Source organism: Canis lupus, chromosome 11 (genome assembly GCF_048164855.1).
Source record: "Canis lupus baileyi chromosome 11, mCanLup2.hap1, whole genome shotgun sequence".
NCBI classification, from domain to species: Eukaryota; Metazoa; Chordata; class Mammalia; order Carnivora; family Canidae; genus Canis; species Canis lupus.
This window is the reverse complement of record NC_132848.1, coordinates 9,585,810-9,816,703: the sequence shown is the minus strand read 5'-3', so window position 1 is coordinate 9,816,703 and position 230,894 is coordinate 9,585,810. Positions and strand designations below refer to the sequence as shown.

General features: G+C 41.1%; 1 protein-coding gene and 2 long non-coding RNA genes across 7 annotated transcripts; 1 reads left to right on the top strand and 2 right to left on the bottom strand.

The window, feature by feature from the left end:
• Positions 1-29,108: 29,108 nt before the first annotated feature.
• Positions 29,109-95,279, top strand: WIF1 (WNT inhibitory factor 1). The gene is made up of 10 exons (XM_072843133.1): positions 29,109-29,271; positions 30,145-30,284; positions 69,791-69,899; positions 78,353-78,493; positions 79,490-79,585; positions 80,546-80,641; positions 84,201-84,296; positions 89,716-89,811; positions 90,307-90,402; positions 94,407-95,279. The coding sequence occupies exons 1-10, from the start codon at positions 29,124-29,126 to the stop codon at positions 94,526-94,528; spliced, it is 1,140 nt and encodes a 379-aa protein (XP_072699234.1). The 5' UTR covers positions 29,109-29,123; the 3' UTR covers positions 94,529-95,279.
• Positions 92,792-131,952, bottom strand: LOC140642479 (uncharacterized). The gene is made up of 7 exons (XR_012038899.1): positions 131,883-131,952; positions 122,607-123,900; positions 121,323-121,507; positions 113,756-113,865; positions 103,976-104,131; positions 99,180-99,339; positions 92,792-94,300 (listed from the first exon to the last, which is right to left on the bottom strand). It is a non-coding gene; the product is annotated as an uncharacterized lncRNA (long non-coding RNA).
• Positions 131,953-167,180: 35,228 nt separating this feature from the next.
• LOC140642477 (uncharacterized) lies at positions 167,181-194,591 on the bottom strand. Of its 5 annotated transcripts, XR_012038897.1 has the most exons (6): positions 193,780-193,952; positions 190,981-191,112; positions 186,295-186,420; positions 178,808-178,906; positions 176,461-176,528; positions 167,181-168,329 (listed from the first exon to the last, which is right to left on the bottom strand). It is a non-coding gene; the product is annotated as an uncharacterized lncRNA (long non-coding RNA). The 5 variants fall into 5 exon arrangements; XR_012038898.1 differs by lacking the exon at positions 186,295-186,420 and having other exon boundaries at positions 190,990-191,112; XR_012038895.1 differs by lacking the exons at positions 186,295-186,420; positions 193,780-193,952 and adding an exon at positions 194,450-194,591 and having other exon boundaries at positions 167,182-168,329.
• Positions 194,592-230,894: the final 36,303 nt, after the last annotated feature.

Here is a 230,894-nt window from a genome sequence, read left to right as displayed (position 1 = left end):
GGTACCATTTTACATTCCTACGGCAATGTGTGTGTGTGTGTGTGTGTATACGATTCCAGCTCCTTATCAGATACATAATGTGCAAATATTTTCTACATTCTGTGGGTTGTCTTTCCACTTTCTTGACAGTATCTTTTGAAGCACAAAGGTTTTAAGCCCAATCTATGTGTTTTTCTATTGTTTGTGCTTTTGATGTCTTCTTACCAAAGAATTCATTGCTTAATCCAAGGTGATGACAATTTATACCTCTGATTTTATAAAAAGATTTATTAAATAAAAAGATTTATTTATTTTATAAAAAGATTTTTTAGCACTTACATGTAAGTGTGGCAGCCTGAGACACAGAACTAGGCATTTTTACCACCCATCAGAGGCACATCTGAATAACCAACTGTGTTCTCACAATGGACCTAATACTGTAAAACATCTGTGGCATAGTAGAGCCTACAAAAATGTGTGTTTCCTATAAGGAGACGGCCCCCAAGAGGAAACAAGGGATAACTGACCTGTGGATACCTATTTCTCAAATTCACTAAGCAGAGAAGTCATTCTATCTTCCTTGGGGAAGCTGGAGACAGGAGCTGTGCAAAGGGGGATGTTTAGGAAAAATATTTTTCATGAAAATCAGAGGAATGTGGAAGAGACATGTCACAGTAAACAACTGGATCAGAGGGTGTAAAGATTTTGTAGGCTACACGCTGCCAAATCACTTTCCAATAGTATTTCACCAAATAATTTGTAGTACAACCCAAGAGGTATGATGGAGGTCAGTGTACATTACCTTTGACAGGCGTGCCAGCCACTGCAAATTGCCTATGCAATTGCCATTATCCCCCTTTTTTTGGTAATAGAACTACGATTTGGGGTGGCGATATGCCCAGCTTATAAATCCTCAGCCTCTTGTGCAATAGTGAAGGCAGTGTCATACATTACCTACCAATACAATGCAAAACAGAAGGCTGCTAGTGATTCCTAAGAAGTTTTGCTTTCTTAATGCCATACCCTTCCCTCCCTTCGTCTTCCTGCCTACAGCACAGGACTGATGTCTGAAGCGGAAGTGTCTGTCCATCTTGTAACCAAAATGAGAGCCACATGCCAAGAATGATGAAACAGAAACATAAAAGTTCCTTGAAGACATTCTTGAGCTGCTCCATCAACCCTACTTTGTCTTTTCTATAGATCATGCCATTTATCAACTCCAAACATTTTCCTGTTTAATGATTTCAGCTTTGAATTGTATTTGTCTTAAATATCCGTCTGGGTTAGTATCTGCAACTCATTTTACTCTGCCCTTTTATTGCAGAAGTCATTCTTTCAAATAACCGTATTTGATTTTCCATTCCAATCTGAGTATTTGACTTTTTACTCAGAGAATGAAGCTCATTTACATTGACAATAGTAATGTTTGCATTTATATAGTTGGTTGCATGATGTAGAAATTTATCTTCAATTAGCTTAGGCAAAATAGAAACTCATGGCTCCTGCAACCAGAAAGGACAAGAGTGCAGCTAGAGACCCACTGAGCCAGAGACTTGATGTTGCCGAGATTCTCTTACTCTGCCTCACTTCTTTGCTTCTCTCTACTTTTGTCCACACACACCATTGCACACATCTTCCTGGCTTTGTCTCCTAAGGAAAAATTTCCTTTCCTGCAAGGCCTGTTGAATAAACCCTAGAGGAGAAGAATGACGTTCACAGTCTGTGCCAGCCTATGCGCTGGATCAGTTTACAGGGCTGGGTGGGGAGTGGGTGGGGATGATGAGGTTCCAGGACTTAGGTCAGACATTCACTTCCAGACAATCCAGTCCAGGTAAGTAAGATCATGCAAAACGATGTTATCTCTATGTGGAGTCTATGGCTAGAATAGGATGGGGTCATGGGATGCTTTTCTCAGAAAAATGCAAGCGCTCTGGGCAGAAAAGAGGTAAATGACCATTTTAATTGTCACAGAGTTACAAGGTCTTAGTTTATACTTCCTGGGTTTTAATCCCTTTCCCCTTTTTAAATATGGACTATTAGTTTGTTCTTATTCTCTGCAATAATTAAGAAGGAAAGCATCCTGTTTCAATTGAACTGTTCTTAAATTTTTACCATCTAATTATGAAAATCAGGAGCAACTTAAGAACATTACTCCCCTTTTGAAGGATCTAAAACCCAGTACTTTGGTTTCCTTCAGCAAAGCTTCTCCTTTTTCTCTTAGGTATTTGTTTTTTTCCTTTTCCATTTACACTGTAGTCATAGACTACATCATTGTCCTTGTGTTGAAAGGTACAAATCATCTTTTCCAAGTAACTTTATTTCAAATATATACACTATTTGTATAAACTCAATTTATTCCTATATATTTATGTTACCTTACCTATCTCCCCAATCCACTTTCAGCCACCACTCTTCTTTTATTGAATCCCAATGTTGGGGTTCTGAAGCAGGCCTTTAGGACCACTTATTTGGGAAGACAATCTGGTTTCTGAGTCCTGGGATGCCTAAGAATACCATTCTGTAGCTTCCCTACCTGATAATAAATGCCCCAACAAGCTCAAATGAGTGGAACGTCAATGCCTTTAGTTACTGAGTCATGGTCACTGTAGCAACGAGTAATGAGCAAGAACAAGACTCTTGTATTTCAATCCTACTTCACAAAAAGGTAAGCAGGACTAGTTTATTTCTTAACAGAATCTGACTCTATCTTTCATTTTACTCTGCGTTCATTGAAGATTTTTCTCATTTAACATATTTTCCTGGTTAATTAGGAAGGAATTTGAAAGAGACTTCTCATTATGTCTTTTATCACTGTTTTAGACAGACGTTGAGATTAGTTCTGTGATTCTACAGCTGGATTTGGCAGCTTCAGAGTACGAGCAGAGAAATAGACCTTAGGGATTTTCTTTTAAGCTCAAAGTCTGGCAAGCAGGCAATGGCACAAGTTCATCGCTGATGAAAGAGTCCAGTCTAGTGTTCAGACAAGAGCACTACTGGCAAGGCCGGGCAGAGTCCTACTGGGCAGGAAGGTAAGTGAAGTTGCAGCAGATGGATATTCTGAAAGAAAAGGCAAAAGTAAAAACTGGACTTTATTATTTGGATAAATAGATTCTGCAGGAGCAAAGGAATGGGATAATTAGAGTATCGGGATGCTGTGATCAGAGAGGGAAATGTCAGAACTGGAAATGTCATAGCATCTCAGCTGCTCAGCCCTCAAGTCAATGTCTCAGTTTTATCCTACATTCAAATCTTGTTATCGGATTTTCTTTCTTTCTATTGTATATTTTGAAAAATCATTTCATCTCCAGCTCATACAAATGTTCTACTGCTTACTTTCCATAAGCTGGGTTTCTAAGCAGCCCTCCCAGTCTTCTTTATGGAAACCTACCCAGTTTAAGAGTCTGGAATAACATGCTCACTTGTGTCACTGAGAATAATGCCACCTCTGTTTTAACCATCAGTTCTGATTTTTTGAAGTTTCATTCTCAATTTAACCAATATGCCCAAACTTTCATAATTATGCACCTGTAGCGAGAAGGATGTAGATGTGTATGGCCTTTCTTCAGGGGAGAAGAATTAGAAGGACAGACTAATGTTAACTCCAAGTAGGTAAACACACACTTGCTGTGCATGCCACAGAGTATTCAGACTCCTATAAAGACGCTTTTCATGATTCCCTGATTCCATAATCGAGCTTTATAATTTACGTTCTACTACATACCCTGCTACGTACCCTACATTTAGCAAAAGATTTCATAGATTGCTAAATTACACTTGTGACAAATCCCAGACTCTGGTGTTTTAATGCCAAGTAGGGTTCTTTCTAATACTGCCGTTGCATCTTTATTTGTGTCCTATGTCCTCTCCTAGACTGTAACTTCCTTGAGAGTAGGCACTCAATAAATATCTGTGGATTCAATTTGCACATATGTTTAAAGGGCTTGTATAGAAAGAAGTTGTGATACAGAGAATTCATTCCATTGCTAGACTATAATTCCTATTCCTCTCTATTTAAGCATATCTTAATTTTATTAATTAAATATAATAGGATCTTAATTATAGATGATATACATATTTAGGTGTATTTAACATTAAGTGTGATATTCATGCTGAAGCCAACTGGAAATAAAGGAGGAAAAATTTAAATTGGAGTTACATCTGTGGTTTAAAACTGTCACTCTGGGATCCCTGGGTGGCGCAGCGGTTTGGCGCCTGCCTTTGGCCCAGGGCGCGATCCTGGAGACCCGGGATCGAATCCCACGTCGGGCTCCCGGTGCATGGAGCCTGCTTCTCCTTCTGCCTGTGTCTCTGCCTCTCTCTCTCTCTCTCTCTGTGTGACTATCATAAATAAATAAAAATTAAAATAAAATAAAATAAAATAAAACTGTCACTCATATGAATACACTGGCAAATCAAATCCTCCTCCAATAAACTATATATGTAGTCATTGTCACATAAGCAACTCTTTTTTTCCCAATTTCACCTCAATTTGAGTCTCACACAAGAACATCCACATATATTTACAAAATTTGGGAACATCCTCTATGTATGGCTTTATATCTTGGGTTCACTTAAACATTGTGCCATGAACATTAGTCAGTATAATTAGCCACTCATATTCACATAATATTCCATCTTTCCCCCGTGTTGAGCATGCACCTTCTTTCTAACGTTTTTGCTATTGTAAATTATGCTGCAAAGAACATTCTTGCACCTAAGTCTGTGTCTGCATCTTTGATAATTTCCCTAGGATAAATCCCTACATCAGCCAGGATTTTAGCAGGAAACTGATGGTATATTCAAAATGCTAATTCAAGAAACTTTAATGAAGGGGCTGATTACAAGAGTTAAGGCCAGGGTCCAGGGAAGCAAAGGGAATGGTAAAGTGCTCAGAATTGGCAAAGAAGCCCTCACCACGTCTAGACTTGTTGGAGAGGATTGGGCTCTAGTGTAACTGGAGAAGAAAGCCTTTGCTGGGGAATCGGGGCTGTCCCACAAGGGCCTTAAAGCTGTGCCTCTCAAAGGGTGGTCCTTGGACCAGCAAGATCAGCAACACCTGGAAACCTATGAGAAATTCAAATTCTCAGGCCCTACCCCATCCTACTGAGTCAAACAGAAGGCCCCCCAGTGCTTCTGATGCACTTAAATCTGAGAACCACTAGTTTGGAGGAACAAAGCCACTCATAAAGCCCTACCTGAAGAGAGGGAGCAGGGGTAGGGAATTAACTGTCTCCAAATCTCCCTTCTTCTGGCCTCTCTTCTTTCAGTGCCTTCATTGGCTAAACCCAACTAAAAGCTAGGGAGCAAGGGATCCAGGGACTTCATCCATAGAGAGCAGCATGTAGAACAGAGAGACGTCTAGTAAGAATTTGGAAAGGTTAAAAAAAAAAAAAGAATTTGGAAAGGTAGAATAATAATCATCCCAGCTCCTAAATAGAGAACCACTGGATCAAAAATGTAAACATTTCCATACCTGAGATACATATGAGCAACTTGTTGTTGTTGTCATTGTTTTTAATAAAGAACCTGTGGATAAATACTGTTACCAGCAGAAGCTTAGACTGCCAATGTGGTGGAATTTTTGTTCACTTTAAATATGAGTTTAAAAAAAAAGCCTGTCCCAGTTTTATAAATTAAAAATGGTATCTCAGCTTTGTTTTAATTTGCATTTCCTCATTTAAAATGAGATGGGTTTTTTTTTAAACGTATGCTTATTGTCATTTGCATTCTTCCTGGGTATTATCTATTTATGTCCTTTTTTCACTTTTCCATCATGATGCTATTTTTTCCCCCTAATTTGGAAGAACTCTTGTTCAATGCTAAAATGACTTCTTCTCTGTCATATTTGTCACACGTATTTTTCTCAGTTTGTCATTTATCATTTAGTTTGGACATATAGAAATTTTACATCATTAAATTTATTGATCTTATTCTTTGTGATGTAATCTTTTGCTTGGTCAGTGTTGTCCTTAAAAACTCTTTCTTTGAACTGTCAGGATAATTGGTAACTTGGCTTCTGTATCAGTTTCCCCTCACTGCTGTAACAAATTGCCTCACAATTAGGGGCATAAAACAATACAAATGTATTATCTTACCATTCTGGGGGTCAGAAGACCAAAATGGGTATCCATGAGTTAAAATCAAGGTGTTGGCACGACTGAGTTCTATCTGGAGATTCTGGAGGAGAAACCTTGCCTCTTTCAGCTTATAAAGGCTGCTTACATTCCTTGGCCAAGGTCTTTTCCTCTATCTTCAAAGTACATTTCTTGAATCTCTGTTTCTGTCATCACATGTCCTTCTCAAACTCTGACTCACCCACTGTTTCACTCTGACTCCTTCTTTCACTTGAAAGGACCCCCCCCCCTTTTTTTTTTGAAAGGACCCTTTTGATTCTACTGGGCCCAACCTGACAACCTGGTGTAATTTCACCACCTCAAGATCCTTAACTTAATCATATCTACTAAGTCCTTTTTGCCATGGAAGATAATGTATTCATAGGTCCTGGGAAGTAGGACATGGACATCTTTGAAGGCCATCACTCTGCCAGCCACTGTGTCTACCACACTAACCTAGACTCCTGTCAAGCAGTATCGAATGTAGAAACCCCCTTCAACAGATATTTTCCAGACATTTGAGGTTGACAATGCCTTTTGTTCAAGAACCATTTTATTATCCTCCTTCTTTTTAATTTTTTGTTTAAAGATTTCATTTCTTTATTTAGAGAGACGGAGTATGAACAGGGGGAGGGGAGGAGGGAAAGAATCTCAAGCAGACTCCATGCTGAGCACTGAGCTTAATGCAGGGCTTGATCTCATGACTTTGAGATCATGACCCAACCCAAAATCAAGAGTTAGGCACTTAACCAATGAGCCATCTAGGTGCCCCATCCCCTTTCTTCTTTAAATAACCCACAGAATCTTAAACTATCTTGTTGACTATGATGATTCTCACCCTAGCCCAAAGAGCAGTATCTGTAACCAAGTTTCCCATCTTTGTACCCTATTTACTTCAGATTTACTATTTGGCTGAATCCCATGAACTAGTTTTAATATCTACAGCTAATTTATCTGTGAAGCTAAATATCTTCCAAAAATCACAACTCCTTTTTGTACTTAAGATAACTTCCAACTTGCAACACACTTAAAGCAGAAAACTTAATTTTTAAAAAATATTTATTTATTTATTATTTATGATAGACAGAGAGAGAGAGAGAGAGAGGCAGAGACACAGGAGTGGGAGGGAGAAGCAGGGCTCCATGCCAGGAGCCTGACGCGGAACTCGACCCTGGGACTCCAGGATTGCGCCCTGGGCCAAAGGCAGGCGCTAAACCACTGAGCCACCCAGGGATCCCCAGAAAACTTAATTTTTAAGGGGAAATCCATTGTATACTAAAATTCATGATTTAAGAAATAAATCCCTATTCATAGGAATGAACATTTACTTTTTTTTTAATTTTTATTTATTTATGATAGTCACAGAGAGAGAAAGAGAGAGAGAGAGGCAGAGACATAGGCAGAGGGAGAAGCAGGCTCCCATGCACCGGGAGCCCGACGTGGGATTTGATCCCAGGTATCCAGGATCGCGCCCTGGGCCAAGGGCAGACGCTAAACCGCTGCGCCACCCAGGGATCCCAAACATTTACTTTTTGACTCACCAATACTGTGCTTAGTGTTGGAGATCAAAACAAAAATTGGATATCATCTTTGCCCCCAAGGTCAAGGGGAAAATATGGTTCCAATCATCTTTGTCATATTTTTAAAATGAAAAATAGAATCAGAAGTTCATGTGTTTGTCTTTTTTCTTACCATGTAAGATTACTGAGAACTTGGATTCCATGTGTTGTGTATGTATTTGTATATGTATAATAATACATGTACAATGCATTCTGAAAAGAGAATACGGCATAGTGAGTGAGACATGGGTTCAAGTCTTGGCTCTACCACTCATTTGTTCCATGACCTTATATGAGTAATCTAATTTTTATGAGCTTTAGTTTCCATATTTGTAAAATGCTGATGAGAGTACCCATCTCACTAGGACTTTGTAAGGTTTATTTTTTATTTTAAATATTTTTTTTAATTTTTATTTATTTATGATAGTCACAGAGAGAGAGAGAGGCGCAGAGACACAGGCAGAGGGAGAAGCAGGCTCCATGCACCGGGAGCCCGATGTGGGATTTGATCCCGGGTCTCCAGGATCGCGCCCTGGGCCAAAGGCAGGCGCCAAACCGCTGCGCCACCCAGGGATCCCCACTTTGTAAGGTTTAAATGAGATAAGATGTAAAGCACTTAGAATAATAGCCTGACATATAGTCAACCCTAAAATGTGTGGGTCAGAATGTAGAGTACAGATGCTTTCTTTATACTATGGAGTGATTAAGAGTAAACACTTTGGAGCCAGGCTACTTGGTTTGAAATTCCAGCTCTATTACTTACTAGCTGTGTGATCTTGACTGTAAAGGGGTGATGATAACAACAATAATAATTATTGTTTTAAGGTCATCACAAAGATTATGAGTTACCCACTCTTACATATATAATATGCATAGAAGAGTTCCTGTCCCCTTGAAAATGCCTTACAGTTATTGGCTATAATTACATATCTCCCTAAATGTATAGTTCCTCAAAATAGAATTAGATTAGTTATATTATATAATACAACTGTATTGATTATATAAACTAAACTTATAGTTTCTCAGCATAATGTATTTCAGCTTCTATTAGTGTGATATAACAGAAAGACCAGTGTCCTGGGCAGACCAGCATGTATAAGCAAGGCTGGACAAGACACCACTCCTGTGAGCTGGCATCTTCCCCTAAGAAATGTCAACACAAATCTCTGCCTAACCCAGGATTCTTTTATCATCAACACATTAAGAAATACAGATATCACAGATGGTCTAGTTTGAATCCTAATTACCAGATATTTTGCCTTGGGTAAGTCACTTAACCTCTTTCTTTCACTTAAATGTAAATTATTTTTTAATGGATAAAAATGATTTCTATAGCTGGTACCATGGTTGTTCCTACAATGGGGAGAGCTGTTTTTATTTAGGAAAATATCTTAGTGAGTTGAAAGTGCAAATGGGAACTAAAAGCAGGTATTGAAAGGGGAAATTTTAACAAATCCACGCTTGGAGATAGAAACAGAATTTAAGAATAAGAGAGAATATGGGAAAGAGAAGAAAGGAAAAAGGAACAAGAGAGTATGGAAGGAGCCTGGGGCCTATGGAGAAAGATAGCCAGTGGGAAATGAAGGGTGAACAAATAAAGAGCTTTTAGGAAAAGAGATATCCTATGTTTCAATCTATGTTTGCATTTCTGTGATGTAAATCTCCTTTCCTTCCCTAAGACTTCACTGAAGTCTGATATGTCTGTACTTATGTGTGAGTGGAGAACAAAGAGCCAGCAATGGGAAGTGTGGCCCACCTCACATTCATATCTTCCTGATACGTGTAATGAGGTAAGAGCATCATATGAGGACAACAGGTTTGGAATTCCAGGTGGCAACGAGGAACAAAATGCATGATCTGGAAAAGCATCTCTTCTACACTAGAAGAATTACCTCAAAAGAGGGAAGCTGGGGAAAAAATACCAATATCTATTTCCTCATGTTATCGTAAAGATCAACTGTGAAATATTGCACATATAGGGTTTGCTATATAGGGTTTTGTTGCTGTTGTTGTTTGTTTGTTTGCTCGTGATTGATTCATCAAATATGCATAAAGTGCCTGATAAGTGCCAGGCCTGGGGATACAGCAGTAAACAAAACAGACAAAATCCCTGCTCATAGAACTCAGTTTTGGGGACTGTGGAGATGGGGGGGGATGAGAGAGTATTAAGTGCACAAGCAAACATCTATTAGATGGAGATAAATGCTACCGATCAAAGCAAAGCAGGCAATGGAAACAAAGAGGTAAGGAGTATCGGAGCAAGGTTGGAGGAAGGTGTGGCTCTAAATAAGGCCAACAGGGAGCCCTCAGTGCACAGATGAATTGAAGCAAAGACCTGAAGGAGGTGAGGGAGCATGCCTTGTGGCTCTCAGGAAGAAAAACATTTCAGGAAGTGGGAGTAGTATACACAGAGGCCTTGGGTTGGGAATGTGGCTCATGGCTGGGCAAAGCAGAGAGAAGCCAGTGTGGCTGGAGTGAAATGACCTGAGGGAAAGTTGTCAAAGAAGCCAGAGAGGTAGGAGTGCAGGTGTCGGAGAAGGCGTGATGGTACAGGCAGAGGTCCCGAACCCTGACTGTGCGGTACCATCACCTGGAGAACCCCAGCTCAAAGCCACCAACCCTGATGTAACTGGGCTGAAATAGGACCTTAGCATGAGTAGGTTTTAAAAAAAGCCCCCTGGGATTCTAATAGCAGCCAGGCTGGAGAGCCACTAATATGAGCAATGTAAGCTGCTGAAAACTTTCCTGAGAGGGAAGGGAGATTCCTGCAGGGTTTTGAACAGAGGAGTAAGTGATCTATTTTGATTTAGACTTTAAGAGGATCCCTGGCTTGAAAACAGATGCCATCCAGTTATGGTCAATGTATCTTTCAAACCACTCTTAACCACCTACAAGGTTTATCTCTCTGGGAGTACCTGGCTGATTCATTTGGGAAAGCACTCAGCTCTTGATCTCAGGGTTGTGAGCTCGAGCCTCGTGCTGAGTGTAGAGATAACTTAAAATCTTTAAAAAAGAAATTAATTAATAAAATAAAATCTCTCTTGGTACAGTCACAAATTTACACAGCCATAAATTTTGCTTGTAAAGTAAGACAAGTAAAACTGTCTTAGTGTTCAGGAAAGTACCTGGCTTTTTATTATAGTTGCTAAATAAGCATTAGTGTATTACTATGTGTAAAGTTTTGTATACTTTCATAAAAATATCGGGTATCAAAATTATAACAAAAAAGGCTGTATGTATAAGGTGGTATATTTGGCAAAATTCTGTTTAATATTATTCTTCAGTTTCTGATGGAAATTTATTGAATGTTATCTAGTGAATTAGAGAAGAATATACATAGACATATTTTTCTGACTTCTGAAGATGAGAATAATGGCTTAATATTAATATGACTTATCTACAAAACCTTGTCTGAGATTGGAAATAATACCTATTGGTGATAAAGTTTCTGAAAGTCTTATATGGGTGGTAAATAACAAAGAAGAAGGAAGTCAAATGACCAGATCTTTTCTATACTGAGAGGATGCCATTTATAGTAATTCTTTGTGAAATGTTTTATTATCATGTAAAATATATGACATTTTCAAGCTGACAGTTTTTTGCTTCCCTTTCTGCAAGAAACAAAAAAAAAAAAGAGAGAGAGAGAGAGAAAGAAAGAAAAATATTCTGTTAATAATGAAAAGCATTCTTTTCTGTTCTGGAATATTTGGAGAAACTAGCTATAAATTTGAGGTGCAGTACAATGTTTCAAATATACAGTTACTCTGGGAACTCTATAAAACTAAAATCTACCCACAGCTTTTCAGAACCTAATATCCACATTCACCAGGGGAATTATTAACCTTTTGAAATACTTCTAGGTATTATTATTCCAAAAACATAGTATTATAATGATTACAAGAGAAATTAGAATAATGGAAAAAAGAGTAGATCTGTAGAGCATGAGGCTGATAATGCAATTCCACAGCAAAAGCTATTGTTTCAAAATGGGTAACTGAAATATTTAATCTACACAGAGAAAACATTTTTAAACATATTTCTCCTTTTTCAACTTTTAATGTTTTGTTATGAAAAATGTCAAGCATATGCATAAGTAGAGAGACCAGCGTAATGAACTGCCATACATCAATCACTCAGCTTCGACAATTATCCCTGCTAATATCCCTTGTTCTGAAGTCAATTTTCTTTGATATTAATAAAGCCTCTCCAGCTTTCTTATGAATAGTGTTGGCTTGCTGCATATTTTTACCCATCTTTTTATTTTTAACCTACCTAAGCCTTCATAATTAAACCTTTTTTTTTTTTAATATTTTTTAAATTTTTATTTATTTATGATAGTCACAGAGAGAGAGAGAGGCAGAGACACAGGCAGAGGGAGAAGCAGGCTCCATGCACCGGGAGCCCGACGTGGGATTCGATCCCGGGTCTCCAGGATCACGCCCTGGGCCAAAGGCAGGCGCCAAACCGCTGTGCCACCCAGGGATCCCTAAACCTTTTTTTTTTTGTAGATGGTTTTGCTGAGTCTTCTTTCTTTAAATTCAATCTGATAATCTCTGTTATTTAAATGGAGTTTTTAAACATTTATAATTAATGTGATAATTGATGTGATTAAAGATATGGTTAGTTTTAAGTATACTATTTTGCTATTTATTTTCTATTTGTTATGTCTGTTCCAGATTCTTTTTCCCCTCTGTTAGATTATGTTTTAATATTTTATTTTCTCTCCATGGTTAATTTATTAAATATACCTCTTTTTTTATGTTTTCATGTTTTTTCTAGGATTTACAACATTCATCTCCAATTTAACACAGTCTATTTTCAAACAGCATTGTACCAATTTACATATAATGAAGAACCTATGACAACATACTTCTGTTTCCTTCTCATTCTTTGTGCTATTGCTATTATACCTTTTACTTTTACATATTACAAACTACATCATGCATTGTTATTTTTGCTTTAAAGAGTCAGTTATTATTTAAATAAAAATAAATAAATAAATAATCTGTTATTTTAAAGTCGATTTTAAAAAGAGAAAAGATATTTATCCACATATTTAGCTCTTCTGATTTTCATCTGGTATAACCTTCCTCTCATATATCTTGTAATGCAGGTCTTCTAGGGACAAATTTCAAACTTTTGTTTAAAAAGTTTTCATTTCATTTTAAGTTATTGAAGAACTAACCTTCCAGTGGTATTTCTACTATATATATAATCTCTCTTCTAAGTCCTTTGCTTTCAAATTCCATCTGCTTCTATCTCTGCCTTTTCAGAGACTACCTTGTTTTATTCAGATTCCTCTCCCTGTTCCATAGTCATGAAAGTGCCTTTGGAAAAAAAGCCAGAGTGATCATTGGCTTAAGTTAAATTTAATTTTAACTTTAAATTTAAGCTTCAGGGCAGCCTGGGTGGCTCAGCGGCTTAGTGCTGCCTTTAGCCCAGGGCGTGATCCTGGAGACCGGGGATCGAGTCCCACGTCAGGCTCCGGCATGAAGCCAGCTTCTCCCTCCTCCTGTGTCTCTGCCTCTCTCTCTCTCTCTCTCTCTCTCTCCGTGCTTTTTCATTAATAAATAAATAAAATCTTAAAAAAAATAAATTTAAGCTTCAGATTAAATTTGCTTCCTTTTTTGTAGGGTTTATAAATTTGCACTTCCTATTGTTCAATACCTTAAAACAGATGTTTCTTAATGTTGTCCAATTTTCTAGTTGTGTGCACTAGGAGGACCAGTCCACTACCAGTTACTCCATCATAGCTTGCAGAGGAAGTTTCTGTTTCAATAATTATCTACTCGTAGCCAATTTTATTTCGTCTATACTTCTTTCTACCTCCACTTCTACCCCTCCTCAATATGTCATAGAAACTACCAGCTTTAAACTGATGGTGGAGGGCATGATTGCAAACCTAATTAGGAGTGATTTAAATAGTAGTATCACTGGCAGGTTGATTGTGTGCCACAGATGCTAGACTGTACAGTGTGGGCATCAATACCCTCATCTTGCCTTTAAATCCATAGCTCAGCTTACAGTCAATAAAGTACATTTTTTAATTTGAATTCACAGTCAATTGCAATGTTAATTACCATGAAGCAAATGTACTATAGCGACAATTATTTGGTTCTTCTTTTATAAAGCAATCACACTGGATTTGAATGACAGATCCTTAGCAAAGGTATCAATTAATGATTACCTAAATGTTGTTATATTCTTGTTACTGATTCATGTAGCTTAATTGGTTCTATGGATATTGGGCAAGAAAATTTTTGAGTAGCTAATAATATATCATTCTGACACTTATTATTTGGACATGATCCAAATTAAGGCATTTATTAGGTAATGTTCCTCCCTTAACCATTTTAATCACCTACAATGAGTGAGCTAAACATTTCTACATGTTAAAATTTCCCAAAGCAGTTTCAGAAGGCTGCAGAATAAGTACTATAAATGGCAAAAAACCTTTAACACCCTAGCCAAAACACTGACCTACTGTAAACACCTTATAAAAAACACAAGAGACTTGTATTTTCTGTCAACAGAAGTGACATTATAGTACACTTTTCTTCTAGGAATGTGAGTGGTGATGTTATTAAGAAAATGATTTATTTTATCTTTGCTTTCTTAGTAAAGTCAGGTGGTAGTATGACGTGAATAGTGGTATTTTATTTTATTTTACTTTAGAGGTAATGCTGGCTATGAATGGAAAAACTTAAGAATTCACAGTATTTTTTCATTTTAGCATAAATGAGTAAGGCAATGTGGTGTACTAACTGATCACCAGAATGAAGTGGCTAGGTTTTAATCCTAACTGCCAATAACTTGCAGGCTTCAGTTGAGATGAAATTTGTGCATTGTTATGAATTCCATAAAAATAAATTGTTTCTGGTTTTTTCTATCCACATATTTGAGAATGAGAATGAGAATGAACAGCTCACTCATGAGGGGTAGGAACTGTACTATGGAGGCATGAATGCCATCAGGGGTTTCTGAGGCCTATTATAGTGATTCTTAACACTGGAAACCAATGCTACCATTTTGATTGTCTTATTTCTGTGTTTGATTTGTATTTTCTTCCCCCTATTTTGAAACACTTTATAATTTACATACAGCGAAACTCACTTTTTTTTTTTTTTTTTTTTTTTTTTTAGCAAAACTCACTTTTGAGGGCATACATTTCTAGAAGTTTTGACAAACACAAACAGTCATGTAATCGCTACTACAGTCAAGATTCAGAACAGTTGGGATGTCTACGTGGTTTTTCAGGTAAGTATCTGACTCTTGATTTCAGCTCAGGCCACTATCTCAGGGTCCTGAGGTCAAGCCCTGCCTCGTGCTCCACATTGGTCATGGAGACTACTTGAGATTCTCTCCCTCTCCCTGTGCATCACATGCACATGCTCTCTTTCTTTCTCTCTCTCTCTCTCAAAAAAAAAAAAAAATCAGAACAGTTACCATTACCCCTCAAAAAAATTCCTTCATGCAGCCCCTTTGTCATTAAACCTTCTTGGGAACTCTTAACCTCTAGCAACCATTGATGTGTTACCTATTTGTAGTGATTATCTAGATAGCCTTTTTGACCAACCCAAAGCTGCCCTTTTTATAATAGATATTCTGTTATTTCCCCCTTATTATCCTTGAATAGAATATGAGATAATATCATCTACTCTGACACATATAATTTCAAGTAAAACATAACGCTCTACCTATATGAACAAAAAAAAAACCAAATCAATTCTAAAATAATACACTTTAAAATGGAAATGGTCGAGCACAACTATTCTAGACCTAGGGAAGTAATTGGATGCTCACGATTGATTTTTTGGGAGGTAAGAAAATCAGAAGCTATCATGTTTTAAGAAGTACAGGAGAATGAAAAAAAGCAGACGTGTGATGTGATTTTTCCAAAATGTGAATAATTCTTGATAAGGATCCAAACAAAACCAAGAACAATCTTACTTTTCACAGAATCTTACTATTCCCAGTAGTTGCATTTCTGGAAAATTCATCGTGCATTTAAAACTATGTGTGTAGGGATGCCTGCCTGGGTGGCTCAGCGGTTGAGTGTCTGCCTTCAGCCCAGGGTATGATCCTGGAGACCTGGAATGGAGTCCCACATTAGGCTCCCTGCATGGAGCCTGCTTCTTTCTCTGACTCTCTCTCTGTGTCTCTCGTGAATAAATAAATACAATCTCAAAAAAAAAGAAGTCTCCTTAAAAACAAAAAAACTGTGATTATATGTAAAATAGAACTAGATTCTTAGCTTCAGGTAATTATAAAGTTTTTCATTATATTTTACTTATAAGGTTTTCATCTACATGAATCTCCAGTGGGGTGGGTAATCAAAAGATGTGGCACAATTTAGATTGTGGCACAATTCATATGTGGCCCTGTCTCATGCATAGCAGGAAATGTACTATCCCTGGCTTAGACCTAGCAGGAGCCCAAAGCACCCATCGGTCATTGTAACAACCAGAAATATCCCCACAAATTTCTCAAATGCCTCCTACTGCGTAGCAGTTGAGATTCACTGGCCAGATGAAGTATCTCTCATACCATCCAATACTCTTATCTGGGATCAACAGTCACCAATCTTTTCATTACTAATAGAATTTTGCAGGTAGCCTCATGCTAGGGAATGGGTGTCGTAGAGTGCTAACTTGTGTTTCAGTCCTCAGAAATATATTCCACATCCTGGAGATTAATAAATTATCATTTTGGTTGATCCCAGTTCTGAGTGTGTTTAGCCTAAAACCATCTCTGAGATCTGATCAACTTGGAAGTAACAAAATTGAGATTTATTTCTGCAAAATAAACTTCCAATTTTGTGTTAACTACACTGAGTTTTTATCCCCTCAATAGGTTTTAGGTTCGCAATAAGCTCATCTCCTTTGAAATTTTAAATATGTCTTTTTAAAAATTCACGAGTGTGATGTCCGGTGGCTTAGTTGGTTAAGCATCTGCCTTTGGTTCAGGTCATGATCCCAGGATCCTGGGATTGAGCCCCTCATGGGGCTTCCTGTTCAGCAGATCAATATGCTTCTTTTTCTCCCCCTCCCCGACACGTGTGCTCTTTCTCTTCACTCTCTCTCAAATAAATTAATAAAATCTTCAAAAAAAATTCACAAGTGAACGTTTTTTAAGGCTACAGCAAATACCATTTGGTATTTTACCTAAAAAAAGCCAGTTACACAATCTGGCATTGTTTGATTTTGATTATTTACATGAATGGAAAGAAAATGTATCATGTTCAGGTGGTCCAAGGAAGATACTTCAGGAAACTTGAGAATTCTCAAGAATGAGTGCAAGATAGAAGAACTCAACTCTTAGTGTGGCTATTGTTGTCAGTGAGGCAACTTCCACAATAAATTATATGAAATCCTTGGTTTCTAGAAGTTTTAAAATTATATATATTTTTTGTATACGGGAAGGGTTTTTAGAGTCATGATGCTCTCTGAGATTGTATTTGATGCTGCTAGTCTTGCATGGATGATGAAACCAGACTTATGTCTTCGTCGTCCATTAATGGTAACATTTTTATTGCAATATCCAAAGAGTAAAGTAAAATTTGCTTCTTGGAAATAAGCTACATGGCTCCATATAAATTAGTGATAACCAAGGTAGTCATGCTATTAGAGCAGCCTGAGTTAAGAGTAAATTTGTGTGGGCTGCCCGGAGTAACTGAGAAGAAGGAACCAACTATCACCATTTAGATCCTAGTATTGCATTAAGTCTTTCAATGTACATTTAACAGACACTCATAAAGTACCTATTATATTTTAGGAACTTTAAAACCAGAAATATTCCTTAAACTGAATCTGAGTTGAAGTATAGTCAAAGTTAACACATTTTAACTTACAGCATGACATTCATTGTGTGCTCACTTGTTCAATTTGGATGAGCAATGTTTCTAGTCCTTTAATATTGTGAAGTCTGTCAAGAACATTCTTTTTTAAACATTTTTTAATCTAAGTTCAGTTTAAGTAATGTATACTGTATTATTAGTTTCAGAGGTAGAATTCAGTAATTCATCAGTTGCTTACAACACCCAGTGCTCATTACTTCAAGTGCCCTCCTTAATGCCCATCACCCAGTTACCCCTCCCCTCATCCACCTCCCTTCCACAGACCCTCAGTTTGTTCCCTATAGTTAAGAGTTTCTTATCATTTGCCTCCCTCTGTTTTTGTCTTTATTTTTCATTCCCTTCCCCTATGTTCATCTGTTTTGTTTCTTAAATTCCACATATGAGTGAAACCATATGGTATCTGTCTTTTTTCTGACTTATTTTGCTTAGTGTTATACCCTCTAGTTCCAGCCACATCATTGCAAATAGCAAGATTTCATTCTTTTTGATGACTGAGTAATATTCCATTATATATATACGCCACATCTTCTTTATCCATTCATCTGTCGATGGACATCTGGGCTCTTTCTCCAGCTTGGCTATTGTGGACATTGCTGCTATAAACGTTGGGGTGCAGGTGTCCCTTGAAATCACTATATATGTATCCTTTGGATGAATACCTAGTAGTGCAATTGCTACGGTGTAGGGCAGCTCTATTTTTAACTTCTTGAGGAACCTCCATTCTGTTTTCCAGAGTGGCTGCACCAGTTTGCATTTCCAGCAACAGTGTAAGAGGTATGTGTGTGTGTGTGTTTTTTTTTAAAGATTTTATTTATTCATGAGAGACACAGAGAGAGAGGGAGAAGCAGGAGCCTGATGTGGGACTCGATCCCTAGACCCAGGATCACGACCTGAGCTGAAGGCAGACGCTCAACGCTGAGCTATCCAGGCGTCCCCAGAGTTTGATAAGTTCTTTATAGATTTTGGATACTAGCCCTTTATCTGATAGGACACTTGAAAATATATCCTTTCATTCTGTAGATTGCCTTTTACTTTTGTTGACTGTTTCATTTGCTGTGCAAAGCTTTTTATCTTGATGAAGTCCCAGTGGTTCATTTTTGCTTTTGGTTTCCCTTGCCTTTGGAGACGTGTCTGGCAAGAAGTTGCTGCAACTGAGGTCAAAGAGGTTGCTGCCTGTGAAGAACATTCTTGTTCACATATATTTTATGCATTTTAATTATTTTATGCATTTCTAATTATCTCATAAATTCTCAAAAATAAAAATTCTTTAAAAATTTGTGTATCCAAAATGCTAATACAAGATAATAATATTACTCTTTGGAAAGACTGTATCATTCCTGCTCTCAACACCAGTGAACACTATGAATTATTTACAACTTTGTTCCAGTGAAAGGTAAAAGAGAGTATCTCATTGTTATTATTTGTATCTCTGTAATGACTAATGAAGCAGAATATGCTTTAAAATATTAAATGACTGTAGCTTTTCATTTATTTTATGTGTATGTCAGTTACCTGGAGATATGCCCATTTTTCCACTGGGATATTCACCTCCTCTAAATTTTGGTGAGAATTGACTTATATTAGAGATGTTAGCCCAACATTTTCCCCAAAGGACATCATTTATCTTTTAATGTTGTTTCTTGTATCACTAAGCATATAGATATATAGATACATGTATAGATATGTGTCTATATGTACACAGAAACCGTACATAAATGCATTTAGTTGTAAAGACAAAAAATATAGATCTTTGGCATCTATATACGACATATGTATATACTATATACCTTTGATTTTTTTAAGAAAGATTGCCAAATGATCATGTAGATTTTTTTCTAGAATGTTTACAATCCATCACACTTTCAAGATTTTTTTTTTCCTGCGAGACATACAAATGGATGTCGTAACCCTCTCCCCTAAGGCCCAACAGACAAAAAAGACTCATAGAAGGAAGGGGTGAGGATTCCTTGGTGGTGGTAGCAGTCACACCCCTACTGACCCCAAACAACACTGTTGCAGTGTGATGGCTCCTGCTCTAGACAAGAAGGCCTCATCAAAGCCGCGTGTCAAAATCATCCTGCTACCTCTTAAGGCTCATTCTGAAAAAAATATCTTTTACATAGTATTTCTGTTACTCATGGAACTTTCCATTCTTCAGGTAAACTGTGTTCTAGGATGTCTGTGTCTGTGATAACTTTCTGGGTGTGGGAATGAGTGAAGGACTAGAACTCAGATTAGCATAAAAAAATCAGACCTCCATCAAGAGAGGAAAGTTCTTACTGCTCTGGAGACTTCAGAGATCAGTGATCACGAGAAGAAAACCCTCCAGCTCCTCTGTCCTGAGGGTGGCCTCAGGTCTACAGGTGAGTAAGCAGCTCCATGTCGAGGCCTTGAGCCTTAGCTATTCACTTAGATCACTACGACTAGAACTCATGAAATACCAGCTACCAGTGGGGCTTTGCGGTTTACGGTTTGCTTCCACACGACTTATGCAGTTGTTATTGAAACAACATTTCTCATTAACCTATCAGGGCATTTTCTTATGTTCTGTGTGTTTACATTACACATAATACATTACACAGAAACATTATTCTCCTGGGTTTTTTTTTTTTCACTCAGAACTTTATTTTCAGCTATTAAAAAGTATTTGAAAATATCATTTAAAAATATTTCTTAGGGACGCCTGGGTGGCTCAGCGGTTGAGCGTCTGCCTTTGGCTCAGGGCATGATCCCGGGGTCCTGGGATCGAGCCCCACATCAGGCTCCCCGCATGGAGCCTGCTTCTCCCTCTGCCTGTGTCTGCCTCTCTCTGTGTGTCTCTCACGAATAAATAAATTTTAAAAATATTTCTTAGAGTCTTATTTTTGAAAATGGAGAAGCAAAGAGAAGAAATTTTAAATGGCTCATAATCACATTTACCTTACTAATTCCTAGTAACATTTCAAAAGGGAGAGATCAACTATTAAGTGTCTAAAAAATAGATGATGATAGATAAAAATGATAAATAAAATTTATCTATCTAAAAATGATAGATAAAAAATACAAGAGAAAAAAACCCTCTTCCCCCCAAATCTAACAAATCCATAGTTCTCTTCTCTAAAGGAAACCAGCATCCAGTTGGCTATGTATGATAAACTTAGGGTGTGTGTGTCTACGTGTGCATGCTATTGCATCTTTTTGGTATGTACATGTACATCCGTGTTTTTTTTAACTTTTTTTTAAATTTATGATAGTCACAGAGAGAGAGAGTGAGAGAGAGAGAGAGAGAGAGAGAGAGAGGCAGAGACACAGGCAGAGGGAGAAGCAGGCTCCATGCACCGGGAGCCCGATGTGGGATTTGATCCCAGGTCTCCAGGATCGCGCCCTGGGCCAAAGGCAGGCGCCAAACCGCTGCGCCACCCAGGGATCCCTACATCCGTGTTTAAATGCTTGTATATATAATTTTATGTACATTAAGGAACAGAAACTACATACTCTGCTTTGTACTTGCTTTCATAATGAATCTTGAGAACTTTCATAATCAGCACATACAGAGCTTCCTTTTTCTGAATATTCCTGATATTTTCTGAATATTCTATACATGTACTATAATTTGTTTGACTAATTTTCGGTTAATGCATATTTAGACTGTCTCATGTTTTTTGTTTCTTTGTCTTTGCCTTTACAAGCAACAGTACAAAGGATATCTTTGTAAATGTATTTTGGTGGGTTTTTTTTCATCTGTGTTCATGTAATAAATTCTCAGCAGTGGAATTATTGAATCAAAGGACGTATGTGTTCTGAATTTTTGTTGGATATTGGGAAATTTTAAAAAATTGTTCTTCAAAAATGATGAATCAATCAACTTACACTTTCATAAGTCATATGAGAATATCTCTTTCCTACATCCTTAACGATACTTTAGTTATTTTTAAATTGGTCTAATTTTTAATTTATTTAATTTTAATATTTAGCAATATTTTGTATTTATTGTTTGAGTTTGCATGTCTTTCATTAGAAGTGGAGGTAAGCACCTCCTAGTCTTTTGTACTTCTGTTTCTGTAAAACAGAATTCTATAGTCTTGTCCATTTTTCTACTAGATGACATGCTTACTGGTAAGTATAACCATTTTGGAAATTAAGAAAGTTCTTCATTTGTCTCTCATATGTTTGCAGGCATGTCCCCCAGTGTTTTGTTTATGGGGCAGATCTTTTTATTTTAATTCCTACATAGCTATGTCAAATACTTTTCTAAAAAATACTTTTTAAGTCAAATTCATATATCTTTTCTTTTATAGCTTTCAAGTATCTTGCTCATAAAGGTCTTTCCCATTCGAAATTTATAAACACATTCATATATGTGTCCTACTAGATATTTTATGACTTTGTTTTTTATATGGTATAACAATTTTTAGTTAGTATTTTATTAAAACATAGCATGTTAAAAAGTGCACAACTATAAGTATGCAACTTAATGAGTTTTCACAAAATAAACATTCCCATGTTGCTAATATCAGGATCAAGAAACAAAAACATTATCAGTATCTCAAAGCTCCTTTTATATTCCCTTTCAATCATAACCACCCTCCAAAGGTAATCCCTTCACTATCTTGACTTCTAATATCATGTATTAGTTTTTCCTATTTTTGAATTTTTAGTAAATGGAATCATCATCCAGTGTGTACTCTTTTGGATTATTTAGTTCAACATTATGTCTGAGATTCATCCATGATGTATGCGATTGTAGTTTGTATATTCTCATTGTTGTATAGTATAATAATTTATTAACTCATTACACTGCCAATAGATATTTGAGTTGTTTCCGTTTTGGGGCCAAGATAAATAGTGCTGTTACAAACAGTCTTTGGATACATATATATGTTCTCTCTCTCTCTCTCTCTCTTTTCTTTCTTTTGCTAGGCTGTCTCTCTAGGAGTGGAATTGCTAAGTTGAGCTAAGTTGAGCTTTTGTAGTTATTTCCAAATGGTTTTCCAAAATGATTGTACCAATTTACACTTTTGCTAGCAGTATATTCTTCACATCCTCGCCAACTTTATATAATCTTTTTTTTTTTTTCATTTTAACGATTCTGAGGGGTGTGAATTGGTTTCCCACTGTGGTTTTAATTCACATTTCTCTAATGGCTAGTGACATTGGGTAGTTTTTCATGTGTTAATTGGCCATGTAAATATGGTCTTCTGTGAAGTGCCTGTTCAGGTCTTTTGCCCATTTTCTACTGGCCCTTTTTCTTATCAATTTTAGAAATTCTCCACATATCCTGGACAAGATTCCTGTACATTCAAGTATCTTGTCCCACTCTGTGGCTTGTCTTTTCATTTTCAATGCTATCTTTTGAAAAAAGATATTCTTAATTTTAATATAGTTCAACTTACCAATTTTTTTCTCTTATTGTTAGTGCCTTTTGTATCCTGGTGAAACATCATTTTTTTTTTTTTACTTCTTCAGAAAAAATTTAAACAGATTTAATGATATTCAGTTGACAGTAAACTGCACGTGTTTAAAGTGTATGACTTGCTAACCTTTGGGAGTGATGGGAATGTACATTATCTTGATTGTGATGATAGTTTCATGATTGAGCATATGTGTCAGAACATTAATTTTAATGCAAAAATATTTCATCCTGTAAAAGTGTTCTAATTTGTTTCTCATTCCTCTAATATTGGGCCATGAAATTGTTTTCCTCTTTTCCCCCATCATAAAAAAAATAATACCTGTTAAATGTCATAGAGACGAAATAGCATGTATGAACAGAGAATAAGGGCTATGGCTTGTGGAAGACAAGATATGCTAGATTGCTTGGCAATGCCATTATGTGAGGGAAGAAGAGCAAGAGTGTTACATGGGATGACGAGGAATGCTCAAGCTGTGCTGTGCTTCAGTAATGAGCTGTCATGTGTTGTGATGTACAGTTTTGAAGTGATAAAGTATGCAAGCAGCATAGCAAGAAGTGCTGGCCTAGGGTGGTGACAGCTGCCTACTTTAGGAGAAACTGACTGAAGCAGGAAAGAAAAGATCTTTCTCCCTTCTTAAAATGGTTTTAATTACAAGAGCATTTGCTTATTTAAAAAAAAAATCAGGAAATATTTGTGCATGAAGTGAAAATCATGCCCTAGACCCAGTTCTACTCCCTATGGACAATCCCTAGAGGTATTTTGGTATGTGACCTTTTAGACATTTTCTGTGCATCGTTTTAAACACACACAAATGCATACATATGTTCACATACACATTTAAAAAAAAACAGGACTGCAATAAAAATAATGCTTGGCAACTGGCTCTATTTACTCCATATCTTATGGTCCATACAGGGTACTATGGGGGTGCCCGTTTCCCTCCTTTCCCAAACACAGCTTAGGATGCAGCAGAAATGCCCCGGTCTCAGTGGCAACACCTGGAGCTCTGGTTGAGACCACGAGGCAGAGTAGGCAACAGAAAGACGGCTTGCCTGGTAGGTGGGTGGCTGGATACTGGCAAGCTCCTCTTCTACAGCAGGCTTTGCCCCTGTTCCCTGGGATGACTGCTGGTTTCAACCCCCTCCAGCACCTCCCCACTCCCTGTCCCATTGCCTCTCCTCTAAGTCCAACAGTAGCAAACTCAGAAGCTAACAGAAGCTCAGCAAGTCAAGTCAATGAGTCAAGCAGGCTCAGTAGAAGAGTGTTAAGAATTGTCAGAAGCGGAGCCCTGCTTGAATGGCAGCCACTACTCATACCACCACTCACACACCTCCTCTTTTAGGAGGGAATGTTGCCAGATCTCTAAATTTTCCTTGAAGAAGTCATAAGAAGCCAGGAAAAGTCTTGAGAAGCTAGAAATCCAAATTTCACGAGAAATCTTCTAAGTTTCAAATGTCAGCTATCCCAGTGTTTGGGGATGTACTTAGGGCTGTTACTTTTTATTTTTAAAATAAACTTTATTTCTTAGAACTGGTTTAGATTTACAGAAAAATGGCAAAGATAGTTCAGAGAGTTCTTGTATCCCCTCATACCCACATGTCCCTGCTACTAGTGTCTTACATTAGAATGGTAGATGGTCACATTTAATGAGCCAATATTGATACATGAATATTAATCATTTATTCAGATTTCCTTAGGTTTATTTGATGCCCCTTTTCTGTTCCAGGATCCCATCTGGGACACCACGTTGCATTGAGTTGTCATGTGTCCTTAGTCTCCTTTTGACTGGGACAGTTTCTCAGATTTTCCTTGTTTTTGATGACCTTGACAGTTTTGAGGAGTACTGTTCAAGTATTTGTAAAATGTCCCTCAGCTGGGTTTTTCTGATATTTTTCTCATAATTAGACAGAGATTGTGGGTTTTCAGGAGAAGGCCACAGAGATAAAGTGCCATTCTCCAAACATACCAAGGATACGTATTATCAACATGACACATCCCCGTTGATGTTGACCTGGATCACCTAGGTGAGGAAATGTTAGGCCTTTCAACTATAAATTCGCTCTCCCTCCCGTTTTTGTACTGAACTCTTATGAAAGAACATCACTACGCACAGCCCACGCTTAGGGAGTGGAGAGTTGTGCTCCACTTCCTTGAGGACAGTGTCTCTCCATAAGCTACTTGCAATTCTTCCCAGCACAGTCTTGCATAATCAACTCCTACCCACCTTTCTGGCTTCATCCAGCTGCTCCCTCTCTCTCCTCCTCCAAGCTCTCATGCTGCAGACCAGTACTCGCAGGTGCTGGATAGTTCCATTCTTTCTCTCATCTCTCGTTCTAAGGCCACTCTCTGCGCAGGGACATCCCATGTCTTCCTCCCTTGTGTGTTCAATTCCCTTCTAACCTACAAGACTGTTCAAATATCCTGCACTCTAAGAAGTCTTTCTGGAACCCTGTGTGTATTAGGGGACTCTCCTCTGAGTCCCCGAATACCCAGGGCATGTTCCCATCATGGCATTCATCTCTCTCTATGTTTCACTCTTTACACTCTCCTAATAGACCAAGATTTCAAGAGCAGGAGGCATCTTTTTACTCGCTTTTCTAGCCTCTGTGTCTGTGCAGTCCGTACATCAGACACTTCACCAATGCTTTTTGAATGAACTAAAAAACCTTCTGAATGCCAGATATGAGATTTCTTCTTTGAATTCCCAGTCCTTCTGTGAATAACCACCGTATTGTGCCTCGCATTATAATTACTTGGGGGCTTGTCTTACTCATTTTAATACCTCTAATACTCCTCAAGGGCTGAGGTCATGCTTTGCTTTTCACACAGTTTTTTTATTTTTTTATTTTTATTTTTTGCTGCCTTTGTCTTCCTGTAACTTTTAGGACAGTGCCTTGAACAAAATAGGTATTTTTATTTATTTTTTTAAAAGATTTATTTATTTATTTATGATAGACAGAGAGAGAGAGAGAGAGAGAGAGGCAGAGACACAGGAGGAGAGGAGCCCGACGTGGGACTCGATCCCGGGACTCCAGGATCACGCCCTGGGCCAAAGGCAGGCGCTAAACCGCTGAGCCACCCAGGGATCCCCAAAATAGGTATTTAATAAATCTCTGTGGAATGACTGAATGAGTTAACGAACAAACAAATGAATCTGCCTACAAATGTAGGCAAATTGATGGGAACGAATTACATAAGGAAAGGAAAAGTAACAGTCTCAAAAATAAATGATAGAATTTTTTTTAAAAAATATACTTTTAAAGATTTTATTTATTTACTCATGAGAGGCACACACAGAGAGAGGCAGAGACACAAGCAGAAGGAGAAGCAGGCTCCGTGCAGGGAGCCCGACGTGGGACTCGATCCTGAGACTCCAGGATCGCACCCTGGGCTGAAGGCGGGAGCTAAACCACTGAGCCACCCAGGGATCCACTTAAAAAAGATTCTGAAGTAATCTCTACACCTAACATGGGGCTCAAACTTCTAATCCTGAGATCAAGAGTTGCATGCTCTACCCACTAAGCCAGCCAATAAACGGTAGAGGTTTTAAACTGAATGAGTGGATTTGTAATACTACATAACACATTATTTCCAAATTTTTATCATATGCAAATAAATACTATTACTTTTAATACAGAAATTTGAAACAGGACTGTATTCTAGATGAAAAAGCCACTTTGCTCCTTCACAAGAGAAAGGAGAGTCAAGCCTGATTTAGGTCTTAGGTGACCCTTCCCCCCAAAGGATACACCCTGTTACTCTTGGAAATAGCTCACCGTGTGTACCATATGTTCTTTTCTTCCCTTTAAAACACAAGGAGCTCAAATCCAAGATTTTTAAAAATAGCATGTTTTTCTAACTATAATCAAACATAATTTTTTTTTGAGAAGTGTCCACTGCTAAGGAGAAGTGAATAGAGAGGGTCTCAATCAGAGGAAGTTGGATGAGGAGGAAATTTAGGCCCCTCTTTCTCTACCAGAAAGTACATTTTAGGACTATTTCCCGCTTAGTATTTGATTATAACAGCCTGTAGAGGGCGTCCTTGCACCAAGAGCCAAAGGGGTTTGAGCATCGCTAAGGGGAAAAAAGTTGCAATTAAGACCACACTTTGTGGAATCAAGGGAAAAGGTCTCTTGTGTTTCGAAACGATCTATAATTGGGAGACAACTGGCATTAAAATGTTAAAGAGTTTTAAGGCTTGCCTAACGTATGTGCATACTCTCTATAAAGGAATAATTACTGAAATGAAATCAAAACTAATAAAATGTCTGCAAAGAGGTAAAACTTTTTGATTTTCAAGGAAGAGTGGCTGTGAGGCTTGGGATGTAAACGCCTAATTATGATTTACTTATCAGTGCGAGGTATAGGGGCTAAAAGAATGGGCCCTTAAATCGGGGTGCCTGGGGTTTGAACCCTACTGGTGCCCCTTCCCAGCGAGGCAACCACAGGCGATTTACGGGGCGTTTTGGAACCCTGCTTCCCAAAAGTAAAATGGAAATCACAACAATGCCTATTTAAGAGAGTTGTGAGGATTAAGTAAGCGCTTTAATGTACTTACAGGGCAGCCCGGGGCGGGGCTCAGCGGTTTAGCGCCTGCAGGCCCAGGGCGTGACCCCGGGGTCCCAGGATCGAGTCCCCTGTCGGGCTCCCCGCATGGGGCCTGCTTCTCTCTCTCTCTCTTATAAATAAATAAAATCTTTTTTAAAAAGTACTTATAAACTTTGACACTGCAAGTTCAAATCAGTCATAACTAGACATCCACTCTACTTCTAAAGACCAACAGTTGTAGGGCGGGAAATAGTCCACAACTGGAAATGCGTATTCTGGGCCTTTTAGGCGCTTCCCGGCGCCAACCTCTTCCCGCGCTCCCCCGCCCTTGCGCGGCTCCTCTTCTGTTCGGTTTCCCTCTTGAGGCGGCCCCGGCTCTGCAAAGGCCTGAGCGGAAGCCCGTGGCCTGGAGCCTCACCCCCCGGGCGTCTGTCACAGCATCTGGGGCTAAGGGACAGAGGGAAGTTGACAACCCTTTTCGGGGTCTGAAGCCTTTCTAAGTTGTTTTGGTTTGAAACCTTTGGCTTCCGTGTGCTTGGGGGCAGCCAAGGGGCCAGGCAGGGGCAGGCGAACTGGGGCGGCCCCTGGAGGCTGCAGCCCTCGCGCCCCCCCCCCCCCCCAGGGAGGCCGGGCCCCCAGCGTGGCCACTTGCACAAGGTCGGGGCCAGGCAGGGGCAGGCGAGCTGGGGCGGCCCCTGGAGGCTGCAGCCCTCGCGCCCCCCCCCCCCCCAGGGAGGCCGGGCCCCCAGCGTGGCCACTTGCACAAGGTCGGGGCCAGGCAGGAGCAGGCGAGCTGGGGCGGCCCCTGGAGGCTGCAGCCCTCGCCCCCCCCCCCCCCAGGGAGGCCGGGCCCCCAGCGTGGCCACTTGCACAAGGTCGGGGCCAGGCAGGAGCAGGCGAGCTGGGGCGGCCCCTGGAGGCTGCAGCCCTCGCGCCCCCCCCCCCCCCCCCAGGGAGGCCGGGCCCCCAGCGTGGCCACTTGCACAAGGTCGGGGCCAGGCAGGAGCAGGCGAGCTGGGGCGGCCCCTCGAGGCTGCAGCCCCCCCACCCCCCGACCCCCGGAGGCCGGGCCCCAGCGCGCCGACTGCACGAGGCCGCGCGCCTCCGGGCTCCGGCGCGGTGCTCCGATCGATCGGCGCGCCGGGCGGCAGGTGCACCTGTCACCCTTCGCGGCGCCGCCCGAGCCGCGGGGAGGACCGCCCCCCACCCCGAGAGAGCGCCCTCGGCGCTGCGAGCCTGGGGCGGCGGCTCGGGCCTTCCCCCGAGGGGACGCGCGGAGGGCGGGCGCCGACGGCTGGGCAGCGGGGGCGGCGGAAGGCGGGGAGCGGGGGCGCAGCGCCTCCTGCAGCGCCGCGCGGGGCGGAGCCGTCCCCGGCCGTCCCCGGCCGTCCCCGTCCCCGTGCCGTGCCGTGCCCGTCCCCAGCATCCCAGCCGCGGCCGCCGCGCCCCCCCGCGGGCGCCCCTCGGCGCCTCGGCCTCCGCCCCCGACGGCGCCCCCCGCCCGCGCCGCCGCGTATTTAACCCCGGGGCTGTGGGCCTCGCCGCGCGTGCCGGCACCTCCCGCCCCGCCTCCGCGCTGCGTCCGCCGAGGGCTCGCTCCGTCGCGCTCTCGCTCGCACCGGGCTCGCGGGCTGGGCAGGCGAGGGGGAGCCCCGGGGCGGCAGTCGGCGGGAGCATGGCCCGCAGGGGCGTCGTCCCCGCCGCCGCGCTCGGCCTGTGGGGCCTCCTGCCCTGCCTGCTGGGGCTGCGCGCCGAGCTCGGGCCGCCGCGCGAGGAGAGCCTGTACCTGTGGATCGACGCCCGCCAGGCCAGAGCGCTCATCGGTAAGGCCCCGCCGCCGCGCCCGCACCGGGGGCCGCCGCGCCTCGCTCCCCGGGATGCGCCCCCCACCCCTCCCCGAGCGCGTCCCTCCGCGGAGCCTCCTCGCTCCCCGGGATGCTCCCCGCCCCCAGCGCGCGTCCCTCCGCGGAGCCTGGCTCCCCGGGATGCTCATCCCCCCTCCGCCCCGAGCGTGCGTCCCTCCGCGGAGCCTCGCTCCCCGGGATGCTCCCCGGGATGCTCCCCGCCACCCCCGAGCGCGTCCCTCCGCGGAGCCTCGCTCCCTGGGATGCGCCCTCCCCGCCCTCCTGCGCGCGTCCCTTCGCGGGTCCCTTCGCGGAGCCTCCTCGCTCCCCGGGATGCTCCCCGCCACCCCCCAGTGCGCGTCCCTCCGCGGAGCCTCGCTCCCTGGGATGCTCTCCTACCCCCCGGAGCGCGCCCCCCCGCCCCCCTGCGCGCGTCCCTCCGCGGAGCCTCCTCGCTCCCCGGGATGCGCTCCACCCCCCTCCCCACAGCGCGCGTCCCTCGGCGGAGCCTGGAGACCCCTAAGCGGGCCCAGCGTTCCGGTGGCGCGGGTGCGGGCGCCGACGGCCCTGCGGCTGTAGGGTGGGCGCCGCGGGGACCCCCCCCCCCCGCCCCCCGTCCCCTGCCTTCCCCGAAGGCCTGAGTGCTGGCGCTGCTCTCATCACACGTCGAGGACAATCAGGTGGGGCAAGGACAGGTGCCTGGCAGGGAGCACCACGCTCCTTCTTGAGCGTCCCCCGTCCCCGTCCCCCCCCCCCCCCCCCCCCGCGTGCGCTGTCTGCTTTGGCTTCTCTGAAGTCGGTCTGGTTGGATGGTTCTGTTGATTTTACTTTATTATTATTTTTTTAAACCAGGATTTGAAGAAGATATCTTGATTGTTTCAGAGGGGAAAATGGCCCCTTTCACCCATGATTTCAGGAAAGCGCAGCAGAGAATGCCAGCCATTCCCGTCAATATCCATTCCATGAATTTCACCTGGCAAGCTGCAGGGCAGGTAAGCTTTGATAACGAGGAAGGGTGGAGAAAATGAGCCTGTAATATTTCCATTGCCTGATGGGCAGGTAGAGAGAATACTGTGTAGTGTGGAGGCTGCTACACTTTTACGACTTTTTTAGAGTGATTTCTCATGGGATCATCTCCAAAGCAAATAAGGAATTTACTCGCGTTTATTCCAACGTGTCACATAAAGATTCCCAAAAGGAAAAGGTGAGCAAATAAATAAATAAATAAAAATAAAAAGATGAGCAGTGTGCCTAAGCTTGCTGTTTTGATATGACTCTGAGTCTTCAGGCTTCTAGAAACAAACACCAACATCACTTCTTTCTATGATCGTTGACGTTAAAATTTAACATAATATCTTAAAAGATTCTTTGCCATGGTATATACCCAATCACTCTTGGTGTTGGTTATGCTTTACAACAAATATTAAACTCTGTAAGTGATTTTGACGTTGTGCGTTTGAAAAAATTGTTGAATGTTATTCACTGGGACAATGTAAATGCTGCGTATTTCTGGTTGAAGTTCACAGCCTCAAAAAGTGTCACATTTGTAAAATATTGCGGGCTATTGATTTTTTAAGCACCGTTTTAAATACTTTCATATGGAAAAAGAAAACTGCAATATATTTTTATGAAGAAGCATTCCTTTTATTTCTTAGTACATTACCATCCTTTGTATGTTACCTTTTGTTTCCAGTAATACATAAATGATGTCTAATTTTGGAAAGAAAGGGAGAATAAATATTATGTGAGTTTAATTTCTTTTGTGCAGTTGGAGAATTTACTCTGGAGGACAAATAGTAAGTAATAAATTCTTTTGCTCATTAGTCGGTAAAATGTGTCCACTATGAGAATCATTGTAATTATAATTAAAATCACATTTTCAGGTCTTTTTTTTTTTTTTTATTCTAAATTTACTTACATGGCTATTTTCATGAACAATGCAATCCAGAAAACACTTTATAAAAAGTAATTATTTTGAATTGAGAAGCCACATTGGGTGCCTCTAATTATCTGTTATATGCTGGGTGTGACTGTTTTACTCATCTTTTTCCCTCAGGTCTGTTCTCTCATTTTGTTTTTGTTTTTGTTTTCTAAAATAAACCGAATCTAGACCTATCAACACTCCATCGTTGTAAAAATAAAACAAAAACAAAAAACAAAATGGATTTTGGATCCACCAGGGTTCATAGCAGGAAGGTCATGTACTCTAATATCCCCATTTGGCAGATAAGTTCACTGAGGCTCTTATTGCTCGAGAGGAGATCATTTCTTTTCTCCTATAATTCCCTCTTTATAGTTACTTCATAGACTATTAATTTTGGAATAGTGTGAAATCAATAATAAAGCAGTGAATGGCCTTTTGTCATCTCCTTTTCTTTTCACCTGACTTAATCTGTGTTTGACCACTTGGCAGATGAGATCAATATTAATTCTGTAGTTTTATTTTTTTAAGATGTTATTTATTTATTCATGAGAGGCACAGAGAGAGGCAGAGACTTAGGCAGGGGGAAAAGCAGGTTCCTTGCGGGGAGCTGGACGTGAGACTCGATCCCAGGACCCCGGGATCACACCCTGAGCCAAAGGCAGATGTTCAACCGCTGAGCCACCCAGGTGTCCCTAATTCTGTAGTTTTAAAAAGGACATCATCTTTACCTATACTTTTATGAATTTATAAGAACCAAGAAGGTAGCTTGACTTACACGCCTTCCTAGCTGAAAGTATTTGGTAACTATAGGAGAAGCAGAAAATGTCAACAGTTCTTATTTATTAATTTATTTTACATATGCATTTGTCTTCTGGAGAATGGATTTTGAACAAAGACTTAAATATCATGTCATCTCCCCTGTTGCTTTATAGCTTAGCGCATGTTTGCAAATACTGACACATTGTTGAGTACAAAACGAGTCTCTGAATCAATCTCAGGAATGTCTCTTGTAAAGGATTAGAGAAGATGTTGGAACTGGCATGGACACGAAGCTTCTAGCATCTTTTTCTCTCCTGTTTAGGTGTTGATCACCCTTGTGAATCATCTCATTATGCAGTATAGTGTTAGCACTTCGGTTAAGTTATCTTGCTTTTTATGCTCAGTCTGCTCTGGATGTAGTTACCATCAGTAACTACATGAACTCTGGTGTCTGTTTTAATTAGCTAGGAGAGTAGGTGAGGAAGGTAGGGTCTACACAATGCCAAATAGAGGGACATTTAAAAATACTATTTAAATTTTGCTTATTTTACTCAATAAAGTTATGTGACTCCAGCAGCATAATTTTTGAAATGCATGGAAATTTTGAAGATGAGAAAAATAATCACTTCAATGCCAATTAAGTATTTTGAAAGGCATCTCTGGCTGTAGCCAAACCACATCAAAACATCGACATGGAAAATGAAAAGTTCATTTCATTATCTAGTTATTTCATCCAAATAATATCAAACATTTAGGATTTCAACACAAGCAAGAACACACAGCTGATTAACAAAATTTTAAGCTTAATATTTAAGTGTTTTGGCAACACGTGGAGAAAGTTAAAATAACTTTAGGATTGAAGACCTAGAGGCAGTAGGTATTATCTCTTTCCAATAAATTATTAGTCCATTAACCCAAAGTGTTCTTGGGGCCATTTGAAATAACTTTTATGTTCTACTTCAAACAAATGCAAATAAAAATTACAGTGAGATTCATTTACCCAAATCAAGTTGGTCAGGTTTTTAAAAGAGTTTTGAGTATGTGGAGAAGAGTGCATGCTTATATATGGCTGATGGCCCTGTTAGCCTTTTTGCAAGGCTATTTATTCTGATAGCAAAAAGTTTGATAGATACCCTTTGATTGGAAAATTTTATTTCCAGAGATTCATTCTAAGGAAATAATTGTGGATGTTAATAAAAATGTAGGTGCAAGACTGTTCCTCATTGTGCTATTTATAAAAGTAAAAATGGGTAGGATCTAAAGGTCCGGTGATAGTGGCAGGAGAATGCAATGAAGCATTAATAAGAGTATTCTAGACATTAAAAAAAAGAATATTCTAGGCATCTACTCAATGCCATAGAAAGACATTCATGACAGATTAAGTCAACAGCCTGTATCAGTATATTCTATTTGATTACATTACAAAATATGTAGGCAGACACTGGAATAAGCATCTGATACACCTCTGATTCTCCAAGGTGACAACAATAGTTACATCTGTGTGTATTATGTTTTTGTTTTCCCACAATGAGTGTGTATTGATTTGTAATTTCAAGAACTATTTTACATTAAATGTGTGCAAAAAGCTCTACTTTAGAGTTAAAACTTTTTTTTTTGAGTTAAAACTTTCATGATGTTCTACATTATAGTTTACTTACATTTATTAGCCAGTATCATTTTTACACTATGTATCACTCAACAAAATGGTAAAACAAATGGTTTTCATGGCTGATCGTAACTATGGAGCCCAAAGAATTCACTAATGCTTATCTGATTGTCACCACTTTCTTTCTTTTTTTTTTTTTAATATTTTATTTATTATTTATTTATTTAAGTCACAGACAGAGAGAGAGAGAGGCAGAGACACAGGCAGAGAGATAAGCAGGCTCCATGCACCAGGAGCCCGACGTGGGACTCGATCCCAGGTCTCCAGGATCACGCCCTGGGCCAAAGGCAGGCGCCAAACCGCTGCGCCACCCAGGGATCCCTGATTGTCACCACTTTCTTTTACGATCCCTAAAAATCTGTATAGAAAGGCTTTCCTATCTGAAATCAGATAACCTGACCTCTTCCTCTCACTGAAATCCTCATTTTCCATGGAAAACCCTGTCTCTACTTTATCTCCCATTTAAAATACTCATTTTCTGACATGCCCCTTTTCGAGGCCTTTAGATCAGAGAAGAATTGCTATTAAAGAAGTTTAGGCTTGAAGGATTTTTAGCAATTAAGGGAAAATACTCTTTATTGCTGTATATAACTTTTAATAGTTGATATTTTTCAATGAGACATTCCTTATTCTGATTTTTCTCTAAATTTGGGACAGGTAGGGGCCATGAGTGACCATTTTGGTTTTCTAAATGATGCACTAATTAAATATTTTATTTGGAAAATAGCCCTTTCTAAAACTAATGACTTTCAAATAAAACTTTAATGAGAAGTTTTGTTGGACAAATCTGAATTCTAATACTAGGACACCACTGCTGATTTCCATATGAACCAATTTGGTTCAAGGCCAAATTTTTTTGTTTATATAGACCGTATAAATAGATTTTTATTTATAAAGATTTATAAAGATCATATAGACTTGATTTTAATAACTGTAGTATAGTCTATCACCCGCATATAGATGCCAAGGTTCTGTGAATTTAGTACCCATTTGGTAGGGCATCTCTTTTAATGTTGGCTTTTTTTTTTCTTTTTTAAGCAGTGGTGATGGATTTATGTTGAGCCATTTGTACTAGTTTACCAACCTCCTTGTGACCAAATGCTTGGATTTCTGAGATGGTTGGCAAGGGCTGGGATGAAACTGGGGTGTATGGAATAAAAATTCTCCGGGTGAAGATAACTAGTCGCTATTAACTTCCAACCCACCACGTGGATTACCAAGCAAGCTCTTGTAACAACAGGTCCGGATCTCAAAGTACGCTTGTTATCATATATAGTGGTCCCAATTCTTATAACCACTAGAAGTCAGTGACAGAGCTTCATTTTTCTCAGTTGCAAGATGTTTAAATACATAACTGAGAATGTCATTGTGGATACGGGAAAGGAAGAGGAGAATTTTGCTGTCCTGGGAAGGGGGTGGTCACATGCATATTTTAGAAGAATCGATTATTGGGTTACAGTGCAGAAATGTGCTCCTGTGTTTTATGTATCACCATAGAAAACAGCAAGTACGACAGATGGTGAAGATACAGTGTATCTAGTGCAATATTCACTCCTATGTAAAGAACATCAATGTGTTCATAACCCTTCCTAGCTCCCTGTCAGTTAAAAAACTTCTTGAGTTACTTCAAACTGCCAGCGATAAGGGCAATAATAATACAAAATCCAGTATGAGGAAAACTCAAGGACTTTGTCTGGATAGTGGTGTCTTTGTGAATGATTCCAGTCAGTAGCACCCAAAGTTAGCTTTGAAATGAGGAAGGTACTGTTGGCAAAAAGGAAAATAAAAAACAGACCATTTTCCTGAAAACTGACTCATATTTTTGCTAATTTTTTTTTAAAAGCGGAATCCTTCTGACGTGTTTCCATAATATGAACTAGATAATATGATTCTGGCATTTAAATGCCCCTACAGCTCTGGATAGCTTGTTTTTGCAATGTACAGTGTCACACTAGTCCCATTAAACTGGCTATAGTTTGTAGCCTCAAATCTCCCACTGGACTTGTTGAGGAAAGGAGACCTGTATGAAAATGTTTCTTTCTGGGACCCCTGGGTGGTTCAGTGGTTCAGTGTCTGCCTTGGGCTCAGGTCATGATCCTGGGGTCCCGGGATCGAGTCCCATGTCAGGCTCCCTGCATGGAGCCTGCTTCTCCCTCTGCCTGTGTCTCTGCCTCTCTCTCCGTGTCCCTCATGAATAAATAAATAAAATCCTTTTTTAAAAAAAAGAAAGAAAAAAAATGTTTCTTTCCTTCTTTTCTCCCCTTGACAAAAATGAAAGAAAAGCAATAGAGAAGTGAATTTTAATTCGCGTACTTCCCCTCCTTCTTCAAAGGAACTGCCAAATACCGTTAACGGCCTTCTTCCAATTCCCTAAGTTATGGTAACACTGATTATTATTATTTAAGTCCCTGAATGTGTACCGTCCACATTTTTTCCTAATGGAGTTGTGATTGTTTTGGTAGTTATAAGTGGTTGCATACTTGCGTACTCCTGGGGTTAGCCATCGTACCTTTGCAGTGGTTTTATGTCACCAAATGGAGGAAATACCTCGGTTTTTAACCCCTGGCCCGTGGTTTCAAAGTGGGAATGCGAATATGTTTACTCACTGTGGGCATGATTTTTTTTAAAGAAGGTACTCATATCGAAAACACAGCTTTAAACTTTTAATGTTTAGATGCTGCTCCGCTGTGGTATTTTGCATTGTGGTGTTGTGGACATGCCACTAGGGATCAAAGAGTAATTCTGCAGAGAGCCCATTTCATTTAGCAAAGCAGGCATGTGCCAGCCATCTGTTGTATCTGCTGATAGAAAACAGCAGTAAGTTTCTCAAACTTTTGCCAGAAAAAAAAAAAAAAAGCCTTTATTGCTTAGAGGAGATGAGTTACAAGGTACCTTGTAAGCCACATCTGGTTCTATAGCGATTTACATGGCACAAATGTAAACTCTGCTGTGTCTTCCTTACACGGTGGTATAAAAGCGCATAAACAAACCCTCCACCACTATCCTCTGTGTTTATTCCTGACTTTAAAACACTTGCACAAATAAAAATCTTTTAAATTGTTGTGGCGAAGCGGAAAGGAATGATATTCAATAAAGCATTTTGTTTTGGATTAAGCTCATTTCACTTAAATGTCCCTGATGTGTTGTGAGAGGAGAAGTTTGGGGGAATAAGAGTTTAGTGAAAATGTTCTTCATCCTGTAGCAGGATCTCTGAAGGAAGCCTTGTCAGGTCAGGACTTCTTTGGCTGCAGTAATTTAGCCAACTTGCCCCATTTGCCAGCCTGGGGGTAACTTGGTTCCATTGCTGTGAACCCTCCGTTATTCTCCCCTGCCGCACTTCTCTGCTTCAAGCAGTCAATCAACAAACATAGACGCTGAGTCATAGAGCACATGGAGGGGAATAAATGTGGTCCCTGCTCTCAGGAAGCTAATAGTCTAGGAAGCACATATTCATCATCCTCATCCACATGAGGTTAGAAAGAATGGGATTGGCTGAGAGCACGAAGAAGGCCACTCTATTCCCTGCCTGGAGGAACGAGAGGCAGGAGCTCTTCACTGAGCTCACGGAGCAGGTGATGTCTGAATTCATTCCCGAAGGGTGAGGAAGCATTCATCAGACCAGCAACGGAGGAAATTTCTTTCCAAGGGGAGAGCTCAGGATGTTCAAGTGCATGGAGATCTTAAAGAGAAAGTCGTGTTCTAGATGATCATGAGGGCCTCCTATCATATCTGAGAGGTCATTGGAAATTCAGCGAAGGAGAGGTCAAGGTCAAATAATGGAGAAGGGTTCTGGGGGGAGAGAAGATGGGAGAAACAATTCAGGGAGATATCTCTCTTCTCTGCTGTGAAAATAACAGACTCAACATTTTGCAGGTTTGTCCCGGGGATATATTAAATAAATCTTTGGTTTAGGTGTTGGGTGGACAGTGGCTTTTCTACAATCATCAATTAGTTCTTCTTTTTTACTAGACTTTTGGAAAACTTTGTGATGGTTAGTCTCAGTTCCAGGTTAAATTATTTTTGGCAATTAGAGTATGGAACGATAAAAAAAAAAAAATCTCATTTTGTGAGTGCATAGAACTTTTAAAAAAATCAATTTAATTTTCTAATGGAGCCTAAAACTTTGAACTTAATGTAAAAAGAAGCTTAAATAAAGAAAATAGCACATTGATATGGGAAAGAATTGATTTAGCATCTATTCTCCACTCCCAAACCTTTTTAACTATCAGGCAAAGTACAATAAATATATAGAAATTACACTTGGCAGGTGATACTTCCATTTAAATGAGGAGAAGTAGACACTGGACATAGTTTTATTTAAAATAAGCCTGTTTCTTCAAGTATTTACCTTTCTTTTAAAACTTACTAGTTAAAACTCTAAACTCGGGCACCCGTGTGGCTCAGTCAGTTAGGTGTCCGACTCTTGATTTTGTTTCAGGTCATGATCTCGGGAACATGAGATGGAGCCCTGTGTGGGGCTCTTTGCTCAGCGGGGAGTCTGCTTGAGATCCTATCCCTCTGCCCCTACTCCCCCCCCAGCAAGTGCACCCATGTGCCCCCCCACACACACACTCCCTCACTTTATTTTAAATAAATCTTTAAAAAAAAAAGAAAACAACCTTCTAAGACACTTTCTGTTCTCTGTTTTTCTCAGGTAGACATGTGGATTTTGCCTTCTTTTTGAATTTTAAGATGAATGTGATTAAAGAATCTTGAAAATTGTTGGGCGTCATTTGAAACGCATTTGCCTGAACACAGTCTCATAGAGCAGCTATGTCTTGTGTGGCCCTGAGACAGGGGACATATTCACGATCGACTTCTTAGCTGACAGTATGAGACAGGCCATGAACACAGTTCTTGCCTAGCTGCTCTTGGCCAGAACACAGATCATGCCCTGGGGAGGCAAAACATGATTAAGGACCAATTCTCTGCCCTTGAGAAAATTAGAAGCAACTGGAGAGGCAGATATATATAAACAGATCATCCTAATAATTACTGAGAAGTGCTATTGTAGCATTACTAGGACATTGCTAGGCTATAATGAGAGAACAGAGAAGTAACTCCAGAGCTGAATCTGACTTTTGGGTTAGCCAAGAAACAATGTGGAAGAATGGATGGTTTTTAGGGAAAGGAAACAGCTCAAGGCAAGGTGTAGAGACCAGAAAGATGGTATCTGGGAACCAGTAGTTTGGTGTGGCTGACGTGTATGTTCAAGTGGGAGGTAAAGAGGTCGGCAGGAGTTAAGTAAAGGACTTTGTGCAGAATGTTGATGCACCTGGGATTTACTCTACAGACAAAGTTGAGTTAGTCCACAGAAAACTATAAAGCACAGGATAGTGGCGTCAGAGTTATGTATTTAGATTATTGCATCAGCAGGATAGAAGATAGCTTTAAGGCGGGTTGACTGCAAGGAGAGAAATCAGGGATAATAGCATACAAGATCAGGGATGAAGAGAAGGGGAAAATGGATTGGGGAAACATTTAGGAGATAAAAATCCAAAAGTCTTGGTGCTAGGGATAAAATCTCATTTCCCCCACTGTCTGCTTCATTAACTTGGTAGTCGCCCTGTTAGCCTTTCTGCCCCCTGCCATGCAAGCTCATCCTTCCTGCCCAAGGGCCTTTGCACATGAAATTGCCTCTGCCTACAATTCACTCGTGCTAGATTTCTGTGTGGCTTGCTCACTCATGTGCAATCAAATATCACCTCCTCTAACAGACTTTCTTTCCCTGCCTCCCCTCTCAAAACAACAGCCACTGCCCTCAACACTCTTGAGTCTGCTTCTCTGCTGTATATTTTTTATGGCCCTTAAAATAATGATTATACTTGATTATATTTTATTTTAATTGTTCAGCCCTCCCATTTCAGTGTAGGCTCACGAGAATAAGGACTTTGTCTCATTCACCATGTCACTACTCCAGGTCCTGAACAGCTCCTGACACACAATAAGCAGTTGATAACTATTTGTTGAATGTATTAAGACATGAAGTAGATCCCATGATTATTTCCATTTGATAGATAAGGTGACTGAGGCAGAGAAGAGCAAGAGAAACCCAGGTAGTAAGTGACAGAGCTGGAATTTAAAGCCAGACAGTTGGGATTCGGAGCCTTACTCTGATGAGGGCTGGATAGAGGTATGAACACAAAGGGGGCCACAGCCAACCTTGGCTGAGTTGGGAGGGGAAGGCTTTGCCAGAAAAGACACAACTACTGAACTGGGACTTGAAGCTGAGACAGGAGTCAGGGGTAGAGAGGAAGGCTATCACAGGCCGAGGCAAAGGAGCTGCAAAAGGGCATTCTGGGAGAGGTTGTGATGCCCCAGATAGGGGCTGTATGCAAGGGAAGATATTGGGGGCCAGGGCTGAGCAGGCAGTATGTGTGTGTGTGTGAGGAGATGAGGCCAGACATTTGGGAAGGGCCGGAGGGAGAAACAGAACCCATGGAAAGGTCACTAAACCCAATTCTTTTATCTATAAGAAAAGAAGTTTGGATTATCTCTAAATGCCTTCCAAATTCTAAAATATTGCAATTCTATCTCTTGAACATCCTCAATACTGTAACATTGACGGTAATATCCTTATTTAGACTGCAGTAGCTGTCCCTGTTTCTTAAATCAAGGCAGAAAGATTCTTCCTCCAAAACTGTCTTATTTGTTGTCAAATTTAAAAGGGCTGGTCTCAGAATACTCCTTTATTTATTTGTTATGTTGATGATAATAGTCAATAACTCATGTAACATAGACTCAGGGCTGGTCACTTTGCCAGATACTCTTTCATCAGATCTTCACAGAAAGCCTGAAGTAGGCACCAGTAATGTCCTCAATTTATAAATGAGGAAACTAGGGAATAAGGAAGTCAAATTATTTACCTAAGATCATGCAGCTAAGAAGGCTTTTTTTTTTTTTTTTTTTTGCTAAGAAGACTTATGTACGTGTTTATATACTTAAGAGATTTCTTATGATAACTTCTGGAATGTCTTCTCATTCAAAAAACAACAATTCAAAGAACATTTATCAATGCTTACTATGTGTGAGGTTCTGAGAATACAAATTTTAATTGATCTAACTGCCTTCTAGGAATTCACCAGCTGGTGGTAAAGACTGTGGCATATAAAGCAATAATAATTGTGTTGAGTTCTCAGGGCCCATGCGTGGGGTTGGATGGGCTTTTTCGTTGCATAAGGTAACCTGACCAAAGTGGCAGGTTCAACCTTCTGAGCAGAAATCCAGCTCACTTGTCAAGTCTGACAACATGCCACAGAGCTGCCTCTGTCCAGAGGGGACACTTGTACGTAATTTGCACAGAACCTTCATATGAGTTAGGTGGCCCCCATTAAATGCCCTAATAGAAGTGCTATGGGAGCATAAAGCCAAAGGGTTTTGTCTTTGATCAGGTAAATTTACAATTACTTATGTCCTGAAGAAGATATCACAGAAGAAGTAACATCTAACCTGGGTCCCAAAAAATGTTCAATAGGCAGATACTGGCCAAGGCAGGTGGGGCTGGAATGGGCTTTCCTACATACACTGAATGACCTGTAGGAGGGCACATAGGATTAAGAATCACTGGTGTAGTTGGAAAAGGACTATCAGTCCCAAAAAGTTTGGAAAGATTATGGTTTCTGTATGCCATAGTTGGCTTGTCTTATAGAAAATGGAAGGGGGGGGAGAAAATGGGGAGCATGATTACATACGTGATAATGTGATGCCTGTATGAAAGACAGCTTTGGTGGCAGAGGAAGGATAGATGCCGGAGTGCCTGGCTGAAGACTAGGAACCAATTAGGAAGTTCTTTAAGACGTTACAAGGTGACAGAGTGTGAAAGAAGACAAGTAGTGGAGAGAGGGAGGAAGGACAGATTCTAGAATATCTCTCAGTATAATTGACACGTGGGTGTTATGAAAATGAGGGGCTAGAGGATGACTCCAAGATGGTTGGACAGATGGTTGGATAGTTATGTCTTAACTGAGAAATTAATTACAGGAGCAAAAGCAGAACAGTTTGAGGTACAAAAGCAGTGGGGCCCAATTGGAAATTCCTAAACATGAATTTTCTGCTGAACATTCCCACAGCAGAGTCTGGTATGAATTTGAAAACTTGAGTCTAGAGGGAAGATAGGAGATGGAGAATAAAAAGCCTGCTTTCGGAGAGCTGAGGTTTTCCTTCTGTACCTCCCCCTCTTCCTTCCTTGTTTTGACCCTAACTCAGTAAATATTTAAGGACCTACCTACTGCCAAAGCTTGTGCTTAATGCTAAACAAGCAGACAAACAAAAAACAGAATTCATATATGAAGATTGCCCACAAGGAGATCAAGCTTGCCTTCAGTCTAGTGTGACAGCAGGTATGAACAAAACAACAAGAGCACAGTATTAAGTGGGTTATAATTGCAAAATGAACAAGGTACATAACTGTTGGGAGAGGTGTGAATTGATTTACATAGTGTCCCTGGTGTTCTTTGGGGCGTAGCCTAAAACCTATAAAACGAATAAATGCCCACTTGGAACAACCGCTCTGCTTCACTTCATGGCTTTTATGTACTTGAGATAGATTGGCCTCATGTATGCTGCCTTCTACTTGCTGTTATTATTATTATTACTGTTTTGGAAATGAATATGACAATTGTCCCTATATCACTAGGTGTCTACACCACGGGCTTTGTTAGTATGCCTCGTTTTTAAGGGCTATTTCAGGATTAGCCATGGGTGCACCACCAGGGGGTGAATCACATCTGAAGTCAAGTCCATGTAGATTATCTCCTACTTAAGGCAATACTCTGATGGATGGATCCCCAATAAACTTGTAAAATTACTCTGCTGTCTGCCTTCTGAGTACTTCATGAAGCCATTTGATTCCTGTCATTGGTAAATTCAATGAATATTCCTGTTTCCAGTTGGAACTTGGTGTGTCTTTGAAATTGTATTTCTGTTGCTGTCACAGCAGTAGCCAGCAGGTGGCAATGTAAAAGTTACTTCTTTGTGAAATATTCCACCTCAACATTTTTCGAAGCTGTGGGGCTGCTCTCTGTTAACAGAGACCAATTTGTGGGGTACCGTGATCTTACGTAACTCATTTCACTAAACCATTAATATATTCAGTAAGTTAGAGAATGAACTGTCTCAAATTCCACGTCACTGAAAGCATTTTAGACTCATCGTAGATGTGAGAACTCATCCTAAATAACTACAAATGTGAATGATTTCATTTTATGCCCATTTTCTGTTTTCTTCCTTTTAAACAATTGCTCGGTTTCAGGCTGGAGTCAAGTTTTGAGTATCTCTCTGTATTCATCCAGGATTTTCTTTGCCTTCTGTGGCTGTAGCTTTAGGTGTCAACAGAATTGCAGAGTTGGAAGAGATCCCGGAGCTCCTCCACCCCATCAAGCCCAACGTTTTCTGAAGCATCCATGAATCGGGGGCTCTCAGCCTCTAGTTGAACATGCTCAGTGGCAGGGAACTTACTAGCACAGGTGTTACTGAATACTTTTAATTGTGTTAACCAAAGAAAGTTTTCTTCATAATGGGCTACAACCTGCCTTCCTGCTGTACCCTGAATACCCAAGACTCGAACAATCTGTGTGCTCCCATTTGGAGAGTCCTGCTTTGCATTTATACCCTAAAGTTTGCTGATGTGTCGTCTCCCTCATGGCGGATGTAGGGTCTCTGGTTCATTTACCCCTGCTTCTTCCCTAGTGAAGACCAGCTATTTCTGTGAGTTCTTAGAAGGACTCTGCACATGCCATCCTGGAGGGAGATGTCTTGACCTCAGCTGGTACAGTGTGGCCCTGGTGAGACCCGCCTGTCAGGTCTAGATGGAGCCTCATCATGCTCCCTAAGCTATGAAGACTCAAGGGGCCACAGAGGGCTGTATTCTCCATTGGCCTCCCAGTCTCAGTGCAACATGGTGTTCTGCACCAAAATGGGGAATCTACCTCTATCCTCAATTTGACATTGAGCGTTGTCACCTGGCACCTACAACAGCATGACTAAAGACCTTGACCGCCACTAGACACCAACATTAATTTCCTGCAGCCTGAGTCCCTTCAGCTCCTTCACATTAGCAGTTTTGCATGTCTTCAACCTTGACTCCTAAATCCTCAGCGAAAGTATAAAATGATCACAGATGGCATTTACTGGTACTCTACTCTTTATACCCTGGTGAGAAAAGAGTTCATTGCTAGAATCAGGGATTACTTCTAGGATTGTGAAATCATCTTTTGGGTCATAAAACAACTTGTGTGATAAACTAGGGAAGAAACAGAAGAAGAGGGAGGAAAGGAAGAAAAAAGGAAAATATCTAACACTTCTGGTATTCTATGTGCCAGTCGTTGTTGCTAATAATCACTTTTCACCACTAGCTAGTTTAATTCAACAACCAGTGAGATCAGTGCTCCTAATACCACCATTTTACAAAAATGCAACTGGGTCAGAAAAAAGTCAAAAATGCAACATGCCTAAGGTCACTCAGCTAGTGGGGGTTGGAGCCAGGATACTCAGCTAGATACTCAGGTATCTGACTCCAGAACCCATGACAAAACTGCAACGTGTTTAATTCTCTTTAAAACCGAGAATTTCCTGAACTGGCACCTTTATTCTTTAGACACTTATAGTACGCACACCGCGTGCTGTGGAGCATGAGTAGATAAGGACCCTGACCAGTAAGAGCTCATACTGTTGGAGGAGGCCAAAACAGAATGTCTTTTATAGAATATTAGGTTGACTCACTTGAAATTGTCATTTATAGTAGGTCAAAAATGGTTGAATTTCATGTGATTTAACCTAATAAGAACTGATATTGATTATTTACTGTGTGCCAGCAGCTATTCTAAGTAATTTATATGGATTTAACTCTCCAACCAATTCTTTGACCTGAAGATACTGTTTTTATACTATGAGAAGACTGAGGTGCCAAGAAAGTAAGTAACCTGCCCAAGATCATACCCTAGTCATCTGCAGAGCCTGGGTGTGAACCCTGGTAGTCGGATGCCCAAGTAGGGCTCTGGCTGTATATATTATTTCACCCTCTGTGTTATACAAGAGTAGGCCAATCCTGTCCAACCAAATCAATTTTTAATGAAGCAGCTTCATTTAGAGAGTCCTGCCTTACAAGGTAAATATCAAATCAATTAGGTCAAGATCTAGTCCAGAAGCTAAATGAAATGAATGCAAAGTCCATTTGGCTCCAGACTGGCTAAATGTCTTTGGTTCCCAAAGCTTGATCATTACATTTTTCTGATTTCTTGGGTATCGACAGCTTGAATTTGGAGAGTTATCATTGCCTATCCTATTGTCTGGGGGTTGGGGGAACATTTACTCATAAACTGAGGGAGACAGTGGAAACTGGTACAGCTGTCTTGAATTAAGGTAAGAGATTTCTATCATTCTGCTAATAGTGACACCTTTTTATATTGCACTTAATAGTTTAAAACATGCTTCATTGATACTGTCTCACTGAGTTCATTCAGTTCTCCTAATAACTGAAAAAAATCATGCATTGCTGAAACTGTAGATAATTAAATATGAGGAATAACTGTGATAATTTGCAGTGAATGGCCTTTAGCCCAAAGTAAAATAATTCAAACCTGATCTTTAATAGTTGTGCATGCCTCCATAATGCATGAAAAGATTTGCTTTTGTGATTTTATAGAAATACTTTTGCCTCTTGATAAAAATAAATAAGGGCCCATTCAATAAATACTATTTAAATTATAAGGAAGCATTTTCAGTGGAAAATATAAGTGGATTACCATTCCATGCCATGGTAAGTATAGAAATAATTACCCTTCATCTGTTTTCATTCTTGATATTTCAGATATTTGTTGCCATCAATTCCTTGAGAAACTGCGTATCCAGGACTTTTCTAGAATGGTATTTATATGATTGTAGAAAGCTGTCCCCTTAATACAAAACCCGTCAAGTTAAGAGAGGTGATGAAATCGCCCTTTTGAGTGGGACATGGGGCCAGGAGTAGGGTGAGTGAGACAAGTGAGGCACTCAGGGTGAACCTAGGAGTACGTTAAGTGCCTCCCTAAATTTACACTCTGCATACCTTGATCACTTCCCCTAGTCCAGGCCCTGACCACACTGGAGAACATGATATATGATTGTTAATTTAATGTGTCAACTTAACTAGGCCACATTTGGTCAGACATTATTCTGGATACATCTGTGAGGGTGTTTTGGAGGAGATTAACATTTGAATTGGTAGACTGAAGGCAAATGGCGCCCCCCCCCCCCCCGCCCCGCCCCTGCCCAGTGTGGATGGGCCTCATCTGATCGCATGAAGGCGTGAATGGAACAAAAAGGTTGACCCTCCCAGGAGCAAGAGGGAGCTCCTCCTGCCTGCCTGCCTTCAAACTGAAACACTGGTTCTTTTTGGGTCTTGACCCTGCCAGCTTTCGGACTGGAATTGTATCACCGCCTCTCCTCAGAATTTAGCTTGCCATCTGCAGATCTCAGGCTCACCAGCATCCATAATTACATGAACCTATTTCTTGTTATCTATCTATCTATCTATCTATCTATCTATCTATCTGTCATCTAGCCTACTGATTCTTTCTGGAGAGCTTTAATACACTGTTTTCTGTCTTAGCTGGAGAAGTTACTGTCAAAGAGAAGCAAACAGCAGCATGGACCAAATCTTGAAAATGCTTGGGGCCTTGGTTTCTTCAAGTGCTAAAAGGAAATCATTAATTTACTTCTTACACTGGCAGCAAAATGCAGTGGCATAATGTGTACAAAGTACTTGACACATAATCGACACTGAAAAAAAGTAGGGTCTTTTCTTCCCTTTGTATTAATGAGCTGTTAGTGCTACATGGGAGCCAGGAGGCCAAAGAAAGGTAGCCTGCCAGATTGCAGGCTGGGGAGTGTGCCGGCGAGATGCCCAAATTCCACTATATGTGATGGTGTCCCAGTCTCTGAACTCAGCGTGTCACACTGAGCTGGCCTCAGGAGACCTGGCTTCTGGCCTGGACTCCCACACCATCTATCTGGGATCTCAGACAAGTATTTCATTTTCTTTCTTCTGCAAAAATAAGGGGTTCTTTTTAGGTCTAAATGTCTGTGATTTATTAGTCATTATTGTTTCTGCCTTGTTCTTGGTTTGTATTTGAATTCAAATCACCGAAAGACAACTTGGAGAATACCATTAATTGTAACAAAAAATAAACTTGGAGCAGAATTAACTTTTCTAAATACGGTTTGCCTGAATAATGCCAGTAACATCTTCCAAAATCTATTTTAGGCAACCTTCATCAGGTTTTCATATTAGCTTGATTTCAGTTCGTTCAATCTGACTGATAAACTGATTTTAGGAGTTCAACTCTGAGGCAGGTAGACCAGATGGCTCTATTACTCATGTTTACCCTTTAAGATCTCCTTCAGACGGTAGTTCCTTTCTACCGTCTGAAGGAGATCTACTATATTCATAATATTTATCCTTGCTTGGCTCTTTACAAAGAACGGAGGAACCAAGTCTGAGATTTTGTCTCTGGTACAAATTGATGTTTCTGCATTGTGAGCTGCCTTTGTAGTAATTACAACTTGCAAAACCTATTCCTCACTCAGTTACATAAACTGGACTTCATTAGAGTGTGCAGAACTTAATTTCCTGGGTAAAACTATTTCTTTTTATGAATCCTTACAGAGTTTTATTTTAAGTTCATTACTTTTTCCATCATAAACTAGTACACCCTCTAAAAGTCGTTGGAAAAATACAGAAAAAGAGAAGGACGAATGGGAGAAGGGAAGTCATGTATGGTCAACACATATAAGAAAATGCTAAAATTTTGGAGTTTTTTTCCATTCAAGCAACAACTTGTGCCCTTTTTTGCTTGTTGTTTGCTTAAGGATGGTGGGGCAGTTTCCCATGTTATTACATATTCTGTAAATATGATTTTTTTTTTTACCAGCCACCGAATATTCTGTGGATTATTTAATCATTCTTCTCTTTAGATTGTCTCTAGATAATTTTTCACCATTATAAATAACACTGTGAAGAGCAACCTGGTGCATAAGAGTTTTTCCATATTAGGATTACTTCCTTAGGACTGAGATCTGCAAGTGGAATTTTTGAGTCAAAGCACCTGATCGCTGTGTCGGCACCTGGCACATACATTAATGCTGAATGGCTTGCAATGGTTACTCCATGCATTCAACATAATTATGCAAGGATATCCTTTTTAGTATTCTCTTGTGGCTTATTTCTAAACCTCTAAATGAAGCTTTCCAAATGATACTGGTGGCTGTTGATTTGTGCCACAGCATTTTTAAGTTCTGAGGAGTTTACCTCAGTAGGAATTTCATACTGTAGGGGGCAGTGGGGGATCAGTAAGTGGCTCTCCTCCTTTTCCAGAGAAGGAGATGTCAAGGTCGGTCAAGGTAAAAAACTACATAGAGATGATTATTAATTGTGAACACAAAACTCTTCAGAAACATATTATTTTCAGATTACAAATACAAAACTAATGGGTGACTTCCAAAGATTAAAATAGGTTACTCCTTTTTAACATAGCAAGGAAACACATTTTCTATTAATTTTTAAGAGAATATGAATATATAAATGAGTTCCTCTGCATGTTTCATGTACATATGTAGTTATACTTATCCAGAAATGTTTTGAAATAATAGTGATTAGAACATTTACTTCTGCATATATGCTCTTCAAATAATTTTAATGTATTTTATATATTAGGTAATTTATTCTCTAAATACTCAGTGATATAATTTTCTCAATTTTCAAAGGGACAGGGTAGAGCAGGATTAGCAAGTAGATCAACTTCAAAGCCTAAAGGGTTATTGTCATCAGTGGCTAGAGCATAGCACTTTCTAAGAGGAAGAATGGCATGTTTATTGCATTTATCAGAATAAGAGAACCCTGAGCAAATAAATGTGCCTTTATAGATGTTCCATAAAAGGGAAGACAAATTAATTTGCCAATAAGAGCTCCCAGAGCTGTATATCCAAGTGGAAGAAGGAGAAAGGGTTGATATAGAGGATTCTTTAGAGAAAAGTACTCAGGCATCTGAAGAGCTGGTTTCATCTGAACCAGCAATCTTGATATCTGAGTAAATATTCTGCATTTTAGACTTTGAAGTGTGTGTCTGTTAGCTTGTCCTGAATTTGCTCTCTGTGGAATAAAATGATCCAGGGAAGAAAAAAAAAACCTGGTAGGTAGACACAAATTATTGTTTATAAACTGCTGGCTTCTCTGCCGCAGAGCATCTTCTGTAGCCACTTCAAAGACAGGAGCCCTCGTGTACTTCTTTGAGCAAAATCTCCTGCAGTGAACACGTGGCAAACAAAATGGAAATGGGCAGATCTGATGGAGGGAATTCATTCTCACTCTAAGCAGTCTCGTCAATTGGTTATCAAAATGTATCTCTGCAGTTTGAAAACATCAGAAATTGATAAAGGCAAAGGTGTAGTTCCAAGGATCTGTGCAGCAAATTTCCAGGTTTGTATGTTTCTGAGAAAATTCCTCATTAGGTCCTAGATTGTAAAGGCATTTTTAAAAAAGATTTATTTATTTACTTGAAAGAGAGATAGAGAGATGGAGGGCAGAGGGAGAGTTTCTCATGAGGCTCAATCTCACATGAGGCTCAATCTCACAACCCCGAGATCACAATCAGAACCAAAGATAAAAAAATTGGACGCTTACCCAACTGTACCACCAAGGCACCCCACGAGGTCACTGTTTATTGAGCCTAGTTCTCTATCCAGTTATCTATGCAGAATGAACTCTGTTCTTCTCAAATGCTCAGGAGAGACTCTGTGTTAAACTCTGGAAGGATTTGTTAAGTGCTGCCTCCACTCAAAATCACAAACTCTTAGAAGGCAAGGAAGGGCATCTTAAAGGTTCCTTTGACCTCCTTAATTTTCAGATTTGAAAACCAAGGACCAGAGGTGACAACGGACTTTCTGAGGATCACAGAGTTAGCAACAGAGCTCGCAAAAAAGCATGTGTCTTCTGAATTTCACCCAGCACCAGTGCCCAGAATGTGGTAGGCAGTTAACAATGGTAGTGCCCCAAATCTCAGGCTAATATCAATGTTGGGTTCTTTTTCTCTTTAATTTTAATATTAGTGTAATGAAGACAGAGGTAGGGAAATATCATGGAAAGCGTGCTGAGCCAATCCTGTTGGACGGGCCTTGGAAATATAATTTAACAACCTCCCCGGTCCTCAATATCCCCAAATGATCTCCAGACTTTTTCCAGCTCTACAGTATCATATTTCCCCATGAGAGGGACTTAATGAAGACTGACCCGTTCACAAAGCTTTCTGAGGTTTCTTACTGTGAAAATTCCAACAGTATCAAAAGAAATATATACACAAATTTTTCAATGAGATTTGGAAAGTCAGATAATATATATATTTAAATATAGCATTTTTTTACATGACTTTAAAAAATTGACCTGATCTTGTGCTAACCTGTTTCTAAAAGTCTGGGCTCTTAGGTTGGCTTTTGTCTTCTATCCACTGCCTACGGAGGAAGAATGACCTGACCTGACATTAGCACAAAGTGTGCTGACCCTTTTGTTCTCTGATTTCTAGAATGATATGTAAACAACAACAACAACAAAACCAGGAAGAACTATAGACACAATGAACTTGGAAAAGTAATCAACCTGAATACTTAATTTGAAAAACACTCATTCATAAGACTTTTTAAATGATTTCAATAAACTTACAATTTTTTATTTAAATTCAATTAGCTAACATATATTATTAGTTTCAGAGGTAGAGGTCAGTGATTCATCAGTTGCTTATAACACCCAGTGCTCATTACATCACATGCCCTCTGTAATGCCCGTCACCCCGCTACCCCATCTCCCCACCTACCTCCCCTCCAGCAATCCTCAGTTTGTTTCCTAGGGTTAAGAGTCTCTTATGGTTCAATAAACTTTTGATATGTTTTTCTAGATACTTCTATTCATTCATATCATTTAAAATAGATTACCAGTAGTATTTTTTTTAATTTCCAATTTTTTTCTTTAATTGAAGTATAATTAACAAACAATGTTACTTTAGTTTCAAGTGTACAACAGTAGTTATTTGACAATCTCTACATTACTCAGTGCTCACCACAATAAGTGAGCCACCATCTGTCCCCACGCAATGTTATTACAATCTTATTGGCCATATCCCCTATGCCGTACTTTTCATCTTCGTGACGAAGTTTGTTCCTCTTAATTTTACACACAATAAGCTTCATAATCAAGTTGACATTTTCCATATAGCAGAAAATTGCTAACTCATCTTTAGTTTGTGGTAAACTGATTTTCCAGATCTGGTTTCCCTAGTTTCGGTTGCTGCATTATGCTCAGAAGTTGACCTTTTGTCCCTGCAAATTTAATTCTAGTTTTAGTGTTGTCATATGTTAACTGATTAAGAACACTTAGATTCTTCTGTCTTCTAGAGTATAAAACCCACTTAACTCAAGAAAGTCTCCAGCTTTTGTGAGCACCTTTACATTTTGTTTGTAAAAGTCACTAATAAGGGTATCTGATAGATTGGTTTTCTAAAACCAATCTGATGAAACATCACCCAATATGTACACCTCATATGTACCAGGCTGATGGAGATTCATGTTTTGAGTGTAACATAAACTCTTAAACTCTTAAGCCAATTGTTTAGCTATTCCACAGAGGAGTAAAGGCTGGACTTCCCAACTGTGGGAAGCAATCAGTAGTGATTTTGACATAGAGGTAGACTCTCTATTGCTTCCTGTCCTCTCTTATGAGGAAGAACAGTAATTTGGTCAGGCATTGTTTATTTCTTGTGACTCTTGTGTTGGTATCTAGGTTATTCTTCCAGGGTAAGAGCCATGAAAACAGGTACTGATGCTGACAGATCTATAATTTCCAGAACCATCCTTTTTTCTATTTTGAAACAAAAAACAAAAACAAAACAAAAACAAAATGAATAGAGGAGACCCACTTCTTAATGTCTTTTAGTTTCCACGCATTCACATAAATCATGATTTAGATCATATTGTCCTTGCTGATTTGTGTACGTCTGGTTTTCCATGGTCTATTTCTTTTCCTCTTTATATAGCCTGTCACAACTGGACAGAGGCTCATTGGTATTTTCTTTAAAAAACAGTCAAAGATATTAAAAGCTTGATCCTTCTCCCCTTTAGTGTACTGGTCTTCTTTCATCATCCTTGTGTGTGTGTGTGTGTGTGTGTGTATGTGTAAGACTTTGAAATTACTTCTATAAAATAAAGTTGGACAATTGAAAATAGATTGGTAAATAGTTATAGTCTCTGCCTTTAGGAATTACATACAATCAAATAGAGGAGATATGGGGCCAAATATCACATTTCTTAATGTAGATGATACAAGAAATGCATTGTGAGTCAGTAATTCAAATTTTAATATGGAAGCTAGTAACATACTTACAAGTTTGAATAGTGACAGTAGAGTCACAAAGGTTACTTTAATGGTGCTATTTTGGACTAAGGAAACTAAAAGTGTATACATTTGCTGGAAATGAGCTTTGGCAACATTTTTTAATGGCGCTATAGTTGACACACAGTGTTAGTTTCAGATAATACAACCTAGTGATTCGACAGGTGTGTACGTTATGCTACGTTCACCACAAGTGGAGCTACCAGCTGTCACCATAGAACATCATTATAATACCACTGCTTATATTCCTTATGCTGTACCTTTTATTCCTGTGGCATATCCATTCCATAGCTGGAAGCCTGTGTCTCCCATTTCCCTTGACCTATTTTGCCCAACCCCCTCCCTACTCCCCTTTGGCAATTTTCAAATATGTTCCAGAAGAAAAACTAATTCGTGGCAACAAGTAACAAAACTGAATAAGGCGACACTGAGAGGGGTCATAATAGTCGAGAGGGAGAAGGCTAACATGGAAAAAAAAAAAAACCCCAAAACAAAAAAACCCACTTTTGATGTGTCTCCTCCCCCTTTAATTATTGGTTTGGGCTTTCTATACTCCTCTCTCTTTAAAGATCTGATGTTTAGTCTAAAAAGATAGGACTCGTTCTTCCTTGGACATCTTTCACTCTGTCACTGAATGTTCCTTCAGTTCAGACTTCTAACTACTGTGACCATGGGTTAGGTACTTCTCTTCCCAAATCTTTTCTTGCGTGCTTACTGCCCTTTCTCCCGAAATGAAGCCAATAAAACTACACTAAACACTTAACATTTACAATTTAGTAATAATGCAATTTAGCTTAGCGCGAGAGAGAAGTAAATATCAGTCTTAGATAATTAGATAGTGGCATAACGGCTTCCTAGCCAGGTCCCAGTTACTTGAGAACGTTACATGAGAACATGCCTTTTTGCTAAGTGAATATATTTTCTACTTGTGTTTTTAACCATCATTTGCTGGAGGTCTTTTTCCCCCGAAATATTTTTTAAAGCACACAAGCTGCACAATTAAGTAAACAATTACTGGCTTTGATTAAATTGCTTTGCACAAATGAATGTCTATTGGATTGGGAGAAATATGTATTTATCCTTTTAAGCTTTCCAAAATCCTGCCTGTTAACGTACCCACACCCAAGCTCAGAGGCCTGAAGAGTTCAAGGCTGACAGTAGCTGTGAAAGTTTCATAGCCTTTTAAGAAAGTTCAACGGCTATGTTTTTGGGGAAGAAATATATGTATTATGCAAGACTGTAGCTAATGCAGAGATTGTAGCATATGGAATTCATAAAGGTCCAATTACAGGACCGTCACTGTTTGCCATGGTTTTAACTTATGTAAGTTATTGATTATACTTTCATGAGATCATAATCAAAAGGTTTATTCTTTGGTAATGGTGTGTTAGAAGGGCTTTATCCTGAACTTCAAAGCCATCCTCTGAGCCCCAAGAACAAAGGCTGCGAAGTTTGAACCAGGGCCAGAATCAGTCTGTATGAGTTAACGATGTTCCAGACCATCCGGGAGCCGAATCAACCAATCCACGTGCATGAACTTTCTCTCATCACATCAGATCAACAGTCATCACTAAAAGATGACAGTTGATCCAGCTTTAATGTGCCTTTTTTTTTTTTTTCTTTAATGAATCAGCTTGACTAACTACGGTGCCTGCCCACATCTGCCTGTTTATTTTAACTGCACAGCATTGTCATTCACTGCGCCCTCGAGAGTCACGGTCATTAACTAGGTTTACGTCTAGGAAGGGGAACTCAAAGGACTAAAGAATTTACAGGAAATCATTCTTAGAAATGAGAAAGCTAACATGTGACATAATAATTAAAAAGAAATAAAGGAAGGTTCATATTTGTGCTAATATTCTGGTGTGTTTTAAGTGGGCAAAAAAGAAAGACCGTGAGGTTGCAAATGGAAGTATGCTTGCTGCCCACCCCTTGGCTCCTCAGAGCCTTCTATAAGGACCCAAGGCTTAAAACTCTTACACCCAATAAGCAAAATGCCGCCACGTGTAATGACCTGGAGCAGTCGTGGCTGCTTCTCACACAAGCCCCTACGAACCCGCTGTGTGGGCTATTTTCTCCCTGGGCCTTCGGATGACTCCTCAGGTAGGTCCTGGACTTTCTCTAGTCAGCCAAACATCATAAATGTCCTCAAGTGACTTTAGTGCTGAAGTTATTCTCATTTCAGTAATTAAAATACCCACTACTGTGTAGTAGTTAAAGTTCCCATCTTCATTCACAGTTAAAACTCCTCCCCTCCCTTAGCTGCAGCCTGGAAGGCACAGTGGTTGACTCTTCTCTAGACACCTCCAGCTCCCCAAGGGCGGGAAGGCTGGGGTGTTGGTGGGGGAACATGGGAAACAGAGACTTAGGAGCACTTCCCTGGGTTCCTCCAGTGGGAGCCTCTGAGCCCTTCCTTTGTCTGTGACAGGGTGAGGCTTCCCGGCCTGCTGAATGCTCCTAACCCCAATGCCGTGCCCCGCCGGCTCTGGTCCTGCCACCACTGGCCTGCTGTCTGCCCAACCTGTCAGGTACCTTCCCACCTGGAGGTCTTGGCACCACTATTCTTTCTGCTGGAGTGTTCTTCCTTCAGATATTTGTTCAATTACTTACCAGTTTTCCAAAATTCATATTTGCCTCCTTGTATCAACATGAAAGCTTTTCTGACAAAGACAACACTGGAGAGTATATTTTGTTTTTTTGTTTTTTGTTTTTGTTTTTGTTGTTTTTTTTAAGTACTGGTTTAAGTCAGTAGTATTTATTACCTGTATTGTCTAGGACGGTGTTAGGCAAGGCAAGGATTGCAGAAGAAGTCTTAGTGTCTGGCTTTGAGAAACTTGGATAATAATACTATTTGAACTTATGAAAGGAAATAAGAGGATTTGCTCCTGTTTAAATTAAATTTGATGTTTAATCTCCTACAACCAATTTCTTGTATTAAAATCTGAATAGAAAAAAAAAATCTGAATAGAAGGAAATCACGTCATCAGTAAAATTGTGGTTGAATTATACTGTGCTTGAAAAGGGGGCGGAGGATGGTCTCTGGGTGGTTCAGTCAGTTAAGTGTCTGACTCTTGGTCTCAGGGTCATGGAATCCAGCCGCACTTTGGGCTCCGGGCTGAGCGTGGAGTCGGCTTGAGATTCTCTCCCTCTCCATCTGCCCCACCACCCCCAGCACACGCACACATCTACTCTCTAAACAGCAGCAATAAAAATTATACTGTGCTTATGTTTCCAAAAACACATACGATTTTCCTAGATCTTGCCTTTTACCCGACGGATGAATTTCAGCCAACAGCTCTCAAATTGGCAAAGTAAATTTTAAAGTAAATTAACTTTAATTAATTAATAACAAAAACTTTTCCACATTGAAACATAAACAGAAGCATGTCATATGCTGGCTGACCTTTCTTTATTCGTTCCTTCTTTAATTCACCCGATAAATAGTTATAGTTAGGGAGCACTTTCAATGTGCCAGGCACTGCTCCAAGTACTGGAACTATAACAGTGAACACAAGAGAGTGATGGCCCTTGTGGAACTTACTTTCCCTGTGGTGAAGAAGAGGAGACACATAATTTCTTTCTTTTTTTTTTTTTATTAAGATTTTATTTATTCATGGGAGACACACACAGAGAGAGGCAGAGGGAGAAGGAGGCTCCATGCAGGGAGCCAGACATGGGACTCGATCCTGGGACTCCAGGGTCATGCCCTGGGCTGAAGGCGGCGCTAAACCTCTGAGCCACCCAGGCTGCCCCACATAATTTCTTAAATGTTTAAATGGACACATATCAAGTGATGATAAGTGCTAGTGGAAAAATATAGCAGAAAATTAAAATATGCATGGTGAGGAGGTGCTGTTTCAGAGAGGACAGACAGGCGAGGCTGCTTGGATGAGATGACATTTTACTAAAGAGGAATACAATTCATAAGGGGGCAAGCTATGTGGCTATCTGGGGGAAGAGCACCCCAGCTGAAGGCGGTCGTTAGTGCCAGGTCTCTCCGATGGGAGTGCACCTGGCACATTCAGGAAGCAGCAAGGAAGCCAGTGTGGCAGGACCAGAGTGGGTGGGGAGCTACAGTTCGTGAGCATCCAGCCGGAGGGGAAGCATTACCGTATCACTTATGATGTGTTATTCTCTATGAATTAAAGCTTATTCATTCAACACAGATGTCAATGTGAGGCTTTTTTTCTTTTATAAAAAGCCTTTTATTATGGAAAATTTCAAACATATACAAATATTGACAGAATAGAAAAATGAACACCCACTTATCCATCACCCAGATTCAAGAATCGTTAATTCATGGTTAATCACGTTTTATCTACACTCCCCTACCTGTGGCCCCCTCCCATAGTATTTTGAAATAATCTCAGGCATCATGTCATTTTATCTACCAGTATTCTAGCATGGATCTATAAAAGGTAAAATTAGAAAAAAACCTCTGTAAACCATTAAAAATAGTTCCCTAACATAATCAAGTATCTGGTTAATGTTTAAATTTCCAGCTATTGCTCATAAACGTCATCCATTTTTAAAGTACGTGTGTGTGTGTGTGTGTGTGTGTGTATACTTTAAAATATATAAAAATAAACAATGTTTGAGAATCCAAGTAAGGCACTCATACTGTGGTTGATAAGTCTTAGTTCTCTTGTAATCTGTAGGCTTCCTCTCTCTTTCTCTCTCTCTCTCTCTTTTTTTATTCCTTCAGACTTTTTTTAAAGGCTTTTATCTTGATTTCTTATTTTTAAAATATTTTTATTTTATTTTTATTTATTCATGACAGAGAGAGAGAGAGAGAGAGAAAGAGAGAGAGGCAGAGACACAGGCAGAGGGAGAAGCAGGCCCCATGCAGGAAACTTGACGTGGGACTTGATCCCAAGTCTCCAGGGTCATACCCCGGGCCGAAGGTGGCGCTAAACCGCTGGGCCACTAGGGCTGCCCTCCTTCAAACTTTTGTTGAGGAGACTGGGTATTTGGCCCATAGTTTCCCCTAGCCTGGATTTCACTGATTATATGTTTTTGGTATAGTTTTACTTGTTCTTCTATCCTCTAAATTCCCTGTAAGATAAAATTTCAATAAGACATCTTTAATTTGTTTCAAAGCTAAAGAAATGAGGCAATTCCAGGTATACCTATTTATGCTAACTTCAACTGTAAACCCACATCTGCAATAAGCAGAAAATAAAATGTTTTTTAGACTATTTTCACAACCTCTTGTTCCTTTTGAACTCTACTGCTATGCCCACAGCACATAGCTGATTGCTTTGGGACTATGGGAACCCCCTTGATCTCATTCCTCTAGCGCCAAACACTCAGAAGTCCCCAGACCACTCCTTTCTACCTATGGATTCTTCCACTGTCTAGAAACTCCCATTGGCATGCCCCAGCAATAGGAGAATTGTGTATTGATCCTATTAATGATGACCACTATTTGTTGACTGCTTACCATGTGTCAACATTGGCTACCTACTTTACCCATTACTTATTTTCATCTTTGCGACAACACCGTAGAGTGGGAGCTGGCCCAGTTCAGTCTTCCAGCTTGCCAAAGTCCTGCCAGAGCGTATGTACCTGATCTTACCTCTGCCAAAAATGCCACCCCTCTTTTACCCACGTAACCTCCATTCCCTAAGGAGATCTCAATTCTGCCATTCTTTCTCAGTCAAGCTTTTCTTGACTCCCCCCGCCCAAGCTAAGCCTAATTACACATCCCCAAAACACTATATTTTTCTCCTCTGAAGCACCTTATCACAGTCTTTTTTAATCATTTATTATCTTATTTATTTAATTTTTTGGCTATTTGGTTAATGACCAATTCCCTTCCAGTCTGCAAGCTCCATAAGCATAAATATTAGATCTATTTTTGCTCCTCTTTGGCATGGTGGGCATGTACAACATCTATTGCCTGATACATGAAGTGTTGAATGAATAAGAGGCTAAAAATAAAAAATAAAAAATAAAAATTAAATAAAAATTTTTTAAAAAGGCTAAACTATGCCCAACACCAGCTAGTAAGTAATAGAATGAGAATTCAAGCCAGTTGGTCTCACCATAGCCCAGATTTCACCCAAATTAACCTCAGCCTGTGAATGTGGTTATTTGGACTGTCAGTGGTCTGTCTCCATGGAGAGCCAGCTCAAGACCAGCTTGAGTCTCCTTGTGCATGACTCCATCTTCTCCCATTTCCTGATGACTTGTGATTAGGATCTCAATGTCTACTTCTCTCAATCAAGTATACTTGGGCCTCTGTTTCATTTAAGTGAGAAATTTTGGGACTGGGAATCGATATGGTAAGATGTGATTTACCTAATTTTTCAGGGTATGACTAGTTTGACTAAAAGCCTGTATTTATTTTTTATAAACAGTCTCTGTGCCACAAAAGTTGTTAGTCACTGGGGATTCAAATAAGAATAGACAAAGTCCCTTCCACAGAGGAGACTTTAATGGCAAATTCAGGTAAATAGACTGTTACTGGAAGTACAATAGTAAAAATAAGGGGGAAAGGACAGGAAAGAAGGATCTGAGGTGGGAAAGTTTTACAGAAGAATTGATATTTCACCTGTGCCTAGAGAGGTAAGTCAATTTTCTTGATAGACAAGGGCAGTGAGGGAACATCCCAGGCATATAGAGTAGGGAGCAGGGTTCATGAGAAAGCACAGCAGTTCAGTGGACTCAGTGCTTGCTATGGCTGGACCAAAGATGTGAAAGAAGAGGACAGTGGGCAGAGCCAGCTGTAAAGCTGTAGCTAAACTCTTCCCCATGATTAGAAACCATTAAGATTTTTAAATGGGAGCAGTGGTATGGTCCAATTGGCATTTAGGAAGAAAACCTGGATGATACTGTAGCGTGGAGAGTATAAATCTGGACAGCAGGAGTTAATAGGGAGTTAGGTTAGGGGACAATTATACAAGCACGTATGAGAAGTGTCTGAATTTTGGTAGTAACAGTAGGAAGGAAAAGAAGGGAATAGATTTGAGAAGTCAGTGAGAGTTTGTGGAAGTGGCTAGTGAGAGAAAAGTTAGGGATCTAGAAATATTGCCAAGTTTGTCTCTTGAGCAATCAGGCATCAGGAAGGTAATGAGTTTGGTTCAAACATGTTAAGTCCGAGGGGAGATGTCTGCGAGACAGCTGCCAGTATGAATGTAGAGCGCAGAAGAAACGTGAAAACTGGAGATAAAAATTTGGAGGTCATTGAAATGTTGGCAAAAATTGAAGTCACAGAAATGGATATGATACCTCAAGAAGAGAGTAGAAGCAAGAAGAGGAGAGCAGCAGCTGTTTCTTGGAAACATCAGCTTTTAAGGCAGTGGCTCTTACCATTATTTTTTGAGTCATGGACTCCTTTAAGAATGTGATGAAAGCTAGGGTCTGTTCTCCACAGAAAAATAGTCAAAAATATATGAACACAAAAGCTATGGATTCTCTAAGGGTGCACGGGCCCACATTCAGAACTCTTTCTAAGTCCCCATTGTAGAAAGAGAAGCACATGAAAGTCATGAGGGAAAGACTGATGAGAGAAGGAGAAGAGGAACTCACAAAGACTGTTGCTATAGACAGGGCAAAAAAAATTGTAATAAAAAATTTCTATAAAAGACTATACGAGAGATTAAAAAGGAAAAATGTCCATTGGATTTAACAATTTGGAGGCCATCTGCGACCTTTTATGAAGACATTTTAATAGTGATGAGGGCAGGGGCACCGGGATGGCTCAGTCGGTGAAGCATCTGCCTTCGGCTCAGATCATAATCTTAGAGTCCTGAGATCAAGCCCCATGTTTTTGGGCTCCCTGCTTAGCAGAGAATCTGCTTCTCCTCCCTCTGCCCCTCCCTATCTCATGCTCTCTGGTGCGTTCTCTCTGTCTCTCTCAAATAAATAAAATCTAAAATAATAATAACAGTAATAATGAGGGCAAAAGCCTAACTGTAGTGAGCCAAAGATTGATGAGCAAGAACACTGAAGCCATGAGTACAGACCCCTCTGGAAGCAATGTAGTGACAGGAAGAAAGCCTGATGGAGACAGTGTTGAGTTTTCAACCTTTTAATCATATTAATACACATGAGGGAAGATGACATTACCATTAGAGCCAACCTCCCAGGATATGGGAAGGAAGCAGACTGAATGTGAATGTGGGCTCTTTGTAGGTGGATGGAGGAAAAGTTGAGAGAATTCCTGTCTAGTAAACTCCTGTTTTCTTTGTGAGTAGGAAGTTGTCATCAGTTGAGTGATGATAGCAGAGGGGGCAGTGGACTTTGGGGAAACTATAGAATTGTGGTGTGTAGGAGAAGGAAAGGAAGAGGGATGTTTAAAAGAATTGCTTAGGGGGGCGCCTGGGTGGCTTAGTCAGTTAAGCATCTGACTCTTGATTTCAGCTCAGGCCATGATCTGAAGTTGTAAAGATTAAGCCCCCCCCCACCCCCCTCCCTGTTGAGCTCCATGTCGGGCATGGAGCCTGCTTGAGATTCTCTCTCTCCCTCTCCCTCTGTCCCTCTCATCGTTGTTCTCCCTCTCTAAAAATAATTAATTAATTAATTAGCTAATTTAAAAAATAATTGCTCGGGGTATTAGGGGGCAATTGAAGTTGGCCACATAGATTTAGCCAGTCCTCGGATAACGAATTTGCATCATCAGTGTTCTCCAGGAAATTGCTTCAGTTCTGCCTTAGTTTCTCTTTTTCTTAAAAAGGATGAATAATGTGTGTATGAGTAACAGTTTTAAAATAGCAAATATCTAGAGGAGCTTGGAAGATGAAAAGGGCTGATGACACTGCATGTTCTAGGCAATGGCTTTTTTTTGAAGTATAAAAATAAATTTATAGTGATGACTATTACTTGAACCTTCTGCTAGTAACACTAGTTCCCTAAAGTTTTAGACTTTGAAAATCTGTATGAAATTGCAGACTATGAAATTGCAGACTTTTTTTCTATTTGGCTCTTAGATAGGAACAGAACAACTGGTCATTGGAGGATATCTTGTAACATAGGATTTTGATATATGAAATTGTAATTATATGAACTAAGAAGTCAAATTAAGGCATATCTCACATTTACCAAATAGTATAATGTATTTTTTAAAAATACAAAGTCAAGAAGGACAGTCTATGTTTTTTTTTCTGGTTTTTATCAAGAAGTAGGTTAATATGGTCCACATGGATTCAATAACAATATATTAAAGAATTTTAGAAAAAACTACCTGAAGCTGAAACTAAGAAAAACATGACCTAATGTTAAATATTTTGAAAGCCATCACCAAGAATATTTCTGATATTTCTACATCAGTTAAAAATTTCCAAGCACTTTTTATCAATGGAATAAAATAAATACATATGCCAGGAGATAACTATATATTTTAAAGAACTCGAAGGAAATGGGACACTAGTCTTGCCTCCTTTGAGCTATTTCTATGTGCTAAACAGATTTATGTGGACATTTTATAAGAGTCCGCAGCGCATGAATTGCATGCAGGTGAGACGGAGGGAAGGAGATACCAGTGAGGAATGAATGTACTACATGAAGCATAAGGGTAGTTGCTCAGTTTTGAAATTATTATCAAAGAAAAGAGCTCTTAGCCCATTCTCTTCCCCTCTACCCCATATAAGTGAATACCCAATGACTGCCTCTAAAACCTTAAGAAAAGAAAATATTCAAATACAGATTTTGAGATCAGCAGAAAAAAGTATTCCTTTTCCTGAAGGAGCTGAAATCTTTCATCTCCTCTAGAGCCCCTGCATTCACACCGCTGCCTCCTCGGCCCTTCCACATTCTCCATCCTCCTTTCCAGGAGAAATGTGTGACTGTGCTCCTGACCTTTCTTTTCCCACACATCCTGTTTGGACTGCTTCTGGCTGCACCCTGTAGAACAAAGTTTTCTTTCCTCAATCCTTTTCCTTACCCACCTAACCCACCCCAATATTGCCCAATACTGTCCCTCTCAGTGCCCAGTGTGGGAGTTGACCCACAACTTTGCAAATGCTTGAATTAGGGCAGGCTTACTGTGAGGAGGAGGTCCTGGTCCCAGAAGCCTTGAGGAATAAAGAGGAATGAAGCTTTCGGAAACCTCCCCGCTGCCTACATTGACCTTCCCGTGGAAAATTTTGGCAATGTGGTGAAAGCAGTATGCTGAAGGGGGGGCTATACTTTTAGAGCCTACTTTGTGTGCATACTGATACCCTTTTTCTCCGTCTTTAGAAGCACTAAAAAAATAAATAAAATAAAATAAAACCACTTTTCCATTCCCCAATGCTTGGCTTTTCTACTTCCTTGTGTTATGCTATATGTTGGCAAATTGAATTTAAATAAAATATTCTTTAAACAAAAATAAAAATTGCTAGCTTTTGGTTTTATCTAACACAAAAAAGCAATATAGTGCTCTATGACACTGCTTTTCTATCTTTAGGAATCTTAAAAGAGAGTGACTAGCCAGTGATTTGTCAGATAGCCAGGTCTGTTTCTGGTTTGCATGAGCAATGGTGATTCCAAACCGTAGGAGGAAAAAGATGGAAAATGGCTTAGATATTTCAGATTCATGTGAAGCCAAACTGTGTGATCTCCTGCCAGTTTTCGTTTACAAAACTTTCATGGTCCCGTATGTGTTTACTTGGACTTTAAGTTTTAATGTTATCATTATATTCCAATAGCTTTACTCCCTCACCCCAACCCAGTAATTGTGATCAACGGCAGTGTGGATAAAAATAATTACTGGAACAGAAGAATGAGGCCATTGAGATTCTCTCCTTAAGTGATGTTCACTTCATTATCAATTAAGCCAAGACCAGTAAGACAATTAAATAACCACTCTGCATGAGGAGCTTTTTCTTTTTACTTTTTTAAAAGATTTTATTTATTTGAGAGAGAGCACGAGCAGGGAGGAAAGCTGAGGGAGAAGGAGAAGCAGGCTCTCCACTGAGCAGGGAGTCTAACCGACTCAGGGCTCAATCCCAGGACCCTGGGACCATAAGCTGAGCCCAAGGCAGAGGCTTAACCAACTGAGCCACCCAGGCGCCCCTTCTTTTTTTTTTTTTTTTTTTTTGAAACAAGTTCTTCTTAGAGCCAGTTTCAAAAGAAGTCATGAAAGAAGTCTTTGTCGATATTTCACACTTTCTCAGTGACATTGTAATTGCATAATTGTAATTTGCAGAAGGTGTTTATATGTATAAATGTATACATAGTTTTACAAAATTTATAAACTTATAATGATATAAATTACATATAAATACAATTATATATGTGTGACTTAGAGAAGAGATCAAGTCTCTTCTGGAAATACGAGCCAGAAGAGGATTGGACAATGTCATGTTTCAGAACTGGGCCTTATCTACACTATCTGCTTGTATTTATTCTGGGAGCCTCATTGCCAAGGTTTTGTCCCTAAACAAGCATGAAACAGTTACAAACTACATGGAGATTGGCTGGATATCAAATGTCAGTGTTTGGTTCATCGTTCTTTTTTTCAAAAATATTCTCTATTCTCCATACATGCTGTGGTGACTGGCCACACAGCAAAGTAAAAGAGAATCTTTTGGCCCATAAAAGTAATTTAGCAGTTGCCAAAACAGAAAAGCTGATGCCCGTCTGTAAAATCAGAGGCTAATGCCATTTCACTGTAACAGTGTGTTCTGGAATGCACTGGGCTTACGCATCTGGATGCCTCTCAGTAGGTCATTCATTCATTGAGCAAGTATATATTACATACCTGGCTGTACCTAATGCTGGGTACTGGGGGAAAAAAAACATAATCCCATCCTCAACCACCAAGAATCCAAACTGTACATGACAATACATGATCTGTACATGGGAAAAGTTTAATAGTAATACAGGACTGTATATGTTTAAGGGCCACACTGGTTTGAGTCCTATTGCAGGCCAGTATAGATGAAAACCCTGGGAGATAGGTATGGCTATGATGTATTCAGAGCAGGCCAGTTGAGCTCCAGAAAAGGATCCCTGTTGGGGAGTAGTCCGAAATCAAGGAAATTTGGAGCTAGACCATGAGGGACCCTTAACAGGCTAAGAGCCTTATCCTAGAGACAAGAGGTGACATGAAAGCATTGCAATATGGCAAGTCTGATGCATCAATTACATATATTGGTTCATGTCATGATGGAGATTTTAAAGAGGAAAAATAGAAAGATATTTCAGGAAAAGTTATAATAATGCCAACATGAAGACCTAAGGGCCAAGTTAGGGCAGAAGCAGTGGGAATGACAGGCAAGGGGCAGAATCAAGATTACGCAAAGAGAAAGGACAAGACTTTGATGTCTGTGTGGCTATCAGGACACGGGGTAGAGGCAAGAAACAACAATGACTCAGAGGTTCAGTACTTTTGTTACTGGAAAAAATGATAACTCTGTTGACAGATATAAAGACGTCAAGTGAGGCTTCTGGCTTGGGAAGGTAATGAATGAAGCTCCGTGCAAATGAGGAGCTTGGCCACGAGGCAGTGGGAATGGTTTGCATCGAGTGAGCATCATTGCCCAAAAGGAAATAGTTCCATCTGTACAAGTGCGTGAGCTTTATGATAGAGTATAAACAGAGAAGAGCTGAGGCCTGAGTCTTAGTGATTTTTTGAGATCATGAGCTGGGAGGAGGAGGGTTAACAAGGAACTGCAGGAAAAGCAAGGCATGCGAGAAGAATCAGCAGTGTCCCAGCATCCAAGGATAATGAGTTGTGCGTCTAAAGGATGACATTTTGCAGGGAGGTGACAAGAAGAATGCCCAGGAAGAATGAGAGATCTGGCAATTTTGGGTCTAGACATTCAGGCGTCGGATTATTTTAAGCATTGGGTGTGCTCATTCATTTTGTTTGGGACTTTAACATCAAACTCTTTTGCTTTCTCGCTTATTACTTTAGTAGATTTCTTGCCGTTCGCACACAGCATAGGAGTTTACTTCAAATCGCTCTGGTAATTCTCATACCGAATGCCTGGCTAATCTGAACACAACGTGTATGCTCTGATAATACCAGGTTCTTGTGAGAATTAAGTGGACAGTGACCGGAGTTTAGTAAACACTCAATAAAAATTATTTGCACATTTTCAAGCTTTATGGCATCTGTATGCTTTGCATCTGTCAATCGCCTGAAATTTCCTTCAGGGCAAATCTGATACCTTTATTGTTCCATGTGCCTCATGAACACTTAGGTCAGCATCGTGATACATGAAGTTGAAAGAGGTTGGAGAGCCATGGTTTTATGAAGAACCTTTGATTCTTAACTCAGACGCTCCTGTAATTATTGTGCTAATATATTAGATTAAGTAGGCACCACAAACCCAGAACTTCAAAGATGGAAAAGAATACTGGATTCCCTCTGTTCCTCCCAATGGTTAATGCAGTTCTCTGCTTCCTTTCTGTGTGTCTACCCAAGAAAGAGGGCCAGAGCGAAGGCCTTCTGAGTTGTCCCATTTTGCTGTTTAAATAATGTCTTCATCTCTTCTGGAAGGAACGACTTTCATATTCAGCCAAGTTGCTTGGAAGCAAGTTAAGTGGCCTCTAGCACTCACTCCTCTCTTGATAATATTTGGGTGTCTTTTATACTTCTCCATGAAAAGAAAATTTACTGCATGGGAAACCAGGCCAGCAAGATTTTTCAGCGACTTAATTTAGAAGTGAATTATTCTCCTGAATAGACCCATTCTTTGTTTGAATACAAGGCAATCTTTTCATGTGTTTCTCAACTAAGCACCCTACTTACCTCTACCTGAGTTTCCACTAGTGTCATTTAATAAAACAAAATGTACTTTTCCCTAATAGAGGTTTCGTGCTCTCCAATATGCCACCTCCCTATTACAGTTCATACTCTGAGTTCCTTTTATCTAACTAATAAATCTACAATCTGTGGAACTTGTTCCCAAACTTGAAAGCGAGCTCGCTGTTCTCTTTGGCATAGAATTTAGGTTTTATTTGCCCCCAAATAAGTGTTTCCAGTGGAGAGGTTTGAGACTAAGACTGTTTATGGTATTATAAATAAAGTAAAAACAGAAAGTCCTGTCTAGAACTTAAACTGTGACATTATAAATCTAACATTTATTTCATCAGCCATTTTTTTTTTTTACTTTGAGGGAAATATTTTAGCCATTTAATAATTAAGTTAAATGAGGAATATAGGTTATCTCTACTACCTGGTGATGATACCTGATTTGTAGAAATACTTTATATGGCATGGGTGGTTTTGCTAGGTCTGTTGATAATGACAGAGTGAAACATTGAAAGAAATCCATGTCAAGATCAGAGACAAAGGGTTGGTCAATTTCTAAGTAGTTTTCAAATTGGAATTTTTAAGAAAGAAAACGGTAAATGGACAAACCCCTTTAAAATGTATATGCCGAGGGGATGCCTGGGTGGCTTAGTGGTTGAGCATCTGCCTTCAGCTCAGGTTGTGATCCCGGGGTCTAGGGATCAAGTCCCACATTGGGCTTCCTGGAGGGAAGAAGCCTGCTTCTCTCTCTGCCTGTGTCTCTGCCTCTCTCTGTGTGTGTCTCATGAATAAATAAATAAAAATCTTAAAAAAATATATATGTGTGTGCCAAGTATGAAGGAAATTATATATTTCAGAAATTACAGCATCGTTATCATCTCCAAAAAGGAGGATTAACAAAAAAAAAAAAAAAGTTTTCTCTGGAAACTGCCTATTACAGATAAAATCCAAACATAAACTGTTTTGACCAGTTCCTGCTGTAAAATATAATCTTAGTATTGCAGCAGAAAAACTGATATTTACTGATTCTCAGAGAAATCAAAGGGACACCCTAAAACCTCTAGTGTGAAATTTGTTATTGATAAGATGAGACTATTGACTGTCTGGACAAATCCATTGAACCTGGCTGCATCGTGCTAAGCAGTCACGCCAATACTGGTTACAAACTCTCTGACACTGAATATAACGGATTCTGAGCTTGCCAGTCTACCTGATGGGGTCATACTCAAAAGCAACAACTGGAGACCCAGAGGCTCTATGGAATTGTTTCTGGACCCCGAGTGAAATTCTTTCAGTTCCACATTCTTTGAGCATAGTCAAAAGCTTTTGAGAGACACATTCAGAAGCTACTTTACTACTAAATGTTGTTTTCTTAAAGCACACTTTCAGGGAGGGGCACCCTGGTGGCTCAGTTGGTTGAGGGACGTGACCGTTGATTCTGGCTCAGGTCATGATCTCAGGGTCATTGGGATCAAGCCTCATGTCAGGCTCCGCCCTCAGCACAGTTTTCTTGAATTCTCTCTCTCCCTCTGCCCCGCCCTGTCACTCCCAATCAATCAATCAATCTTTTTTTTTTAAAAAGCACACTTTTAAGAAGACAAGAGATTTAAATCAAATTGTTCCATGAGCACAATCTCACTAAATAAAAGGTCCAAAAATATTTCATCTATGATCAGAGAACTCTACAAACAGAGCCAATGATTATCACCAGCCACGCAGAACTGAAACAAGGTACATAATTAGTGTTTGTTTTTAAATAAATGTCTTTATTTCACTAGGAAAGGCATGGAACCGCTTATAGAAAATTTGGGGGAAAATCAGTATCAGTCCTACACAATCATTGTTTTAATATGGGTGGCTAGTCTTTCATCCTTTTTCTTAATAATACACACAAAATTGTTAACTTATATTTAATTGTATTTTTATTCATGCCCTTTTAAAGTATATCACCCGTATAAATGTAAATTTCATTTATAATGTGATGAAGCTCAAAGATGTAATTACAGAACAGTAAATGACAACTTATGAAATGGTGTTTGAGGCAGTCTAGCCAGCGAAATGTTTTATTTTCAGCATGCTTGTGCTCTACCCACCCAGCTCTTTTCCATCATGATATGTACTGTTAATACAAGTGTTCAAAATAAGTCTTGGAACGTGGGATGCATTACACAGGTGTTTGCTATGTTACTGTTGCTAGTCGTTATTCCTGTACTTAGTAATACAAATAACCCAAAGTTATTAATTATAAGGGCATACATCACTAACTCCTTTCATTAATGCCAACGAAAATATGTTTTAGAACAAAATGTTAAATGATTAACATTATCTAGATAAGCAGAGAGGGAAGCGCAGCTGGTAGAGGTCATTTAAAACAGCTGGGTTCAGGAAACACTCCCTAAGAAGTAACCCACTTTTAGTAGTTGTTGGTTTTACTGCAGGGTCAGAAATCATCTCTTTTTTTCAAAGGAATTCATTCCAAATTGAATTACCTTCACGGGCAGTGAGGAGAGCACTTGATGGGATGAGCACTGGGTGTTATACTATATGTTGGCAAATCGAACTTCACTAAAAACAAAAACAAAACAAAAAAAAACCCCAAACAGACTGAATTAGTTTTCCTGATGACACTCCTTTCTTTCATCGGACTTCTTGTAACCCTCTGCCTTCCCTCAAACAGGATAGGAATCGACTATCTTAAAACTCTTTATCCTTAGGGCCCTCCTGGTGAATGAATTTAATAAAATTAATTCACAAATCTTTGTTACCCATAAGGAAGGACCCTTCATGGTGGTCATGTGGAACATTGCCACAACCCAAAGAAGGGGCTGCAGTGGGAATTTAGTCTGTTTTCCTGGGGAAACCAAGAAGTGTTTCGCGCCAATGTGCTGCAGGTGTCACCCACGGCAGCTGGGATGACCCCTTTGCATGACCCTCCTCACTTGGAGTCCCTAATAGCTAGTACATTGATACTAGGACCCAAGGCCACAAAACTGTGTGGATATGTACGAGGTATCTCTTAATTTTCTCCATATTGGGAAATAAATTGTATACTGACTATAAGAAAGACTATATTCTTTTTTAAGTGTTATTCTAGCCCATGCTCATGTAATTCATAATTTAGTTACTTAACCCGTCCAAATTCTGCATATCTCTACAGATAACCGCAGAGCCACTCAGCTCACCTCTCACTTTGACAACAGCACTAATTATTGGTTGTCCTCCCTTCCCAAGTGAGAACACATTGTTTCCATCACAAATCCTTTGAATAACCCAGTAGAGAATCAGTTAAGCATCAAAGCTCTCCAGGGAGATTATGCTTCACTATTTTCAGTTATTTCATGCCTATTCAAGTAGCAGGAACCATTTTCTCTACTAGACTTAGTGGGGAAAATGAAAATGTTTACAAAGTCAAATTTCACAGCATGCTGTCAAATTGCAGTGGCGGTTTTTACACTTTTAGGCTTCTCTCTCCATAATTAAATTGAGACGTGAAATGTAAACCTGTCAAAGAAATGATACTGAAAAATAAATATTTAGAGCAAGTTCATTACATTTTGGGCTTTAATATCTTCTTTCGTCGATAGCTTACTGCATTCATTATCCCTTATTTATTCCAGCTTTCCAAATTCTGATCAAAAGACTCACCTCAGATTTGAAAAGAATTAAGGAATGGCCGAAGAAGCTGCGATGGATCTTCTAGGGACTAGTTGCTGATTGTTTTGATACCACCTGTTTCCTTAGGAGCATTTTTTTTTTCCTCAATCCTTTTAAGAGACAACAACTAAATAATATCATAAAAGGCTACCTTGTGGGTATTTTGGACAGATGTCATTAATGTTTTTAAAGCACCACTTCTCTCCCAATGGAGTCTGATTCTAGAGTTCTAAAATCCAGAAGGGTGAGTTAGGCCTACCCAGTTTTTTAGACGTCATGTGTTCCAGATTTCCTGTAGTGCAAAGTGTCACTCTCCCATCAGAGGAGTGACCAGTTAGGAAACGCCTTCTCATGCTCCATGGTTCCCATGGTACTGATTGTCAATGCCTTTTATTGTAGGAAGAATACTTCTATGAATTCCTGTCCTTACGCTCCCTGGATAAAGGCATCATGGCAGACCCAACGGTCAATGTCCCTCTGCTGGGAACAGTGCCTCACAAGGCCTCAGGTGGGTGGTCTTTGCCTCGGGGGAAAGTTTACACTTAAACTGTAATGGTGACAAAAATAACATTGAAGGTCCAGAAGCCACTCATCAGAGGAATCATGGAATAATTTCCTGAAGAGATCCGTTGATTTAATTTTTAGGGCAACTCAATTGTTATGTCCTTATCTCTTTGGGGCAAAAAATTAGGATGGGAGTGATGAAATGACTCTTCTCTTAATTTGCTAAAAACTCTACATGGCCCCAGTTTGTATGTGATTCCAGATTAAAAAAAGAAAGTCACCACATGAGATGTATCCAGCCAATAGGTATGAATTAACGTAGTGCACATAAATGTGACAAGGATGCAAAGCAAGTCATTGGGGGGAAATGGGATGCATCAAGAAAAACATCCCCCAAATGAGCATGGTACTGAATAGGAATTTGAAGGAGAGAAGACACCTGGAAATGTGGGAGGTTAAGGGGTTAATATGTCGGAGCTAATCATCCTTCTCTGCTGAGAAAATATAGTATGGGGTATTTGTTTAGAGCTGTTCGGCCTGCAAAATAGCAACTCCTTCCTTATCTAATTTGAGTTCTGGGAAGGAGTCAAGGCCACAATTACTGCTCCATTCTACAAATTAGAAAATTAAGCCTTCTGAGGCTTCACTGACTTTCCCAAAATCATATATGACTAATAAGCAGTGGAGCGGAGAACAGGTTTCACGATCTTTAGAGAAGTACAGAGATCACTTATGCTAACATGTTCAAATACATGTTGGTTTCTTTCTAGTCTATAAAGATATATTTTTCCAGAGTTGTAAAAATATTACATACTTGGTTTTGCACTGTTTTTTTTTTTTTGCTTTTAACTTTTAACATAAGCATTTTTCCATGCCATTTTAGATTTTTCCAAAAGTTGTTTTTGATGCCCTCATTATCCATTTTATGACCATACCCATAATTGGTTTACTCATTTCCTTATTGTGTGTTACTTAGATTATTTTCGGGGATTTCATACTAGAAATATGACAATAAGCACTCTTTTTTTTTTTTTTTTATAAGCACTCTTTTTGAAGTAATAGTTGGTCACTGAGCAGGAGGCCTTGTCTTATTCACCACAACTGCCAACAACGGCCCAGCATGGAACAGGCATTCAGAAAATACTTATTGGATTAATGTGTGTACCAAAATCTTTGCACTCATCTCATTATTTTGTTAAAATAGATTCTTAGAAGTACAATTATTGTGTCAAAGGACATGAACTATGAACATTTTAAAAGCCTTTTAGAACAAATTGCCAAAGTGCCAAATTAGTTTCCACAAAGGTTGTGCATTTGTGCCCTGGCTAGCAGTGTGGGAGAGGGCCTCGCTCATTGTAACCTCATCAATGCTGGTTCTTAATCATGTGAACTGTTCTGCTCACTTAAAAAGCAAAAAGTGGTTTCTTAGCGTTCTTTTGATTTTTTTAATTCCAACTGGGGTACAAGATGTGTTCCTGTATCTATTAGATGATGTAAAATATCTGTGTACCACACTCATTTTTTATATTGAAAATATAAAATAATCTATTGATTTGCAAAGCTCCCTATATATTAACTGTCTACACTTTCTGGCATATTCTTCAGTTTATTACTTTTTTTTAAGGTGGGGATATTTGATTCTAAGTCCTATGCGATCACAATTATCTTTCCCTTTGTCATTTTTCCCCCTATTACTTTTCTGTTTGGAAGTTCATTCTTATTCCAGAGAGCAGTTATGTGATCATTTACATATGCTTCTGGTATGTTGTCAACACTTATTTCGGCAATAGTACAAGGTAGGGCTCTTACCTGAATTATTTTCCCGAGTATTCAGCTTTTCCAGTGTGAGAGGTTGAATTGATTCCAGATTTGCCCTTTATTTCACATTAAGTTCTTTCATACATAGAGCTTCAGAGCTTACTATTTGTTCTAATACTGTAATATTTTTAGTTTTATACTATTTTTAAATAACTGATATTGTAATCCTGTCCTTTTTAGAAAAAAAATTAGACTTATTCTTCTAGAGAAATGTTAGAATAAGTTTAATGTCAAATGAAAATCTCATTAAGCACTAATATGAATCTATGCAATAATTAGGAAATCAAATATCCTTGTAAAGCCCGCTTGCAGGTTGCAGTCATCTATTACTTCCAGTGGATCTCTATTTTCACGTCTCATCACTGGAAGAGCTGGGGACCAAATGAGCAGAGTTTTTTTCAGTTTCCTGGCATAGGTATCAATGTGGGTGTAGACACGTGTGTGTAATTTGAGGTGTAACTAGCAGCCCTCCCGGAGTATTTGCTTCCAATCCGGATGAGTTTGGGGTTCTACGAAACTCCTGTAGAAGGAATGAGGCCTTGGATTCTGGAGATAAACTCACCTGAGATTTGTAGCCCCAAGGATATGGATACCCCGTTCCAGATCCATGGCCATCCCTATTGCACACAGATGGCATTGCTACTGTAGTTGCATACTGCTACATCACAGAGACAAGAACGTTCTTGGACGAGAACATTCCTCAGTCTCAAGCCACGTCTCACAGTGTTTCTTTTTAGTCAAAGATCATTTTTTTTTTTAAATAAAATGTTCTTGATCATATTTTTTGCTCTCTCTTTTTAGTAGCAGTCAGGAATAAAACAAATGCAGAATGTAGCTCTCGATTTCCATTTTATATTCTCGAATTTTTCCTTTGTCATTCCCTGATTATTAAAGGAATATAAGCTCATTGTAGCCCATTAAATAATTAAATTCATTATACAGTCACATCAGCTCAACTTCCAATAAATCTTGCATTTTTGGGTTTCCAATTTAATGCTTATATCCTAAATCTTCCCAGCTTCATTCACTTTAGTGTCTAGTGAAAAAAGCTTCCTGAAATTCTATTTCTTCAGAATCTGAGATAATCAAATTGTGAATATATGATGTGAGAATATTTTAATACATCATGCTGAGATAAAACTTCAATTTCTAATAATCTAGAATCTTTATAAATAATAAAATTTAGGGGAAAAGCTGATTGATGCTTTGGACAAGGTAGGATTAAAAAGAATAAGCCTTCTGGGCTGAAGTGACTTATGCATGTGCATGCACACACATACACACACACACTGCATGTACAACCCCACCGTCCCCACACAGAGGGTTTTGAAGGCAGATGCAGGTTTGTTTGCAGAAATGCAGGTGCAAGATGTTTATGGGAATTTTAGCTCATTGCAGGGCAGTTATTCATTAGCCTTATGAGCTCAGTCCCCACAGTAGGAGAAGCAAGGGTACCTTGAATTATTAAAAAGTAACCAAATCAGTGTGTCTTTGCCCCTAAACATCCAGGTAATATTCATTATTCTACGGGTCTATTTTATATCCTCATGCTGCTAAGTTGTTCTTTCATCCCCCCAGACTCCTCTATGTCAAAGCATTGCATGAAAAAGAAAACTCTTGATCTTTAACAGTTACGAAGTGCCTACCTTCTGGCATCTGAAGAAAACAAAAACAGGAAATACAAACTGCAGGCTGCTTCAGTAAAATTGGGTAACAAAAAACAGTTTCCATAAACCCAAGGCTTTGCCTCTCTGAACACGGTTTCGGTCGTACCGTGAAACCAGCAGAGAGCAGGCTTGTTTCTCAACCAACATTTCCAGGAATTCCAAGTTGAGAAATGTTTCAGTAGGTGCTAATGCTGGAGGGACCATCTTCTTCTTAGCAACCCCAGTCCTTGGGGGAAAGTGAAGCCCAGGGAAGGTGCTCAGGATTTGCTGAGACAATGAACTGCTGCCAGCACAGCCTGGAGCACTGATGACTTGGTGCCATCGCACAGCCCTTTGTGGTCAGGTGGTGCTGAGGATGTGCTCTCTCCTCTCGTCTGGTCTCTTCCCTTGTAAGGACAGTGGCTCAAGTGACCAGAGGCTCCCATCTCAGAGTGGAAGAGGTGTTTAATCAGAATACGCTGGCTGTTTACTTCCCTTTGAGAGTTAGTTTATGTGCAATCAGTTAGTGGCACATGAGTGTCCCGGAACACCATGTGAGTTAGATTCAATCTGCTTTCGTTTTTTCTGGGTTGTTTTCATTTACCTGAGTCTCAATGATACAATCTAGACTTCCCCGGAATTCACAACATCTGGACTAATTTCGTCTAGCCGTAGGTAACAGTGGCCCTCCACTCATATGCTTATTGTTGCAAAAACACAACGTTGCCATCATGTTGCTGTTACTCCTTGGAAGTAGGGAGTCTGTGCTTTCTCTACCTTTGAGATCTCTTTTTCTTCATGGATGCGTTTTTCTGCATACACACTGTTAATGTCTTATTCTCTGCATCTCCCACTGTCCATGGTGGATTTCTGTGTGTATGCATTTGTGTGTACATGTGCTGGTGTGTGTGCAAGTGTGTGCCTTTGTGTATAAAGGTATATGGGGGATCCCTGGGTGGCGCAGCGGTTTGGCGCCTGCCTTTGGCCCAGGGCGTGATCCTGGAGACCCGGGATCGAATCCCACGTCGGGCTCCCGGTGCATGGAGCCTGCTTCTCCCTCTGCCTATGTCTCTGCCTCTCTCTCTCTCTCTCTCTGTATGACTATCATAAATAAATAAAAATTTAAAAAAAAAAAATAAATAAAGGTATATGGGTGAGTCTCCCCACAAGGTTCATCTTTGTGTCTGTCAGTGACTAGTTGGTGATGCACTAAGTTGGTGATATGCTAAGTGCTGAAATTACAAAAACCAGTAGGATATGGTCCCTGCCTTTGAAAATCTCATCCTTAGCGAAGGATGCAGAATCATAATTAAATCATTATGTTAAAAGGCAAGCATATGTAGAGGGGCTCGTGAAATATGTAAATGAAGTGATTTAGGCAGGTGGTGTTAGGGAAGGTTACAGACAGCAAGTGCTGTTTCACTTTGGTCTTGAAAGACAAGTAGGAGGACACTGGACAGAAAAAAAGAGAAAGAATATTCCAAGCAGTAGGATGGGTGCACGGAGTCAGGGGAATGTGGACCTGGACCACATGTTGAGGAAATGAAAGAAACCTAGTTTGGGTAGAGCACAAGTTACAACTAAGTCAACTACTAAAGCTAACTAAAGTCAGGTGTTGCTTTTTGGTTTTGTTCTTGTTGTTTTTATTTGAGAGAGAGTAAGACAGAAAGTTGGTGGGGGGAGTGGCAGAGAGAGAGGAAGAGAGAAGATCCCAAGGAGATGACCCGCTAAGTGCAGAGCCCAACACAGGACTCGATCCTACAACCCCAAGACCATGACCCAAGCTGAAATCAGGAATTGGACCCTCAACTGACTGAGCCACCCAGGTGCCCCAGATGGTTCTTTTTATAAAGCAAATTTTTTTCCAAATAACTCCAAAAGGTATAATTATAATTCTTATTACTTGAATGGTCTTATAGATAAATTTATAAACAGAAAGGAGGACATGTAGCATTTGCACAAAAGGAAATCACATTTCTATTTCATATTTTAAAACTCAAAAATATGCAAGTATAAGTAGTGTAATTTATACATCTTTTATTAATTTCTACTTTTATCTTAAAAGTTAATTCATTGAGGGGCGCCTGGGCGGCTCAGTTGGTTAGGCGTCTGCCTTCAGCCCAGCTCATGATCTCAGGGTCCTGGGATCGAGCCCTGTGTTGGGCTCTCTGCTTGGGAGGGGGGGGGGTCTGCATCTCCCTCTCTCCCTCTCCCTCTGCTCTTCCCTTTGCTCATGCTCTCTCTTGCAAATAAATAAATAAAATGTTTTTTTAAAGAGCTAACTGATTGAAACTCATAAACTAGGTACCCCTTAACTTTATTTATTTTAAACTTCCTTTCAAATCATTCTGTATTGAGGAAGCCCATACTTATGTTGACATACTTCCTGTTTCGAAAGAGATAGGTATGTGTTGGTAAAACGTTTCCACCTGGGCTGAGGGAATTTGCGATGTGTTCATTTTTAATTGAAGTTGCATTTGTTAAGTTGTGATTATGAAAATACACACAGGTTTAAACCTAGGGTGTTAGATCTTTAAAAGATGAAGAAGAAAAATACTTCATATGAATATTAACATGAATTGAACATCATTTTAGATTAGTACATTAATTCTTAGAGATAGCTTCCTTTTGGTTTACTAAGAGAATAGAGATGCTACATCTTTAGTTACCTGCCAAGATTGCCTGAAGTATTTCTATTCAAAGATATAAAAGACTTTTTTTCTTTTGCATTTGACAGAATAAGGCCATAACTATGCTACCTGAATGAGTGCTTTGATAAGATTTTTTTTAGAGAGAGAGAGAGCGAGAGTGGGAAAAAGGGAGGGGGGGGCAGAGGGAGAGGGAGAGAGAGAATCTTAAGCAGGCTCCATGCCCAGTGCAGAGCCAGATGCAGGGTTTGATCCCATGATGCTGAGATCATGACCTGAGCACCCCATGAACTACCTTTTTTAAAGAATTAAGTGGGCTGAGAAGTGGAGGCTGAATAAGGTCCAGGAAAAAGATGCACCTGGAAAATAATAGCTTGGATGATTACATGTGGCGAGAAAATTCTGAAAGTTTCATCTCTAAGAATCCTTTCAGGTTCTTCCAGCCTTTTATGCCTCAGGATGGTTATTGACCTCCCCCATCCATGCAAAAGATTCATGAGAAAGAGTAACAGAATTTTGGAACTGAACACAGCGAAATTGCACTGGAAGAGTTAACAATTGAAGGAAAATTGTCAGCGCTTTTGCTTCTTTTTGAAATGGAAATCCCTACAATGGATTTTTGTGTTTTGTAAATTGGCATTTTCACGCATAAGATTTCATTAAACCAAGGCTTTCGGTGGAGACAATTTTACTTTGAAACGTCAGACACAGTTTTGGTTTTCTCTTCCTTTTTATTTCTGTTAGAATGTCTGTATTTCCTTTTTACCTTTTAATTTATTATTTGCATTGCTCAGATCTCAAGATTCAGGAGAACTGGAAATCCATATTATTTTGAGAATGGCACAGTAATAAGCACTGACAATGCCAAAGCCTTGAGAGAGGTTTTTGGTTGTCAAGCACATTAGGATTATGTGACCAAGGATGCCTGGGTGGCTCAGCGGTTGAGCATCTGCCTTTGGCTCAGGGTGTGATCCCGGGGTCCTGGGATCAAGTCCTGGATGGGCTCCCTGCAGGGAGCCTGCTTCTCCCTCTGCCTATGTCTCTGCCTCTCTCTCTGTGTTTCTCATGAATAAATAAATAAAATCTTTAAAAAAAAATTATGTGCAATGCCTTATAGAAGAGCAAACCAATTTCCAAATCATTCCTTTTTAAAACCTAGGGGAAAGGTTTATGAAAACTAAAGGGAAAGGATTTTTCTTGGCTTGGTATGATTTCCCCAAGCTTGGCAGTAATAATAACCTGCTATATAGAAACAAAATGAAGCAAAATTTCAAGTGTATACCTATTAGCAATATTTCACCTAGTGGATCAGCTAGGTCAGTATTCCCCAGTGGATATGTTATGATAATTCAGGGGATTTTAGAAATTTATATCATCAGGGTCTCAGTCGGTTTGGTGTCTAGACTCTTGATCTCAGCTCAGGTCTTGCCCTCAAGTCATGAGTTCCAAACTCCACCCCCTAAAAAAAAAAAAAAAAAAAAAAAAGAAGGAGAAATCTACATACTCCATCTCTTAGCCAATGACTTGATCCAGTTTCCACCCACTGACTTGTGGGCATTCCACAATTGGTGGTCTCTTTGCTCCTCCAGTCACCGTCATCATTAGTTGTCATTCTTTGTTGAGTAAACATCTACATACCCCCAGTGATCATTACACTTATACAAATAATGGTTCGTTTTTAGGAAACTAAACCATTAGGTATATTAGCTTGTCATGACATTATTTGAGCACATCAAACTTTCTTCTAGATCTCCAAGATATGGACTCTTTAATATTAACAAATAGCCTAAGAAAATATTAGCTTCGCTAACTCAATCCAATAATTGGAGTCTAGTCTGAGTTGTAAAATGTTTCCAAAGAAAATATTTTGTCACTTTCAAGCACACAGAGTAAAAAATAAACTAGCGCTTATGGGTTGTTATTTAATAGATTCCGGAATACTGTTTTTTAGCTCTTTTTGGATTATATGAAGGCTGTCGAAGGTACCCACAAGGTTTCTTTCCCTAATCAGTCCATCTGTGTTGCCTATTTGCTCCTTTAATTTTTAGTAAAAATCTTTTTTTTCAAGATAGTACAAGCCCAGACTAGGAACAAAATATCCCAGATTCCATATTGGTAGGGCACAAATTAACGAGTCATTTATTCTTTTGCCACCAGGCATGATGTATAAGTTCTGAGGAGAATGCCCATATGATCAAAATACAATCACTACTCTGGTAGAGATACAAGAATGTCAAATAAATGAAATGTGAACGTTTTTGCCTTGTTCTTTGTCTCTAACCACGATTTCTATACAACTGGAATCAATTAGATAAACTGTTTCTCTATACTTGCTTTTTCGTTAGTTGTCCAAGTTGGTTTCCCGTGTCTTGGAAAACAAGATGGAGTGGCAGCATTTGAAGTGAATGTGATTGTAATGAATTCTGAAGGCACCACTATCCTACAGACACCTCAAAATGCTATCTTCTTTAAAACATGTCAACAAGGTAATCAGTGATCACCATCAAGAGATGGCTCATAGGGCTTCCTTCCAGGTGTGATGTGGGTAAAAAGATATAGATAGATGATAGATATATAGATAGATAATAAATAGATAGATAGATAGATGATAGAAAGATAGATAATAGATAATTTTTAATTATAATTAATTAAGATAGATTAATTTTTAATTATACCGAAAAATTATCGGTATAATTATAACCACACCAATGGATAGAAGGGCTGGTTACTGCAGGGTCCAGTACTAAGACTTTCTCTGCAACCCTACTCACAATTTTAGGAACCCCCAATACCCCTTCAAAAGCCCTCTTCTACCTCTCTCCTTCCCCTCCTCCAACACAATCTCTGGGAGTCCCAGCCTCATGGCAAGGCTGCCAGTCATTACCAGCAACCACCACCTATGAAGGCAATACCACTCATACCCCCACCATAAGCTTGGTGCTGCTGACCTCCCCAGAGGACAAGGTGCTCCCGTCACACCAGCAATTTCTGCCAGGCAAAGGCATCTCAACCTGATGCCCATTTAAAGCATGAAGGCCTAGATTTTTTCCCACCCAGATACAAGCTTTTCCAGCACATATTTTAAGCTTTGCAGTTTTTCAGGGCTCTAAAGATGAACCAGAAGGCCATTCCACCCTCTGAAAGTGAGCATCGTGGGCCATATCATTTATTTCGGTGTGAATTTAAGAAGGTACAGTAGATTGATAGGTGGGGATGAAGGCAGAATGAAGCTTGTTTGTCTTCTTCCATGAGCCCCCTACTGTTGGAAGTAGAATTGAGAGAAGCAAAGTCTGACTTGGATGAGGATTTAGTGAAGCACAAGTGGTGTAGAGGGAATACACATAGAAGTCATCAGTACTCAGTAAATTAAGATCATCAGTGCACCGGAGGGGGAAAGTCACCACTCACCTCTTCATGCTCACTGTAATTCACTCAGCACAATTTCAAAGGTGTCCATATAACCTTGTTTCTCTTTGGTGAAGCCGAATGCCCAGGAGGGTGCCGAAATGGAGGCTTTTGTAATGAAAGACGCATCTGCGAGTGTCCTGATGGGTTCTATGGCCCTCACTGTGAGAAAGGTAAAGAATGGAGAGAGCCAGCTACCCTCGCTTGCTTCCCAATGAAATTGATGTCATACCAGAGCCCCCACATATGCTTTTTTAACACATTCCTTGAAATTATTTTTCTGGGCATAAGGATTGGTAAAATCTTAAAAAGCCACAGAAGAATAGTTGGAAAGTACTACTAGGAGTGATATTCTGTTAAATCCAATATATGGGGACGGGGCAGAGAACTTTAACACAATGTCTACATTCCTTGTGGCCACTACCCACCGCCCCCCCACCATCCCTAATTCGCTACTATATGTGCTATGCTTCGGCATAATCTTATAAAAGTCTTTAAGTTTTTCTCCTCCACTTAAATTGGATTTAAAAAGCTAATATTGTGACTGGTCTGAGAATATCTACTCCAATTAAAAGTAGCTTGATTCACAACTGAGTCTACACCTGAGTTATGAAGTTGCTAGAAGGCCAAAAAAAAAAAAAGTGAGAATAATTTGATTATAAATATTTCTCTTAGTGAAATTCCCTTTATTATGAAAGAGTTAAACAAGAAAATGTGTATTAACCACAAGATGCTTAAATAGTAAGAGCTTACTTGATGAGGGTCAGCCAAACATTTTTCATTTTCAAGACCTAAGAATTTTTCTTGTTTGCATAGATTTTGGAATTAGAAGGGGAAAAAGGGCAGGGAAAAATATTTATAGTCATAAGAAGGCTACATCTTAGTCAAAGTAATGATTCAAGGCAAATTTTCATCAGCCATGGAAATGGAACAATTCCAAAATTCTCATTGATGAGATTGGCCCCCAAAGAAGCACCTCGTTTACAACTCATATATAATGTTTAATAGAGCAAACCTATATCTCTAAAGACTTTACAGAGATCGAAAATGTAGAGCTATTGTATTACTGGTATTTCCACAATGTCCTTCCTCAAACCTCTACTTGGCCTTACTCAGTGCTCTCTCTCTATCAGCCCTTTGCACACCATGGTGTATGAACGGCGGGCTCTGTGTCACTCCTGGGTTCTGCATCTGTCCACCTGGATTCTATGGAGTCAATTGTGATAAAGGTAACAGTTTCTTTTTAAAAACAAGGTTCTTTTTTACTTTTTAAATGTTTAGTGAAAAGAAGTATATTTAATATATCATCACTATGTAATAGCTCTGTAAATAGGGTGTAACAGTTCGTTGGCTGCTATGATAACTTTAACACAAATTTTAATGTAGTTCAACACAGTCGAAGTTTGTTTTCACCTACAGAATGCTCCAGGGCAGGGGTCCCTACAGTGGGCAGGACAGCCCTTCGTGCTATGATTCTGGGGCCTGGCACCTTCCACCTGTGGTCCTGCCTAAAGCTCTGGAGCTCTCTGAAGTTAGCCAATGAGCAGAGAAGAATATTGGGGTAGACACTACTTTAAAAATGGGGGGTGGTGGGGCACCTGGGTGGCTCAGTGGTTGAGTATCGACCTTCAGCTCAGGGCATGATCCGGGGGTCCCACATCGGGCTCCCTGCAGGGAGCCTGCTTCTCCCTCTGCCTGTGTCTCTGCCTCTCTGTGTCTCTCATGAATAAATAAAATCTTAAAAAAAAAAAAAAAAAAAAAAAAAAGAGAGTAGTGGTGGTGGTGCCTGTGTGGCTCAATCAGTTAAGTGTCTGCCTTCAGCTCAGGTCTTGGTATCAAGTCCCGCGTTGTGGTCGGGCTCCCTGCTCACTGGGGAGTCTGCTTCTCCCTCTCCCTCCCTCCCTGCTCATGTTCTCTCTCTCTATCTCTCTCTCAAAAAAATAAATAAAATCTGTAAAAATAAAATAGAATAAATTAAAATAAATACATGCCGTGAAATAAAAAGATGTGTTAGTTTTGAGAAGTGTCTCTTTGGTGATCATGCAGTTAGCATCAATTAAGATTGAAATGAACAGCTTTTTTAAAAAGAAGGAAAAAGTACAAGAAGAACCCCTCAACATGAGTCAGAAGAATAATTTGCAGGCATCTGCTCTTTTGTGATACATAAAGTACTTCACACATTTATCTGATTTTACACTCAACAACAGCCTTTTGAGATATGTAAAGTTTTCTCTGTCTCATTCTCAGATAAGCAAGATGAGGTTTACGGAACTTCAGTAACTTGACCCCGAACTCACATCTTCTGCTGTCCTGTGTTGTCACTCAGGCTAGCTGCCTCGGGTCCCCATTTCTCCACAAGTGACTTCATCTGGGCCAGTGACTTGATCTCTCTGGGGGTCACACTTTTCCAGAATATAAATTAGGAATTAAGTCATTGCCCTTGGCTCCCCAGCTCCAAGCTAATTGAGATAATATGTGAGATCATCTCTACCTCTTATTTTTGAGTGATCTAAAACTAGAATGGTTGGATTTAACACAGTTTTAAAGTCCGTGTTCATCAAGGTTAAGCACTGATGACACGAGGACAGCCAGTGACTAAAAAAGTTTCTTGTCTTAATCTACCATTCAGCATCTCTGCTATGCCAAAAGTGGGCAATTTTTGAAGCAGAATGTCACAAAACTGTTAGGAAATAGAGCAAATCCTTCAGAGATTTGGAAGAACAGGTTTAAAGAGAACATTTGTGAGACCTGCTTACTTGGGTGTGTCTGTCATTGGGTGTCACTTGTACAATGGAGCATCAACTGCAATGTTTTCCCAATGCTATGGAGCCACAAACACTGCGTGGTCACTGTGGAAGGAAAATATGCGTACTCCAGTATGTTTTACACTTTATAATATTTTGCCTTTCAGATGAAAGATTTTTCCCTACTTGTCAGACTCCAGTAACTTTTTATTATTATTATGCTTTTGGAAAGCCTGTTGAAATTCCACTTGGTCTCATTGGAGATCTGGGAATATTAAAAAATAATGGTTTTTACTACCTCAACAAAAAGATACATTTATCATCCAGGAGGGAGTATAGAGCTTCTGAAAAATGGCTTAATTACTGGCCCAGAGCTAGACCTTAGCACAGCATATTTGAAGAAACATTAAAGATTAACGTTCAGTGGCTCTTGGGACATCTGTTGCAAACTTTAGGAAATGAGTAGTTAAGCCCTGGCCCAGCACACCCTCAGCCCCAGTGAAAGTTACCTGGTGTCTCTGGTTCATTTTCCTGGTCAAGAATCATTGCACAACAGAAATGTAGAGAAGCTTGTAAAGTGTTCTACAAATACTGGGAGCGGGGGCACATTCTTTAACTAGCTCCGTTGTTCTTATCCGTGACTTCCAATCCAGCTCCCAGGTTCGCTGCATTCTATTCATGGGATGGTGCCCAGAGGGCTCTGGCCAAGCAGATCCTAATCCTGATGTTTCTTCATCTCTTCTTAATTCCCCAGGAGAAACAGGGACAAGTGGGGAGACAGAAACACACCCGCAAAAACAACCCTCCAGCCCCAACAATACTAGCAGCAAGTAGCAAGGAGGAAGGCCTAAGAGCTGGTTCTCCTAAATCCTAAATTCCGTACCCAAATGCTGCTGCTCCCCTGTGCATCGGGAGGCTGGATTTGTCAAAACAAGTACAGCATGACCTTAAGATGGGAGATACTTAGGATTTTAAACAAAAATCTTTATCATTTTAGAAGCATGATATTTGCAGAACAAGCTAATTGGACTTCTTTTCCACAAACAAAGCGTACACATAGCTCTTGGATCTCCTTTTTGATTTTCCGCTTGGAAGCTTACTCCAGCTTTTGTTCATCTGCAGCCAACTTTGGCCTGTTTTATATAGGACACGAACAAATAGGGCCTATAACTGGAATTGCCGAGAATCCGAGCTCTCATTTTAATCTCCTTTATAGATTGAGCCAACTTGTCTATCTTTAGATACTCAGTCTACCTTCTCTCGTCCCCATTTTTGTCCTCCTTTTATTTTACGTGTGAGCAGCGAAATTCCAGAAGTTGACACGAAGACAGGGTTTACGATGAATCACAGACAGTATGATTATTACCTGGAAAATCTAGTTAATTGGACTCCCACAAAAAAAGAAAAATTGGACTCCCACAGGAATCTGTCCAAGTAGCTGGTGCCACTCCCCTGCCTGTGGGATCTCATGAAGGATTGACAGCCTGTCCTTTTCCAAATACCTTGACTCCTTCCTCTGAAAGTCATGAAAGTCTATTTTTTTTAAAAATCCCGATGACATAAGATGAATCTCTGTTCTCATTCTGGGAAAAAAATAAATGCTTTCTCCTTTGCCGGCTCCCAGTATTGATGGCCTCTCTCCCTTTTATCTAACGTAAGTCTTCTTTTCACTCTTCTTCTAGCTTCAACAAATATTTTAGGGGGTTATAATGTTCTCTTTTTTAAGGGCATAGATATTTACAAGAAAATATAAAAGATCATTTTTTTTTTACACATTCTGCCTTTTTTTCTAAGATAGAAGCACCTGGGGGAGGATAGGATATAATGTGTGTGCTATTCTGTTGTGTGGTTGGAATCTGCCATTGGCCAAGCAGTTGGTGACAATCCTTGGCCTTTGCAGAAGTGGCTTATTTGACTAAGTATGTAAATGGGCAGGCAACAGATGCCTCAGAAATATCACCTCACTTTAAGTGAAGCTGCATTTTTTTTTTCTTTTGGTTTGGCCTACTGTCTAATGCAATCACCCTGTTATCCATTCTAATAGCAAACTGCTCAACTACCTGCTTTAACGGAGGGACCTGTTTCTACCCTGGAAAGTGTATTTGCCCTCCAGGACTAGAGGGAGAACAGTGTGAAATAAGTGAGTATTGACCTTCTGCATTCTCTTTGTTGGGAGGGAGAACTTCAAAACTCCACCTATCATTTAATTAGTGAGGAAGCTGAAGCCCAGATGCAATGACTAGTGGTTTCTTTTCACCAGATTTAGCCACCGTTCATTGTGGCTAAAGCTGGAGCAGAGGGTGCCATAGCTCAGCTCAGCTGACTGAGCACACACACTGACTCAGTTATATCTGGGTTTGGGTTGTTTAGTGTGTTGCATTGTTTCTTGTTAGTGAGTTCATCCCCTTCTCATCTCAAAGAGCCCATAGCTTCAGCCTAGAAATGTAGACCAAAGTTTTGAAACAGGTGGATTTGTTTATCTACCTGCAGGCATAGAAGTTTCTTCTCCTTTCACTGCCACATGTCCTGAATTACACTGAGCCAGGACCCATCTAAGAAGAAAGGATAAATTCAAGAAAAAGGGAGAAAGGGTGCAGAGCAATAACAACGACAAAAAAGAACAAACTAACAGTACATACAACATGAATCAATCGCAGAGATGTTCAGTAAAGGAAAAAGTGCATACTGCACGATTCCATTTTTATGAAGTTTAAGAACAGGCAAAAATAATGGATGATAGTAGAAACCAGGATAGTGGTTGGGGGTACAAAGGGACTTTATGGGGTGCCAAAAATGCTCTATATCTTGAATGATGAAGTGTCACGTGAGTGTTTATTTAGATTAAAAACAATAGCTGAGCTGTAAGCGTAAGATCAACACAGTTATGTCTTCGTTACGCCCTCACTATATGTTTGTCGTGCTTCCATAAAAAGAAAGAAAAATGTAAGGGTGGAATGTGGTAGATAATCATTGTTTTCAGAATTAGGATATCAAACTGCTTATCCTGGTTCTGCCACCTACCGGCTGCGTAACCCTCAGCAAATCACGGAAGCTCTCTATTAAACTCAGAAATGAGCCAGCCACATCCTAGATTGCTTTGTGATCCAGAAAACAGATAACACCAGCACTCTGTTCAGGAAGGAGCAAAAAGAACATGAGCATATCTGCTAAGGGTGCTGTGTCCGTGCCTTTCCTGAAGTTCTGGAATATAGCATTCTCATTTCCAGCTGGGTTGGATCTGTAAAATACTGCTGTGTTTAGTACAACCATAATTTCTGAAGTGGGTTGCAGTGGGATCAAAATTAAATAATATCGACTTCCTATTTTTTCAACCTCTAATTTATTTGTGAGTTTTTGTACTTTAATGAGTAGTAGACGAAGTAACCATTTTTTACCGAGTTAAAATGAAATACTTCTGAAGTTTCCATAGAACATGTAATTAATTGTCAGGATGTGGTTTCTGTTCTTACGAATTACCCTGACCTGATAAAGATATCTCTGAACTAACTCCCCTCAATTTTCTCCCCATACTTACTCTCAGACTTCACATACTTAGCTAGATTATATTTATGAATCTTTGTTCATGGGCTCATTTCTCCTCATGTAAGTCTGCCCTTGGGTTTACAACCTTTCCATTGACAGAGACAATGATTTCTATTCCTGTTTTTTTCCCCTAATTGCACCAAAAATGTAGGCCTTTGAAAGCTCCTGATTATCCCTATCACACGTTATGCTCAAATTCCCCCCTAGGAAATGTCCTGTTTCTATTACAAGAACCACATTACCAAGAAAATACAGAAATAGGTCTTGAGTTGCAAAGTGCCTCTAGAGAGACAAAAAGTTGAATTATGAGTTCTTATTTTTAAAATTGAGATCTAATTCACATACCATAAAATTTGCCATTTTAAAATATGCAATTCGATATATTCATGAAGTTATACAGCATCATTTCTGTCTCATTCCAGAACATGTCATCACCCACAAAAGAAACCCTGTTCTCATTCCCCTTTCCCCAAGATACTAGAAACTGCTAGTCTACTTTCTGTCTCTTGAGATTTGCCTGTTCTGGACATTTCATATAATAGAATCATGTAACATATGTCCTTTTGTGTCTGACTTCACTTAACATGATTAAGTTTTTGAGATTCATCTGTGTTGGGCATGTATTTGGGCATGTATCATTACTTCCTTTTAATTGCTGAATAATATTCCATTGTGTGGATATACAGACCACCCTTTGTTTATCCATTCATCAGTTGATGGACGTTTGGGTTGTTTCCACTTTGGGGCTGTTGTGAATAAAGCTGCTGTGAACATTCATGTACAAGTTTTTGTGTGGACATATGTTTTCGGTTCTCTTGGGTATATTCCTAGGAGTGGAATTGCTAGACCACATATTAACTCCAAGTTCAGTTTTTTGAGGGAATGCCAAACTGTTTTCCAAAACAACTGTACTATTTTACTTTCTCACCAGCCATGTATGAGGGTTCCAATTTCTCCAGATCTTTGCCAATACTTGCTATTGTCTAATTTTTTTCATGAGATATGTATTCGGATGTTATTTATATTTTCATTTCTCCTGGCCTCTATCAGGACTGATATCTCATCAAACTTTACTTTGATTTAATTTGAGATACTGTTACCAGTTAACAAATAACATCATGGTTAGAAATATCTGGATGTATGTAGTATACATTTACCCCATTACTTAAGGTTCATAAATAGCCCAAGGATCTTCAGTGGACTTTCAGTTAAAAAGTTTACATGGATTATTTATACTGTATTATAAATTAGGTTTTAAAATAACTTAATTGGGTTCTTATTATTATAAAAGTCCTTTGTATAAAGTGTTCTTTATTAAAAAAATTAAGAACACTGAATGAAACAATTAAAAATCACCCATAATCCTAAGACCCAACAATAGTTGTTGACACTTTTGTAAATCATTTTTATCTGTTCTCTACATGAAGCAGAGTCACAAATTTAAGTTCTCTTACAATTTGATGGGTAGAGGAAGTTTAATGCCCTTATTTTGTCAATTTCTAACTAATTGTTCTCCTTGGACTCATCCACATGTTATAGTAAAAATGCTAACTGATTAAACTGAAGTCAGATCTGTTTGTCTTCAAGCAATGCTTAGTCTGTTTTAGGTAAAAATATGTAATCTTCCAAGTTGGCTCACTTTCCCACTGTCCAATGGATAGAATTTGTTGCAAAATGTTTTCAAGGAAATGAAGTCAATATTAAAGGCACTTTTTAGGATTCTGAATTGTAAAGCAATCAGACCTTCATGCGGCTTTGGCTTCATATGATTTGATTTGAAATGGCCTTTGAACAGTCATCTAGAGTCACATTTCTGCTGTGTGATGACCAGGAGAGAACATCCTTCTTCCTGGCTGGGGTGAACCTAAGGACTCTCACTTCCCTCTGACCAAGAAAACAAAAAGACCCATGGAGCCAATGAAAAGCTTCTCTCCACCAGTCATTCTCTGTGATATCCCTGGCTACCAAGTTCACTTCTCATTGAATGTGGGGAAATTTGGACTCACCAAGTATTTCACAATAAGTATTATCTTTTCTGCCATATAATTATTGCCCCACATCTTGTTTACTTGAAAAACCCAAGTGCATTTCAGAGTACTGTGATATGATCTGATTTCATACATATGGTGGGGTCAGATGTTTTACTGATATAAACGGAAATTCAGAGTTATGTGTTCCTTTCCTTTAGGTAAGAACTGAGATCTTGACCAAATAGTAAATGCTATTCTTTGTATCCAAACCTAGCAAAAAGGTCCCTTTAGGATTTTTAATAGTCAATGAAAAGGTGGTATTCTATTAGTAAGGTATTAGTAAGGTATTCTATTGTTTTATGCTTATTTCTACGACATCCCTGCATGAGGAAAACTTAAAGGTATAAAGGCACTCCAGGTTTTTGAGAGACTCTAACATCTCAACATTATGTATATATGGTCTCCACAATGACTAAATGCTGTTTGGGTCTATTTATACATGAAGAAAGTTCTTTTGGATAAGTGAAAAGAGAAGTAAAGTGCTTTAGCAAAATAATTTGCTTAATATGGAATTCATGTTTATCAAACATAGCACTTGCTGGGAAAACAGAGTAGCTCACTTCTTTCAAAGGTTCATTTAACCATAAAAACAAGAGCTTAGAGAATAAAAGTGTGTTGTTTTATAATAAAGATTTCATTTCTTCTCCTTGTATATTGAAACTGATGTAGAGTGCTCTACTAAAAAAGAACTACAGTAAAAAAATCCAAACTCCTCCACTACCAAAATCTAATCTAATTGCTCTCTTTGGAACATCTTTATGCCAGTTACAGGGTGCCATCTCAGCTCTGGGTGAACAATCCTTTTTTTCCTACTTCTTAAAAACATTCAGCCTCTGGATGGTAAATTCTAGATTGCAGAGGGAGAATAAATAGCTTCTGGAGTAAGAAAGAAGACAATCATTATGTCATTTTTACATCTAAGGCTCTATTCCAGCTCTACAATCCTGTAACCCAAAGAGCTGTGAAAACACTAGCAGTTCTCAGTTGGCACCGACATGAAAGAAAGAATGATAAATTGTAAGGATCTAAGGCATTCTAGAAAAAAAGCATAGGTGTGGCATGGGGCCCCTTTGGTGCCCTACCTCATATCTCTGCTCTGCCAGCCTTTCACTCCAGTCACTGCTGTGGGAACCTGTTTTGCACAGACACAACCTGATTGCCCCTCATCTTAGCTGTTCTACACTTCTGCTTTCTGCCAGATGCCTCTGAGTCCTGCCAAATCAGTCTGCTCTCACACAGTGGCAGATTGGAAGTGTGAGGAAGCTATCCCATAGGGTGACCCTCAACCAGGGGGAGACAGGTGCCAATGAACAAATGCCCCCCTCTGCCTTCTTAAGAGTGACTTGAAGGTACAGTCTTCATGGCTCCTCAGTAGGACGCAGCAGGACAGAGCCTGGTTGCCTGTAGTGATGACCAACCCACAAACATAATTTTGTTTTGGCTTTTCCTCCTTCCATTTTCTTCACTCTCTCTATCCCCCCATCCCCCATTCTGGTTTCCTAGGATTGCTTCACCAAAGAAACTCTGCATGCAAGCCCTGCTGTCTGGAGAATCCTAGGCTAAGAAAGACACTGTTGGGTACAGGTATAGGCCTTCTTTCAGAAGGAGTGGCATTCAGAGTCAGAACTCAGAGAAAAGATCATTTAGAGGCTTATTCATAACTTAACTTTTACTGTAGCTTAAATTACAAATGTTTATGAATCAGATTTTTATTCTGTTTATAAAAAGTTCACATAAATGTAGCATGTGGGCCACACATTTATTGTAGAAGATATACATTGGAAGTCACAAGTAAAAATGCTAGCCTGTTTGTTCCAAAAACAAAACACGAACGGTATCAAAGCCAGTGCAGGTCCAAAATAAGTGGGAATAACTGCCCTTTAGAAGCATTTATCCTCTTAAAGCTGTGCAGTTCCTTTGAAAAATGTGATGGTCTCTGAATGATGCACTGAGTTCCTTGCTTACTCACATCCTTCTCTGTTTCAGGCAAGTGTCCACAACCCTGTCGAAATGGAGGTAAATGCATTGGTAAAAGCAAATGTAAGTGCTCCAAAGGTTACCAAGGAGACCTCTGTTCAAAGCGTAAGTGCCATCCACATAATCACCCTGGGTTTGGGGATCTCTTCCTACACATCTTCTGGACCATGTTGCCTAGGCTTCGCAATGAACCTTTCTTCACTGACCCATATGTTCCCTTATCTAAAACAAAGACATTATATGAAATCCATGCATGTAAAAACAAACAAACAGACACATTCACACACAAGCAACTCAAGTTTTTAACTATTCAGGGTTTTCTTAAGGAAAACGCACTTCCATTCCAGCAGTTTCAAAGTCTTACTGAGCATCTTTTATGAATGAGAAGCATTAAGCTTAGTTTATGATCTCTCTCAGGACTTTTTTTCAAAAAGTCTCAAACTGACTTATAGCTGGAGTTTGGCTTAGGAAACAAAACAGAAAACAAACAAGGGATGAAGCCCAAACTCACACATTCTAAAGAACTGCAAGCAAAGCAGCTGTGTGATTCTGTTGGACAATGAAAGCTCAGCAAATGCCTTTTATCTCCTCGGTGTCTAGCTGTCTGTGAGCCTGGCTGTGGTGCACACGGAACCTGCCACGAACCCAACAAATGCCAATGTCAAGAAGGCTGGCACGGAAGACACTGCAATAAAAGTGAGTGGGAACCATCTGGAGGGCCCGCCTCTTTCATATCTTGGTTCCAAAGGCTAATAGATAACCCCTACCTCAGCCCTGCTTTCCATTTCAGTGAAAGCAGCTTCCCCTTCTCTGCTTCCTCTCCCCTGTGGTTCCCCCCTGGCCCCTACAGTTCTCTACACCTTTGACTCCACGTTTTAGAGTATAGGGGCAATGCAGCTGTGTAAATCATCGCCACATCTGTAAAACTGCTCCACGACCGTTTTCTAAGTACTAATTCTCAATTAGAAATTTATGTATACAATGGAATATTCCTCAGCCACTAGAAACGACAAATACCCACCATTTGCTTCGACGTAGATGGAACTGGAGGATATTATGCTGAGTGAAATAAGTCAGTCGGAGAAGGACAAACATTATATGATCTCATTCATTTGGGGAATATAAAAAATAGTGAAAGGGAATAAAGGGGAAAGGAGAAAAAATGAGTGGGAAATATCAGAAAGGGAGACAGAACATGAGAGACTCCTAACTCTGGGAAACGAACTAGGGTTGTTGGAAGGGGAGGTGGGCAGGGGGTGGGGGTGACTGGGTGACGGGCACTGAGGGGGGCACTTGATGGGATGAGCACTGGGTGTTACTCTATATGTTGGCAAATTGAACACCAATAAAAAATAAATGTATTAAAAAAAAAGAAATTCAGGTTGACTTGGTAATACAGTGTGGTAACTACGAAAGAAATAACAAGTATAAAATTTTAAACCAAATCTATAGATCTGTTGGGCTCTGATTTTATCATTCATTCAAGATTTATCAGCAAGCATATAAGACATGAAAGGTTTTGCTCCTTAAACTCATTAACTGTTATTGGTTATGATATGTTTTAACTAAGCTCTTTCGAGGCAAAAAAAAAAAAAAAAAAAAGTATGGGAGAGATGTTATAATGGAGCTGTGTTTTTTTCTTTTTAGATTGACTACCAAAAAGGAGCTAGCTTTATAGCTAATAAACACTGGCCTGTTTGGACACAAAATGAAACTGGCTACATTCAACCATTTCATTTTGATTGATATGTTCTCTGTTCCAAGCAGGAATCCAGGCGTTGGAGACATGCCAGTGAACAGACAGAAAGTGTCCTGCGTGGTGGAGCCCAGGTTCTAGTGGGAGGGACAATTAGCAAGGGAACAAAATAAACATTGTGGTTTCAGTACATCTGGCAGCTTGAGTTCAGTCTCCTGAGCGTGGGCCCGTGGTCCACTTCTTTGAGGGAAGGAAGGCTTCAGTCATACAACACCCTTTTTAATACAAGCACCCAGAAGTTCAGATTGTGCTTGTCAGAGTGAGTCTCCAAAATAATGGACACACACTGAACAGATCACATGCATGTCAGATGTTTTTTCAGATCCTCAGCCTCCAAAGGGTGATCTGTGTAGCCCAGTGAGTATGGGAATGATCAGCTGGGCTGATGGAAAATACTAGTTTGAAAATGTTCTTATGTTTTATTTTATTATATTTATATATAAACAGATATGTAAATTTATATATCTCAATCCCAAATCTCTAATTTTTGCACATATTTAAAAAATTTTTTTATTGGAGTTCAATTTGCCAACATATAGCATAACACCCAGTGCTCATCCCGCCAAGTGCCCCCCTCATTGCTCGTCACCCAGTCACCCCAATCCTCCGCCCACCTCCCTTTCCACTATCCCTTGTTCGTTTCCCAGAGTTAGGTGTCTCTCGTGTTTTGTCACCCTCACTGATATTTTCCCTCATTTCTCTCCTTTCCCTCTATTCCCTTTCACTAATTTTTATATTCCCCAAATGAATGAGACCATATAATGTTTGTCCTTCTCCGATTGACTTACTTCACTCAGCATAATACCCTCCAGGTCTATCCACGTGGAAGCAAATGGTGGGTATTTGTCGTTTCTAATGGCTGAGGAATATTCCATTGTATACATAGACCACAGCCTCTTTATCCATTCATCTTTCGATGGACACCGAGGCTCCTTCCACAGTTTTTTGCACATATTTTAAATGTTCACATTATATCATTAGGATGCATATCTAATATGTTTCTATGGAGATAGACATACTTAGTTGTTGATTTTAAGGTATGTTGTTGTCTGGTCCAGGCTACACTAAGCCATTGACTTGAGTCTTGTCACTCACTGAATTGACTGGATGGTAGATTGAATTGGCTTCAGGTGATTGTAGCTTAACAAGAATTGCATCTCCTCTGGGAAATAGTTGTTTCCCCAGGTAGTCATGGCTGAAGGGTATCCCTGCAGGGACACCCTTGGTGGGCGGGGGGGGGGGGGGGGGGGGGTTTGTTTTGGACTAAAAGACCTAGAAAATGAATCCTTTCTAGAGACACTTTGGGAAAGAATAAACTAAATCCTTTACATCACCCTTAACTTGAGATACAATTAACTTTTGAGACCTCCTCGGGCCTAGGTGGCTTGCGATCACACTATACATCCCAAGCCTCAGTTACAGAGATCTTCTGGGACCCACGTTTGGGACCTGGGGACCAAGAATGGTGGCGAGAGAGTAGAAGGGCACTGTTCCTGCTGGTACACCAGTCATGCCTCCAAAAAGAAGGCAAGTTAGGAGCCCTCGGGTGGCATCGATGAGCAATCCTGACCGTCTGCCAGCCTCACCCCTCCAGGCACCCCCACTCCTAGACCTGCTGCTGAGAGTTTTGTCACCAGTGTACCTCCCTCAGATCAAGGCACCGCATCCAGAAGATGCCCTGGCGCCTGATGCAAATGTGAACGTGTTGTCCAGGGGAGGCCACCCAGCCGTTTTGCACATTAGCTTAGAGAATCAGGCCGGAAGAATGAGGTTTATTTTGACCAGGGGGAGGTGACGAGGGAGCTTTGAGGCACAGAGTTCTGCTGAGAACAGACTCCCAGCGAGGTGACACTTTGGGAGGTCCCAGGCACCCAGACATGTTATTGGGGAGGAGGACACTGGAGACAGACTTCCCGGCTGAGGCTCAGCCTCGCCAGCAGGGAGGCTGGGGCTTCATGGGTGGCGGGGAGACAGCAGGGTGGGGATCTACTCCTGCACATTGTTGGCTCCTGTTGTGGCTGTTCTTGAGCTACTAGCCTACATACTGACAATTCAGAGAAACACATTCGGAGACAAAGTATTCTGTTCTCAGTAGTTACTTAATGGCAAGCTTGCATTTGAAAACCACAGGGAACAAGCTGCAGTGCCAAACTTGACTCTAATGCAACAGGAAGATGGAGGCAGATTTTTTTTTTCAATGTGATTGCTGTCTTGGATCCCTTTCAGGAAATCAGTAGAAAATGAGTCAGTGCCCCAAGCACCTCCAGAAGTTCTCAGGTAGGAGGAAAGGAGATCTGAAGCAATGTAAGTCAGTGTTAGAGTCCACTTACAGCAACGCTGGAAATGGACAGGTGCCCACTTTGCCTGAACTGACAAATCCCAGTTGATAAGGAGTCCATTCAAGTCATAACCCTTCTCTAAAATGCATCATGGAAGTCCTTACTTCTTGCAAAGTTTCTATCTTGTGTAAATGCAATAGGTACACTTGACGGTGTGACCGAGATGAAGAGTAGGGGTGAGGGGTGTCCTGGATCAATATAATCAAGGCTGGTTTGGCAATGCAGTGAAAATGGTCAAGTCCTCTGCAGCAGTCTCCTTGCTTCGGGGACCCCAGTGCCAGATGCTTACCAGACCTTGAATGCAGGAAATCCTTCATGCAGTCACATTGGTCCAAACTTTGCATCAAGAGTTTCTACGTGGCCAAAATCTCTAGTGAGTCAGAGCTTCGATGGAAGCCAGGTTCCATGGAGTTCCTAAAATGGGTTTCTTCTGTAACAGATCTTGAACCTATAACATCCCCTCATTCAGGTGGCTTTTAGTGGTGCCTGTGGTCTTTCACTGTGGGTTGAAAAGGGAAAATGGATTTCATTTGAATGGTTAATAATGAATCTGAAGAGCCTGTTTTTGTAGTTTCTTTTCTTTTAAGCTGTGAATAATTTTACAGGGTACGGAGCCAGCCTCATGCATGCCCTGAGGCCAGCAGGCGCCCGGCTCAGGCAACACACGCCTTCACTTAAAAAGGCCGAGGAGCGGCAGGATCCACCTGAATCCAATTACATCTGGTGAACCCCGACATCTGAAACGTTTTAAGTTACACCAAGTTCATAGCCTTTGTTAACCTTTCATGTGTTGAATGTTCAAATAATGTTCATTACAGTTAAGAATACTGGCCTGAATTTTATTAGCTTCATTATAAATCACTGAGCTGATATTTACTCTTCCTTTTAAGTTTTCTAAGTACGTCTGTAGCGGGATGGTATAGATTTCTTGTTTCAGTGCTTTGGGACAGGTTTGATGTTATGTCAGTCAATCAGGTTAAAATTGTGTCTTTTCGGTTGCATAGCCGGCAAATAATTTCCAAAATGACAACGCACTCGTGGTGTCGAGGGGCTGGGGGACAGTGGAGAAGGTAAATGAACCAAAAGGCATAAATCAAGGGTTCGGATGGAGCAGTTAATCATGTTGAAGTTATGTTTCTCACCTTATTGTCATGTGTTTAGACATTTGTCACATTTTTAAAATCCCCCTTGTTCTTAAACTCTCGATATCTTTTGACCTTACTATGATTCCAGAGAATTCAATATAGAAAGAAAAGAAGAAAAGAAAAGAAAAAAGAAAAGAAAAGAAGAGAAAGACAAACACTGTGGCAGTGGCATTTAACAATATAATATATTGTAAACACAATAAAATAGGGATTATAATGTATGACTTTTGGCATTGGCTTGAAGCAATATAATATATTGTAAACAAGACACAGCTCTTACATAATGAACATTTTATACTGTTTGTATAAAATAAAGGTGCTGCTTTAGTTTTCCGAGAGTTGTATGGCATGGTGTTTGCGCGTGCTATCTTACGGAAATAAAGTTGGTCGCAGTGAGTTGCCCCAAGTGGAAAGAAGTTGGTTGCAATGAAAACTCTGCAGCGTCATAAAGAAGAGACAATATGCCAGTCCCCGGCCCAGTCAGGCTCCCCAGGCCCACCTGTCCCGCACTGCCTGGGACCCTCCTACATTCCTCAGCTCCCATTTAGTTGTCATTGCTTTCAAGAAGTCTTCTCTACCTAGAATGTGTTGAAATATCCCTTTCGTGGGGGGCTTTCTAAGACTTTCTAAAAGTGTCAGATTGTTGTAAATGGGAAGAGCTGCCATTTATGAAAAACCTGTTGGTTCCCAAGAACATTATAACGTGGTATCTTACAATCCAGAGAGGCAGGTCTCATTGTACCCTTTCACAGATAAGAAAACTGAGGTAGGGGGATACGTAGCGATTCACCCAAGATCACACCTGAGAGGGACAGGTTTGAATTCATGTCACCTGACTCCAAAGACTTTAACACTAGGCTCCTCCCCCTCCTTCCTTTTCCTCAGCAAATGCAGACAGACCTCCACAGATCCCAGTTAGGCGCTTTCCAATATGTTTTAGTCTCCCCGGCCTTCTCAGGAAATGTGGACTTGATTTTATAGATAATCTAAAACATTTTCTTTTGCTGGGCAGTGGCATAATGACTTGTGTGGTTTAGGGACATGACGTGTCATGGGAAGCAATCAAGGAAGAGGCTGGAAGCAGAATGAACACATCTTGTGGTGCTAGGGCCACAGCAGTCTTCCTCCTCTACCTAGCCAGAGCCCAGGGCGCCAGCTCCTGCTCACCTGGACTTGGCAAAGCAGGCCAGGAGCCAGGGAGCTAACCCTGGGGATCCTACTGTGAGAACCAACATGATTTAAGACTTTGAAATAAAAAATCCAGATGCTTGACAATGAGGATTTAAGATGGTGACAGAAAGTGAAGTTTGGGAATAGGCTCATAGTACTAATAGCTAACACTTGCATAGTACTTAGTTTTTCTAAGCCCTTTACCTCATGGGTGAGTAATAAAATGGCAGGGAAGTTAGCAGGGTGACAAACCGCAGTAGTCTATGTTGGCCGTCTCCAAACCAGTTTGACTCGACACTCCCTTAGAAATTTCTGAGCCTGTAGTCCTACGGGTGACCATTATTTATCTACATATTTAATTGGTAGGTGTTACAAAAGCCAGAAATGTTGAAGAGAGAAAAATAGAAATAGAAGCTCTAATATTTTCTCCACTTGTCCGGAAGACAGGTTTACGTACACCCTGGAGTGCGCACCCTCATAAGGGAACTCAGGCAAAGAAGAGAGAGAGCAGGATCCGAAGTGGGCTTTGGAAACAGAGAGTCTGCATTCAAGGATGACAAACGTAAGCAAGGGACTGGGTCACTGACTGAATGCAGGTTCTAGACAGGAATCTCAACAGTGATGTATAGGACTGAGGAGGAACCAGGATGGGCAGTGGTGAGGGTTTCCAGAGACGGTGAGTTTGGCACTGAAGATGTTGAGTTTAATGTGCCTTTGGGACATCCTGGTGGAAACGTCTGGTAGACAAGTGGAAATACAGTTGTTAGGAGGTTAGTCTGATAATTTGTTGATAATTAGTTATACTATATGTGAAGAGTACTAATTATATATTGAATTACTTTTAATATGAATACACATAACAGCTTTATTTGGTGAGATGCTGTACAATTTACTTGTATTTTATTGTGTGTTTTGTTTTAGAGATTTTGTTTCTTTGAGAGAGAGAGAGCGCGTGCACACAGGAGTGGGGGGTTGGGAGGGCAGAGGGAGAGGGAGAAGCAGACTCCCCACTGAGCGGGGAGCCTGACGTGGGGCTCCATCCCAGGACCCCGGGATCATAACCTGAGCTCAAGGTAAATGCATAACTGACTAAGCCCCCCAGGCGCCTCTTTAGATCCTACAAAGTTAATACCCTTTGCTGCTTTTCTGTGTATATGTTTATTTATATAACAGTGTAGTTTACTATTTGGCAAACTGAGCACTTCCTCCCTCCCTCCCCCATATGTATTATGAATCTTCATCCAAAATATGCCCTTTGGGTACTTGGTTAGTTTATGTCAAATCACAACAATAGTGGCCAGCTCTTGAAACAAAGGCCAATAATATGAAATATGAAATAATTGCTATTACTCTTATGAAGTAACCATGGAAGAGGAGAAGAGAGAGGAAGAAGAAAGAGAAAGAGGAGGAGTGGTGCCCGGGGGGCTCAGTCGGTTGAGCCTCCAACTTTCAATTTCAGCTCAGGTCATGATCTCAGGGCCATGAGACTGAGCCCCGTATTGGGTTCTGGACTGAGCCTGGAGCCCACTTGAGATTCTCTCTCCCTCTCCCTCTCCCTCTCCCTCTGCTCCTCCCCCTTCCCTTAAAGAGGAGGAGAATATTTATATAAAATATCTCTAAACAATAATTTAAAAGTTAAAATAGTAAGGAGTTAAGGCTGTCTGAGAAGATGTGCACTGTTTGGCAGGATCGAATAATTAGGAAAAATTAGGCAAGAGGAAATAAAGGCTAAACAATAAAATGGGCCTCAGAATGAGGTTAAGACAAAAGGCATACAGGGACTCCTGTGCACTGTGTGAGAGGTGGATGACACATTTAGCTCTAAGCCCTGCTCCAGCCACCTCAAAGAGGAAATCGGGGCTGGTTATGAGTCCCAAAGACCATAAACACAAAAACCAAGCAGTTGCTCAGGAGAAGTTAAACTATACAAGGCACTTCATTAGGCCTGGATCAAGGTAGGGAGGTCTGTGGGAAAGCTGCTTGGGCATCCCTTCAAGCCAATAGTTTTTAAAATCTCTCTTCCATGCTTATTTGCAGAGGAGCTGCTTAAAGATCTTTGCAAGGGGGGGGAAAGGGGGTTGCTGACAGGGTTCAGCTTCTCATCCAGTATCCCAGGCAATTTGTCTCCGGCCCTAAAATTCCACGCCTCACCCAGCAAACAGCTCTCCAGTTAAATGCAGCCAAGATGCTCAGAGGGAAGTTGATGGAGCATATTGTTACTTGATCACACTCCTTGAAATTCTTAGCACTTCCCCAAGTGGCTTCTCAAAATATTCCCTTCAACCATGTACAGTAATCCTCCTAAAAGAAGTTTTGGGAACTAGGCTTTTTTTCTCACCTCATTCCCTGTCCAGTGGCCCTTGTGACACAATGCCAGCTGGCTGTGCTAGGATCACCCCCGATGAGCTAGCCCTTCCACCAACTCTACTTGAAAGTGAAGAGTGTCACGTATGACACATGCTCTCAGGCATATAGACAGAGTCTTAACAGGACTAGTTCTTTCCATGCTCTTCAAGAAGGCACAAGTCATCACAGTAGAGTGCAGTTTCATAAAAGCATTTCTACCAAAAGCAAGGGAGGGAAAGGGAATATCGTGAGGTGAGCCATTTTTAAATTAGTTAAATGAGAAACATTGCCCTTGCAGAAGAATTTCCTGAGGCAATAAAATGAAAGAAAAGGAAAGAAAACAAATGACTATCCAAAGACAGGAGTTTCATCATCATAATTTTTAGGCAGTTTATGCAAGTGGTGCAAATATAAAAGTTTAATAAGCGTATTGAATAAATGTCCTCCATATGGCTCAACATAAAAAAATAGAAACAACCTACAGGAAACTGACATCATAAAACGAAGTTTTCAGGTGTTCAGTAAGACATTTTAAAAATTCTAATATAAACTCCAATGGAAATTGATTTTGCACCTATTTACTGGTTTACTGTTAATAAGGATACAGAAATTACAAATGAAAAATAATTTTTATTAAGCTTTGGCACTGCAAATCTTTTACTAGGTAACACATTTCCCTTCCTGCTCGTGGTTGGCTGGCACAGCTGTTGAAATTACCTGGCATTTCTTGAAAGTCTGGACCAAGAGAAAGCCAGTCTGAGATGACAAATAATCCATACAATCCACAGGAGGACGGTTGAAAGTTGACTCACCGCAGAGTGAATATAAGCTTCCCACTCCAGTGAACATGGCACTGAGCATGGTCTTGAGGCTGCATCTGGGGCCATAGGTGGGAGAGAAGAGCAAGAGGAGAGCGGAGAGCCTTGGTCAACAACAATCCAAGAGCAGACTAGCTGTCTAATTAGAGGGGCCCAGAGCAAAACGAAAATGTGGAGCCTCTTGTTCAAAAAGCATTAAGAATATCAACCTGGTGACCACAGGGCATTAAGCCTGGGGTCTTTCTCCGTGCAAGGGCCCTGTGCAACTGCACAGTTCACGAATCCATGAGGCTGGCCTGGCCTTGTCCAGGAACAAGTTCTTAGGTCCGTGGACAAGGAAATCTAGGTAAAATGCAAAACATCTTCCTCTCCTTAGGCACCAGCCAGATAAGCTCTTCCATGCTGGTCCCCCTCTCAACTTTAAAACCCAAGCCTTGAGAATGGAAGACTCATTCGTCATCAAGTCAGCTAAGTCAGTGACCATTGACTGAATTGCTCCTGTGTTAATACTGCAAACACAAAAATAGGGGAGAAAGTATGGGGCATATTAAGGAGATAAAGTGTATTGCTTTATACTTCAGCCCAGTCAAGTTCCTTGAAACTCAGTTCCTGTTTGAGAAAGAATCTGTGGCTTTCAGTGGAGCTCACAAGGGGAAAGACATTTTTCAGAATTTTATGAACAACCCTCTTTAACCAAAAAGATAATCTTGGGTTTTTCCAATTTATAAATGCTGTTCTTTATTAGACAACAGAGAGGCAGAAACCTGGCTGGAATTGGGGTCTAAAGCTTTGTTTTTGAAGTTAAGTTCATCTCCACCCAGGGAAGCTTGATTCAGTGAAGAGCCTTATGACACTCTCCAGAGACCCTAAAGACAAAGATCCCCCAACGCCCAATTTAGTCTTGCCCTCACTTCAAGGAAATACCCAAAACTAATTTGTGATTATTTTCTACTTTGCAAAGATGAGTATTTGCTCCTACTTAATTAAGCCTAACACACTCTGGGAGGAGAAGACGCGAAGCCAGTTATGGGCCCCTGGTCCATTGGGCACCATGTTGATTAATGAATCGTTGGCTGGTGTCACAAGAGCTAAACTCCAAGTATCCTGCCAGAGTGGATACTTTTCAGTCTTTTGGGTACTTTGCCCTGGCTTGTTTATTTAGATTACATACTACCCGATTTCTAAACTATACCCAGACTGAGAAGGCAGCAGAGTAATGAGTAGTCATCCTGGCTCCACATTTAAGCCACCTTTGAAATGATGATGTGAACCACAGGTAATTCCATGACAACTTGTCTCAAAGTACGCGGCTACAAATGTACTAAAGGGAATTACTTGTTGTGACTTCAGAAGAAAATAACAGAACCTCTGAAACAAGCCACCAGGTTGAAATTGAAACAAGTTGTAGCTTCCCTGGCCTTGCCCAGTGTCCCCCTTCTATGTGTGTGCCAGTCCCAGGTGACATTCTGTGGTGGTGCATTATGGAGAGTTGCAAGAGAATAGAGTAAATAGGAGAACCTGTACGGTGGCTTCCTGGTGATGAACCTTAGCCAAACACGGAAGTAGCATTTCCAAAGTTCTGAAAGAAGCTTTCTGTGGAAATTTTGGTTCATAGCATCTCTGTCGGGGGGATATTACTTGAAAGGAGAAACTGAGGCTAGGGTTTGCTGAAGATCACAAAACAATTTATTATTGCTAATAATAATCCCCGCCCCCCCCCCAAGTGGGGATTCCAAACTTGTTCTCAAAGAACACCAGTTGTCCGGGATGTTCACATGACTTATATGAAAACAGGATCCGGGGCCAAATAAGTCTAAGAGATGGGGGGGGGGGGTTACCCGAAATTAGGGCTTTGTCTTTATAGCAGCGCTGCTCAGAGCCTTTATCACACTGTTGTGTGTTGCACATCCCCAAGAGGGACTAATATGCAGCAGCCCCCAAACTTACTTGATCAAAGAGAGCTTTTTCCCCTAAAGCATCTCCCAGGGAATAAAATTTTTACACGGCACACTTTGTGGTGCACAAGTCCTAGAATAGATCGAAGTCTCTGAAGTTGAGTCTTTACTCCACTCTTTTTTTTCTTCAGCATGTTTAATGTTATTCTATCCGTTGGGAGCTAATTCAAGGAAAACTAAAACTTCCAACTTACAACACAAAGAACATCCAGTGTAACTTGTAAATCAGCTGGTTTTATGTAATTTGTTTATTTTCCCCCCTACATATTCCAGAATAAATTGATCTCTTAAAAGAGCATTTCAAGGAGTATTAGAAAAACACTTTAATTATTGTTAAGTACTTTAAAACTTTGGATATAAGTTTACAACTTAGGGAATTAGTTTCATCAACAAAGGATAAAGCGATCATTATGATGAATTAATTTTCCAGGCGTTTAAGCAACATCCAACATTGAGGGAGCCCATGCTAACTACCTGGCAAAGGGATTTCTTTAAGTCACTTGCCTTTGGACCGTGTTTACGGTGACTCATAAATTCTTGATCTCCACAGCGCTTCTTAAATATTACTCAACTTTAAATCAGAGGTGGAGATGTCAGTCAGAGAACAAAAGGTCACCATCTAAAGACTAACAGGGAGCATGATGCATCAGGAAGACCAGCAGACTGGAATGAAGAGACCCCAGCTTCAACTCTGCCACCGGCTAGCTGGTGGCTCTTACCCAAGATCCCTAAAATGGTGCGTCAGCTGCATGCTGCCCTCCTCATCCTCCTCTGGGCCTTTTCTTTATTCCTAACAGTTGGCTCCCAAGCCCAAAGTGCATCAAGAATTCTGATAGATGGAGAAGCCACCATTTCCTCCATTTTGCTACCAATTCAGTGCTGTTCATGGGTGCCCACACTCTTACCCTTGGGTCTCTCCTGACAGTCATTAGTCATCCCTGGGGACAAAAGCAGATCCTGGGTTAGTGCCAGGGCTTTCCCAGGGTAATTAAGGAAAATACCTCATTTCAGCTTTTATAGAGCTCACTAGTCAAAATAATAGCAATAGCAGTAGAAACTAGCTAACACTTATATACCGTTTGCTGTGTGTCGGGCTTTGTTCCAAGTCCCTTATATACATTAATTTAAATAAACTGGAGTTAGTCTATGCCAGCTCATGAGTAAGTGTCAGTTGTTAAACTTTTGGAAATTTAAAAGGCAGTTGTTAAACACAGCCATGATTAAAGAATTCAGTAAATTCTTTTTAAAAACAAGGTTAACAAATGTTCAAAATTAATCTCTCCCTAATTTATTTCACTACGTTTACTATTATCTACATTCTTGGGGTTATTTCAATGCATTGTTTCTGTGTTAGAGGAAATATTATGTCACGTCATGGGGCACTGCTGTGCATCTCTTTCCAATGCCATACTCGGTGATGCTACTTTGATAGCTTCAAATTGTCCACAAAGGGAGCATTTACACCTCAGAGATTGGCAAATGCTACATACAAATCAAGAGAGGTGATTGTTAAACCTTTACTGCTTGATCCTTGTAAAAATTGTATGAGGTTTGTGCAATTATCATTTCCATTATTTAGAAAAGTGATCCCATGCACAAGAAGGCTAAGTGACATGCCCAGAGCCACACAGCTACATAGTGGCAAAGCCAGCCTTGAACACAAGCAACCTGGTTCCAAAATCCTGCTCTTTATGATTATAGGCAGTAACACTGGTTTGTGTACAATGGAAAATAAAGTATATCCAAAAATGGCTGATGTGTAATTTCTTCCCAGATAGAAAGAAAAACATGTCCATGATGTAGTAAGTGCAGTCAAACAGAGTTCCTAGAACCTTTGTGGTTGAAGATGAATGACTGAATGAGTCAGTGAATGCACTTCATTCATAAGAAGGCTTATTCCAAAGGAATCGGAAACCCCTTTGTCTTCTGGATCCAGGACTATGTTTACGACCTGCCAATATGCTGTGTTGCAGCTTCTACTCTTGCTCCATTTAGCCACCACATTAAGCAACAGTATTAATTTCCTGTGGCTGCTATAACAAATAATCATAAATTTAGTGGCTTAAAAGAAATGTGTTCTCACAGTTCCAGAGGCCAGATATCCAAAGTCAGTTTCACTGAGCTGAAATCAGGTGTGGCCAGAGCCATACCCCCTCTGGAATATCTGGGAAGAGTTTGTTTTCTGCCTCTCCCAGCTTTCCGTAACTGTCAGCATTCCTCGGCTTGTGGCCACTTTTCTCTCTGTTCTGTGTTCACATGGTCTTCTCCTCTGTGTATATGCATGCAATCTCCCACTATCCCTCTCCTCCTATAATGGTGCTTGTGACAGCATTTAGGACCCACTTGGATGTTCCAGGATTAGCTCCTCCTCACATCTTTGGCCACATAAGATAATATTCACAGGTTCTGGGGATTATGACATGGATAATATCTTCAGAGCCACCATTCAGCCCACTATAGCCATCATCATTAATGACCACAACCCTCTCCTCCACTGACAGTGAGAGTTACAAGGGGCTATGAGCGGGATTGCTGTCTGCAAAAGTCTACAGCTTTTAGAGACAGAACTCATACAAAGATGTCAATCATGTGGGTTGTAAAATCGGGCACTGATGTGGAAACAGGCAGTTTCTTAAATAGTTAGATGGTCTTACGATATGGTGCAGCAATTCCGTTCCTAGGTACATACAATTCCTTAATTTCCTAGGAAATTAAGGCGCATGTTCACATAAAGACTTACCCAGGAATGTTCAGAGCAGCACTATTCAAACCAGCCAAAAGGTGGAAACAGCCCAAATATCCATCAACTGGTGAATGATAAATACAGTACAGTATATCCAAACAATGGAACACTATTCCAACGTAATTCCATTGGTACAAAGGAATGAAGTTCATGCTAAGTGAAAGAAGCCAGACACAAAAGATCACATTTTATATCACTCCATTTATCCAAAATGCCCAGGAAAGGTAGGACGCAAGGATTGACAGCCAATGCTGGTAATGGTTGCACAATTCACTAAAAATCATTGAACTGTACACTTAAAAAGGGTGACTTTCATGGAATGCAAATTACACTTCAGTAAAATTATATTTTTTTTAATAAATAATAGCACAAGACCCCACATGCCAAGGGGAAAGCGAATGATGGAAAGGTTGAGAATTTGACTGACAAAGCAAAGCGTCAGACAGAGCATGATCCTGGGCTGGCAGACAAGCAAAATCTGGGGGAGGACCCACCCAGGAGTGCCATGGGAAGGGTCTAGTCTCTGAGGCCCACGGTGTCATCCTTCTCTCTACCTCTTTTGTGAACATCCCACTCGCCTTCCCTCGGCCTGCTGCCTGAAGGCCCAGGGGTCCTGTGGCCCAGTGAACTTCCTGAGCCTAGCCTAGCCCAAGATGAGTAGCAGCAAAACATGTCAGCCCCTCCCTGCTCCCATAACTCTGAGCCAGGCTTGCTGGGGCCTCCTCCCTCAGAAAAAGGATGTTCTGGGAGACAATCTAGCCGGAACCTTCCAAAACAAGATGATAATACCTTTTCATGTCCTTTTGGATCTATCTGACAATATTTCCTATGGATTTTCTCTCAAAAGGTTGACAGGAAGCTCTAGGGTTCTGTTGTCTAATTCTGATGAACCATCCACATTGTTGCAAAACATTCCCTAAAGATGATGATTTCCCATATATTTGGAAATCAACCAGACACTCTAACCTAGCCTCGGCTTAACTAAGAAAGAACTTTTTCTTTCACAAAACTATTAGTGATATTTTAAAAAAAATCTCTGAAAGACCATAGGACAGACTTTAGAAATTAGATATCTACTGTCAAGTTACAGTCTAATAGGATTACAGGCCAGTCTTGGGTCTCAAGTCACATGTTATAAATATGTGAAGGCTATCATTTGGGGAAATACCATTTGTAACATATATTCTGGGGCCCCAAAGAAGATAGTTAACTACTTCACAAGGTTGACAAGGGGATAACATGTAATGTGCAGGGACTGGCACACTCAAAGCAGAACTCAATAAACGATTATGGTAATGGGCACTATTAGCCTTTAAGTAAAAAGAAAAAGAAGAGGAAAAGTAAACACCCAGGAATCATTTAAAAGATAAATGAAATTTAAACCAAAATGGGATACTGTTTTTCAGCCATTCCAATGCAGTACAAGTGTTAGAAAAAATGTGAACCCAGAGGAATGACCATCTGCTGATAGTGGGAATATTCGCTGCTACAACCAAGTAGGAAAGGAGCTCCACATTATCTTGAAAAGCCAAACATACACACCATCTAAGACCCAGCAACTCCACACCCTAGAGAGACTTTGCATATAATGCCTCAGGAATCATGAGCAAGAATGTTTGTAGCAGTGTTGTTTATAAAACCAAAGAGAGGGAGGAGGAGCAAGACGGCGGAAGAGTAGGGTCCCCAAATCACCTGTCTCCACCAAATTACCTAGAAAACCTTCAAATCATCCTGAAAATCTATCAGTTCGGCCTGAGATTTAAAGAGAGACCAGCTGGAATGCTACAGTGAGAAGAGTTTGCGCATCTATCAAGGTAGGAAGACGGGGAAAAAGACATAAAGGAACAAAGGCCTCCAAGGGGGAGGGCCCCGCGAGGAGCCGGGCTGAGGCCGGGGCGAGTGTCCCCAGGACAGGAGAGCCCCGACCCGGAGGAGCAGGAGCTGCACCGACCTTCCCGGGGGGAAAGGGGCTCGCAGGGAGGTGGAGCAGGACCCAGGAGGGCGGGGATGCCCTCGGGTTCCCTGAGACAGTAACAGCAACTGCGCGCCCAGGAGAGTGCGCCGAGCTCCCTAAGGGCTGCAGCGCGCACGGCGGGACCCGGCGGGACCGGAGCACCTCGGAGGGGCTCGGGGGCGGCTCCGCGGAGGGGGCTGCGCGCCCCGGGAGCAGCTCGGAGGGGGGAGGGCAGAGGAAGAGGCTCCGTGCGGAGGGGCCTGCGCGGTTCCAGGAGCAGCTCGGAGGGGCTCGGGCGGCGGCTCCGCGGAGGGGGCTGCGGCCCGGGAGCGCGAATCCAACAGCGCAGGCTCCGGGGCACAGGGCGCCAGGACGCAGCCCAGGATCCCGCCTCCCCCGGGACAGGCAGAGGCCGGGAGGGCCCAGGACAGCGAGGACGCTCCTGCCCCAGCTGAGCAGATCAGCGGCCCCGCCTGGAGCCTCCAGGCCCTGCAGACGGAGTTCCTGCCGGAGCTGAATCCAGGTTTCCAGAGCTGCCCCGCCACTGGGGCTGTTCCTCCTGCGGCCTCACGGGGTAAACAACCCCCACCGAGCCTGGTAGGCAGGGGCACAGCAGCTCCCCCAACTGCTAACACCTGAAAATCAGCACAACAGGCCCCTCCCCCAGAAGACCAGCTAGACTGACAACTTCCAGGAGAAGCCAAGGGACTTAAAGTACACAGAATCAGAAGATACTCCCCCGTGGTTTTGTTTTGTTTTGTTTTGTTTTGTTTTGTTTTGCTTTTTGATTTGTTTCCTTCCCCCACCCCCTTTTTTTCTCCTTTCTTTTTCTTACTCTTTTTCTTCTTTTTTTCGTTTTTTTTCTTCCCTTTTTTTTCTCTTTCTCTTTTCTTTCCTTCTTTCTCTCCTCTCTTTTTCTCTTTTTCCCAATACAACTTGCTTTTGGCCACTCTGCACTGAGCAAAATGACTAGAAGGAAAACCTCACCTCAAAAGAAAGAATCAGAAACAGTCCTCTCTCCCACAGAGTTACAAAATCTGGATTACAATTCAATGTCAGAAAGCCAATTCAGAAGCACTATTAACAGCTACTGGTGGCTCTAGAAAAAAGTATAAAGGACTCAAGAGACTTCATGACTGCAGAATTTAGAGCTAATCAGGCAGAAATTAAAAATCAATTGAATGAGATGCAATCCAAACTAGAAGTCCTAACGACGAGGGTTAACGAGGTGGAAGAACAAGTGAGTGACATAGAAGACAAGTTGATGGCAAAGAGGGAAACTGAGGAAAAAAGAGACAAACAATTAAAAGACCATGAAGATAGATTAAGGGAAATAAACGACAGCCTGAGAAAGAAAAACCTACGTTTAATTGGGGTTCCCGAGGGCGCCGAAAGGGACAGAGGGCCAGAATATGTATTTGAACAAATTCTAGCTGAAAACTTTCCTAATCTGGGAAGGGAAACAGGCATTCAGATCCAGGAAATAGAGAGATCCCCCCCTAAAATCAATAAAAACCGTTCAACACCTTGACATTTAATAGTGAAGCTTGCAAATTCCAAAGATAAAGAGAAGATCCTTAAAGCAGCAAGAGACAAGAAATCCCTGACTTTTATGGGGAGGAGTATTAGGGTAACAGCAGACCTCTCCACAGAGACCTGGCAGGCCAGAAAGGGCTGGTAGGATATATTCAGGGTCCTAAATGAGAAGAACATGCAACCAAGAATACTTTATCCAGCAAGGCTCTCATTCAAAATGGAAGGAGAGATAAAGAGCTTCCAAGACAGGCAGCAACTAAAAGAATATGTGACCTCCAAACCAGCTCTGCAAGAAATCTTAAGGGGGACTCTTAAAATTCCCCTTTAAGAAGAAGTTCAGTGGAACAGTCCACAAAAACAAGGACTGAATAGATATCATGATGACACTAAACTCATATCTCTCAATAGTAACTCTGAATGTGAACGGGCTTAATGACCCCATCAAAAGGTGCGCGCAGGGTTTCAGACTGGATAAAAAAGCAGGACCCATCTATTTGCTGTCTACAAGAGACTCATTTTAGACAGAAGGACACCTACAGCCTGAAAATAAAAGGTTGGAGAACCATTTACCATTCGAATGGTCCTCAAAAGAAAGCAGGGGTAGCCATCCTTATATCAGATAAACTAAAATTTACCCCAAAGACTGTAGTGAGAGATGAAGAGGGACACTATCTCATACTTAAAGGATCTATTCAACAAGAGGACTTAACAATCCTCAATATATATGCCCCGAATGTGGGAGCTGCCAAATATATAAATCAATTATTAACCAAAGTGAAGAAATACTTAGATAATAATACACTTATACTTGGTGACTTCAATCTAGCTCTTTCTATACTCAATAGGTCTTCTAAGCACAACATCTCCAAAGAAACGAGAGCTTTAAATGATACACTGGACCAGATGGATTTCACAGATATCTACAGAACTTTACATCCAAACTCAACTGAATACACATTCTTCTCAAGCGCACATGGAACTTTCTCCAGAATAGACCACATATTGGGTCACAAATCGGGTCTGAACCGATATCAAAAGATTGGGATTGTCCCCTGCATATTCTCAGACCATAATGCCTTGAAATTAGAACTAAATCACAACAAGAAGTTTGGAAGGACCTCAAACACGTGGAGGTTAAGGACCATCCTGCTAAAAGATAAAAGGGTCAACCAGGAAATTAAGGAAGAATTAAAAAGATTCATGGAAACTAATGAGAATGAAGATACAACCATTCAAAATCTTTGGGATGCAGCAAAAGCAGTCCTAAGGGGGAAATACATCGCAATACAAGCATCCATTCAAAAACTGGAAAGAACTCAAATACAAAAGCTAACCTTACACATAAAGGAGCTAGAGAAAAAACAGCAAATAGATCCTACACCCAAGAGAAGAAGGGAGTTAATAAAGATTCGAGCAGAACTCAACAAAATCGAGACCAGAAGAACTGTGGAACAGATCAACAGAACCAGGAGTTGGTTCTTTGAAAGAATTAATAAGATAGATAAACCATTAGCCAGCCTTATTAAAAAGAAGAGAGAGAAGACTCAAATTAATAAAATCATGAATGAGAAAGGAGAGATCACTACCAACACCAAGGAAATACAAACGATTTTAAAAACATATTATGAACAGCTATACGCCAATAAATTAGGCAATCTAGAAGAAATGGACGCATTCCTGGAAAGCCACAAACTACCAAAACTGGAACAGGAAGAAATAGAAAACCTGAACAGGCCAATAACCAGGGAGGAAATTGAAGCAGTCATCAAAAACCTCCCAAGACACAAGAGTCCAGGCCCAGATGGCTTCCCAGGGGAATTTTATCAAACGTTTAAAGAAGAAACCATACCTATTCTCCTAAAGCTGTTTGGAAAGATAGAAAGAGATGGAGTACTTCCAAATTCGTTCTATGAGGCCAGCATCACCTTAATTCCAAAACCAGACAAAGACCCCACCAAAAAGGAGAATTACAGACTAATATCCCTGATGAACATGGATGCAAAAATTCTCAACAAGATACTGGCCAATAGGATCCAACAGTACATTAAGAAAATTATTCACCATGACCAAGTAGGATTTATCCCTGGGACACAAGGCTGGTTCAACACCCGTAAAACAACCAATGTGATTCATCATATCAGCAAGAGAAAAACCAAGAACCATATGATCCTCTCATTGGATGCAGAGAAAGCATTTGACAAAATACAGCATCCATTCCTGATCAAAACTCTTCAGAGTGTAGGGATAGAGGGAACATTCCTCGACATCTTAAAAGCCATCTATGAAAAGCCAACAGCAAATATCATTCTCAATGGGGAAGCACTGGGAGCCTTTCCCCTAAGATCAGGAACAAGACAGGGATGTCCACTCTCACCACTGCTGTTCAACATAGTACTGGAAGTCCTAGCCTCAGCAATCAGACAACAAAAAGACATTAAAGGCATTCAAATTGGCAAAGAAGAAGTCAAACTCTCCCTCTTCGCCGATGACATGATACTCTATGTAGAAAACCCAAAAGTCTCCACCCCAAGATTGCTAGAACTCATACAGCAATTCGGTAGCGTGGCAGGATACAAAATCAATGCCCAGAAGTCAGTGGCATTTCTCTACACTAACAATGAGACTGAAGAAAGAGAAATTAAGGAGTCAATCCCATTTACAATTGCACCCAAAAGCATAAGATACCTAGGAATAAACCTAACCAAAGATGTAAAGGATCTATACCCTCAAAACTATAGAACACTTCTGAAAGAAATTGAGGAAGACACAAAGAGATGGAAAAATATTCCATGCTCATGGATTGGCAGAATTAATATTGTGAAAATGTCAATGTTACCCAGGGCAATATACACATTTAATGCAATCCCTATCAAAATACCATGGACTTTCTTCAGAGAGTTAGAACAAATTATTTTAAGATTTGTGTGGAATCAGAAAAGACCCCGAATAGCCAGGGGAATTTTAAAAAAGAAAACCATATCTGGGGGCATCACAATGCCAGATTTCAGGTTGTACTACAAAGCTGTGGTCATCAAGACAGTGTGGTACTGGCACAAAAACAGACACATAGATCAGTGGAACAGAATAGAGAATCCAGAAGTGGACCCTGAACTTTGTGGGCAACTAATATTCGATAAAGGAGGAAAGACTATCCATTGGAAGAAAGACAGTCTCTTCAATAAATGGTGCTGGGAAAATTGGACATCCACATGCAGAAGAATGAAACTAGACCACTCTCTTTCACCATACACAAAGATAAACTCAAAATGGATGAAAGATCTAAACGTGAGACAAGATTCCATCAAAATCCTAGAGAAGAACACAGGCAACACCCTTTTTGAACTTGGCCACAGTAACTTCTTGCAAGATACATCCACGAAGGCAAAAGAAACAAAAGCAAAAATGAACTATTGGGACTTCATCAAGATAAGAAGCTTTTGCACAGCAAAGGATACAGTCAACAAAACTCAAAGACAACCTACAGAATGGGAGAAGATATTTGCAAATGACATATCAGATAAAGGGCTAGTTTCCAAGATCTATAAAGAACTTCTTAAACTCAACAGCAAAGAAACAAACAATCCAATCATGAAATGGGCAAAAGACATGAACAGAAATCTCACAGAGGAAGACATAGACATGGCCAACATGCATATGAGAAAATGCTCTGCATCACTTGCCATCAGGGAAATACAAATCAAAACCACAATGAGATACCACCTCACACCAGTGAGAATGGCGAAAATTAACAAGGCAGGAAACAACAAATGTTGGAGAGGATGCGGAGAAAAGGGAACCCTCTTACACTGTTGGTGGGAATGTGAACTGGTGCGGCCACTCTGGAAAACTGTGTGGAGGTTCCTCAAACAGTTAAAAATATACCTGCCCTACGACCCAGCAATTGCACTGTTGGGGATTTACCCCAAAGATACAAATGCAATGAAACGCCGGGACACCTGCACCCCGATGTTTATAGCAGCAATGGCCACGATAGCCAAACTGTGGAAGGAGCCTCGGTGTCCAACGATAGATGAATGGATAAAGAAGATGTGGTTTATGTATACAATGGAATATTACTCAGCTATTAGAAATGACAAATACCCACCATTTGCTTCAACGTGGATGGAACTGGAGGGTATTATGCTGAGTGAAGTAAGTCAGTCGGAGAAGGACAAACATTATATGTTCTCATTCATTTGGGGAATATAAATAATAGTGAAAGGGAATATAAGGGAAGGGAGAAGAAATGTGTGGGAAATATCAGAAAGGGAGACAGAACGTAAAGACTGCTAACTCTGGGAAACGAACTAGGGGTGGTAGGGGAGGAGGGCGGGGGGTGGGAGTGAATGGGTGATGGGCACTGGGGGTTATTCTGTATGTTGGTAAATTGAACACCAATAAAAAATAAATTAAAAAAAAAAAACAAAGAGAAATGACCCAACTGTCCATTGACAGGACACTGAATAAATAAAAGGTGGTACATACACATAAGGGAATACTATTCATCAGTGAAAACAAGTGAACCTAATGCTGCAGAAATCAAACATTGGTGATTTTGGAACACAGCGTTAAAGTGCGGAAGACTACACAGTATGACTCCATTTTCAAAAGAGATAAAATTAAATAATATGCCATTTGTGGACATGCAAAAATCAACGGTTTCTTTGTGAAGATACTGAATAATGGGATTGGGAGATGCTCATCAGGGTTTCAAAAGAATCTGTGATGTATGATTTCTCAGGCTGTGTGGTAGGTTCAAGGCTGTTTATTTTCTTTTTCTAAATATATCTCACTGTGCACAGATTATTTCTAAAGAAAATAAGTCCTAATATTCACAACAGAAAAATCAAACAAAGGTGACCAGTTGATCCTCAAAAGAAGATATGTCCATGACTAAGAAACTAATTTTTAAATATTCAAATTTAGTAACAGCTGTAAAAAATTTTTATTGCAAATTTTTTAAACAAGTAGCATTTTTCACCAATTAGATTGGCAAAGATATTTTTAAATAGCACTTAATGCATATGTTAATGCAATGAGATGGGCAGTTTGTTATACTCTGTTGCTAAAAGGGTAAGTCAGGACAACTTTGGGCGCCTGGGTGGTTCAGTTGGGTAAGCGTCTAATTCTTGGTCTCAGCTCAGGTCATGATCTCAGGGTCATGAGATAGAACCACGTGTCGGGCTCATGCTGGGTGTGGAGCCTGCTTAAGATTCTCTTTCTTCCTCTTGCCTCTGCCCCTCCCCTGCGCTCTCTCTCTTTCTCTTTCTCAAAAAAAAAAAGAAAAAAAAAAAGGAACAACTTTTCTAAAAGGCTGCTAAACAATACATATCAAGAAGGCTTAACATTTGTTTCCTTGACTCAGTATCAGAAGCTCACAAGAGAGTCAGTGAAAGATTTAGATGCAATACAGCATCATTCACAACAGCCAAAAATGCAAACCACATATCCACTCATTTGACGAACATTTACTGAGCACCTACCATGCGCCAAGTATTCTTTGGGGCACCTGCAATATTGTAGTGAACAAAATTGACAAAAATCTTTACCCTCGTGGAATTTACATTATGGTGGGAAGAATCGATCACAAACAGTAAACTTGGGAAAGAGCTAAAGTAAAATAGTACATGAGAGAACAGGTGTTGGAAGACCAAGAAAAAGCAGGGCAATGTAAGAGGGATCAGGAATGGCTGGAAACAAGATGAGGGGGAACAGGTTGCTTCACTAAGAAGCTGATATTTGAGCCAAGTTTCAAAGGAGGTGAGATATCTAGATAGTGGGTCCCTGGGCATTGGAAGAAGAGGGAACAGCTGGTGTAAAGATGTAGGGACACAAGCCTGTCCAGCAATTAGAGAAGCAGTAGGGAGTCTAGTAGCTTGAGTACAGCAGTCGGAGAGGAAGCTGGGGACCACAGAGAAAAAGAGCTCCGGGGCAGTTATGAAGGGCTTCAAAGGACTTAACTTTCAGCAAAATAGGGAGCCTTTGCTGCTTTGGAGCAGAGAGCCATGCTGTGCCTTTTTTTTTTTTTTAAAGCATCCAAGTGTTCAAACAATAAGGAAATAACCAAATAAATTATAGTAAATACTGTGCTTGTTTATAGTAGGACCTCAGGAAACATCTAGAGGACAAATGAATACAATGAAATACTATACAACCATTAAAATCATAACTTCAAAGAATATTCAGTGACCTGGAAGAGTGTTTATCATGAATATTAAATGAAAAAAAAATCTGATTAAAAAGTTGCATGTAGGGGCACCTGGATGGCTCAGTGGTTGAGTGTCTACCTTTGGCTCAGGGCGTGATCCCGGGGTCCTGGAATCAAGTCCCGCATCAGGCTCTCTGCAGGGAGCCTGCTTCTTCCTCTCCCTCTGTCTCTGCCTTTCTCTCTGTGTCTCTTATTAATAAATAAATAAAATATTTTTTAAGTTGCATGTAAGTTACAGTTCCAATTTTGGAGATAGCTAGATAATAGAAACAAAAGTAGATTAAAAATTATAAGGAAATACCATCAGATATGAAATGGCTATAATTGATGAAATTACAGATTTTTATAGCATTTGTATTTTTATATATTTCTGAATGTTTTGTAGTAAAGCATACTACTACTCTCATAATCAGAACAAAAAATAAATACAACCTTAAAAAAAAAAAAACTACTACAACTGCTTGGTATTCTTCACCACTTCCATGGTGAATGTCTGGAAATACGTCCATTGATCAAAATTATTGGATTTGTTCTGGGTCCACGGGAAAATGGAAGGTGTTTGATATTCATTGGCAGAATTTAGCAGCAGGCAGCCTGCAGTTCATCAGTGTGGCTGTCACCAGTAGTTCAATAAATCCATTGGAATCACTACAGAAGAATTTCTAATGGGATCATGGAAACAATTTGGCTGGTAAAAAAAACACATGATTAAAAAATCATTACATTATCTACCAGGCAGGAGAAGAATTGCCTAATTTAACCACGAAAGTCACTACAAAAGACCAAAATAATTACAGTGTAAATGGATACCCAAAATAAGGGATCATTTTATTTTAATGATACCTTGAAAGAAAATTATGGGTGCGGGGTGAGTTTGCCAGAATCACGTAAAACAGCTCATTAGCACCCTTACTGGACTCAATTGACTGCTCATTTGGATCTGAGGCAGCACCCGATACCCTCCTCCCCCTGCCCCCCCACCAGCCCGGGAGCTCCTTCTTATTAATTTCATTTTGGTGCTTGGGTCTCATGTCTTCAAATGCCTGCATCTCATGTAAGGCATGCTGGAGGACAGGTCTCCCCAAGACACATCTCCTTTGAAGTTCCTACGAAGCTCAATTTGTAGCAGCATTTCATCCCTCTGTAGCCAAGAACATATTGATCCATCAGAAAAAAGTGGCAATTTGGTCCACGAGGCATATGGAGTGATGAACCAAGCAAAGAGTCCTTCCCAGAACCCTAAAGTGGGGTTTCCATGAAGCATTTGCAATGCTCCCAGAAACTTGCTTTCCCTTCCTCAAAGGAAGGGTCGGTCCATGGCCACTCTTTCCTAAGAGGCTGGAGCATGTCCTTGCACAATTGCATCTTCAAATCCAATGTCTTCCCCAGCAAAGGTGGCTCAAGAGCTAAGTGGTTGCTGGTTTATTTAATCAGGTTCTAAGTTCAAAGGCGGGTAAGTCCCTGCATTAAGGAGTGAATTATTTCAGAGGAAAAGGGGATAGATAATTTGTTGACCTGCTATGGGATCAAGGGTGCTATGGGGGCACAGTGAAGAGTCCGGAGCCAGGCAGGGCAGAGATGGTTACTTTTCCTTTGACAAGAAATGGCTCAAGGTAATTCCAAATAAGTTAGGCAGACGAGAGGACAATGGGATCATTCTTATGATGCCTGACACAAAATACTCTGAAAATAAGCCCAATATTGCTGGGTTTTATTGTTATCGCTGTTGTTTTGTTTTTATGAAAACAGCTTTTCTCTCCAATTACAATCCATGTTCAGCATGAAGTTCTTGTATTTCACTGGCTTGAGACAAGAGGTCTTACACTCCAAAGATCTTGTTTTAAAAAAAAAAAAACTCGGGATCCCTGGGTGGCACAGAGGTTTGGCGCCTGCCTTTGGCCCAGGGCACGATCCTGGAGACCCTGGATCGAATCCCACGTCAGGCTCCCGGTGCATGGAGCCTGCTTCTCCCTCTGCCTGTGTCTCTGCCTCTCTCTCTCTCTCTGTGACTATCATAAAAAAAATAAATAAATAAAATAAAAAATAAAAAATAAATAAAAAAAAAAACTCAACTGAGTCAATCTGAAGATCAAATTGGTTTTACTCGTTGGTTCATGAGTCACATAGCAACCCATCCAGCAAGCAGAAAAGAACTCCCAGGAGCTGTACAAAATGGAAGACTTTTCTAGACAGAAAGACGCAAAAGCAAGGAAGTTATTCTAGCAAAGAATGGGTCATTTCAGACAAGGTCACTTGTGGAAGAAATGTTGATATGCAACCAATGTTTTGTGTTAAGACCCCAGGTGAAACATCTCAAATGGGAAAAGAGGCCCAAAACCTGCCCCCAAACTCCTGAGGAGTGCCTTCAGGTAGGTAGGATCTTTCTGAGGTAGGAAAAGATGAAGGACCCTGGGAAAAGGAGGAGCACTATGTTGGCGTGCTAGGAAGGTAGTGCCACTGGAAGGCCACCAGGCCAGCCCCAGGGGGTGGGGGTGGGGTAGAGATAGAATCCCATCCCTTCCTCACCCCAACCCTCTCCACAGCAGCAGTTCTTGGTTCTTGGGTGTGACTAGGGTCCCTCTGAAGGAAGGAGGGGTGGCAGCTTGGGTTTTCCAGTGATTCTCCTAACTGAGAGCTACAAATTAAAGGCAGCGCCATCTCCTCCTCAGTGAAGCTGTTCCCAGCATCCTCAATCCTCCTCAACCAAGATGGATCGGCCAGGGTTACCTGAATTTGTAATAAGACTAATGGCAAACTCTTGCCTGAAAACTCTGATAAAAAGAAACAGATATTTCTCTTTACTGGTATGAAGGGATGATCTCTTTCTCAGTTAGAAGTCAAAAGATATGAGTGAACCACCTAAAGGGTAGAACATGATAAGCGTTTAAAACAACTATGCTGGAAACATTTCTCTGGGCCAAAAGGTGGGAGAAAGCTCTCCTTCCCCTTCCCTTCTTCCCCTCCTTTCTCTTTACTTCCTTCCCTAAAGAATTCACTCCTGAAGCCATTAGGTGGAGGCAGACCACAGTGGGCTCCGACGAGCAGTGGGAGAGGGTCAGAAGCTGCAGAGCCCAGAGCAGGGGGGCAGGGACCAGGTGGGATGAGAAAGGAGCACACACGCAGGTAGCTACATGGGGGGGGAGGGTCAGAGCCCAGGTGAGGTGGGGGCGGGGGGGCAGCACAGATGATGGCCAGACACACAGCAGGTGAGGAGGGTGCCCAAGGTGAGGTGTTCAGCGAGGATGTCAGAACCCAAGCTGGGCCAGGAGAGGCCACACAGAGGGGTTGGCCTCCAGAGGGTGCAGAGCCCCATCCGAGGGTGAGGGTGTGGAGGGTGACCATACAGAGGAGGAGATGGTGGCGGAGAAATATCAGTGATGCTCTGGGTGATCAATCAAACAAGCAAATTAAGGGTGGAGCCGAGTCTCTTGTTGTCAGAGAGGGAAGCTACAAATATGAATCCAACAACATCGGTGTTGAATTCGAATCAGAGCTATGGATGCGAACCTACAGTATTCCACGTAAAAGCTAATCACAGAAAAAAAGATTGCACATGTGAGTGCATGTGGGCATATGTGTTACTCCTTGGGAAAATGGCTCATTCCCCGGCTGGAGCAGGAAGGTACGAGACAAGCCTGGAGCACCTTATGGTGGGAAACAACGCACCCATAGAATGACAAAGACATGTCCAGGGACATAGAACCCAACTTGCAAAGGGTCCACCGACCAAACTCAGGGACAATTAAGCAAGAGCATCTCTCTCTTTTTTTTTAATTTTTAAATTTATTTATGATAGGCACACAGTGAGAGAGAGAGAGGCAGAGACACAGGCAGAGGGAGAAGCAGGCTCCATGCACTGGGAGCCCGACGTGGGACTCGATCCCGGGTCTCCAGGATCACGCCCTGGGCCAAAGGCAGGCGCCAAACCGCTGCACCACCCAGGGATCCCAAGCAAGAGCATCTCATGCGTGTGTAGCCCACGACAGAAACAGGAAGGAAACCATGGGTCCTTACAGACTTCATCAATGCAACAATTGAAAGTTGGAGGCTGAATGGGATATTTACGTGGTTTCAGTCAGATTACCTCCCCCAGAACACCTTAAGGACACCACCTTAATCAAGGCACCAAAATGGACATTGCCAGTCACTGGACAAATTAAAATCCTGTGCATCTAGAGAGGATGCAGTGGGAGAACATAGCCTCCCTTCTGTGATTTCCCAGCCCAAAGAGAAGAATCGAAATGGAATCATGAGCAAACAGCAGGCGAACTCAAACTGAGGGACAGTCTACCAACCAACCGGCCCATAACCCTTTAAAGTGTGAAAGTCAGGAAAGTCAAGGGAAGACTGAAAATTTGCTGTCAGATAAGGAAACCAAAGAGGCATAATAACTGCATGGCATGCATTATTCAGAACTTGATCTCTTTGCAATAAAGCGTGTTGATTGGGGCAACTGGTGAGACTGTAGGGGAGACTGCAGTTTAGACAGTAGTGACGCGTGTCTTTACATTCCCGACCAGGATGGTTGTACTGTGGCCACGTGGGGGAAAGCCCTCGTCGATTGTGTGCAACATGCATTACAGTATTTAGAGATGAGGGGCAGCAGCTGGGCAACTTCCTCTCCACTAGTTCAGAAAACATGTTTTTAGACCATAGTTGCAAACTTTCCATAAGTTTGTGATTGTTTAAAAGAAATTTGAAGTTTTTTTTTTTTTTTTTTTTTTTTTTTTACATCTAGATAAATATGTCCTGTGATGACAATGAACGACCTGATAGGAAGGCTCTCCTACAACTATCAGGGTGCCTGGCCGTTCTACCCGCTGTGGGTGAGACAGAACTTTCTGGGGCAGTTCTTTGGGTTCCTCCAAGAGCAGCTGGGCCTTCATCTTTGAAGTCTGGTTTTCTCTCGACCATGGAACTCTCGTTCCAGATGATTTACGTTTATGATTAGCATGGCTTCTCCAGGCTCAAAAATCCATCCTATGCTTAAGAGAACTTAAAACACAAAAGGCCAGGCACCTGTGCATTGAGTTTCCTTGCCAAGTAGCACAGGATTGTTGCCACCAGCTGACATCTGTACACTGTGTGCACACAGTGGCTCACTGGTCAGAAGCCAAAACTTTTGAAGGATGCCAAATGGTTGGGGCTGAACCAATGGTTGAACCATTGATGCCAAATGGTTGGACACCAAGAGAAAGCCATTCCTCCTCTTCTTCCTTCTTCCTCCTTCCTTTCTTCCTTTCTTCTTCTTCTTCTTCTTCTTCTTCTTCTTCTTCTTCTTCTTCTTCTTCTTCTTCTTCTTCTTTCTCCTTCTCCTTCTCCTTCTCCTTCTCCTTCTCCTTCTTCTCCTTCTTCTTCATTGAACAAATACTTATCAAGTAGTTAATTTGAGCCAGACATTACACTCAAAGAAGGGGATGGAGCTGTGAATAAAATCTCGGTCTTTCTCCTCAAGGAGAGTACAACCTAGGGCACTGCCTAAAGACCACATTTTCTAAACTGAACAGTAACATATTCACACAAAAGCACACAAATCATAATTGCACCGCTCAGTGAATTGTCCTGAACCAAACACACCCGTGTGATGAGCACCCAAATCAAGAAATAGAACATTAAGAGAACCTAAGAAGCCTTGCTGCCCTTTCCAAGCACCACCCCTCCTCCCTGACCTCCTGACTTCTAGCAAAGCCTAGTTTTGCTGGCAAACCTTTCCTTGTAAGGGAGATTTAAAGGAGGACACCTAAGTACTGGCTCTTCTAGAATTTCTCCTCCTGGGGACCAGGATCATATAGCGCTAACATTATCTCCTCGCACAGTGACTTGATTCTGCTTCTCCACAGTGCTGAGAGTTGCTGGTTAATGGTGACAATTTGAGCTTTGCCTGGTATGGATCTGGATGATAATTCCCATATGAAAAAGTTTGAGCAGAATTGCTGAATTTGGTTGCCAGCAGGGGGTCCCTTTTGTTAGGCCAGATGCATCATGGCGGGATAGAGCAAGCACCCAACTCATGCAAAGGCCTAGCAGCAACCCTCAATGTAGGAGTTGTTTGGGTTGGCAAAGTGAGTGGAGAGGCACAGTGAGTTTTATCCGTGGATCCCGTGGCCGTTCATGGGCTTGCGTGATTCTCAGGCGGCCCAAAAAGAACTCAGCCCTTGTTTCTTTAGCAGGAGGCCTTAATGAATACCTCCCTAATTTCCCATGGTGGTGCTGCCCCCTTGGGGCTGCTCACTTCTATGTCAGTAGATCCCACCTCTATCTCAGGGACTGTTGAATTCAAGTGCTCTTTTATTTGTGTAACAGAAAGCCCCACAGAGCTCAAGAGGAAGTAGGTGTACGTTTTCAGCTCGGCCGGTGAAAGTATCTCTAGTTTTTAAAGAAATTTCGAGCAATTGCAGGGCTGTTGAATCCCTCTCATCCTGAAGACTGCCCAGAGACAGAGTCCATTCCTCATGGAGGTCATAGGTCCCTCCCTCACCAATCCCTTCCTCACATCCTTTTCTTTTTCCTCTCATTCTGACCTGTTCTTTCTTTTCACTTTTCTCTTCCTTTCCTTCCTATCTTTTTCCTCTCACTCCATTATTGCTTCTAAGGCTTCCACTTGGGTCTCATCATTTGCAGTTGTATGAAGAACAGAGAGAAAGGAAGACAAACTCTGCCCCAGAAGTGTGGTAAGAAGGAGGAGAATGTTCCTATAGATGACAATGTTCGTCACCTGCACGGAGCAACTGAAAATGGAGAGACACGTATTGCTACTGTAGGGAGAGAAAATTTTCACCTTTACATTTGGGTCTCCAGCCGGGCCTAAGAATTAAACTAACATGAGACAGATAAACAGGAGGAAAAGCATACATACAAGTTTTAGTTACTTTTTTTTTTTTTAGACTTGTACAAGAAAAATGAAGATGCAAAGAAGCAGCTAGAGTCAAATGCTTCCACATGAAGTTGGACAAGGAGGACTAAACTGTGAGCACGTGACAAGGCAGAGGGGCTTAGGCTAGGGTAGTTAATTAGGGAGAAGCAACTAGAAGGCTAGATTAGTTTATTTTTTTAAATTTTTTTTCATTGGAGTTCAATTTGCCAACATATAGCAAGCATAACACCTAGTGCTCATCCAGCCAAGTGCCTCCCTCATTGCCCATCACCCAGTCACCCCAACCCCCCGTCCACTTCCCCTTCCACTACCCCTTGTTCATTTCCCAGAGTTAGGTGTCTCTCATGTTTTGTCACTGTCACTGATTAGTTTAATAGGTTTGTTTGCACTCTTGGCCTTGACTCCTCGTCTCTGGTGATACGAATGTTTCTTGCCTTCTGCTATAGGCAGGACATCTTCCATATCAGCATCTCATCTCCTGCTTTCAGGAGGAAAAAGGAAGGATGCCCTCCATGGATCTGCTGTTTCTAAAGTGCCTTGAATTAAAAATGATCTGGAATAGGATATTTTGGGGTCATATCTTCTAAACTCTTTCACTATATAGGAAATACTTTCCATGAAGTCTTCCTTTTAAAGAAGAATTTTGAAGAAGGTGCCAGAAGGGATGACTAAGAGTCGTGTCCATCACTAAGATAAACTTAAATCTATAGAATATTCCATTTGAGCCCATTTCCAGAACTTAGAGATCCTAAAAAGTCATCCAACCCAATACCTTCGTTTCACAGATCAGATGGCAGTCCCAGAGAGGCTGATCAGCTTACGGTCACACAGGTAGTCAGTGGCAGGAACCCACATCTAAAATGGGGACTGCCCTTTCCCTTGGGATCATTCTTGTAAAGTTGGTAAACAAGCCAACTTCCTCCTAGGAGTCCTGCTTAAGTGGCAAGCTCTACCAAGCTGAAAAGTAAAAAATGACAGTATCATTTGCAAAAGCATCCCACAGAACTAATTCCAGCCTTCAGAAAGCACAATAGAAAGTAATCCTCTAGCTGACTACCTTAAATTATGGGCAGCACATTTAGTGATGTTTCTCTGACTTACTCATTTAGGAAGTGTTGAAACTTTTCTGAGGAGTCCTATCTTTTTGTCTTCCTGTGGTTTTGTTTGAAATTCATTAACTGCTTTCATCCCCTGTGATCCCCTTCTCTCCCTCCCCACTCCTTCGCTCTTCCACCCCACCCCATCCCGGGTCAAATCTGAAGGATCTGCTAGGGGAATATCATAGTCACCAAGGACCTATCATCATCACCAAGATTGATCCCATATGGTGTCTACAAAGATAAGGGAGGAGGCCACGGTGCTTGCGTACTCCACAGGGATGATGTGGGAACGCAACTCCTTTTGTCTTCATTCCCAGTCCCTGAGATGAGCTCAGCCTGCTAGAACCAAGAATTTCTACTCCCCTGGCTTCACTAGCACTTCCAGCCATGCTTTTTCCATTTCTTCAACTGCGTTTCAAGAGCAATGGGATTCAGAGGTTTGAAAAGCTTTAAAAAATATATTTCATGTGATCTTGTGCCTACAGAATTCATGCTCCAATTTACCTTTGAGCTCATGCCTATTCTTACTAATTCAATTGTTCCTTTTGTGTCTATAAATTATATTTGGATTTTTTTTCTTTCCCCCAGTTTGTTTAGTTTCCAGGAGAGAAGAATTCTCATCTCAGGCTCTAATTACAGCCCCAGCACTAGTCTATCATTTGTTTCCAAGATGTTTGAAGAGGTGTCTCACTGAGTTCTTCCCTTTCAAGCTGGCTTCTCAGAATGTCAGTGGAGATTTCCAGAAGCTTCTTCCACTAACCATGTGTTGATTTGAACCCTGAACGGTTTCCCCCAAGTTATGTGCTACAGTGGAGGCAGGGAACCACAAAAGACTAAGCGCCCTCCAACATAATCCTTATAGCATTGGTGCTTGGAGCATCCTTGTCTTCAACTACAAAATGACAACTATTAATAACATTTTGAGTTTATTTCTTTTAAAGTAAGAAGCGACTTACTGTCTGGTTTCTTCTCATGGTCTTTGTCTGGCCAGCTGTGTTTGCAGAAGCCAGGAAAGACTTGCTGAAGAAGGAAGATCTGTCTGGTTGGACTAATTGCTTGCCCAGTTACCCAAGCATTACGACTCATGCCAATGGCCACAGTATTGAACGGTCAGCCAGAAATGGACATGAAAGAGAAAGAAAACATAAAAGCAAGTCTACTCTAGTAAACTGCATGGCATTCAAGGAGGGGAAAGACAAACAACTCAAAACACAGCCTTAGAATGTTCTCAGCAAGAAACAGACGGCCCACAGGGGGCCTCTGGAACTTCCTTCTGATGCAAAGTTCAGTTGTACCCCAAAGTACTGAGTAACAGGAGGTCAGGCCCTGGTAAAGGAAAGCAGACTCTCTCACCTTACGGAATGCAGCTCTGTGAAAGATTTATCACGTAGCTGATGGACTTGCCACATGTCGAAGACTAACTTTTATTTTATGAATTCTTTCCCCCACCCCTCACTCCACACAATAAAAACTGTAATTGTGGTGATAGGAAAGTGTCTGTAACAATTTTAACACATGTGAGATTACCCAGGAGGTGTATCATATGTAGGAGGTTTCAGAATTTCATTAATCCACCTTCTAGGAATGTGATATTTTACAGACTGTACTTGTGTACAGGACAAAGAGAGCGAATTCCAAACAGACACTAAAGAACAGTCCCTCTTTTTCCAAACTGCTCCTCACATTTCTCTAGCTGAGTGGTTCAAAGGCAGAAAAGTAACTTGTTGGATGCTCTGTTACTGGCTTCTGACCCAGATCCCCTTCAGAAAACAAGTAAATTCTGTTTGCAGTTTACCAAAAATAGGGTTAGGAGCCAGACATTATATTAAATGAACTGACTGGGCATGAATGCCACTCGTTAATTTCCCTTTGTTAGATTTGCTCTACCAACTTCAATTTCAAAGATGTTAAAAATATATATATATTTGATATATATATGAAATATATGTATATATCTCGCTGAGTTGAACTGTCTCTGCAGGGTAGGCTGGCAAATCCTAGCAATGAATTTCCTGGGATGACCATTTACAGCTGTTTCCTTTACATAAATATTAGATAAGAATGCCCCTCTTTTTTAGGAAAAAGGATCTGTTACCCATAAGCCCTTGTGCTTTAGAGCTAAATGCCATTGTTAACCTGCTGCCACTTCTAAACTTCTTCTCTCCTGGAATGTGATCTCTGAGTATCTCGTTGAATCAAGGCACAATGTTACATAGGTATCTTCTTGCTCCAACCTGACTCATGGAAGCTCTGCCAACAGAACAAGCATAGATCTGAATATAAACTAGAAATATTTCATCATGATTCAGGACCACATGCAACCCTTGTCCAGAATTTAAAGATATGTAGAGGGCAGCCTCTGTGGCCCAGCGGTTTAGTGCCGCCTTCAGCCTGTGGTGTGATCCTGGAGTCCCGGGATCAAGTCCCACATCAGGCTCCCTACATGGAGCCTGTTTCTCCCTCTACTTGTGTCTCTGCCTCTCTCTCTCTCTCTCTCTCTCTCTCTCTGTATCTGCCATGAATAAATAATCGTTTTTAAAAAATAATGATATGTAGAACTACAGAAGGGAATTTAGTTCATCACCTTGTCACTTTAGACCCATGCTCAGATAATCTGCAAAAAGTTTCCAAAATTTTTAAAACCAATCAGTAGTTGTTGACACATCTTTGCAAAAAGAGTTAAGAATGCAATGGTAAAATGAGCTATATGAACCATTACAGACAACTGCATGATCCTGCCCCACTTTTATAAACCCCTCTACTGTAGTCACTTCTATAAGCTTCTCCCTGTCTCAATTGGCTCCAGGCATGCTGGTCTCCTTGCTGTGTGCAAGTCAAACCCCCACTTTAGGGCAGTTGCCATCCCATCTGCCCAGAGCCCTCATTCCCCAGTTGTTCAAATGGCCAGCTCAGGCCTTTGCTCCAAAGCGTCACTCAATACTTCCTTCTGATTGGGGCCAGCCCTGACTATTCTATTTAAAATTGCATGCTGCTTTCCCACACTCTCCATCCTATTTGCCTTTCTTTCTCTTTTTTGGGGTAACATTTATGATCTTCTGATATACTACATAATTTACTTATTTTCTATGTCTATTGGTTGTCTCTCCTCTCTCCACACTAGAATGTAAACTTCATAAGGACTGGAGTCTTGGTTTTGATCACTGACATATCCTGAGTGGTAGACGAGTACCTGGTATATTATAGGTGTCCCATAAGTATCTGTCAAATGTATAAGTAAATGGCTCAAAGAAGCAGAAGACCATATAAAAAACAATCATAAAGGCATCCAACAAGAAGTAGAAATTCCTCCTTTGCTGGGGACATTTTGAGGGAAAGAAACAGAATAGAGCAAAGAGGTTAGACTGTAGGGCCCCAGCTCTTCCTGAGGGCTGAAACCCTGTGGGAGAGGAGGCCTGCTTGTCTGTAGGAATCCCCATGGAGCACTGGCAAAGAGATTCTAGTACAATTCTCCAAGTATGGCTCAGGAGAGTACCTTCCCTGTATGCATACTTCTTAGGTTCACCCTGGGCCAAGGAAAAGAGGAAAAAGAAGGACTAAAAACCTTCGGGGGAAAAACTACAAGTACCCAAAAGACACTGGGTTAGACCAAACTTGGTCATTTTAAACTATTTTTAAAAATGAATTACTTTCATGGGTTGATAGCTTTAAATGGTTTCCCCACCATCAATAGGAATGAGGCCTATCATAAAAAAATAAAGAAAACTACTTTAATTTTTGGCACATCTGAGCTATAAGGCATAAACTCTAACCTGCCATAGTTGCACAGTCTCTACGGCTGGACATTAAGCATCACAAAGAAAGGCCCCTATTTGGTTTACTGCTCTATTCACAGCATCTAGCATAGTGCCTTCAGTGTGGTAGATGATAAACAGCATTGGTTGATTGGATCAGTGGTTTTCTTAAGAATGAAGCAATAAATCCATTCCATATGTGTTCTGGGGTCAAACTGCCCGAGTTCAATACCTTTGCTCTGCCAGGAGCAGTATAGACAATGGAATGGTCATATCTTCATCCTGCTGTGGAAGAATTATTTATTGAAATACTAATTTGTATTTTGTTGTCATCATATTTTTCTATCCCATTCTAAGCACATGGATGGACCTTCATTACTCTAAGCCTCAAGGGAGGTAAGCCAGCCAGCCTGGCTAGTGAGGAGGATGTATGCTCCACCTCGGTGATTTCAAGGAAAGGGCAAGCTCTCAGAGAAAGAATGGACTACATGGCCTAGTATCCACCCATTTTCAAGGGACCATGATGATCTGGATGGTGAAGATGTCAGTAGCATGGCAGGCTAAAGATTAAGGGCGCATTTTCCATTTTCTAAGAACCACATAAGATTTTTGTACAGCCCTGGGCAAGATATGTGGGCCCACTTCATTAAGCATAAATTTCCTGCTGTCACAGCATCGGTGGGGGGATTGTTTCTGAGTCAGATTTGACCTGACATAAAGAAAACAAAGACAAATGACCTCTTTTCACACTCAGCTTTATGGAGAAGGATTCACAGCAATACACTCTTACTTTTAAAACTTACGATTCTAGAACAGTGATCTCAAAGTTCCTCCAAGAAACTTCTCCATGAAAAATTCTAAATGTCTGTTGGAAGTTGAATAAAGGGGACACTGAATTCAACTTAACCTCTTTCTAAAGTCAGCACGACATAACCCTGCAAGAAATCTGACCAGAGCTCATGAACTGTTGATAGTGCTCCTCCAGGCACCCATGGTCAGTGTCTAGGAGTTTGATGGGCTGTGGTTTGGGTTCCTGGGGTGGAGACTATGGTTGGTAACATGAATGCTTCTCAAACAGTCCCACTCTCCAAAGAGCCTGGGAAGACATTTTCCAATCTTTATAGTTTCTTTCACACTTATTTGTTTTTCAGACTTTAAGTCTAAATCTTATAATCATACTCCCACAAAGCAAAGTTTTAGAGTTTAACTGAAAATTGCATTAATTTTCTTAAAAAGTCATTCTCTACATAGAAATAAATTTTCCCTCTTCCCAGAGCTCAAATGGGCATGAAGAATTTCTTTAATTTAATAAGTGCTTTACACTTAAGACAAAACCTCAAAACTATGTTTCTTTTCCCTTCAATTAATAATTACTAGAGTTGATCAGTCTTTGAAAAGATACTTCCTGTCTCCTCTCACCAATCTCTTTCAACATTGTGCTGGAGTTCTAGCTACTGCAACAAGATCAGAAAAGGATATAAAAGAAATACTGATTGAGAGGGAAGAAATAAAAATGTCTTTGTTCACAGATGATACAATCATCTATGTAGAAATTCCAAAAGAATCAACAACAACAACAAAAATCTACTGGAACTAACAAGCATTATAGCAAGTTTGCAGAATAAAGGTTAACATACAAAACTCAATTTTTTCTTATATACCAACAATGAACAAGTGCAATTTGAAATTAAAAACACAATGCCATTTATATAAGCATTTCCCAAAGTGAAATACTTAGGTATAAATCTAACAAAACATGTATGAGATTTATATGAGGAAAACTACAAAACCCTGATGAACGAAGTCAAAGAACTAAATAAAGGGGGAGATACTCCATGTTCATGGATAGAAAGACTCAAAATTCTCAGATGCCAATTCTGCCAAACTTGATCTATGGATTCAATGCAACTCCAATAAAAATCTCAGCAAGTTATTTTGTGGATATTAACAAACCAATTCTAGAGTTTATATGGAGACTGACACTACCTGACTTCAAGTCTCACTGTAATCAAGACAGTGTGGTACTGGCAATCAAGACAGTGTGGTACTGGCAATCAAGACAGTGTGGTACTCACACAAAAACAGACACATAGATCAATGAAACAGAATAGAGAACCCAGAAGTGGACCCTGAACTTTATGGTCAACTAATATTCGATAAAGGAGGAAAGACTATCCATTGGAAGAAAGACAGTCTCTTCAATAAATGGTGCTGGGAAAATTGGACATCCACATGCAGAAGAATGAAACTAGACCACTCTCTTTCACCATACACAAAGATAAACTCAAAATGGATGAAAGATCTAAACGTGAGACAAGATTCCATCAAAATCCTAGAGAAGAACACAGGCAACACCCTTTTAAAACTCAGCCACAGTAACTTCTTGCAAGATACATCCACAAAGGCAAAAGAAACAAAAGCAAAAATGAACTATTGGGACTTCATCAAGATAAGAAGCTTTTGCACAAAAAAAAAAAAAAAAAAAGAAGCTTTTGCACAGCAAAGGATACAGTCAACAAAACTAAAAGACAACCTACAGAATGGGAGAAGATATTTGCAAATGACATATCAGATAAAGGGCTAGTTTCCAAGATCTATAAAGAACTTCTTAAACTCAACACCAAAGAAACAATCCAATCATGAAATGGGCAAAAGACATGAACAGAAATCTCACAGAGGAAGACATAGACATGGCCAACATGCATATGAGAAAATGCTCTGCATCACTTGCCATCAGGGAAATACAAATCAAAACCACAATGAGATACCACCTCACACCAGTGAGAATGGCGAAAATTAACAAGGCAGGAAACCACAAATGTTGGTGAGGATGTGAACTGGTGCAGCCACTCTGGAAAACTGTGTGGAGGTTCCTCAAAGAGTTAAAAATAGATCTTCCCTACGACCCAGCAATTGCACTCCCGGGGATTTACCCCAAAGATACAGATGCAATGAAACGCCGGGACACCTGCACCCCGATGTTTATAGCAGCAATGGCCACAATAGCCAAGCTGTGGAAGGAGCCTCGGTGTCCATCGAAAGATGAGTGGATAAAAAAGATGTGGTTTATGTATACAATGGAATATTACTCAGCCATTAGAAACGACAAATACCCACCATTTGCTTCAACCTGGATGGAACTGGAGGGTATTATGCTGAGTGAAGTAAGTCAATCGGAGAAGGACAAACATTATATGTTCTCATTCATGTGGGGAATATAAATAATAGTGAAAGGGAATATAAGGGAAGGGAGAAGAAATGTGTGGGAAATATCAGAAAGGGAGACAGAACGTAAAGACTGCTAACTCTGGGAAACGAACTAGGGGAGGAGGGCAGGGGGTGGGAGTGAATGGGTGACAGGCACTGGGGGTTATTCTGTATGTTGGTAAATTGAACACCAATAAAAAATAAATTAAAAAATAAAAAATAAAAATAAATAAAAATAAAAGACTCACTGTAAAGCTACAGTAATCAAGACAGTGTAGCATTGGTGGGAGAATAAACAAGTAGATCAATGGAACACAATAGAAAGCCCAGAAGCCGACATATATAAACACAGACAACTGTTCTTAGACAAAGGAGCAAAGGTAATACAATGGAGCAGATAGTCTTTTTTTTAAATAGATAGTCTTTTCAACAATGACATTGGAACAACTGGATATCTACATTCAAAACAACAACAACAACAAAAGAATCTAGACATGTATCCTATACCCTTCACAAAAATTGTCTTAAAATGGATCATAAATCTGAATGTAAACCATAAAACTCTTAGAAGATAACAGGAGAAACCCTAGATAATCTTGGTAATGTTGATTATTTTTTAGATACGTCAAAGGCATAATCCCTGAAAGAAATAATTGATAAACTGGATAAAATTAAAAATTGTGCTCTGTAAAACATAATGTTAGGATGAGAAGATGAACCACAGAATGGGAAAATACTTGCAAAAGACACATCTGATAAAGGACTATTGTTCCAAATACACAAAGAACTCTTAAAACTCAACAATAAGAAAACAAACAACCCAGTTTAAAATTGGGACAAAACAGACACTTCACTAAAGAAGAAAAACAGCAAATAAGCATATGAAAAGATGCTCCACATCACATACCATCAAGGAAATGCAAATTAAATCCACAGTGAGATACCACTACACATCTATTAAAGGGGGCAAAATCTGGAGCTGACATCACTAAATGCTGGCAAGGAAGTGGAGAAACAGAAAATCTCACTCATTGTTAGGAATAGTTTGTTGGTTTCTTACGAAACCAACACATCATCCAGTAATTGTTCCCCTTGGTGTTCAACCAAAGTAGCCCACAATTTATGTCCCACCAAACCTACACACAGATGTTTATAGTAGCTTTATTCATAATTGCCAACATTTAAAAGCAATGAAGACATCCTTCAGTAGGTGAATGGATCAATAAACTGTGGTACGCCAGACAATGTAATATGATTCAGCACTAAGCAGAAATAAACTATCAAGCCATGAAAAGATATGGAAAAAACTTAAAGTGCATCTTACTAAGTGAAAGAAGCCAATCTGAAAAGGCTACATACTGTATGATTCCAACTATATGACATTCTGGAAAAGGCAAAACTATAGAGACAGTAAAAAGATCAGTGGTTGCTAGGGATTGGCAGAGTGGGAGTAGAGGGGAGAGATATATAAATAAAGCACAGAGGATTTGTAGGCAATGAAAATACTTTCTACATACTAAAATGATGGATACATGTCATAATACATTTAGCCAAACCCATAGAATGCACAACACCAAGAATGAACCCTCATGTAAACTCTGGACCTTGGGGGATTACGATATGTTGAGGTAGGTTCACTGATTATGAAAAAAGTACCATTTGAACAGGATGTTGCTAATGGGGAAGACTATATACGTGTATAGGCAGGAATATATAGAAAATCTCTGTACCTTCTCCTCAGTTTTGCCCTGAATATAAAACTGCTCTAGAAAATAAAGCCTTAATTTTAAAAAAATTTGAACATAGACATCAAAAAACACTTCCTTAAAAAAAAATCACTCCTTACAGATACTTTTTTTTTAGTTTTCCTCACTGTATGTGTTTGCATATGAAATGCCACCAAATATGAGAACAACTCAGTGAAAGTAACGATTTCCTTTCCAATGAACGTGAACTTTTGTTCCAAAACTTGAATTGGAACAGGAGTTTGGGAGAGGGTCATCAGAAGACCATCCAAAAGATTAGGGCTCTCAAATGAAAAAGTGGGCAATGGAAAGGGTGGCGTGGCATCGGCTTCCCATTCAGCCTCATGGAATGAGTTTAAGGCGCAGTGGTTTGGACTCAGGTCATGGTCTCAGGATTGTGGGATCGATCAACCCTGTGTTGGGTTCCACACTCAATGTGGAGTCTGCTTGAGATTCTCTCCCTCCCTCCCTCTTCCATTACCCCTGCTCACTGTAAATAAATAAATAAATAAATAAATAAATAAATAAATAAATATTTTTAAAATGCAAACATGTCATTAATTCCCCCAGAGCTTAATTGCCACAAAACGCATCCCAAAAAATTCACATAGCACTTTAGAATGTTAACTGTAATTCATGCTGCAATGGCAGTGCTACTTGGCAATGCTACTTGCTTGAGATGAGAACTAAATGGTGATGAAAACTTTCTGTTAATAAATGTCCTTTTGGAAAGTTGCCATGACCAATGAAAGGACTTGAAATACAGCAGGAGAAATATGGTTAATCAGTCTTGCTTTTTCTATGTCTTTGCTTCCTGGGTGTGTTGAGATTTAGTGTCTCAATTAAGAACTGGGTTTTGTTTTTGTCTCTTCTAATAATTTTACAGGGAGTAAGTCAAGGTAGGTCTGGGCCAAGCTGATATTTTAGGGAAAGGGAAAAATCTGAGACATTCAATGTCAAGGCTATGGGTCAAATAACAGTGACTGGCAGCCATGTTTTTGGCAAAAATTTCTTGAGTACTTCCAGAAAGTCAGGCATTAGGCTTGATACTGATAATACAGAGGAACAAAGTTATAGCCTTCACTTTCAAGAAGCACATACTGAGTGAAAGAGATAGGTAAGTCCTTTATTTGTTCATGCTCAGATCCCTTTCTCCTTCTCATTCCAATGAGAACCATTCCAAATTTCCACCAACGCACATTTCTCAATTCTTTTTCTCCAACTCCTACCTTCCTGCTTCTCAGCAAATAGCCTTACTTCATACTTAACAAAAGAAAAGGAGTGATCAGAGAAATAATTCCCTCAACAACTCACCCACAATCTATGAGCATCTCCTCCCTTACTCATCTTTATTTCTTTTCATCCACTCTCAGAGATGAAATCCTTTTCCTTGTGTTTAAGGCCAGCCAGTTTCTGGATCTTGATCCTTCAGTGACCCTCCACTCTCTCTACCTCCTCCCTCCTCCCTCCTTCCCTCCATTTTTCACTTCCTTTTCTTCTCTAAACATTTATAGCAAAGAACACTTACCTCATTAAGTAGACTTCCACTATCACTGCTATTATCCTTAGCACGTCTAAGATGTAGTCATAGATGGGCTAGACCAAAAGTAGAGTCTAAAATTAAAACAACTTCATTCTCATCCAATATTATCTCTTTAGGTCAAGACTGAAGCACATGTGTGGAGCATAACAAAAAAGAACATCTTTAATCTACTGTTGTAGAACTCTCATTCAAAGTTTTTGATCTATAGAACAAAGCAGAATGTACCAAGACAATTCGGGATGTTATGTGATGGATAATTTGCTTAATCTTGTTGGGAAATGAGAATAAACACAACTGCCAATTCCCATACCTATTGTTGATACAATGGGAACCCATTGCCAGATAGACTGAGACAAGGGTGATTGATTTTAAGGAAAAGTCACAAACCATTGTTTTCATATTCTGGAATTATAAATTGAAACAATCTTTCTTAGTAATACATATCAAAAGTCTTTAATATGTTTATATATTTTAATCAAGTAATTCCATTCTGTAATTTTATCCCAAGGAAATAATCATGGCAGAAACCCAAAATTTAGCTTCAAAGATGTTCACTGCAAGAACTGTTAATAATTGCAAAAACCAGAAACAGTTTTAATAGTCAGCCATGAATCTGCTGATTAAATAAGTTTTGATGCTATGCAATGCTGTTTTAAGACTCTTGGATTTCTCTTCTAAATACTTATTTTTTTCCTCAGTACCTCATCTCTTCGTCTTTTTTGTTCTGCTTTTGGGAGGATTTCCTCAACTTTACCTTCCAACTCTCCTGTTAAATTATTTCTCCCATCAAACATTGTATTTCCAAAAGCATATTCTTATTCTCTGCCTATTCCTTTTTAAATAGTGTCCTTGTCTTGTATCAGGGGTACAATATCTTCTCATCTCCTTGAGATATTAATCTTGGCTTTTTTTTTTAAGTTTTCTTCGGCTCCCTTCATTGTCTCTCTTTATCTGTGTTCCTTTTTTCTGTTTATTTGTTTTGGACTCTGGTTTCACACAAAGACTTCTCTCACATAACTGATGACCCTTGACTGAAAATTTGTATTTAAACACTGATTAGAAGCTCTCTGGAGCAGGGGCAGGAGAGGGGGTGCCTGGGTGGCTCAGTCAATTAAGCATCTGACTTGTAATTTTGGCTCAGGTCATGATCTCATGGATCATAAGATAGAGCCCTGCATCCACTCCCCACTCAGCAGGGAGTCTGCTTGAGATTCTCTCCCTTGGTTCCTTCTCTCCCTACTATGCTCGCTTGCAAGCTCTCTCTCTCTCACTCCAAAATAGATAAGTAAATAAATATTTAAGAGTGGGGAAAAAAGCCTTCTGTGTGTGCACACAGAGCCTGTCCATTGTACAATTTGTTGAAGGGTCATGGGGTCATACTAGGTCATACGTGTAAATTCTCTTCTGTGGATAGGTCAGATTTCCCTCCAAAATCCTGTTTAGAGTTTTAAGCCTGGCTGCTATCATCCTCGGAACCTAGCTGGGGGCTCAGAATTTTACCATTAACCTCTATGACATTTCATTGTTCCCTACTTTTAGTGTGATTCCTTACTACCCGCTGGTGAGGTACCTTGTGTGCCTGAGTCCAAAGACCTCTCCAGAAAGTAAAGCTCCTATCTTATGCCAAGGTGAGGAAGAAATAGTTGCTTGAATGCATGGGGTGGAGAGGATCTAGCGTTCTAAACACTATTTTGTTAAAGACTTTATTCATTTATTCATGAGTGGCACAGAGAGAGAGGCAGAGACACAGGCAGAGGGAGAAGCAGGTTCCATGCAGGGAGCCCAACGTGGGACTCGATCTTGGGTCTCCAGGATGGGGCCCTGGGCCAAAGGCAGCGTTAACCGCTGAGCCACCAAGGCTGCCCCTAAACACTCATCTTAAAGACTTTGAATCATGTACCTCCACCTAAAATGGAACATGATAGCTCTGATTCTACAGGGGAATTTGACTAGAAGAATCTGATTGCTTTTAACTGGCTTTCCCACTGTGGGTTTAGTTATCAGATTTTTTCTGGTTTTCTTTTTTTTTTTTAATTTATTTTTTATTGGTGTTCAATTTGCCAACATACAGAATAACACCCAGTGCTCATCCTGTCAAGTGCCCCCCTCAGTGCCCGCCACCCAGTCACCCCCACCCCCCGCCCTCCTCCCCTTCCACCACCCCTAGTTCGTTTCCCAGAGTTAGGAGTCTTCCATGTTCTCTCTCCCTCCCTGATATTTCCTACCCATTTCTTCTCCTTTCCCCTCTATTCCCTTTCACTATTATTTATATTCCCCAAATGAATGAGACCATATAATGTTTGTCCTTCTCCGATTGACTTATTTCACTCAGCATAATACCTTCCAGTTCCATCCACGTCGAAGCAAATGGTGGGTATTTGTCATTTCTAATGGCTGAGGAATATTCCATTGTAAACATAGACCACATCTTCTTTATCCATCATCTGTCGATGGACACCGAGGCTCCTTCCACAGCTTGGCTATTGTGGCCATTGCTGCTATAAACATAGGGTGCAGGTGTCCCGGCGTTTCACTGCATCTGTATCTTTGGGGTCAATCCCCAGGAGTGCAATTGCTGGGTCGTAGGGAAGATCTATTTTTAACTCTTTGAGGAACCTCCACACAGTTTTCCAGAGTGGCTGCACCAGGTCACATTCCCACCAACAGTGCAGAGAGTTCCCCTTTCTCTGCATCCTCTCCAACATTTGTGGTTTCCTGCCTTGTTAATTTTCGCCATTCTCACTGGTGTGAGGTGGTATCTCATTGTGGTTTTGATTTGTATTTCCCTGATGGCAAGTGATGCAGAGCATTTTCTCATGTGCATGTTGGCCATGTCTATGTCTTCTTCTGTGAGATTTCTGTTCATGTCTTTTGCCCATTTCATGATTGGATTGTTTGTTTCTTTGCTGTTGAGTTTAAGAAGTTCTTTATAGATCTTGGAAACTAGCTCTTTATTTGATACATTATTTGCAAATGTCTTCTCCCATTCTGTACGTTGTCTTTTAGTTTTGTTGACTGTATCCTTTGCTGTGCAAAAGCTTCTTATCTTGATGAAGTCCCAATAGTTCATTCTTGCTTTCTTTTCTTTTGCCTTCGTGGATGTATCTTGCAAGAAGTTACTGTGGCTGAGTTCAAAAAGGGTGTTGCCTGTGTTCTCCTCTAGGATTTTGATGGACTCTTGTCTCACATTTAGATCTTTCATCCATTTTGAGTTTATCTTTGTGTATGGTGAAAGAGAGTGGTCTAGTTTCATTCTTCTGCATGTGGATGTCCAATTTTCCCAGCACCATTTATTGAAGAGACTGTCTTTCTTCCAATGGATAGTCTTTCCTCCTTTATCGAATATTAGTTGACCATAAAGTTCAGGGTCCACTTCTGAATTCTCTTCTGTTCCATTGATCTATGTGTCTGTTTTTGTGCCAGTACCACACTGTCTTGATGACCACAGCTTTGTAGTACAACCTGAAATCTGGCATTGTGATGCCCCCAGATATGGTTTTCTTTTTAAAATTCCCCTGGCTATTCGGGGTCTTTTCTGATTCCACACAAATCTTAAAATAATTTGTTCTAACTCTCTGAAGAAAGTCCATGGTATTTTGATAGGGATTACATTAAACGTGTAAATTGCTCTGGGTAACATTGACATTTTCACAATATTAATTCTGCCAATCCATGAGCATGGAATATTTTTCCATCTCTTTGTGTCCTCCTCAATTTCTTTCAGAAGTGTTCTATAGTTTTGAGGGTATAGATCCTTTACCTCTTTGGTTAGGTTTATTCCTAGGTATCTTATGCTTTTGGGTGCTATTGTAAATGGGATTGACTCCTTAATTTCTCTTTCTTCAGTCTCATTGTTAGTGTATAGAAATGCCACTGATTTCTGGGCATTGATTTTGTATCCTGCCACACTGCCGAATTGCTGTATGAGTTCTAGCAATCTTGGGGTGGAGTCTTTTGGGTTTTCTATGTAGAGTATCATGTCATCGGCGAAGAGGGAGAGTTTGACTTCTTCTTTGCCAATTTGAATGCCTTTAATGTCTTTCTGTTGTCTGATTGCTGAGGCTAGGACTTCCAGTACTATGTTGAATAGCAGTGGTGAGAGTAGACATCCCTGTCTTGTTCCTGATCTTAGGGGAAAGGCTCCCAGTGCTTCCCCATTGAGAATTATATTTGCTGTGGGCTTTTTGTAGATGGCTTTTAAGATGTTGAGGAATGTTCCCTCTATCCCTACACTCTGAAGAGTTTTGATCAGAAATGGATGCTGTATTTTGTCAAATGTTTTTTCTGCATCTATTGAGAGGATCATGATTCTTGGTTTTTCTCTTGCTGATATGATGAATCACATTGATTGTTTTACGAGTGTTGAACCAGCCTTGCGTCCCAGGAATAAATCCTACTTGGTCATGGTGAATAATCTTCGTAATGTACTGTTGGATCCTATTGGCCAGTATCTTGTTGAGAATTTTTGCATCCATGTTCATCAGGGATATTGGTCTGTAATTCTCCTTTTTGGTGGGGTCTTTGTCTAGTTTTGGAATTAAGGTGATGCTGGCCTCATAGAACGAATTTGGAAGTACTCCATCTCTTTCTATCTTTCCAAACAGCTTTAGTAGAATAGGTATGGTTTCTTCTTTAAACGTTTGATAGAATTCCCCAGGGAAGCCATCTGGCCCTGGACTTTTTCTGGTTTTCTGAGTTACTATATCCGTTAGCTATTGTTATGTAACAAACTACCCCCCAAATTCAGTGGCTTGAATCAATAATCATTTATGATTACTCATGAGTCTTTAAACAAGCTGCATGATTCTTTTGCTTTCAGCTGGGCTTCCTTAGTCATGTGCAGTCCAACGCAAGTCTGAAAAGTCAGTTTTGTCAACCTTGGCTGAGTTTACTCATAACACTTGCAGCCTTGACTAGGACAACTGTGCTGACTCAGTTCTGGCCACATATTCTCTCATCTTTCATCAGATTAGCCTGGAATTGTTCATGGCAATTGTTCTGTCCCTAGATTCAGGACAGAAACCCATAGACTCTTTGATGGTTAGGCTGGGACTGGTAAAATTTTACTGTTTCTAGTATTGGTCAAAGCAAATAACAAGACCACTTCCCATTCAAGAAACAGGGAATAGACTCTACCTCTTGATGGTACAGGCTGTAAAGTCACATTGCAATGCACATAGATAAAGGGAACAAAAAAGGAATGTAGTTATTTTTGCAGTTAATCTGTCACAGTTACCTCTGATTGGTGAGTTTTTCTGCACCAAAGATGCTGATGTCTCTCGCCAGCAACTGTTTCTGATCTCATCTTCGTTGTTGTGCCTTGTGCCTCTTTACTCCTTTATTCATTTATCCATTTATACACTCAATATTTAAGGACTCACTAGGATATCAGGCACTGTCCTACCAGGTGAGAAGATAAACATGAATAAGGTAGTCAAAATCCCTGGCCTCCCCTCATAGGGTTTATAGTCTAGTGAAAGGAAATAGATAATAAACAAAATTCATAAATAAATTTTATGATTTGCCCAACAGTTATAAATCCTATGGAGCAAAGAAGAGCAGGGAAGTGACATAGGGAGTGTGGGGCATGTGTATTCTTAAACTGGATCATAATAGTTATTTTGTGAGACTTGAGGAGGAAATAGAAGGAAATGTGCATGTTCTGTCTGCTAAATTTAAGCTGCAATTGTCCCAGTGAAATATCATGCATCCATTAAAAATTATGTTACAGGAAACTATTTAACTTCCAGTAAAGATATGTTAGAAATCTGTTTTCAGACATCTTCCCTACTCCAATCACACAACAATGATACAATTAAAAAGAAAAAAAAAAAAAAAAACAGGCAGCCTAGTCACATTTAAATAGAAGATCAGCAGATCTTTGTAAATCACAGACAGAGCAGAAACATAAACCAGAAAGTAGGGTGAAGTTGTAGACAGTCTGGGACCTGGGTCAGGTTCACTGCTCAAATCCAGAGACTGAAGTATGGTTTCCGCCCTTACAAAAAGACTAAAAATGCTTCAATTAACTACTTCCTGAGGCTGTGCCTTACTTATGCCCCCTTATTTATGATAGTAGGAGAATGCAGATATTGCCCCAAATCCAGCACCAAGTTACCCACATGCTTGGTGATAGGATTCTCTTTTTTAATATCACCACAGGACTGGAGCCCAAACCCCAACATAAGACCTGCTTCTGCATTAAGGATCCCTGGAGTATTGGATGGAGGTAACCACACAATGACTACTGAGGGTGGCATGAACCCAGAGAGAGTGAGAGCAAAACCAAGAAATAAAAAGTAAAAGGACACTCTAATTCAAGATGAGCCTATCTACCAAAATCCCAAAACATATGAGGAAACTAGAAGAAACAGAGATATTATTTTATTTTGATAAAATCTACAGTTAAGAGATGATTATAATCAATGCAAGCAAAATAAAATCAAACTACATAAAAATAACTTTAATATATGTATAGACAATCTCCAAAGTACAATGGCTGGACTTAAATGATTTTTCCATTTTAAGATGGTGCAAAATAATACACATATAGTGTATTATTTCAGATTTTGAAGCAATATGTGATATGATACTCTCTTGTGATGCTGGGCAGCAGCAGTGAGCCACAGCTTCCAGTCAGCCACGTGATCACAAAGGTAAATAATTGATACACTCAACTATTGTGTATCCATATAGTCATTTTTCTTTTCACTTTCAGTACAGTATTCAGTGAAGTGCATGAGATATTCAATACTTTATTACAAAATAGGCTTTGTGTTTAATGACCTTGCCCAACTATAGGCTGATGTAAGTGTTCTGAGCACATGTAAGGCAGGCTGGGCTAAGCTAAGCTATGATGTTCAATGAGTTAGGTGCACTAAACGAATTTTTTACTTTTGACATTTTCAACTTACCAAGGATCTATCCAGGCATAACCCCATCCTAGGTCAAGGAAAATCTCTGTTTATGGCCCTCGGAAAGATAAAAGGAGTCATAATAACTATAAAAAGAATGAATGCACTCGGCTATATTAGTGAACAAAATAGAGCAGAGAAAAAAAAATCCCTGCTCTTACAGAGCTTCATTTTAACAGGGGGAAAAAGACAAATGATATATCAGGATCCCTCCATGAAATCGATTGCACACTCAAAATGGGTGAATGCGTATAGTTCAATAACTCTGTACGGTGTATGATAAAGCACCCAAGGCTAGCAACAGGAGGAAGTTATTACCAGAGGCTTGAAAACAAAACACAGCATTGCAGAGAGGTGAGAATTCAGAAGTTCCCACAAACTTAGAAAAAGACTGATTGTTACAGCCTTGGCAATACGTAGCCATGAGAACCAGTTTTAAACCAGTTCAAATGATCCTCAAAAACTCAATTCAGTGAACATACTTTTGTAAGGTAACCACTGTCAGACACTCATCCTGAAAGTCAGCCTCCCTCTAGAGAACACACCTCTGAGACTCAAGCAATCAACAACAGTCTTGCTGAGCAACAATACAGAGGCCAACCCTCTAGAGCCTCTGAGAGTCCACCAATTCTCAACTTCTTGCTTCTCTAAAACCCTACATAAGATCAGTAGTTTGCCTCGCTTCAGGACGCTGTGCTGACCAGTCCAGTCTCCTCTGACAGAGGAATTGAAGGAAATACACACCCTGAACTCTCTCTCTTTCTCTCTCTCTCTCTCTCTCTTTCTCTCTTCCCCACACCCAATCTTTTGATAGTGCCTTCTTGGCTAAACTGAACTAAAAGTCAGAGAGCAAAAAAAAATAAAAAATAAAAATTAAAAAAAAAAAAAAAGTCAGAGAGCAAGAAAGATTTGTTGAAACTGCCCACAGATTGCAGCTCCTCAGGGCACAGAGTAAGGTAAGGGTGAAGAAGGGACCTCAAGGAGCAAAGGAAATTTCCAGCGTAATAACAAATAAGTAAATTATATAATCAGTTAGAAGATAATAAAACAGGGGCACTTAGGTGGCTCAAGCAGTTAAGCACCTGCCTTTGGCTCAGGTCATGATACCAGGGTCTGGTGAATGAGCCCTGCATTGGGTTCCCAGCTCAACTTCTCCCTCTCCCTCTGCTTATGCTCTCTCTTTTTAAAAAAAATAAAATCTTTTTAATAAAAAATATATGTACCCCCTAAGAAAACCTTTTTTAAAAAAGAAGGTAACAGAACAGAAAAAGGGAGACTGTAAGACTATAAGCAAAGGCGGGGCGGGGGGAAGACTGAAGTTTCAAGAAGGATTTTCAGAGTAGATTTCACTAAGAGTCACATTTGAACGAAGACTTGAAAGAGGAGAGTGAATTCACATTGGGGGGAAAGGGGAGTTTAGGCAACTTGGACAAAAGCTCTACAGCAAGGGTATGCCCGGCATGCTCAAAAACAGTGTGGCTGGAACAGCACAAGAGAAGAGGAAAGGAGTAGGAATAACATAAGAGATGAATTGGGAACCCCATCATGGAAGTTTTTGGACTGAAAAGATCTGGGCTTTGTATGAGTTTGCTGGGGATTCCATAACAAAGTACCACATGCTGGTTGGTTTCAACAACAGAAGTATATCTTTTCAGAGTTCTGGAGGCTAGAATTCCAAGATCACGGGGTCAGGAGAGTTGGTTTCTTCTGAACCCCCCTCCTTGACCTACGGATGGCTGCCTTCTTGCTGTGTGTTCACATGGTCATTGTTTGACCCGTGTATTATCTTGTGTCCTAAACTCCTCTTCTTTTTTTTTTTAATTTTTATTTATTTATGATAGTCACACACAGAGAGAGAGAGAGGCAGAGACACAGGCAGAGGGAGAAGCAGGCTCCATGCACCGGGAGCCTGATGTGGGATTCGATCCTGGGTCTCCAGGATCGCACCCTGGGCCAAAGGCAGGCGCCAAACCGCTGCGCCACCCAGGGATCCCTAAACTCCTCTTCTTATATGACTCCTGTCATATTAGATCAGGACGCAGCCATATCATCTGATTTTACTTTATCACTTTAAAGGTTCCAACTCCAAATACAGAAATACTCTGAAGTACTTCAACATATGAATTTGGAGAGGCATAATTCAGCCCATAACAGGCTTTTACTCTGAATATGGGGAGCTGCTGGATAGTTTTGAACAGATGAGTGCATAATGTGATTTATGTTTTAAATATTCACTCTGACTGCTGTTTGGAGCTTGGGCTCAAGTGGAATGAAGATAAGACTGGAATCAAGGAGGCTGATTAAAAGGATATTTCAATAATTGAAGTAGAATGTGATGGGGACTTGGTCCAGAGTGGTAGCAGTAGAGGTGATAAGAAGAATCAGATTCAAGATACATTTCTAAGGTAGTAAATGGGATTTCCTAGTGACTGGGATATGGAATGTGAGAGAAAGGCCCAAACAACAGGAAGAATGGAACTGCTACAACAATTGACATTGGGAAGCTACAAGAGGAACAGCCTTATGGAGAAAGACATAAGAGTTTAAGTTTAAGAGGCATGTAAATGGATAAAGAAGATGTGGTCTATGTATACAATGGAATATTTCTCAGCCATTAGAAACGACAAATACCCACCATTTGCTTCAACGTGGATGGAACTGGAGGGGATTATGCTGAGTGAAATAAGTCAATCGGAGAAGGACAAACATTATATGGTCTCATTCATTTGGGGAATATAAAAAATAGTGAAAGGGAATAAAGGGGAAAGGAGAAAAAATGAGTGGGAAATATTAGGAAGGGAGAAAGAACATGAGAGACTCCTAACTCTGGGAAGCGAACTAGGGGTGGTGGAAGGGGAGGTGGGCAGGGGGTGGGGGTGACTGGGTGACAGGCACTGAGGAGGGCACTTGATGGGATGAGCACTGGGTGTTATTCTATATGTTGGCAAATTGAGCACCAATAAAAAATAAATTTATTAAAAAAAAAAGAGGCATGTAAAGCCTGAGCTGCCTACTAGACATCCAAGAGGAGATGCCAATAGGCTGTTGAATATATAAATCTGGAGTCCAGGAAGGAGGTCTCGGTAGGAGAAATAAATGTAAGTCATCAGAACATAAGTAATATTCGAAGCCATGAGACTAGATGAGGTCAGCAATGGAGGGACTGCAGAAGAGAGGAAGCCAATAGTTGGGCGTTAGATCACTCCAACATTAAGGGTTAGAAGGAAAGGAGGAACTTGCAAAGGAAACTGAGAAGCAGGTTGAATACACAGAGGATGAAGAGAGTACTGGGTCCTTGAAAACAAATGAAGAAAGTTTGTCAAGGGAAAGAAGAAGCTACCACGTGAAATGCTACTGAAAGTCAATGTTCAGATTATTATAATCTAAGCAAGACCCTTTGATATTATCCTATAGCTCTTGAATATCCCGTTCTATTTATTTGCTTTTTTTCTCTTTGTGTTCCAGTTTGAGCAATTTCTATCAGCTTACCTTAAAGTGCACTAATTTTTTCCTTAACTGTTTTGAGTTTATGGATGAGCCCATTGAAGGAATTCTTCGTCTCTATTACTGTTTTCCATTTATGTATTTACACCAATTCTTTTCCTATTGTTTCCATCGCTAAGCTGGATTTAGCCATCTTTTAATGCATGCTCTCCACCTTTTTCATTATAGCCTATAATGTATTAATCACAATTATTTTAAATTCCCTGTTTCAGGCAGCCCAGGTGGCTCAGTGGTTTAGCGCGGCCTTCAGCCCAGGGCCTGATCCTGGAGACCCAGGATCGAGTCCCACATTGGGCTCCCTACATGGAGCCTGCTTCTCCCTCTCCCTCTGCCTGTGTCTCTGCTGTTCTCTGTCTCTCTGTGTGTCTCTTGTTAATAAATAAATAAAATCTTTTTAAAAAATTCCCTGTCTCATCATCCCAACTTCTGTGTCATATGTGAGTCTGGTTCCATTAAACATTTTGACTCCTCACTATGGTGTGTGTGTGTGTGTTCTTGTTTCTTTGCCTTGCTATTTTTTGTTGAAAGCTAGACATCTAAGGCTGCCAGTTTTTATGCCCACGTAGGGACATGCATTTCTTTCTGCAAAGTGTTTAGTAAACCTAGTCAGGACTTGAGCTGAGTTTCTGATTTGTTGTTGTTACAGTTACCGTCAATGCACCACGAACTTTAAATTCCCCTGATACCACCAGTGTTTTGGTGGGTGCTGAACTGTAAGAGGTTTGTTCCTGAATGTGCCCACACAGCTTTACATCTTACCTTTTCACTGCATCTCAGTATTGTTACTGGTTAATTGCATAAGCACAGTCTTATTTAATTGTAAAATTGTTTGTTTGTTTTTTTCAGCCTGGTTTTGGAACCAGGGGAAGAATATCTCAGTTGTTCTGCTCAGTCTTCAATCTTAGGCAGATACCATGTCCCCTGGATTTCCAGGACAGGGACATTGCAGTGATCCTATCCCATCCTCAGCTTAGGGCTGGGACCAGCTCCTATTCCCACTTCTCCCCCAGGAATAGACATTTTTTGCAGCTGCCTGCCAAAGTTACAGTGGATCTCTCCAGTGCCCTAAAAGCATAGTATAGTGACTTACTGTTTTGTTTCATGTGAGATATAAGGGAGAAGAACTTTGTGCCTTTTTCAAGGGGACACCTGTTTCCCTCTACAGGTCTACACCATGATGGAGGTTTTCTTGGGATTCTCATCCTGCCCCCAATCTTTTTTATGAGTACTTGGTGAAGTCTTTAGGGAAGAGCTCTGAAGTGAATTCCTCTTGTGCCTGTGGCCCCTGTGGCTATATATTCTCTAACCAGCCACATTCAGCCTTTAGCAATGTGTTAAAAAAAATATCTTAGCCAAATTTTACAACCAATGGGTATGCTGCATAAACAAGTGCTTGACTCTCATTACTTTCCACAGGCACTTGTCTTTCGTTAAGGTTAGTTGATGGCTCTGTGATCTTATTGCTCTGATGGGTTTTACATTGGTGTTTTTGTGGTTGTTAGAGTGAGAATGATGTTCTTTCCAGCTTCCTACATCCTACACAGAATACAAAAGTCCGGTGTCATTAGTCTTAAATTGTGTGACTTCAGGCAAGCCTTTTATTCTCTCTGGACCGCAGTTATAGGAACAGTGTGCTAAAATCTCTAATGTCCCTTCCAGCACACATATTCATGGCTTCAACAAAGGAAACAGCTTCTAGAGAAACTGCAGTTATATACTTACTTCATTATTCCCTATCACAGCTGCATCAGCTAACTGTATAGAAAGTAATAGAATATAAGAGAATTCAAACTCAAATTCCATATAATAATTTTTACCAGCAGTAGACCTAAAATCATAATATGGCCTGACTTCCTAGATCACCCCCTACTCATTAGCTTCAAGTCAACAAACCATTTTCAATTCAATGAGTAGCATAGGGATTCTGGAACTCATTTTCCCCTTAGTTAATTGTCATCTCTAATAATTATTCTCTTTCATGCTGAACTCTGTGGCTCCTTTAACACATTCTTGGATGGTCCACTAATCTCTCAAGTTCCCTTCTTCCCATGATCTTTGGCAATTCTGAAAAAGCCTAGAAGTTATTCCTGCCAGAAAGTATTTGTGTCTCCATAATTCTACTGGTCAGATTGTGGAGTACTTTATCTTGAGGGTAACTGTTGGAAAGGCATGAAGGGTGAAAGTCCCATGTACCATATCCACCAATTTCACAGCCTTTCTGAGTCTAAATCACAAGGGGAAGTCTAAAAGGTAGTCTTTTCCTTCTCAGATATTCCAATTTGAACAAAAAGAGTTTTTAAATCTACAAACTGGTCCAGGCAGAAAACAGCTTCACACAGTTCCCAAATCGTTGACTGTTGTGTGGCAATATACACATGGCATTGATGAATCCTTGGCCTGGCCTTGCCTCCAAGTCTCATACAATTGATTACTGGATTTTACAGACCAGAGTTGGCTACTACATAGAAGCCATCATCCTAGGCTCTGGAGAGTTTTGCCTCATGCCTGTCCAGCTGTTCCTTTTCTATTTATTTTTATGTCTTACTCAAGCCCCTTCTCTTTTGTAATTGATGACTTTCCAGCCTTAATGTTTAGCCAGGGGAATTAACAGATAACCCAAGGCAATGATTTCATTGCTATGGACTCAAAACACTACCATTACAGAATTTTATGGTTTCTCCTTTCTAGATTCCTTTCCAATGGAGTGTGAAATCCAATGGTTGTTAGATGGCAGGAAGCTGAACTGGGCTCAGGGCTCTGGACACAGTGACAGCTTATTGGCACAGCTTTGCTACCTAGAGAATGAGGGAGCCACACACTTTCCCTTTGGAGAGGCCTCAGTGAAGACAAGTTTTATAAAATGCCTTGACACTCAATTGGTTTGGCTTTTTCTTTCAAACAGTCCATTATGTGCTGAAACAATGTTTCCTTTCTCTTGATTTATATAACTTGTTTAAGATTTATAAATTTCCTGGACCAAAATATCGTGACCTATTTAAACTTTTTACATCTTTTCTATACTGTCTCTACCTCATGACTCCCAGGCTTCTCTTTTCCCAAATTTACATCCAACAAACTAAAGATGGTGACTCTCCCATAGTAGAAATCTCTCTACCATAGAAAGTAGACTAGTGAATCACTGAGAGACCAGTAAGTTTTATCTCAACCTAGGACTGACATAGTAAACATTTGGTTCAGTCTACTCTATAATGTCTAATGTAGAGCGACTGAATACATTCTTTCATGCGACCCTTCCACATGGTCCATAGAACATACACTCATGATACAGCCAAAGTGAATGGGAGGAAGAGGATCAGATCTCACACACATTTCCCAACAGAGGTATAGGAAGTAGGGATTCCAGAACTTGAAATGTGCAGAGCAGAGCCCTTGTAAGGGTGAGACTAGAAATACAAAGCAGAGAAAAAGGATTAAGAAGGAGCAAAAAAAAAAAAAGGGGTATTTTTAAATAACTACTATGTGACTGACAGTGGAATGCATTGACCTTCATCATTAAAAGACAGAGTGAAACTCAGAAGTCAGGCATATCGGTTCAAACCTTGGCTCTGCCTCCCATCGGCTGACAACCTGGACAAGCTACCTAACCACTTCATGTCTCAGTTTCCTTACCTTAGAGGGTTGATGTGAGGATTCAATGAGGTAATATCAGTTAAGAGCATAGAACAGTGCCTAGGAGAGTAAACAACCAACATATGCTGGCTATTATTGCCAATCATCACATTGAGTCAAATAATTTATCACAGAATCAAGAGAGAAAGTGTTTCCATCCAAGACATGAGCTGCTCATTTACTCACTTACTCAATAAATATTTATTGGACACACTTTCTATTAGAGAGTCTCTCTTCTAGGTGCTGGGGATATTGCAGTCATCAAAACAGATGAAGCCCCAGGTTATAAGCAGCTTTTGATCTAGTACCCTGGGAAGCTGACTCCTTGGAAGGGAAACACTTATATATTCCTTTGAAATGAGAGAGTTTTGTGTGAAAGGGAGAGAGACTGAAGATCTAAGTTTGAGAATCAATGTAAAATTAAAGCATTCAGTAATTTATGAAACACCATAGTTAAGTATCGCGACCAAGAACACACAGCTCGTAGGTTACTTTTTCAATTATAGCCCCTAATTTACAAAGACCCTTGGTTTACTGAGATATCTGAAAGGCCAATTTATCCAGACAAGACTGTCCTGTTGCTCTTTCTGATTCTGCCTTCTTTTTGAGTCCTTTGAGACCTGGTTCTTCTCCTTTCTTATTGATGGTGTGAGTCACCTCATATCCTTTCAGTCTTCTCCCTACCCTTTTAGGTTAACAAGAATTGGTTCTGTTACTTATGATCAAAAATATTAGCTGATAAATCTTTAACAACTCAAAAAGTATTGAGGGCTCTGCCCTCATGCCTTACAGGAGTGAGGAAGAGACCCAAGATGAAACTAGAGGCAGATGAAGTCTTTATAAGTATTAAAAAGAATGCTAAGCTTTACTGAAGAAAAACAGAAAACCACTAAATAATTTTAAGCATGTGTATATTATTAGTCAGGATTCTCTGGCAAAACAGAACCAACAGTAGGTAAATAAAAGATAGATAGATAGATAGATAGATAGATAGATAGATAGATAGATAAATAGATAGATAACTTATGAGGAATTGGCTTATGCAACGAAGGATGCTGAGAAGTCCCCAAATCTGACAATCTTCCCTCTGTGCAAACTAGAGACCCATAAAGCTTGTATCTAGCTCCAGTCTGAACCTAAAGGCCTCAGAACCTGGAGTGCCAATGGTCTGAGTCCTAATCCAAGAGCAAGAAAAGACTGATATCCCAGCTCAGCACTCAGGCAAAGACAGCAAATTAATTCTTACCCAGATTTCATTCTATTCAGGCTCTCCCACATTGGGGAAGGCACTCCATTTTACTCGGTCTACCAATTCAAACGCTAATCTCATCCAAAACATCCACACAGATACACCCAGAATATAATATTTTACCAAATATCTGGGTACTCTGTGTCCCTGTCAAGTTGATACATACAATGAACCATCACAGTAAGTGAAACACCAAAGATGATTTTAGAATTTCCCTTTGCAAGTACTTAGTGATGACAGCCTGATTCATAAGGAAGACCAGTCTTTGAGCTCAATCTGCAGAGCAAGCACTCTGCTTATTAAGATGTGTGTGTGTGTGTGTGCGTGTGTGTGTGTGTGTGTGTGTGAGAGAGAGAGAGAGAGAGAGAGAAAGAAAGATATAGCTCTGGGGATGATATTTGGAAGGAGCCAGAGGTCTCCAGAATAGACCCATGGTGGCTGTTATGAAAATGCAATTCTCAGAGTGCCTGCTGTGGGTGAGTAATTGGCACATAGCCTCAAGTGCTGTGCTCTGAATCTATTACCATGTTCAAACTAAGGCCATACTTCCCATGATTGCTCTCAGTCAATGACAGAGTATAGCAAAAACATTAATGCAGACCCATTCTCGCAAGACATAGGACATGATGGCAGTTTTGACTCACAGACTCCTTGTTAGCCTAGTAGAAACTTTCTTAGAATAGCAGACTGATAAGAAATGGGCAGAAGACATGAACAGACATTTCTCCAAAGAAGACCTACAAATGGCCAACAGACACATGAAAAAATGCTCCACATCACCTGGCATCAGGGAAACACAAATCAAAACCACAATGAGATACCACCTTACACCAGTCAGAATGGCTAAAATTAACAAGATAAGAAGCAACAAATGTTGGCAAGGGCACGGGAGAAAGAGAAACTCTCTTGCATGTTAGTGGAAATGCAAGCTGGTACAGCCACTCTGGAAAACGGTATGGAGGTTCCTCAAGAAGCTAAAAATAAAACTACCCTATGACCCAGCAATTGCACTACTACATATTTCCCCAAAAACACAAATGTAGTGATCCAAAGGGGCATCTACACTCTACTATTCACAGCAGCAGTGTCCACAATAGCCAAACTGTGGAAAGAGCTGAGATGTCCATTGAAAGATGAGTGGATAAAGAAGACGTGGTACATACATATACAATGGAAGATTACTCAGCCATCAGAAATGATGAATACTTAGCACTTACATCAACATGGACGGAACTGGAGGGCATTATGCTGAGTGAAATAAGTCAATCAGAGAAAGACAATTATCATATGGTTTCATTCATATGTGGAACATAAGAAACAGCACCGGGGTGCCTGGGTGGCTTAGTCGGTTAAGCATCTGTCTCTTTCTCTCAAATAAATAAATAAAATCATTTTAAAAAGAAAGAAAAAGAAACAGTACAGAGGACCATAGGGTAAGAGAGGGAAAACTGAATGGGAAGTCATCAGAGAGGGAGAAAAACCATGAGAGACTCTAAACTATAGGAAACAAACTGACAGTTGCTGGAGGGGAGTGGGGGAAGTGATGGCATAATTTTTTTTTTTAAAGATAGAACTTATTTATTTATTTATTTATTTGCATATCTTAGATTTATTCTTTTTTTTTAATTTATTTTTTATTGGTGTTCAATTTACTAACATACAGAATAACCCCCAGTGCCCGTCACCCATTCACTCCCACCCCCCGCCCTCCTCCCCTTCTACCACCCCTAGTCATATGATCCTCTCATTAGATGCAGAGAAAGCATTTGACAAAATACAGCATCCATTTCTGATCAAAACTCTTCAGAGTGTAGGGATAGAGGGAACATTCCTCAACATCTTAAAAAGCCATCTATGAAAAGCCCACAGCAAATATCATTCTCAATGGGGAAGCACTGGGAGCCTTTCCCCTAAGATCAGGAACAAGACAGGGATGTCTACTCTCACCACTGCTATTCAACATAGTACTGGAAGTCCTAGCCTCAGCAATCAGACAACAAAAAGACATTAAAGGCATTCAAATTGGCAAAGAAGAAGTCAAACTCTCCCTCTTCGCCGATGACATGATACTCTACATAGAAAACCCAAAAGTCTCCACCCCAAGATTGCTAGAACTCATACAGCAATTCGGTAGCGTGGCAGGATACAAAATCAATGCCCAGAAATCAGTGGCATTTCTATACACTAACAATGAGACTGAAGAAAGAGAAATTAAGGAGTCAATCCCATTTACAATAGCACCCAAAAGTAAAAGATACCTAGGAATAAACCTAACCAAAGAGGTAAAGGATCTATACCCTCAAAACTATAGAACACTTCTGAAAGAAATTGAGGAAGACACAAAGAGATGGAAAAATATTCCATGCTTATGGATTGGCAGAATTAATATTGTGAAAATGTCAATGTTACCCAGGGCAATATACACGTTTAATGCAATCCCTATCAAAATACGATGGACTTTCTTCAGAGAGTTAGAACAAATTATTTTAAGATTTGTGTGGAATCAGAAAAGACCCCGAATAGCCAGGGGAATTTTAAAAAGAAAACCATATCTGGGGGCATCACAATGCCTGATTTCAGGTTGTACTACAAAGCTGTGGTCATCAAGACAGTGTGGTACTGGCACAAAGACACATAGATCAGTGGAACAGAATAGAGAACCCAGAAGTGGACCCTGAACATTATGGTCAACTAATATTTGATAAAGGAGGAAAGACTATCCATTGGAAGAAAGACAGTCTCTTCAATAAATGGTGCTGGGAAAATTGGACATCCACATGCAGAAGAATGAAACTAGACCACTCTCTTTCACCATACACAAAGATAAACTCAAAATGGATGAAAGATCTAAACGTGAGACAAGATTCCATCAAAATCCTAGAGAAGAACACAGGCAACACCCTTTTTGAACTCGGCCACAGTAACTTCTTGCAAGATACATCCACGAAGGCAAAAGAAACAAAAGCAAAAATGAACTATTGGGACTTCATCAAGATAAGAAGCTTTTGCACAGCAAAGGATACAGTCAACAAAACTAAAAGACAACCTACAGAATGGGAGAAGATATTTGCAAATGACATATCAGATAAAGGGCTAGTTTCCAAGATCTATAAAGAACTTCTTAAACTCAATAGCAAAGAAACAAACAATCCAATCATGAAATGGGCAAAAGACATGAACAGAAATCTCACAGAGGAAGACATAGACATGGCCAACATGCACATGAGAAAATGCTCTGCATCACTTGCCATCAGGGAAATACAAATCAAAACCACAATGAGATACCACCTCACACCAGTGAGAATGGCGAAAATTAACAAGGCAGGAAACAACAAATGTTGGAGAGGATGCGGAGAAAAGGGAACCCTCTTACACTGTTGGTGGGAATGTGAACTGGTGCAGCCACTCTGGAAAACTGCGTGGAGGTTCCTCAAAAGAGTTAAAAATATACCTGCCCTACGACCCAGCAATTGCACTGTTGGGGATTTACCCCAAAGATTCAGATGGAATGAAACGCTGGGACACCTGCCCCCCGATGTTTATAGCAGCAATGGCCACGATAGCCAAACTGTGGAAGGAGCCTCGGTGTCCAACGAAAGATGAATGGATAAAGAAGATGTGGTTTATGTATACAATGGAATATTACTCAGCCATTAGAAACGACAAATACCCACCATTTGCTTCAACGTGGATGGAACTGGAGGGTATTATGCTGAGTGAAGTCAGTCGGAGAAGGACAAACATTATATGTTCTCATTCATGTGGGGAATATAAATAAGAGTGAAAGGGAATATAAGGGAAGGGAGAAGAAATGTGTGGGAAATATCAGAAAGGGAGATGGCATAATTTGTGATGAGCATTAAGCAGGGCACATGATGTGATGAGCACTGGGTGTTATACGCAACTGATAAATCACTAAACACTACACTTAAAACTAAGTATGTACTTTATGTTGGCTCATTGAATTTAAATAAAATAAAATAAAATAAAGAACCGCAGACTCTTCCTAACCAACCTTCTTCCTTCCCTCTCCTTCAGGGGTATCAGGTCAGTATCTCTGGCTAAAGGTTCTCCCCACCTCCTTCAGTTTCCTTCCCTTTGCCCCCAGTAAATTCCTTGCACATCTCACTCATGCCTTGGCATATGCTTCTCAGAGGACGTAAACTAATACAACTCAGAGACATATCAGATTACCATTTTGGAAGGAGCACTGTGGAGGCTATGAGAAAATGGATTGGAGGAGTATCAGAGGATCTGGGAGGACTAGATTAAAGGTAATATCAATAAGCTAGGCAAGAGGGGATCCCTGGGTGGCTCAGCAGTTTAGCGCCGCCTTGGACCCAGGGCGTGATCCTAGAGACCCGAGATCGGGTCCCACATCCGGCTCCCTGCATGGAGCCTGCTTCTCCCTCTGCCTGTGTCCCTGCCTCTCTCTCTCCCTATGTCTCTCATGAATAAATGAATAAATTTTTTTTAAAAATAAAAAAAATACTAGGCAAGAGTTAGCAGTGACTTGTACTAAGGTGATGCCAGCCCAGGTTCACCTTAAACACAACAGATGTCAGATTTTATGAGGGATTTCAAGTTTCAGTTCCTACCTGCTTATTTCTGGAGATAGGGCTGCTTATATCCTACCAGAGTATCTCAAGATCTATCTAGAAGAAGGATAAAGTGTATTTGGAGGGCTTCTGTACCCACAGCTAAACCAGCTTAGTGAAAAGAGGCACTAGCTCATGGAATGTGGGATGGTTTCCGTCACTAGTTTTAGAATATTCTACAATTCAGGTCATGTTCAAGTTTCTAGCATTATGAGATTTTTCATAGGAATAATAGCATTGATATTTGGGCCACTATAATCAAAGAGGGGCTAGCACTTCCACTGCTAGCACTATTTTTCCAGAGCCATAACATTTACAACTTTCTGAAATATGGTACACAAAGTTAGCCACAAAAATTTTCTAAATTTCCCATAAAGACTCTATTCCTCCATTCTTAAAAAGAATGGAAATATAAATAAAATCTAGTTTAGAATGTTTGAAAATCTTCATATGAAGAAGCAAGAATTTCCTAGAGGTATTCCATCAGAGAGTCACTAAAAAATGTACATTTGTTGAACTTTTAGAAAACCCAATTGTTGCTCAATTCAAGGGTTTCCTTGAGATTATAAGACCTTTTTTTGTATATTTTTTTTATTGGAGTTCGATTTGCCAACATACAGTATAACACCCAGTGCTCATATACAGGCCTTTATGTTCTTTCTGGGGAAAAAATCCTTTGAGAAGCCAACACTACCTCTGATCCTTAAAGATTATGGAAATGCTGAATTGAATCTCAAAGAAAAATAGAGAGCCAATAAATGGGAAATGAAGGCAAAAATCTTGACACCCAATGTCTCACACTGATGCCATTGAGTTATTTCTTATTCCTATTGGAGAGTGGACTTTAAAAAAAAAAAAAGAAAATGAGTCTGCTATTTCATTCTCTCAGATTTATGTGGAGTTACCATCTAGACTGATATTGCTGTAGCTGAAGGAGCAGCACATATATTTTAAACCCCCCTTAGAGCACCCCCCCTTGGGGTGGCTCAGTTGGTTAAGCATCTGACCACTGATTTCAGCTCAGTATCGTGAGATTGAGCCCGATGTCAGGATCATGCTGAGTGTGGAGTCTGCTTAAGATTCTCTCTCTCCCTCTCCCTCTCCCTCCCTCTCTCTCTCTCTCCCTCTGGGTGGGGGGGAAACTCACTTCTCTGAATGGGAAGCCATTTGACTAAAAGTTTCAGAAGTGCCACAATGACACAACAAGGGAACACTCACACTGAGCACTAGAGCAAGGGCTCTGGAGGAAGTTGGAGGGCAGGGTGGGGGCTCCCACCTGCAGGTAAAATAGGTGTTTGTCAGTGTCTCAAATTCCTTGAGACCACCCACAGGCATGGAGGATGGTGAACAAAGCCCAAGGAATGGAGACTATCTTCAAAAAGTGCTTCCTGGGAGATTTAGAGGACAATAAGAAAATAATTTGCTGGTTTCTACATCAGCTGACATGGCTTTTGATCATTCAGATGGGACAGTTCTGCCTGGAAGGGATCAAACTTTTTTTTCTTCCAAAGACTAACACAGATACAAATCAAAGGAGGTGTTCTTTCAATAAAGGAAATTCCAGAGGGGATGCCTAGGCTTAATTAAAATATAACCCTTTGCTTCAAGGACTCTTCTTTCCCTTGCAAAAGGAAAGGCACTCTCTGAAGAGGCATGTGCCGGGACTGGTGAGTTCGGATTCTTCAACAAGTAAGGATTTGTCTAGTTCGGGGCAGGATCTTAGGGAAGCCTTCAAGGGAATCGTGCCTGGAGTCCCGGCTGACTTAACTCATCATCACAGTCCTTCATCACAACATAATGAGTGTTATTACTTCCTCATGTGGCCTGTGGGCTTCGTTAATTAAAGAATGGAAAGGTAAGTAGTTCCAACCTTTTGCTTTTAATTAATCAAAAGATGTGTTTTTCCATCTTCAAGTTGCTGGGCAGCAAGTAAAGTATTTAGTCTGCCTTCCAATGCCCAAAAGCGTTCAGTGAACAAACTCAGCTGCTGGTTGGAGAATGTGGGGACAACACAGTAGATGACAGGCTGTCCTTTCCTTTCTAAAATTTAAGCCAATCATATTGGCCAGACTACTGCCTATAACATAATAGTATCTGAAGAAATTGAAAAGTCCCATATCATCTCATCGATACAAATAAAACCTTCCTAAAGAAAAGATCCATATCTTAAACTTGGTGGGTATTTGTCACAGTACTAGGTGATCAAGGGGCACTCAACACAAGAAAATAACTGGAGCAAACATTATTGAGTGCCTATTTAATGCCAAAAACTCATGCTCTTTTTATTATACTATGCTGCCTTCCTGTTCACTTGATTTACTGAAACTTCTAGCATTTGGGTCATTCTTCCACATTAAAACATCCTCTAGTCTTTAAATAGAAATATATTACCTGGAAAGAAAACATGTCAACATTAACAAGCAACACACATTAGCAAAGGCAGTACTTCAGAGAATGAGCAGGGCACTAGCATATTTCCTTTTGGAAGAAAGTTAGGAAAAGCCTGGGACGTGGTGGCAAGTAGGTTCTATCCAGTGTGCCAGCCCTCCACAATTAATGTTGGCTGCTGCCCAGAGCTCTGCTTTGAGGAGTCTGGAGGCAAAGAGTCTAAGCTCCATAGGAAAAAGAATTGTGGTCGCTTAGTGATACCTGCTTTGCTGGAGGCTTGGTAATGAAGAGTAAAGAGCTGCAGAGTCCCGCTAAGAAAACCTGCCCTGCGAAGCCACTAAGAACGAAGTAGAGATATAAAGTGAAAATTGTCCCATCTCTTATTAGAAACCCAAATCTTAAAAAAAAAAAAAAAAAAAAGAAACCCAAATCTTTTAAGTTTACTTCTGCAAGAGAATCTCTCAACAGGGAGGGAGGGAACAGAAGACCCGAAAGCCTCTACCATTTCCTCTCTCCAGGTTCAGTTTGTCCCTAGAGATATCTCGTAGCATGGGGGCCAATGAGAAGTCAGGCCATGCTCCTGTACACTTAATACTCTGGCTCATGGGTAGCCCGTAGTCTGGCTGAAACAGTTGGTTTATTCAAAGAAGGCATCTCTGAGAGGAGCTAGATGCTAATAAGTATAGAGAACAGAGACTTCTTAAACCTTTTTAAGTCATGGAAACCTTTGGCAATTTGGTGAAGCCTGTGGAATCTCTTGTCAGAATAATGTTTTCTGGTTTGGGAGGTTTTTCAATTAATTAATTACTTTTTTGAGTATAGCTGATGCACAATGTTACATTAGTTTTAGATGTACAACAAAGCAGTTCAACATCTCTAGATGTTATGCTGTGCTCACCACAAGGGTAGCTACCATCTGTCACCTTTTATTCCCATGACTTATTCATCCCATGGGTGTAGGCTGTATCCCCTACGCCCTTTCATCCATTTCACCCACCCACCCCCACTCCCCTTCTCTCTGGCAACCATCAGTTTGTTGTCTGTATTTATAGGTCTGATTCTGCTTTTTATTTATTTGTTTACTCATTTGTTTTGCTTTTTAGATTCCATATATGAGTGAAATCATATGGTATTAGTCTTTCTCAGTCTGATTTATTTCACTCAGCGTACTACCCTCTAGGTCCATCCATGTTCAGAATAATGTTTTTAATTTTTTTAATTTATTTATGATAGTCACAGAGAGAGAGAGAGAGAGAGGCATAGACATAGGCAGAGGGAGAAGCAGGCTCCATGCACCGGGAGCCCGATGTGGGATTCGATCCCGGGTCTCCAGGATCGTGCCCTGGGCCAAAGGCAGGCACCAAACCACTGCGCCACCCAGGGATCCCCAGAATAATTTTTTTAAATGTATGAAAGAAAGGATTAAAAAGGAAAGTTGTAATATTTAAATATAGTCGGCAAAATATTAAAATAAAATGTGATCTAGTAACAAATGGACTTCTTTATTAATATATTAAATAACAAGACACTACATTTAAAATACAGGCAAGTTAAAGTTAAATTTTGTTTTTTAATGACATTGCAGTGTGAAGGCTATTGGTCTTAATTTGACTTGGAACATTAAACTTTGAGGTGGCCATTATCTTACCTCCTTCCTCATATTGATAAGAAATATGAGAAAGCAACATAGATGTCTAGATCACCAGGATGAGTACACCACCCTCAGTATTTGGTGGTTGAATGACCATTAGGCAGAGAGCTACCCAGTTCTTGGCCAAGTATATAAACTGAACATCTATAGATCCTGTGCAGTCTACCAACAAATGTAATAACAATCACGACTTCAAAGTGGTGATGAGCATAAAGAATATTTAGAGATGTCTGAAATTATAATGTGATATCAAAATATTTTACTGATGGAAAAAAAAAGTCATTGATAGAGACTAACCTTTTGAAACTTGTTGCTGGTGGAGTGAATTAGTAGACCTAATTTTCATCCTTTCTGTATTCACATTTTTTCTTTGTGACCTTGCAATTACTCTTACAAAATGCAGAATGGGGCACCCTGGGTGGTTCAGTGGTTTAGCGCCACCTTCAGCCCAGGGCCTGATCTTGGGGACCCGGGATCGAGTCCCACATTGGGCTCCCTGCATGGAACCTGCTTCTCCTTCTGCCTGTGTCTGCCTCTCTTATTCTCATTCTCTCAATATCTCTCTCTCTCTCTCTCTCTGAGTGTGTGTGTGTGTGTGTGTTTCTCATGAATCAATAAATAAAATCTTTACCAAAAAATGCAGAATGTACTTTCTCACTCTAGGCTTTGGACTCAGTCATGTGACTTACTTTGTTCAAAGCAATATAGGCAGAAGTGACTACATGCCAATTCTGAAATTCTGAGCCTAAGCCTTAAGAAGCTTCATGTGTTTTCATTACTCTTAGTGCATTCTCCAAAACCATGGGAAGGCCCAGACTATCCCAGTGTCTAATGAAAATAAAAAACACTTGGCATATAATTGCCTAGCCAATCTACAAAACTACAGTAAAATGCATAATCAACCAGTTGAGCCCACTCTAGATTAGACAACCTGCTAAACATGAGTAAGATCTAACTAAGAACAGAAGAGCTATACGAGAGGGCCTACCAATGCATGAAAAATAAATGTTTGTTGATGTATGCCATTGAGATTTTTGTGATTGTTGTTATGCAGCAATAGCTGACTGATACACTATATTCACAATCTAAGGAAAAGTGAAATTTCAGTTAGATCTTGTATGATTTAGAGTTAAACAAACATTAATGTGCAGTGTTTTCTAATTCAGGTTCACAAACCCTTCTAAAGCAGACAGGGTAAGTGCCTAAGGGGCTCAGTGGGTTAAGTGTCTGCCTTCAGCTCCGGTCATGATCCCAGGATCCTGGGATCAAGTTCCAAGTCAGGCTCCTGGCTCAGCAGGCAGATTGCTTTTCCCTCTACCCCTGCTCATGACATCTCTCTGTCTCTCTCTCTCTCTCTCCCTTCCTGTCTCTCTCTCATACTCTCTCTCAAATATGTAAATAAAATCTTTTAAATTTTAAAAATTAAATTAAAAAAAAAATAAAAATAAAAATTAAAATTAAATTAAAAAAATAAAGCAGACAGGGCACCAACAGCTTAACTTTCAGGTTCTGTTAAGATAACTAAGAGTCCAGAATGGTGTCAAAATAATATTATTGAAGCCTAAAGAAGATATACAAATAAGAATAAGAATAACAATACCTCTAAAAAAGATAAAATAACAGTATGACAGCAACAACAAAAAACTAATTAAAACTATGTTGTTAATATTGTAGTATATATAAATTTATTTATAAAAATTTAAAAACTATCATATATGTTTTCACATTCTTGTCAGACGTGTAAGTTAAATAAATTGAGCATTAAACAAACTACAAATAATTGTGGCTATTGCTGTCCACATTAAAAACAAAAGCAAACGCAAAAACTCTGAGCATTAAAAATCTGCTGCTACTTTTCTCTGTGTTTAAGCCCAATTATTCTCAGTCCTCCTTCTTCTGAATACTAATGGGGTGGAATTGGGGGACACCTTCCCCTTTCAAGTCAAACATTCACTTCTTTTTCTGGTCTAGGAGGAATGAGCAGGAACTATCATTCCTTTTAGTTAAATTGTCCCAAAACACAAGGATATCATCTCATTATTACATCCAGGAAAGGACTTTTACAATAAACCATGGCACAGATTATAGTCTCGGCTACCTGTTTTAAACATCGCCATGTGTGATGGTTAAATTTATGTGTCACCTTGGCTGGCCAGAGGGTGCCCAAATTAAATTAAATATTATTTCTGTGTGTGTCTGTGAGAGTGTTTCAGAAAGAGATTAGCATTTGAATCAGTAGACTCAAAAAGGCAGATTGCCCTACATAAGGTTGGGCATTACACAATACATAAGGACCTGAATAGAACAAAATGTGGGAGAAGGAAGAATTTGCCTCATTTTCCCCCTTTTTCCTGCCCCACTGATTGAGTTGGGATGTCTTGTTATATCTTTGCTATCAGACTAGGATCTACACCACAGGCTACTCTGGGTTTTAAGGCTTCAGTCTAAATTATACCACTGACTTCCTGGGTCTCCAGCTCACAGACAACAGATCATGGGATTTCTTAGCCTCCATAATTGTGTGAGCCAATTTCTCATAATATATACATATATACATATCTTACTGGTTCTATTTCTCTGGAGAGCCCTGATTAATATGCTAAGTACACAGCACCAACAAAATGGTGTAGTCAGTTCTATACTAAGATCAACTAAGATCTTTTCATTTGTCAGTTTAATTTGGTGCAAAGATCAGGCCTCAACATGAGTAAATGCTTGAACCAAAAGACATGCATGTCCTAAGTGAAATTAATAATTTTCAGCAGTTAGGGGAGCTTAAATCCAAGGTTATGGGTAAATCTAACTCTTCTGGGTCCCTCTATAAGCACATTGAGAAAAAATATATAAGCACATTGAAATAACATTACTAACATAAATTTGACATCTTGCCCAAACTTCCATTGCTCTTACTCAAATAAGAACTGGGAAAAGACTAAAACATCTTCTTAAAAGTATCCATGAACTAGCAAGAAAGTAAGTTCATAGTTAGGCCAAAACAAAGTGAAAGTAGGAACCCAAAAGTTAAGGAGAGTAAAATAAATACCTTTTACCTTGAAAACATTTACCAAATCAGCTGATTTGAGCATTAGTAGTCAAACCCCATAGGGCTTAGAAGACAGGAAACAGAGGCACCTGGGTGGCTCAGTGATTGAGTGTCTGCCTTTGGCTCAGGCCATGATCCTGGGGTACCTACAGGGAGCGTGCTTCTCCCTCTGCCTGTGTCTCTGCCTCTCTCTGTGTCTCTCATGAATAAATAAATAAAATCTTTTTTAAAAAGAAGATGAAGACAGGAAACAAGTTCTAGAGCCGTTCCAAAGTAGGTCATATAAAGGGAGACCTTATTTACAAAGTGAGGACTCAAAGGCCTGTTCTCTCAGTGTAAGGATAAAATATAAACAATAAGCCACATTTCAAAAGCAATGAGGAGAAAATACCTCCTAACAATGGTGCTAAAGAGAGAGGGAAAAAAGAAAAAAAATTCTCCCTGAGAAGTCATCCCCATAAACCAGCACTTGGGTATAATTGAGCCTAAATTTATACCAACTGAATGGTCAAAAGAACCTCAAAGTAAGAATTTAGTTGACAGGGGACCAGACTCTTCGTGCCCTCAAGTATGTGACAGAAACAAATGCAAATTCGCTTTGGAAGAGCCTCAGAGAATTCCAGTTTAGAAAAATGGGCAGCTCTTAGGCGAAAAAACCCAACAAAACAAAGCACAAAAAAAGGAACTATTAGTAAGAGCCAAATGAAACCACAAATAGCAGAATCAGATCCTCAATGATTTCGGATACTGGAATCATAACAATTACAATATGAAACACGTATGTTTGATATATTTCATTTAATAGAAGAGTCTGGATAGTGAGATTAAACAGCAAATAGATTTTTAAAAGAATAAAGTAGAAGTTCTGGAGGTGAAAAATGCACTAACTGAAATTAGAACTACAATAAATGGTTTCAACAGGATATAAGACATAGCCACAGAAGGAATTAATACATTGGAAAACAGAACGGCAGAAATTGTCTAAAATTCAGCCTAAAAGAAAAGAGATAAAAAAGATGAAAAACAGATTAAAATACATAGATGTTAGAATGAGAAAACTTTTTTTAAATATTGAAAAAAAATCATAGCACTTACTGTTATTCAGACATGGGGCAAGATAAATATCCTGAGCCATTCAAGGTCTCAGAAGAATGGTCATATTAAGATTCACATTGAAGAAAAGTTACCAATGAAATATTTAAAAAGAGAAAAAAATTCAAGAGATGTTTTATAAGATATATGCAGTAAAGTTATTTTAAAATCTTAGTTAAGAAAAAAAGATATTCTACAGTGAAGTTCAAAGCCTACACAAATGTTTTATTTGAATTCCAAAAATTCTAAAAGGAATTTAAAATTTGCAATGAAATAACCATCATACACTCAGAAATTTCAATATACTGGAGACCTCTTACACTGTTAGTGGGAATACAAACTGGTACAGCCACTCTGGAAATCAATATGGAGGTTTCTCAAAAAGGGAAAAATAGAACTACCCTACGATCCAGCAGTGGCATTACTAGTATTTACCCAAAGGATATAAACATACTGATTTGAAGGGACACATGTACCCACCCTGATGATTATAGCAGCATTGTCAACAATGGCCAAATTATGGAAAGAGCCCAAATGTTCACTGACTGATGAATGGATAAAGAAGATGTGGTATATATATAATATATTATTCAGCCATAAAAAGAAGGAAATCTCACCATCTGCAATGACGTGGATGAAGCTACAGTGTATGATGCTAAGCATAGTAAGTCAGAGAAAGACAAATAACATGATTTCATCCATATGTGGAACTTAAGAAACAAAACAGATGAACACGATGTGGGGGGAGAGGCAAACCATAAAACAGACTCTTAACTATAGAGAACAAACAAAAAGGGTTGCTGAAAGGGAGGCAGGAAGGGATGGGCTAAATGGGTGATGTGTATTAAGGAGGGCACTAGTTGGGATGAGCACTGGGTGTTGTATTTAAGTGATGAATCACTAAATTCCACCCCTGAAACTAATGTTACACTATATGTTAACTAACTGGAATGTAAATAAAAACTTGAAACAAACTAGTAATAGAATTGTCTCCAAGTAATTGAACCCCATCCCCAAAGAGGACTTAATGATGAGAATGTTTATAATCATGCACAAAAGCCCAAATAGGAGGCACATTAGCGTGTCTACTTTGCCCCCAAGCTAGCTCCCCTTAGGATCACAGGATAGCTCCCACACTCTCAGTCCTGTGCAGACACAACCACATACCGCAGCAGAAGCCACCTCTGCGTCTCCTCTGGGATCTCTTTTAAAGAATAAAAAAATTTTTCCCAGAATCTTCCCAGCAGCCTCTCATCACCTTTCATTGACTAGAATTTTAGCTCTTGTTCATGTCTAAACAATCTCTATCAAAAAAAAAAAATCACTATCAAGGAAAATGGGAAAACAATGACTTACCAGGATTACCGCAGTTGCTGAGAGATGGGGACCTGTGAAGGACCTACCTCATATGGGAAAGGTAAACAAAGAGAAACTGAAGCTCTATCAGCAAGAAGAGAGAGAAAAATAGTTGTTATGTATGCAACCAACGATGTCTGTTACAAATGGGGATAAGAATCTTTCCCACAGGACTCATACAAGAATAAAATATGAAAGTCCCTAGAAAGTGACCCAAGGAAGGCATTTCATGAATATTATTCTTCCTTCCATTTTCCCTTTATTTCTTCATTCCCTCCAGCTACAGTCTTGGCTTCTCTTTCTCTCCCCCATGTATTGGTTTAGGGTATTAAAACTGGCATATGTTAACCAACAGCCTGGGAAAAGTCCCATGGTGCTCACTCCACCCCTGTGCTGACAAACTGTAGGTTACCCTCAAAAGCCACAGGGCTAATCTCCAACTGCCTTCTGGGCATTCCAACTGAGAGAAGATTGAAATAGTGTAGAAGATCCAATTAGCAGTAGTCTGGTCCTCGTGAGCATCTACTCACGACTGTCTGGTTATCATCCTGTACAATCAATTTATGTGAAGGTTTTTGTAACTGCAGATTTTCCCTGTTTAGTCATCATGATAATTTATGCTTAAACATTTTGTAGGTTTGTTGTACAATTAAAGTGACTACACATGCAGTTAGTTTAGAGTTTCAAATTAGAGCCCTGTAATTCATATGCACACACATAATTTTATGGAGAGAACAGCATAGTTAACACTGTGAATATAATGACTTAAAATACTAAGTATATCAACTACAGCAAAGTAAAGAATCTTATTATTTCCTTTTGCCTGATGGACTTCTGTAAACTGACTTTATAGGTTTGGGAGGTTGGTTTTACCAACATAATAATAACAAATAATAGTTAACCACTTATTGAGAGATTGCCAGAAGCCCAGTGCTCTTCTGTGTGCTTTTTACATTTATTAAATTTAATTTAAATGGATTTATTTCATTGAACCGAAGAAACCGAGACACCGGGATTAAGCAATTTACTCAAGATCACAAGTAAGGCCAGAATTCAAACCAAACCAGTCTTCCTCCAAAGCCAACTCTTTCAACCATGTTCTAATGAAAACCCTATTGCCTCTTCCAATCCATGAGCATGGAATGTTTTTTCATCTCTTTGTGTCTTCCTCAATTTCTTTCCTAAGTGCTCTGTAGTTTTTAGAGTACCGATCCTTTACCCCTTTGGTTAGATTTATTCTTAGGTATCTTACAGATTTCAATGCAATTGTGAATGGGATCGATTCCTTAATTTCTCTTTCTTCTGTCTCATTGTTAGTGTATAGAAATGCAACTGATTTCTGTGTATTGATTTTATATCCTGCCCTGTTGCTGAATTCCTATATGAGTTCCAACAATTCTAGGGTGGAGTATTTTGGGTTTTCCACTTACAGTATCATGTCATCTGCAAAGAGTGGGAGTTCGATTTCTTGTTTGCGAATTTGAGTGCCTATTATTTCTTTTTGTTGTCTGATTACTGAGGCACATGATGTGATGAGCCTGAGTGTTATGCGCAACTGATAAGTTATTTTTTAAAGATTTCATTTAACCATTCATGAGAGACACACAGAGAGAGGCAGAGACACAGGCAGAGGGAGAAGCAGCTCGCTGTGGGGAGCCTGATACGGGACTCAATCCCAGGACCCCGGGATCATGCCCTGAGCCAAAGGCAGACACAACCACCAATAAATTATTGAACACTACATCTGAAATGAATGATGTACTGTATGTTGACTAATTGAATTTAAATTTTTTAATGGAAAAAAAAGAAAGAAAACCCCATTGCTTAAGAAAGCTTGAGTTACTAATACGTGCAACACTAATGAAATAAGTGATGGTGATCTACTAAGAACATACCCAATCTTTCTTTCCCTTTTCCACTCAGCACACCTGGAGAATTATTTGATATTTATTACCTCTGTCATAACCTGCTTTCACCATCCTTCCTTCTCTTTCCTTGACTCCGGTTCACTTATCATTTTTGAATTCACACACACATACACCAAATGTTACCCCCCTTTGACCCAATAGCTCCTGCTCAAAGCTCACCTCTCATCTGTTGTACCCTTTGATCTGACCATCCTCTCTTAGCATGCATCCTAGAAGGGATGAAACCTCTGAGGTGACTGCTGGGTTAGATGTATGAAAGGAGATTCACCTTTCAAGAGATAGCTGTTAAGAAGGCATACTCACCCTACCATTTGTAACCAGAAATGAGCCAAATTAACGCTCAGCTATATTAACTTTAGGGAGCTGGAAGCATGCTATGAGAAGAAGACATACTGGATTCTATTCCCACTTCTATCACCATCTCAATGTTCCAGCATTATTTTTGCCATTTTTCCAATCTAGAATGTTTTCCTGACTCCTCTCTATTTATGCCCTTCCTCTATTTCCAAATCATATATGTATTCAATTTCTCTGGGAAAACTGAAAAGATGCAACTAAAAAGTACATTGGATTAAGGAATAGGTAATAAACAGAATTTTATGAGTCCCTTTGGAGACCTATGTCACTCCGAGTCACTGATCTATACAAGGGCAGGCAATCACAACTAACAAAGTCATTGAAATGAGCCACCTTATCACCCATCCCTACTCCCCCCACATGATGTCACTACAGCTTGCTTCACTTGCCTAACTAAAACAAGTGAGATTCTAAACAGTTCTGGATGTAGCCATAAATAGTTAAAAATTAATCATCTTAGGGGTATCTGGGTGGTTCAGTCAGGTTCAGTATCTGATTCTTGATCTTAGCTCAGGTGTTGATTTGAGGGTCGTGGGTTCAAGCCCCGTGTTGGGCTCCACACTGGGCTTAGAGCCTACTTTTTAAAAAACTGTAAAAATTAATCATCATAACACAATGTGAAAGAATGGCCTTTTTCTATACTTAAAGGAAACTACTGAACTGTGAATATAAGTAAGCAGATCTGTAGCCGTTAGTTAGAACTAAGATGCTCTGCAGAAGGAAGGACAGTTGTCAGGCAGGGAGAGGAGGCTATAAATTCCAGTGTGAGAGAAACCAGAGCAGAAACAGTAGATGATGCCAGGAGGAGAGCAGAGAAAAAAAACTCTACTTGACCTCAGCATTTAAGAGACTGAGAGAGAGAAAGGTCTAAAGGGACATTTTGAAGTAAAATAATATTAAAGTGAAATACTTTGAAGTGAAATCACATTAAACTGTGCAATGTCAATTACCCTCATCCCTTACAAAATATTCAGGAAAATTAAATTGCTGGCTGGTCCTCTGATAGTAGAAAATTCCTTAAGAGGATTGCAAAGAAATGTCAACAGCAGCTCCCAAGTCAAAAAAGGGTGAAAAGAGATATATAACCCAGGGACAGATGATTTACTGGTTATATGTGTAATAAAGCAATAACTTCCATTTCTTTGAAGATTAATCTTCCATTCCTTACTCGACATTCATTTCCTTATATCTTCTTTCTATACCCATGACACCTTTACTCTCCCTTTATTTTAGCAACAGTCACACTTAAAGATGCTCTATTTACGTGGGCCATTCATTCTCTTCCCCACACACATACACATGCATGCACGCATACCCACACTGAGCTTCTTGAGGATGAGAAAACCGTCTTATCAATTTTGATGTACCCAGTCCTCTGCTTGCCTATAACAGAGTAAGCATTCAACGTGTATGTTTACTCAAAAATATGAAAAAGAAAAAAAAACAGGACTTAAATAAAACTTTTAACTCTATACAAAGGACTTCCGTAACCAGATGGATTGACCTTGAGTATGCTTTTGTCATTCATGTTGAATGTAATGACCTGCATTTGTTAGGCTCTTTTCATTTATTAATTTGGGGGCAAGAAAACGCATATTCCGTCTTCACAATGCTTTTCTAGCCCACAAACATGGTGGTCAGTCTGAAAAATCTTGTACATTTTTTGTGAAACTGTCTATAACATGATCTGAAGTTTTAGGAGAAAGGCAGTATAGACGCTCCAAATATGATTATAAATGTGCTCAACACCCCCCTCCACACACACACACACACATACACACACACAGATGAAGAGAAATCAAATATTTTACTAAAGCATTGATGAAACAAATTTCAGAATCCCAGCAGAATTATGTAGGAGTGGTAGAGACTATTAGCTATCATCTTGTGTATATTCTCCTCCTCCTCCTCCTTTTGGTGCGAGGGCGCCCACCATCACCACTGCATTGAGCAGGGCTCTTGGCCCATAGACAGACAGTACAATCTCAGCATTTCCTGCAGCTAGCTGTGGTCATTTGACCATATTATCATTAACATAGTGTGAGAAGAAGTGATGTTTGCAACTTTGGGGACATCTTCGTATAGGGAAAACATTTGGCCCCACATCCTCTTTCTCCTTTTCTTCTAACTAGAATGGAACAATGTGGATGGAGCAGAGAAGCAAGAGTCTATCATGAGGACAAGGGAAACATCTCCAAATAGAGATTTTAACCTGTTTTGTGTCATAAACCTCATAGGAAGTCTGGTAAGCCTATGTAGCACTCCTCAGAATCATGTTTATAAATGCATAAGATAAAATACATAAAGCTAAAAAGGAAAATACACTAAAACACAGTTTTTGAAATTATGCTTAAAAGTTTTAATATTTGTGTTTATTAACCCATCAAATAGCAAGCTCTGGGGGCAATCTACTGTTAGTAGTGATATAGTGTAATATTATAAGATATTTGCAACAAATCAATATGATATAAAATTATCTGTAATTTAGGGGCACCTGGGTTCAGCCTTTGTGTGAGTCCCACATCTGGCTCCCCGCAGGGAGCCTGCTTTTCCCTCTGCCTGTGTCTTGGCCTTTCTCTCTGTGTCTCTCATGAATAAATAAATAAAATATTTTTAAAAAATTATCTGTAATCTCTGCTAGTGGCAAAGTCATAGGTACTGCTGATACCATTGTTGTTTGTTACGTGCATTCAAAAGGGAAAGAAAAAAATCCTATCCATGGCCTACCAAAGATCTATGGACCTAAGATCAAGACCCTAGCTCTGGGAAATAGTCAAGAAATAAGATAAAGTATGACCCCATGGAGTAGAGCCACCTACTTGCCATGGATTGCCAACTTACTTCTTGACTGTTACAGGAGAGAAAAATCAACTTCTATCTTATTAAAGCTACTATATTTTAGAGTCTCTCTGCTACAGCAGCTTGGTCTGTACTGTAATATAATGAAGTATCATAGTCCATCAAAAAACTGTCCCTTGCTGAGGCCAGATATCCTGAAATCTAAAACATGCAGTTTTCAGCTGCTGTAGTAAACAAACCAGGATGGTGGGGAGAAGAAGTATCCGGAGTGCAGGGCCCTCAGACCTTAGTTGGCTCTGAATGCTCAATCACTCAGAAACCCTCACCATGACTTCTCTCCAGTTCATACTACCAGGTTCCGCAGGCTTCTGAAAAATGCAAGCTCAGTCATTCCAACTCAGAGAAATGTGGCTGTCTCCTGTGTTTGATGTGGCTGGAACTACATCAAACAACAGTGAGAAAGAAGACTTCTGAAGGATTGAGTCTAACTGGCCCTTAGTATCTCTGAAGAAGGACAGGAAAAAGGAAAGCCTCCCCCGGTCATTACTGCGATTGCCCACAACCTTTCAATTTGCTGTACAAATTCTTATCTTGGCCAGTTACATGAAGCCAAATTAAAGCAGGAAACACTTGATCTGAACAATTATTTGTCAGTCTCCAGAAAGGGCTTATACAAAAGAATTGAAGAAACAAGTAAGTAAAACTTTAGTTGTTATTAAAAGATCACCAAAGGATGCCTGGGTGGCTCAGTGGTTGAGTGTCTGCCTTTGGCTCAGGGCATGATCCCGGGGTCCTGGGATCAAATTTCGCATTGGGCTCCTCACAGGGAGCCTGCTTCTCCCTCTGCCTGTGTCTCTGCCTCTCTCTCTCTCTCTGTGTCTCTCATGAATAAATAAATAAAATCTTTTTAAAAAATCACCAAAAAACCAGGTGTGATAGAATCCTGAAGATTTCTTGATCATACTTGGCAGACCTTCTTCTCAAGTCTCAGAGGAACAGTTGGTTTTGTGTAAAAGGTTTAAAAACGACTTAGGTCAAAAAAAAAAAAAAAAACACGACTTAGGTCAGAGACAACAGCAATGTAGAGAGCGTTGTGCAAACACCACATACCATTCTGAATCAAACAGACACAGCTAGGAGAGGAAAGATCTACAAACTAACCTCCTATGGAATCATGACTTTTTCTAGCAGACTATGAAAAGTTCTGTCCTCTTCGTTTTAAGATAGATGCCAGAAAAGGAGGCAGGAGACTTATGGAAACCATACTGATGTTAATCATAATAACAACAGCTAATGGTGACCAAGTTTCTGTAAAGTCAGCATTATTTCTTCCTTCAGTGTTTGGGAGAATTCACCAGTGAAGTCATCTGGGCCTGGGATTTTCTTTGTGGGAGGTTTTTCATTTTGAATACAATTTCCTTAAGAAATAGAGGGGTTAGAAATGTTCTCTCTCTTTTTTTTTGTCAGATTTATTATAATGTGTGTTTTTCAAGGAGTTTGTTCACATCATCTGAGTCCTTGAATTTATTGGCAGATGCATTGACCATCATATTCCCTTGTCATTTAATGTCTGTAGGACCTCTAATAGTGCCTCCTTTTCACTCCTAACACGGTTATTTGTGTGTTCTCTTTTTTCTTGATCAGTATTGTTAAAGGTTTATAAATTTTATCAACTATTTCCACAAACTGATTTTGGCTTTGTTGACATTCTTCATTTTTCTATTTCACAGAGCATGTAGAAGTCATGTGATCTGACACGTTTTCATAGGATTCACTCTGGCTGCTATTTGGAGAATACACTGGAAGAAGCAAGGACAGAAGCCCAGAAGCCAGTTAGGAAGTTAGTGCAGTGGTCCAGACAGGTGGCTTGCATCAGGGTGGTAACGGGGGAGATCGTGAGCATTAGTCATATCGGGACACCTCCTGAAGAAGAAACAACAGGATTGAATGGATGTACCATGTGAGAGGAGAAGGGTTGCAGATGACCCCAAGGATTTGGGACCAAGCAAATGGATGAATTTGGTAGCCATTAACTTAGATGGAGAATACCTTGTTGCTGTTATAATTAACGAATGTTCTATTCACTAATAGCATATGAAGGAAAAATAATCAATAGACTAATACTAATTTATACAAAGTATTAGTGACTAAGTTTTTTCTTCTATCTCTCAACAAGCATTTGTGTGTGTGATGCGCTAGGCTTTACGCAGGTATGCAGAATCTAAAGAGGTAGTGACTTGACCCATGAGATCTAAAGAGACAGAATGAAACCTGAATGGAGACTTGTTGGCATGAGAGTAAGACTGCTTTTGGGGAGATTTGCTGTGAGGCAAGGAATCCTGCTCTAATTTTCCAGAACTAATTAAGTAACCACTCTTTTACTAGCTGTGTGGTCTTGTGCACATTCTGGATGGTAGTTTTCTAATTAATCTATCAAGGATAACGGATATTCAGTAATTATTAATTTCTTCCCTCTCTAATACTTCTGTAAACCTCCCCAAGTATAAAATTGAGGGCTAGTCCTGCCTGGTCTGTCTTTGAAGGAAATAATGATGAAAACATTCCTTTGGCTTCCTAGATACTCTATGTGGATTTGATACTTTCCGAGAAGTCTCTTCTGAGATGGGGACTCAATTTCTGTCCACCAAGTTGGATCCCAGTCTGGGTCCTGCCCTGAGCCAAAGGCAGAGGCTCAACTGCTGAGCCACCCAGGCACCCCTCTTTCCTCCACTTAAACAGTATTATGCGTCTACTGTGCATCTGTTGCTGTTTTAGGTCCTGGACATTCTGTAGTGAACAATGTAAAACCTCTGTCCTCACGGAGCTTGTTTTCTCCTAGAGGAACAGACAACAGATAACGTCCATTTTTAAATGCCAGAAAGGTTGGGCAGTTATAAACGCTAAGTGATAAGTGTCTATCACATAATATTCCTATTGCCTGATTACTTATCTGCCTCTTCCACAAGAACAGGGCAGAAATGAAGCTTGTTCCTACCTCAGGGCCTTTGCACTTACTGGCCTCTCAGCCAGAACACTTGTTCCCACACTTCACATAGCTCTTTCAGTCACTTTGTCAAAACCTCTGCTAAAATGGAGCTTCCACAAACCAGCCTTCTCCGACCAGTCTACCTAAAGGCACCTTCCAGCCCAGGTCACTAGGCCCCTTCCTCAGCCTTGTCCTTATGACCCTTTGCCCTGCTCGACATGACAGCCTATATGTATTTGCTTACTGTCTATCTCCCCAGGGGAAAGTCTGCTCCGAGGGGCGCAGGCCCTTTCCCATCTGACTTCTTGGGTTCCCAGCACCTAGAGTAATGCCTGACCCTAAGCAGAGGGCAATTTGCTGGGGGGCTGAACACAGGCCTGCCATGCCTGGCCCTGTGCTAGCAGAGTACCAATAAATGCTCCGGGGAGCACATGCATCCATGTGCACTCGTGTGCACAACACACAAAATGATGACCCATGGGGGATGGTTGCAGCACCCCCAGTGTGATCACATGAGAAAGATGAGAGGTCACAGGTGGGGTGTGGACGGTGGGCCGGAGGTGCAAGAGCAGAGCGTGGGGAGGCGTCTGCCCTCACCCCCTCGGGAAGGGGGACAGTGTGAGGGGAAGGCACAGCCTTCTTGCTTGCTCTGCCCCCCATGCCAGGGCTCAGGAGGGAAAGGGGGTGACGGAGGACACCCAGAGTGTGCGAGGACTATGGAGAGAAGACAGTGGGGTCTCAGACACATCGAATGCCTGCAGGCCAAGAGGAGTGGAGCTCAGGGGACAACAGTTGCTCCGGATCTTGACCTCCCCTCGTTCAAACCTGATGTCGACTCATATTCAGAACTATGCTTCACCTGCTTTTCCTGTCCTGCTCTCGTCCCGCACATGGGCTCAGGGTCCCCTAAGAGGCTCTGGGGGCACAAGACCCAGGCTGGTAGAGCTCTCCAAAGACTCTGGAGAAAGGACTACCGTTCATTTCTTGGTCACTTACAAAATAACACAAAGTTGTTTGTACACATTTTTCAAAGCACAGGGAACAGAATTCTTTCAGATCAATCCACCAGCCAGGAACCCCGACGTTACCATGTGGGTGTGATTCCTCCAAGTCGTTTTCGACCATGGGGAGCGTACTGCATATATCATTTTCAATCCTGCTCTGCTCATTTAAGATCCTCCCGAGCTCTTCTCACACCACTGTAAATTCTTAGAAATCGTCATCATACTTGCTGCACAGGGGCCCGGCATGTGTGGACTCCCCCTGTTGTTGGACGATGACACCCCTGAGGTTCTGAGTGGTCTCAGGTTCCGTGCTGACCGGGCTGAGGGCCTGGGTGGAAGGGCAGACCTGGGTGCCAGCAGCGCCACCCTCCCAGCTGGGAGTCCTGGCAACCACAGAAAAGGCCCAGATGGTGAGGGCACAGGGAAATGGAGAAGCCGGCTGGGGTCTCACCACACAGAGCCTCCAGATGCACTAGTTGGTCTTGATCTGTATTTGAAGACTCCACTTGGATCCAGCAGTGAACCAGGTACCAAGAATGGTATAAAAAGTGCCATATGGGGCAGCCCAGGTGGCTCAGGGGTTTAGCGCCTGCCTTCGGCCCAGGGCCTGATCCTGGAGTCCTGGGATCGAGTCCCACTTTGGGCTCCCTGCATGGAGCCTGCTTCTCCCTCTGCCTGTGTCTCTGCCTCTCTCTCTCTCTCATAAATAAATAAAATCCTTTTTTTAAAAAAGTGCCATATGCTTGGGACACCTGGGTGGCTCAGTCAGTTAAGCATCTGCCTTCAGCTCTGGTTCTGATGTCAAGGTCCTGGGATCGACCCCCTCATCGGGCTCCCCGCTCAGCAGGGAGTCCGTTTTTCCCTCTCTCACTCCCCCTGCTTGTGTTCGCTCTCACTCATGCTGTGTCTCCCTCATAAATAAATAAATAAATAAATAAATAAATAAATAAATAAATAAATAAATAAAGTGCCATATGCAGACGAAGCAAGAAGGTGGGAAGCGGAAGCCACAACATGGTCATAACCTGATGAATGCCAGTAGGAGCTGCACAAGTTTAACTTTTTTAGTAGCTTGATGCTTTGGAAGTATTCATTGCACTTATGAGAACCAGTTTGGATTTTGTGTGCCTTGGGGGCACTTGGGAGCCACACCAGGAGAGCCACGTGCAGCTATCCTCAGGGTGCAATGGTGACTCCAGGCGGCCCTATGGTTTTCTTTAGCCTTCATCGCTTGCTTACTGGCAGATACTGGTAATATCTCAAGCACCGTTTACACTGTTTTGTTGTACAGGGTTTTTGTCGTTTTGCTTTGTATTAGAAGGTTGTGTGTTTGTTAAGTCTGCAGCCGTTTTTGTATAGTCTGTGAACTAAGAATGATTTTTCCATCTTTGAAGGACAGCAAAAAAAAAGAAAAAAAAAGATACACGTATATCAAATCGTCATGTTGTATACTTTAAATATTTTAGCATTTTATCTGTCAATTGTACCTCAATAAAGCTGGAAAAAATAAATAACATTTTTGGCAAATACAAAAAAAAATAAAAAATAAAAATAGGAAGAACATGAGATGGAACCATGTGTGTCCCACAAAGCCTAAAATATTTCCTATCTGGCTCTTTACAGAAAAAGTTTCCTGACCCTTAAGTGAGGGAATAAATAAACTGCAAATCCCAGAGCGTTTGCACAAGATTTTTTTTCCCTTGCTAGGTAAATAGCCCAATGTAGGTGTCCCTAGTTGACAGGAGGCTTCTCTCCACATAGCGATTCAGGAAGCCAGCCTCTGAAGCCTTAGTGTACTCGGCATCCAATGGAATCCTGGAGAAAGGTACACTGGAAAATGCACATCTGCTTCTTAAAACCCCAGCCCAGAAGTGATACATACTGGCTCCTGTGTGTGTGTGTGTGTGTGTGTGTGTAAATACCAATTTTTTATTTACTTATTTATTTAATTGAGGTATAGTGGACACACCATATTACATTAGTTTCAGGTGTACATCATAGTGACTTGAGAGCTCTCCATTATGCTGTGCTCACCACAAGTGTAGCTCCATCTGTCACCATCACAATGCTATTATAATACCATTGACGTATTCCCTACGCTGTACTTTTCAACCCAATGACTTATTGCTTCTATCTGGGTGCCACCCCCCTGAACACTTTCCCTTCTACGCTGCATGTCAGAGAACAAGCGTCCCCTTATAAAAGGGCTGAACATATGTTTGGTGGACAGAGAGATTTCTCTGTCAAGGTTCAGGTACATATATACATAGACTTTGTAAATTTTTAAAGTACGCATTAATAAGTTCAATGGACATTCCATTCTTTTACCTACAAGCAGTATTACTGCAAGGAGTTTTTCGGAAACACATTACTATTGTGAAATTATAATAATTCAATAATTCCCATTATTGAAATTATGGGAAAGTTAGACAAATGTGAACTTGTGCCCATGCTGAAAGAAATCACAGAGAGAGAAGATGCCTCAACAATTTCCGTGATCTTCCCCACTGCTCCAAATAAGGTCACATCCACTGTTCTCCCAAATGAGAGTCTCCTACACTTTCAAAACTCGAAATTAAGACAGTAGAAAATGAAAAAGAAATACCCAAAATTGTTTGATGTAAGTCTAATATCACTGCAGCTCTGTACGATTCTTCTCTTACACAAACCACAATTCTCCAAAGCGTTTCACTAATGTTTAGGTAAAACCCTGGTGCCCTGCTCGCTCAGTATCTTCTAGACTAAACAAGGTATGTTGTTCCAAAAGCAGATGATAGTTGCAAAAACCTACGCTCTCCAACAGCTATAGATCATGATACCTTCATCCCTGTAGTGCAAACCCTCTTCCCCTATGTGTAATTATGACTTAAACAGCCCGTCATTATAGGAGGGGAATGTAACAGGAAAGTCCTTCTCTCTGCTGCAGTAGGGAGCTTGAAAATCTATCCAGTGTGTTCTCAATGTAAGGAAGTAATTCAGATTTCATGTAAGTGCAGAAGGTATGTTAGAAACGTTCAGGTTGAAAATATCAGGTACATCTGCACATGCTCTCAGGTGATTACATTTTATGGTGAAGATACACGGGTAGTAAAGCAGCCTGGGAAACCATTCCTACCCTGACTACTGCACAGTGACGGTCAATTTTCTTGTGGGATTTGAAACCCTCAGAGAGGCAGCAGTCTCTACGGGTAATGAGAGAGGGAGAGAAAAAGAATCAGACCACAAGGAGAGTAGAGTAGAACAGGGGGCAGTATATGAGAGAAGCTTAAGTCTGAGGGTCTGCCTTCTAGAACCATTGCTGGGTCTGCTTCTAGAGCTGCTTATATGTCTTCAGAGGGCTGACAATATTCTACAGAGAAGAATGGAAAATGGACAATGAATAATGGACATGAATAATGTTAATAATGTTTTGCAAATGCAAGGTTTTTCTTTTTATATTAGTGTACAGCTCTTCCTCAATTTACAATGGGGTTTGGTCCTAATAAACTCCTCCTAAGTTGAAAATATCACTAAGTTGTTAAGTCAAAAATGCATTTAATACAACGAGCCTACCAAACACAGCTTAAGCCTAGCCTACCTTAAACGTGCTCAAAACACTGACATTAGCCTACAACTGGGCAAAATCATCTAACACAAAGCGTATTTTGTAACAAAGTGTTGAATATCTTATGTAATTATTGAATACTCAAAGTGAAAGAATGGCTTTATGGACATTGGTTGTTTTCTCTCATGATTCCTGGCCACTGGGAGCCTCAGCTGGCTGTGCTGCCCAGCATCACAGGGTGCTGTCATCCTACATCTCACTAGCCCAGGAAAAAATCAAAATTCAAAATTTGAAGTATAGTTCCTACTGAATACTTACGGCTTTCGCACTATCATAAATCAAAATATCCTAAGTAGAGCCATTGTATGTTGGAGACCATCTGAATTAATTTGAATCCTGTTGTGACATTTCCCTACTATTCTTATAATTGCTGTGATATTATTCATTTTTATTCAGCTAGCTTTTTAATTGGTAAAAATATTTTTCTTTTTTCCCTTTTAAAATTCTTTTTTATAAATATTTTTAAATTTTATTTAAATTCAATTAATTAACGTAATGTATTATTAGTTTCAGAGATAGAGGCCAGTGACTCATCAGTCTTCTTTGGTGACTCTCAGTTTATTTCCTATGATTAGGAGTTCTTATGGTTTGTCTCCTTCTCTGATTTCATCTTGTTTTATTTTTTCCTCTCTTCCCCTATGATCTTCTGTTTTGTTTCTTAAATTCCACATATGGGGATCCCTGGGTGGCGCAGCAGTTTAGCGCCTGCCTTTGGCCCAGGGCGCCATCCTGGAGACCCGGGATCGAATCCCACGTCGGGCTCCCGGTGCATGGAGCCTGCTTCTCCCTCTGCCTGTGTCTCTGCCTCTCTCTCTCTCTCTCTCTCTCTCTCTCTGTGTGACTATCATAAATAAATAAAAATTAAAAAAAATAAAATCTTTAAACTCAAGAGAAGAGAGAACTTAAAAAAAAATTCCACATATGAGTGAGATCATAAGATAATTGTATTTCACTGATTGACTTTATTTCACTTAGCGTAATATCCTCTAGTGCCATCCATGTCATTGCAAATGGCAAGATTTCATTTTTTGATGGCTGAGTAGTATTCCATTGTGTATATATATATATGTGGATAAATACCCAGTAGTGCAATTGCTAGGCCGTAGGGTATTTTCAACTTTTTGAGAAACCTCCATACTACTTTCCAGAGAGGCTGCACCAGCTTGCATTTCCACAAAAAGTATATGAGGGCTGTCCTTTTTCCGTATCTTCATCAACATCTGTCGTTTCCTGACTTGTTAATTTTATCAATATGTAAACTCTTTAAAAGAGAGTGATTTTTTAAATTCTATAATTGTGAAGCCAGTACATTGTCATGGAAAAAATCAAAACTTGACAATAGGTTATAAAGAGGAGAGCAAAACTCTATAGACCCATCCACTACCCTGCCGCCCCTCATTTCCATTCCCGAGTCAGTAAGTGCTATCCGTTTCCTGGGAAGCCTTCAGAAATGTCATCTGTGTACTGATGTTCATTTTAACCTGACTTCCTCTAAATAAAACTGTAGTTTGGTCAGTCCTAGGATAGACCTTCGCTATGCATTTAGCCAATAGGGCATAATCTGAAAGCACCAATTCTTCCAAAACAGCATCCCTCACCATATAGGCCTTAGGCAAAATTGTGATGCAAATCAGTTGTCTTGAAACTCTTCATTCCTCTGTCCTCTCCAAATGTCCCATCACTCCTCAGGACAGCCTTTTGTGACCTTTTGCTGCCCGTTACCATCCCTCACTCAGAGGCTCTCCTGCCCAAATAATGACCCACAGTCAAAAAACCCTATACCGCATCAAGTCTTTCAATGAGATACACAAATTAATACTGGATTGTGAATGGAATAGTTTTCTTTTATAGGTTACCTCTTCTAAAGGATGTCTTCATTTTAGAAAAAAAAAGAGTAAACATAATTGACTCAGAAGAATAAATCTGTAATAGTGGGATTTACCTTTGAGAGTCAATAAATACTTGTTGCATGGCTTCTAGGTGCCAGGCACAGAGCTATGAGGCAGAAACATTTAGATTGGAAGAAACCAATGTCTGCTATGAATAAGAGTCCTGGGCCTGTTCCAAAAAGGCATAGCATGACTAAAGTGGTTACTGAGGATCAGGGAAGAGAGGAGACAATCCAAAATAATAGTAACAGCCTCTCCATGAGTTGAAACTCATGGCTTCCCTTTTGTTTTTAGTTCCTATCTTGTGGAAAATTTTGCTGTTTTCACTCTGTCACAGAGCAGATGGAACCATGATTTATGATTCACAGTTTATGAGGCTAATTCAACATTATACCACACTTCATGCTCTATCATGTTTCCCACATTTGCAATACTTTTTCTTCTGGGACAGTTGTCACAAAAAAAGAACCCTGGGATGTTGGGATGGAAGAGTGTGGAAGGGTGGAAGCATTACAAAGTAGAGGAACTGGTGATATTGCAGGGGGCATTCATGCCTCCAACACATACTTACTGAGTCCCTTAATATGCCAGGCACTGCTCCAGAGATTAAGGTTTTATGAAGTCAGAGAGGTTTTTGCTCTGTGAAGGAGAAAAAAAAATGAACAAGTCAATACGTAAACAAATAACAAGGTCATTTCATAGATGTGCTTTGAAGAAAATAAAATCAAGTGATGTTATTAAGAGTGACTAGAGATGGGCATTGTTAAACTGGGTGGTCAAGGAGTGCCCCCTCCCAAAGGAGATGCCATTGAAGGGAATATTAAATGATAAGAAGGACGTAGTTTCTCAAAAATCACAGGGAAGTGTGTTCCAGGAGGAGGGAACAGAGAGTACAAAGGTCATAGCCTGGGGAGAAGTTTGGAGTGTACAAGATACAGAATCAAGGCCAATGTGGTTTTATATTCACACCCATCCTTAACATCCCTCCTGCCCCTGTTTTCCACCCAGCCATCCATGCTAATGCCACTGGGACCATCGGACAGGATGTTGGCTTTATGATGTATGATGCATCAAATAAAATACTTCCTGGCTCTAATTCAGAAGCCTTAGTGTGGCTCGGATGAAATTCTGTTTCTGACTTCACATTACAGTTCACAAGAGGTCAACTAGCAGAGTGATTCCAATAGAATGCTAGCCTTGCAGCCTGGGGTTGAAAATCCAAACATGAATAGCAAAAGATCTTCAGTGGGTGGTAGTGTTTTTCCTACAATTAAACTTGTTTGTAGAGAAAAGTCAAAATTGTTTCCTAGGTAAATCTGATGAAATCGTCACAGCAAAGGCACAGTATATTCATGGCAACAAACTTTGTCAACTTTTATTCCAGGGTCTGTATGAAGAAATAAACTATTTGGGTCATAGTGAATGATCCACATCAATACCATAAGTGACATTTTTTAAAAAGTCTTTGAAAACTGCATCTTTCTCAAAGCTTACTTGGCAGCCATCTGACACAAATATCTGGCACAAGGGCACCTGGGTGGCTCAGTTGGTTAAGTGTCCTAGTCTTGATTGTGGCTCAGGTCATGATCTCAGGGTTGTGAGGTCGAGCCCCACATCAGGCTCCACACTCAGTAAGGAGTCTGCTTGTCCCTCTTCCTCCAACACTGCTCCCTCTCTAAAATAAATAAATAAAATATTTAAAAATATATCTTGCACAAAGTTTGCAAGAACAAACTTGCCCTCGTGAATCTCAAACTATTTTCCTAACTTTTATAATCACACAACCTGCCAAGGTTTTAGAGAGTAAATGGTCAAGAGAAAAACTGACTAGCTATCTAGTTCACACGCAGGATAGTGAACTGGGGTTAGCCTCCTCTACTGGTCTGTATTACATGCATTGCAATTACCCACCGAATTCTAAGCTGCACAAGAAAGGACCCCAGTAAAGGCACAGTACATTCATGACAACGCACAAGGAACGTTCATCCTAGCCTCTGTGTGATGTAAGGAACCATCTGGGTCTTAGGATGTCCTCGTAACTATGTATCCCCAGCACATAGCACAGCAAATGGCATGAGTAAACACTTGTTGAATAGTTGCTCCGTTCTTAATATTCGGCCACACTGCTTGGCCACACTACTACCCAACACACTTGCTACCTTGAATGAAAACTGCACATCAAACCCCAATGCTGCTTCTTTTGCATCCCTTGCCACACCAAGGTCGGATGTCCTTCAAACACATGTTTGCCATTCCTGAGACTTGCATGACTCTCTGATTGCAAAAAGAAGTGGGTTTTCTGCCAAAATCCAATTTACATTTTTTGGGAATCTGCTAACTGCCCCACACACACCCTTTCTCTTTTACAAAGAAACACTCGATTTAAAAGAGCCCCATGACTAATTCAGAGAAACACTTGGAATCATGAATAGTCTCTATCAGCAACCCTAATGGACTTGAAATCAGTTTTCAAGCTCTTCCTACATCTTTTTTTTTAAGATTTTATTTATTTATTCATGACAGACACACAGAGAGAGGCAGAGACACAGGCAGAGGGAGAAGCAGGCTCCATGCAGGGAGCCCGACGTGGGACTGGATCCCTGGTCTCCAGGATCACACCCTAGGCTGAAGGCGGCGCTAAACTGCTGGGCCACCGAGGCTGCCCATCTTCCTACATCTTTATCCCCTTTCCCTTGCTTCCCACAGCCTCCAAGACTCTTCTCAATACATATCAGTCAAGAGCATCTATTTGATGATCATGTTTGTTCTTCTAGTGACTGAGCCAAATGAAGGTCAGCAGAACCCACAATCTTTTGTTGCAGCCACTTCCCCTCCTACCCTGTTGCACAGCAGATCCAGGAGAGCCCTGCCCTGCCAGCAAAGTCACCCAGAGGTGGGATGTGAACCACAACTGTCACCTGCTCCTTCCAGCTGAGAGAGACTGAGAGCAACGTCTTCTGTAGCTTAGCTTGACAAAGAACTTGAGTTCAGCTCCAAAATCCAGGGGCTAAGGCACCCTGTGGGATACAGAGAATGAAAGGAGCACATTTGATACATCTTATGATCTGTAAAATAGCACATCTGGGTGTTTATTTAAGCAGTAACCAAAAGGGAAAATTGTAAGACACGTTAGGGCCTTGGAAAACATGACTCTCACTATACAGATTCTTAATCGAGAAAAGTGACAGTAAGTGGGATTGAGAAATGTTTTCAGGTTTAACAGTAAACATCTGCTGGGTTCTTGGAATCTTAGTTCGTCCTTGGTTTTTAAGTGTAGAAAACACGGATCATTAAACAAAAAATTCCTGCCTCTCAAATGTAACTACAGCTAATATCTTTATTTTTCAGAAAATGCAATAATTCTGAATCTAGCCTAGAAAAAAATCTGCATGTGCCCCAATAGATCTTCATGTGAATGAAAATACTGCTGATGGGAGTTTTATAAACATGTGTGGGCACATGGAGTGCCCAGGAAGACCACCAAGGAAAGTTCCTACTGTACAGGGCCCCCAGGTCCCAGAGAATTAAGGAAAAGCAAACTCTGGGGCTGTCGATCAGGGCCCAAGGCCCAGACACTTGAGCAATCCTGCTCATTTCCTGAACCTGAACTATTCTGTATTTGCAGTCTTCCTCTAGGTCTCTAGCAAGCTAGTTATAAAACTGAATTATCAAGGTAATTCTTCAGCTCTAAGGTTGGTTGAATGAGCTGTCACTTTGGGAGATATTGTGATGTCTGCTTTACCTTGGAAAGAACTCTCAGTCTTGGCCAAGCTTGGTAGGAGGGGCATGGTGCTTTCCAGAGACATCTAGCATGGCTGGAACCCTATGGAACCAGCAGTCCCATCACAGAGAAGAGGCTTAGAGCTGGAGCACGGCTGAGTGGAAGCATTAGCCGTGTAGAGACTACGGGAAAGAGGGAAAGCAGAGGGAAGGAGCATAGCTTTTCCTGGCACAAGATGGGTGGGTTTCAATAGTCCAAGAAGTGGGTGGGGTCACAATTCCTAGTGACAGGTTGGGTTCTATATGTGACAGTGGCTGCCGTGACCTGCGCAGAAAAGTTACTTGAATGGAAAATTATTCTAAATTACTTTGCTTCTCATAAAATTTATTCCAGAGCAGGAAGGCCACTTGCACCAAAGGTAAGTACTGATGTTTTCCACATCTTTAATTCCTACCAATTCAACTGGGACTTCTGTGATTCCCTACTGGCTGACCAGTGTGACATTCAGCAGAGGCTCAGTCAAACCCATACCTGGAAAGTTGGAACCAGCTCTGAAATGTGTTAGAATATTCATATCCAATAGCAATTAACGGGGGATAAGTTGAGAGTAAGAAAGAGGAGTTCTCCAAACATGGACCATTATCTTCATGTCCCTTAGATATTGTTATTAAACTAAGAAGAACTGAGCCCAAGAAAATAACCCACCATTTTCCCTGGGTGCTTGATTGTTATATCCACAAATGGGGGATTCTTTAAGTATCGAGAGGGTGCGAAGTACCCGTGTGTGTGCGCATTCGTGTATGTGTGTGTGCTGTAGAACTGGGCCGGAGACCAGGGATCAGGTCACATATGCAGAGGATAAAGACCAAAATTTGCCACTGACTCAAGCAGATTGGAGAGGTAAGAAGGTCAATGCAGTTTGTACTGGAAATGTGGGCAGAAGCGGTTAGAGATCCAGAATATTTCCTTCCAGCTTATTCCAAATTTAGTGATAGCAACAAGTATAGGATCTCTCTTCATATAACAAGATAAATAAAATGTTAAACACTGGCAGGCCAGGGGAGATGAACAGAATGCCCTATTTCATGGTGCTGCACTTTGTGTGAGAAGCCACTAGAATGGAAGCTAGACTGGACCGGGGGCTGAATGATGAGAGGCAGCAGGACAGTGGAAGGTCATGCTGTGTGCGGAAAGGAATGAGCATAAGGAAAAGAGACACTGAGGAGAACACCGAATGATATCTTTGATTCCAGACTTTTCCAGAAACCCCAGGCCTATTGGTAGGTCTGGTGTATCCCTACAGGACATCAATCGATGGGTCTGGGATCTGTGGCATAGGCTTCCATAAATCAGAGTATGATGGCTAAAAAAAAAAAAAAAAAACCTACCAACAATGAACACACCCATACACACACATAGCACAGGACCTCACCATCTCCAGCATTTTACCGTCACCAAAACAATACCAGATTGGGCAATCTTTGACATGCTTTTCTTTTCCAAAGGTGTCCTGACAATTTAGGCCATTTTAAAGCAACTACCTGCAATTGACTGTAACTTGCTAAACAATACAGAGGTAATCATGGCCTCAGCTCCAGGAAGGGAAATGATCGGTGTCAGGGAGAGTCACTGCCACCACCTGGGTGCCTCCCCCAGAAGGAGACCTGCATCGAAAGGAAGAAGGCTGTATCCCCCTCTAACTTAAGAGTTCAGATTTAGAATAAAGGCCATGCTTTCTTCTGGAAAGGAGAATTCTGATGTCCTGATCCATCCTGCAGAACAAGCATGTCCCTTCCTTTCTTTTCAAAAGTCAGATGGGCTTAGAGGGTCGAATGCTAAGTGAAATAAGAGAAATAAGTCAGAGAAAGACAAATACCATATGATGTCATTTCTATGTGGAATTTAGGAGAATATAAAAAACAAACAAAAAAGAACAAAAAAAAATGAACAAAGGAAAAAAGAGATCAACAAACAAACAAAAATAGACTCTTAAAATACAGAGAACAAACTGATGATTGCCAGAGGGGAGGTAAATGGGAAGATGGGTGAAATAAAGGGGATTAAGAGCACACTTATGAGGAGCACAGAGCAATGTATAGAATTGTTAAATCATTATATCGTATGCCTGAAACTAATACAACACTGTATGTTGATTATACTTCAATAATAATAATAATTAATAGTTTTAAAAAGAAAAAAAAAAAGAATTAGAAGACCAAAGGTTGTTGGGTCTCCACCAGTTCCATTTGGGATTATAAAAGTTCAGGCACCACGTCCTGGCATTCCTGGGAAATCTACTCAGCCTATCTTCATAATTCCATGCCAACCTACCCCCAGTTCTGGAGAGAGACAGCAACCCCCACCCCCCCCCACCCCAGAGGCTGTACATTGACTGAGACGCTGAGACAGGCATCTGCTTTCGCTGTTCCTACTGCCACAGGAATAGGCTGGATTGGACGTCTCAAGAGATGCTTTCCGTGCCTGTGATGCCAGAGGTCACTGGACTAAAACACTGGACTTGGCTTTCTGGTTAGACACTTGGCCAGTTAGTCACTGCCTTGACGCCTCAGCCCATACCCAAGCCCCAGATGCAATCAGCATTGACCAGGGAGGGCCCCGAGTCACCAGGGCCCTGGTGACTACTTAATATTTTATTATGTAGAATAAAGCATGTAACACACTCTCACTACTGGGGGAGGAGGTGCTCCCCAGAAAATCAGTGCAGAAGGGCATTCTGATAGAACTGCTTTTTAATCATTCATTCAACAGAGTTTTCTCAGACACTGTGCTGGGCCACAGAGATGAAGTGAACCTGACCGATGGTCCGTGCCTTCACCTAGCTTACCATGTAAGCACAGGTTTGAGACTCTATATAATCCGACTTCAAATCCAATTGCTTATCTCTGCACAGCCTCTTTGGGTATAAAATGAGGACAGTGTAACCATCTCAGAGGGTCATCATGAGGCTTAAATGAGATAATCCACATGAAGTATTTGGCCAGCTGCCTCGCTTGGAGTCAGTGGTGGTTATCATTAAAATTATTATGCCGTGGGGGCCTGAACTGGCCAGCCTCCAGGTCACAGGAGGTACCCTGGGAACCGAACACTGGACACAAGAATACCCTTATCTATGTATGAAGGGCCTGGCGCAGATAACCAGGCCCAGCATCTCTAAAGACCTGGTTCCAGGCGGCACAGCCCTAGAGCTCTCAGTTGAGGCTCAGCAGCCACAACACAGAGCCAGGAAGAAGCGAGCCACCAGCCCTGCTGGCAGGCCCTGGCTCCAGGCAGCGGTAAAGGTTCCCAGAGGCCTTTTGTCCATTGTCCCTTGAACAGAACATAAACATCTCCACGGCTGCCATTCAGTGGACATCCTGTTTACATGCTGAGTGGGGATCTTGGTTGCTTTCCCTCTTTGCTTTTTAAAAGCTGTAATTATGTTTACCCAAGTCCAGCAGTAGGTGCCAGGAGGGCTGTGAGTTGACTCCGCTGGCGAACACTGCAGACGGCTGGCAGCAGCCCCACTGACCCCTGCATCCAGGCAGAGAGCCAGCTCCATGCGCACCGACACTCCCTACAAGGACAGTCGCTCTGGCCAAGCTGTTTTCTTTCCTCGTGCACTGGGACACTCTGGATAATAATGGCCTGCAAGTGCCAAGCTACGTCAACCCCATGAACTTTCTGGATAACTGAAGTATGAAGGGAGGAGCACGGTGAGAAGCTCCGTGGAAGGCTGCCTGCGTACCGGGCCATTTCACGTAGATTGTTTCAGATAACCCTGTACAATCCCGAGTTAGGTGTCGTTACCTACTTTTATAGATAAAGGGACTAAAAAGCACAGATTAATTCATTTGTATGAAATGACTCACTAGTAAGTGTTAGCAGCTCTATAGGCCATTTTCTTTCTAGTCCAGGAGGAAATAAAACCTGAATTTCAGTAATCCTTAGGCTTTCCTGGAAATCCAGATGAGTGGTTCTGACCCAGCAGGTCCTGGGCTTTTTAATTTTCCTTCCCACTCTAACTGGGGTAACATATTGTCCCACTTTGATCGGATGGGTTCTAAAGAAGGCAGGGAGCCCCTTCTAGCTCGCAGCGCTCGCTGCTTGCAGGGCACCCTTCCCGCTCTGAACTGCGATGCGCTCCGGACAAAATAGAAGAAATGACTGCTGTGGATTTCAGAAAGCAAACTGCAGGAGGCAGGTTGTGGAGGGAGAGTTTGACATTTGGAGAAGTGATCGGCATGGGAGTTAGCTTCTTGGCTTTTGTTCGGTTAGTTTGGCTAATGAAACAGAACCTGGAGAGGAGGCTGGGGGAAAGGAAGAGAAAGGCCTCAGAAAGGGAGAACCTGAGTTGTGGGGTTAAGCCAATGTTAACTCGGATAGAACCCTGTTCCTCTAACTCCTCTTACGGGGTTTGAAGCAATCTCTAGGATGGCCTCTAGCGAGCCCTGCTTCCTGGTACCCACTCCTTGTGTGATCCCTTCTCCTTGACTGTGGGCTGGATTCAGTGACTCCCTTCTTGATATAGAATAGAGAAGTGATGGATGTTATTTCCAAGATTAGATTATGAGAATACCATGGCTTCTGTCTTGGCATCTCTCTCTTTCTCCATCTCTGTCATCCCTCACTCTGGGGGAAATAAGCCAACATGCCCTCTGGAGCCCATAAGTCAAGGAACTGAAGTCTCTGGCCATTGAAGCCTGCCAACAGCTGGGGGCATAAGCTTAAAGTGGATCCTGTCCCAGCTGAGGCTTGAGTCCGCTTCACCTCTGGCCAGTGCTGTGATTGTCACTTTCCAAGAGATGGGAGGTCAGAGGCACCCAGATAAGCCTCACTTTGCAGATTCTGAACCCACAAGTGCTATGAGATAATAAATATTTATTGTTTTTTTAGAAGATTTTATTTATTTTTTCATGAGAGACACACAGAGAAAGGCAGATATACAGGCAGAGGGAGAAGCAGGCTCCATGCAGGGAACCAGACGTGGGACTCAATCCTGGGACTCCAGGATCACACCCTGGGCAGAAGGCAGGAGCTCAACTGCTGAGCCACCCAGGCATCCCATGAATATTTATTGTTTTAAGCTGCTGAGTTTGGGGGTGATTGGTACCCAGCAAAAGATAGCTAGTATACAGCGTAAGCATGGATTCTAAAGAGAGAGAGGAGATGGTACAGAAGAGCACAGTGCACAGTTCACCAAGGCAGCCTCCTGCTACTGTGAACAAATCCTTGTGGACCCCTGGGCCACTGACAGTAACCTCATGTCACAGCTCTAGAAATCTATAAAGAAAACATTAAAAAGTTCGGCTTCATTCGGAGATATTTCCCAAGGGAGGAGCATTCACAATGTGGTTGCAAGCTGCCATAACTCAGATGGATCTGGCCCCGGAAAAGATGAGACTTTGATGGTCCAGTGAGGAAGAGGTGGATAGAGGCTGGGACAAAGCAAGACTGGGTGTGCTGTGGCCTTCATCCTCAAGAAGGAGGAACCAGGAGGTAATGATACGTAGCGTAATGTGATCAAGGACAGGTAAGGAGAACTCGGGCTGGATAACAGGTGGCGTCCACATGTAGGCATATCTAGACCAGTGACTGAAGCAGTGTCACTGTGACTCTGCAAGTCATATCAGTGGGAGATCTTCTCTCCCCTATGGCTGATAGTGAGAGGACATATAGTCTGCTAGAGGGTAGGAGGCTGCCAAAAGCTTGTCCAAATGTCAACCTGGGGTCATAAGCAAGAAAAGAAACCATGGAAGAACATGAACTCTACAGACTGGGTCAAAGATGGGCTGTAATGAAGCCTATAGTTGGTAGGGGCACCAGAAGCTCAGCTGTCAACCCAGGCATACCAGGTAAGTGTTGTGGCAACAGGCAGATTTGAGGCCCCATAGCACTATGGGCTGGAAGGAGGCTCTGAGTGTGCTCCTTGCCATGGTAGGCTGAATAGCGGACCCCAAATATGTCTACATCCTAATCCCTGGGACTTGGGATTGTGACGTCGTTACGTAGCAAAAAGGACATCTCCCAAGATGGGGAGAAAAAGCCTGCAGCATCCAGATGGGCCCAATGCAATCACAAGGGTAAGAGGGAGGCAGGGAGACTCAAGTCCGTTGGACAAGGCAATGTGATGACAGAGCAGGGTTTGGAGTGAGGAACTTTGAGAGTGGAGAAGGGGTCACCAGCCAAGGAGCATAGACAGCCGCAAGCAGCTAAAAAAGGTAAGAAAACCCATTCTCTTCTCTCCTCAGAAGATCCAGAAGGAGCCAGCCCTGCCAACGCCTTCACTTTAGCCCAGGGAAAATGATTTGGGGGCTCTGGCTTCCAGAGCTACAGCACAATAGTAAATCTGTGTTGCTTTAAGCCACTAAATGTAAAGCCATTTGTTACAGCAGCCACAGGAAACCAGGGCAGAGACCACCAGAAAATGGTCAGAGGACAGCAAGGAGTAAAGAGGGTGGGTTCCTAGAGCCAAACAGCCCTGCAAGAAATAACAGCAGCAAACCAGCAGGAATTCACGCCCTAGGGAGCCACACTTGGATTATCTCCATAGTTGAAGCTGAAGACCATCCCTGCCTGTCTCCCTGGTCATTATCTTGTCAACATCCAGAGCATTTCCCAGAGAAGCTTCTCCAGTTGGCCTTTTAGTAAAGGCTGTGAATCAGGGAAGAGAGAAGTGAGACGTACCAAATGGAACGCGCAGCATCGATGCCAACTGCTCCTTGGGGCTCCTACTTGTCACAGAAGTTGTACTAGGGACGATTTCAGATCAAGACCAAGCACTTCCTTCTCTGCTGAATCGCTTTTCTGCGACTTATAGGTCAAAGACACACAAGTACATCAATGTGTATAGAAAGTGGGATTCACTGAGGCTCACTTTATGATACAAATAAATGTATAAATCCCTGTTACAGATTTGACTACGTAAAAAAATCCCAAACTTCTTTAGATCAAAAAATACACCAAATTCAAAAGTTAGGCAACAGATTTAAAAGCATCTACGGATTTAAAAGCTGATACATCTCATACAACATACATTTACAGCTAATCCATTTGCTAAAATGTTTGTAACTAATATATTTTATGTAATATAAAAAAGAGAGCTCTTCCAAATTATTGTGAAAAACAATTAAACCTTATCGATAAATATACAGCCCATGACCAGATAATTCTTTAAAAGTAAAAACCCCAGGGGTGCCTGGGTGGCTCAGTTGGTTAAGCGTCTGCTTTCAACTCAGGTCATGATCTCAGGGTCCTGGGATGGAGCCCCACATCCTGCTCCCTGCTCAGCAGGGGGTCTGCTTCTCCCTCTCCCTGTGCTGCTCCCCCTGCTCCCGGCTCATGTTCGTTCTCAAATAAAAAAATTAAGTCTCTTAAAAAATAAATAATAAATAATAATAAAAGTAAAAATCCCAACTGGAAAAGAGAGACAATATGTCATCCTTCTAGATTGCAAAGGATATGCTGGTAAGTTGAAGCAGGAAAGTACATTTTTAAACCGTCGGGTGCAGGGAATCCGCCTCTGCTTGTGTTGTGACATACTGTCTCGTCAGTGTGTGCAAGACACATCTCTTATTTTATTGTCTCAATGTTTCCCTCCGTATTTGTCTGCCCCACACTCATAACCTCCCATTTGTGGAGACATCGACTCTGACATGTGCAAATCCGTGCTCTTGGATAGGTATTAGTTTCCTGTAGCTGTCGTAACAAATTCTCTCTCCAACATGGTAGCTTAAAACAATAATAGTTTTATTCTGATGTCTGCCTGTCTTCACATGGCCGTCTTTACTTCTCTGTTTGTCTCTACTCTGTATGTCTCTTATTAAGATCACTTGTCATTGGCTTCAAAGCCCGCTCAGATAATCTGGGGTGAGCTCATCTTAATATATCTTAATATCTTTACTTAATCACATCTGCTAAGACTTTTTTTCAAAAAAAAAAAATTCACAAATTTCAGGATGTGGACCTATCTTGTGGGAGGCCACCATTCAACCCACTACAGTATCCTTAAAAAAAAAAAGCTATGGAGAGACGTGTGTGTGTGTGTATAATTTTTCATAAGTAATATCTTTCTATATATCTTATTCTGTATCCTATAATTTTCACTGAACACTTTTGGTCTATCCATAATGTTCTTATGTACCTAGGTCATATTCCAGAGTACACATCCCCATGTTTTCCTTACTCAATCTCCTCGTTATAGATACCTAAGTTCTCACCCCCTGTCTGCTACCACACACAAGGCAGCAATGGACAGCATTGCTCATATCGATATGTTGCAAGTGATTCTCTGGAGTATATTCCTGGGAATAAGTTGGCTGGTTCCTCCGATTTCCTAAGTATTGCCAGACTGTGGCTGTACCAGTTTGCTCTCACGTGCACGAGGGTTCCTTTTTTACCATATTCTTCCCAATATTGGAGTCATTCAATTTTATTTTTGCTCTTCTCGTGTCTGTGAAGTGCTATCTCACTGTTGCCTTTGTTACAACATCTCCGATGACTAGTGAGACAGAACTTTTCTTACGTGTCTTACATTTTCCAGTATCTATGACTTTACCCAGAACAGAGAGGCACCTGAGCACACTGTCACGTCCTTGAAATATTGGTGTTGTTCGTTTTTGTTCTAGATTAATATAGATGCGCCTTTCTTATCTTCTCTCTGTTCTCCTTATTTAGACAGGAACTAACTTTTCTAGTTTATTTCCACACCCGTAGTTCCCAGGCCAAATATTTGTCTTTGGTTCTTAGCCCACACTCACTGTTCTATTCTGTGGAGAAAGGCAGCGAGCAGGAAGCCTGAAAACTGCCTGAGTTCCTTGCCAGCTAAATTCTCATTAGCCGTTGAGAGGCACCTGCCCCTGATCAGCAGCTGGAAAAAAGGGCCAGAGCCAACCTGTTTCTCTCTGATAGCACCCCGACTGCAGCAGCAGTGGCAGCCCCGTGGTTCCAGGAGCGTCGGTGACTCTGCGGTTGCAGCAGCACTGGCCATGTTGGTCCAACATAGGCCACAGCAAGTGTGGGCTCACCGCCTCCAGCCCAGGTGTGGGAGCAACTCCCTGAACTCTCAGGAGAACCATCCTTTCCCTTTTGCTTCTCCAGATCTTTCAGTATCTTTGTAAATTGCCTCACTGCCTCAAATACCTCTCAACTTGAACAATCTAAAATGATTTGTTTTCCTGACTGGGCACTGACTAAGACACTTTCTCTACTCTTAGCATCCTCCTGGAATGATTCTTTATCCTCCACCACCATTTTTTAAAGATTATTTATTTATTTATGAGAGAGAGAGAGAGAGAGAGAGAGAGGCAGAGGGAGAAGTGGGCTCCATGCAGGGAGCCCGACATGGGACTCGATCGATCCCAGGACCCCAGGATCACACCCTGGGCTGAAGGCAGGCGCCAAACCACTGAGCCACCCAGGGATCCCCTCCACCACCCTTTTGAAGCATGTCTTTGGGAGGCAAACATTCCCAAATTTTGTATGTATATCTTTGTTTCACCTCTTGCATCTCAGTGATAGTTCATCAGGGTATAAAATCCCAGGAGTATCATCCTGTACTTTGAGTGTGTTACCCCACTGTCTTCTTGCATCCAGTGTTGCTGTTGAGAAGTGTGACAACAGCTTAGTCTTGTTCTTTTTGAGGTCATCTGCTCTGTCAAGAATCATCTAGAATTTTTAAAAAATTATCTAGAAATTTTTCTTTGTCTTCTAGGTTCTTAAAAATCTTTATAATATGGCTGGTGTTGATTTTTTAATCTCAACTGTAGGATTCTCTAAAAGCCCTTTTGATCCAAAGCTTTTTATGTATATTTTATACAAATAATCATAATTCTTGAAATATTTCTTCACCTACTTTCCATTCTAGGATCCCTATTATATTGGCACTTCTCTTTTTATATTCCATATCTCTTAACTTTTCTTTTATCTATTCATGCTCTGTATTATATCTCTCTGATACCTAAGGGCTTAGTCTTCCAACCCATTCATTACTTTATTCAAGGTTTCCATTCTGCTGTTCAATCCATCTACTGGGATTTTCAGTTCATCATCTATTTCCTTCCTCTTACCTAATATCTCTGGTTGGATCTTCTTTATCCTGTTCATTTCTGTTTGGTTTTTTTTTTTAAGATTTTATTTATTTATTTGAGATTGACAGCACACAAGTGAGAGAGAGAGAGAGAGCACAAGCAGGGAGGGGTCAGAGGAAGAGGGAGAAGCAGACTCCCCACTGAGCAGGGAACCTGACGAGAGGCTCCATCCCAGGATCTTGAGATCATGGGCTGAGCTGAAGGTAGATGCTTAATCAACTGAGCCACCCAGGCACCCCTCTGTTTCTACTTCTGATATTTTTTCCTTTGAGGATATATATTATATTTATTTTATATTCTTGTGCTCTCTGAGCTATTAACTCCAACTTCCTTTATTATAGATTGTTTAGTTTATTGTCTTTTACAGCAATTAAACTCCTCTAATCTATTTTCCTCAATAAGTTCATCATATTAATTGGTTAGCAATGTGGCACCAGATGGAAGGGCTAACCAAAGTCTCCCAGGCCTTCACATTGACACTTTCCTGAGAGTTTAGAAAGGTGTCTGGAGGAATGAGATCACTTCTTCTTGACCATTTCAAACTCCACTACCACTACCACACACAGCTATCCACACTCCCAGTCAGGTAGCTCTGTTCTCCAAGCACCTCCTTCTCCTTCCATCTACAATGCTTAGAGAGCAGCATCCCTCACTGGAAATCATCTAGTCCACCAGGGACAGCGGGAGGAAGGAAGAGAAAATCCTTGGGAACTAGACCTTCCACCCACCCTTGGTATTAGTAGCTGGGTTCTAGCTCTCCCATAGTTTCACACTAAGGAAAAGTGATCATCACTTTATTCTTGTCTCACAGTGTCTTTAGGGCAGGCAGTGACCAAACTCCCTATTTATCTCCCTTTCAATTTTCCCAAAATACTACTTTCATTATGTCACTTTCACACTCAAACATCTTCAATGGCTCTTCATTATCCATTGGATTAAAAAAAAAAAAATTCCAGCATACAAAGCCTCCTCTATTCTTCTTTTTTCTCAATACTTTCTTCTGGCATCTTTGTAATAACTTTGCTGTCCTATCTTTAATCTTACATATCCATCACAGCATAGTTTCTTATCCATAGCAGAGACATAAAAATATACCCCTTAATTAATTGTGCCAACTGGTAAGCTAATGGTACTAAAGAAGTGGAAAAATAATTGTCCTTGGTTTAGAAAAAGAAAAATCCCTCTTGTTGGGTACAGAGAGGTCACAATCTACCATCACTAAGACATGTGTTAAACATTTTCACAATGTTGGAAAAAGGTTTGCAAAAGAGTGAGCCAAACTCACTTATCTGACCTCTCTTCTGATCGTTTCATGTTTTCAAGATGTCTTCGTAGTTTGCAGCTATGGAATAGGGTTATAGAAATTAACTTCATGATGTTGATCTCATTAGCAGCATTTTAACAAACAGGAGCTAACCTGTAAGGAAAGCAAAGGCACCAAAATATGATGTAGCCTGCCCAAGTGCTCTGATCTAATAGCTTAGGTTATTGGCCCCAGGACCAATGCGACAGTTTGCAGTTACAATTCCTTCCCCTCAATCGTAAAAATGTGTCAGTTCAGTGGGAAGTAAAATGGGTGTTTCAATAAAGACTGCAAGATAAACTCATGCATCACAAACAAAATACGTGCCTGATTCCAATAGGAAAAATAATTTTTTAAAAATGTCCAGCAGTTGGATGAGATTTCTTTTGATGGTTCCACCATTTATCTTTGGAAGCCAGTCATTTCTATGTCAGCTTGCCCAAGTAGCTTAGGGAACATAAGAGTTGCCAATAAGGACTCTGACTTTTTAAAGGTCTCTTTGTGGCTGCATGACTAATGGTGCCTATGTGTACTTAGCAGGAAATACCAAGCTAACAAGGAAGACCACGAATCCACAAAATTTTAATTCTAGTCTTGGTAGAAGTTAACCTCCACATTCATGTTTTTGTGTTATGAATTTTCATGACGACTTTAAAGTTTGCCATGGTATTTATGGTAATTTCATTACAAACCACATCTTCATCTTTTAATTTCTTTCCTATTTATAATTATATGACTGTAATTAAAAGGTATTACCAGTACACGCTATCCTAGCTAAAAGCTAGGTCTGCCAGACTTATAATATTTAAGACATTTCTCTGGCTTCGTTTCTTTTCTCCATTTTGGAAGAAGCGTGGGGGAGGAAAGGGAGGCAGTGGAGACTTCGGTCATTATAACCTCAAATCCTTTCATCAACTTCTCTTTGTTCCTTAAAAAAATTAAAATTTTTCCAAACAGCACCCCCCACACACACACCAAATGAAATGTTTTGATGTAATAGTTTCCATTTCAGCTTCTCACCACATCTGAAGTGACACTCATTCAGACTCACTAAGAACATGCAAAGGACTCCAAGGTTTGTTAAGACTTGGATTGAATTCTGTCTTCCAGTGGTGGTGCCAACAGCCTCTGTCCCCATTGTTCAGAGTCCCAGAGGCTGAACACCATGGCTGAGATACCTCTAACCTTTCTCATTTAGCACATAGTAGGTACTTGTGGGAAAGACTTCCTCATTCCAATGAGGTATCACTCACAAGTCCAAGAAAACTATTTAGAGGCAAAGGAAACTGAGCATCTGAGGCTAAGCGTCAGCTGAAAAAAAAAGAGGGTGGAGAGCTAGCTGATAATTAACCATACTTTTAATATCTTCAAAGAAGGCTGAAGCTGATGTGCACAACTGCTGTCTTCAAGGGGTTCACAAACCAGCTGGAGCGAGGATGCACATCTGCTGGTTTTTTGCTAATCTACTATCCATCTTTCCATGAGAGAAGTGACACTCTCCCAACCCTGATCGGACTGTCAATTGCTGCATGACATTTACTTTAGGCCAAATGCATTGAACCAGGTCAATAAAATCATTTTGGGTGAAAGAGTGCCAAAACAATCTGTCACTGTCTTGCTCGTTAGTGCTATAAATGTGGCCTCGTATTGAGCACTGACTCCTCCCTCCTCTCGTGAAAAGCTTTTTGGGATACTTTGGGATCTTTTCCTCCCTAATACAACTTCACTAAAGCAATCTTGATTCACTAGAAGGTTGAATCTCAAAAAAGTAAGAGTCCAAATCTTGATTGCCTCTCTCCTGAAAGGATGCTGGGTACCTCTTTGTCCAACCTGCCCTCTTTGTCAAGCCACAAGGAAAAGTCCTTCCTCCTGAAGCACTTCCTCCCTGGAGCAAGGGGTAACCACCGCCTTAGATTTACAGTGATTCCTCACAAAACTAACAGAATCTGCTCCAGAATGACTTGTCATCTGCATTTCGATCAGTGACTTACAACCTTAGCTCCATATTGGTATCACTTGGCTTGTTCTTGGGACCTCCTAATGCCCCGGCCACACTCGACCAATTAAGTCAGAATGTCAGGAGGTGAGACCTAGGTCTCGGAGTTTGTGCAAGCTCTGAAGATAATCCCAGCATGCAGCCATATTAGACACAAGGAAGCCACTAGTGACTTTGACATAGCCAGATTCTCTCTCTTTTAATTTTAACCTATAGTCCCCACTGTACAATAAGGGTATTAATATGTCATCATATGTACTGCATATATTTGTCCCAGCTTGATGATTGTCTTTATGATTTTGCCAGAGACCCAGATACACACACATATGTATGTATATACATATGTGTACATGTGTGCATATGCATATATACCTGTGTGTGTATATTCTATATTTTCCTTTAATAGTTTCAGGGAATGAGCAGAATTGTAAGTTGACAGGGCTAATAGTAGCAGGTGGACTTACTGACCCAGTGGACATGATGGTGTCTCTTAAATGGATATGTTCATCCCCAGAAGTTCTGGTTTATTAGCTTAGTGTTAACTTTGTGCCAGGTACTATACTAGGTTCTAGGGACTCAGCAGTGACTAAGGACATAGCTGATCCCTTATTGGTAGAGCCTAGTGGAGGATGGTAGACAGTAATCAATCACATGGATAAATGTTACACACCACGACCTGTGTTCTGGAGGAAAGGAATGTGAACCCTAAGAGGATGCAACAAGGCACTTAAGAGCTTGGGGTCATCCCTGGCCTGAGAATTATTCCAGGGTCATCCCTTACTCACATGGATTCCTTAATAAGAATGTTCACTTCCTCAGTGCAAAGCAGTTTAGGGTCCGTTATATGAAGGGAGGCTTTTTTCTGGAAGAACTCTAGGCTCTAAGATGGACTTCTAGAACACCATGTTTTCAGCACAGTGCTTGCCATGTGAATTATTTTGGAACATTCCTAATCACCAATAAGCCTTAGATACGCACACATTCCACGTTGGTCCCTAAGGAACTCATCTGCGGTTTGGTCAACCACAGAGCCATCCATTTTATAAATGGTCTACAAAGCCAAGGACTAGAATCTCTCCAGCCTGACAATCTTCTCTTTGTTCCCCAGAACTCCAGGAATTCTAAGAATTCCTGGACTTTTTTTAAAAAGCTATATACACTAGAGAGAATTGGTGATATTTAAAGAAACTTGTCAAACTTAAGTGTACCCTGAAAGTCAGATCTTCTCCAGTTTAACATTACTGATCACTGCTGGGGACCAGCCATGCTCTATGTGCAGAGAACATCTATAGATCTGAAGCTTTTCAGGATTTATATTGCTCCTTCCTATAGGAAAATGGGGAACACATTTTTACTTTTTAATCCCTACTCCTACCCACCCTGGAACCCACAAAGGGACCAACATCCTATAGCATTCAGTAATACATGTTGAATAAATGGGAACCATTAGGGTACCTGGGTTCCCAGACATGCTCTAACGGGGTTTAGATCAGGATGAGGTTGCTACTGGGCCCAGGGCCTTGGGATTCTTTGGTGGTGCGGTGGCAGTGGCAATTACGTACGCAGCCACTCGTTTTACCCCACAGGAATTTTTAGGTCTCCAAGCCCACAAAATGTTCACCAGGGAACACTGAAATCTCTTGGTCTAGTCACAGGGGGTGGGCCTTTGGAACAATTAGGAACAGAACTCAGAGATCCTAAAAGTTCTCAGTAATTTCCAATGAACTCCATAACTCTGCCCCCAAAGACCTCCTTTGAAGGGTTATGATTTCATAATCTGACCAGCAAACATTGTAAATGAGGTTGTGTCTTGACGCACAAATCCAACCAGGAGAGATGAGACAAGGGTTGTTGGTAAATATGTGTGAGATGAACACCCAAATGCTTACAGAGAAATCTTGTGGAATTTGTATTTAGTCGTGGTGGCAGAAAAGAAAGACCTTACACACACACACACACACACACACACACACACACTCCCCCAGGACTGGTTGGTCTCTCAGATCTTGTGGAGACCAGGAAGCCAGGTGATACTGAATTTTAAGGCCTAGGAGTCACATGTTTCCCCCAACTGGTCCACAGGCACCAGGAAAGCAACTATCAGAATGAAAAGACGTTCACCCCCAAATTACTCAGATTTTTTTTTTTAATATTACAAGGTTGGATCGACACTAAGAAAATAACTGTAGACACTATAGGCCAATAGTCTCATCTTGGCCATCACAGTTGAATTCTTCACCAAATCAGAGGAACGCCCTGGTTTTCCCATCTATTACTGTTTAGTTGTACTTTGACAGATAGGTAATGGATTTCAAAGTTGCCTTCTTTCCTTCCCCTTTTTACATCCTTTGTAGAATGTGATAAATTTCATTCTCTTTCCTTAAAAATTGCTTTGGACTTGACTTTGGTAGGTAAGAGGAAGGAAGAGAGAAAAAACACTGACTCTCTGAAGATACTCTACCTAGGACTCCCTGGGCCTCAGGGGATCCCTCCTGGGACTACCTGGGTGACTCCAAGGACGGAAAGCACCTATGTTGGGGCAGAGGGAAGCATGTACTCTCAAGGAGTCTGCTGTGTCCTGGGACTCATAAGAAGGAACAGCACAGGAGTGGATGGGTTTGGGAGGTCCTTTATGACTTCCACTTATCCCTGAAGAAAATTCCACCAGTGCAACTCAGTAGTTTTTTTCTTAATTTTTTTGAAATCAGAGAACTTCAATGATATTTTCTTTAAAGGGGGGGGGGCAGTGTTGAGCATCAGACTTTGGCTCAGGTTGTGATCTCGGGCTCCCGGGATGGAGTCCCACATCGGGCTCCCCACATGGAGCCTGCTTCTCTCTCTGCCTCTCTCTCTGTGTCTCTCACAAATAAATTTTTTAAAGTTTTTAAAAATTTCTTTAAAAAAGTTTTTCTCCACCCTGTTCCCATCCACACACACAAACCTAACACAAAAACTAAGGCATACACGTACACACACCTTAATAACTTATCTTGATAAAGCAAAGGGCTCTGATATGTAGTTTCTATCAGCCATCTTTCTACTCCAGCAGCTAACAGGATTCCAAATATAGAACAACAGTCCAATCAATGTCTGTTGAATTAAACTGGCAACATATTCCACCCGTGTAAGAGTTATCAGAAAAAAACAATGAAGCAGAGAACTTTATATCTGCTCACTTTTCTCAATAAAAGATCATTGGACATATCACGATGTGTTTTGCTTCCAAATATGTCTTAGGAATTAAAGCCATGGTACAATTTGACAGACTCTCCAAGCAAATAGTTCATAAGAAATCAATTGCCTCTAAAAAAATTTAAAAATTAAAAAAAAGTTTTTAAATTAAAAAAATTAAAAAAAAGAAATCAATTGCCTCATATATGTGAGTCCAAGACTTAGACATAAATGTAGATGTTGGAAGTGCCATTCTCTTCTTTGTATTCTTGAAAAAATGAGTGTGTTTATTTTTTTATTTACATGGTTCTGATTTCCATTGTTTATTCAGTTCTATTAAAAAAGAGAAGTGGTATCTTACTTTACTTGTTTCAGGTCATGTAAACTGTCCCTATGGTAATTGCTGGCATAGTGCATGGGGCATGGAACTAGCTTTACAGCGATGGTCAAGAAAGCAGTGCATGAACACAACGGGCAAGTGCCTGGGTGGGCCTGGACTGGATTCCTCTCCTCCCAGGGTCTGCTGATCTGATTCTGTTCCACGTAAAATCAATCTGTGCTAAAAGTGACCTTGAGTCAAGGCTCTTTCAATTATTTTCAGATATTCTTAGTCTCTTCATATGCAATGCAACTGATTGAATTTCAACTTAAGAATCATCTTTGCCAACTGATTTCTATTGAAAATGACTCTTCTCTAATATGCCCCATAAAATGCTGGCTGCCTGCCTTGCATCTTAGCCAGGGAAAGGATTCTCTCTCTAAACTGAGTGCTCTGGGTCTACCTTCTTTGCTCTGCTGCCTGTGACCTTGAAGTAGGAGAAAAGAACTGGGGGAGCATGCAGAGCAGGAAGAGTTTTGATTGTACTCTGAGCTAAAACCAGATTTTCCTTTTGCACCTCTCATGGCCTGTGTCACACCACGGGACATTTTCTGAGTCTAGTAGCTGAAGTACAATCACCATGCGACCCATTGTCACCAGCCCAATATCAAACAAAAATACAGTGTTGGCATAATTTCCAGAAATCATGCCATGTCATCACCCCGCTGGTCTTGCAAAATGTAGAAATAAGAATTGCTTTAGTGGTTTCTATTACAGTTATCTGTGGTAACTTCTATGACAATTTGTGTGATATTCAAAACCTTTAACAACAGGTAAGCTACAGGAGCTGACCATTTAGAACTGACAACTCGCAGTCATGAACTGCATACGGGAAATTGTTTCTAGTTAGAAAAACATTTTCATTATTTTCCCAAATATCTGTGGCCCAACTAAAACTTATCCTTAGAACACTTGTGTTGACAAAAGAGTGAGACTGAGTCTGCTCCAAGGCAGGAAGCAGTGACCTACGGTGCATATGATAAAAATAGCATGAAGACCACCACCTCTTCAGACCACTACCCACAGGCCCCCGCTACATCCCTGACTGCTATTTGCAGACATCTCCGTGGGGAAGTCACCACTGCCCTCAGGAATGCCAACTAGCAGGAGTCGGCAATTTGCCACGCATCTTTGGATGACTGCCATTCCGCAGCCCTGCCCTAAGCCTCTGTTTGCAGCCATGCCACCCTGGTAGTCCATCCCTGTGGCCTTCCTTGTTCAGAGCAATTTTCTATCCTGATTTGTTGGAGGTTTTTATGGAAGAAGCAAGGGATTGTGGAGTAAGTGACTAAAAAAAAAAAAAAAAAAGTTTGAGAACTCTCTCTCTCTCTAGGGCACAAGATTTAAGTATCAAAGGATTCAGGTAAACTTAGCAGAGTAGAACTGAAACTTTACCTGTCAGTATTCAAATCGGGTCCTGCCATGGCAGTGGTAGTGGATTTGCTGTTTCAAATTATTCTGGTAAATCAAACCATGAGCACAAATTATCCAGGGAAGGGAAGTTAGTAACAACCGCTTATCATGCTCATCAAAGGCTCCAGATCCAGGACCTAAGAGAAGATTCAATTGTTTGGGTATCAGCATCAATTGGCTATGTATGACTGAGCCACACTGATCATTATTTAAGGAGGAAGCCCGGTAATTTTTCAGGCAGGTGAGGTTGCCACTCGATCTGAGCCTTTAATTCATTCGCTAATTCCACAAACATTTGCTGAGCTTCTCCATGCACAATGGTGGGATGAATAAGATAGGGTCTGGCTTAAAAGGTACGCAAAAAAATCCTACCCCTTTCACTCACGTTCTCAGGATAATTGCTCAATTCTCTCAGGTATGTTACCTATATAGATAGCTGCACCTTGTGGGTGAGTAATTAGGACCTAATAATCTTGGCAACCTCTGCCCATAGAGAATCGTGGGAACCACTCTAACCCAGAAGTCAAGAGGCTGGTGTGGAGGAGGCTGGTGTGAGTTTGTATGCAAGCTACTTATTCTCATTTGTTAAAGGTAAATATTTCCAGTGTTATACATAATGTAAAAATCATCACACACTGTGCCGTTCACATCGTAAATGTTTAGTCATAGTGAAGTTCTCAGGATATATAAATACCTGGTATTGTGAAATTAATATAGCAGAAACCCAGCTCACGCGGACCTAAATCCACAGACACAAAAAGAGTTAGAGCAGAAGGTCTCAATCATCGGAGTAGACCGGCCACCTTACTCTCTTGGTTTTATTTTGTCCTCACTACAGGCCTGTGCAGTGGATATTGTCACCATTTTGCAAATGAGGAAACTGAGGCTAAGCAAAGTTGACCTGACTTTGGGTCACACAGCAAGTAAGACAGGAGTCTAGCTTCATCTGGCTTCAATGTGAGGGCTTTTTTCTCTAAGCCATTGGCTCTCCAAGTTTGATCTCGGGAGAATGGTATCAGCATCACCTGGGAACTTGTCCAAAATGCACATTCTCGGGGATCCCTGGGTGGCTCAGCAGTTTGGCGCCTGCCTTTGGCCCAGGGCACGATCCTGGAGACCTGGGATCGAGTCCCACATCGGGGTCCCGGCATGGAGCCTGCTTCTCCCTCTGCCTATGTCTCTGCCTCTCTATCATAAATAAATCTTTTTTAAAAAGTATAAAAAATATGTACTTTAAAAAAAATGCGCATTCTCGGCCTCTCCCCAAATGTACTGAGTCAGAAAACTCCAGAAGCAGGGCCCAGCCATCTATGTTTCAACAAGCCCTCCAGGTGACGCCAGATGCATGCTCAAGTTCAAGAACCCCTGCTCTAAGCCATGCATCTCCTCTCCGGTTAAGATCCTACTCCTTATTCTGTATTTAACAAAGAGCATAGATAGAAGAAAGCCCTTGGGCTCTGGAATTGAGTTTACGCCAACTCTTCAACAATGATGAGCCAAGTAACTCAAGTAACAAGCTACCTCTTGCCCCCTTCCAGCCCATAGTATACATGGGTAAGAAAGTCAAAAGTAATGGTGGGAACCATTTTTCATTTCTTAAGCATTTCTTAAGATGCCTGAGCATCTCTCCTCATAGAAAACTAATGCTTTCTTTCTTGCTGTTGTCAAAACTGGTGGTTTCGCTCCCCACTATGCCCCCTGGTCTCAGGCAACGTGATATTCTTAGTAAGATCCTACTGTGTGCCAGACACTGCGAGAACAGTGGAGAACAGAACCAGCAAAGTCTTCCCTCAAGGAGTATACACGCTGATTTCTCCCAACATTGGACACCATTGACCTTTCCTAGAGTCCCTGAACTCCCAAGGCAAATGGACACGTTAGGGGTTCCCTGCTTCTCCTCCATCAACCCACCACCAACACCCGGCTGTATTCAGAATAGGAATGACTATATAAGTCCTAAGCAAAGATGTTACTCAGAGAGACAAGACAATTTACCCAAACTCTCCTAGACCTTAAGCAAGGGAGTGTAGCTAAACGAATGAACAAGGATCAAAAAAGCCACACAAGTCCAGTGAAGCCATTTTCCAAACAATCACTGTACCAGCAGGAATCACTGTTTCAGGACTTTGGAATTATTCTGGCCATTAGGCTGTGCACCTATGGACCTCAGTATGGGTCTGAAGAATCAGGTCTGCCAAAGCCAGGACCCACATCTTTCAGTATTTCAGTCCAGTGTTTTCTGAGCTCCATGGGTGATAGTCTGATGCTGGAGTCATCACAAATCATCAGCCACTCTGGCTAAAGGGCAAACACCCTGAATTTGCTCTTTATTGACTATATAAGAACCATATTGTCTCCCACTGAAAATAAGTACTATTTGAAGAATAAAAGGACCCTAATGCTTATTCCACCTGCTGCTAGCCAGGTCTTTAAAAGGCATTGCCTTCCCTGAATGGTTCCAGCTGGTGCTCTCCTTTGTGCTAGCTTTTATGGGCTGTAAGGACAGATACATAAGGTGTAGGTCAATTTTTTAGAGAATATAGAAGTCCCCTCAATCCGACACATGCTCGTCTTTTCTCCCCCCAACCCTGGAATTAATAGGGATAAAGTTTGCTAAAGCAGCTAATTATGTGCTTTTTAGATAATTTTAGCCTGTATACAGACTGCCTAGAAAACTAGAAATGACCTCATCTGAAAGAGGAGAACCAATATACAGGGGGGGCGGGGAAGGAGGGGAGTGATGTGTTTATAATACTTATGTTTTCCTGCCCCTTGTCTAACTCACAGGCAATTTCCAGAATAAAATCCTGACATGTTTTTTCCATCAATTGGAGATCTTGAATCAATATTATAGGCAGGGATTTTCCTTGTTTAAATTTCCCTCCCACCTCACTGTGTGCCTGCTACAAGTTTGTGTCATAAATCCCAGCATAAAATTCCCTGTTGTTTAACTTGCCCATAAATGTGGAGCAGGGAGTCATGTTATACGATTCCTGACCTGAACATAAGTTTCCTGTGGTCTAGTGGTGCCTTAAGGAGGACCTAATATGTTCACCTGCTTGTTTTCCAGGCAATAAACCCAGAACAGGTGAAATGAGGAGGAAATTTAAATAAGATCAAAAGGTAGGTTCAAAAGAATAGACAAAGCCATCTGGAATGCCTCAGTGCTGCCAATCTCAAATACAAGACCCAGTGGAATTTTAAGTGGAATTCCCAGTTTTTCTTTCTCTCTAACCTCACCTCTTCTTTGGGAGAAAGCTCCTTGTCCCAGAGGTTGGGTCAGACCCTGGCAAGTCAAAAAATATTCATTTCTTCTGAGTCCACTGCTGACAGCCTCTTTCTCCTCTGCATTCCCCCGGCCCCCAATCTTGTTGCTGCAATAAGAGTGCAGCTGTCCCAGCATTTTACCTTGCAGAATGAGCTTGGGGAGTTTGGAAGTTATTTGCTGAGAGAGGAAGGAAGAGTTTCACTTTAGATTTTAAATTACTGTTGAAAAGAATTTGCTGAACAGGAAACAACTGGGCTGGTAGGAGTACAAACTGATACAGGCTTCAATACAATCTGCCAATATGTAGCAAAATCCTTAAAATCATGAAGACTATTTGACCCAATTCTACTTCTATGAATTTATCTTAAGGAAATAATTGTAGACAAGAGGATATTCATTACAGCATAGGAAAAATTGAAAACAATCTGAATGTCCAAGTGAGATTGGGTAAGTAAATTCTGATATATGAATAATTCGGAATATTATGCATTCATTAAAATAATAATGACTGTGGCTGGGTGGCTCAGTCAGTTAAGTGTCTGCCTTCAGCTCGGGTCATGATCCCAGGGTCCTGGGATGGCAGAGAGCCTGCTTCTCCCTCTCCATCTCCTGTTCCCCGGCTTGTGCTCTTTCTCTCTCTCTCTGTCAAATAAATGAATAAAATCTTTAAAAATAAATTAATTAAATAAAATAATAATGGGAAATCAAAGATTCTGACAAGAATGTCTACTTACATTAAGTTAAAATGCACGTTACAAAATAATGTGTATAAAAAAACAAAATAATTTGTATAGTTATCTCCCTAGAATTATACATATACATATGATTTATGACATTTTTTCTATGAAATTATTTTTAACAGACCACACATACTGAAGTTCAATAAGTACACATTAAGAAATTATCATGCTAAGATGCCATCATATTTTTTCCTCCAATTATAGTGAAGTAAAATCAACAAGTATTTCTCATGAAGATTTGAGACTTTAAAGCCTCTTCCATGTTGGGCTCATTATGCTCATGCTATTTTGGGTCAACATGACATACATCCTTCTTCCATTTTGAAATGTTTTTCATTGAAAAAAAAAACAGGTTTTATTTGTGGGATTTGTTAGGAACCCTGACATAAATAAAGACACACACATCAAGGACAGCTATTTCCACATAGTGTCAGAAAATATTTCATTGTAGTGGCTTCTCTTGAATGAAAGCCAAAGCCTGAATTGGAACCGAGTGAAAAGAAAAAAAAAAGTCTTACAAGTAAGTTTCTCTAAAACAGATTTAGTATGCATTGCTATGAAAGAGCTTTACACACATTTCCATTCTAATTAAAAACATAATTGGTAACATACGTCTTTATGCTATGAATATTCTGGTAAAGGAAACTCAAAGACTAGTAATCACCTACATCTCTAAGAAGCCTAATTCTTCACTTTGAGGAGAAAAACAAGTTTTAAAACAAACAACAACAAAAGCAATCTGTGATATTATCTTTTGACATCTAATTCTCCTTTGGAGGCCATAGCTGGAAATGACAGACAAGACCCTCAGTCCCAGCTGCCCCATAACACCACTACCTTGCCAGTGATTCTGATTTTATTTTTTTAAAAAAACTATTTATTCATGAAAGACACACACAGAGAGAGAGGCAGTAACACAGGCAGAGGGAGAAGCAGGCTCCCTGCAGGGAGCCCGATGTAGGACTCGATCCCGGGAAAGGCAGATGCTCAACCGCTGAGCCCCCCAGGTGCCCCTGATTCATATTTTACATGTCTGTATGGGACCTGGACATCAGGAGTCATTCAAAGCTTCCCAGGGTCTCGAATATACAACCATCGTTTAGAAGACCTGAACCTTTATAATTATGAAAGTATTACTACATATTATTAGTGTTATTGTTATTTTCATGCAATTATTCTGGAAACTGAAATGAATGAAGTGTTATGGTTTGAAAGAGATTTATATTTATCATCTTCGTCCGACCCTTATTTTGCAGAGGCGGCCCGGTAACTTTCTTGTAACAGCCTCATTTTTTTTTTCTTATTTAGCAGATTTCCTTCATTCCTTCTCACATTTACTCAGTTCTCAACCATTTTTTTTCCATACAGGCACCAAGTTCTATGGCCACCATCTCCCTCTTTGGTGATTGGGATTTTAGGTTATAATGTGAATTAAGACAAAGGCGACCATTTGTTGAATGCTTCTGCTACACCAAGCATTACCTCACATCCCCACAACTCTACGATGTCGATATTTTTCCATTCCCTTTTACAGAGAAGGAAGCTGAGACTCAAAGGGCTTCCATAATTTGCCCAGTGTCACCCAGCCGGAAATGACAGAACCGGAATATGGACCTGGCTCCCCCCAACTTCAAATGATCAGAAAAGAAAATGATAAAGAGGAGCTCTCCCGTCGGTACACCCACAATCCGGGATCCTGATTTTCATGAACTTTGGGATCAGCTCTGAGAAGAGCCTCCTCAGATATCTCCATTTCCTTATGTGCCGCCAAGATAACAGGAAGGGGAAGAAGAGGGATTCAATGGAAAAATGAGAAAAATAAAGCTCTTGATGATACCAGGGGTAAAGGCCTCACTGAACCAATGCCACAAGCAAGCCACATGGATAAAAGTCCACGGAGAGGCACTGAGCACTCAAGGAAGAGCCCCTGCCACAACCCCCCGCAGGCCACGCTTGCACAACCTGGACTGATCTTCTTTGAACTGCACTTCAGGTCCCACTCCATCCATTCGCACACACTCCTCAATCTACTTGGAACTCCTTTACCTGGCTGACTCCTGCTCATCTTTCAAGATTTGTTCATCATTCCATCTACCTGGTCCAGCCTGATCTCCGAAGACCCATCCTCTTTCATGTATCCACAACATCCAATGACATGACGTCAAAGCCCATGAGGCCGACTTGCCTGGTCACTTTTCTTCCTGTCACCAAAATGCTAGTTCCTTGAGGTAAGGGCTGCATGTTCCGGTGCTTATCCACCCCTAGCACAGGGCAGGCACTCAGGACACAAATACATGATAAACGGGGACTCCTTCCACATTAGAAGGTGGAATAAAGCATACAAACATATTAGAACAGAGAAAATAACATCCTAATGTTCATAGCTGACATGAGAATGTCTTAGAAAAGGATATAATTTGATCTGAAAAAGAATGTTAACTAAGACTGGAGGGTGCTGTGAGGCTGGCTTCTCTCTCCCCATCCTACCTCTCTCTCCTGGAGCAATGGACTGAATGTTTATGTTCCCCCAAAATCCATGTGTTGAAATCCCATCCCCTCAATGCAATGCTATTTGGAGGTGAGGCATTAGGTCATGAGGGTGGAACCATCGTGACCAGGATTAGAGTCCTTTTAAAAGAGACCCACAAGAGGTCCCTCAACCCTTCTGCCAAATGTGGTTATAGCAAAAAGAGTTCTCTCTGAACCAGGAAGTGGATTCTCAAACACGGAATCTGCTGGCACTTGATCTTGGACTTCCCAGCTTCCAGGACTATGAGAAATAACTGTTTGGGTCTTTTTTTTTTTTTTAAGACTTATTTATTTGAGAGAGAGAGAGCACAAGCAAGGGGGGGGGGGGATTGCTGAGGGCAAAGCACACTCCCCCTGAGTGGGGAACCAGGACAAGACTCAATCCCAGGACCCTGAGATCATGACCTGAGCCCTGAGATCATGACCTGAGCCAAAGGCAGATGCTTAAGCGACTGAGCCACCCAGTAAATGTTTGTTGTTTATAAGCCACCTGGTCTAGGATAGTTACAGCAGCTCAAGCTAGCTGGTTAGGTCCTCCACATTGCCCAGGACCTAAGTTTCAGAAATGAAAATTAAAGTATCCTGCATCAAAAAAGAATACAGTATTGAGGGGCACCTAGGTGGCTCAGCCGGTTAAGCATCTGCCTTCAGCTCAGGTCCTGGTCCCGGGGTCCTGGGATTGAGTCCCCTGTGGGACTCCCCACTCAGTGGGGAGTGTGCTTCTCCCTCTGCCCCTCCCTCTTGCTGTGTTCTCTCTCTCTCTCTCAAATAAATAAATAAAATCTTTAAAAAAGAATGCAGTTTGAAGGTTCCACAGGCAACCTAGGAAGGAAAAGTAGATCAGAGAGAAATAAGTCAGGGACATGGTGAAAGTCTCCATGCTGCCAATGTGGTCATTCTGAGCAACACTTGAAACTTTCAAAACTCCCGAATTCTTAATGTAAGTGGTTTTAAGATTCTGTAGATTTAAATACAAGACGGAGTTTCACATTGGAGCTGATGTGGAGTGAGATGGAGGTAGCCCATTAGGAATAAAAGAGCAAAGTCTAACGGTTCCAACGGCTCCCGTGCCTCCCATAGAGGCCTCATCTGCAAGCAGAGCACTGCACAAAGTGCTGACTTGTGGTACTGGTGACATCAACACTTGGAAGGTGATAGAAGCAACTGGGAGCCTGCTACAATGAAACGGCACAGGAGATGGAGCTGCACTCCACAGCCCTAGGAGAACTGTTAGGTTTATGGCTTATTGTATGGGTCACATACAGTCAAATCTGGCCATTCGGATGCTTCAATGTGCTGTGATGCCCGGAGGGGGGGCCCGGCACTCATAACCAGGTCTTATTTTCTAAGTCACTATGACATCAAGATGGCCTTGGCTGCCACACAGAACACAACGGTCTAAGTCATTCTACAGGGTGGCTGCGAATGCCCCCTGGCTGAGGGTGAGGAGAGGAAGGGCACGTTCAGACACATCCTGCTATGGAGGATGGCTGTAGGAGCAGGGTGGGGCCCAGACACAGGAAAATGAGGACAGAGGCAGGGCTCCTGAAGGAGGTGGTTGGCAGGGCAGGTAGGTCAGGAATGGTTGAGGGAACTGGAGATGCTTGGCCAGAGATGACCTACCCAGGAGAAGAGTAGATGCTGAGGGAGGGGAGAGAAAGAAACCCTTCCTACTGTTTAGAAGCTGTCCCATGAAGGCAACATCGAATGTGATGTGTGGAACTACAGGGCAGAGCTAAGACAGGTGAGAGGAAAGTTGGAGGAAGCAACACAGGATTCGTATGAATCAGAAGCCTCAGGCAATGTGGCTTTCAATGGTGCCCATCCTGCCCCCGAGGGAACATTCTGGAAATGTACAACGGCTTTTTCGACCTCTAATACAGTCATAGCTGAACATTTACGTGCTCAAATGCACATTTTTATCATGCTTCCTTCCTGTTTTCTCCCCTATGTATTACACTTAAGGCAAAATATTCACTTTCTCAAATCACGCTTGTGAGTTATGCCACCTGCAGATTTCACTTTTTAATAGAAAAGAAGTTGATGTCAAATGTATGCTATGAAAATGGGGTGTTGAGGTTACTCTTGATGTCAAGCACTGCTCTGCCAGAAAGGTGACAAACCAAAGAATATGGCCAAACCTGTCCTTGCAAGCATTTTTATGGGGCTTCTTCAATATCCTTCAAAATGTTGAATTAGCTGCTGACATTTAAATATATAAAGATCTAGGGGTGCCTGGCTGGCTCAGTCAGTAGAGCATGTGACTGTTGACCTTGGAGTCAGGAAATCGAGCCCCACGTTGGGCATAGATAGTACTTCACACACACACACACACACACACACACACACACACACACACACGTATCCAGCAGCACTGAGCCACATGCATGGTGGCCCCACCAAAGCTTACTCTGGAGACGGTGAAAGGACCCCCTCTCCAAAGGGGGTGTGCCTCCCTGGTCACCACCAGGCCCTCCACCCCACCTCCTACTCCAGGTCCTGCTTTACTCACCTCCACCCACCCTGTGGGATCCAAGTGTGGCTCCAAGGAGCTCTCCTCACTCCAGCTCTCAGTAAATCAGAGCAGTTCTCATAGGGGCTGGTGTTCCCCTGTGGCAAGGACGCTACGTGGGAGGCTGTAGGGGTCAGTCCACAGCGCAGGAGCCTGAGCAAGCCATCAGGAAAGAGTCCTCAGCCTTTCAGGGTGTGGCTCTTTGGGGGAAATCTCATAAAACCTATTCTCTCTCCCTCCAGGAAAATGCACAGCCATACACACTTACAATTTTAACACATATAGGACCCTTGCATCTTATCATTCTTCTCAAAATTTAGACTCCAATTCCAATGATGTCAACCCAGCTGGCTAGACAAATCCCACTTCCTACCAACTCCATCTTGAAGATTTTTCCACGAGTGCCTGGCTAGGTTTTTTTGATGAACTCCCCATAAGGGATAATGGCATTCAGTGTGCTACCCTTGCGGACAGTCGGGCAGCTTCCAAGCTCTGGTTAAGTACCCGGTCCTTTGAATAGGGCAACTAAGTAACATCTAAAATCTACTATTCTTGGAAACTTCCTGTTTCCCAGAGGTCTCCAACCTGACCACAACCAATAAATAAAACAACTGCAAGACCAAATGGTGTCTCTCTCCAATGACTCCTTAGGCTCATAATTAAATAACAAAGACAGACATATCAACTATGTGAGGCAACAGACTTAAGGAATGAAATGTGGCAGTTCTTTTCTAGAAAACAAACGTCTTAAAGCAAGCGTCTGAACGTATTCATCTTTCATTTTTATGTTTCTTTTGCCAACAATTCCCCAACCCCATCTTACACAGCAGCACTGCCCTCAGAAGTCATGCATCAAAAAATATTTTTAAATACACATTCTTAGAAAAATCTATTTCCCCTTGGTAAGAGAGGAGGGTTAAAAATACCCAGCATCAAAAAAAAAAAAAAAAATTTACCAACAAGCCTTTAATTTGGCACTTGTCCTTCCTATGATTTAAACTCATCAAACCACAGCCGTCTCTGGATAAATTTAGAATCAGACAAAACAAAAACAAGATATATAGAAAACTACTGGGGACAATCTTTAAAGACGATAAAAAATGATATAATAATAAACGTATATAGAAACCATGCTTAAAAACCATGAAATTCCAGATATACCTACAGCAATATTAATGCAAGAACCGGGAAAAGACATAGCATAAAAGTTGAATAATATTTTCTTAAAACAAGGCAGTTTTTCACAAAGCACCTTTCATCAAGCCATCACATAACTTCAGAAAGCCCTGGATAGAAAACGGGAAATATTCCCCAAATCCAGTAAAGCTCCATTGTGCCACTGAAAATCACTGATAAAAAATGGGACATTCTGGGATGGAATTTTGGATCAAACTACTATGGCATTTATTATATCACTATTTAGAAATGGGAAACTCAAATCATGCCACTGAATGGCCTGCCTGTTTGTGAATTATGGCAAGGTTTTGAAAGAAGAGATGAACACTTTTCCTCCCGGACTCACTCACGAGAGGATGTGGTGCTCTCCCCACTTGGCACTCGGATCCGTGCCCTTCAGATGCAAATCGTGCTGCCCAGAAATGTCCCTGGCTCTCGGCAAGGCACAGAAATGCAGCTTTTACTTTCAGCTTAGCACAAGAGTGATTTTTGTACAGTGATAAGAACCCCCAGAAATGGGCCTTCATATTTTTGTTGTTGCTGACTTAAATTGCACAGGCTTTGTGTTTTCCTAAAGCCAAACTGTCATTCACCTGTATTGATAGCAGAAGTAAGGTGACATTTCAGTGAAATCACACCCCACCTCCTGCCGGATACCAACCAGTGTACACTCTGAACGGATCCCATAAAGAGAGAAGCTTGGACTGAGCAAATGAAGTGGTAGGAGATATGGGGGTGCAAGATATGGGGGCTATGGGAAGGCCCAAGACCCAAAACTATCTCTGACCCCCAGTAAGATTTTGAGAAGACAATGTTCACCTCCGTTCTGGAATTAAAAACTGGAAAACTCTCTTTGGGCCTGTAGGTTTCTATTCAACAGAGTTACGCATTTAGCCACGATCTGGTTCCCATCTGGGTGTACTGCTTCCAGGATCATGTTCTTCTATGTCGGGAAAAGCACATAAATGTCTGCAGCAAAACCACCCAAGCAGGTGGGAACCAGAAGGCACCCACCACCTGAACCCTACCGACATCTTCCTGTGTAGGCTTATCCCTCGGTTAGGACAATTTGGATAGATGTGGGTAGGCAGGAAGCCCTAGGGTACTGCAACGTATCCTCTTTGGAGCACCATTAATATCCATTTAGAATCTGCTGTCCCAAGTAGGCTTTGAAAACTCTGAACGAGCAGATTCCTCTCAAGTGAGATACCTACACCAGACCCCACATAGGTTTTGTTACCTCGGTCCCAGAACCCTCCTCCAATGTATGACCCTGCTTCAATCTACCCTCCAGTGGTGGCCTCCTCCAAAGTCCTGAGAACCTGGAAGGTCATTGTGGGAGGCCCTGCGGTACTGGGTGGGATCTTTGCATATCTAGGAATGAGGCCTTCTAGGAGTCCTCAAGAAGGAGGGAAACTCTAGAAAGGCACAGGATATAGGTATTTTGTCTTTCCTGTGAAGCAATTTTAATATGACCTCAGAGATTTTATTTAGAGTCAGAGTTAGAATATATTTCTAAATCTCACATCAAACTTGACACTTCAAGCCACCCTTTGGGTTGGTTACTACTCGGCTTTATTTTGTTAAGGGAGTCGCTTACCTTTCAGTAGAATTCACTGGTGCCTGCAATCAACTAAATATAAATCCTGGGGTGAGAATGTCCAAGAAAAATCTCTTCTGTGCCTTCCTCCTCCTCCCTTAGCTATAGGCTCACTAAAACTGAGCTTCTTTTATTATTACTATATTATTATTATTATTAGTAGTAGTAGTAGTAGTAGTATTTGAGAGAGAGAGAGCACAAACAGGAGGAGTGGCAGGTAAAGGGAGAGGGAGAATCAAGCTCCCCACGGAGCAGGGGGCCTGGTGTGGGACCGTGTCCCAGGACCCTGGAATCATGACCTAAGCTGAAGGCAGACACTTAACTGACTGAACCACCCAAGCACCCTAAAGCTGACCTTCTATACTGCAGCATGCTACTTTTGATATTTCTTTTGAAAAGCAGGCAAATTAAAAATTTTGAGCGCTGAGGTGCTTGAGTGGCTCCATCTGTTAAGCATCTGCCTTTGGGCCCAGGTCATGATCCTGGGGTCCTGGGATCGAGCCCCACATTGGGCTCCCTGCTCAGTGGGGAGTCTGTTTCTCCCTCTGCCTCTGCTGTTCCCCCTGGTATGCTCTCTCTCCCTGTCAAATTAATCAAATCTTAAAAAAAAAAAACATGTTTTGAGTGCCAGTGGAACTTCCTGAGACAGAATCGCAGTGGTGCCCAGAAGGCTCAGGGCCACACACACCTCCAGGTCACTACGGGCCAGGAGCTAAAAGAAGTCCTAAGACTTCATCTCTCCTCATCTTTAAAGTCTGTTACAAGCCTAAGTCATTCATCCTTAACACGCTCCTGTAATCACGTGATTTGCCACAAGCAAAAGTCCTTTCACCTGGGATCTCAAAGCACTCTGTAAATGCCTATCAATCCTTGCACCTGCCCCACAAGGTGACCGAGTATCAGCTGGCCTACTCGGTAAACAGAAAAGGTAGGCGACTGATTCTAACCACACAGCAAACTGGTAGCAGAAGTTGAGAACTCGGTCTGGGGGTTCTATTCCCAGGCTTGGACATCTAGGGCTGAAAGCCAAACCTGCATTTCAAGCACCCACGTAGTAGCTGGCACAGAATAGGTGCTCAGGTAATAATTCTTGAATGAATCAACAAGTTGGGTATCCGTATTTCCAATTGCCTGCCAAAAGTGTCTGAGTTCTGCTAACCTCCCCACTCAGGTTCACATCTCTCCTCCCAACTGGCTTCGACTCTTGGGTTCCATTCATTCATTCTCCAACCAGAGCATCCACTCTGGCAGAGGCCGTCTTCTAAGCCCTGGAGATGGAGCAGTGAATAAGACGGGCAGTGTCCTTCTTTCAAGGAATTTACGTCCAGAGAAAATGAGGTAGGTAACAATCAAGGAGAAAAAATAACTAGTAAGAAGGGTGATCCACACAGTAAATAAAAGCCAATCACCAGAACCAAAGTTGCCGCTGTAGGTGCAAGGCAAGAGCTAGATGCCAGAGCCCAGGGCACTAAGGATTTTGTAATATTCTAGCAACTTCTAGAAAGAAATTCTCATTTGCTTCCATTCCCCTACAACTGACAGCAGAAACTCTTAAATTAAAAAGAAGTCGATCATTTGCCTTCAGGGATGATGAGAAAGAGGCAAACCGGTGATATTGTGTTTTAAGGAGTCTGGGAATGGAGTGGATGATGGCAGTTTCTGTGGGGGGGGGACAAGTCTGGTCCCCACAGGCGGCCTGCACCCAAGCGTTGCCCCAGGGCATAACATGAAAAAGACTCCAGTTCCCAGCAAAAGCTAGTTACCTCATTTACTCACTTCCCCACCCATGCATTTTATACATATTGAAATATCTATTATGTGTCACGTTTCAAGCTCCTCTATGCTCTTGGTGACCCCAGTACGACCCGGGCCAGCAACAACCCATCCCTTTACTCTTTTGTTCATACAAGTTATTTTTTATTAATATTATGAAGTGATTTTCTACTCAGTAGCAACAACAAAAAAAAAAGGGAGCAAATACAGATAAGTGATTGGTAGTTGTTAAAATGAACTAATCAGTACCAACTTCAGTTTTTCATTTGCTTTAATAGATTTTTTTTTTTTTTAGGGAAGTTTCAGGTTTACAGACAAATGGAAAGTACAGAGTTCCCACATACTCACTCCCCTCCCCTGTCCCTGTACTGTTCGTCCTTCCTGGAAATGTGCCCGCCTGCTTACTTACGGGAGCTGGTAAGAGCACTGAGCGCATTAGCTTCCTGTTTTTCCGATCCTTCAAACTGTACAAAAACACTTAAAAGTTAGAAGAACTCAGGTTACAGAAAATCTAGCCTGCTTCTCTGCCTCACACTCTAGAACCAGCTATGTCCAGATAAAAATTCCATTCATGCTTCCTGGACCTACAGTGATATTATTTTAGGAGTGCACTTCAGAATCCCTCTTGGGACTCTTGATTTCATCATAAACCTCTTCTTCCCTCTCCTGAGTCTGACAGAGTGGGATTGAAGAAGAGGAGAGGAGGCCTGGCGATCAGAGCTGGCCATCCTGGCATCAGTCACAGCAATACCTTGAGGCCTGCAGTGCTGGGGAGCTCCCCTGTGGAAGTGTTTCCATTTTTCTCCAGGCACTTAAGATCACTCCAGGGCCCTTGAGCCTTGGTCTGGGGAGGCAGCTCTGTAAAGAGGAATTCCTTAGTCCCATGTTCTCTATCCTCCTCCTGCTTCTCCAGGCCACTGTAGTCCCTCCTCTGAATGTTCCCAGGACGGCTTAAATGCGGACAAACTCATCGTTCACTGTAACTGTAATGTACCCAAAGGCAGCAGAGATTTTCCTTACCACTGTAGACAGGGCGCTCACTTTCTTTCATTCCCACTGTATCGTGGTAATGCCCATGTAGAGTAGACCCCAAGGAAGAGAGTAAAAGGGAAAAAGGTGACTTTAAAGGCTGAGATGATCTTCAAATTAACACTTGCTCCCTGTAAGTGAAGCTTCACACAACAGATTCTCTCAAACCTACCTTCCTAAGACTATGATGCTCGGCTCCAAGACCTTTAAGAACATCAGAAACAACCCAGGCACCCCAAGTAATGGGTCAACTGAAAATGCTGAGGAGTTTGTTGATGAAGAAGGTAATGACCCAAACCCTGGAGGGACTAGGGCCGTGTCATAGCCAGGATGAGCTAGACCTTGGATGCTCCAACTCTTCGCAAGGTGATGACCCACATCCATGATACACGCTATTGGTCCCCATACACGTATTTAATACCTACTACCTCCAGAGTTTAAGTTCACCTTAACCAGCTAAAGATGGAAAATGAAAAGGGATCCTTTGGTCAGACAGATACGTTGATGTGCAAAGCCCCAGAAGTGAGCTGGAGAGGAGAAGTCGGCGCAGCCAATCCCAAGAAACTGAGTGGGACCCTTTTTCCCCAACACTTTGATGCCCTGCAAGCGAAATCTTCGGTCGCATACGTGTGGTTGATGTAAGAGGCAGTTATCTAAATAGGTAAGTAGGTGTCTAATAGACAGACAATTAGCTAAATAGAGGAGCTAGAGATCCTCAGGGCAGCAGTTGAGGTAAAAAGGCTCCAATAGCAGAGCAACTATGTTTTCTTCTATGTTCTCTGGGCTGAAAGCGGGGCTCTCTCCACCCCCTTCTATCCACTGAATTTAAATTACGACCATAGCTATCACTTGTTGGGTGGTAGAAACTGGATTAGGTGGTTTACCTATAGTCTCACAATTATTCCTATTTTTCTGATGAGAAAATTGAGACTCAACGAGGCTACTTCATTGGTCTCCCTCCAAAGTCTGCTGCTGCCCTCCAGGCCGTGCTTCAGTGAGCTACGAGTGGGAGCTTCTGTGTGTTCTTTCCAAGAGCAGAGGAGAATCTCCTAGGACCCCACAGGACAGTAGGTGCATGAAGCTGAGCCTGGTGCATCTGGAGCATTTTCTGCCCCAGGGGTTGGAGGAGAGGTGAATAAGCTCGTGGAACCAAGACGCATACTACAGTCCCCCAGGACAGCCCGTCACAGCAGAAACATTGCAGTGAGCTATCCCAGATCCACAAAGCTCCAGCTCCAATCCCAATATTAGATATTTTATGCAATTGGTATCACCCCTCCCTACGACAGGTGCAGAGGGAGCATTGTCCTATCGCTTTCTCTGCAAAACTTCCTTTGGCCACTGCCATTCCCTGGTGAGTAACTGGCCCCCTGTTGATTCTGTGTTCATTACATGGAAGTCCTCTTCACAGTCTCTCCTTCATAGTGGCAGTGGGGGGTGACATCTTCGTGGCTCTGGCCATATAGACGTTCTGCTGCCCCAGTTCCTACATTGGCTAGAACTTTCCACAGGGACTATAGACCCACTCCTTCTGCACACGTGCTGTGCTCTATGAGTGAGGGGTGTTGGCGTTCCAGTTGCATGTGTGTTGACAGGTGGACAGAACAAGGGATTTCACATAAATGATTCTCTAAATCCCACATTTCAGGGGCACCTGGGTGGCTCTGGTTAAGCATCCGATTCTTAATTTCGGCTCAGGTCATGATCTCAGGGTTGTGAGATGGAGCCCCGTGTCGGTTGGTCTGCTTAAGATTCTCTCTCGCCCTCTGCCCCTCCTCACACCCTAGTCACACTCACTCTCCCTCACTCTCTCTCTCTAAAAATTAATTAATTTAAAAAATTAAAAATAAAATAAAATAAATCCCACACCTCCATGTTGGCCTCCAGGCTCCAGGGTCACAGCCAGGTGGCCTGTGAACCCAAATCAGCCTTGTTCACACCTCACACCGAACTACCTGAACCTGTCTCCTGTTTCTCCCTTCATCAGGAATTCCTGTGACTCTCCCACATATGCCCTCCCATCTTCCCCACCCCTACCTGCATGGTGTGCGGTGGAGTTCAGTGTTTCTCAAACTTGGGAAACATACAGAAAAAATTGGGGGGCGGGAAGGCAGATCCATTCCCCACTTTAAGAGAAAGTGTAAAGCTGTCCCTTCCTGTGACCACTAGTTAGGAACCTAGATGCACATGTGGGCACTAAAACTAAATGACAGCGCTTGGTTCTAAGGTGATTATGACATGATCCAAAATCAGATTAAATTGGTTTTTTTTAATATTGAGACATTAAATATATTCACCATTAAAATACTGACATTAAAACATCAACATTAAAAAAAAAATCAACATTTAGGGGTTCCTGGTTGGCTCAGTCAGAAGAGCATGTGACTCTTGATCTCAGGGTTGTGAGTTAGAGCTCCACATGGGGTGTAGAGATTACTTAAATAAAAATTAAACTCAAGTAAATAAACACTAAAAATTTTTAAAAATACATATTTAAATTTCTCACTGAACTCATGGATCTCCTGGGAAGTCGTAGCGGGCAGCTTAAGAAATGTCTTTAGAGGGGCTCCTGGCTGGCTCAGTCAGTAGAGCATGTGCCTCTGATCACAGGATTGCAAGTTCAAGCCCCAGGTTGGGCGAAGAGGCTACTTAAAAATGAAATCTTTGAAAAAATATTTAGAGGTGAAGATCACGTTCTCTTTTTCGCAGGTGGGCACAAAGACCCCCACAGATTTTGAATTGGGAGTTGCTGCGTGAATGTTCAGGAAGAAGGAGGGGGCACCATTAACAGTTACCGAGAGCTTGCATTGACCAAGCCTGGGTAAGCCTGTTGTGTGCTTTATCTACTTATCTGGAGCAATCGAGACCCGGGTTAAGCCATTTGACCACGGTCACCCTATTAGCAAGCACAGGAGCCCTGGTCTCTACAGCTAATGCTACAAAGACTGGCTCTGTCTTGTGAGTGTGCACACACACACACACACACGCACACCTAATGAGACATGGCAGCAGCATCTGCTTTTGTCCTTCCCCCTTTCTGTTCTCACCTCTAGTTGCCTCTGCACTGATTCCGGACATTATACAAAAAGCCTGCTTCAGCATCACTCACAGCTCCAATGCCAGCATCGAGCGTCTGATAAGTGCTTATTAATACCGTTGGCTTGTCATGGAGGGACGAAATGCCTTAAACAGTGTGTGTGTGTGTGTATGTGTGTGTGTGTGTGCACGTGTGTGACTGTTCGTTTCAATGAAATCCTTATTGTTCTGTTCCCTGTTTTATGGTAATTGAGTACTGACTGGAGCACATCCAAGCAAATTAACTTTCTATTACTGACAGCAGAACAAGGAGACCAAAATCAGGACCATATCCCCTAAATAGGCCCTCACATGCTTTCTCCACCTCCCCCTGAGACCTGCTGCTGGTGTGCGTGAATTCTTGAGGACACAAAGCCCCCTACATGTCTGGACGGGGGTGAGCTTTTGGACAAAGATGATGAGGCCTAACGGCTGAGAGACAGCCTCTGGGGTTTGGGGCGGGTGGGCTCCGTGCCTGACCGGCTCTTTCCTCCATCCTCCTTCGCGATTTCAAACAGGCACCGAAGGACACCGGGGATCTGTCCATTGTCTCCCAGAACAATAGCCCTCGCAGCCCCCCAACCCCCCGCATCATGCAGACGCATGTGGAGAGACTTGATTGAAGAAGCATGTGTTCAGACATGATTAAACTTGCTAACTTAAAGAGGTATTAAAGGCAGGAAATAAAAAAGAGATGAGCCGTATTACTTTACCTTCGGGACCCCAGAGAGTATGTTTATACAATCACCATGAGGTAACAGCGTGGAAAGGCTCCAAAGTTTGGCATGATCGAAACCGCGAGGCTTTTTTCTTGCTTTCCGGTCTAGAATCCTCTCCTTGGGGGGCTGAGTGTTGTCTGGTGCGAAACATTTCCAGTCAGAGACCTTCTCACCTCTCTCTGGAGACAGTCCTCCTCTCTTTCATTTCAACTCACCATCTTGGCTCATGTTTTTTGGGACCAGGCTCGATACATCGTCGCTTTGGTGGTTTACACCTTTCAAATATTTGTTGTCTGTTATCATGTTCCCCGAAGTCCCCACTGGGTCCCCACTCCATGTGTTTGGCTTCTTTAATCTCTCCTCATAAATCGCTCCATTCTTCCATTCCCTTCATTCCCTTCATTGTTTTTACCACTTTTCTCTGAACTCCCCCCAATTTGTCTACATATTTCTAGTGCCAAGTGTCTACAAATAATCTGCTGGATTAAAAGCCAAATTTGGAGGGACCTCATCGATTCATCTCCTGCCCTGCATCCTTTCAAGGGGCCTTAGGTATAGTTCTAAATACCACTGACCCTTTTATCCCATTAATGCCTAATAAATATCCTCTAGAACAACATGATCATGTTGTGAGGCTGCACATCACAAGACTTCCTTAAAGGAGATGTTATTTTTCTTTGGGGTCTTTTAGTTCACAGCATCTAAACCGACATGGAGGGACCCAGTTCACAACCTGGTACGCTTTCTAATGAATGATGTTAAAGAAAAACTTGAGGCAACCTGCCACTTATGGAGGAAGGCTATTTCCCACTTGGCCATTTAGGTAAGATACACTTCCCTAGAGAAATTGTGCTGTTTGCAGTTAAAGCCTGACACCAGTCCCCAAAATACACCTAATCAAGCTTTCGAATACTTCATAAACCCCAGCATGGGCAAGAGAGGTGTGAACGAGGTCACTGGTCATACACCAGTAGTGGTTGTACAAATTGGCACAACTTATCTGTTCAGCAATCTGGCAATATGTATCCACAATCTTTACAACATACATGCCCTTCAACCAATGGGTAACCAATGAGGTTACTTCGAGGAAGCTATCCTGAAAAAAATAATTGGAAAGGGGACAGAGATGTATGTACAAAGATGTTTGTTCAAGTATTATTTATAGTCATAGAAAAACATTGGAAATAAGCAAAAATTTTCTTTAAAGAGTATTTGGGTAAATATATCTGAAAAGGGGCACAAAGATGTATACACAAGGATATTTAGCTCAGCGTCATTTATAGTAGTGGGTGAAATTGGAAATAACCTAAAAATCCAATGTGGGATGGTTGGTTAAAAACTGATGGTTCAGGGGCACCTGGTTGTTTCAGCTGATTGAGTGTCTGACTCTTGGTTTTGGCTCAGGTCATGATCTTAGGGTCGTTGAGTTCAAGCCCTGTATCGGGCTCTACACTCAGTATGGAGTCTGCTTGAGATTCTTTCCCCCCACCCTCTCTCCCTCTGCCCCTTCTGTCACTTGCACACACACACTCTCTCTCTCTCAAATAAATAGATTAAAAAAAATTTTTTTAAGTGATGATTCAGCTGCATATTTGTTCACACAGAAAGATCCCTATGGCACCCTGAGTCAACAGAGCATCTTACAAAGAAGTCATAGTGTGGTCCCATTTTTATTTAGAAAAAAATCTCTACCTTTATTTTCATATATATGGGAAAAGGTCTGGAGATAAATACCGTGAAATAGTCATAATGGTTGTCTCTGAGTGCTGGGCTTTGGTGTGATTTCACTTTTGACATTATTGTCTGATTCCCATCCCAATGAGCCTAGTTACTTGTAAGAGACATCTCTTCAGAACTAGAATCAACTTGGTAGCTGAACAGACTCTGAAGCCTGACTGTCTTTGGACAGCTCCAATGTCTTGGTTCTGGCTGTACAATCTTGGGCAAGTTACTTAACCTCTCTCTCTGTCTTAGTTTCTTCATCTGAAAAAGATATGTGGGTAATAATAGTATTCACCTTAAGAGAATGTCATGAAAATTAAGCTACTAAATATATTGCAGTGCTTATAGAATTGTGCCTAGTACCTAAGAAGAGTCCATGCTTTATTAAACTTTAGCCCTGTGGTGCCTGGATGACTCAGTTGGTTAAGTGTCCGACTCCTGATTTTGGCTCAGGTCATGATCTCAGGGTTCTAGGACCGAGCCCCACCTCAGGCTCCATACTCACCATGAAGTCTGCTTGAGAGTTCTCTCTCTACCTTTCCCTCTACCCCCCTCAACACCTTCTAAAATTAATAAATAAATATTTAAGCTCTGGCATTATTCAATAATAGCGAACATATATCAAGGACCTATTCTATGCCCAGTACTGAGCTCCGTGCTTTACATACATTCTCTCTACCCTCAGGGGCAAGTGGTTTAAACCCTGTTTTCTCTAATAGATAAGGAAACAGACTTGGAGATGTATGTGATGTGACCAAGGCCACAGAGCTCTCCACCTCTGCAAGACAGTGGGACCTCCCCCAGGCTAACAAGAGTCCAAACCTGGTTCTTTCCTCTCTTCCCCAGATGTGAGGAAGGGAGACAACTCAAAGATGGCTCCATGCTTTCTAGTTAGGGACCTGCGTAGATGGTGATACCACAGACTATGGTGAAGAAAAATAAAAGAAGCCTTTCCAAATTTTTCAAGAAAGAAGGACTCTGTCAAATTAATCTAGTTTAACCCACATTATAATTTCAAAATGTCTAAATCCAGAACTTTATCTGTCTCCTCAAAACATGCTGCCTCCAGAGTATCAAATGTACTCTTCATTTAAAACAAATGCTTCCTTCCCAACATTTTGTTGGGCTTGAACTAAAATAAAAAAAAAGTAGTAGTACCAAGAAAAGCCATACATAAAGTTAGATCCTGATTATATAGAATAGTTAATATATGTAATTCATCTGAACATGCATAGAAAACACACTGGAAAAATATTCCAATATGAATAGGTCTTTAGTATAAATATTGTAGCAATAACTTAATATCTCTGGAACACACAGGTATTTAATGTTTGTGCTTTTATTGTCAATGAAGTGGTTAGTCTATGTATCTGACTAGAATTCAGTTGATTTCACTAACAACCTATTAAAACTAAAACAATTAGAAAACCATGACACACAGTTAAAGTCGGGTTCAATCAGACTCTCAGTAAGGAAATGTCCAACGTGGAGTTAAGCAAATAGCATGCGCCTAGCTCTGAATGAGGCACTGAAACCACCTCCTAAAATTCCCAACCCCAGCTTCTTCCTCCCTCACATCCTCACACGTGTCCAACCTTCATCATCACCCTCAGTAAGCTGCTGTGTGTTAACTGAGTGTTGATAAGTTCTTCTCAGTGCCATGGTGAAAAGCTGAATCACAGCTGATGTTTCCACCCACTTTCCAGATTCTTGGCTCTAAGACAGAGAACAGTCCACTGAATTCCAGATGCCCAGATGAATGCATCATCCAACACAGGAATGATTTCCTGTTGAGAGATGATTCCTCTCATTCTGTAGATGACCTAGGAAACCAAGGATATTCCTGCATGTGGGCATTCCCTCACACCACACAGGGCTCTGGCTCTTCGGGAAGACTACCGAAAGTCCTTTGCATACTAAGAACTAAGGCTGTGGTTTACCTACCAAGCATTTTGCTGACCTGTCTCCAAAATAATGGTCTTCACCTTGATCAAAGCAAACATTGAAATTCTGAAGCAGCCCAAGAGGGTAAAAACGGAGAAACCACTAGAACTCAAATTGTTACACTCTTCTCCAAATTGTACATGCAAGTTTGGTTAAAACACATGCACTGAAAGGAATCAAAGAAATAATCAACATATGCTAGAAAAAGGATTCTCTTGAATTAAAGGAGAATCAATGTCTACAGTTAGAATGAGCTCAAGAAGTACCAGGAAAGCACGACAATGTGAATGTACTTAATGTCACAGAATTATATATGTTTAAATGGTTAAAATTATAAGTTTTGTTATGTATATTTAACCCAACTAAAAAAAAAGGTAGTAGTACCAGGAAAAGCCATACGTAAAGTTAGATCCTGATTATATAGAATAGTTAATATATGTAATTCATCTGAACATGCATAGAAAACACGTTGGAAAAATACTCCACAATATGAATAGGTCTTATCACTAGATGTTGGTATTTCTGTTAATTTTTTAATGATTTCCAAATATTTTCCAAATTTTATGACAAGTATGTATTTCTATTATAATCAGAGGGATGCTGTAAAATATATACATACTTCTTAAATATGTCCCTTCTTCATCATTGCCTGTAGCAAGACCCCTGTAATCATGTCTCATACAGACTATTTCCTTAACTCTTGACTAATGAATCAGACCCTCTCCACTTTCTCCTCCATACCACCACCAGAACGAGAAAGAGTTCTTCTGAAGTATAAAGCAGAGGACACATCCCCCATAATACCCCACCCCATTCCTGGTCCTTACCCCAAAGCCTCATCCCACCCCTGAGTCCTGAGCCTTGTCCTTCAACTTCCCACATCCCTCTTCCTTCTCTTTGGTTGAGCCCCAGGATGATTGACTTGTCAGTATCCAGGGATGAGAATGAGTTTAAGGGGTGGTTGTGGTGAGGGATGTGGGGTAATGACACCTTCATAAGTGTCTTTAGGAGGAGATTCAGGTAGACATCTACCTGAAATTGCAAAAGTTGTGTTATATATTAGTGTGAGGTAACTTGAGACAGGGGGTGATGGAGATGAAGGGAGTTGGAATCAAGCAGTGTTTGCCTACCAGCATATTGTCTTTACTCTGTTTATTCACTTGGGGTGGTATGAATTAAGATGGATGGAAATCTGGGGCATTCTATTCTCATCGAGCCACCCCTCGTTTACCCTCACTTTTTTTTCTGGTTTACCCCGATTTTAGCTTCCTGCTAACTCCTAGGTCTCTCTCATCACTTAGATCAGGCGTCATTTTCTCAAGATCCTGCCCAGACATCCTGGTCTTGACTACATGTTCTTCTGGACTCTTATAACATTTCAGCTATGCTTTGGTATAAGCACTTCCTCCGCCCCACTCTGTCCCTTTCCTTGCCCACCCTGACGCTAGACCGCAGTTCCACCAGCACAAGGAACATCTTTCATTCTGAATCCTGAGCACCAAGCATTATGGTTAAAATACATAGTGCAAGTGACAAATGTTCAGTAATTACTTTTTAATAAATAGTGAGCAGAGAAGAATTAAGGATACGGGTAATTCATCTGAAGAACATAAGAGTTTATGGAGGGCTAAGTGGCTTACTACTTTACACCCCCACAATTCTGATGAATAAGCCAGAAGAAAGGGGCTTTTCATATATAAGTTACAGTGAACTCACATGTGAATCAGTCATTGATGAATTAATGGACTAATGAATCCATCTAAGACAAGGCTCAGGACAAACTTTTAAACAAAAATGTAGGATTATTTGATCCCCTAAAACTGAAGGCAGGTAACAGACAGCAACAGTACCAGAGCCTCAGAATCTAAGAAAGACCAGGATAGGACTTGCCCGTCCCAGTTAGGCCATAGTTATTCTAAGAACAGATTGTGGGAGCATGGATGTTCCTCTCCATGGACCTCTAAATAGCCCCGTCTTCCTCATGTTCCCACTCCAGAACAGCAGCAAAGCCACTGTTATTTTTAGTCACTTGCCAAATATAATTCTAATTTATACAGCTTCCCAAAAGAAATAAGTCTTGAACAATGAGCATGTGTGGGCCAAGCACAGAAAAGCAGACAGGATGATTAGAAAGGTAAAGAACATGAGCACAGGTATGGAGGTGTGAAACTAAATTCTGTGTGTGTGCGCACGTGTGTGTACACGTGGTGCAGCAGATATCAAGAAGGCCAGGACACACTGCAAGGCAGAAAAAAAAAAAAAAAGCAGGATGTGCATAGGTAGGAACTAAGGCCAGGATAATGGTGTATGCTATGCAGGGAGCCTAAATTCTTGTCTTGACTACGACAGGAAGCTATGAAGTTTTCAGGCAGGGGAATGATACAGTCCTTTTAGCGTTTGGAAAGATCCTGGAAGTAGAAAAGGCAGTGAAGGGGAGCAAGCTGGAGTCAGATAAATGGCTGCTGCAATAGTCCAAACGTTCAATGCCCCAAAATTTACCTGCACATTCAAAGTGACACAAAAATAAGTCTGCCCCTAAAACTTAGAGATGAGAGGAAATCTTAGAGAACATAATTGTGAACAATTCATGTAGCCAATTCCAGTTCGTTCTTTCTTTATTCTTTCTTTCTTTCTTTCTTTCTTTCTTTCTTTCTTTCTTTCTTTCTTTCTTTCTTTCTTTCTTTCTTTCTTTTTCTTTTTCTTTTTCTTTCTCTCTCTCTCTCTTTCTTTCTTTTCTTTCTTTCTTTCTTCCTTTCTTTCTTCCTTTCTTTCCTTTTCTTTTCTTTTCTTTTTAAATATTTTATTTATTTATTCATGAGAGACACAAAGAGAGAGGCAGAGACACAGGCAGAGGGAGAAGCAGGATCCCTGTGGGACTCAATCCCAGGACCCTGGGATCACACCCTGAGCCTATTTAAAAGGATATAAAGAATAGAATGTCTTAGAACAGGCTAGTTCAGCTTGGCCCTGGCCATTAGGCCTGCCTGTAACCCATAAAGCCAACACCCAAAATGACGGATTCCCTAGACCTTTGCCTCATTCTTGAGCTGTGTCCTGAATCATTACAATCGGAATCCACCTTGGTCTTGGTTCTGGGGCCCTTGCCTCATTTGCTGGTTGTGGTCCTACAGTTGGTACCCAAACCTACAGTTGGTACTCAGACTCTTACCTCTAGCTGGCCATTGCCCCATTTCTTTGCTGTCTTTACAGCAAAACCTCTCCAAAGACTTTCGAGTACTAATTGTCTCCAATACCCTGCCTTCTATTCTACCTCAAATCCACCCACCACATACACCAAATTATTTTTGTTAAGATCACCAAAGACGTGCCTGTTCCTAAATATAATGATTAATATCCAATTCTCATCTTACTTGACTAATCAGAACCATCGGACACATCTTCTTGATAAACTTGTTTCACTTGGCTTCTAAGATCCACATCTTTAGGTTCTGTCCTACTTGGCTGATTGCCCCTTTTCTGTCTCCTTTGCTGGCTCCTCCTCTTCAACTTTACTTGTTACATGCTGCTGGATAGCCCAGGCTGGGTCCTTGACCTTCTCTTCTCCATCCACACAATGGTTTCTCAACTTTGGCACTATTGACATTTGGAGCCACACAACTCATTGATATTAAGGGGCTATTCTACACATTATAGGATATACAGAAGCATCTTTGACCTCTACCCACTAAATGCTAGTAGCAACCCTTCCCCCTAGTTACAACAATCAAAAATGTTTCTAGACATTGCCAAATATCTCCTGGGTAAAATGGGGAATCATCTCTGGTTGGGAACCACTTCCAGGTCTACAGGGAATGTTCCTTTAAATATTTTAGACTTTAGTGATCTCTCCTAGGCTTTAGGTTTTAAATACTATCTATATGCCAATGGCTCCCAAATTTATATATTCAGTCTAGACCTCACTCATGAACTTTTTTTTTAATTTTTATTTATTTTTTTAAATTTATTTATGATAGTCACAGAGAGAGAGAGAGAGAGGCAGAGACATAGGCAGAGGGAGAAGCAGGCTCCATGCACCGGGAGCCCGATGTGGGATTCGATCCCGGGTCTCCAGGATCGCGCCCTGGACCAAAGGCAGGCACTAAACCGCTGCGCCACCCAGGGATCCCATGAACTCTTAACTAGAATAGTCCATTTCCCAGTCAAATATTTCACTTTAATATCTAACAGATGCCCCAAACTCAAAATGCATTCCTCCCCATCTCAGTTGAAGTTAATTCCATCATTCCAGTTGCTCAGAGTAACAGTCTTGGCATCATCCTTAACTTTTTCACAGTCTGCCAAGAAATCTTACTAACTCTACCTTCAAAATACATCCAGAATTTAAGCACTTTGCTCCATCTCTACCACTTGATCCAAGTCACTACGATCTCACACCTGGTTATATCCTTGTGCCCCTACTACCTATTCTCAGCATTGCTGTCAGATGAGGCTTCTTTTTTAGGGGTAAGGGGAGGTGCAGAGGGAGGAGAGTGAGAATCTTAAGCAGGCTCCATACCCAGCTTGGAGCCCAACATGGTGCTCCATCTCATGACCCGGAGATCATGACCTGAGCCAAAATCAAGAGTTGCACACTCAACCGACTGAGCCACCCAGATAGCTCTTAATAGTTATTTATTTAAGTAAACTCTACACCCAATGTATGGCTCAAACTCATGACCCTAAGATCAAGAGTCACACGTTCCACTGACTAAGCCACCCAGGCACCCCAGATGAGCCTTTTAAAATATAAATCTGATCATTTCATTCCTGAATGAAACTCCTCCAGTGTCTATGCATCTTACTCAGAGGCAAGTCAAAGTCCTTACTAGTCTAATCCCTTTTTACCTCGCTGATCTTATAAAGCACGGCTTTCAGTTATCATCTGAGATGAGAAAGCTGAGGGGAGCAGGTTTGGAAGGTATGACCAGGAGCTCATGTTTGGATGTTCTTATATATCCAGTGGAGATGTTGTATTGCAGTTGACTCTGTAACAGTGAGGGAACTCAGAGGGATTTTGGACTGGAAGTATACTTTGGGAGTTGTTGGTATAATGTTGGGACCTGTTTAAATACAGAGACGGTATTGGAAGACATAAGCCTGGAGCAGGTCACCAAGGGAGTAAAGACAAAGAGGACCAGGGGCTGAGCCTCAGGGCACCCCAATGTTAAGTGAATGGAAAGAAAAGGAGGAACCAACCAGCAAAGGAGACTGAAGCGCAGCAATCAGTGAGGCAGAGGGAAACCAAGAGTGACTTATCCTACAAACTGTCTGAAAACAATCCATCAGTGAACTAAAGTCTGTGAATTGAAGGTTCCTCACTAAACCTAGATTCATCTTAGGGATTTCTCTAGCAAATGTACAATCTACTTGCACAGGGAAATGGAGAGCGTAATGTAAATATTTCTTTCATCACTGTACTTAATTATCCACTAATTCAAAATGTATAGTTCTTGAAGTTCATGGTCTCATCTCCATTTACCGTCCATCTGCTTTCCTATTTATGATGCTATCACAGTTTAATTAAATAAGCCGAAAGCCGAGGTGTTACATGGATAGGGCATGTGGAGGTAGAAATACCAAATCAACACAAATGACTAACATCTTAAGTGTATTGTGACATTATCTAATTATTAATCTTGTCATTTACCAAAATGAGTACCTAAAAACCAAAACCAGGGTTTCTGAACTCTAAACTTCATCGTAACAAAACCTACTAAACACAAAATGCCTAATATTTAATAATCATTCTGCTATTATTCAGACAATATATTAATTGGTCAGTTAATTTCAAGGGTGTAAGCCCAACACTTCCTTCACATCTGGCACCACTTCACTTGGCTATTTCTTCCAGTGATAGAGATGAGGATTTATCAGGTGTGTACGACATTCATGAGTTACCATAGCGAGCAAGGCACAAACAGAACCAAAATTGGAACTCAGATCACTGTCTTTGTAAAAAGAAAGGTGCCTAATGTATTTCTAGGTGGCTTCTTAGAAACACTTACTCCCCCATTAAGCAGAGGCTGCCCAATCTTTGCTTCTTTTTTTTTTTTAAAGTCTTGAATGTTGCAGATATCTTTTTACACATTTTTTTAAAATTTTTATTTATTTATGATAGTCACACAGAGAGAGAGAGAGGCACAGAGACACAGGCAGAGGGAGAAGCAGGCTCCATGCACCGGGAGCCCGATGTGGGATTCAATCCTGGGTCTCCAGGATCGCGCCCTGGGCCTAAGGCAGGCGCCAAACCGCTGCGCCACCCAGGGATCCCCCAATCTTTGCTTCTGATCAGCCTTCTAAATCAGAAGCTCAGAGCAAGTGTAGTTATAAAAAGAAAAAAAGGTCTTCAAGGTCATATTTCCTCCAAATAATAATTGAGTTCCAGAAACTAAATATCAATCAGCAATGCTTCACACATGTAAGAAGGCATATGCCTCCGTATGATTTTTGACATATACACTATTGTTCTGTGAGCTCCTTGAACATAATCATGTATCTCTATGCACTAAACTTTACCAAAAAAAAAAAAATGCTGAATTAAGTAACCATTTCAAAAACTTTCAAAACACCAGTTTTAGAACACAATGATAAACAGGGTGCCAAACCCAAGAGAAGTTTCATTCATGTTCCTTGTGGAATCAGATTCCGTAAAAATTAGATCTTTTAAAGTTCCTATAGAACAAATAGGCACATGCAGGCCTGCTTTAGCAATTAGGATGAAGTCAGATCGGGTGTCCGTTTCGAATCTGTGAATGATGCAGCCCTGGGAGGGTCTGTTTCGCTAGATGAAAAAAAAAGGTAGAATAATTGTCGTATCTCTTACCTAAGTGGTATGCAGGACTGTGAGGTGCTCAGTATCCACTAATTGAATGAATGGATGCATAGGGATGAAAACGGGGTTTATAGTGAAAATTTATGTTAAAAAAGCCCAGATGGAAAGAACTGGCTTGACACAGATCCTGAGAAAAGAGCCCTGGGAACTGAAATTCAACTCAAATGCAGATGACCTGGCATTGTTACAATACATAAAAAGTTATATATATATATATATATATATATATACATATATATATATATATAAAGGTTTTAATATATAAAAATTTTATTGCATGGAAGCTTCCGGATCAAGGGCAGTAATTGTCCCTATACTTGGCATGAATTAGACCTCACCTGGAACAATCTGTTTTGTTCCAGGAAAGACATAACAAGAAGGACCTCAGCAATCCCAATTTTCTCCAGAGGATACCAACCCCCCGCCCCCAATTGCTTAGCACAGGGCCTTGGACCTAAAGCTGTTCAATCAATAAGTGCTGAATTACCCTGAACTGATATAGAAGCGTCTGGAAATCATACGAGAAGTGATTAAAGGAAGCTGAAAGGAGGTGGATTTTAGGTGAGCCCAGAATGCACTGTCTAGCGGAGCAGCCCTGCAATGAAATGAGATGGCCAACGACGTAGGAATCAGGGGAATGCGCATCCACCATGGATGTCACCAAAGAACTGCTTATGCTAAGTGGAAATTGGAATAGATGGCCTCCAGAAACTCTTCCAGTCTGAACCACCTGGACAGGCAGGTGTCAGGGCCGACAGAGGGTCCGTCCCTAAGAACACAGTCCAGCTAGCACTGCCCCCCACCCCCAGGTGAGCCCCTGCCTGCATCCTACCCTTCCAGAGGGCGATGCTGTTGGGCTCCAGGCTGCAACCTTCCATGTGCACAGCCATGGCCAGCCGGCCCGTGGGTCACCTAGTTGTGACAGGGTGACCTCCACCGGACCCTGGGTGGTTCCTGAAGCCCTAAACCAGCCATAGCACTTGCCTTCCCTTACCATGCTTCCCACTCGAACTGTTTCGAAAGAAGGCTGTTTTTGAAGAAATTCTTCAAGAAATAGAGATCTTTGGCTGGGAACGTTGTACCTACTTGCTCCTTACCCAAGAGCCAAGTCTACATACTTTCCAAACGATAAGATGAGAGCACCGGGGAGGGGAGGCGCAACTTCTTGCTCCCTTTCCACACACAAGCATCCTTAACACAGTGGAGTGTAACTGCCAGCATGTTCTAGAACCCGGCGGGCTGGTGATGTTTGCACGAAGCAACAGTGGCATCTAGTGGTGACACAGTTACCTACGTGCTTCCTCCGTTCATGTGCGGAAAAACTAAGAAAAACCTAATCCTACTTCCCAACCTCCCTTTGTTCTTATCCAACCAGACCTGAGAGAAGTTGGCTGGGAAATACGAAAAGTCGATAAAACAGGGAATCATGAAAATGATGTGTGCGGAGCTTACTAAATACTTAATATATCTAACCTGGCATTCATTCAACCAATGATGTACAAGCCATAATTTCTTTCTAGAATGCCAACCCACTGGTTTGGTGCTAGTCTATGTAGCATAAACCAAACATCACACATCATCTACAGTAGCCAGTTTTTGTTTGTTTAAATAGGCGAGAACTTTAAGACACCTGTGAAGTAAGATTTACTTCACTGGTTTTTATAGAGTTTTGAGGATTTTTTTCTTACAGTTGTCTCTTACTGCTTTTTAGTAATCCCGGCCTTTCAGCTCCAAGCCTAATTTAAAAGGGAAAAGACACCAGTGTGGGTTTTGGTAGTTGGGGATCTCGAAGGCATCCACAGCACCCCTCTCCAGCTACCTCCCAGCTCTGCCCCTCCTTATATCAAATTTTTTACTGGGAGGAGGGAGCTGCACAAGGGCAGGTGGGAGCACAGGCTTCTAGAAGCACTGCCACTGGGTGGTTTAGGGCGTGAGAGCTGGAGCCACACTCCCTGGCTTCAATTCTACCCCTGCCACTTTGACCTCTACCAACTCTATGGTCTTGAGAAAGTTATTTATCCTATCTACGCCCAGGTTCCTGATTGGGAATGTAAGAAAGAACACTAGCCCCTACCCTGAGGGTGGTTATGAGAATTATGTGACGTAATCCATGTATGGCCCTTGGCACAGGGCCTGGTAAACAGGAACCACTCAACCAATCATTAATTACTGGTATTTGTGTTTCTCTTCTTTCGCTATCCCACAGACCTGCAGTTCTCAACCCTTTTCAACTTAGGACCCCTCCACCTAAAATCTTTAAAATTATTTAAAGGTCCCTAAGTTTTTAAATTTACCATTTTTTTGAGTGGGAAATATCAGGGAGAGAGACAGAACATGAGAGACTCCTAACTCTGGGAAACAAACTAGGGGTGGTGGAAGGGGAGGTGGGAGGGGGTTGGGGGTGAATGGGTGACAGGCACTGAGGGGGGCACCTGATGGGATGAGCACTGGGTGTTATTCTGTATGTTGGCAAATTGAACACCAATAAAAAATAAATGTATAAAAAATAAATAATTTACCATATTTTAAAGATAGATTTATTTATTTATTTATTTATTTATTTATTTATTTATTTATTTGAGACAGAGAGCACAAGGAGGATGGGGGAGGGGCAGAGGGAGAAGCAGACTCCTTGCAGAGCAGAGAGCCTGACGCAGGGCTCGAGCTCAGGACCCTGGGATCATGACCTGAGCCGAAGGCAGACACTTAACCGACTGAGCCACCCAGGTGCCCTGTGATATTTACCATTTTACACATCATTTTAATTCTTTTTAAAAAAGACAATAACAGGGGGATCCCTGGGTGGCTCAGCGGTTTAGCACCTGCCTTTAGCCCAGGGCCTGATCCTGGAGACCCGGGATCCAGTCCCACGTCGGGCTCCCTGCATGGAGCCTGCTTCTCTCTCCTCCTGTGTCTCTGCCTCTCTCTCTCTCTATGTCTATCATAAATAAATAAATAAATAAATCTTTAAAAAAAAAGACAATAACATAAATAACATTTTACAAAAAATAACTACATTCCCTGAAACAAGAATACTTGGTAAGAGAGTGGCATTGCTTTACACTTTTGTAAATCTCTTTCGTGTCAGGTTATTAAGAAGATAGTCTGTTTCTCCCATCTGCTTCTGCATTCAGTCTGTTCTAATGTCACACATCACGTAGTCTCTGAAAAATTCCTTTTACACTCATGAGAAAAGGGGAGTGGAAGAGGCAAATAATGTCTTAGTGTTATTCTGGAAAGAGTCTTGGCCTCCTGGGCTCTACAAGAGGACCTCAGGGACACACTGCGGTGCCCAGGCCACACTTGGCAGTTTGCACCTGTGGCCCATAGCTCTCCCGGAGAGCACAGTGACCCCAAGTCAGCTCACTGGCAAAACTGGGAGGATTTGCACAAAGTAGGAGGCCAATGGAACTAGACATAAAAATACACCTGCTGGTGAAAGCTCCAGGCAAACCCTTTACCCCGAGCCTACCATACGCCCTCTGGTTCAGAAACTCCAATTTGGGCCACACAGGTCAGAGTCCTGCCACTCTGCTGTGTGGATGACGCTTGTTTATGATTAATAATACCATTCCTGGAATCCATCCCTTTGTCTGATTGATGGGATATAATTGTTTTCTGTTATTGTTTTTCTTGGTTTCGTTTTTTTAAATTTGCTTTGGAAGAGAGCCAATCCAAGGAAACTAAAACATTCCCTTACAACAAAAAAAATAAAAAATAAATAAAACATTCCCTTAATGTAATTCCTTTCTCAAAAAAAAATTTCTGGTCGGGGGAGCACCTGGGTGGCTCAATTGTTTAAGCATCAGACTCTATTCTCAGCTCATGTCGTGATCTCAGGGTCATGAGATCAAACCCCGTGTGGGTTCTGTGCCCAGCCTAAAGTCTGCTTGAGATTCTCTCCCTCTCTCTCTGCCCCTTACCCTGCTTGCTCGCTCTCGCTCTCGCTCTCTTGCTGTCTCTAAAATAAACAAAATCTTTTTTAAAAACTTTTTAAATTCCAGTTAGTTAACATATG

What these genes read in the sequence shown, in the direction of transcription:
- WIF1 (XM_072843133.1), top strand. Translation starts at nt 29,124, where the DNA reads ATGGCCCGCAGGGGCGTCGTCCCCGCCGCCGCGCTCGGCCTGTGGGGC. An exon ending in CTTTAAAACATGTCAACAAG is followed by an intron (nt 78,494 to 79,489) that starts GTAATCAGTGAT and finishes TCTTTGGTGAAG; the next exon opens with CCGAATGCCCAGGAGGGTGC. An exon ending in AGGAGACCTCTGTTCAAAGC is followed by an intron (nt 89,812 to 90,306) that starts GTAAGTGCCATC and finishes CTCGGTGTCTAG; the next exon opens with CTGTCTGTGAGCCTGGCTGT.